We start from the raw sequence: 283,811 nt of genomic DNA on the forward strand, positions 1-283,811 counted from the left end.
GAGTGAAAGCAGTAATCCAAAGAAGAAACCTGCAGGTAGGAAGACAAGGCAGATATTCCTCCAGTGTCTCGGGGAGATGCACCTGAAGTCCTGGAGAAGGAGACGTTTTTCAGGGTGGCAGAGTGTAGAACGCTGGGTTTGCTGCTTTGTATGCCTCTAATGACCTCAGCACCCTAAGATATCTCTTGTCATCAGGTGATGCCATACATGTAGCTCCCCAGGAAGCCACAGTGCCCATAGTCCAGGGTTCGGGCTTTATGGTATTTGCTGTGCCACCTCTGGGCACTCTCCCCTTACCTGTGCCTGGACTGCAGAGCCAAGGAGTTGTTCGATTATTTCCCATAGGGGTTTTTGTTTGTTTTGTTTTGTTTTGTTTTGTTTTACCAGGATAGCCACTCTGATTCATTCAAGACTCAGCTCCTAGGCTGTCTCCTAGAGAGACATCAACACTTCCAGGCCAAGGTAGTTGTACCATCATCTTTGAGTGAATTGTGAGCATTATAATTGATCTTTGTATTTACATTTCTGTCTCTTTCACTCAATAACAAGACCCTCCAGGGCAAGGGCTGAGTCTCATTTACCTATAGACCTGTATGTCCATCTGTCCATGGGAGATGTCCATCTGGGTGTCCCACAAGAACATCACCATATCCAAAGCTGAACCCATCCAAAGCACCCATCTGAGTATTCATATAGCACTCAACATTCTATTATTGCATCTTTTTTTTTTTAAGTTTATTTATTTATTTTGAGAGAGAGAGAGAGAGCATAAGCGGGGAAGGGGCAGAGAGAGAGGGAGAGAGAGAATCCCAAGTAGGCTCTGTACTGTCAGCACAGAGTCTGATGTAGGGCTTGATCTCACAAACCACGAGATCATGACCCAAGCCAAAATCAAGTGTTGGACACTTAACTGACTGAGCCACCCACGTGACCCTCTATCTATCTAATCTGGTATACTAGATCATAGTTTCCTGTTTATAAGACTGTCTCTACCACTAGATAGTGAGAAACTGAGAGCAGAAACCATGTGAATTTTATTTATCTTTACATTGTTGGAGCCCAGTCAAGTGCCTCCGTATAGGAACTACTCAGTAAATATTCAGTCATCCGAACTGGATATCTGTATCTTCAGGACCAGGTACCATGAGAGTACCTAGGAAATTCTCAGGACACGTTTGTTACATTAGATTCTAGGAAAGATGCTTCTCCCAAAGCCCTCTGCCCGCCCTCCTTCTCTGGCAGGCTTAGATTAACAGTGAGAGCCAATAGTTTGTCACATAGCAACAATAGTAAAGAATGAGCTACTGCCGAATAGAGCAGACGCTTGCCTGCCGCAGAGAGCAGAGCAGAGCTATTTTGAGATTCTTTAGGTAAAGTCACAGTCTGATAGGCCCACACATTGTGGCGATAGTTACCATCAGCTTAGGGGTACAAGGCATTGAAAACATCTTATTTGCATGTCTGTCGTTTTTGCCATCCTTTGGAGAACCCTTTTAGAATACAAAGGACCAAATTTTAGGTCATGGTTTTCTTATTTTGAAGTCAACCAGGTCTTTATTTATAATACTGCTAACATATTTTAATATCCCACTGAATTACTGTACAGATGTTCTAATTTGTAGATCAAATGGCCACATATTCCAAATAAAAAACAGGTCTCAGTCCAAATTTCCCAGTGTGGCCACATGGTCTTTTGTGGCCTGGCCTGGCCTGGCCACTTTTGCAGCATCCTCTTCTACCCGGGGCCCTCTCCTTAGCATACGCTCCAGTCTTAGTAACCAATGTAAGGAGTGTGTTGCTCATGAATTATCCATCCGTGATTGCCTTGAGAGAGCCGTCATCACTCTGTTTGATAACTGTCACTATGGGTTTCTCTCCAACTGGATGGGGTGCCCAGAGGACAGGAATAATGTCTTCTCCATCTTGGAATCCATAATACCCAGCAAAATGTTGGGCACAGAGAAGTTGCTCAGGAAAGGTTGGTTTTGGGGTGTAAGGATTACAAATTCTTGCTTGCTGGCAGTTTACTTCAGTCCTTATGTTGGGACACCATGCTCAACACAGAAAGTTACAAGTTCTGTGGCTGCTTTGGTGGTTTTGGCCCTGTATGTTCCAAGTTTATAGAAAAGGTTTTGTGAATGTGTGTGTTTGAGTATATGTTTATGTGTATAACTTTCTTCCTTCCTTCCTTCCTTCCTTCCTTCCTTCCTTCCTTCCTTCCTTCCTTCCTTCTTCCTTCTTCCTTCTTTCCTTCCTTCCTTCCTTCCTTCCTTCTTCCTTGCTTCCTTCATTCAACAGACACTCATTGGCTATGAATCCTGCAGCAGTTCCTATACTAGGTACCAGAGGCATGAGAAAGCATAAGACCGGCTTCCTGCCCTGAGGGTTCAGTGGAAAGAGGCCTGTATGTGATGTTGGAAAACCTGAGTTCAAGTCTTCCTTTTGCCTCAGTTTGGGATCTCACAAAGGACATTTTATTTGCTTCAGAGTCTCAGTTTCCCAAATCATTAATGAATACAAACACTTATTCTCCTTCTGTGATAATTATAAAAAACCTGGGTCAAGATGTTCAAGATTCCAGGAGAGAGGAAGATTAGCTATACCTGATGGGCAGGTAAGATAGACTGTGTCCTTGTCACTACAGTTGAATAAAAGGATGGACAAAGAGACCCACACACTCAGACCAGATTGACAAATTGATGGTATCTAGTCGTTTGTTCAAGAAGTTTGAGTTCAGGGGTGCCTGGGTGGTTCAGTCAGTTAAGTGTCCGACTCTTGACTTCAGCTCAGGTCATGATCTCATGGTTTGTGAGTTCCAGCCCCACGTTGGGCTACAGAGCCTGCTGGGGATTCTCTCTCTCTGCTCCTCCTCTGCTTGTGCGTGATTCTCTCTCCCCCTCTCTCTGCTCCTCTCCTGCTCATGCATCAGGTCCTGAGTTAGGAGCTGGGAGAGGGAGAGATGGACAACACGGTCACCCTTCCTGATGTCACCAGAAAAGGCCAACAAGAACTATAACACAGTGTGAAATGGAGGCGATTCAGAAGTATAGGATGCTTGCCATGGGAGGGCAGGGGAGAGGTCTGCAACCAGGATTCAAGGAGATCAGGAAGGGCTTTACAGGAAAAGGGATGTGTAAGCTGAGACCTGAAGAGTGATTGGGAATTAGGTGGACAAAAGAGGTGGGGGTGGTGGGTGTTTCAGGCAGACGGACTATGTGTGAATGTCCCAAAGACAGAGAGAGCATGGGCACAAGAAGCATAGAAATGATTCCATTTTGCTGCAAGGAGGGAAGTTGAGAGAAATGAGACAGGTAGACAAGGGCCATTGCTGGTACATGAACCTTTATCCTATGGGCAAAGAGGAACCATTGAAGGCTTTTTAAAAAAATGTTTTTAGTTCTGATTTCACACCCCACAAACATATATAACGTAGAGTGAAAGCTCCCCGTAACACTTCTCTTACTCCAACACTGTTGAAAGTTTGGTGCATATCCTCTCAGCTTCCAATCAATCCATTATTAATATTAATTACATTTATAAAAGTAGAGCCATTCTAGACCTGCTGTTATAATTTTTTTTGTCCTTAGCAATATATGGATATCTTTCTATGATAGTACATATCTACCTGTTCTTTTTTAAAATTTACATCCAAGTTAGTTAACATATAGTGTAGTAATGATTTCAGGAATAGAATTTAGTGATGCATCACTTAAAGATAACACCCAGTACTCATCCCACCAAGTGCCCTCCTTAATGCCCTTTGCCCATCCCCCAACCCAACCCCTACCTGATCATTTTTATTTTTATTATTAATGTTTATTTATTCTTGAAAGAGAGACAGAGCATGAGCAAGGGAGGGGCAGAGAGAGAGGGAGACACAGAATTGGAAGCAGGCTCCAGGCTCTGAGCTGTCAGCACAGACCCCAACACAGGGCTCGAACTCACAAATCGTGAGATCATGACCTGACTTGAAGCCAGACGCTTAACCAACTGAGCCACCCAGGCACCTCATACCTGCTCGTTTTTAAATGACGGCATGATATCCCATCATGGCAAGGCTGTTTCATTGCTTGTTTTGTTTTGTGGTAAAAAATATGTTAAACATTTAAAAAAATTGGGGCACCTGGGCGGCTCAGTCTGACTTCGGCTCAGATCATGATCTCGTGGTTTGTGAGCTCGAGCCCCGCGTCAGGCTCTGTGCTGACAGCTCAGAGCTTGGAGCCCACTTCATTCTGTGTCTCCCTCTCTCTGCACCCCACCCTCAAGAACAAATGTTTAAAAAAAAAAAAGAAAACATTCAAGAGATACTGGGATTTTCAAAATCTCTAAGCGTTTGGCATGAATCTAAATATTTGTTCTCTACTCTATCCCCACTAACAGTGTATGAAAATACCAATTCTCCATGTTCTTGCCGATATGGGCTACTAAAATTTTTTTCAGGAACAGATTTTATTAAATGTAGAATAGAAATAAAAGTATTTTCTTACAAACACTGACAACATTTTGGAAGTGTATATAAATCAATAATTCCTTGCGCGGATATGCGGCACTTTCAAAACCCGGCCACATTCACATTTGCAGGAGCAACCCAAGTTTGTGAAGACTTCTTCCCTTGATAACAAGTGCTTGGGAAAAACTTTGTTGCGGCCACACCTAGTAGAGCCCTTTTCTATTTAATTTTAGAACGAATGGCTAGGAACAGCTAAGCTGTATTGAGGTATTGAGTGCTACTGTGTGCCAAATACTATGGTAAGTGTTATCCACAAATGATCATGTTTAATCTTCGCAATAAATGCTTCTCCACTGCAGTAGGGGTGAATTAGGCCTGAACATCACAGGACAGAAGTCATCCCTGTTGGCAACCTGGGTTGCTCCAGTAATACCTGACTCCTGGCTCATTGATTCTCTTCATCGTTCACTTTAAAGAATAAACAACAACAACAACAAAGTAAACTCAACAATAAGCAAACACCAACTAAGGAGCCTGAGATTTAAAATGAGCAAAACGCTTTAAACTATCTCCATAGATACTGGTTTGGGGGTTTCCTTGGGGAAACACTAACAACCTTGCCACCTCCTCAAGTACCAATTTACCCAAGGCCAAACACAGCGGAATCCTGTGATGTGTAGGAATGTGAAAGCATGCTAGCGAGGCCCTCCTCTGCAAAACTGTGTTGTCACACACACTTTATTTATATTCAAGAATTTTCCTCGTAGTTACATTTTTGCTTTTGTCCGTGCTTAGATTATCTTTAGCACCTTACGTTTTTGCCCTTGTCCATATCTACATTATCTTTAAGGTACTACCTAGACGGTGGGCTTTTATTAAGCTAGCCTACTGGAGGTGGGTGAAAAGTAGTACCATAAAATGTCTTCAGGTCTCAGATGCACTCAGAAAAAGAATTCAAGTCTCCTTTGGTGAGAGTGCAACCTTGTAGGAGCGAGTGGACACGTGGTGGGCAAGAAACAAATTTAGGTCTGGTCCTAAAGCGTCTTTCCACTGCTGCGATTTTTGTTTTCTGCTTACCAAAATAATATAGGCTTATTGTAAAACAAATTGTAAAATTTAGAGAAAAGGGAAACAACTCATCATCAGTGTGATTTTTTGGATGTGAGACGTTCCCTCCGGAAAAGCGATGGAGACAGGATGCACTGGGTCTCTGGCCCACAACACTGGCCGACGACGGAGTACCCCCTGCCTGGTTGATTCAACCGGGGTTCGGAAGACCGCCCAAGGGCCCTGGACGCAGGGCTATCCCCACGGCACTCCCATTCGGCCACCTGCGCGGTGACTTGGCGCCTTCCCCGGCGTAGCTCCCGGACTCCGTCACCCCCAATTCCCACCGCTCCCCTACGCAGAGACCCAACCCAGGCACCTTCCCCCGCAAGTGTCCACCGACTGAAAATAGATCCCGAGTCGGCCCCCAAACCGCCCCCCCTCCCTTCAAGTCCTCCCCTTTAAAGGGAGCCACCGGGTGACGCCGGGGGAGTTTGCGGAAGCGCCAACCGCGTTGGGGCCTTGGGCGGATCCCGTGATTGGAACTGGCTCCGCCCCCGGGTCCTCTTCCCCCATTGTGTGAGCGGCTCGGGCCAAGGCCCCGCCCCCTCGCCACCTCCCTCCGGAGGCCCAACCCCTCCCCTTTTTTTCACCCCCCCTTGGCTCATTTCCGGCCGCCGCTGCTACCGCTAGCCTGTAAGGAGGATTCGGCAGAGGGAAGAAACAACAGCCGCCATCTTGTTTGTGTGCTAGGCTGGGGGGGAGAGAGGGCGAGAGGGAGCGGGCGAGAGTGGGCAAGCGGGACGCCGGGCGGAGTGCGGACTGCGGGAGCCAGAGTGCGGAGGCGAGCCGGGCCGGAGACAGGCGGCAGGGGCCGAGACAGTGGCAGGGGGCCCGGGGCGCACGGGCTGAGGCGACCCCTAGCCCCCTCCCGTCCGCACACACCCCCACCGCGGCCCGGCAGCCGGGCCGGCGTCGACGCCTAGGGGGGACCATTACATAACCCCGCGCCCCGCGGCGCCTTCGCCCGCCGCCGAGGGCGGCCCCGAGCGGAGCCCCGGGGGGCGGGCGCTCCCGGCACCTGGCCGCCGGGGGTGGGGGCCGTAGCGGCGGCCGTATTTATTTCTGTGCCGCGGGAGAGGAGGGCGAAGGAGGAGAGCGCGGCGCGAGGAGAGGCCGCCTGCGCCGCCCGGCGGAGCGGGGCCTCCTCGGTGGGCTCGGCGTCGGCGCGGGCGGGCGGCGCTGCTCGGCCCGGCCCCCTCGGCCCTCTGGACCGGCGAGCTCCGCGCCCGGCGTCCTCGCCGCGCCTCCGCCGCGCGATGTGAGGCGGCGGCGCCAGCCTGGCTCTCGGCTCGGGCGAGCTCTCTGCGGCCATTAGGGGCCGGTGCGGCGGCGGCGCGGAGCGCGGCGGCAGGAGGAGGGCTCGGAGGGTGGGGGCGCAGGTCCGGGAGGGGGCACCGGGAGGAGGTGAGTGTCTCTCGTCGCCTCCTCCTCTCCCCCCTTTTCGCCCCCGCCTCCTTGTGGCGATGAGAAGGAGGAGGACAGCGCCGAGGAGGAAGAGGCTGATGGCGGCGGCGGAGCTCCGAGAGACCTCGGCTGGGCAGGGGCCGGCCGTGGCGGGCCGGGGACTGCGCCTCTAGAGCCGCGAGTTCTCGGGAATTCGCCGCAGCGGACGCGCTCGGCGGATTTGTGCTCCTGTGCCCTCCTCCGGGCCTGGGCCCAGGCCCGGCCCCTCGCACTTGCCCCTACCTTTTCTATCGAGTCCGCATCCCTCTTCGGCCACCGCGACCCGGCGAAGAGAAAAAGGAACTTCCCCCCCACCCCCTTCGGGGGCCGGCGGAGCCCCCCAAGCCCACCCCAGGGAGCGGGGCGGGGAGCCCCGGCCGAAGAAGAGATTTCCCGAGGATTCTCGTTTTCCTCGCCTGTATCTCCGAAAGAATTAAAAATGGCCGAGAATGTGGTGGAACCGGGGCCGCCTTCAGCCAAGCGGCCTAAACTCTCATCTCCGGCCCTCTCGGCGTCGGCCAGCGATGGCACAGGTTAGTCCCAGGAGCCCTGGCCTTCCACATCCCCCCCTTCATCTTTTTTGCTCGGTGCACCTTTCTTCTTCCATATTTTCTCCCTTTTTCTCTTCTTAGTTCTCTGCCTCTTGGTTAATTTTAAAGGTGTTTGAATGAGCTGGTCGAAGACGTCCAGTAGCCCAACCATTTTCTTTGCTTCCTAATACATTCGTTGCAACACTATGTCATATCGGTGTGTGTTCTGGAATTAGAGCTCTTGAGTGGTGCTATGGAAATAGCCTTTATTGTTGCTTCCGTGCAGTTTAATTTTTGAAATGCCAGTGCATTTGTGTGTAAGGCTTTTTTTTGCAATTTTACTTTGAATTTTTTTGTTGTTGTTGAGAAATGAGGAATTGCGAATCCTTTCTCCTTGATTGCACTTATTCTGTTTTCTCTACTTTTCACTCTTCCTTTTCAAAATTTTCTCTGTTTGGCACAAGATTTTCTGTTGAGGACGAGGGTTTAAAAAATTTTGGTTTTATTTGTGTGTGTGTGTGTGTGTGTGTGTGTGTGTGTGTGATCCAGGATTTCAGGTTTGGTGTGATAAGGTTTAATGTCAAAGCTGAAATTTGGTTCCGATTATTTTACCTACCATTCCTAGGGGTTTTTTTTTCCCCCCTTTTTATTTGCGTTAAGAATCAATATGGAGCGCAGTTCATTTTACATCTCCCGTTTCTTTCGTGTGAGACCAAAATGTCTGAAACTGGGGTTTTAGGTTGGGAGAGAGCAGAGGCATTTTCTTTGCAGTTTGTAGTCACTTTCTCTTGGGGGGGGGGGAGGGGGGGGAGATACCCGATTGTGTGGAGTTCTGTAGTTGGAAATCAAAATTAGAAGTTGTAAGCACCCCAGTCATGAACTGCAAAGATAAACTGATCATACAAAAGTTTAAAATGTGTGTTAGGTTCGGTAGTTGTGTGTGTTTGTCTTTTTATGCTTTAAACCTATTTGGAGATCCATACTCGAGTGTGAAAAAAGCTCTACAATTCTTAACTTCACTCAGTTGTGGACTAAAACCCTTTTGTCAAGGGAAACTCGGGGAGACTTCGCTCCGTCATCCCCTTCTTAGAATCAGTTTGGTGCTGTCTTGATGGCTAGCGATCTTCTCCTTTGCCGTCGTAGTTGTGTGAGGTGCCAGGATAATGGAGAGGAAGAATGGCTGGCCATCTGACAGTCCCCAAGATGTTCCCCCTTACTCCGGAGCATCTCTTTAGCTCAACGTCATCCCTCCATCTGCCAGTGAGAGTGCATAATGGAGTTAAATGTACCCTAGGAGTTTGTAGAGAACTTCGAAAGCATGTTTCTAAGTAGACTTCGTTTCAGAGGGTGAAAATGTAAGGATGTGGCAAATGCTTTGGATTCTTTGCTTTTATGGGAAAAATGTGTCCTGAGTTTCAGATAACCTGCAAAGATTGAGGATTTTTGCTACGTTCCTTACTTTAGACTTGTAAGATTGGCAGTGTGAGAACTTTGATCTATTCTCATTCCCTGGACTTTCTGTAGTCTTCACGGATTTTTTTTTCTCTTACTTGCCTTTTTTTCCCCCTCAACATTGTTACACATATCAAGCGTTGTATTCCTTTGCACTTACTAAAATGTTCCAGAGGATCTTCAGATCACCTTTAGACATATTTCCACCTGTAGCTTTTGTGTTGTTTTCTTTAGTTTTTGTGTCGTGTGGTAGTGGGTTTTACGTTGGAGTTCACCAGAGACTTCGGACGTTATAGAGAAAACTTCTTTAATGTGTGTCATTTTTGATGACTCCTGATTTGAGCAGCTCAGTCTTGGAGTAAATGGAGTAACGCAAGGCCTGGAAGGCAGGCTGTGTTCTGTTGTTCAGACACCTGTGTTCAGGTGCAGTGCTGCATTCTCCATTTTTGATCTGAGCTAACTCATCTCAGTAGTATCTCACCTGTCCGGTACACAGAAACTGTTTTTTGCTACTTGAAATATCTTTGGATAATTATGAGTCCTAAATGTATCATGTGGGTTTAGTAGAGTAAAAAAAAAAAAAAAATTCCTCAACATTGAGATGAACTCAGTCAATTTTAGTACTAAGTTTATTTTAGTATTATACTTGATATTAGTATTTACAGAAAGTTACCTTTCTCTAAATTTTGTGGGGAGGGTTGCAACCCCCCCCCCCCCCCCCATTAAGATTGTACTCCAGGAATTCTTTGGTGTCCAGTTTTTAATCCTAATCAGTCTGGGTTTTTTTGTTGGGGGATGGAGGGAGGTGGTTATTAAGAAAATACTGTCACTCGCCTTGTGAACTTAATTCAGGTTGGTGACCTTTTTTTTCCCTTTGTTTTTCTTTCCCCCTGCAGCCAGCACTGTGTAGTGTAGTTTGCAGGGAACTTTTAACAGAGACACTTCACTTTAAAGCTTTAAATTTTCAAACATGTAACTCTCTACGTTTTGACTTTTGAGTCATTACCTGGATATTTCATAAACGTGAAAGTAAGTTCTTTCGTCCTCAATTAGGAATTTTATCTAGAACTGGGTCAAAATGATCCCAACATTCTAGACATTAGAAACTTTTTTCATGATCAGGGCTTGCAGTTCTAGTAGCATAAGTGTACCTAACAAGAGTGTTTGTGTGTGCCAGTTTCATAGGAAAAAAAACTGGAACCCAGCTGGGTTGACATACTACAGTATTAACAAAACAAATTAGTGTTTAAATCCCACCTTCTGAATTTCTAAGGTTGGCCACTGATGCAGCATAAAAATGACTTCTCGTTAGACAAAGATTCTTCTAAAACGTTTCCAGGTGATTCAAATTTCTTGAATTAAGTTCAAGTTTTATGTGTTGGAATGAGGAGGAAGAGACTTATTTTTTAGCTTTTGCATCTTTTTGTTCCTGTTTCAGTATTTGTAGTTGATCCATTTGATCCATTGAAAATTTAATTTAAGTTGGTACGGTTAGATCAGAACTATTTGATAAATCAAATGACTTTATGTCCCCCCCCCCCGAAAATGATAAAAGCCATATTTAAAAATATTTTGCTAAAATTATTGAACAGAAAGGTTGACAGGTAAGTCCTGAAAATATTTCTTGAACCTATTTCTAATAACCTGAGGGATGGGCATGATGAGGATGATACTGTTGCCTTCGTTGTTCACTGGATATATTCTGTGGCTGCTTTGTAACACTTAATGCTATATGCACTGAAAGATCAGACTCTGGAAAGATGGTTGACAGTGCGAAGATCTGGCATTTAAGTGAAGATCCTTCTGGTCTTGGTACAGTTTTGTGGCCTTACTGTGAACTCAAGTGTCAGAATTGGCTTGGATTTTATGCCTATTTTTCATTTGAGGCACAGAGCAGATAGTATATAAACTGTATCATCTTGATCGCTAGATTACTGTACATAATAGAGAAGTGGCAAGGATTTTTTTTAATGTCAGTTATTATTTCTCAAAACACTCCTGTGGATTAGTGGTTTATTATCCTGACCACGATATTTTTGGTGGAAGCCATTTCTTTTTCAGCTCTTACACCTGTGATGCTATGTTTTAATTTTATTTTTTAAGGATGTGTGTTTAGATTAGAGTTCAGCTTCTGGAGTTTTTCAGTTATGGCTCCTTGGTTCACTGAGGTATTGCTGACCTCAGTGTTAAGTTGCAAAACATTTTATTATGTGCCTTGAACTCTGTCAATGGCTTATTTTCAAGGCTTTGTAAGTTCATTTATAGGGCTTTAGGAAGGCTGTCTGTGGTTGATAGTGAGATGAAGTGACTTTTGTTAAGTTGTAAATCTTGTATGTGTTACATACAATATGGGTGCCCTTTTCCAGCAGAAATTCACGTTCTCTCACAGAACTGAGAAATGTATCGGTTTGTCCAGTGAATGTATAAAGGAGAGAGGAAACAGCTTCTGCCTTGATTGCCTTTTGGCATTTTCTGTTTTACTTTGTTTTTCCACCTTCTCCTTAGTCTATTCTATAAAAAGAGAGATAAATTGAAACAAGAAGTTAAAAATTAGTGCCTCATGGTGTTTGTAGGGACATTAAGTGGTAAATAGGAAAGGAAAAAGAAAAGAGTAGGAAGAATGTTGCAGATACAAGTGGGAGTGTAAAATACCTCTTCCTGGTATATTTACAAAAACAGTTCAGGAGCTGTTCTGCCAATTCATCCACCCAACAATTAATAGAAAAATACGACATGCTTCTTTGTGTTTTCTGCACTTTTAGTGTTTCATCCTTTGAGAATTGCTGAAATTGAAATTTTTAGTGTGGCAAACATTAGGGAAATTAATGGGCAAGTTAAAACTGAAATTATACCAAGTGTAAAAATTTTAAAACCCTGAATTTTGCAGGTGATTTTTTTATGTGATGGGTGGTAGTTTTCTTCTGAAATTTTAGTAGGAAATGTTTTATTGCACAGTTCTCAAAGGTTTAAGAGAATGAATACTGAGGTGTTAAGCCTTTTCTGAACAGTTTAGATATAGATCTTATTTTATAAATGCTTCAAAAGGCAATTAGCAATAATTTAGTTGAGAGAGAAAGGAAAACTAAAACTACTGAAAAAAAAGTGAGCAGTTAAAGAAAAGGAGTTTTGGAGTCTATTTTAGAGTTCAGATCCCAGACCTGCCTTTATTAACTGTGAACCTTGGGCGAATTACTGAACTTTTTCTCCGCTTTCTCACCTGTAGTACCCACCTTACAACATTGTGGGGAGGAGTAAATGAAAATTCTCTTTATCCAATGCTTAGGGTAGTGCCTGTTGCAGCATAGTATGTGCTAATTCTGTTGATGGTTTTTAACCTTACTACTAAATATACAACAACAAAGCAGTGGTAGATTTTTTTAATGGATTTGTAGATAGACTGGATAAAGAGAAAGCCAAGTCATGAAGTTCAGAGAGGAGAAGCCTCAGAAGTAAAGCTTATGGTGCAAAGATTAAATTTCTAAAGAGTATAAGAACACGGTAGCAGAGATTAAAATAAGACTAGAAGTACTGTATGTACTGTCACATAGGGTGTCTTGTATATGTAAGTAATTGTATATGTAAGTGGAAATCAAGTATTTAAAGCATAATGAGAAATCAGAAAGCAGATTGTTCTTACTGTAAATGCTCAAGTTAAGAATGGCTTTTTGCTAAAGAACTGTGTGATTGAGCACCATTTTTTCTGTTTTGTATTTGCTTCTCTGCGTTTTAAAGGACTTTCTTAAAAAAGAAGAGGGAGAAGAGAAGAGGGGGGGGGGGGGAGTGCAGTACTTTTCAAATTTTTTTGACCACACCCAGTAAGAGCTGTATTTTACATGAGTACCAGAGACCCTGTCTCAGCAAGTGGACAAACTTACCCATACTACTTGTAGTATACTATGTATGATGTTTTCTATTTTTTCTTTTTCTTTCTTTCTTTCTTTCTTTCTTTCTTTCTTTCTTTCTTTCTTTCTTTCTTTCTTTCTTTCTTTCAAGTGCTGGTTGTGGCCCATTGTATTGATTTCATCACCTACTATTGACATGTGACCCACAATTTGAAAAATACTGGCTTAGAAAGGTTGACAAGCTGTCATTTGTCTCTATTGGGCCAACACTTTCTGTATACTAGGCATTTATCATCAGAAGGGAACACTCTGGTAATCCAGACAGACATAGACCCTTCCTTCCGTAGCTCATAGATAAGGGTGGAAGAGCTACATTCAAGACTGATGTGACCAGCATTATATTGAGAAGTACTGTGTACAGTGGGAGAAACTGGAGGGCCTATAACCTGTAACTGTTGTTCCTCTGGTGACTGTCTTAGAGGAATTGGTGTCTGATCTTGAGATCTGAAGGATAGGTGTAATAGGGTTAGTAAGAGTGAGCCCAGGCTGGGAACAAGAGTATGGCCTGTTCAGGGAACCTATTAAGTTCTATCTGGCTGGGGAGATAGCAAGAAATATGACCATAGAGGTGAGGATGGGGCCACTTATGCTTGCCTTATAATGCTTATTGGAGTTTAGACTTTACATTTTAGCACTTTTAAATGGATGGGGCAGAATTGTACTTGATGATCGACTAAAGTGAGGAATGCTTTGGAAAGGAACAGGGAACATATGATGCAGGAACACCAGAGAGATGGCTGTTGTAGGATTCTAGCTGTGATGAGTGTGGCCTAAATTGGTAGATGGAAAGCAGTGAAAAGATTAGAGAAAGATAGGTGACCAACAGAAGTTGGTTGATTAATTACAGGTTAGGATATTGTGATAGAGAGGGATCAAGGATAATTCCCAAGTTTCAAGTTTGGATAGTTGGGTTGGTGAGGTTGCCATTTACTGAGATAGCAAACATAGGAAGTGAAGTATTTGTGTGTGAATGTGGTGGGGGTTAGGGGTTGTGATGAGTTAAGTTTTGAGCATTTTGAAGTTGTGTGATTCTCCTGAGTGGAGTAGTCAGTATTCATTTAGTGTGCCTTTCTCTCCTTTCAGCCAACAAACATTGACTGCCCACCAAGTTTTAGACCCTTGGAAATGTAAAAATGAATCAAAGTACACTTTCTGCTCTCAAAGCATTTAGGATCTGGTGGGGTTGGCATACTTGTCCACACAGTTTTCCTGAGTTATAGTCTGATACATGTTTAAAAAAAAAAAAAAGGTTGTGGATGAAGGTAGTGGATAGGGATTGTTTCTGACAGGCCGTGTTTGGAGGACGGGGGGAAAATTTCAGAGAGAATGTGTGTTTGAACAGAGGCAGGAGAACTTGAAGATAACTTCCCTTAGAAGTAGAGAAAGTTGGAAGAGTATCTCTGTGTCAGGTGGAACAAATACGGGTAGCTCTGGTGTGACTAGAACATAGACTGTGGTGGTATGTTTTCATGTGAGACAGATGGAAAAGGATTTTGGTGTCCTATTATGAAAAGACAAAAATGTGATAAAGAGTTTGACATTTTTTACCGTCAGGAAAAAAAAAATTATGAACAAGAGAGTGACATGGTCAGGGAAGGGGGAAAGATGAATTCTGGTGACAGTAGCAGGCAGGGATGGCAGGAATACTAGGGGTATGTCACTTGTCTTTTGAGCACACTTCATTTGGCTTGGAAGTTTTTTGGTAGATTGTAATTATTGATGTGAATTGTTTATTTAAGGTCCCAGGTTTTGTTTACCAGTTGTCCTAAATGTAGAAAATACAGCAGATAACTCAAAAACCAATCACTCTTCCCTTTTTCTTTACAGATATGCAGTCTTTCAGAATTTTTTTGTTTTTGTTCTTTGGAGAGATGGTATCATAGCTCTATCATCTAGGATCCCCTATAGGCATTTCATTCCTTTAGAGCAAACCCCAGTCAAGCAAACAAATCCTAGCCTCACTGCAAAGCTTCTCCCAAGATGTTACCACTACTCAAAATCAAGAAATTGTCAAGGGCGCCCAGGTGGCTCAGTCAGTTAAGCTCCTGACTCTTGATTTCAGCTCAGGTCATCTCACGACTGGTTAGATCAAGCCCCATGTGGGGCTCTGCACTGACAGTGTGGAGCCTGCTTTGGATTCCCTTTCTCACTCTGTTTGTACCTGTCCTCTGCTCTGCTCGTGTGCGCTCCCCTGCTCTCTCTCTCTCTCAAAAATAAATAAACGTTAAAAATAAAATAAAATGATCAGAGCTAGATAAGTGAGCGTGTGGTTTAGGTTTAATATGAACGTGTTGTTTACTTGATTCTTAAGGTAGGATTTTAATAAAAGTGTCCTCATTTTGAATTAATTTCACACCAGGAAGTGTCACTATATTAATAAATTGATAAAGAGCAAGGCAGGCCACACATCTGATCAATCATAGCACTTCATCTTTGTTTAAATGTTGTGACTTAAATAAATGTGGTGGGATTAAGAATCAACTTCAAGTAAGTCACTTGCCAAAGTATAGTTGCACCTTTTGATGTCATGGTTGCAGGACAATGTTAAGAATGCATATTTTGAAATTTGCTTGCACTTCTGCCCTTTGACCCTGTTGGATTTCAAAATTTAACAGTTGCTAACTTGCATGGCTTTGTGATCCTGTATAATCTAATATTACCGTCTTCTATCCAAATTTGTGTATAACTCACAAATTGTTGCCAATTGTTTTGAAATGTATTAGAAGTCATATCTGTCTTTCCAGCATGGATATTTTATGTAATTTTCTTAGTCTTTCAAAAGTAGTTTTTTTTTTTTTTTTTAATTTTTTTTTTTTTTTCTCAACGTTTATTTATTTTTGGGACAGAGAGAGACAGAGCATGAACGGGGGAGGGGCAGAGACAGAGGGAGACACAGAATCGGAAACAGGCTCCAGGCTCTGAGCCATCAGCCCAGAGCCCGACGCGGGGCTCGAACTCACAGACCGCAAGATCGTGACCTGGCTGAAGTCGGACGCTTAACCGACTGCGCCACCCAGGCGCCCCTCAAAAGTAGTTTTAAGTGTTTGTCCATTTTTCTCAGTAGGTGGGCTGTTTGTGATTAGATTAATTCTGCTTCCTTTACAGAGTATCAAATACTGTTTTTAATAAAATACCAAATAAAGGTTAGGAAAGTTGTTTCAACCTAATTAATTCCTGAAGTTTGCAAATTTTTCTTATTTTTTTGTTTTTGGTTTTTTTTTGTTTTTGCTTCTTTTTAATTTTATAATAAAACTTTGTTTAAATTTTATTTTTTATATTTTTTAAAATTTACATCCAAATTAGTTAGCATATAGTGCAACAATGATTTCAGGAGTAGATTCCTTAGTGCCCCTTACCCATTTAGCTCATCCCCCTCCCACAACCCCTCCCGTAACCCTCAGTTTGTTCTCCATATTTATGAGTTTCTTCTGTTTTGTCCCCCTCCCTGTTTTTATATCATTTTTGTTTCCCTTCCCTTATGTTCATCTGTTTTGTTTCTTAAAGTCCTCATAGGAGTGAAGTCATATGATTTTTGTCTTTCTCTGACTAATTTCACTTAGCATAATACCCTCCACTTCCATCCATGTAGTTGCGAATGGCAAGATTTCATTCGTTTTGATTGCCGAGTAATACTCCATTGTGTATATATACCACATCTTCTTTATCCATTCATCCATCGATGGACATTTGGGCTCTTTCCATACTTTGGCTATTGTTGACAGTGCTGCTGTAGACATGGGGGTGCATGTGTCCCTTCGAAACAGCTCACCTGTATCCTGTGGATAAATGCCTAGTTGTGCCATTGCTGGGTTGTAGGGTAGTTCTGTTTTTAGTTTTTTGAGGAACCTCCATACTGTTTTCCAGAGTGGCTGCACCAGCTTGCATTCCCAAAATTTTTCTCATTTTAAAGACTGCAGTGTTTTTATTTTATTTATTTATTTAAAAAAAAATTTTTTTTTAACGTTTATTTATTTTTGAGACAGAGAGAGACAGAGCATAAACGGGGGAGGGTCAGAGAGAGAGGGAGACAGAGAATTTGAAACAGGCTCCAGGCTCTGAGCGGTCAGCACAGAGCCCGATGCGGGGCTCGAACTCACAGACTGCGAGATCATGACCTGAGCCGAAGTCGGACGCTTAACCGACTGAGCCACCCAGGTGCCCCGACTGCAGTGTTTTTAAATATCATGCTTCTTCAGCACCCCAAACAGCTGAATTAATAATGTAGTAGTATCCTAAACCAATAAGAATGAGAGATCTTTATGAGCTTGTCAATGTCTAGCCAGACTGTTACCAGATTTTGAAAGTTCTGAAGATTTGGCTTTCGTTTCCCTCCTTACTTTTTAAAATCCTGGGTGCCTCCCCTGTAATAGGGGCTCTGAGCATTCCGATGTCTGCCCACCTTGTCACTCACTTTGCTCCCCCTACTTTGAATTCTTTCAGTTACTGAACTGGCTGAGCTTTCCGTGTTCACAACCTATTCTCTCTCTTTAATTCCACAATTCATCTGTCCAGCTCCTTCTTATCCTCTGGCCTCACCAATGAGTTAGTGGAAAGAAAGGTTTTGAGATCAGGAATGTGCATTTTTTACTTAATTTATTAATGTTTATTTTTGAGAGAGACAGAGACAGTGTGAGCGGGGGAGGGGTAAGAGAGAGGGAGACACAGAATCAGTAGCAGGTTCCAGGCTCCGAGCTGTCAGCACAGAGCCTGATGCGGGGCTTGAACCCATGAACCATTAGATTATGACCTGAGCTGAAGTTGGACGCTTAACCAACTGAGCCACCCAGGCACCCCAGGATTGTGCATTTTTTAAAAAGCATTTGAATGCCATAGAGAAGACGAAATGAGGGTCAACAGATGAATTCTGTCTTCTGCGTGGATACTTCAGAGTTGACTAGTTTCAGAACACTATGGGTGTTTTGCTTCATGTGTACAGTTTAAGAGCAGAACTGAGTTTTTATTTGACTTCATTTTATCTGAAGCACAAAAATATGACTGTTTATCCAACAAATGTGTGAGCTTTCTAAATGGGGCGGGGGAAGATGTATAACTAGGAAGAGGTGCTATTTAGTAGAATAGATTTTGAGCCACAATTATTTCAATTTTAAGTTTCACATCCTAGTTAGTAACTTCTTTTAAAAAAGCCTTTAATGCTCGCAGTGCAGGGTGTGGGATTATATTAATAATTCTAATTTTGAAGGTTATGCTTCATTTATATATTTCATGGTGGGTAATAGTTGTCTAATTCCTCATATATTATGGGATCATCTTGATTTTTGGAAAGGGTAAGTATTCATTTTATAAGAGATTATATGGCTAAATCCATATACCAATATAGAAAACACCAAGGGTAACCTACAAAATCAGTATGTAATAAGGAAAGGATGTTTTGACTCAACACCAGTTTCCCACATATTCAGTCCAAATTCATTTTTGTTTAGATTGTTGCATTTCTAATACTTGATCCATTGTATTCTAAACTCATGTATTCTAAACTTTGCAAGTCAGATTTAAATATGTCCTGTCAGTCACATTTGTATCACTGTGTTTAGATTGAATATACACTGAAGTGAAGGAACATTTTACTAGGGGCGCCTGGGTGGCTCAGTCAGTTAAGTGCCCGACTTTGGCTCACTCAGGTCATGATCTTGCAGGCTGTAGGTTCGAGCCCCACATCGGGCTCTGTGCTGACCGCTCAGAACCTGGAGCGTGCTTGGGATTCTGTGTCTCCCTCTCTCTCTGACCCTCCCTCACTCATGCTCTGTCTCTTTTCATCTCTCAAAAAAAATTAAAAGAAGCATTTTATTCCAAGTTACTTTGTATTTGAGCATCATTAAAGGTATATGGGGACTTGTCAACAAGCTATTTGGTAGAAATAGCCCAGTAATGGTGTTGATGGGTTGATAATTTTAGTAATCAGGAAATGTCTTACTGGAGATAGTGTGAGTTGATTGACCAGTTGTTTCTGATACTGTTTTGTAATATTTGCCTTAGGATAGTTTAAAAGGTAATAGAATAAATTTCAGATTTATAAATTTCTAATCCTAGAGAAAGGGGGGAATTAAGCAAATATTTACTAGCTTAGTTTAGTATCTAGAAAAGGTCATTGTCTTTTACTTTCTTACCTCCTACTTTACAACTGCACTGAACTGCTCTTACCTAGCTTGCTAAATAATCTTCTAATATCTACATTCAGTAAATTCTGTCTGAAGCACGGGTACCACTAATATTTCCTTCTTGGAACCTGGTTTCCAGGACAGTATTCCTGGTAGGTGGGCTGGGAATGTTCGGTTTCAACATCTTCTGGTGGTTAAGATCATTGTCCCTTAAATACTTGTTTATCTGATGATCCTCTTCATTAATGTCCAGTGGCATTTCTCATATCACTGAGTACTTCTCTGGATTGTCCATCCAGATAGCTGTACCTCTATATATCCTCTTAGGTTGTCTAACCCCAGAAATTTAGGAGTCATCCTTGTCTTTTTTCTCAACCCACTACCTGTAGTCCAAAAGAGTTCTTTTGTTTGGCTCCTTTGCTGCTTCTGCCCTTTCAGTGCTGCTCCAGAATTAACTGCTAGTTTTTGTTATTCTCCAGCGGCAGCCTTCTAACCAGTCTCTCTGACTCTAGCTTGTCTGTCTAGTTCATTCTGCATCCTGTTTGCCTGAGTGGGCTTTAATAAATACAAATCTGTTCATATCATATTTTTGCTTAAAATTCTTCACATCAATTTTCTCTTTAGAGTAAAAATCCCAAACTCTTGTTAAAGGACCCTCTAAATTTCTTATGTTTGTTGAACATCTAAATTTTATTCTCCTGATCTGAACTAATCCCTATGAAGGGCAACTTGAGATGGGGGCCTGAGAAGATGACTTATTTGAATCTTTATTTTTTCCCTTTCCTTGAAGGGAAAGAAAGAACTTGTAGAGCTCAGTAAGCGGCATGAAATTGAGGCTGATCAGTACTAATCCCAGTGTTCAGTAGGATTTCTTTAAATTATGACAGTAAATTTTTGATAATTTTTTTCCCCCTTGCATCTTCACACATACCACTTTTAGTTCGGGACTTGCTTTTCTACTAGTTTTAGACCATGGTTTTCATCTGCTGTTTGTGACAAAGTCGTGGCTAAGGACGCGCTCTGGAAGTGATCTTGGCCCTTCCCTCTGGACAGAAGGTTCTGAAATCTCTCACCAGGCATTCAGATTCTCTATCACTTAGCCAGGGACACCAGAGTCTTCTGCGTGAGTTTACCTTTCTCAGTAAATACTTGCTAGCCCTAAAAACACAACAACAACAATAAAACTCCATGAGGGAGGTAGAAGTTTTATTATCTTTTGATGGAAGAGGTAACTTGAGCTTGGTAAATGAAGTCAGCTTATAGAACTGGGTTTAAATCCAAGTATTTGGACTCCTTGAGTAGTACAAAGTTACAGATACTAGTGATAGAACTAATGGCGTTTAGGAATCATAAATATGAGAGCTTTGAGGCACAATCAAAATAGCTTAGGAATAATAATGATAGTGATATTAGATGAAATAATACGTCCGTTTGATTAGAGGTCAAGGTATATATGACTTTTACATAGTCTTCCACATTTAATCAGTATAGCTGTTGAAAATGTTTTACAAGTACAGGTAAGAGAACTTTTTATAAATAACCCGGGGGCGCCTGGCTGGCTCACAGTGCGACTTTTGATCTCATGGTTGTGAGTTCGAGCCCCACGTTAGTGGTAGAGATTGCTTAAAAAAAAAAAAAAAAAAAAAAAAAAAATTTAAGTTCTAAATACCCAGTCAGATATAAATAATTATAGGATGCAATTTTAGAGTTGCTGGTCTGTGAGTATATGCTAGATCCTGTGAGAAATGTAAATATTTATTAAGTGCAACTCTGGTCCTTCAGATATTCATAGTTTGGTAGTAAGATGCACACAAGTATTTAGCCATAACAAAAGATAGAAGATAGGAAGTGCATAGTTGAGGTTGAGAGCTATCTTGGGAAACAGGAGTATTGGGATCAGTTTTTGAGTTGAAACCTGAGTAATCTCATGTAGTAGTAACTACAATTTAGGTCTGTTGAAAGTACAGGATTGCCATTAAAAAAAAGAACAATCCTAAACTTTTATTTTCAGGTTCTACCAATGTAAACCCTCCTGTCTGGCTTCACAATGGAGTGTAACTTCGTAATGTGATGTTAAATGTTTTGCACAAACACATAACAACCACATGCAGCAAATTTGGCTGTAGTACCAGATTAAATTAAAATCCTTAGGATTCTAGGGCCTAAAGTAAGACTTCCATATTACTTTCTGTTTATTTTTTAGAGAGAGAACACTCGTGTAGGTGGGGGATGGGGGGAGGGGGAAGCCAGAGAAAGAAAAAATCTTAAGCAGGCTCCATGCTCAGCGGGGATTGATCCTACTACCCTGGGTTCATGACCTGAGCCAAAATCAAGAGTTGGACACTCAACCGACTGAGCCACCCAGTCGCCCCAAGACTTCTGCATTACTGAAGTTGATTTTACTTCCGTGCATTTTTTTTTTTAATTTTTTTTTTCAACGTTTTTTATTTATTTTTGGGACAGAGAGAGACAGAGCACGAACGGGGGAGGGGCAGAGAGAGAGGGAGACACAGAATCAGAAACAGGCTCCAGGCTCCGAGCCATCAGCCCAGAGCCCGACACGGGGCTCGAACTCACGGACCGCGAGATCGTGACCTGGCTGAAGTCGGACGCTTAACCGACTGCGCCACCCAGGCGCCCCCCGTGCATTCTGTATATGTTGCTATTACCTACTTCTGAGATTGTTGAAAGGATTAGTGAAAATATACAATTACTGAAGTGCCAAGAAAAATGCTTGACACGTTGAAAGTACCTGATAAAAGTTTGCTCTCATTATTAGAAGACTGCTTTGTCTTCTAATTGGGTAATGATTCCATTGAGCAATAATAATAATAGATGAAACATTTTCATGGAATTTAATATGTGTCAGGTATTATTCTAAATACTTTACATATATTAACTCATTTAATCCTCACAAATAACCTATGAAGGTAGGTACTTTCCTGTTTTACAGAAGTGGAAACAAGGCTCTTCTGTGTATACTTGAGAATTCTCTTGTCTGGTTCTCTGAAAAGCTTTTAGGATTTTGATTGGCATTGCATTGAATGTGTAATTTTTCTTGTATTATTGCTTTGGCTAGATTCTCTAGTATAGTGTTGAATTAGAAGCATTTGTCATGGTATCTTTGTTTTGTTCTGATGCTAAAGAGACTTTTGATGTTGGTCCTTTAATGCATATTTGCTCTCAGTTTTTAGGTTTTGGAAGAAGACTTTTCATCAATTTAAGGAAGTTCCCATCACTTTCTTAATCGCTGTCATTTTGGGGGGAGGTTTTTGGTGTGATTGGGCATTGAATTTTATACAGTGCTCTTCTTACAGCCATTGAGATGAATCTTACATTTTCATTCTCATTTGTTAATAATATGATGAATGGCATTTATAGATACTCTAAGCTTCTAATGCAAACCTGTCCCCCCTAGATTCCTGACATTATCCCAACTTTATCATATTACATTAAAATTTTTATTTTTATTTTTTTTAGAGGGAGAGAGACCACGGGTGGGGAAACGGGGGCAGAGGGAGAGAGGGAGGGAGGGAGGGAGGGAGGGAGGGAGGGAGGGAATCTTAAGCAGGTTCTACCCTCAGCGCAGAGCCCAGCATAGTGTCCTAATCCATGACCCTGGGATCATGACCTGAGCCAAAGTCAGGAGTCTGATGCTCAATTGACTAGCCACCCAGGCACCCCTCATTAAATTACATTTTAAAGACGTTAATTAATTTGATTTGTCTGTGTGGTTTTTGTTTTTTGTTGTTGGACTCTTCTATGTTCATGATTTTCTTTTCTTATACTGGCCATGAATGATTTATAGAGTATTCTATTTTATAGAAGTATTTGTAAACGGTTGAATTGTCTTTTACTTGAAAGTTCAGTAGGACATGGGGGTAAAAACATTTAGAACTCGTGTTTTCTTTATGGGAAGATTAACCAATGATTAAGACAGGCTGTTTCTTTAAATTTTTTTTTTTCAATGTTTATTTATTTTTGGGACAGAGAGAGACAGAGCATGAACGGGGGAGGGGCAGAGAGAGAGGGAGACACAGAATCGGAAACAGGCTCCAGGCTCCGAGCCATCAGCCCAGAGCCCGACGCGGAGCTCGAACTCACGGACCGCGAGATCGAGACCTGGCTGAAGTCAGACGCCCAACCGACTGCCCCACCCAGGCGCCCCGACAGACTGTTTCTTTAATAGTAATAGGATTATTCAGGCTATGTCTCTTTCTTTTAAACTAATTTAAATGGAAAATTTCAACTTAATAGAATAGTGTAAAGGAACTCCCCTATGCCTTTTCCTTTAAGTTACTGATATTTTTGCACACACATACATGCTCCCTCTTTTCTTTTTTTGCTGAAGTGTTTTATACCAAATCCTAGACCAGTCATTTCACCAGAAATACTTCATTATGTATCTCTTAGTTAAAAGAATTTGTTTTAACACAGTAACTATGCTGTTATCACACCCAACAAAATTGATGATTTATTATTACCGACAACTCAGCCATATTTTATTTTCCTGATTTTCTTCTTAAAATGTGTGGGTTTTTTGTTTGTTTTTTTTGCTTGTTTGTTTTTACATTTGGTTCGCAGGATCCAAATAAGTTATATCTAGTTGCTGGATCTGGTATTTTTCCTTTTGTGTCATTGATTGGTTGCAGAAACTGGGACATTTATCCTATATAATTTCTTTTCAATTAAGGTTTGGTGAATATTTTCTCAGGAACATATCTATTTTTGGCCCTTGCAGTTTTTTATTACTTTTCTTCAAAGAACCAACTTCTGGGGCACCTGGGTGGCTCAGTCAGTTAAGTGTCCGACCTCAGCTCAGGGATTGTGAGTGCAAGTACCACATCGGGCTCTCTGCTGTCAACACAGACCCGACTTTGGATCCTCTGTCTCCCCTCTCTCTCTGCCGCTCTCCCTCTCAAAATTTAACATTTCAAAAAGAAAAAAAAAAGTGCCTGGGTGGCTCAGTTGGTTGATCAACCGTCCGACTTCAGTTCGAGTCATGATCTCGCAGCTGGCTCTGTGCCGATAGCTTGGAGCCTGGAGCCTGCTTCTGATTCTGTATCTCCCTCTCTGTCTGCCCACCCCTGTCCCCTGCTCGAGCTCTTTCTCTCAAAAACAAACATTCAAACAAACAAACAAACAACCTCTGGTTTTGTTGGTACCCTCTCAGCTGTCTGTTTTTCTCTTCCATTGATAATTGCTTTTATCTTTGATCATCTTGCTATTAATTTTTTTCTAACATAACTTGGCTACTTATTACCTTTTAGCTTTATTTTAAGTTTTGAAATGTATTTTATTATTAATGTTTCTTTTGTGATTTCCTCTTTACCTTCCCACTACATGTATATATATACTTTAAAAATTTCTAAATGAGCACAGATCATTTTTATTTTTTCCTAAACACTATAACTAAACTGATGTTGGGATATTTCCTTGTATACTCCAGGGGAAAAGTAGAATGCAAAATTGTTCGTAAAATATGTATGATCTTAGTTTTGTGAATTATGTAAATGGAAACAATGAAGGAAATATACCCATATATTAAGCAGTTGTCTTTCAGTAGTGATACATTAGGGAAGTTTTATTTGAAACCTTATTTGTATTCCAAAACACCTAAGACACATTTTGTTTTTATGATGGTGGAGCACAAAATGATTTTTCAAAAGGAAAGAATAATACTATAGAAGTCTGGACTCTGAATCATGCCCTGAGATCCTGGGGTGTGATTCAGGGCAATTAAAATAAGACCAGATGCTTAAGTGTGTTGGGACATTAGGCAGAGAGTTGGTGTATAGGTGGTGAGACTGTCCTTCCCAGAGAGTTACAGTCTGGATGCAGCAGTGGGGTAAGGGGTCCTGATAGGAAGAGATAGCAGCGGGGGAGGAGAGAGAGACACACACACACAGATAATTTCAGTGCCATGATAGGATGCTGTAAGAACAAGAAGGGCACATAGAGGAAGAGTTGTGCTTAGAAACCACGATTAATTGAACCAAGTAGGTCATTATCAAGTGGTACCTTCTCTTCAAGGGATGGACTATTTTTTGATAGTATAATCAGTTGTAGATTCAAGTATATCTAATTATTAGATACCCAATAATGCCTTGTTAATGTGAAAACTACTTAGAGAATCAAGAGGAAAGAAAATTCAAAACACCTCCTATGTATATTGAGTTAATACTGTTAGTCCACAAATCAACCAGGGACAATTTTTACTTTTCAGGGGACATTTGGTAATCTCTGGAGACATTTTTGGTTGTCACAAAATGTAAGGGGTACTCCTGGCATTGAGAGAGACCACAGATCTGCTGAGTATCTTACAATGCACAGGACAATTCCCCTTTTCCTCCACAACAAAGAGTATCCAGCCCAAAATGTTTAATAGTTCCAAGATTGAGAAACCCTGGGTTAATCCATAATTTGCATCCTCTTTTTAGTGGGGGTGGTTTGTATGTTGAAAGAGCTAGAGGCATGGTTTTTGTATCTTACTCTAGCTAGATTTTGATTAAGGAAAACTAATCTGTAGGCTGACGTCAGGTGAAAGTGAATTCATTCAGATCAAGGAATTGGTTTGTGGCAGGCACTGTGATAGGCACTGGGTAAAGAGTGGCAGACAGCCCATGTCTTCATGGAGCTCACTTTGAACGTTATGCAAATGGTGAATCTTTTGTATTCATTGTCTTTGTTATTATAACATTAAACTTCTTTTTCATTCTGTACTTAGTTTGGTTATTTTAACCTTTTCTAAGGAATTCTAGAATATTAAACAATTATATACTTTGTTTTCATGACTATCAGTACAAACCCAGCAACTCACATAATGGGTGTTGTTCTAAGATTTAATCCTTTTTCCTTGGCCTTTAGGTACAGTTCGTAAGTGTTTAAACCAAATAGTCTCTAATTTTTAAATACATACGTAACAATTTTTTTTAGGGTAATGTGAAAAACCTCAATACAAATGGATAGTATCCCATGAAGTGAGGTTTGGAAATACTTAATGCTTACCAAGAGCAAAAACATAGAGCAATTTGTAATTTTGGTCAAACTTTAACCTTTATCTTTTTTCTTCACTTTTAGATTTTGGCTCTCTCTTTGACTTGGAGCATGACTTACCAGATGAATTAATCAACTCTACAGAATTGGGACTAACCAATGGTGGTGATATTAGTCAGCTTCAGACAAGTCTTGGCATAGTTCAAGATGCAGCCTCTAAACATAAACAACTGTCAGAATTGCTACGGTCTGGCAGTTCCCCTAACCTCAATATGGGGGTTGGTGGCCCAGGCCAAGGCATGGCCAGCCAGGCCCAACAGAACAGTCCTGGATTAGGTTTGATAAATAGCATGGTCAAAAGCCCAATGGCACAGGCAGGCTTGACTTCTCCCAACATGGGAATGGGCACTAGTGGACCAAATCAGGGTCCTACGCCATCTGCAGCAGGTATGATGAACAGTCCAGTAAATCAACCTACCATGGGAATGAACACAGGGATGAATGCTGGCATGAATCCTGGAATGCTGAATGCAGGCAATGGACAGGGGATGATACCCAATCAAGTCATGAACGGTTCAATTGGAGCAGGCCGAGGGCGACCTAATATGCAGTACCCAAACCCAGGCATGGGAAATGCTGGCAATTTAATGACTGAGCCACTACAGCAAGGCTCTCCTCAGATGGGAGGACAAACAGGATTGAGGGGCCCCCAGCCTCTGAAGGTAAGTACATTTTTGGTTTGTATGCACTATCAGTATGTTTTTGATTATCCCAGTGATGGAGGGAGGGCTTGAGGTCAGTTATTCACTTATCTTTACTATTCATGTTTAGTCTTCTTACGTGGTGTACCATTTCCCATGGATGCCAAGGATCTACTATGTTGTGATGCATTTTTTTTTTTAAATTTTTTAATGTTTATTTATTTTTGAGACAGCATGAACAGGGGAGGGGCAGAGAGAGAGGGAGACACAGAATCTGAAACAGGCTCCAGGCTCTGAGCTGTCAGCACAGAGCTTGACGCGGGGCTCGAACCCACGAACTGTGAGATCATGACCTGGGCTGAAGTCAGACGCTTAACCGACTGAGCCACCCAGGTGCCCCATGTTGTCATGAATTTTATGAAGCTCTTACATTAATTTTAAGTAAAACAATTATTTACAGCTCAAGGGTATTGTATAATAATACTTCAGTTCTAAATGATTGTTAGCTAATTCCTGTTTTCTCAATATTAGAATAAATATTAGAATAATTATATTAAAATATTATATTAATATTTTATATATTATATATATTATATATATATATAAAATAAATATTAGAATATTTTCACAAATACCAGAATATTTTCATATCCTTTCTTTTTAATTTTTTTTTAAGTTTTATTTTATTTTGAGAGAGAGAGAGAGCATGAGCAGAGTAGGGGCACAAAGAGAGAGGGAAAGAATCCCAAGCAGGCCCCATGCTGTCTGTGCAGAGCCAGACCTGGGGCTTGAACCTACAAACAGATCATGACCTGAGATGAAACTGAGTCAGACGCTTAACCGACTGAGCCACCCTGGTACCCTGTGTTTTCATCTCATTTCTAAGCCTGCTTTAGCCTGCATAGCCTCCTTATATAGTTTGGGGCCGCTTTGGTGGCTCAGTTGATTAAGCAGTTGACTCTTGATTTTGGCTCAGGTCATAATCTCTGGGTCGTGAGATCAAGCCCCTTGTAGGGTTCTGCTCTGAGTGTGGAGCCTGCTTAAGATTCTTTGTCCCTTCCCCGCGTGCACATGCTCTCAAAAAACCAACTAACCAAGCAAATAAATAAAAATACAGTTTTGAGCCAGTTGACTTTATATTGTCTTCAGATAGACATCACTTATTTCCACTGCTTCGAATGTCCTTGGTTTTCAAGAGATACCCTGAAAGATTTATTAAATGTTATTTTTCCTTGTTAGTTGATGGATGTTAAGGTGCATTAGTTTACTGTGAAGCCTCAACTGACATTCCAGGTGTCCAGTTAACCTGATTTTGGTCATTGTTTGAAAGGGTTTTCTTTAAAAAGCCTACTTTTTTTTTTTAGCTTTATTAAGTAGAGCAGGCTAAATACATTTTGTAAAACTTTTTAAATGTGTTCTTTATATATAGAATTTATATAAGCATATATTTGTTGCTTATTCCTTCATATTTTTCCTGCATTTTTATTTATTTTTTCTTGAAGTGGTATCACACTGCAGTTGCCAGCACCTGGTATGTGGCTGGTAAATAGTTGTTGAATGAAAGAGATGGTTTTGCTTGGAAGGGGGATATTGGGGATAGGCAAGATTTTCACAAGGAGTTGGGAGCAAGCTTTCACTGTAAAAGGAATAACTGAGCAAGCATTGGGACTTCTGTGTTCCTGAAAATTGTGATGAGATGAGAGAGAGAGTTCAGGGGTGAATTGGGAATGGGGAGACTGAGGTCATGTTAGATATGTGAAAGCCCCCCCCCCTTTTTTTTGCTATACAGTACAGAATACTGACCTCTTAGGGAAATTCCTACCTCCTCTGTAGATTATCCCTTTTTGATGCTTTCATGTTGCTGTGTCGATATGGTTTACTTAGAGTATTTGGAGTGAAAACCAGAAGCAAGAAGGTAAAATGTTTATTAGATACCTCTTCTAGGTTCTAGAACATAGTTGTGAGGAGTCCTTACCCTCCATTATTGTTATACTCCAGTGGGGAGAGGTGGTGTGACAGACTAAACCTTCACTGATTGATCAAATATTTACTGCATCCCAGCTTTGGTGCTCCAGATAGAGCAGTGATTAAACTTACTTCATAGATCTTACTTTTTTATTAGTGTGTACATAAGTTGTAAGTTTATAGTATTCTAAGTATTGCTATGAAGAAAAATTTAAAAAGGAAGGTCTCAGGGGCTCCTGGCTGCCTCAGTCCATAGAACGTGCAACTCTGGTTTTTTTTGTTTTTTTTTTTTTTAATTTTATTTATTTTTGAGAGAGAGAGAGAGAGAGAGAGAGACAGAGACTGAGCCCGAGTTGGGGAGGGGTGGAGAGAGAGGGAGACACAGAATGTGAAGTAGGCTCCAGGCTCTCAGCTGTCAGCACAGAGCCTGAAGCGGGGCTTGAACTCAAGAACTGTGAGATCATGACCTGAGCCGAAGTTGGACACTTAACTGAGCCACCTAGGCTCCCAGAACGTGCATCTTGATCTCGGGGTTGTAAGTTCGAGCCCCACTTTGGGTGTATAGATGAGTTAAAAATAAAATCTTTAGAAGCAAAGAAAAAAATGGAAAGACTCATTGGGATTGGGGCACTATTCTATTTATAATCTAAATCACAATTTCTTGCATCAGCATTGTTTCAGGGACTGGATATATAGCAGTGTACAAAAGAGACAAGAATTCCTGTCCTTGTGGAGCTTCTGTTTTCTGGGGTGGAGGAATTGAAATATAAAAATTCTATTATTAAAATATTTTGTTATTTAAATGAGCCCCATCTAGTTACCTGGGTGGCTCAGTGGCTTAGGCATCCAACTTTTGATCTCAGCTCAGGTCTTGATCTTAGGGTTGTGAGTTCAAGCCCCATGCTGGACTCTGTGCTGAGCATAAAGCCTACTTAAAACAGTGATAATAATAGGGGCACCTGGGTGGCTCAGTCACTTGAGCATCCAACTCTTGATTTCAGCTCAGGTCTTGATACCAGGATTGCGGGATCAAACCCACGTGGGGCTCTGCTGTATGTGGAGCCTGCTTAAGATTCTCTCTCTTTCTCCCTCTGCTGCTCTCCTCCGCTCGCTCTCTCGCGCACTCTCTCCCTCTTAGAAAGTATTTAAAAAACAATAATAATTAAATAAATGAATCGCACTTATATTTTGTAAGTTGATATTTGTCAAGCACTTAGCGCAGTGCATAAGAACCCTAAATGTTTATTTAGCAAATGAGTTTTGGGGAATTGTGGAGGTTTAGGATGAGATACCCAGTTAATGTATAGATTAGTATACAAGTATAATATAAAATGTACTTTTATAAAATGAGTTTTCTCTTTATGGTAGGAAAAAAGCCCTTTCTATATTTTCCTATTGAAGATTAAAATAAATGCAAGTCAAGGCATTAAAATTGTTGGCTAGCAATTCCCCTTCCATGGGACCAGGTCCTAAAATTACCTCAAAGGGTCAATTATATTCATTACATTTCTTCCAAAATTCCTAAGAGTTCCAGTGATATTTAAGAATCAGGAATTAAGGAGGCTTTCAGTGAGACTTGAAGATTTGAACCCTGTTGGCAAGTGGCAGTGGTTTTTTTATACAGTTCTTTTTATGGATGAATCTGTGGTTCAGAGTGTGCAGGCAGGTTGTGACATTACTACTTACAACATTCTTCCAAAAATTTGGCAAACTGGTTTATGGAAGGAAACTTGGATCATACACCCTTTTAACGTAGCCTTTGATTTTGCAGTTAGCATAAAATAAAGACAAATGTTGTCAGGAGGGTTCAGTGAGGGGCAGAATAGTGCACGCTTTTTTTTGAACCATACTACCTGGATTAGAATCTGGGCTGTTAACATAAGCATCCTCCTCTTCTGCTGCATATTGGCAAAGCTTGGTTAAGTCATTTCACTCTCTAATAATTTCACAAAACTATATCTGCCTCCTCAAAAATGCTGGTGACAAAAGAAGTAAACTTTGAGAATCTTTCCCTAATAGCTACCTTCTGTGTATGAAGAAAGATGAAGTTAATAAAAGCATCATAGTTAATGGTGTGGACTATGGAGCTTTACTGCCTGTGTTAAAAATGAACTCAGTCACTCACAGAGTAAGCTATATTACCATGGGCAAGTTGCTTATTGTACTTCAGTTTTCCCACCTATAGAACGGAAATAATAAGAGTGAATGTAACCTACCTCATGGGATTGTCGGGGAACTATAAACGATTAGTAGAAGTAAGCCCTTTGTGAAGGGTATGTAGTAAGGACGTACTTGTAGAGTGGTAATAGTGGTAGCAAGTGCTTTAGTATTATTGTAGTTTCCATTTTGTGATGTTCTTTTTTTTTTTTATTTTTTAACGTTTATTTATTTTTGAGACAGAGAGAGACAGAGCATGAACGGGGGAGGGTCAGAGAGAGAGAGAGACACAGAATCTGAAACAGGCTCCAGGCTCTGAGCAGTCAGCACAGAGCCCGACGCGGGGCTCGAACTCACGGACCGCGAGATCGTGACCTGAGCCGAAGTCGGACGCTTAACCGACTGAGCCACCCAGGCGCCCCTAGTGATGTTCTTAAAAACATTTTTGTGGGGGAGGGGGAGAAATCAAATCGAGATCATGTAATCTTGTAATGGAGAAGCTGTAATCTTCTAGAGACGTAGAATCTTGTAATCATGTAATCGAGAAGCTGTAATCTTCTAGAGACGTAGCTCTATAAGATTATAGAGTTATAGATTAAGATTATAGACGGCTATAAGGGGAGATGAAACAACCCCATGAAATGGCTGTTGGCTGGAGGATATAGGAATGCCCACCAGTAGAGACTTCAGGGGATTAATATTCTATAAATTTGACAGAAAATTAACTTTCTTTGGAAATGACGACTTTTTATTCAGGAAGTGTTCATTAACATTCTGGAGGGTTTTTTTTGTTTGTTTGTTTTTGTTTTTTTTCCCCTTAGAAAATTAAAAAAAAAAAAAAACCTGTTCTGTGAAAGCACTTGTTATAGTTAAAGAGACAAGATCCAGAATATTATCAAATAGCAACATCAGACAGTATAATTGTACCTAAATTAATGTTAGGCTCCAAAAGCTAAGGAGCTACTACTGAATGTTAATAGGTATTTAATATGTGTTAGGGTCATTAATTCCTAACATCAACCCTATGATTTTATTCCCATTATACAGGTTAGGAGACAAATCAGGGAGTGGGTATTACAGAGAACTCTTGTCTTTCTGAAATAAAAGTGCGTGTTATTTATCACTGTAGTATAATGTCATTCTATTATTAACGATTCCTGTATTGATAAAACATCCACAGCTAAAAACAGATACGATGCTTTTATGTTTCTTACAGCAGCAGTCACCTCCTCACTTGCTTGTAACCTTACATAGGGATGATCATTGCTAGACTAAGACATGTGAGAGCGGGAACCATACCTGTTTTCTCTAATTCTGCCTTAGTGATACAGACACAGCCTTGGAGCATCTTTATATGTACTACTTTTAGTTCTTATTCTGTAGTCCTAGATCTGGGAGATGACAAATCCTACCCTCCTTTACTGTGACTCTGGTTACCTCACATGCTATGAAGACTTATGTGTTACTTGCTATCTGGATAGATTCATAGCCAAAATTTATATGCTTTGTGACTAATGAAATTCGTATTTTAAAACAACAACAACTCTGAACTTCATTTAAATGAATATTAGCCTTGGGGCGCCTAGGTGGCTCAGTCTGTTGAGCGTCCGACTTCAGCTCAGACCATGATCTTGAAGTCCCATGAGTTTAAGCCCCGCATCAGGCTCTGTGCTGACAGCTCAGAGCCTGGAGCCTGCTTCAGATTCTGTCTCCCTACCTCTCTGCCCCTCCCCTGCTCATGCTCTGTCTCTCTGTGTCTCAAAAATAAATAAAAACATTAAAAAAATTTTTTTTAAATGAGTATTAGCCTTGGGAATAACTCCCCTTTTCTTTCTTTTCTCTTCAAAAAAAATTGGGGGTGGGGGTGGTGTGCCTGGCTGGCTCAGAAGAGCGCGCAACTTGATCTTGGGGTCATGAGTTCAAGCCTCACATTGGGTATAGAGATGACTTAAATAAATAAAAAACTTAAATTTTAAAAAAATTTTTGAGAAGGTAGGAGCAGTAATGTCATTTTTGGAGCTCTTCTTTTAAAATTAAGATCAGGCTGTGATGGTTTTTGGCATATGATATTAAAGAGTATTTAACCTATGAAGTTTTAAAGTAAGAGCAGTGATTGAACTTGGATTGGCAAGGAATGAAGCAGGTAGGAAGGACCAGTTGGGCAGCGCGTATTAAGCGTAAGTCAAGGAGAAAGAATCCACGTTGAGAGAAAGATTGTCTTAAATACTGTAGTCTGATGGGTTTTAGAAACCCAAATTTACAATCTAGATGGATACAGTTTTAGGTATGCAGTATCAGTTAAACTAAGGTATTGGTATAAGAATAATGGGAAGAAATAAAGAAAAATAATGTTTAGGATTTGGTGTAGGTTCTGAGAGATCCCTAGTCCTCCTTGTTTATCATTGTACCCTCAGTGATTAACTTGGTGTCTGGCATATAACTTGTATACAGGTACATAACATGGGCATTTATCAACTCCAGTAGATAGTAGGAAATGTCTGAATGTAGTTCAATTTTGTTTTTATTATTTGATGAATTTTGGAGTCACCTGCATGGTATTTATTGGTTTGTGTTACTGTGATGCCTGCAAGTCTTATTAAAGGAGTTTTTTCCCCCTATATTAAATATTTCCAAATAGCTATATTCTTTATATGAGGTACCACTTTTTATTTTTCCTATTTATTTGCCAGTGATTGCCGCTCTCAGGTATCTTTTTGTACTCCTGTGCTCTGTACGTTTCTGCTTTTAATATACTGAAAATTTAGAAACAACCTGTAGAGTGAGATTTTTTTTTTTTTTTAAAAGAGAGAAAAGCTAATCCCCTGAGGTGCTTTTTGTTCTAGTTGCCCAGAGCTGTTATAGCTAGCTTCCTGGTCTCCTGGTCCTCTACGTTTTGAGTTTAGTTATCTGTATCCTTGTGATGCAGGTAGGTGGTGAGTAGTTGGACACCTGGATCACATTAGGTATAGAGAAGGGGAACAAGATCAAATAACAAACTACAGTGTAGCAGAAATTAAGTACAGTATATTCCCTTCCTGTTATATTTGGTGGGGGAGTACTGGAGGTTGGGGAGAGTGAAAGGGTAAGGATAGGGAGATTGGTTGTATTTTATCTAACACTGGCAGAACTCTGATGAAGATGGCAAAACCAAAAAAGACTGAGAGCCTTTGTTGGTCAGGGTGTCGAGAAGTGTCAGGAATGAATTGCTGCCAGCTGACCAGTAGTCAGTGCAGTCTCTCTGTTTGAGGCCATAGTCCACTTTGGAGTTCCTAGCTAAGGCATCGTGATTGAGAAAGTAAGCAATGTCAGGAACTGGTTGAAACTCAGTTGGTGTGAGCAGGTAAGGCAGTGTCTGTGTGAACAAACATGAAGGACCAGATTCTCCTCTGATCTATTTGAGTAGAGACATACTTATTAAGAGACCTCAAAACAGCCTGCAGATCCCAGTATTTTATTTATTTATGTAAATAATGGACTCCTAAAAGCTTAATTTATTGTCTGTTGGTCTTTTATGGTCTGTCTTGCAGATTCTGTGTTAGAATGGCTTTCGTTTTATGTCTATCATGAATTTCCACGCTAATAGGAAACACAGTTAAGTGAACTGTAACTCTCCCAGATACAGGCCCGTGTATTATTGGAACTATAGTAGTATGAATGTTAGCACTGGAAAAGCATCTGTAGCCCCCACACCTGCAGCCACACATGAAACTACCAAAAGAAACCTGAACTTGGGTTTAAACCTGTTTCTGTATTTGATCGTCCCTACAGTCTTGTTGGCCAGATTCACTTAAGAAATTCCAGTTATTGAAGACTCAAGCAGTAAGTTTTTTACTCTGGATGCTTCCCATTCAGGCTGCTTCAAACCTTGCCACTTCTTTCAGGCTCAATTCCTGAGTTACTGAACTCCATCCTAGTCTCTGATCTCATCTGGAAACTGTAAATGTTCTCGAATTTTTCTTTATTTTGCCTCTTCACTATAGGCAAACCTTGGAACTGATAAAGATGTCATATTCGTATACATTTGCCAGAGAATAGGTACTGCATATGGTTGAAAGAACAGTTTTACTTACAGGGGCTTATGTGTTTATTTTATGACTTTTATATTTCTGTTTTCCTGAGTCAAGGGGCTCCTTTTGTTGATCAGATTTAGGACAATGGGGTTACAAAGAGAAATGAACTGAGTTCTTTCCCCTACTGTGCAGAGTCTTGGGGGATAGAGGAGGCAGGCATTTTATTTTATCATCTGTGTTGTATTATAAATAAAGGCACAAACATTTATGTCAGGGTAGAAAAAGAGTTCTTTAGCTCTCTAGGACTATAGACAGATGTTTCATAGAGATGGTAGCTTTTGAAATGTATCTTTAAGTAAGGCAACAAAAAGAAAAATTGGACTGCCTCTTTGTGAACTTAGTATTTTATTTCTTTTACAGGTTATCATTCAGGAGTCAAACAGGAAGGGAGGGTGTGCCACTGTCTAGTTATAGGGAAAAGGAAAATCTTTAAGGCAAATGCTAGAGATTCAAGAAGCAAGCTGCTCCTCAGATTTGCAAGTTAGTTGGTACAGGATATAGTAGGACACCATGGATAGATAGGCCTCATGGAGATCATGAAGGCTCTGGGTAGAAAATAGAATAGACAGAAGGCGAGGAAACCTGTTGGACACAGTCTACACAAGCTGTGATTGAGGGGCTTGAATTAAGACAGTGACAGTGGACTGGGAGCAATTGTAGGGTGTGTGTGTGTGTGTGTGTGTGTGTTTAGAGATGGAATTTGAAGGCTCCTCTGATAGAATTGGATCTAGCTGAGAGGGATGAAAATCTAGTATGACTCCTTTTAATTGGGCAGTAGCGGTAGTTTCCCTAGTTTTCTGAGAGCTTTGCTATATGTTTTAGTAGGTGGTGTTTGACTTACAGTGGTTTCTTATATGGAAGGATTGTAAGTTTTATCATTGCTATCTGTAAAACATTTGGCTTCTGAATAATTAATACTCTGTTCTTTAATAACTGTTCAGCACTCCAGGTTGACTTTCATAAATAGAGACAAAAACCTCCTTTCTTAAGTATATAGGGGTTACAAAGAAATTTAAATTACTTCAAGATCCAAGCAGGTAATTTAATGAATAAAGCAGCTAGGTTTTTTAAATTTATTTTTTTATTCTTTTTGAGGGAGAGCATGCGAGCTGGGGAGAGCAGCAGAGGGTGAGGGTGAGAGAGAATTTTAAGCAGGCTCCACGCTCAGCATGGAGTCCAGTGCAGGGCTTGATCCCACTATCCTGGGATCGTGACCTATGCCAAAATTAAGAGTCAGACACATAACCCACTGAGCCACCCAGGCGCCTCAAAGCTGCTAGGTTTAAGACAGCAAGGACTGATATGGACTCTGAAGTTTACATGTTCTGTCTAAAGGATTCAGATTCAGAAAGTTTCAAAATCACTCTGCCGCTTTGTTCCTAAATGAAAAATATCCCCTAAACTATCAGTTTGCTACCTTTTATGTAAACAAAATGCTGGAACAAACATTCAGATGCTTTTCACATATCAAACTCTCTAACAAATTTAGGGATTAGGTCATTTATTGAGTTGAATTTATTAAGTCATATATTGTACATTAAATAAAAATATATTTAATGCATTAAAAGTGAAGATGAATGGCAAACCTTAGCAGATACAGATTAATGAAAATGCTTATAAAAATTTCTAAAACACATTTATATCAAGTATTTACAGAAAATAGCTGTAAATTTACTCTACCTGAGCTGAGGCTCCTCAATTTTGAAAGTATTTTCATGAACATACTTCTCTAGTCTTATTTATAATGGTAGAGGATTTCCTTTAAAATTGTTTTTATAAATTAGGAAGTGGAAAAGGAAAGAGGGGCACCTCGGTGGCTCAGTCAGTTAAGCATCTGACTGAGGCTCAGGTCATGATCTCATAGTTCGTGGGTTCGAACCCTGCGTTACGCTCTGGGCTGACAGCTCAGAGCCTGGAACCTGCTTCTGATTCTGTGTCTCCCTCTCTCTCTCTCAAAAATAAATAAACGTTTAAAAAAAAAAAAAAAGGAAAGAGAATAGTAATGTTCCGTTAATGTAAGGAATAAGATTTAATTTCTCATCTTTTTTTTTTTTTAATTCTTAGATGGGAATGATGAACAACCCTAATCCTTACGGTTCACCATACACTCAGAATTCTGGACAGCAGATTGGAGCCAGTGGCCTTGGTCTCCAGATTCAGACAAAGTCTGTACTACCAAATAGCTTACCTCCATTTGCAATGGACAAAAAGGCAGTTCCTGGTGGAGGAATGCCCAACATGGTGGGTAGTAATCTGTCTACAAATTTGTCTTTAAACTGGCGTTTTGACAAAGAACTGTTAAACTGTAATGCTTTCTGCTGTACACACTAGGATGTGAAGATGGACCCTGTGATCAAGGAGGCTTGATACCTTCCATTTCCCATGGGTTTTTATTTCTTGTAGTATTGTTCAGTAAGGGTGTTGGGCCAAATGGGAGCAAGTGGGGCTGCTACAGTGAAAATTTTGTAGCCTGCCATATTACACATCTTCTTCTTGTGAGTATTTCTATAGAATATGAAAGTAGAACTTCTCTTGGAAAGTACTCTCAAGCAAAGGATTCCAGCTCTCAGTGACCATATCTACACATTTGTATCTGATATCAGCACACAAAAGTAATTTCCCTCTCAAAGTTAAACACTGTTTTAAACAGTGATTTTGTGGGGGCCGCCTGGGTTGGTCAGTCGGTTCATCTGACTTCAGCTCAGGCCATGATCTCGAGGTTCCTGAGTTCGAGCCCCCAGGGGCGCCTGGGTGGCTCAGTGGGTTAAGCGTCTGACTTCAGCTCAGGTCATGATCTCGAGCTTCCTGAGTTCGAGCCCCGCGTTGGGCTCTGTGCTAACAGCTCAGAGCCTGGAGCCTGGCTTCAGATTCTGTGTCTCCCTCTCTCACTGCCCCTCCTCCATTCATGCTCTGTCTGTCTCTGTCTCTCAAAAATAAGAAATAAAAATGTTTAAAAAAAAAAAAAAAAAACAGTGATTTTTGTTTTGAATAAATCTCCAAAGCTTCTAACATTGCTATTTTTCTAAAAGTAAAACTGTTTCTACTTGTAAATTTGTTAAGTAGTCCCTGTTTACCTTTGGGAAAAATTGTCCTATAGAAATTCCATTTCTCTTTCAGATTTTTTGTTTTTTATTTTTTTGCCTATATTTCAGATACTTTAAGTACTGCAGATCTTTTAAAAAAGAATAAAACATGGCATCTGTGACCCCAGAAATGTTTACTTTATCAGGGAAGAGAAAGCACTTTCTTCCATAATTACAGAAACTAACTTTTCACCCACCTAAAAGGCCCCTGCTCAGTCTCCCAGGAGGTTTTTGTTACTGTGCTTCAGAACCTGACTTGGACTTGCTCTTCGCTACGGATTCCTTGCCTTTCCCTCTCCCACCTGAGCTTATGGTGTCCTCTTTGTTTTGCTCTCTGTATATTACATATACTTTGATTATATTACTTGGTGATGTAACTTTGTTATTGAACTTCTTGATGGTGGGACTGATGTTTATCTACCTTGGGATCCCCTGTGGCACGTGGTGGATGTCCTTAAAGGTTTTAATTGAAAATGTCCAGGTCTGGGGCACCTGGGTGGCTCAGTCGGTTAAGCGTCCGACTTCGGCTCAGGTCATGATCTCATGGTCCGTGAGTTCGAGCCCCGCGTCAGGCTCTGTGCTGACTGCTCAGAGCCTGGAGCCTGTTTCAGATTCTGTGTCTCCCTCTCTCTGACCCTCCCCCGTTCATGCTCTGTCTCTCTCTGTCTCAAAAATAAATAAATATTAAAAAAAAAAAAATTAAAAAAAAAAAAAAAGAAAGAAAATGTCCAGGTCTGTATTTACTAAAAAGCACCCTATGACACCTAATGTTACATGTACCTTTGTTGTTTTCTCTCTTAGGGTCAACAGCAGGCCCCACAGGTCCAGCAGCCAGGCCTCGTGACTCCGGTAGCCCAAGGGATGGGTTCTGGAGCGCACACGGCTGATCCAGAGAAGCGCAAGCTCATCCAGCAGCAGCTCGTGCTCCTGTTGCACGCCCACAAGTGCCAGCGCCGCGAGCAGGCTAATGGGGAAGTAAGGCAGTGCAACCTTCCCCACTGTCGCACGATGAAGAACGTCCTGAACCACATGACACACTGCCAGTCAGGCAAGTCCTGCCAAGGTGAGTGGGCTCAGAGGGTTTCTGTGCTTAGCAATGAATATTTATAGTCCGAGAGAAGAAAAAAAGTGTGTTCTAACTCTGTTTTGAGACTTCTTTACCGATAATGTCCATGTTAGGAGGTGATAAAATTCAGTATCATTTTGTTATTATGTAGGGCTATGGTAGAAAATTTTAAGGATTTTCCTCTTGTGATGACCCTTACTGACTTTGATTTGCCCCCGCATAGCATAGTTTAAATATTATTGAGGATTTGCTATCCTATAGGCAAACACTAAAACAATGTTACCCAACTTAATACAATTTATGTGTGTATGGTGTCATTAGAAATCTGTTTTTATAGAGTAAAGTACATTGCATGTCTTGGTGAAAAATACGGGCTTTGGAGGCAGATTGCTTAAGTTTGAATCCCATTTTGAGTACTCTGACTTAATGCAAATTAGTTAACCAGGTCTTGCCTGTTTTCTTAACTATAAAATGTGAGTGCCAATAGCTACCCTGTAGGGGTGTTAGGAAGATGAAATGAGTGAACATTTGTAGCACTTGTTAAGTGATCAACAGGTTAGTGGATACTGATATAAAAAAGTATAAGCTACATTTGCAGAACAATTATTTTTTTTCTTTTTAGTGGCACACTGTGCATCTTCTCGACAAATCATTTCACACTGGAAGAATTGTACGAGGCATGATTGTCCTGTGTGTCTCCCCCTTAAAAATGCTGGAGATAAGAGAAATCAACAGTGTAAGTGATTAAGTCTTTTAAAGCTTTTATTTATTTATTACTTATTTTATTTATTTATTATTTTATTTATTCTCGGTGCAGTTTGGTGGGATTTAGACTAAGTGCTTCTTGATTATTTGAAGTTCTGTGACTGCCCTGTGCTGTCATACTAGGTTGTTTCCACTCCCATTAACTTCATATTAATGAGGTTTGGATTGAACTGCTTATTACCTAAAGTAAGATCCAGAAACTTTTTAAATAATTATTCTGTATAAAAAGGGTGAATTAATGCTCCATTTTTACATTCATGAAAACTTAAAAGATCATTGCTTTGACATTGGGCAAGTTACTCTTTTATACCTGTGGCCTAAATATTTAGATACTTTGAAGTTATTTAAAGAGAAAGGGAAAAAGTGTGAAATTATTTTTAGAAGTCTAGGATGATGAGCTTTTCTGAGATAAAGACAAAAGTAGAAAGATGTAAGTGTAGCTACCATACCTCTCTAGAAACAAAATATTAAGCATTTGTGGTGAATGACAGATTTGGAAACGTGCAACATGTGAAGAAGGAATTAAATGCCATAAATTAATTAAGAAATCATAAATAGCCCAGTAGAAAATTGGGATAAGGAAATAGTTCAGTAGAGGGAGGACATTGTCACCACTTGAGCAGAAATGCTACCTGGTATTGGCATTTGTATGGTTCTGAGTCATTCATACATAGTTGGTGGGAACACTGATGCAGCCTGTAGGTAGGCTTTTGGGTACTCTGGATCAAAAGCCTTTCATGCCAGTGATAGTGATCCCCTTTGACCATTCAGTTCTGCATCTAGACATTTATTTCAGGGAAATAACAGGAAACAAGATGCATGTTGTTTCATAATGAGATGTTTCATAATCACGTAACAATTTTGTGTCTTCTAAATTCATTCAGATAGGTTAGTCTATTTTTCTCACATCTTTAACGTTGTAATCCCATCTCTTTTGTCTTCTCTAGCAATTCTGACTGGAGCACCAGTTGGACTTGGAAATACTAGCTCTCTAGGGGTGGGTCAGCAGTCTACCCCCAGCCTAAGCACTGTCAGTCAGATTGATCCCAGCTCTATAGAAAGGGCCTATGCAGCTCTTGGGCTGCCCTATCAAGTAAATCAGATGCCGACGCAACCCCAGGTGCAAGCAAAGAACCAGCAGACTCAGCAGTCTGGCCAGTCTCCCCAAGGCATGCGGCCCATGAGCAACATGAGTAAGTTTGTGTCTTCCCTTGTGACAGATGTGATGTTGGTTATGTGTATACACGCCATGTAATTTGCAGAATTATCTTCTTGGTTTATTTTGGTCTGTGTGTGTATGTGTGTGTCTCCCCATCTCTTAATTTTTTTGTTACATGATTAATTTCTTGGAGTAATTTTTTTAAAGATTGTAGTGTAAAGGTCTCATCATAATCTATATACCAGAGGCAGCTGCTTATCCTTGTTGATGATTTCTTCCATAACTTTCTAGAAAACAGTCTGGTACTGAGTAATGCATCATACTTTTTCCTATGAAGTCCATTGTCATCCTCTGGATAATATTTGCAATAGCCTTTAGTTTCTGCCCATTATTGTTTGATTCTAAATGAGAAAGCAAAATTGAGCATGCTACTCTTACAGAAATGTAATCTTGTTGATTTTTGTTGGTTTTAACTTGAATGTATTACAGTTTCTTGACAAGCAGTGCTAACTTGTTAAATAATCATTGAGTGAGGAGATTATTAAAAAACTAGACCAGAAACTGGGATGAAGAGCTAATCCTACCCTTTCAGGCTAGTTTTCAAATTCTTACGTATTCAAGTACATGAAAAGGGGTCAAAAATAGAGATCTGAGGACTTCCTTCCCCTGCCCCTTCACCTTTTTTTTTTACTTAAGATTGCTTATTTTCTTCTCTCTTTCCATGTTACCCAAAAAGTTACCCAGACTCTTCTTGAGTTTTAGGATCTTGACCCAGTGCAGTTTTCTACCCCTGGATTTTCTACTGCCTGGCCTGGATTTTCATTTTTGTAACTGGTTATTTCCTGTTAATTTTTCAAACTTCTGTTTTAATTCCTAATTTTGTTCTTTTTGTCTCCTTTGTATCATCTATGTACATTTGTATATAGCCACAAAATTGTTTAAAAGTTAGTTTCTTGAGATATCTTTTTCCCTTTTTTTAGTGTCTTTATTTTAGGATTAAAAATTAATCTAAAGTTTCCATTTATTTCTTGTTAATTCAATCAGTGGTGCCTTTTTAGTGATAATCATTGTGAACCAAAACTTCTAGATACCTCATTTATTTCTTTTGTTGTATTCAATCCCATATTAAAAACTAATATGAATACACTCTCTTTCTGGCATGTTATATATAGCCTCATGCTTTCTATTCATCAGGCCCAACCCAGATAGGCAAAGACTTACATATGAAGTGTTTTTTCTTTCATATGAAAGCCCTTTTATTTATGTTATTTTTATTTATTTTTTATTTATTTTTGAAAGAGCAAGCAAGCGAGCGCCCATCAGTAGGGTAGAGGCAGAGAGACAGAGGGATATAGGAAACTAGAGAATCCCAAGCCATCTCTGCACTGTCAGCACAGAGCCCAGTATGGGGCACAAACTCACAGACCGTGAGATCATGACTTGAGCTGAAATCAGTTAGTCAAGTTGGATGCTTAACCTACCAAGCCACCCAGGCACCCCATATATGAAAGCCCTTTTAAAAATAATCTTGTGGGGTGCCTGAGTGGCTCAGTCGGTTAAGCATCCGACTTCAGCTCAGGTCATAATCTCACAGTTTGTGGGTTCAACCCCACATCAGGCTCTGTGCTGACAGCTCAGAGCCTGGAGCCTGCTTCAGATTCTGTGTCTCCCCCTCTCTCTCTGCCCCTCCCTTGCTCTCTCTCTCTCTCTCTCAAAAATACACACTAAAAAAAATTTTTTTTAATAATCTTGTGTGTTTATGTTGAAGGGTGCGCCCTCTGTTTTCATATTTTTGAGTTCCCTAAAACTTAGAGAGTAAAAGAACTGAATATCAAAATGGAATCACCATGATTAGGACATGTAATTTTCTCCACAGTCTTTAAGAGAGTTTTAAAAAAGTATTTTATTGCATATTATGAATGTGGGACTGCTTTTTCACTTCACACCAAAATCGTATGAAATTAGTTTTAACCAAACTTTGTACTTGTGAGTGATGTTTGCACTAAAGGTTATTACTATAAATTGTTTTATTGGGTATTTAAAGTGATCCTTTAAGGCTTCTGTTATTATTAGAGTTTTATAATGGATTTTACTTAGGAATATAAAAATTTTGATGATGATCAGAAATGTAACTCAAGTTGCATCTTGGCCTTAGCCTAGTGCCATATTATCAAAGAAATACATGGTTCAATACTCAAATTAGCGTTAACTGTGTTTTCTTAATTTTTGATGTGTCATGATTTTAAAATACTAAAACAAGCTTTTTTCACTTCTGTTTTCTTCCACTAATGGTGTTTATTTTAGGATATGTTAGGTTCCAACCTGATGTGGTAGACTATATCCACAAACGGGACTATGTTGTGTCCCCTAACAGTGTAAGATTTTTATCACATTTGTAAACAAAAGCAATTTACTTGAGTATATTTCCATGTACTCAGCAACGTAAAATGTTTATCTTTTATGTTTTGCAAAGATTGGACTCCCAAATGGTTAGTGCTGTGTGTGCGCGCGTGTACATATATATATATATATACACGCGCACACACACAAACGTATATATACATATATATATATACATACACACACACACATATATATACACACATACTTTTTTTTTAAAGTTCATTTATTTATTTTCATTTATTTAAATGAACTTTAAATAAGTTCATTTATTTATTTTCAAAAGAGAGCACAAGCAAGAGAGGGGCAGAGAGAGAGGGACACACAGAATCTGAAGCAAGTTCTATGCTCCATGCCATTAGCATGGAGCCCCGCATCAGGCTCCATCCCATGAACTGTGAGATTATGACCTAAGCTGAAGTCAGACGCTTCACAGAGCCACCCAGGCACCCGTTTATTTATTTTTGAGAGAGACAGAGCATGAGTGGGGAGGGGCAGAGAGAATCCCAAACGGGCTCCATGCTGCCAGTGTAGAGCCCATTGCAGGGCTTGAACCCACGAAACTGTGAGCGAGATCATGACCTGAGCCGAAACCAAGAGTTGGACGCTTAACTGACTGAGCCACCCAGGCGCCCTCACCCATATTATTTTAATGCTAAAGTATTGTTGGGGATCCTACCAAGAGGGCAGATTGGATATATAATTAGAAATTGAGGGGAAAACTTCGTCAGGAAATTTGGAACATAACACTTTTTGTGGCGTGCCTGGGTGGCTCAGTTAGTTGAAATCCAAGTCTTGATTCTGGTTCATTATGCATACCTTTTACCTAGATTTATTTATTTTCAACATTTTTGCCACATTTGCTTTATTTCTTCATGTACTCGAGATATCCTGACACTTGACTGCTAGTTTAGCATGTATTTCCTAAGAATAAGGACATTCTTCTCCATAACCACAGTGCTGTTACTGGGCCTACACAATTTAATATTTGTTAATAATGTCATCTAATGTACAGTCTATATTTTAATTTCTCCAATTGTCCCCCACAGTCATTCAGGGCTTTTCCATTCAGTTTGTTACGTGCTTTTTGTCTCTTAATCTAGAAGTCATCTTCCTTCTCTTTGTTCACCACACATTGACTTTCGATGAACACTGTAGATTGTCCTATAATTTGAATTAGTCTGATTGTTTCCTTATAATTAAATCCACACTTGATCTTAGCCAAAAGGCTGAGAAGCGATCCTTATAATTAAATCCAGATTAAACACTCTTGGAATGAATATGCCATGTATGGTTGTGTGTATGTGATCAGGCTTTAATAATTTCAGCATAAAAATGTCTTAGGATTTTTTGTTTGCCTTTAGCTGGCCTATTCTCTTGTTTTATTACTGACCTTCACATTACTGGTTAGCTATCTTTCAACTATGTTATGGAAATTCTGGCCCTATTACTGTCAAGAACTCCTGGGTTTTGTTATGTACTCTCTTCTGAAGGTCTCATATCTCACCTGTTTGGTAGATATGAGTACTAGTTTGTTTTCCCAGGTTGTTGGATGTTTAGAAAAAGTAGTATTTATGTTTATGGGTCTGTATCATACCATCTTTACCTGAGGTGTGGAGTACTGAATAGGATGAAGTACCCTAAGCAAACATTTATACTAATGCTTATAAGCATACCAAGACCCATTCATAGTAACAACTTGGTAGTATGGATACAACACCCATTGTGGCAGACCTAGCTGTAATGCTGGAACGTTCTCAGTTATAAATTGGAGGTACTTTGATTGATGCGGATATTTGAATAAATGAGAAATAGCATTCATTCAGATATGCCATGTGCTGGGGGCAGGGGTGGGCATAGGAAAGGGGCATGGCCTCTACTTTGAGACCTCTCTAGTTTGGATGGGCATTAAGTAGACAGAACTACAGGATCTGTTAACATATATCAGGTTATAGAGATTCTGTAGCAAGAAGAGAGAATCCTTTCTGGAGCCCTAAATTAGAATTTTTTACTATAAGACTTCCTTGACTGTGTTTGACCATGTTCTTAATCTTCTAGTACCTACTGAATTCACCTACTCTATAAAGGTCTTACTAGTATGAGATTCCTCCCAGGGCTTAGAAAACAAAAAACACGTGTTTTTTCCCCTAAGTTTGTTTGTTTATTTTAAGAGTGGCAGGGGAGGGCAGGGAGAAAATCCCAAGCAGTCTCTGTGCCTTTAGCACAGACTCCCGGGCTCGTGGGATTTGAACTCACGAACCATGAGATCATGACCTGAGCCAAAATCAAGAGTCGGACACTTAACTGACTTGAGCCATCCAGGCACCCCCAAAAATGTATTCTTGATGAGTTTTAGGTGTTAATGATTCCTTTTTTTTCTTTCTGACTTCTTCTCTGGCAGTGCCAGTAATTTCTGACTTCCGTCATTTTTGTATTCTCAAGGGAATGCTCCCTCTTAGGATCTTAAATACAGGCCGGTGTAAGGGTATTCCTTTTCAGGTTATGGTTGAGCCATTTCTTAGAGTCAGTGCCAAATATTACATGAACCTGGAGACTTCAGAGAGAAAGTTTTGCTGTTTTCATGTGGCATCAGAAGGCAACGAGATAAGCAAATTGGTGTACATTATAATCAGTTTTTCTTTCACCTCTTCATATGGTTGCCATCAGTAAAGCGAATCAATGTTACAGGTATATAGTTTCGCTAAAAAGGAGTGTTTACACATGGAGTATTTACATTGACAAATACAGAATTAGGAACAATACAATTCTGTTTTAGAAGACCATTTCCAGTAACTACATTTCAGAGCTAGGCTGATGCTGTCAGAAGCAAATTTGTGCCTTACTATTGAGGAAACGTGAAGGAAAGCAACAGCATTTTTCTCCATTAAATGTTTATAGATCTAGCCAACTGTTGGCATTTTAGTGGGAAGTTTTGTTTGTTTCCTTGTTTTTAACTAACATACCTTGAGAGGTATATTAATAGAATTGTGTATTTTAGAAGAGTTTTTTAACCGCATGAAAATCTAGGTTAGTGTCAATATTGCTGTTTTTTGTTTTTAAAGAATTAGACTATTCAATAAAATTGCTAATTGAAGAGGTAATGTATGCACATAGAACTATTCAGGGCAGTTTGAAGGAGTATTCAAAATGTTTTACCAAAACACAGTCTTTGATTCCAGTCTCCAGGGATCATCTCACTTAGGTTCCCTATGTCCTCGCGTAAGTTGTGCTTAAGAAAGGATATGTGCATATATAGTTACTTAAACGGTTGCGGTTTTAGGTTTTGCTCATCCAGTTTCTAAATCTTGTCCTTATGGCTTCTGGGTTTTGGGTCTTTGAAAGGATACAAATTTCTTGTGATAAGTTCTTCTAGTACTTTTATAGCTTTTCTTTCTTTTTGGTATTGGTATTTAAAATATTCAATCTCGTTTTTTGTTTTGTCCTAGGTGCTAGTCCTATGGGAGTAAATGGAGGTGTAGGGGTTCAAACATCGAATCTTCTTTCTGACTCAATGTTGCATTCAGCCATAAATTCTCAAAAGTAAGTTTTTTTTCTTGATATTTGCCCTGTGTCATGTTTCATACTCCTGTTCAAATTCCTTTTCTGTTTTTGTTTTTGTTTTTTCCCCCTGATTTGAAGCCATCCTTGATGGATAAAGACAAGTAGTATATTGGAGGCCATACTTTTGGCTTTCTACAGTCTTATGTGAAATTGTATCAATGGGTGATCAGTACCTTCCCCGAATATAGTAGGAAGTTGCAAGTGTGCAATTGCTTAAAAAATGAGTTTGCTCTATCCCATTGGTAAGAATTAATCCATTACCAGTGATTCCCTGGGATAAGCTGTGTCAAAATAAGTTTAGTCTTACAACATAACACGTAAGTCTTCTAAACCCAAGACTTCCTCCTCCCCTCCACATGATGAAGTGTTGTGGGTTAACTCTGCCTCATACAAATACAAACACACACACACACACACACACACACACACACACACACACACACACACACACACAATTTCCCCTAGATTTCTTGATGTAAAGAAATTTGTCATAGTATGTTGGACCCATTGTAGTAATCACTGTCAGCTCTGCTTTAAATGAGATCTTTTTTCTCCTGCCTTCTTCACTAAAACTATTTCACAATATCTTTTTAAAGCCCAATGATGAGTGAAAATGCCAGTGTGGCCTCCCTAGGTCCTATGCCAACAGCAGCTCAACCATCTAATACTGGAATTCGGAAACAGTGGCATGAAGATATTACTCAGGATCTTCGAAATCATCTTGTTCACAAACTGTAAGATTATAGGCATGTCTTATTCATAGAGAGTTTCCATGTCAACATGGTACCGATCTGCCAGGCACTTAACCACAAGAGGAGTATTATTGATTTTTCTGTAGTCTGGCTATTGCTGCTAATGCTTCTGCTCCTGTGACTGTCTTGCTGCTTGTTCTGCTTCTGAGCCTTTCCACCATCGTTTGTAGGAGTATTATGGCTTTAACTGTGTGAACTATTTTACCTAGTGGCAGTTTTCAATATATTATATAAAAATTACTCATTTTAGTGTCACTGCCTTTGCAAAAGTCAAATTTTAAAAGGAAAACCAGGTCTCTCTCAGCTCTTTAGAATATGGTGGTGGCAACACTCTTTTCCTTTATCCCTATTAAAGCTTTTATGATGTTGACAAGTTTAACCTGGTAGAGTGGCTCCTCTATGGTCTTCTGGCCCTCCGGATGTGCATGTCAGTAGTTGGTGAGATACCTCTGCATTGTTTGTTATGGAGTTGATGGATGCCAGCCATTCAGCCACCCTCTTCTTTAAAGAGGTCTTGGCAGGTGAAGGAGGGGAAAGCGATAGCAGTAAAATGTAATGTGCCCAATATTATAAAAAAAACAGAGCTTGAACCTTGCTCATTGCTATGGAACTTGCACTTTGAGTGACATCCAGCATTTTTCTCCTCGGGGAAAGCAGTCTTTTTTCATTTTTGTCTCCACTTAATAGAAGGGTCTCTTTCAGTCCATCCATATTTTTTATTGGCTTAGAGCTGTGTGGTCTATTTTTTATCTAAACTAATTTTTATATTACATTAGCATACCAGTTACATTTGACTTTCGTTTAGAAATTCAAAATCAATGGTACCAGAAGTGGAATTTGACAAGAAAACCCTAAGATTTTAATAAAATGAATTAAAAAGGAATAAGCAAAGCAAACTTATTTTGTGATACTCCAGTTGTTTAGCACCTGTTCTCTCATAGCAGACAATGGATTATTTGGGATCGATCATCTGACTTGACATCATATGCTTGCGAAATTTTTACCAACTCAAAATATTCTTCTAAACTTCCATTTATTTCTTCCCCACCTGGTTTTCTTCAAGTCCTACACAAGTGAACACGAAATCTCCAAATAATAAAATTAGAGGCTGGAAAAGTATTGGTCAAATCTTCAGGAACCCTAGTGCCAAACATTTTGTAGGGAACTGTTAGAAAGTAAAAGACACTGAATTTGGCAGAATCGTTATGCATTTCTGCCCCTTCCACTTGAAGTTTTTGGTCTTGAAAGATTTTGTGGTGATTATTAGGTTTTATTAAGCTGAATAAATTGAGAGTAGAAGGATCTGAAGGCCGCTCTACTTAAAACAGTGAGAAAGGTCAGGTTTCCTCACTTCCTTTATGCAAAAAGCAGAGTATAATTTTTTTTACTCCTATGTTAGCGTGACAGGAACCAGAGGGGGTTATTATGGTGTCATTTTTTTATGTTCTGATTGGGGAGACCCTTTGTTTACCACAGAGACCATTTCATTTGCTCTGTATCATTTAATATTTGAGCACATCCACCATTTTTTGTTTTACATAATGTGTACATTGCACAGAAATGAGAAAGTACTAACCAGGAAAAAGTTTAAAGTACTGGACGTTTCCATGACGAGAACGAAAAGTTGACATGATATAATAGTGGTAGAATTTTCTGTTTCCAGAGTTCAAGCCATATTTCCTACTCCGGATCCTGCTGCTTTAAAAGACAGACGGATGGAAAACTTGGTTGCATATGCCCGGAAAGTGGAAGGAGACATGTACGAATCTGCAAATAATCGGGTGAGTATCTATTTTTCTACATAAAGGCAGAAATAGACCTAACCTAGTTGTTTGTTTCTTTTCATAACATGTACAAACAATACCGTACTTTAGAGGATACCCTTCAGCTGTCCTTAGTTTCACTGCACAGTCAAGATAACAAAGCAATTTTCTTCAGGCGTATGTCATCAAGAATCTTATGTTTTTCCTCTTAATAATCCAGTGTACTCGTGTGGCACTTTATCTGGGTTGTCCTTCTGTCAGCTTCAGAAGTGGTTGAGCTGTTACCAGCTCTGTGCTATTTTCACTAGAATAATGGTGAATCAGCTGCTTATTATGTTCATCTCAAGTAGTATTCCATTTTCTCTATATCAGTTGAACATTCTTCGCTAAGTTGGCACTTTTCCAAAATGTAGCATATTCTTTGCACGTGCCATAAATCGCCAGCATATATTTCATTAACCTACTTTGAGAGGTCATGCTTTACTATGTAGCTTCATCACAAAGCTGCTTTTCGCATGATGATTCCAAACATGAACTCACATCTGGGATGATCTAAGAAAGTAGATTTTTATGGTGGTTGTATCAGAGGAGAGGCGGGGGTGGGGAGGATGGGTGAAATAGATGTTGCGGACTAAGGTAAGCACTTGTGATGAGCACCAGGTGACATATGAAGTATTGGATCACTACATTGTACATTTGAAATTAATATAACACTGTATATTAACTAACTGGAATTAAAATAAAAACTTTTAAAAGGGGAATAGATTTTTCCCCTCTTTGGGTTTCTCCTTATATCTGTAAATGAAGCTAATATCTGTTCATTTTTTCTGTTACCTAATAGTAATTCCTCTTTTTTCCTTATCTGTGTTTTATTTTCAAAATTCAAAAAGGCCGAATACTACCACCTGCTAGCTGAGAAAATCTATAAGATCCAGAAAGAACTAGAAGAAAAACGAAGGACTAGACTACAGAAACAAAACATGCTACCAAGTGCTGCAGGCATGGTACCAGTTTCTATGAATCCAGGGCCTAATATGGGGCAGCCACAACCAGGAATGACTTCTAGTAAGTGCTTTTCATTATAGCTGTTTTGGGGAAGAAAATGGTAATAAAATGTTTTCTAGCCAAAGTCAATAATTTGCATTAGCTTGCATAACTTTTCTAGAGTTTTTGAATGACCCTTTTTTGCCTTTGCAAAGAAAATAATTCAACCCTTCATAAGAGCAGTAATTAAACAGTATGTTTAAGATTTCTGGTCATAGTGCTTAACATGTTTTGATCATCTGGCATCATTTTTAGAAGCCCAAGATACTCTTCTCTCTGAGTGAACACCTAGAAAATGGTAGCCTACAGGCTTATATGGACTTATATTTGGTAGGCAGCCAGTGCTGAACAGGTTCAGAGGCCCCACCAGCTTTCATACATCCTAAACAAATGATCAACACTGTGTTCCTTAACATTGTCATGCTTTCTTCTTGATACAATATGTTTGAAGGCTAAGAACTGTTTTTCAGAAGCATTTAATTTTTGTTAATATTTGAGAGACAGAGTGTCAACAGGGCAGGGGCAGAGGGAAAGGGAGACACAGAGTCCACAGCAGGCTACAAGCTCTGAGCTGTAAGCACAGAGCCTGATGCAGGGCTCAAACTCATGAACTGCAAGATCATGACCTGAGCTGAAGTCAGATGCTTAACTGACTGAGCCACCCGGGTGCCGCCCCTAGAAGCATTTAAAAATTCATCTTGAGGGGCGCCTGGGTGGCTCAGTCGGTTGAGTGTCCGACTTCAGCTCGGGTCATGATCTCACAGTTTGTGGGTTCGAGCCCTGTGTCAGGCTCTGTGCTGACAGCTCAGAGCCTGGAGCCTGCTTTAGATTCTGTGTGTCTGTCTGTCTGTCTGTTTCTCTCTCTCTCTCTCTCTCTCTCTCTCTCTCTCTCTCTCTCTCTCACTGCCCCTCCCCTGCTCATGCTGTGTCTCTCAAAAATGAATAAACATTAAAAAAATAAAACTAATAAATAAAAAAATAAATAAAAAATAAAAATAAGAATTCATCTTGAGTGACATAAGGAGTTATGTACACAGTGATGAGGAAGAACACAGGCTATATTAAATGATATGAGAAAGGCTATGATAGCAGAAATTCTGTATATCTTGAGTCAGGGAAAGCCGATTACCTGTAGATAGTGCCAAGCTGAGTGAATAGGTGCCAACTCATGCCAGGATTTTTGGTGGGCTCAAAATTCATCTCCCTCAGGCCTCAAAGTAGTAAAATGGAGAACTGCTGGTTGCCACTTGCCTTTAGCAGCTCCGTTTGTTAACTGCAGTGTTCTCATTGGGCCATGGTGGGAGAAGAATTGAGAAGCGGAACAGCATTTGTGGCAGAGAAAGAGTGTACAAGGAGGCCCACTGACAAAGGAAAAGCAGCTGTGTTTTGAGTAGGTAGGAGAGCAGATGTTCAAAAACAAGAAAGTCAAGAGTGGATTCAGTGCTGATGGTCTAAACCAGGACAGCACCTAAGGTATAGAGACAGGTGGGCAAACCTGAGACACTTGGGTGCAGTAGAGCTTTCTGGAGTTCGTTTTCTGGTAGTTTTTGTCTGGAGAAATTGGAGCCAAGTTTAACGTCTACAGATACTAAATTGTAGTCTCGTGGGGTGGAAGCAGTGTGGTAGGGGTGCAGGCAGGAACCAATGTTAATGGAACTGAATAGCCCTAAGGATATGTTGACCTTTAGCTTATACTAAATCTGGCCTTTTGTAGAATGAGATCCCCACCCTATCCCATATGCAGATTGTAGAAGAATGAGAAGTTTTAAATTTTAAGCTAAAAATTGAAAGTAGTACACAGAATGTATAGAAGAAAATATAAAATAAAACAAGGAACATCTTTAGATACTGCCTAGAAGTTTTGAGGAAAAAAAAAATGACAACAGAAGATACCATACGTGTAATTAATAGACAAACCAAGGAAAGTATTTTCAGTGTTAAAGGTATAATTTCCTTAGTATATGACTTGGGGGGAAAGATGAAAAATGGGAAAAGGAAAGAACAAGTAAAATCAATATGACCTTTTGGCGTCTCTAAAGGTTAGAGTGGGTGTTAATGACTGTATGGTAACATGGTTCTGGAATATGCTGTTGGTAAGAATTTAAATGTTTTTTTCATTACCTTAAATCCAGTTGTTACATTTCTAGAAATACAAAGTAATGTACAGTTGGGTAGAAATATTCACAGTAACGTAATTTATACTATTGAAACATCCGACAGGATGTTTAGAAACATCCTAAAAGTGCCTCCAGTATTGCACTGCTAAAGTAACCATACACTATACACTAGAATATTTTGAGGCTTCTCCAGAGCATCCCCTTTTTACCCAGGCAGTTGAAAGATTGAACAGATTTAACCAACCATCTGGAACCCTCCACTTAAAGGTGAAGGGCAAGGTGTGGCTGCCAGAGAAACCCCTCTAAGGTAATACCACCTACCCTCTTGAGCACATAGCACACACACACCCTGAGGGGATCGCTCCCTATACAGAGATAAAGGAATTCCTCCTGTGGTCCATGTAGATAATTACAACTGCAAGGGAGAGTTATTACAGAAAAAGGAAATTTTCAAAAGAAAAAATTACTATACACAGACATAAAAAGACAGCAGGGGATGGAAAACGAAATGGGAGAGTTGACTGAGTTTAAAACCAGATTAGCAATAACAAAACACAGAAGATAAGAATTAAAAAACGGCTTAAAAAGATACTAAATATGAGGTGCCTGGCTAGCTCATTTGGTGCAGCATGTGACTGTTGATTTCAGGGTCATGAGTTTAAGTCCCCACATTGGGTCTTAGACCTTAAATTAAGAAGAAAAAAATCGGGCACCTGGGTGGCTCAGTTAAGTGTCTGACTTCAGCTCAAGTGATGATCTCACAGTTCGTGAGATCGAGCCCCACATCGGGCTCCATGCAGACAGTTCAGAGCCTGAAGCCTGCTTCAGATTCTTTGTCTCCCTCTCTCTTTCTGCCCTCACCCCTTCGTACTCTGTCTGCCTCTCAAAAATAAACATTTTTTTTTAAAAAGTCAGTAGATGGGGCGCCTGGGTGGCTGTCGGTTGGGCGGCCGACTTCGGCTCAGGTCATGATCTCGCGGTCCGTGAGTTCGAGCCCCGCGTCGGGCTCTGTGCTGACGGCTCAGAGCCTGGAGCCTGTTTCAGATTCTGTGTCTCCCTGTCTCTCTGCCCCTCCCCTGTTCATGCTCTGTCTCTCTCTGTCTCAAAAATAAATAAACGTTAAAAAATAATAAAAAAAAAAAAGTAGAGAGATGATAGATATATAGAAAAAAAATTGAGAGATTAGGAAACCCAATGAGCTTAACTGAGACAACCAGGTGCCCCAATGCTAATTTGTTAATATTGGTTGCTTGGGGGGGTAGGGGGTGGTGATAGGCTTACTTGGATATATTTAGTGTTGTGTGTTATAAGGAATTTGTTCAATCTAGGTGTGTATTTTGCCTTGGGGTATTTATCTAGATGTGAATGATAAACATTTTAATTAATGGTTTCATTATGTATATGTATATATACATATTTTTTATCTAAATAAAAATTGTCATCAAAATGTTCTTCAGATGTTCATATGTTCCTTATGATAAAATTTTTTCAGAGTTTTTTTTATTTTTAACATCTGTTTATTATTGAGAGACAGACATAGAGCATGAGCAGGGGAGGGGCAGAGAGAGGGGGAGACACAGAATCCGAAGCAGGCTCCAGGCTCTGAGCTGTCAGCACAGAGCCTGACACAGGGCTCGAACTCATGAACTGTGAGATCATGACTTGAGCTGAAGTCAGTCGCCCAACTGACCAAGCCACCCAGCTGCCCCCCCTTATGATAAAATTTAAGAGCTGCCTCCTGGGCCCACAGTAGGTTTCATTGCACATTTATACCATGCAGTCGGTAAAAACCATCATGTGCATTATAGTTGTAAATGAAAGTGAGCCAGCTGTAGGCAGTAGAATTAGGTTTTTGTTTTTTCATCTGAATATTTTCATGTGTTTGAAAAGATTTTGCATAGAGGTGTCTGGGTGGTTCAGTTAAGTGTCCTACTCTGGATTTCAGCTCAGGTCATGATCTCACCGTTCATGGGTTCAAGCCCCACATTGGGCTCCACGCTGACCATGCGGAACCTGGTTGGGATTCTGTCTCCCTGTCTCTACTCTCCTCCACCACCACCCCCGCCCCGCCTTGCAATAAATAAACTTAAAAAAAAAAAAAAAAAACACTTAAAAATATACAGATTCCTGGTTTCCTTTAGAGATGGAAGGATCTAGCATATTTGGCCCTGTCTTTCCCACAGCAGCACCACAGTCTCTCACTAGAGTAATGGCTGCTTGTCATCATAGTTGTGCTTTTCCCACTTCATCTCAGTTGCTCCCTTTTCCCTGTTTCAGATGCCTGGTCTTTCCCACTGACTGGTACTGACTGCCTGGTCTCTGCTGGCATTTAGCTTGCAACACTTACCTGTGTTATTGACAGGGAAAAAGTTCCTTGTATATTAAGTGAAAATTTTGCTTTTATATAAAGTGTAGATGAATATACATGTGGAAAATTAAAACTATACAGGTTTATCTCTATTCTCTAATTTTTATATAGTGAACATAGGGTATATATGTAATTTTTAGAAATCTTGCACAATTGTGGATAAAAGAGTGTATGAATAAATGTTCAGAATTCTCTCCAGTATTCAATTTGACTGTATTATAGTTTTATTAAGAGCAATATTAGTGGCAAATCTTGATGGATTTAGTTAACTTGAATTGCACTAACCCACTTAGTTGTGTGATCATTTCTGTTACTAGTTAGTATAGCACACTGTAGGCTTCTCTTTAGAGCGTAGTCGTCACAAGTGTGTCTGAGATTTGAGTGCAGTAGCACTTTGGGTCAGGAGGTGTCCAAGGCAGAGTTGGGTCACTACAAGCATCCTGTCTTTTCCCACGGTGCTATAGAAATATTATTTGATCTACACGATGATGTGGAGAAAAGTTGGAAGGTCTATGCTAGAAGATGTGCAAATAATCCATGAAAATACTAGAAATTATATACAGTTGACCCTTAAACAACCAAGGGGTTAGGGGCGCCAACCCCTGCACAGTTTAAAATCCACATAAAACTTTTGACTCCCAAAAAAAACCCGTTGACCAGAAGCCTTAGGGATAACAAACAGATAACACATATTTTGCCTGTTAAGTATGTTAAATACTGTGTTCCTATAGAAAAATAAGCTACAGGAAAGAATCATAAGAAATACACATTTACTAAAAAAGTCCACATGTAAGTGGACTTGCAGAGTTCAAATGTTGGTCAAGGGTCAACCGTGTTTACATTTTGATGTCTTTTTTAATTCTTTCTACTTTTGTATTTAAGAGGTGTGCACAATATGTAGAGCAGTAGAGTACCTGAATTATTTAAAGTCAGTGTTCACAATGGGTTTGTGCGCATAAAAACACCTATTACTGGGGTACACAATCAAATCTGGTCACTGAACAAAATCTGTAGCTATCTGTTGAAGACATTCTCCTGCATAACAACCAAAAACAACTTAATTCAAACAGTTTAGTCAAATAGTTCAAATAGTAGCATATTAAATGCTATAATAGCCTTTCTCTTTTCTTTAAAGTTAAGAACTTACATTATTTTCTTGTCAGCACTGAAAGAAAGCATAGGATATACTGTAATTATTTGGAGGCTTTTCTTATATTCCAGAACTAACAGTTTTCTTCAGGTTCTTGTCTAAATTCATAGCTTTATTCTTTGGAGATTCAGGCTGAATTTTTCAAGATACTACTAAAGATATTTTGTGTTTTGTTTTTTTTTTTTTTAAACAAAAGTGCCTCTTGCCAAAGATGATTTTCTAACCATTTCTCTATTCTACCCTAGATGGCCCTCTGCCTGACCCATCTATGATCCGTGGCAGTGTGCCAAACCAGATGATGCCTCGGATAACTCCACAGCCTGGTAAGTTATGAAAGAAATCCATATATTTATTTAGCCATGGCTTTTTTTTTTTTTTTTTTTTTTTTTTTTTTCTCAGAGTAAGCTCCACGTCCAACATCCAACATGGGGCTTGAATTCATGACTCTGAGATCGAGAGTCCCATGCTCTACCAACTGAGCCAGCCAAGTGCCCCTCACCATAGCTTTTTTATTTTCAAAGTTTGTTTTGAGGGAGAGAATCACAAGCAGGCTCCACACTCTCATCGTGGAACCCAATGTGGAGCTCGACCCCACAGACTGTGAGATTGTGACCTGAGCCAAAATCAAGAGTCAGATAGATGCTCAACCGACTGAGCCACCAAGGTGCCCAACCATGGCTTTTTAAAACAGTCTCTGGTGTACTATAAAATTATTCTTGGGGCGCCTGGGTGGTTCAGTCAGTTAATCATCTGACTTCAGCTCAGGTCATGATCTCGCAGTGTGTGAGTTCAAGCCCTGTGTCAGCCTCTGTGCTGACAGCTCAGAGCCTGGAATCTGCTTCGGATTCTGTCTCCCTCTCTCTCTTCTCCTCCCCCATTTGCACTCTGTATCTCTCTCAAAAATAAAGATTAAAAAAAAATTTTTTTTAAATACTATTCTTGTCACCTTAATTCCTGCCTCAGCCCAGCAGCGTGTATCCTACTTGAGAAATCAGAACATATTTTGGATTTGGAGCCCAAGGAGAAAGGAAGGGTGTGGAACACAGTTTGGCTGGCAGGTGGCAAAAACATGAAACGGTCGAGCATCCATTTAAAAACAACCAGTCCAAGGGCACCTGGGTGGCTTAGTGGGTTAAGCGTCCAACTTCAGCTCAGGTCATGATCTCACGGTTTGTGAGTTTGAGCCCCGCATCAAGCTTGTGCTGACAGCCTGGAGCCTGCTTCAGATTCTGTGTCTCCCTCTCTCTCTGCCCCTCCCATGCTCATGCACTGTCTCTCTCTAACTCTCAATAATAAATAAATGCTAAACAAAAATTTTGTTTTTCTTTAAAAAAAAAAAAAAAAAAAAAAAACTGGTCCAGGCACCTAGGTGGCTCAGTCGGTTAGGTGTCTGACTTTGGCTCAGGTCATGACCTAATGGTCTGTGGGTTTGAGCTCTCTGTCGGATTGTGTGCTGACAGCTTGGAGCCTGGAGCCTGCTTCAGATTCTATGTCTCCCTCTCTCTGCCTCTGCCTATCTTTTGTGCTCTCTGTGTCAATAGTAAATGCCCAAACTTAAAAAAAATTATTAAAAATAAATAAAAACAACCGGTCAAGATGGATTTTATTCTAAATTGGAAAATTTTATTCAGAGACCTTATGTTAAGTAACAGTGTGGCTATAAATGGAACCAATTCATTCACAGTTGAAAACTGGTTCCTTTATTTGTCCTGATAAAATGTCACAGAATCAGAATTCTGTCTTTAGTTCTCCAATTCCATGAAGGCATTCAGATCTAATATTTTGTACTTACTCACAGGTATGAATCAATTTGGCCAGATGAGTATGCCCCAGCCCCCAATTGGACCCCGGCAAACCTCTCCTCTTCAGCACCATGGACAGTTAGCTCAGCCTGGAACTCTCAACCCAGTAAGTTTGACATCTTTGGGTAATTATCTTGGCCTTTAACATTTAAAAATCCTTTTTATCTGTTTGTACTTTGGAAACAATGCTTATAGTTGCTTAAATAGCTAATTATAAGTGAGTAACTTTAATCCAGATTTTTATCTTTAATTCTATTGTATTTGGCCTTTATTATACACTTAATAAATGATTATATATGTGTTTTGGAGTTGAGGGTAGTTATTTTTTTAAAGTGGAGTAGGAAAAAACTAAACCATATACCATAATTAGGCAGTAAATACTAAAATCCCTGATTTTTATCTATCTCTTTTACCTATAAATTGTTTTTAGAAATGTATCCTAAAGAAATCATCACTAAGATACCAAAAGGATATCATTTGGAGAAAATTCATGTTAAGCATCTTGTATACTCTGTTTTGGGGGGGGGGGGGGAAGTGGCATCCTGAATGTGCAGTAGGGGATTCACAATGGTTAAATTATGTACATTCATAAATTGTAATGCTCTACAAGCAATAATTTCAGAACTTACATGTTGGCATAAAAGCTGTTTACAGCCTTAAATGAAAAACCAAGTTTCTAAAGTGTATGTATTATAGGATCCAGTATAGTTAACTCTCTTGATTATAATCTGTGTAAAATAAACACTTAAAAAAATTTTGTTTCCAAGTACTATTCATAGTCCTAGTACTAGAAAACTCATAAGAGCATCCAGTCACCTTTCCCCGGAGTCTCATTGTTTAGTAGTCTGCACACTTTGATAGTCCTCTCTCTTTTATAATGCTCATCAAACATACAGCCTACCCAGGTAGGAAACTGTCTTTTGCAAGAACGATGGAGGAACAATTGCTTGGTTCTAGACACTGGAGAAGAGGGACTCTGAGCATCTCACTGCTCCTTATGCAGCCCACCTTTCCATGTTAACCCCAATCCTAGCCCTTTGAGAATTAGCTAGCGCCTCTAATCTTTGAGCCATTTTGGAGTTGTCTAGCATGTCTTGGTGCCATACTGCTATCGTTATAAGATAAATATCTTATTGTTGTGCCAGTGCTGTATACAGAAGCTGTGGCTGAACTTGGTAGCATTCATGGTCCACAAATACTTGAGGATTGTTACTTTTTTTTTTTTTTTTTTAATGTTTGGTAAAGTTTTTGGCCTTTGGTATTTCATAATTTCTCTATTAAAGGCCTGTATTTGGGGGGGGGGGGGGATTTTAGACATGAAATGTAACAGTCCTCAAGATAAAGCACATTTCCACTGGAGAGTACCCTCATGCCTCCTCCTACTTAATTCCTATCCCCTTTAGACAATGGATACCATGATTTCTGTAACCTGGATTAGCTTTACTTGTTTCTTAACTTCATATAAATGGGATCATTCAGATGTACTGTATTGTGTCTGACCTTTTTGGCACAACATGATGGTTTTGATGTTCACCTACACTGTTGTTTATATCAATAATTCATTAAAAAAAATTTTTTTTAACATTTATTTTTGAGAGAAAATGTGTGAGTGGGAGAGGGGCAGAGAGAGAGAGAGGGAGACACAAAATCCAAAGCAGGCCCCAGGTTCTGAGCGGTCAACACAGAGCCCGACGTGGGGCTTGAGCCCACAAATCGTGAGATCATGACCTGAGCCGATGTTGGATGCTTAACCAACTGAGCCATCCAGGCCACCCAGTAATCCCATTTTTTATTGCTGAGTAGTATTCCATTTTGTGAGTGTGCCACAGTTTGTTTATTCTTTGCTATTGATGGACATTTCGAATATTTCCAGTTGTTGACTATTATGAATAAAGCTACTATAAACATGTTTTCACCAAAAATAAAAAGAAAGAGATGTAACAGTCCTCAAGCATTTGTGGACCATGAATGCTACCAAGTTCAGCCACAGCTTTTGTAAGATTTTAATTGTACCGATCATGGAGTCTTATAATTTGTGATGTTACAATATCATGACATGAGCAAAGACCTCATGAAGTTGTAGTTCATGATCACTTAACAAACAATATGCAAAAGCAGTTACTTCTGTACCTTGTCAGGTGCATTTGTGTATTGGGAGAATCGGTTTGTGTATAACCTCCTGTAATTGCTTTAGAGTAGGCCTTGGTCAGCTTTGAGGGTGTTCTCCACTACCTTTGCATGAGAGTCCACTGTTGCACACTTTCTTCCTTTCCTACCCCACCTTCCCCTCAGCAGAACCAGAGTAGTTGGGGATTCTGGCTGTAGTAGAATAACCACAATGAAGCAATTTGGTGCTCTGTGTTTATTCTTTTCCCCCTCTGCAGCCAATGGGCTATGGGCCTCGCATGCAGCAGCCTTCCAGCCAGAGCCAGTTCCTTCCCCAGACTCAGTTCTCAACACAGGGAATGAATGTAACGAATATGCCTTTGGCTCCGTCTGGCGGTCAGGCACCGGTGTCTCAAGTATGTCCCAGGGATGGGTTTTTTTTACTTGTTTTTGTGATCCTTGAAACTTCTCTTGATCTGGCAACAAATAATGGGTCAAAATAGATGGTTTTTTTTTAAGTTTTTAATAAGAACAATTATGGACATATGGTATTCTGAACATGAGTTTACCATGACATAGCAATGCTACTAATTGTTACAAACAAAATAGATTAAATTGATAGTTGTAACCAGTTGTTAAAGTAGCGAACACTTTTTAAAATGAATTCTGAACATGAGATTACTATGACATAGCAATGCTACTAATTGTTACAAAGTAGATTAAGTCGATACTTGTAACCATTTGTTAAAGTAGCATACACTTTTTAAAATGAAATCTTAGAACTTTAATGCAAAAGAACTGTGACTGAAGAGAGCAGAGCCAGGCAGAAAATACTGTGGACTCAACTGTCCCGTGCCTCTACAGTGGCTGTGGCCATTCTGGTGGGTTTTTTTGAAGCCTACTTAATTAAATACTACATTGGTTGGATTATCTGAAGACATGCCCCTAGTAACAAGATTTTTGACATATTTTGAAGTGGAAGCATATTGCATATAGGCTGCCTATGTAATTACTTCTTGCATTGTGTTCTGAGTCGTCATGTTGTTCTGTTTCTCATTTAACAGGCACAGATGTCCAGTTCTTCCTGCCCTGTGAATTCTCCTATAATGCCTCCAGGGTCTCAGGGGAGCCACATTCACTGTCCCCCTCTCCCTCAATCAGCTCTGCATCAGAATTCACCCTCTCCAGTACCTAGTCGCACCCCCACGCCTCACCACACTCCCCCAAGCATAGGGGCTCAGCAGCCACCAGCAACAGCAATTCCAGCCCCGGTTCCTACACCTCCAGCCATGCCGCCTGGGCCACAGACCCAAGCTCTCCATCCACCTCCAAGGCAGACACCTACACCGCCACCAACGCAACTCCCTCCCCAAGTTCAACCTTCACTTCCTGCTGCCCCTTCCGCCGACCAGCCGCAGCAGCAGCCTCTCTCACAGCAGAGTACAGCAGCATCTGTTCCCACCCCAACGGCACCGCTGCTGCCTCCGCAGCCTGCGACTCCAGTAAGCAGAGACGTGTTTTGGCAGAATCCTTCTAGCTGTACCCTAGTGTTAGATTATTTATGTGCCGTTTGTATTCTGTATTGTGCCGTCTCCCCAGTTAGACCAGAATCTCTCTGTAGTTAGGGACTTTCTTTTCCTTCCTGTTCTTGCCATTGTAGTACCTAGCATGGAGGGAGCTCAAAGGTTTTGTTTAGGTCCGATGTTGACCATGGTGTGTTTTGTCTTATACTCCAAGGCTTACAGGCATGTAAGTGGGGTGGCAAGCAGAAAGAATCCATAGTATGTTTAGCACATCACGTAAATTTTATTTTATTTTTTTATTTTTTTTTTCAACGTTTTTTATTTATTTTTGGGACAGAGAGAGACAGAGCATGAACGGGGGAGGGGCAGAGAGAGAGGGAGACACAGAATCAGAAACAGGCTCCAGGTTCCGAGCCATCAGCCCAGAGCCTGACGCGGGGCTTGAACTCATGGACTTCGAGATCGTGACCTGGCTGAAGTCGGACGCTTAACCGACTGCGCCACCCAGGCGCCCCAAAATTTTATATATTTTAAAGAATCTTTTTTCAGACAGTCTGACCTGTAATATTTGAGAGCAAACGAACAAAACCATGGATCTATGAATGTCTGTGGTCCGAGCCAAGGTTAGAAAATCATGACCTAAAATGAGAAAAGTATGGGTCTGAAACAGTCTGTAACTTTCTTGTGAGAGGCTCATTATGTATGTAGCAGAAATGCAAGTTCACATCTAATAGCTACATCGTTACCAATTCTCTGTGTCAGGGCATAGAACTTTCTACTTGTTAACTGATACTTAATATTTTAGTTTCTGTCCTGTTAGTAAGCCAAGAAGTCCCATGAGTCACAGCTACTTCATAAAACACCATAAGTAAGCAACTGGTTCATCCCAGCCTCTGATAAGTGAGGAACGGCAGAGTGCACAAAGGGAGCTTTTGATTCAGGTAGCTCCTGAAAATACTAACTACTCGGTATGAGGTTTCTTATTGGAAGACTTAGGATAAAGAAATTACCAGTTATCCCGTTAAAACGTGGTGAGTGTGGGAGTTCATTTTATTCTACTTCTTCTGTACATTTGCAGCTTTTCCCGCTGATAAGTTCAAAACAAAACAAAATAGCCAGTCATCCTTCTTTTCTTTCTGCTTCTCTGTAAACGTGAGTCTTCGGAGGCAGGCAGCTCTACGACCCCATCCCTCCCACACTGCCACAGAATGACAGCCAGTGCGGGCTCTCTTAGGTACAGCAGCCAGTCGGCCTTTGCAAGTCCTCAGTCTCTTGTTCTTAAGCACAGTTTACTTCAAGGGAGTGAAATAGGCCGAGTACACGAAAGCACCATAAACGAATAGAATGATACTAGCCTCAAAATAGGTGGTTAATCATACCATCCTGATGCGCAGCTTGAATTCTGGTTGTATACATGGCAAACTTTTGTGCTTTTTCCCCCTCTTTTCTGTCCAGCTTTCCCAGCCAGCTGTAAGCATTGAAGGGCAGGTATCAAACCCTCCATCTACTAGCAGCACAGAAGTGACTTCTCAGACCATTCCTGAGAAGCAGCCTTCACAGGAAGTGAAAATGGAGGCCAAGATGGAAGTGGATCAGCCAGAACCAGCAGATACTCAGCCGGAGGACATCCCAGAGGTGAGGGTCGGGCAGTGGCTGCTGCTACTTGGGTAGGACCTCTGTCTAGGAGCCCCACTAAACCCGTTACAGGAAAGTATTCTGGTAATTAGGTCTCATTTCATGACTTCCACATGAGAAAGAGTAAATAGGACGGTGATCTTACTGCTTCCTGGTGACAAGTCTTTGGAATAATAAAAATTTCACCTTGTCTTTCAGACTAAAGCAGAAGACTGTAAAATGGAACCTACAGAAACAGAGGAGAGAGGCACGGAGTTAAAAACTGAAACAAAAGAAGAGGAAGACCAGCCGAGTACTTCGGCTACCCAGTCATCTCCAGCCCCGGGACAGTCAAAGAAGAAGAGTAGGTCTCTTAGGCTCTCTGTTCCTGGAGGCAGGGAAAAAAACACAAACTTTGAATAGATGGGGTCGGGTTCTTGGTCCCAGAAATTGACTTTGATGTGATTTCATTAAGCTTGGAGCCCTTTTGGCCTGGTCTCTGTGTTGTTACTGGTGTTGGAGAAGACTTTGTCTTTCCTGTGGTAGGTATATTTGCTTCCTGCAGTCACTGGGTCAGTCACACCCTTCATTTCTCCAGGGTTGGGTGCTTAACAACCTCTCAAAATTGTCTTTTCTTCAGAGGAAGAAATTGTTACGTACCCTTGACTAAAATGCAAGAAACAGTAGCAGCGATAATAAATAGTACTACGTATTGTCAGCCTACTGTATGCACCAGGTACCATGCCACACACCTGTACTCTCCCATCTACTAACTTTACAACAACTCTGGGCAGTTACTGAAAACCTGAGGCTGGGCAAGGTTAAGTAGCTTGCCCCAGCTCACTCAGCTGGTTAAGTGAACCCAGGCAGACCAATTTCAGTCTGCTCCCAGCCAGCTCCTAAATATTAATGAGTCAAACCGAGCAAGCAGCTCAGCTTAGTACAGAGTGTTAAAATCTGTTTAATTCCCACAGAAATTGATTTACCAACTTTGGGACTAGGACTTCTTAGGGCTCTAGTGACACCCTCTATGGCACAGGTAGGGCTTCTTTCAAGGGAGGAATCTGCCGGCTCCTAAAGATGCTGTATATAAAGGTGTTCCATTAATACAATGCAGCTTAAAATGTTAGGGTTAAAAATTTACTTGGATTTAAATAAGGTTTATATGATCAAGGTGTATTTTAAGGTAGGCTGCAAGAAACCCAATCTCACTGTTAGGAATCTGTCTTTAAAACAGCTAATTTCACAAGTTTGTTCAACTTTGTTCTTTTGAGCACAACCAGATATGAGAAACAAAGAATCCTCTCCCATCTGTTTAATTTTTTTCATGGCTGCCCCACTATGAAGTGAAAAATATCTAAAGTACTAACAAATAAGCTATCTTGAAGATAAAATTATTTTGTAAACAGAAGAAATAACAAAGCCTCTGCTCAGAGTGTTTTAAAGCTCAAACCTGGACCCTTAATGAGTAGCTTCTTAAATAATAGCTTAAATTAATTCCATTTGGGACACACCAGCAAATCTTTCCTGACTTTAGAAACATACCCAAGTACACTGGAATGAAATTTGATCAGTTGAGTCTGTTGTTTGGGCAATAATAATTTAGTTCTCTCTTTGTTTAGACTTGAACCTACCATTTGTTATTAAGATAGTAAATATATGTATTCCTCCTAAGCTCTAAAACATCAAGCAGTTTAATGAGGGACTCTTCCCACCAGGGGTTCTGATTCCTTTAGTGGTGAGACAGTATCAGGTCTTCTGACTTGTTATATACTCTTCTCATGAGTGAGGACCTCTTTCTGTTCTTCTTTGACAGCACACGCCCCTCTCCCCCGCCATCACTAGTATATTTTGGAATTTTTTTTGACCAGTGTCTTCATAAATTTCTGGAATGCTTAGGATGCTGTTTCTACTTGGTCAAGGCTATTTTAACTGAATTTCTGATCGAAGAAGTAGCTGAGCTGTTCAGGGTATTTAAAGCTGACTAGACACGGTGTCTACCTGACACCATTTAAAGGCGCTACCTGATGTGGACCAAAAATTAGAAATAGGAAGTGTGCTGTAAGTGGTATTTCCATGGAGACGGTATAAGCAGTTTTGTGTTTTGTGGCTCTTGAGATTTGTTTTAATAGCTTCAGCTTGAGCATTTTCTTTTTCTTTTACTTAATTGATAACTAATTTCAATTGTGCTCTTAAGTTTTTAAACCAGAAGAGTTACGACAGGCACTGATGCCAACATTGGAGGCACTTTACCGACAGGATCCAGAATCCCTTCCCTTTCGTCAACCTGTGGACCCTCAACTTCTAGGAATCCCTGTAAGTATGTGGTGGTATTTTTTTTTCTTTTTTCTTTTCTTTTTTTTTTTTTTTTTTTTTTAGTGTTCATGCAGGTGAGTTGAGGAGGAGCAGAGGGAAAGTGGGGGAGAGAATCTTAAGCAGGCTCCGTGCCCAGCATGGACCCCAGTGCTGTGCCATGCTTGATCCCCTGACTGAGATCGTGACCTGATCAAGACTCAGACGCTTAACCAACTGAGCTACCCAGGTGCCCCTGTGGTGGTAGTTTTGATTTTTTTTTTTTTTTTAATTTGTTAACAGCTTTATTCAGCTATAATTCACATATTATTCAAGACACTCAAACTGTACAATTCATTGATTTTTGTGTATTGACAGAATTGTGCAGCCATCACCACTGTCAATTTGGGATCATTTTCATCACCCCAAAAAAGAATCCCTGTGTCCATGAGCCCTCATGCCCATTTCCTCCCCCATCCAACCACTAGTCTGCTTCTGTCTCTATGGATTTGTTTATTCTGGATGTTTCATTAAATGGAATTATATAGTATGTGTTTCTTTGTGACTGACTTCTTTCAGGGTTCATTCATAACGTAGCACGAACCAGTACTTGATTCCTTTTTATGGCTCAGCAATACTCCATTGTACGGCTCTGCCACATTTTTGTTACCCATTCATTAGTTGATGGACATTTTAGTTGTTTACACTTTTGGGCTATTGAGGATCGTGCTGCTGTGAATGAACATTCATGTATAAAATTTTTGTGTGGTATATGTTTTTGTTTCTTTGGGGTATATACCTAGGATCGTGATTACTGGGTCGTAGGCTTATTTATTTTTATCACCTGAGTAGCAGTAGCTCTGGTAGAAAAGATGGACCCAAATTAACTTCCTCTGTTTTTAAAATTGCCTTTGCACACCAGACCGCTGGCACACTTCATTTGAGGCTTGTCAGTGGTATTGGATAAGGCAGTGGAGTGCTTACAGGGGCAAAATTCATTAGGAACTTCTTTTTCCCTATATTTTTGAGGCCTTAGATCACTGAAGTTCACTGGGCTTAGTTTTCTCAAGAGTAGGCCCCTTTTACTACTAAAATGTTAAGGCTGTTTTACTTCTGGGTGTTTCAATGGATCACACATACACTGTGGTAAAGTATCTGGAGTTGTTTTAGTAGATCATCAGCCTGCTGTCTGAAAAGTTTATGTAGTGACTCTTGTTATTTCTGCCCTCTGAGTTGCTTCATATCTCTGTAGCCTAATAACTTAAAGAAGTGATAGGTATCAACTTAATTCCTTGGACATATAGTCAGGACAGCGACTTAACTTTTCTGGAAAATTAATGATTATAGGAAGAAACACCAGCTACCTTAAATATACTGAGACTTTGTGGTAATGTTGCTTGGTGTCACTTACCCTTCTAGGATTACTTTGATATTGTGAAAAGCCCCATGGATCTTTCCACCATCAAGAGGAAGTTAGACACTGGACAGTATCAGGAGCCCTGGCAGTATGTGGATGACATTTGGCTTATGTTCAACAATGCCTGGTTGTATAATCGGAAAACATCACGGGTGTACAAATACTGCTCCAAGCTGTCTGAGGTCTTTGAACAAGAAATTGACCCAGTAATGCAAAGCCTTGGATATTGTTGTGGCAGAAAGGTAAGAAATTTTTGCATGGTAAGAATTATTGAAAACTTGACTAATAGAATCCTGAATCATCAGATTGTAAACTCATAATAGGGCTTTGGATCTTACTTATCTATGGGTGCACAGTGCCTGGCACGTACTGTTGTTTTCTTGCACACCAGTTCACATGTAGCTCCTCTTGTCCCATTGAGTTTTTTTTGCTAAGTGGCTGAAGGATGTGACTGCTAAGCCTACCTCAGAGTGGTGACATAATACTGTACCGTAGTCTCTCCTTACCTGTGGTTTCACTTCCTGCCATCTCAGTCAACCATGGTCCAGAAGCAGAGATTCATCTTCTGACGTATTGTCAAAAGGTCAATATCGTTTATGCTACATCACAGTGCCTCCATCGTTCATGTCCCTTCATCTCATCACCTAGGCATTATATCTTCTGTCATCACAAGAAGGGTGGGTACAGTGCAGTAAGATATTGAGAGAGCCCACAATCACGTAACTTTTATTACAGTGTGCTATTGTAATTGTTCTATTTTATTACTAGTTATTAATCTCTTACCGTGCCTCATTTGTAAGTTAACTCTGTCATAGTTACGTACGTATAGGGAAAACCACAGTATGTATAGGGTTTGGTGCGGTCCACAATCTTAGGCATCTACTAATGGTCTCTGCCTGTGGATCAGTGGGACTGCTACAGTATAGTCAACTAGAATGGTTGTGGTTCTGTGTATTGCCTTGGAAACTGAAATAGCTTGTTAACTGCATAAATGAGAACTAAGAATTCACTGACTTTTGTTTCTGATTTGCCAGTGTAAATATTCTAGCTTGTCTTGCAGGTGTGTGTACTATTTAACAAATGGTTTCTGTTGCAGTTGGAGTTCTCTCCACAGACACTGTGTTGCTATGGCAAACAGTTATGCACAATCCCTCGTGATGCCACTTACTACAGTTACCAGAACAGGTAAGCTCAACTATGTGTGGACCATGGTCCGTGTATCCGTGTGTCCAGGGACTGCATGCGGATGGACCAGCACACATACATTCATGGTCATGTGTACCTTGCTTGAAAACAGCTGTACAGCACAAGTTCTGGTCCTAGCATTCTGCCTTTTTTGCAGGATTAGTGTAGTTTTCTAGCAGGAAGTAGCCTTCTGTCAGTTATCTGGCCCCTTATTTTTTATAAGGCAGGAACTCAAAGCCTTGGGAGGTTAAGCAGCTCAAAGAGTTGGTGGCATAGATGGGATTACATCGTGGCCCCCGCTTCTCTTTCCCATTTCTGCTCACAGCTTACCACAGCCTGAGGCAAACTGAGAAAATTTGTGAACGAATTAGTTGTTTTCTTGTCCATGAAACTGCTGCTCTCGCCTTTCCCAAAAACTATCCACAAACTTTTAACCAAAAGTTTGTTAGCCAGCTGTATCATTTGGGATATGTTTCATTTTTGTGTGCAGCCTCTCCATAAATTGTTCTTCTCAGAGCATTTGAAAACAGGATTTCAGAGTTTCTGCTTTGCCCGGGTTAACCATATAAAAAGGAGTACCTCCAAAAATAGGTCTGCACCAGACTTACTTAAAAAAAGACTTGCATATGACAGTGGATGGTAGAGTTGTAATAAATTAGGTGCCCCTGCTTTATCTTCTCCTGCCCAAACAATGGCTGTAATCCCAGAGATGGCATTCAGTAATCTATTTTAACTAAGATCTGTCTCCTAGATTCATTAATTAGCCTACAGTATAACATGCACAGAATGTTTTGGGGCTCTGAAACGGTAATAACAAGGCTGGGCAGTTAATATCTTTTAATAAAACCAAGCTCATGGTGGTGGTTTTTGCTGAACTTGTGTGCTACAGATGCATTTCCAGCTTTGAAAAAGTCGCTTGAACTTTTTGTTTTGATGACAAAAAGGTGCGCTCTCCTAATGGTTTGTTGTAATCATTAGAATCCACAGTTTTTCAGTCTTAATACCTGGGGAAAACCCTCAAGTTGTTAAAAGCACTTGCATTTTAAAAAAACAAGTTAACAACTGGCATGAAGTTCTTCTCATGCTGCAGTCTTGACATTTATACCAGTTTGGATTTTTTAACATGAATCTACAGTGTTTGTAATCTTTGTATCCAGAACATGTCATCATGTGCCTGCACACACCACTGCCTTTCTTTCTTGCCTTTTAAACTATGTCAGTTGATGGCTACGATCCATATTTAAGCACTTGTGCAGATTTTTCATTGAAAAATAGAGAATTTTTTAAATTTATATGCCTTCCTTGGGAAGCAAAAAGAAATTTTGTGGGTTTTTTTCAACCCAGGGTTGTTTTTAGGTAATTGCTTCCTGGTCTTGTATTCGTAGTGAATTTTTTGTTATTTATTTTGCTGTTATTGGAAATGGGGAGAAGTGTGTGATTGCTGTGTTTCAGTAATAGATTAGCAATTCTTCTCTCTCCAGTATGTTTATCCTTCCCCTTTTTGATTATTTGCATCAAATAGCATTAATTACTAAAATGAAAGAATGTAGGTCTGTGTAAGTGATACTTTTTTGTTTTATTTGCTGTAATCATTTGCTGCTTGTGATCCCATTTGAGATATTTAATGCTAATCTGTGCTTTGCCTTGGCTTTCTGCTTTGTGTTGTCTTGTCTTGCTTTTATGTTTTTTGTTGTCCTGCAATCCCTCATTTCTTCGTTTGTTTTGTGTTTTTTTTTTTCTCCCTCATGCTTGTCGTTGTCTGCACTTGGCTTTGATTGCAAAAAAAAAAAAAAAAACAAAAACAAAAAAACAAAAACAAAAAAACCCAAACTGTGGGGCCCATAAATCTGCATCATTGAATGTCCTTGTCGCCGTTGATGACCTGCTCTCTGCTCCCGTCCCCCTCCTTGGCCTGCTGTGATTGGTGGCTTCGTTGCTTGGCTTGGGCTGTGTTGTGTGAACGGAACAGTTCACCCCAGTATGGCCTTCTTGCCGACAGGTATCATTTCTGTGAGAAGTGTTTCAATGAAATCCAAGGGGAGAGCGTTTCTTTGGGGGATGACCCTTCCCAGCCTCAAACGTAAGTAACTGCATTATTTTAGAAAGTGCTGTCTTGGTGTGTTGTCAAGTGCTGATGCTAAAGCTTTTTCAAGTGGTCTTGAGTTACACGGCCCGTGTAGTAGCCGTTAGCCAGTTTGCTATTTAAATACAAATTAATGAAAAGGAAATAAAACATTATACTCACGCTGCAAGTGCTAAACAGACATTTGTGGTTAGTGGCTGCCACGTTGGTCAGCACAGATAGAGAACATTTCCGTCACAGCAGAAAGTTCTGTCAACCCTAATCTAGGAAATATATCAACACTGGATGGTCATTTCGATCTCTCTTTATAAGGAAACAATGAGCTTTTTGCCTAAAAACTGGAAGACTGTGGTGCAAGAGAACTTTATTATTAACGGTTTTAAGTTTGCGGGAATTGAACAAATAACTACCTTACAGCCTTCATCACGTAGCCATTTATTAGAGTGACCTAGAAGAGAGAGACTGGTTGGGTGTTTGCAGTCTCACAAGCTCTTGCTAAATTCCAGGACAAATTTCAGACGTAGGCTAAATTAGTTAATAGTTCTTCTGATTGCTAAGATGTAGTTAGTGTGCTTTTAATATTCTTGGGTTCCTTCTTTCCTGGTTTAACCTATAATAAGCAGAAGCGGTTCAGAACATTCCAAAAAGTGAGGAATTGTTATATTACTAGTTAATATAGGGCTTCTGAGGAAAAACTGGTTCGCTTTTCCAAATTAAGTCTTAACGTTGCACTTTTCCTTCAGTTACTACTGAAATATGATGTGGTAGAGTCTAGCCTTAAGGAAATTTTCTGACCTTTGGGTGAATTGAATTAGGCTGACAGCTCTTAACTAGGTTTCCCTGATGTGGAAAGGAAGGCAGCCTTACCGGTACAGTTGAGTGACTTCCCACATGTCCTAAACCTTAGGACAGTGCATCTCTTACACTGAAGACTATAGAAACCCCCATCCGATTCTGCAGGTCTGTAGTGGGCCTGAGAGGCTGCATTGTTGACAAGCTTCTGGGTCTTTCTGCGCTGCTGGTCTTTAGAACACACTTTGAGTTGCAGTGCCTTCGGTCATTTAGAGAATAATGTCTAGAACCGTAACCAGTAGGAAACGGTTTGAAGGTGGAGATGTCCTCATTTTTGTGAAGGGGAGTCGCAGTAGTCACAGTTGGGCCTCCTGAAGTTTATTCTAGGTGGAGAAGGAATAAGACTGTTAGCGTCTGTATTTGTGAGGCTAGGAGTTGTATGGTATGCTAGATTTCAGGATAGGAGGCCATGTGAAAGTCTTAAATACTATAAAATGAAGAATTTTTACCCTTTAAAATTACCCTTTCTGGGTAACTGTAAATAACCTGAAACAGGTATTAATATTGAGGCTTTTTTTTATTTATATAAAAAGTTGTTTGACTAGAGTATTAATTTTAGTGGTTTAGCTTCTTCCATATACACCATCTTTCATAGCTCAGTCTAGGAACATTCAACTATTAAATGATACAAATACTAGGGGCACCTGGCTGGCTCAGTCAGTGGAGTTATGTGACTCTTGATCTCAGTGTTGTGAATTCAAGCCCACATTGGCTGTAGAGATTACTTAAAAATAAAATCTTTAAAAAAGAAAAAAAAAAGGTATAAACACCTGATGTTAAGAGTAGTAGACAAGATTTAAGAAGGAAAAGAAGAGGGGTGCCTGGGTGGCTCAGTCAGTTAAGCATCCAACTCTTGATTTTGGCTCAGGTCATGATATCCCAGTTCATGAGTTCAAGCCCCGTGCCAGGCTCTGCGCTGATGGTGCGGAGCCTGCTTAGGATTTTCACTCTCTCTCTGTCCCCCTCTCCCTCTCCCTCTTCCTCTCCCTCCCTCCCTCCATCTCTCTCTCTCTCTCTCTCTCTCCCTCCCTCTCCCCCTCTCTTTCTGCCCCTCCCCTCCTCGCTTGTTCTCAAAATATATGAGTACATATATGCATACACATAAATATAAAATTACATATATATAAATAAGTTATAATATTTAATATATGTTAAAATTCTCCAGAAAGAAAAGAACAGACTCATGTTTCCAGTTGTTGAGTTCTTGGGTTCTCCATTTCCTATAAGGGGAAATAGATTTACTATAAATTCCTTTCTAAAAACAAAGGCATTCCTTTATGTTATTGTACGTTTTGTGGGAGCCAAGAACGTACCTGTTTAATGATATTCTCAGTATTTTCTTAGAAGTATAATTCGTTTACAAGATTTGTTCCTTTGGTTAGAATAGTGGTCAGACTGCTCCTCTCTCCATATCACTTTTGCTCATTGTGTCCCTCTTTTCTCCTTAGTACAATAAATAAAGAACAATTTTCCAAGAGAAAAAATGACACACTGGATCCTGAACTGTAAGTAATTTCCCTTAAATAATCAGTACACTTTGGTGTTCCTTCTTCCTTCGTTCTCTTGGTTTGCAGAGGCAGTGAGATGGTTCTATATCCTGAGGATACCTGTACATAACATACGTGCAGCGTCGATGGTAGAAAGGTGGAAGTTTGCTTTATAGTCCATATTCATTTAGATTTCACTAAATCCAACTGATAGTTTGGTGCTTTATGGGCCCATGTGAAGCCACAACACACCTCTGCTCGGTGTCCTGTGTTCTGTCCCTGTTTCCTGGTGCATTTTCAAACGTCTTCATGCTCCCCTACTTTGTAGCCAGGCCATTCAGAGCACTGAACTGTGCCAGCACTCTGGGCACGCCTAAAATGGGTAGGATGGTGTCGGACTTCTTTGGAAGTTTAAAAAAGCAGCAGTGAGCTTTCACTTATTACTGTCTACCCACAGTCCATTTCAAATGGTCACATTCAGGGGCACCGGGCTGGCTCAGTCGGTAGAGCGTGCAACTCTTGATCTCAGGGTTGTGAGTTTGAGCCCCATGTTAGGTGTAGAGATTACTTAAAAATAAAATCTAAACAATTAAAAAAATTTTCCCATTCGGTAGCTTAACTTAATTGCTTTTGAATTTGTTCTGCCTGTTAATATTAAAGAGCTTTTAAAAACTAAAAACGTTTTTAAAAAAATAGCTATTAATTCATTTCTTTGAATGTGATGTTTGGCTATCTTTTGAATTGTTCAGAAATCAAGGGAAATGTTGGGAAATTTTGATTCGATTAAAGTTTTGGATTTCATCTTGACTTTTTGGCTTTTCATTTTCAGGTTTGTTGAATGTACAGAGTGTGGAAGAAAGATGCATCAGATCTGTGTCCTTCATCATGAAATCATTTGGCCATCTGGGTGAGATGGCAGTATTTTTTCTAGAGTTACTTTTCATTGTGCATTTTAGCAAGTTTTTGGTTTTGCAGTGGGAATGGGAAGAGATAATTAAAATTCACTTTGAAAACATTTAGTAAGCTAGAATCCAAAAATATAGGTCTTTTAATTTGCATGCATTGCTTTAATCCAAATACAGATATCTTACTCTGTTGGTTTTTAAAGTTCTCTTGTAAAGAATTTATATCAAAAATAAATGTTTTTGAAAAATCAGTAGAGATAAGAAATCTCTAGCACCTGAAAACTAGCAAAGCGGTGTGTTAGAAGCAATTAAAGTTGCCAGGTTTTGAACGCTACTTATACTGGCAACAGTAGAAAAATTAGAAGATCTGGAGGGTGTCGATGGGGCAGCTCTGTTGTTACCTCTGAGGAAATGTCATGCTGTAAATGATACGCTAAATGGGGATGCTGGTTAGGATTTGATGTTTTGGGGGTTGGACAGTAAGTTTCATGGCTATCGTCCAGTGAAGACAGAGTTTCATAAAAATGACTAGGTACAGACTTTAATAAACAAGCTATTCTTTAGCCCCATGTTCTGTTTCTGAATATTCTCCATGTATTTACTCAAGCTTCATATTATCAAAGACTTTGTCAGCAATGAGTGGATTTTTGTCCATTCTGACACTTGTCTGCTACTCTGGGTCTTTTACTCTCTAGGAATGGGAGTTGATCCCAGCTCTGTTCCAAGGGTGGGATTGTCTACGCATGAAGTGACTCATTCAGATGGGATCTAGGGGTGCCTGGCTGGCTCAGTCAGAAGAGCATGTGACTCTTGATCTCAGGGTCACAAGTTCGAGCCCTATATTGGGGATAGAGATTACTTAAATGAATAATAAAAACTTAAAGATGGGATGTCTGCACTGCTCTACGCTTTGTTGATGCTGGTTTGGAGGTCACAGAAAAGAGGCAGCTAATCTACACATTTCTCGAAAGTAACACACAGGGAAAATCACAGTCATTTGATGTGTATATGGCTTGTCTTTAGATATGCCTTTTTCCTGTTCTCCTTAATTACAGAGTAGGTAGGATTAGTTGAGAGACTTGCAGTGCTTCTTGCGATTTAAGGTCAGTCACCTGGTTAATGAACGCTTGTATGTTCTCAAGTTTTTGTAAGAAATTCTACTTACGCACACATCCTTAAATAATTCAGACAAAGAGTGTACCTTCTAAATCTGTTGGTACTGGGGCTCCTGGGTGGCTCAGTCTGTTAAATGTCTGACTCTTGATCTCAGGGTTATGAGTTCAAGCCCTGCATAGATACGTAGATAGAGATATATAGATACATATAAATAAATCTACTGGTACTCCTCTCAAAGTGTACTTATTTACATTCCTGCCAGTAGGCATTTGGATTTTTGCCAATGTGATTGGCCAAACAAATTCTTGTTTTCATCTGTAATCCATCATCTTGTCACATGTCAACCAGTTTATATGCTTATATGTTTATATGCTTAACATTTCCTCATGGTTTTTTGCGTGTTTTTCAATTACGGTTTTTTATACTTTTTTTTTTCTTTTAGTGATTTCTTCATAATGCTCTTTATATATTAATTAGATTAACTCGTTAAATATTTAGAAATATTTTTCTCAGGTTGTCTTTTGGATTTAACTTGGTACATATATATGGTAAATTTTGTGGCATATGTTACTTTAAGTGTTTCTCTAAGCTGTGTAAGCAAAGTTTTGGTTTACGTTTTAGATTTGTCTGCGATGGCTGTTTAAAGAAATCTGCACGAACCAGGAAAGAGAATAAATTTTCTGCTAAAAGTAAGTTTCATTCTTACAAGTAAATCTTGGCAATACTTCACTGAAGCATAGTTAAAAATAACCATCCAAGGGGCACCTGGCTGGTTCAGTTGGAAGAGCATGTGACTCTTGATCTCTGGTCATGAGTTCAAGCCCCTTGTTGGGTATAGAGATAACTTAAAGGTAGGTAGGTAGGTAGGTAGGTAGGTAGGTAGGTAGGTAGGTAGGTAGGTAGATAGAAAGAACATGGATACATAGATACATAGGAAGGAAGGAAAGAAAGAATAAACCATCCAAAATGAATTTTCTTCCTTCAACCTTATTTAAAATATTTAATTAAGCAAAGTCAGAACCAAAACCCAAAATTTTTTCTATAATCTACCTAAAGGTAAATAGTAAATGTACTTTGTGGTGTAAAATTCATTAGACCTGGGGCTCCTGGATGGCTCAGTCAGTTAAGCTTCTGACTTCGGATCAGGTCATGATCTCATGGTTTGTGAATTCAAGCCCTGCATCAGACTCTGTGCTGATAGTGCACATGATAATAATAAACATTACTTAAAAAAAATTTTTTAACGTTTTATTTATTTTTGAGACAGGGAGAGACAGAGCATGAACAGGGGAGGGTCAGAGAGAGGGAGACACAGAATCGGCAACAGGCTCCAGGCTCTGAGCTGTCACTACAGAGCCCGATGTGGGGCTCGAACTCACGGACCAAGAGATCATACCTGAGCTGAAGTCGGCTGCTTAACTGACTGAGCCACCCAGGCCCCCCAATAAACGTTATTTAAATGTTTAAATAAACATTAGAGAAATTTATTAGACTTAAGGGAAAAAATTGTACATGTGGAGGATATGTGGTTTTCTTGTTTGTTTGTTTGTTAATGTTTCTTGGAGGGAGGGAGACCTCTGGGGGTAGGGGGGCAGACAGAAAGGGAGAGAGAGAATCTGACACAGGGCTCAATCCCACAAAACGTGAGATCGTGACCTTAGCCAAAATCAAGATTCGGATGTTCAACTGACTGAGCTACCCAGGTGCAACTGACTGAGCTACCCAGGTGCGCTGGATACATGTTTTTCTTTTTCCTACATTTCTTCATTTTGGGGCATTTCTTAACAGGGGCCACATGTGGAAATATTTGTCCAGAGTTGCCATCCCATGAGTCATTACCTCAGTTTTATCCATACCATTAGTTGGGGCTTCTTTTATAATCTTGATTGGGGATTTGGGGGAGTGGTAGTCAAAGATTGTATCATACAGTTGGTATTATCTCGCGATAGTATTTAATTTTGTAGATGCCTTTGCAAATTTTTGCTGACCTACAGGTTGCTTTTACTCCTGCAAGGTTTTTCCTAATACCCAGCCGTTGTTATTTTTAAATATTACTACAGTCAAGGGAAAGTGCACATGGATGTTCTTTGTTTTAACATCTGAGATTGGAAATTTTCCCAAATAAAAGGTTAGGGGAGAACATTTAAAAAGTATTGGCTACCAGGGCGCCTGGGTGGCTCAATCCATTGAGCGTCCGGCTTCGGCTCAGGTCATGATCTCGCAGTTTGTGAGTTCCAGCCCCGTGTCGGGCTCTGTGCTGACAGCTCAGAACCTGGAGCCTGTTGTGGATTGTGTGTCTCCCTCTCTCTCTACTCCTCCCCCACTCATGCGTGCGCTCTCGCTCACTCGCTCTCTCTCTCAAAAATAAACATTTAAAAAAAAATTTTTTTTTTTTAAGTATTGGCTACCATGCCTGCCTCACCTATACTAAAATCTATATTAAAATTGGAATGACCTAAAGATTTGCATTGCTCCTGTGCAAGGTTGGTACACAAATTTGTGGAATAGTCCATCTTTTTTTAAAAATTGTTTTCAAGTATTGACCACATTGTTTTTTGTTTTTTTGTTTTAATTTTTTTAACGTTTATTTTTGAGAGAGCAGGGGAGACACAGAATCTGAAGCAGGCTCCAGGCTCTGAGCTGTCAGCACTGAGCCTGACACGGGGCTCGAAGTCATGAACCATGAGATCATGACCTGAGCCAAAGTCGGACACTTAACCGACCAGGCCACCCAGGAACCCCCACATTGCTAGCTTTCAATAAAAGTTTATCCTATTTATACCAAAACAGAAAGGATATTTGATATTGAAGTCTAAGACTTGATAGAAATAAATTTGCACTGTGGTTACAATTGAACTTTTCACTTCTCCATTCCTAGGGTTGCCATCTACCAGGCTTGGCACCTTTCTGGAGAATCGTGTGAATGACTTTCTTAGGCGACAAAATCACCCTGAGTCAGGAGAGGTCACTGTTCGGGTAGTTCATGCTTCTGACAAAACTGTGGAAGTCAAACCAGGCATGAAAGCAAGGTATCTAGTAATTTTCCCTTTTCTTCTCCTATGGTTCTGCAAATGCTTATACAGTCACTGCTGATGATTCTGATCTGAATGAGGTGTTGTGGTTTTTCCCTCTAATCTGAATTGTGTAGGTTTGTAGATAGTGGAGAGATGGCAGAATCCTTTCCATACCGAACCAAAGCCCTCTTTGCCTTTGAAGAGATAGACGGTGTTGACTTATGTTTCTTTGGCATGCACGTTCAAGAGTATGGCTCTGACTGCCCTCCGCCCAACCAGAGGTAGGAATTAAACATCTGCCTTCCAATTTAAATGGGAGTTTGAAGTTTAATAGGCAAAAAGCATCATGGGCAAGAAACTGATGTACTTGGTTTGGAAATGGAAATGTGGATTCTCACTGCTCAGTAACACTCTTCTGTGGCCTTAGTATATCAGGAAGGGGATATGAACAACAGCCTCAAATCAGAAGTGGGAAGCAGTGGGCTTAAATCTAGATTGTGTTAACAAGTACCTTGCCTGAGAGGTATATGAAAGAATGTCACACAAAAAAAGTTAGGATATGGTTTTGAATTTCTTGTTTCCAAAATAGTATAAAGGCCAGAATAAGAACACTGCCAGAATACATTTGGATCCATAAATACTGATTCATATACTCTGCTTCAGGCTCTACTGGGCACTGAGATTAGAATAGAGCCATAGGCTCATGAAACTCCCCTGAAGTGTTCACAGTCTAGGCATTTATCTGTGACTACGTGATGTGCATTACAAATGAGGTAAAAAAAAAACAAAACAAAACAGAAGAGAGAAAATATAATGTCACAAGTCACATAAGGAGTTGGTTTCTTGACTTGGTTTCTTTCTCCCCACTTCGTATAGGAGAGTTTACATATCATACCTCGACAGTGTTCATTTCTTCCGTCCTAAATGCTTGAGGACCGCAGTGTATCATGAAATTCTAATTGGATATTTAGAATACGTCAAGAAATTAGGGTAAGAATATTGATCAATACTATTTTTACTTTTTTGGGTTTTTTTGGGGTTTTTTTGTTTTTTTTTTTTTTTTTTGATCATTTATTTTTGAGAGTGCGTGAACAGCGAAGGGGCAAAAAGAGAGGGAGACAGAGGATCCGATGCAGGCTTCGCACTTACAGCACAAAGCCTGATGCGGGGTAGAACTCAAAAGCCGCAAGATCCTGATCTCAGCCAAAGTCAGACACTTAACCAACTCAGCCACCCAGGCACCCTGATAAATGCTATTTTTTAAAAGCAATTAGCTTTAACTAGGTTTTAAACTAATCACTGTGTTGTTGTGGTAAGACCTAAGTTAAAACGTACAGATATGTGACTTTTTGGCCCCTTTTCTCAGTGCTGCCAGTCTGACAGTAAGGGATATTTTGACCCTAGTTGTACTTGTCCCAGATTGGTTTTATTTAGTTCAGTTAAGCTGTTGGGTACAGTTTGATTGGAAGGTTGATTGTTACTTAAGGCCAGAATCTTAAAACGGCAGTTGATCTCTGAAACCTGGGTTTCAGAACCAAAAACAGACTAAGGTCGGGAGATATATGTATCAGACTGGTTCCTTACCTTCAAGTATATGTATGTGTGCTTAAGAATATTCACCACTTCACCTTGCAAGTTATTACTCTTAACATTTTGCATCTCGTTTAGCTCTCTTGTTGGAATGGACCCATATTCCTTTGCATTGTAGTTTTTGGGTCTTCAAATGCAGCTTTTTGGGGGTCTTTTTTTGGGATTTTTAGATCCAGGATTATGCCTGGTTCTGGCCTAAGAATTTTGGTCTGATGCTAAATTGTACACTTTTGTATTATCTTGTAAAAAAAAAAAAAAATCATTGGTTTCTGTACTGACTCCATCTTGTAGCATTCTTTCTGGAATGGATGATAAATTTTTCTCTTGAATATTCCGTCTATTTGTGTTGATAGATATACAACAGGGCATATTTGGGCATGTCCCCCGAGCGAGGGAGATGACTATATCTTCCATTGCCATCCTCCTGACCAGAAGATACCGAAGCCCAAGCGACTGCAGGAGTGGTATAAAAAGATGCTTGACAAGGCCGTGTCTGAGCGAATCGTCCATGACTACAAGGTCAGGAGGAGTGAGGGGCGATGACAGAACTGGAAATTTAGTAATCCTGCTGCTCTGTATTCTCTTATTTGACTGTCTTAACAAAAATCTTCTGTTTGTTCTCCCTTTTTCAAAGCAAGAAAAACTGTTTTAAAAGAGACTTAGATCAACAAATCTCTTAAAGATGTGACGAGAAATGTATTTTAGCCATTCATGATTAGAGAGCATCTCACGATAAGAACTTGAACAGATAAGTTTCTTATCTGTTGTTAACTCCTGGGGAGAAAAGCACCAACTGGTTGTTTCCCGAGCAGCATAGAGAGCGGGTCTGTAGCCATGCAGTTTCCAGTATTTGTAGTTTAGGTTGTTTTGAACACATTTCTCAGGAGGTGGGGGATGGGTATAAGGCAGGCATTCCTCACATTACAGTGTCTTGTGTTATCAGGAGTAGTAAAGGCCACAGTGTGATTGATGATGCCTCTGCCTCTGCCATTGGTCCTAGCAGGATAATTTCCTACTTTGTATAAAGGCAGGTAATCTCCCTGTCCTCACAGGCAAAGAGGAAAGACAAAACCAGAAATACTGACTGCAGACCATGATTTTTCATTGTTTATGACTGAATGTCTCCTCGGGCCATGGGGCTTAGGTGTAAAATCTCTGCCACCTTTCTTTCAGATGACATTTTAATCTTTCATGTTTCTTGTGTCCATTAGCCATGACTGTTTTTGTATGGTAAATGCTTTTTTTAAAAAAAACTACTTGTACCTGGGTATTTTCACAGGATATTTTTAAACAAGCTACTGAAGATCGATTAACAAGTGCAAAGGAGTTGCCTTACTTTGAGGGTGATTTCTGGCCCAATGTTCTGGAAGAGAGCATTAAAGAACTGGAACAGGAGGAGGAAGAGAGAAAGAGAGAAGAAAACACCAGCAATGAAAGCACAGATGTAAGGGCTTTGCATTTTCTTTCCAGCTTCTGCCTTGATTCTCATGAGTAATCAGGAGCAGGCTTCAAGTTTTGACCAGGTCTAAAGCTCTCAGGTGTGAAAGAGCTCCTTAAATTGGTCAAGAAATAATTGGCTTAGATAAGTTACTAATGTTCTCTTTCCATGGTTTTAAACCTTTTTAACATCAGATGTTGCCCTCCCCCCCTTTTAAAATGGAACCTTGGATTTCTGGTAATGGAAAACAGAAGGAAGGGAACCCTGAAAAACTGATAGAAGAATCACCTATATAGAACAGGGGGTGGCAAAGTACTTCCTGTAAAGATCCTGATCGTGAATATTTGGGGCTTTTTTTTTTTTTAACACTACTTTATACATGTACATACCGTTCTTAGCCATATGAAAACAGGCCTGGGCCAGAGTTTGCCAGTCGTCCATACACGACCTGGCTTTTGTCAGAGGACCATCTGAGATTTTCCTGGTCAGTTATTTCTCCATAGCGTAGCTAGAATGGTCTTCGTTGAGTCCAAACTACTAAAGTCACCCTTTAAGTAGCCTGTTGAACTCTTCATAGCCTTGTAGTTTGAGTTGTCTTTTCAAGCTGTTGTTTTATTTTTTACAGTAGACTCATAAAATTCTAGAATGTGAGTGGAAGGAAATGAAACCAAGGTGTTTGGCTCCCTGCTTCCAGTGTATTCTTCAGTATCCCACACTGCTACTCCTTGTTCCCTGTCCTCAATTCTGGAATAGGATGGATAGATCTCAGGGGTCTCCACAAACTGTGAGGCTCTTGTCAAAAAGCTAAGACTGCCATTGCCTTATTGAGGGATCTTAGTGTAGGGATTCTTCACTGGGAGAAAATTAGTACAAAAACTTTAATAAACTTTAGTTCACCGTAAGTAACAGCTTAAAAAATAGGGTACGTGTAAAAGTTGGCAGAAGGCATAAGATTAGAATCTCTAGTGTCAAAGAAAAGGAGGATCCTTCTACCATTAGTATTATTCAAATCACTTCTTAACAAAAATGTTAACATTTTCTTGTCCCCTCTGTTAACCTGCAGGTGACAAAGGGAGACAGCAAAAATGCTAAAAAGAAAAATAATAAGAAAACCAGCAAAAACAAGAGCAGCCTCAGTAGGGGCAACAAGAAGAAGCCAGGCATGCCCAATGTGTCCAACGACCTCTCGCAGAAGCTGTATGCCACAATGGAAAAACACAAAGAGGTAAGGTGTGGCCATTTGGGGAAGAAAAGCAGGGCAGGGGTTCTGAAACACTGCCTACCATGGTTGGCATTAAACACGAGCACAACAGACCATTTGAAATTCAGAAGAAAGAAATCATCCGAGGAGTAAGAAGGAAGAAAAGAGGCTAGCTGGAATAGGAGGTAAGAACAGGAAGTGATACGGATGCTTTGATTTGCAGCTGTGTTAGAAATCTTGATGGCTTTGGATCATGCCTCATACATTAAAAGCATAAGCATAGCCTGTCTGGGGTTTTTTTGTTCGTTTGTTTGTTTTTGAGAGAGAGCATGAGTGGGAGAGGGGCAAAGAGAGGGTGGAGACAGAGGATCTGAAGTGGGCTCTGATGACAGCAGAGAGCCCGACATAGGACTCAAACTCAGGAACTATGAGATCATGACCTGAGCTGAAGTCGGACACTTAACCAGCTGAGCCACCCAGGCACCCCCCTATCCAACTCTGTTTGTAACCATCAGGACTTCTGAGTTCTAGTGGGTGCCTCATTTGATATTCTCAACCATTAATAGTTACTATTTCAAGCAATATTTTGTGTCACAAGATTCTAGCATAACAGGATAGTTGGGAAGTACCCTTAGAGTACATTGTAATACGTTTGACTTAAGTTGTGGATGTAGTCTATGATTTTATTTACTCTGAAGATGTAAATAGTGGGAATTAGAGTCTGAGGTCGTCAACTTGGGTTTGTTGTCTTAGCTGGAGGGTAACATACAATGGAAGTAATCATGATCGTTACTGGAAGGTTGGCCATAGTAAAGATTTCCAAGGGAGTCACCAGATGGTTTTATTTGCCTCTGTTTTGAGTGATTTATTACAGGCATTCCCCACTTGTTAGATTCAATGCTTTCCTGTGCGTCACATTTTCAAAATGCTCTTCCTCGCTTTGAATGCTTTCTTTGAGCCACAATATTACAAGGTCTAGCACACGTCAAGGTCCTTTGATGCTTTTAACTTTTGGCATCTGTTTGAGATGTGTCTCTACTAAGTGTGCTCTCTTGCTGTATGTTCTTTTTCTGGAAATGTGTCTTAAGGCTCTTGTTTTATGCAAACACTGCTGCCCAAGTATATTACAAGTGTTACTGCCAGTTCGCTGGTCTCTGGGAAACTGGTAGAATATAGTGTCCAGTACCACAGTTGCTCACAAGGTCCTGATCTCTTAAAGGTACATTTTTCAGTGTAATGAGGTTTCACATTTAGAGACTAGTTAATGTAAAATAGACCTACAATATCAGCTTCCTGTTGCAGCCTTTACACTAATGGTTATAGTAGTTCATGGTGATTGGATCCTTTCAGAATTTAATGAACAAAACTTTTGCTGTTTCTGCAGCAAGAGCTAAGAAGGTTTTGTTTTGTTTTGTTTTTTCTTTCCCATCCCCACCAACTTTTTAACATTTCAAACTTGCGGAGAGTTGCATAGTGGACCCCCTGCCATAGCCCTCGCTGAGATTCACCAATTGTTCGTGTTTTGCTACATCTTTTCTTTACCCCATTCAAGCTAAGGAAGAAGACCTTCTTTGCTTAACCACACTGTGGCTTCACACTCAGGAGACTTCCCCCAGTGCCACCATCTAATGTCTGGCCCTTCCGCTCCAGTTAAGGATTGTGTGTCAGGTTGAGCTGCCACGTCTCGGTTCCTGGCTTTCTTTTGTTTCATAACATGGCCGTTTGTTATAAGTCAAGGCCAAAAAGTGTTTCGTGGGATGTCCCTCAATTTGGATTTGTCTGACTTGTTCCCTCTTGATTCAGGTCCAACCATGGATTCGGTCTTAGAGTAGACCACTTTGGGGCAAAATGTGCACTGTCCGTGCACTGTGCTTGCCCCAGACCCTTCTTGTTTTGAAGGGATTATTAACGAGAAGGTAACAAGCTGTCGATTTCAGGCCCATTGTAGTCGTTCTCAGAGAAGAGACGAGAGGCTTGTGAGCACGAGAAAGCAAGGGCTATATCGTGGGACCTTGTGTGATTGTAAGCTCTTCCAGTGGCCCCGGCCTCACGGGCATTCAGCTCGACTCCCCTGTTTGCTGCCGTTGGCCTGGTGCCACGCAGCACTCTTGTTCCAGAGTCAGACTGAGGTTGTCTGCTTCACAGGTCTTCTTTGTGATCCGTCTCATCGCCGGCCCTGCCGCCAACTCCCTGCCTCCCATTGTTGACCCTGACCCCCTCATCCCCTGCGATCTGATGGATGGGCGGGATGCCTTCCTTACCCTCGCCAGGGACAAGCACCTGGAGTTCTCTTCACTGCGCAGAGCCCAGTGGTCCACCATGTGTATGCTGGTGGAGCTGCACACCCAGAGCCAGGACCGCTTTGTCTACACGTGCAACGAGTGCAAGCACCACGTGGAGACGCGCTGGCACTGCACCGTGTGCGAGGTAGGCCCCAGGGGTGGGGAGCAGAGGGTGCTGGGGTGTTCTGGGTTCCTGAGAGGCAGTGCCTACACATGTCACACAGGTCTGCGCTCAGTGCCAGGGGTGAAAAGTAGCGCAGAGTGGGACGGGCCTGCTTCTCGGATTTTCAGGGTAGAGCTGAAGAGTCTTTCTCAAAGGGGCCTTTGGGACCCCAGCAGAATACATGCAATGTTTCTGAATGACTTAAATCTTGGAGAGTTGACTGTGCCTGTTTCTCCCCCAGGATTATGATTTGTGTATCACCTGCTATAACACTAAAAACCATGACCACAAAATGGAGAAACTAGGTCTCGGCCTAGATGACGAGAGCAACAGCCAGCAGGCCGCGGCCACCCAGAGCCCAGGAGACTCTCGCCGCCTGAGCATCCAGCGCTGCATCCAGTCCCTGGTGCACGCCTGCCAGTGCCGCAACGCCAACTGCTCGCTGCCGTCCTGCCAGAAGATGAAGCGGGTCGTGCAGCACACCAAGGGCTGCAAGCGGAAAACCAACGGAGGCTGCCCCATCTGCAAGCAGCTCATCGCCCTGTGCTGCTACCACGCCAAGCACTGCCAGGAGAACAAGTGCCCGGTGCCCTTCTGCCTCAACATCAAGCAAAAGCTCCGGCAGCAGCAGCTGCAGCACCGGCTGCAGCAGGCCCAGATGCTCCGCAGGAGGATGGCCAGCATGCAGCGGACCGGCGTGGTGGGGCAGCAACAAGGCCTGCCCTCCCCGACTCCCGCCACGCCCACCACGCCCACCGGCCAGCAGCCCACCACCCCGCAGACGCCCCAGCCCCAGCCCCCCTCTCAGCCCCAGCCTACCCCTCCCAACAGCATGCCACCCTACTTGCCTAGGACTCAGGCTCCTGGCCCTGTCTCCCAGGGTAAGGCGGCGGGCCAGGTGACCCCTCCGACCCCCCCTCAGACTGCTCAGCCACCCCTTCCGGGGCCCCCACCTGCGGCAGTGGAAATGGCAATGCAGATTCAGAGGGCGGCTGAGACGCAGCGCCAGATGGCCCACGTGCAAATTTTTCAGAGGCCAATCCAGCACCAGATGCCCCAGATGACTCCGATGGCCCCCATGGGTATGAACCCACCCCCCATGGCCAGAGGTCCCAGTGGGCATTTGGAGCCAGGGATGGGGCCCACGGGCATGCAGCAACAGCCGCCGTGGGCCCAAGGAGGCTTGCCTCAACCCCAGCAACTACAGCCCGGGATGCCGAGGCCGGCCATGATGTCAGTGGCCCAGCACGGTCAGCCCTTGAATATGGCTCCCCAACCGGGACTGGGCCAGGTAGGCGTGAGCCCTCTCAAACCAGGCACTGTGTCTCAACAAGCCTTACAAAACCTTTTGCGGACTCTCAGGTCTCCCAGCTCTCCCCTACAGCAGCAACAGGTGCTTAGTATCCTTCACGCCAACCCCCAGCTGTTGGCCGCGTTCATCAAGCAGCGGGCTGCCAAGTATGCCAACTCTAACCAACAGCCCCTCCCCGGGCAGCCTGGCATGCCCCAGGGCCAGCCGGGGCTGCAGCCACCTACCATGCCGGGCCAGCAGGGCGTCCACTCTAATCCGGCCATGCCGAACATGAACCCCATGCAGGCAGGCGTCCAGAGGGCCGGCCTGCCGCAGCAGCAGCCACCGCAGCAGCAGCTCCAGCCACCCATGGGAGGGATGAGCCCCCAGGCTCAGCAGATGAACATGAATCACAACGCCATGCCTTCACAGTTCCGAGACCTCTTGAGACGGCAGCAGATGATGCAGCAGCAGCAGCAGCAGCAGCAGGGAGCCGGGCCCGGAATCGGCCCTGGAATGGCCAACCACAACCAGTTCCAGCAACCCCAGGGAGTTGGCTACCCCCCACCGCAGCAGCAGCAGCAGCAGCAGCAGCGGATGCAGCATCACATGCAACAGATGCAACAAGGGAACATGGGACCGATGGGCCAGCTCCCCCAGGCCTTGGGAGCCGAGGCAGGAGCCAGTCTGCAGGCGTATCAGCAGCGACTCCTCCAGCAACAGATGGGGTCCCCCGCTCAGCCCAACCCCATGAGCCCCCAACAGCATATGCTCCCAAACCAGGCTCAGTCCCCACACCTCCAAGGCCAGCAGATCCCTTCTTCTCTCTCCAATCAAGTGCGTTCACCCCAGCCTGTCCCTTCTCCGCGGCCACAGTCCCAGCCCCCCCACTCCAGCCCTTCCCCGAGGATGCAGCCTCAGCCTTCTCCACACCACGTGTCCCCACAGACCAGTTCTCCACATCCTGGACTGGTAGCTGCCCAGGCCAACCCCATGGAACAAGGGCATTTTGCCAGCCCGGACCAGAGTTCAATGCTTTCTCAGCTCGCTAGCAATCCAGGCATGGCAAACCTCCATGGTGCAAGCGCCACGGACCTGGGACTCAGCACCGATAACTCAGACTTGAATTCAAACCTCTCACAGAGTACACTAGACATACACTAGAGACACCTTGTAGTATTTTGGGAGCAAAAAAATTATTTTCTCTTAACAAGACTTTTTGTACTGAAAACAATTTTTTTGAATCTTTCTTAGCCTAAAAGACAATTTTCCGTGGAACACATAAGAACTGTGCAGTAGCTGTTTGTGGTTTAAAGCAAACATGCGAGATGAACCTGAGGGATGATAGAATACAAAGAATATATTTTTGTTATGGCTGGTTTCCCACCAGCCTTTTTTTCCCCCCTTGTGTGTGTGGTTCAAGTGTGCACTGGGAGGAGGCTGAGGTCCGTGAAGCCAACCATATGCTCCTGCCTTGCACCTCCAATAGGTTTTATTATTTTTTTTAAATTAATGAAAATATGTAATATTAATAGTTATTATTTACTGGTGCAGATGGTTGACATTTTTCCCTATTTTCCTCACTTTATGGAAGAGTTAGAACATTTCTAAAACCAGAGGACAAAAGGGGTTAATGTTACTTTAAAATTACATTCTATATATATATAAATATATATAAATATATATTAAAATACCAATTTTTTTTTCTCTGGGTGCAAAGATGTTCATTCTTTTAAAAATGTAAAAAAAAAAAAACAAAAACAAAAAAAAAACTCCTTTCCTCCCCTCAAGTCAACTTTTGTGCTCCAGAAAATTTTCTATTCCGTAAGTCTGAGCGTAAAAACTTCAAGTATTAAAATAATTTGTACATGTAGAGAGAAAAATGACTTTTTCAAAATATACAGGGGCAGCTGCCAAATTGATGTATTATATATTGTGGTTCTGTTTCTTGAAAGAATTTTTTTCGTTATTTTTACATCTAACAAAGGAAAAAATTAAAAAGAGGGTAAGAAACGATTCCAGCGGGATGATTTTAACATGCAAAATATCCCTGGGGTTTCTTCTTTGCTTGCTTTCTTCCTCCTTACCCTGCCCCCACCCCCCCCATACACACATACACACACACACACACACACACACACACACACACAAACACTTTCTGTAAAACTTGAAAATAGAAAGCAAAAACCCTCAACTGTTGTAAATCATGCAATTAAAGTTGATTACTTATAAATATGAACTTTGGATCACTGTATAGACTGTTAAATTTGATTTCTTATTACCTATTGTTAAATAAACTGTGTGAGACAGATACCTGACCTTGTTTCACTTCTTGCCATCACATCTTTGTCTTAGCACACATTGATCTGATTCAATGTCTGGTACGTGGGGTTCAGAGGAAAAAACAAAAGCACTAGTTTGCAGCCTTCCTACACTATTACATAAAGTGAATTCACAAACAGATTTTGGTAAATTTATCCAAAGTTCAGGGGAAAAACCAAATACCAGCTAAATGTCAATTTCACCAATTTTAATTGATATTCATTAGCTTTTCACAGCTTGACATAGGACCTTACAGGGATAAGAGTGAGCACCTCAGCTGGATCATACCTAAGTCAGAAGTAGCTCCTTGAGAAAACAGCACTTGGCCTTGGGCGACATAAGTGCTTACCCTCTGTTACACTTTGGTTTTGCTACCTGCTAACCAGGAAGTCAATGAGAGGGGACGCGGGGTGAGGACGTAAGACAGGAAAATGTGTGGAAATAAAATCTGGAAACCTAAGAGATTACAACAATGAGTCCAGTATCGCGCTAGGTGTTTACAGAATGAAGAGGTCTCCAACTAAATCGTTAGAAACTTAAAAAGCAGAATACTGTTAGCTGCTTTGGCGTCATCGGGCAGTCCTTGTTTTTGTCGTAGAGCTTTACCACAGTCCACTAAGGACTAAAGAAAGATCTTCGAGGAGCTTAATTCAAACACCTATTCTATTTTATATTGTCTCAACAAAAACAACCAGCATCTCGATGTGAGATGAACTCGCGCGCTGAGCATTAACCAGAGACCACTCCAGAAAATGTCACGCACCTACCTGCCTTGGCTCGGTGGTCCAGCAGATACACCTGGAGCACCTCCGTTCTGTGCCAGGCAGGATGGCACACAAGGACAGGACGCAGCCCTGCAAGAAAAAAAGATGCTTAAGGGGGATAAAAGTAGAAAGCGTTGATGGTACAAGCAGGGAACAGGTGCGAGTCGGCAAAACCTGCTGATGGGAAAGTCTGGAAAGGATAGTACTTAAAATGGATCTTGGAAGGGCGCCTGCCTGGCTGGTTCAGTCGGTAGAGATGCGACTTAATCACACAGGGTCCCAAGGCCGAGCCCCTGTGTGGTGGTGTACAGTTTACAATACATGCGATACTAAAAGAAAATTTAAAAACCAATCTTGGAAGGAAGATGGAAAAGGTGGAGGATGAGTAAGGAGAGAGAAGAATCCGACCCTGTTGGAAAAACAGCTTCAAGGTCCACTTGACACCAGATTACAGAAGAGGGTGGACACACCTGCTACAGAAAGACCCCCGCCCACCCGTTTTCTCCCTAGTTCTAGGCGCCCAGGATTAATCGGAGCCCCCAACAGGGAAATAACTCAGAATTCTAAGCTATTTCCAAGCAGTAAATACTAGCCTCTAGCTAAGGGCAGCTGGGTTGAAGTGTTCAATCATTTTCACTACAATGTTGTAAAGAGGGAGTAGGGGCGGAAATAAGCGGGAAGGGGGGAAAGCTGTCCTTCCCCAGGCCAGGGTCAGTGTTAGGGGGGTAGATAAGGATGAATCCAGAATCAGGAATACAAGAAGCTGATTTCAATGTTTCTGTGTTTGAATATTCTCACCACAAAAAGTTGGGAAGAGCTGAAAGGCCCAAGTCTCTGTCTGGGCTGTTAATAACACATCAGTCTAGGAAGTGGACCCAATGGGGGCGAGTAGTGTTCCAGGTGCTTCCATTTACCTTGCTTACACACAGCCCCAACAGACAAAGGAAAAGTGACAAGTCGCTCAAGGTCACACAGCCAGTAAATAGCTTCCCAGAGTCAAAGGTCTGTGGAGCTCCAAAGCCTCTCTTCTCCGTATCATTCATCCCCCTTAATAGGGAGAAGCCCTAATGATGGCATCAAATTAACTACATACGACACAGGGGCCCCGTTCCAAGCAAATGCAACATACAGACTAAAACCTGAGGGGGGAGGGCAGCAGAGGGGATGCAGGGAACAAGGAATCGTAAAGATAAGTTCCCCAGACTTCTTTTACAACCAGATGGATGGTGTCCTGGAATGCTACGTTCGTGATGAGGTCACCCTGGTTAAAGAGCATAGACCAGTATCAAAAGTAATAAAACGTTTAAGAATAAAGTTAACAAAAGAGGTGTAAGATTTGTACACTGAAAACTGAAAAAAAAAAAAAAAAAAAAAAAAAAAAAACCATCGTTCATGGATCAGAAGACTGGGAAGACCTCACTAATGCTGGGCAAAGGTTACGCTCCAAACCCATCTAGAGATTCAATGCAACCCGTACCAAATTATCTGCTGGCTTTTTTCTTTTTCCTTGGAAGACACTGAGATGCCGATCCTAAATTGTATATGGAAATGCAAAGGAGCCAAATAGCCAAAACAATCTTGAAAAAGAAGTATAAATTTGGAGGACTCATACTTCCAAATTTCAAATTTAAACTACAAATCTACATTTCACGAAGATTGCGCTAAAGGCAAAGAAGGAAGCCCCTGCCCCTCCCAAAGCTGAACTGAAAGCACAGGCTTTGAATGCCAAGAAAGTGGTGCTGAGAGACGTCCACAGTCACCAAAAAGAAGAAGAAGAAGAAGAAGAAGAAGAAGGAGGAGGAGGAGGAGGAGGAGGAGGAGATGATGATGATGATCCGGGGCTCCTGTCTGGCTCAATCGGAAGAGCACGCAACTCCTGATCTTGGGGTTATAAGTTCAAGCCCCACATTGGGGGTAGAGATCGTTAAAAAAAAATACACTTTAAAACAAAAAAAGAAGATCCGCACATCACCCACATTCCTATGGCCCAAGACACTGCGTCTCCTAGGGCAGCCCAAATATCCTGGAAAGAGGCCCCCTAGGAGAAACCAGCTTGAGCACTATGCCATCATCAAGTTCCCCCTGACTACCGAGTCAGATATGAAGAAAATAGAAGACAACAATACACTTGTGTTCATTGTGGATGTTAAGGCCAACAAGCACCAGATCAAACAGGCTGTGAAGAAGCTCTATGACACTGATGTGGCCAAGGCCAACACCCTGATCAGGCCCGGCAGAGAGAAGACGGCATATGTTCGAATGGCTCCTGACTAGGAGGATGCTTTGGATATTGCCAACAAAATTGGGATCATCTAAACTGAGTCCAACTGGCCAAATTTAAATTTTTTCACTGTAAAAAATTTTAATACAAAATAAACTACAAATCCAAAGTTGTTAAGATAACAGTAGTAGCATAAGGACAGACATTTAGATCAATGGAACAGAGTCCAGAAATAAACCCAAATATTTCAGTTGAGTTTTGGCAAGAGTGCCAGGAGAAGTCAATGCAGAAGGAACAGTCTTTTCAACAAATGGTGCTGGGACAATGGGAGACCCACAGTGTAAAAGAAAGAAGTTGGACCTCTACCTCATGCCAAATACAAAAATTAACTCAAAATACATCATAGACCTAAATGTAACAGCCAAACCTACAAAAGTCATAGAAGAAAACAGGTATAAGTCTTCATAACCTTGGATTAGTCAACAATTACCTAAATTAAAGCACAAGCAACCAGGAAAAAAATTGGACTTGAACATAATTTGAAACTCTTGTACATCAAAGGATAGTATCAGGAAAGTGAAAAGACACTCCCATGGAATGGGATAATGTATTTGCAAATTCTATCTGATAAGGGTCTGTGTATCTGGACTATATAAAAACTCTGATACCAAGGGGCGCCTGGGTGGCTCAGCTGGTTAAGCGTCCAACTCTCTTGGTTTCAGCTCAGGTCATGATCTCACAAGTGATTAGTTCAAGCCCCACTTTGGGCTCTGCACTGACAGCGTGGAGCCTACTTGGGATTCTCTCCCCCCCCCCCCGTCCCTCCCCTGCTCGCTCTCTCTCGCTCTCTCTCTCTCTCTCTCAAAATAAATAAACTTTAAAAAATGGAATCATCATGGGGCGCCTGGGTGGCTCGGTCAGTTGGGCGTCCAACTTCGGCTCAGGTCATGATCTCATGGTCCGTGAGTTCAAGCCCCGCGTCGGGCTCTGTGCTGACAGCTCAGAGCCTGGAGCCTGTTTCAGATTCTGTGTCTCCCTCTCTCTCTGCTCCTCCCCAGTTCATGCTCTGTCTCTGTCTCAAAACTAAATAAAAGTTAAAAAAATAAAATAATAAAATAAAAAATGGAATCATCATGATGTATCATCTTAAAAAAAAAAAAAAAACCTCTCATACTCCACAATAAAAAAGATACATAACCCAATGAAAAAATGGGCACCAGATTTGAATAGATGTTTCCCCAAAGATGAGATACAAATGGGTAATAAGCACATGAAAAGGAAACGGCTATAAAAGTACAAGTGTTGGGGCGCCTGGCTGGCTCAGTCAGTAGAGCATGCAACTCTCGATCTCAGGGCTGTGAGTTCAAGCCCCATGTTGGGTGTAGAGATTACTTAAAAATAAAAACTTTTTAAAAAGTACAGATGCATAGACATAAAGATAGACACGCTAATGCTTCAGCAAAAGGCTGACTTGAAACTGAGGAATTTTTCTCTTCTTCATTTTTGAAGCCTCCTCCTCCACCTTCACTTGTTGTTCTGTAGAATCCTTTGTTCCAGGAACTCCTTATCAATATAGACATCTCGGTGACCTCAATGTATACTTAGTAACAAGATTCAGACAGCTGTTGCCAGGGCTGGTCATGAGACCACCTTGAAGACATGACGAAGGATCGTGGCTGGCAGCACATACCAGATTCTTATCAAAACAGCCTAGATCCTGTGTTTTCCTATAAAACCCTTCAGCCTTTCACCCCAGGCGGCTCTACAGTTTTTCTTTTTTCTTCTTTTTTTTTAAAGCAGTTTCCATACCCATTGTGGGGCTTGAACTCACAACCCCAAGATCAAGAGTCGCCCGTTCCACCACTGACTGAGCCAGCCGGGTGCCCCTGGTCTACAGTTTTGAAGACATCAGCCTGTGGCAACCTCTCCTGCCTGGCAAAGTAATACAATTATCGTTGCTCTTTATCACCAAACGGTCTTCGTGTTCTATTTCGGCTCCGGAGCAGGAGCACAGAGGTCAGTTCTCGACAACAAAAAGATACCCAACGTCATTAGTAATTAGGGAAACACAAATAAATCGAAACTACAATGAGATGCCACTTCACACCCACTAGAATGGCCATAATCGAAAATAGACAATAACCAGTGCTGGCGAGGATGTGGAGAAAGTGGAATCTCACCCACCGCTGGTGGGGTGGAGAATGGTGCAGCCACTTTGGAAAACTGTAGCAGTTCCTCTAAAAAGTTAAATACCTGTATGCGTAGGAATGATTTATACACTGCAGAAAATTTATCTCAGTAAATGTCTGTCCATAACATAAGAAGTAGTTACATACAGAGTTACGATATGACCTAGCAATTCCTCTCCTTGTTATATACCCAAGAAAACTGAAAACATACGTTCACACAAAAATGTGTGCCCAAATGTCCATGGCAGCATTATTCATAAAGGCTGAAAAAATAAGCAATTCAAATGTCCATCCAACGGAATAGGATCCAGCCCCTGGAAGCAAGGAAGGAGGGATTTACACAACAACCTGGCTGACGTGCTCAGTGAAAGGAGCCAGACACAAAAGACGACATACTATATGGTTCTATTTAAATGAGATGTTTCAAACAGGCAAATCCACACAGAAAGAGAGTAGAGCAGTGCTTGCCAGGGGCTGAGGAAAGGGGAGAATGAGGAGAGACTCTTGATGGGTACAGGGTTTCTTTTCGGGGTGATGAAAATGTTCTGGAATTAGACTGTGATGATGGCTGCACAGCCCTGAAAGTACTAAAAACCACCGAATTGTAAGCTTTCAAAGGGTGAATTTTACGATATGTGAATTAGATCTCAATTAAAAAGGAGGCCACAGACCAGCCGGAGGGACAGTGCTCTTTCGAGCCGCCTCCCAAGGGCCCCACCTGAAGTTCCAGGGGTGTTGAGTGGGCAGGCGGGAGGCCTGGAAAGTCAGAAAGAGTGGGTCTGCGGGATCATTGAGAGGAAGACCTGTTGTCAGGTGCAGATTTGGGCAAAGTCTGTCCCAGGAGAAGCGGGGCTCCCTTGGGTTGCATGTGAGTTTCTACTCGGTGGAAGAAACAGACCTCTAAGATCGCCGGAGTCTTTTATTAAAAATACAGATAGAAGGGCTCCTGGCTGGCTCAGTCGGTGAAGTGTAAGACTCCTGATCTCAGTGTTGTGAGTTCGAGCCCCGCGCTGGGTGCAGAGATAACTTAATAATACAATCCTTAAAAATAGAGAGAGAGGGGTAGAAAAAAGTGAATAATGTACTTCATAAATGCTCGATAGTGATACAATGATTTTACCTAAGCCTGACATTTTTGAGAGGGAAATTTGTCATCCTGCTTCCTGGCTATGCCGAAATTAACCCAGAAGGGAGAAAAAGCAGCAGATAACATCTCCCAGCTAAAACCCTAAACCTCAGCTCAGCCATTGCCCATTTACGAAGCACTGAAGGCCTCCTGTGTGTGACAACCCCTGGAGACAGAAGAAGGAAGAACCAAAACAAAAAAACCAAAATGAAGCGACAGCCAAAGTAAACCATAAAATCAAAAGGTTTGGGAGACAAGTGCCAACAGATGAACGCGTCGAGGAGGCCTGGGATAGGTACCAACGGGGTGGTATCCCGCCTTGAGAAAGAAGGAAATCCTGCCATTTGTTATAACATCGGTGGCCCTGAAGGGCGTTATGCTGAGTGAGGTAAGTCACACAGAGGGAGACAAATACTGCAGGCTCTCCGTTATGTGGGGAATCTCAAAAAAGTCAGATGTGTAAAAACAGAGTCAAATAAATGATGGTTACCAGAAGCCCAGGGGTGGACAGACTTGGGGCATCTGCTGTTTAAGGCTATAAACTTGGAACTAGCAGACGCACGCGTCCTGGAGACCTAATGCACAGCGCGGTGATTATAGTCAACAATTCTGTATTATCAACTTCAAAGGCACCGATAGGCTGGCTCTGAATTGCTCCCACCACAAAGAAACAAATAATTATGTGACATAAGAGGTGTTAACTAAAATGGTGGTAATCATATCACAATAAGAAAGTGTAGCAAATCAACGCATTGCCCACCTCAAACTGACACAGTGCTACATGCCAGTTGTATTTCAAAAAAGAAATATCAAAAGGTTTGGGGGCAACTGGCTGGCTCAGTTGGTTAAGCGTCTGACTTCGGCTCAGATCATGATCTCACGGTTCATGAGTTCGAGACTCGCATTGGGCTCTGCTCGGACAGCACAGAGCCCACTTCAGATCCTCTGTCCCCCTCTCACTGCCCCTCCCCCACTCAAGGTCTCCCTCTCTCTCTCTCTCTCTCTCTCTCTCTTTCTCTCTCTGTCTGTCTCCCTCAAAAATAAACATTTAAGGGGCACCTGGGTGGCGCAGTCAGTTAAGCGTCCGACTTCAGCCAGGTCACGATCTCGCGGTCCGTGAGTTCGAGCCCCGCGTCGGGCTCTGGGCTGATGGCTCAGAGCCTGGAGCCTGTTTCCGATTCTGTGTCTCCCTCTCTCTCTGCCCCTCCCCCGTTCATGCTCTGTCTCTCTCTGTCCCAAAAATAAATAAACGTTGAAAAATAAAATAAAATAAAATAAACATTTAAAAAAATCAAAAGGTTTGGACTAATAACTATGGAGACAACTCACCAGTCTGTAACCTTAGGCAAGTAACTCGACCTCAATGGTCTCAGCTGTGAAATGGAGAGAATGTTGTCCACACTCCTCACCAAGCAGCCGTAAAGATAAATGAGTACCGGTGAGGATGTGCAGAGACCAGAACTCTTGCGTGTTGGTGGTGGGAACGTAAAATGGTACGGCGACTGTGGAGACGGGATAGCAGTTCCTCAAAAATTAGACATAACATTATCCTATTGGCCAAGAATTCCAATTCTGAGTAGATACACTAAAGAATTAAAGGCAGGGACTTGAACAAATATTTGGACACCCGTGTCCATGGCAGCATTATGCATTATTCACAATAGCCAAGAGGTGGAAACAGCCCATGCGTCCATCAATGGATGTAATGGATAAAGAAAATGGGGTATATCCATACAGTGGAATATTATTCCTTAAAAAGCAAGGAAAATCGACAAATGCTACGACATGGACGAACCATGAAGACATGATGCCAAGTGAAATAAACTAGACACAAAAGGGCCAATATTCTATGTTTCCACTGTGTGAGGTACCCAACTAGTCAAATTCATAGAGGTGGCAAATAGGATGGTGATGGCCAGGCGCTGGGGACACGGGACCGGGAGATTGTTTAATGGGTACGGAGTGCAGTTTGGGTTGTGCGACAACGTGAGTGTGCTTAATGCCACTGAACTGCACACTTAAAAATGGCTAAAATGGTAAATTGTGTGTTCTGTATAGTTCATCACAATAAAAAGATTACATAAAATCATGTTAATGAAACTATGCTGCAAACTGTAAAGCCCTGACTCATATACTATTTTTCTCTTTCCTTCATGGATGCTGTCAATCAATTAGCCAAAAAGGAGCCAACTATATATTATTACCTGTGATGGCGAGATTTCTGGCCGTGAATTCTAGTCCTTCCTCCTAGTTCACACATGCAACAGAGGCCCACAGAACAGCACCGCCAAAAGGAAGGGGAAAGACGGCTGCGTCCTTGGGGCAAAAACAACAGGGTAGGCACGACTTTCCATATATGGCCTGGTGATGAGAACCACAGGAAATGAAGCAGTAGGTGGTGACATCCTGGAATACGAGGCACAGAACAGTACCCTCGATTCTCAGGGCTACCAGGTGGTCGAGGAAAAGAAAAAAAAAGACACACCACAGAAGGAGTGTACGATCGGACACACACACAGAATAAGTACTTGGGTGCTGTCCTGAGCGGGGAGCCGGCGGGGGGGGGGGGGGGAGCACTCATGCCAACAGATGGCCCTTCCAGAGATGAAAAACACCGTGTCTGGAGTAGAAAGTTAACGAATGGGTTTAACAAAAGATTTAGTATCACAGAAAATTATGATTGGTGAATTAGAAGATACAACAATACAAAACATCTAAAATGTAAAGGAGAGAAAAAAGACCAAAAATACTGAACAGTATTTCAGTATTTCTAGCCTCTGTAGAACACTATCAAGCAGATGTGTAATTAAAGTTCCAGAAAAGGGGGTAGGGAAAAAAAATTATTTTTTTTTGAGAGAGAGAGAGAGAGAGAAAGAAACACAGAGTGTGAGCAGGGGAGGGACAGATAGAGGGAGACAGAATCCGAAGCAGGCTTCAGGCTCTGAGCCGTCAGCACAGAGCCCGACGCAGGGCTCAAAAGCAGGAACCACGAGATCATGACCTGAGCCAAAGTCAGATGCTTAACCAACTGAGTCACCCAGGCGCCCCAGGAAAAATAGTTTTTGAAAAAAATGACAGAAAAATTTGCAAATTTGATGAAAAGCATAAGTTCACAGATCCAAGAAGCTCAACGAACCCTAAACAGGATAAACACATAGAAAATAAAACCAAGACACATAATAGCAAAACTGCTAAAAAGCCATGAGTAATAAAAAAAAAAAAAAAATGCTAGAAACAGTCAGAAGAGGGTGCCTGGGTGGTTCAGTCAGTTAAGCATTAAGCGTCTGACTCTCGATTTCTGCTCAGATCATGATCTCATGGTTTCGTGAGTTTGAGCCCTGGTCGGGCTCTGTGCTGACAGCCCGGAGCCTGCTTGGGATTCTCTCTCTTGCTCTCTGTCTCTCTCAAAGATAAATAAATAGGGGCTCTTGGGTGGCTCAGTCAGTTAAGTGTCCAACTTCAGCTCAGGTCATGATCTCGCGGTCTGTGGGTTCGAGCCCCGCGTCGGGCTCTGTGCTGACAGCTCAGAGCCTGGAGCCTGCTTTGGTTTCTGTCTCTCTCTCTCTCTCTCTCTCTCTCTCTCTGCCCCTTCTCCACTCACACTCTGTGTGTGTCTCTCTTTCTCAAAAATAAACATTAAAAAATTTTTTAAAAAAGATAAATAAACATAAAAAAAAAAAAAAACAGCCAGCAGATAAAAAGACACTTTATGGAACAAAGATGAGTGTAAATTTCTTATCAGAAACTCTGCAAGTCAGAAGTCAATTAAAAAACAAAACAAAACAAAACAAAACTCTCAGGGCACCTGGGTGGCTCAGTCAGGTAAGCGTCTGACTTCAGCTCAGGTCATGATCTCAGGGTTCATGAGTTCAAGCCCCAAGTTGGGCTCTGCACTTACAGTGAGGAGCCTACTTCAGATTCTCTGTCTCTCTCTCTCTCTCTCTCTCTCTCTCTCTCTCTCTCTCTGCCCCTCCCCCACACCTGTGCACTTTCTCAAAAATAAATACTTAAAAAAACCTGTCAACCTATAATTCTTTTTTTTCCCCAATGTTTGTTTTTGAGAGAGAGAGAGTGCACGCTCATGCATGCAGGAGCAGGGGAGGGGCAGAGAGGAAGGAGAAAGAGGATCCAAAGCGGGCTCTGCACTGAGAGCAGACAGCCTGGTGCGGAGCTCAAACCAACCAACCGTGAGATCATGACTTGAGCTGAAATCAAATACCTAACCGACTGAGCCACCCAGGTGCCCCGAAATAGAATTCTATACAAGAGAAAATAACCTTTAATTTAGTAATTTTTAAAAGTCCATTTGAAAAAGTCTGTTTGCCTTCATATTTAAAGGTTGGGGCACCTGGGTGGCTTGGTCAGTTGAGCCTCCGACTTTGGCTCACAGTTCGTGGGTTCGAGCCCCATGTCGGGCTATGTGCTGACAGCTCAGAGCCTGATGCCTGCTTCGGATTCTGTGTTTCCTCTCTCTCTGCCTCTCCCCTGCTTGCTCACTCTCTTTCTCTCTCTCAAAAATAAACATTTAAAAAAATAATGTACAGGTTTAAGCCTAGATTTCTAAAACTAATGAAAATAACCTTTAAATATAAAGACAAATAGACTTTTTCAAATGGGCTTTTTTCCATGTATTTTTTTAAAGTTATTATTATTTGTTTTGAGAGAAACAGGGACAGCATGAGCAGGGGAGGGGGGAAAGAGAGGTAAAGAGAGAGAATCCCAAGTGGGCTCTGCGCTCAGACAAAACCAAGAGATCATGACCTGAGCCGAAACCAAGAGTTGGACACTTAACTGACTGAGCCACCTTGGTGCCCCTTTCTCATGTTTTTTAAAGTAAAGTCTACAACCAACATTGGGCTCAAATTCATGACTCCGAGAACAAGAGTTCCATGCTCTACGGACTGATCCAGCCAGGTGCCCCTCAAATAGACTTTTAAAAGTTACTAAATTTGGGGCGCCTGGGTGGCTCAGTTGGTTAAGTGTCCAACTTGATTTCGGCTCTCTTGGTTCGTGGGACTGAGCCCCACGTCAAGCTCTGTGCTGGTAGTGTGGAGTCAGCTTGGGATTCTGTCTCTCCCTCTCTCTCTGCCCCTTCCTTGTTTTCTCTCTCTCTCTCTCTCAAAATAAATAAACTTAAAAAAAACTTTTTTAAGTTACTAAATTAATGCAAAAGATTACAAAGAACAGATAGAAAAATAGCAAGGTGTGAGATTTAAACTCAACCACAGTATTTATAGTAAATGTAAATGTTCCAAACACTCCAATTAAAACGTAGACATTATTAGATCATATTTTAAGAAAGACCAAAACACAACTATCTACGCTCCAATAAGAAACCCATTTTAAATGTAAAGACACAGATAGTTTAAAAGTGAAAGGATGGAGAAAGATAGACATACAGATGTTAAAAGAAAACTGAAATGGCAATATTAATATCAGGAAAAGCAAATTTCAGAACAAGGAACATCAACAGGGATGAAGAGGGAGATTTCCTGACGGTAAAGGTGTCAGTTCATCAAAAAGATGTAGCAATCCTAATGTGTATGCCAATATATCTGACCATTTATATAAAATGGAAACATTCCTTGAAACATAAAAATTACCAAAACTGGGGTGCCTGAGTGGCTCAGTCAGTTAAGCGACTCACTTCAGCTCAGGTCATGATCTCGCGGTTTGTGAGTCGAGCCCCGCGTCGCGCTCTGTGCTGACGACCTGGAGCCTGGAGCTGCTTCGGATTCTGTGTCTCCCTCTCTCTGCCCCTCCCCTGCTCACGTTCTGTCTCTCTCTGTCTCTCAACAACAAATAAACGTTTAAAAAAATTTTTTTAATTACCAAAACTAACAAGAAAAATAAAAAGTCTAAATAGCTCTACATCTGTTTAAGAAATGCAACTGATAATTCAGGGGTGCCCGGGTGGCTCAGTTGGTTGAGCATCTGACTTTGGCTCAGGTCATGATCTCACAGCTCGTGAGTTCAAGCCTCACCTCAGGTTCTGTGTCGACAGCTCAGAGCCTGGAGCTGCTTCGGATTCTGTGCCTCCCTCTCTCTCTGCCCCAACCCACTCGCATTCTGTTGCTGTCTCTCTCAAAAATAAATATACATGAAAAAAAAATTTTTTTTAATTCAATTCATAATTCAAACCTTCCCACAAACAAACTTCCAGGCCAAGATTATTTCACTGATGAATTCTATCAAACATATAAGGAATAAATAACAGAAGTCATATATGATTCTTATAGAAAATAGCAGGAACACTTCTCAGCCCATTTTTATGAAATCAATGTTACCCTGGTACCAAAAATTTTTTCAGTTATAAGAAAACAAAAGACCAGTAGCCCTCATGAACATAGATGTAAAAATCCTAAGCAGCTACCCAAAAGAATAGCTATTACGTTATAAGTGTAATATAATGAGAGCAAAGGATTTCTCCCTAAGCTCAGGAATCAGGCAGTAATCTCCATTCTCACCAATTCTTTTCAACATTATACTGGATGCTTTTGGCAGCAATATAAAACAAAAAAATAAATAAATAAATCAAAGACAAAATTGTTAGCAAGAAAGAAGTGAACTGTTTTTAATCTCAGTGTCATGATTGTGTAAATAAAAAAAACCCATTAGGAATCTACAAAATAGCTATTCAAACTAGTAAGTTAATTAATCAAGGAAAGAAGACACAAGAAAAGTATACAAAGATCATTAGCATTTCTATGTATCAGCAATTAACACTTAGAAAATGAAATCTACAGGGGCATCTAGGTGGTCAATTGAGTAAGCTTCAGACTCTTGATCTCGGCACAGGTCATGATCCCACAGTTCGTGGGATCAAACCCCACATTGGGCTCTGCGCTCACAGTGCTGAGCTTCCTTGGGATTCTCTCTCTCCCTCTCCCCCATGTTCTCTCTCTCTCTCTCTCTCTCTCTCTCTCTCTCTCTCTCAAAAATAAATAAACTTAAAAAAAAAAAAAACATATATTCTATGGGAGCCTAAGTGGGGTGGCTCACTCAGTTAAGCATCTGACTACTGATTTCAGCTCAGGTCATGATCCGAGGGTCCAGGGATCAAGCCCTGCATCAGGCTCCTCGCTGAGCATGGAGCCTGCTTAAGATTCATTCTCTCTCACCTTCTGCCCCTCTCCCATTCATGCAAATACATAAATAAATAAAATATATATTCTAAATATGAGTCTTTTGTCAGATATGTGGTTTGTAAATGTTTTTACCAGCTTATAGCTTATTTCCCCATCCTCTTAACAGGGTTTTTATGAAGTCCAGTAATACAATTTTTTCTTTTATGGATCATGCTTTTGGCATCATGTCTAAGAACTCTTCAACCAGACCCTAGGTCTTAGAGATTGTCTCTTATGTTATCATCTCAACTTTTACAGTGTTTTTCTTTTTATTTTTTTTTCAATGTTTATTTATTTTTGGGACAGAGAGAGACAGAGCATGAACGGGGGAGGGGCAGAGAGAGAGGGAGACACAGAATCGGAAACAGGCTCCAGGCTCTGAGCCATCAGCCCAGAGCCCGACGCGGGGCTCAAACTCACGGACCGCGAGATTGTGACCTGGCTGAAGTCAGACGCTTAACCGACTGGGCCACCCAGGCACCCCTCAAATTTTACAGTTTTATGTTTCACAGTAAATCTAAGAACCATTTTGAGTTTATTTTTGTACAGAGAGGTTTGGCTTGAGGCTTGCTTTGTTTTTTGTTTTTTTGGGGTTTTTTTTTTTTGCCTACAGATATCCATCCAGTCACTCCAGCACCCTCGGTTCCAAAAACCATCCTTTCTCCCCCAAATGACTTGTATCCCTTTGTCAAAAATAAAACAAACAAATGAACAAAAGTTGGTCATACTTGTGTGGGGCTATTTCTGGATCCGTGGAACCGTATGTGCGTTCCCCTGCCAATACCACCATAGTGCTGATTAACGCAGCCCAAAGTCTAAAAATCAAGCAGAGCGATTCTTCCATTTTTCTTCTTCAGAATTGTTTAGCTATTTTGGTTCCTTTGTTTTCCCCATAGAAAGTGTGGAATAATCTTGTCAAAATATACAAAATAATCTTGCTGGAGTTTTGGTAGGAATTGTGCTAAATCTATGTATCAACTGGGGGATAACTGACATCTTTACTATATTGTATCTTCTTGTCCAGGAACACAGAATGTTTCTTTATATCTCTTTGATTAATTTCATCAATGGTTTTTAGTTTTCAGCATGCAAGTCCTGTACATGTTTTGTTACATTTACACCTAAGTATTTTTTTTCTTCTTTTTTCTTTTTTTTGGTGTGTGTGTGTGTGTGTGTGTGTGTGTGTGTGTGTGTGTGAGTGATGACTTTTTTTATCTCATTTTTTAAGAATTTTTTTTAACGTTTAATTATTTTTGAGAGAGAGAGAGAGACAGAGTGCAAGCAGGAGAGGGAGACACAGAATCCAAAGCAGGCTCCAGGCTCTGAGCTGTCAGCACAGAGCCCAATGCGGGGCTCAAACTCACAAACCGAGAGATCATGACCTGAGCTGAAGTCAGCCACTCAGCTGATTGAGCCACTCAGGTGCCTCTTCATTTTTATTTTTAGAGAGAGAAAAATATTGAGAGTGCATGAGCAGAGGAGAGGAGCAGAGGGAGAAAGAGAATCCCAAGGAGGCTCCACACCATGGAGCCTGACATGGGGCTCGATCCTACGACCCTGGGATCATGACCTGACCCGAAACCAAGAGTTGGACACTCAACTGACTGAGCCACCCAGGCACCCCTGTAATTATACATGCTATTTTTACTTTTAATTTTGATTTTCATTTTTTAAGTCTTTCTTTTTTAATTTACATCCAAATTAGTTGGCATATAGGTTTTTTTTTTTTATTTCAGTCTCATTGATAGTATACAGAAAGAAATACAGTTGACTTCTATATGTTCATCTTGTATCCTATAACCTTACTGAACTCATTTATTAGTTCCGCTGAGTTTTATTGCTGTTGATGCCACGGGATTTTCTACATAGACCATCATGTCATCTGCAAAAAGAAATGTTTTATTCCTTCCTTTCTGATCCATATCCCTTTTATTTCCTTCTCTTGCCTCATTGCACTGGCATGAACTCCCAGTACATGTTGACTAGCAGTGGTGAGAGGGGACATTTTTGCCTTGTTTCTGATCTTAGAGGAAAAGTATTCAATATTTCCATTAAGTATGATGTCAGTTGTAGGTTTTCTGTAGATGTTTTTTAGCAAGTTGAAGAAGTCCCCTCCATTTCTAGTCTCTTGAGTTTTTATCATGAATGGGTATTGAATTTTGCCAAGTATTCTTTCTATATCAATTCATACGATCATACAATATTTCTCGGTAAATTACACTGGTTTATTTTCAAATACTGAACTAGCCCTGGATCTCTGGAATTAACTTCACTTGGTTGTGATGTACAATTCTTCTTATACATTTCTGAAATCTATTTGCTATTATTTTGTTAAGTATTTTTGAATCTATATTCATGAGAGATATTGGTCTGTAATTTTCTTTTTTTCTTTTATTTATTTTTTATTTGTTTATTTTTTTACTGTCTTTGGTTTTAATATCAGGGCAATACTGGTTTCATAGAATGAATTGAGAAATGACTGAAATGGCTCTCATCTTCTATTTTCTGGAAGAGATTATATAGAATTGGTGTTAATTCTTTAAACATTTTTTTAGAACTTTCCAATGAAACCATCTGGACCTGGAGACTTCTTTTTCAGGAAATTTTATGAATTCAATTTCATTAATAGTTATAGGGCTATCAGGGCTATTCAGATTATCACTTTAATATTTGATGAAGTGAGGTAGTTTATACTTTTTAAAGAATTGATACCTTTCACCTAAATTATCAAATCTGTGTGTATAGAGTATTTTGTGGCATTCTATTATCCTTTCAATGTCTGCAGATTCTGTAGTGATATTCCCTATTTCATTACTGATCTTAATAATGTGCTTTGTCAATTTTGTTGATCTTTTCAAAGAACCAGGTTTGGTCTCATTGATTTTTTTCTATTTTTCTGTTTTCAATCTCAATTTTTTAGCTTCATTATTTCCTTCATTCTATTGGCTTTAGAAATTTTTTTTTAATTTTCTATGTTTGTTTTTGAGAGACAGAGAGAGACAGAGCACAAGTGGGATGGGGGGCAGAGAGAGAGAGAGAGGCACAGAAAATGAAAAAGGTTCCAGGCTCTGAGCTGTTTGTGGCTCAGGCTCACAAACTACAAGACCATCACCTAAGTCGAAGTCAGATGTTTAACCAACTAATCCACCCAGGCTCCCCTGCTTTAGGGCTTTTTAAATCTCTTTCTGATTTCCTGAAGTGGGAGTAAAGATCATTGATTGATTTGAGACATTTCCTCTTTCCCAATATAAACAGTAAGTGCTATAAATTTCCCTCTCCATTCTGCTGTAGCTGCATCCTACAAATTTTGCTATGTTGTATTTCACCTAAATTCGGTTCTTTTTTCTTTTTTTTTTTTTAATTTCCCTTGAGAATTCATCTTGGAGCCATGAAATATTTAGAAGTGTCTTGTTTAATTTCCAGGTGTTGGGAGATTTTCCTATCACCCTTCTGTTACTGATTTCTAGTTTGGCTCCATTTATTCCAGTGGGCAGAGATTTTACTTTATATTATTTCAATCCTTTCAAACTTGTTGAGATTTGCTTTATGGCCCCAAATATTATCAATCTTAGTTCCATGGGCACTTGAAAAAAGAATGTGTATTCCACTGTTGTTGGGTAGATTGTTCTAGAACATCTGTAATGTCCATCAGATCTTGTTGGTTGATGATGTTATTGAATTGTATATCCCTGCTGATTTTATGTCTAATTGTTTATAGTTGTTGAGAAAAGGGTATTGTCTACAGCCATACCACCCTGAACGCGCCCGATCTCGTCTGATCTTGGAACCTAAGCAGGGTCGGGCCTGGTTAGTACTTGGATGGGAGAAAAGGGTGTTGAAGTCTCCCAACTGTAACTGTGGAGATATCTATCAGTTTATGCTTCACCTATTTTGCATCTTGTTATTTGGTGCACAAACATTTAGGATTCTGTCTTCTTGGTATATTGATTCTTTCACCATTATATAATACCCCTCTCTGTCCCTAGTAATTTCCTTTGTTATAAAGTCAACTTTGTCTAATATTAACATAGCCACTCCTGCTTTCTTTTTATTAATGTTTGCATATATTTTTTCTATCATTTTACTTTTAATCTATAATTATATTTAACATTATGTGATATTTAAAATGTATTTCTTATAAACAGCATATAATTAGGTCATGTTTTGGGGTGCCTGGATGACTCAGTCAGTTGGGCATCTGACTTCAGCTCAGGTCATGATCTCACAGCTTGTGAGTTCAAGCCCCGCCTTGGGCTCTGTGCTGACAGCTCAAAGCCTGGAGCCTGCTTCAGATTCTGTGCCTCCCTCTCTTTCTGCCCCTCCCCTGCTTGTGCTCTGTCTCTCAAAAATAAATAAACATTTTTTAAAAATTAAAAAAAAAGAATACTCTGTGCTACCCCAGTAGTGCCTAGATGTAGACACACAAAAATAAGACATATTTTTAAAAATTATGCCATGTTTTTATGTTATTTTTTTTTTAATGTTTACTTATTTTTGAGAGAAAGAGAGTGAGCAAGCACACAAGGGGAGGTGGGGCATAGAGAGAGAGGGAGACACAGAATCTGAAGCAGGCTCCAAGCTGTCAGCACAGAGCCTGATGCAGGGCTCAAACCCATGAACCATGGGATCATGACCTGAGCTGAGGTTGGATGCTTAACCAACTGAGCCACCCGGGTGCCCCTATTTTTAAAATTTTTTTTAAAAATATTTCTCAGTAATCTCTACACCCAATGTTGGGCTCAAACTCGCATCCACAAGATCAAGAGTCACACACTCTATGGACTGAGCCAGCTAGGCACCCCTAATTGGGCCATGCTTTTGAACCCATTCTGCCAGTCTCTTCTAACTGGTGTGTTTAGAAGATTTCCACTAATGTAATTATTAGTATATTAAGGCCTCACTTTGCCATTTGATTTCTGTTTGTTCTCTCAGCTTTTCACTTCTGTTTTCTTTTTCCTGTCTTACTGTGCATTACCTGAATATTTGTAGAGTTCCATTTGAATTTATGTGTAGTGTTATTTAGTGCATTTCTTTGTAAAGTTTTTTAGTGTTTACTCTAGCTATTTCATCATTTACACATAACCTATAAAGTCTCTTGGTGTTAACATTCTACCAGTTTGAGTTAAGTACTAAAATCTTCACACCCCTTTATCCTGCCTCATTCTAGTAACTTCTACAAACGCTGAGGACCACATTAGGTCATACTAAAGGTTTTGCTTCAGCTGTCAAATACAATTTAGAAAACTCAGAAAGAGAAGTCTATGTATTTACCCATATTTTTGCTCTTACAGGGTTCTCTTTTCCTTTCTGATGTTGTAAAATTCAATTTCTTTTATTTCCTTTCTGTTTAGACAACTTGTTTTAGTCATTCTTTTAGGTTAGGGCTGCTGGAGACAAACTCTCTTAGTCTTCATCTGAGAATGCCTGGATTTCCTCTTCATTCCTGTCTTGCTAGGCTTCCCATTTCCTGGGCCTTTGGCTTGAGGATTTGTTTTTGTCTGTGTCTGTGGATGGTTCCAGGTTCCAGGCTTCTCCAGATCCAGTCTGGGAAGCGTCAGGCAAAAGGAAATTCAGGAACTCCCCGCCATGTCATTCTTGGTGTCCAAACCTCCCTATCCGGTCCACCTTCTCTCCACCTTTCAGAATTTTCTTGTTTGTTCAGTGTATAGTCTCTGTATATAGAATGCCCAGGGCTTTTAGCTGTACTTAGCAGGGAAAATAAGGAAAACTACATCTACTCCATCTTCCTGGAAACAGACACCCAGGAAATTATTTTTTTTAATACTCATATTTATAATGGCATTAAAATATGAAATACTTCAGAATAAATCTAACAAAACATGTAAAATGGCTGTACAATGAAAAGGACTAAGCACTAGTAAAAGAAATTTTAAAAGCCTAAGTAAATGGAGTGACATACCATGCTCCATATTATCCAATATATCCATCCAATATTATTAAGATGATACTTTCCCCCACGTGAATTATAGATTTAGTGCAATCACAGTAAAAATCCCAGGGTGGTTTTTTAATTGATAAGCTGATTATAAAATGTCTATGGAGATGCAAAGGATACAATAGCCAATTTTGAAATTTTAATAGCAAACAATCTTGAGAAGGAAAGACTAAGTTCAAGGACTTCTACCTGATAAAGACATACCGTAAGTTACAATAATCAAAAGAGTAAGACATTATCATAAGCATGAACAGGCAGATCAATGGAACGGAACACAGTCCAAAAAGAGAACCACACATTCATGGACAACTCATGTGCAACAAAGGTGTCAAGGTAATTCAACAGTGACAGAATAATCTTTAGAATAAGTAAAAGTGGAACAACAGACAGAGATCAACAAAACGACAAAAACCCCCTTGATCTATACACCAAACTACAAAATATTAACTCAGACCTTATTTATTTTGAGAGAGAGAGAGAGACAGACAGACAGACAATGAGCAGGAGGAGGGGCAGACAGAGGGAGAGAGAATACCAAGTAGGCTCTGCACTGTCTTCCTCTGCTCCTCCCCACTCTTGCATGCGCACGCACATGCACGCTCTTTCAAAATAAATGAACTTAAAAAGAAAGAAAGAAAAGTGCTTACCAGCATTCATCTTCAGGGGAATGCAAATTAAAATGACAATGAGATATATTATACACCCACTAAAATGGCTCCGATTAAAAAGACGGTCAACACCAACTGTAAGCACAACTAAATTTCTGTTTGGCATGTAAAACGCCTAGCTTTGGAAAATAGTATGATGGTTTTTTATAAAGTAGATGATACCCTTACCATGAAACCCAGAAATTCTACTCAGAGGTACCTACCCCACACGTCTGTCCATGGTGTATGCCTGTTCACTGCCGCTTTGTTTCCAACAGCCCTAAAGTGGAAACAACCTAAATGTCCATCACCAGGCAAAAAGATATCCATACCCTGGAATACTACTCAGCAATGAAAAGAAATAACCTAATACGTGCAAAAAAAAAAACATGGATGAATCTCAAGAACTTTATGCTGGGTGGAAAAAGCCAGATATAAAAGTATATACTATATGACTCCATGTGTGTGGAATTCTAGAAAAGGCAAAGCTAATCTATCAGTAGCAAAAACCAAAATGGTGGTTGCCTAGGGCCAGGATACTGGGGGTAGAGTGGGAATGACTGCCAAGGTGAGAAGTGAGAACTCTTCTTTGTGGTGGTTGGTGGCTACATATCAAACTGTATCCTTAAAATGGATGCATTTTAGGGGGACCTGGCTGGCTCAGTTGGTAGAGGGTGTGACTCTTGATCTCAGGGTCACGAGTTCAAGCTCCATGTTGCATGTGGAGCCTACTTAAAAAAAAATGGATGCATTTAATAATATACATGTCCTATCGAAATAAAGCTGATTTAAAAGACATTTAACTTTTTTCCTAATTTCTTCACATCTTTCTGCAAGATGTGATACTCTTCCCACTCCTTGCTTCTAAAACACGGTCTTTGACTTCCTGAATATCATCTGTCTTGATTTTTCTTCCTCCTTCTCCAACCACACACCTTAAACCTTTCCCAAACAGGTTTCACAATTTTGGCCAATTTCTCGAGTATTGTTTTTTTTTTTCAGATTTCTGCTGCTCTCTCTACACACTTTCCTGGCTGACCTCCCTTACTCCCAAAGTTTTACATTAATTGATAACCTCTATTTGGGGCCCAGATCTGCCCCCTAAGCCGCTGGCCCACATTTTCCCCAAAGGCAAGGGAAACAGTTCCACCTTGAATATACTAGACACCTCCAACTTCACATGCCCTACACTGGGCTCATCACCAAACACTTCGGTGTCTCTTTAATGACCACTGAACCCCAGCTACTCAAGTAAGAAACTATGGAGTCTGCCTGGCTCCTCCATCCTATTCATTTTCCATCCAGTGCAAGTCTTGGCTACTCTATCCTCTAAGTTATTCAAGAACTTGTTTCCTTTTGGCCACCCCCACTGGCATATGTCAGGCCCTCAGAGACTCTTTCCTAATCTATCACAGTAGCTTCCAAACTGGCCTCCCAATCTCTGGCTTTTCTCCCTAAATGCATCCCCCTAACCACAGCCAGATTACCTGTGTCATCCTCTTGACTAAAAACTTTCTAGAACATAAATTATCCATAGGTCAGGTTCCAAATTCCAAATTCGCATGACACTCACAATCCGGTCTCGCTCCCTTCTCCAATGTCGCCACTTTCCAACACCATGTTGTGACAACTCCAACATGCAGGGTGTCACATTATTTCTCATTAAAACGTGCTCTGGACGTATCCTCTCTTCCCTGGGCTCATGATGTTTCCTCTGGAATTCCCACTCATCCTTCAGGACCCAGCTCCATATTCCTGTTCCATGAATATTCTCTGGCTCTCCCTCCATGTCCCTAAAGAACCCCATTTCTGCCTAGACTCCAGCATATGAGCACATATGACACTGTATCATAACTTTCTCCATTTGAGTGTGTCTCCCACCAGACTGACCTCCTAGATACTGTCATTCATCTTTGTCTCTGGGCCTAGAGCACACAGCACAGTGCTCAGCACAGAGCAGCTGCTCAATAAATGTTGGACGGACGGATGGATGGATGGATGGATGGATGGATGGACGGACGGACGACTAAACAAATAAAAAAGGAAGCTCTTTGGCCCAATGGTTTCTACTTTGTAATATGATGCATCCATATGCACACGTTCACATCCATCTTCGATTCATTCCTTCTAAATATTCCTGTGATTTTCTTTTCCTTCCGTTATATTTTACGAAAAACTGAAAATTCTCGTACAAGCCATCACGAAGTGTTGGCCTGGTCAAGCAGTTGTCATGGAAACAGGAGACTTACTGCACAAGCAGTTCTAGAGACCCCTGATGCTCTTTAGATCATCGCTGTTTCTTCCTCCTCCCCCCAGCTGGCAGGAGTGCAGAGAACATCAATGAGGGCAGCCCGCAGTGGGGGGGGGAGGGGGAGTTCAGAACTTTGAACCCTAATTTTTCCTTGCAACTGATGAATTCTAGGAAAAAATTCTGAAGTCATAAGGAGCAACAAAGGAAGAGGAGGCGGTGCAAAGACAAGTCTGGACTGTTTCCTTCTCAAGGGAGTGAAGCAAGGCCCAGCTCAAGGTTCAGTGTCCCCATGGAGCCTACCCCTACCCCAACCCTCAGCACACATTCTTAGTCCTTCTTGGCTCTCTTCAAGATTCAGTGAGCCTAGAAGGAATTTTTCAGCTCACACAGGCCCCTCCAGTCTGCTAAGAGTTTATCATGAGTTGACTCATAGACATGTCCCATCTTATCTCATCTAGACAAACCTCCTGGCCAGGGGCCACACCTTCTCTAGCCTCCCCCCTGCCCCAGCACCAGGCCACCAATCCCAACAACCACTTGAACTTGGCACCATGCACTATGCTTTATATTCATCATTTCACTGAACTCTCCAGAGAGGACACGTGTGATGGTGGAAATGTTCTAGCTCTTCATTGTCCAGTACAGAGCCACCAGCCACGGGTGGCTACTGAGCAGTTGAAAGGTGGCTGATGCAACTAGGGAACTGATTTTTTATTTAATTGTAATTAATTTAAACTTGGATAGTCATATGTGGCTAGTGGCTGCTGTGTCACACAGCACAGCCCTAACTGCCCCTGAAGTGGGGATGATAATCCTCATTGAACCAGTGAATAAACCGGGGTTCTTGTGAGGTCTTTGTATCGGTACGCAAGGGAAATATTAGGGTTCTCCCAACCACTCAGGGGAGACAATGGAAACGTGAAATGGAAGGTCCCCTAATGGATGAGCTCAACACTACAAAGTCACCACAAGAAAAAAAGCAGGTCCCAAGTCTACACTGACACCCAACACTGATGTTAACACACCAGAAGAAGGGCCAGACAACAATGGCAATAAGGAAAAAGGATGGTCAGACACATGCACCCTGCTCCATCACCAAAGGGCAGTCACCTCATATACACATCCCAGCCCTGGCAAAGGGTCAGCCCAGACATGCCCACAAGTCTTCAGGCTCCCAGAGTTCAAGGACACGCACTGCTAACCAATTCCCCCTGCACAAATCCCACATCTCCCAGCAACGGCCTAAGGATAATCAGGTGTCCCACTTGGCCTGTCTCCCAGAAGAGCGTGCTCGATCAGCTCCCAATTTCTCCATGTAAGTCTACGAGCTAGTGCTTGTTCTGTTGGCCTCTGCACCCTTGCTGATCACATGGGGGGTGGGGGAGGAGGCTCTGAGGACAGGAAGTGCTCTCCCAGAGCTGAGCTGGGTTTCTGAGCCTGCAGGAGATCCCGGCTGACAACTACAGCTGGCGGCCTAGCGAGATGCCCATTTGTCTAGGACCAGCTGATCTTTCCCAGGTAACTCCCCAGCTTTCCCGCCAGTCTCGTTTCCAGTTAACCGTACATGGCACTTAGCACAGAGCCAGGGTGCGCAGGAAGCACCCAGTGCTGGTTTGAGGCCCTCCTCTCCCAGAAAGCTGCCCTGAGCACAGGCCCACACAGACTCCTTTCCTTTCAACTCACAGAGACCCTTACGCTCACAGCACACTTGAGCTCTGGTCACACACTGTTCCCCCTACACACGCTGCCACATTCCTGGTCACCCTGCGCCAGGCTGGCCTGTCTTCCCGGCTCACCATGCTCACTCACGTCAAGGCGTGTACAAACCGGCCCTGCCTCGCCCAGGACCGTCGCGTGACAAGCTCCGCCTGGTCATCAGCTCTCAGCTAAAGTATCACCTGCTCAGAGAGGCTCTCTGACTCAGGCTGCAGAAGGCACACTCTTGCCCCCCAGCACATTGCCCCGTGTTCAAGCTCCCCAGAACCCTGTCACTGAAATGTTTCCTGTTAATTGTTTGTTTCAATCTTGTTGACTGGATTAAGTCCCGGTTCTACTTACTACCCACTGGGCTCTGTGATTTTCGCCAATAATAAAAATTATCGCTCAAAGTTCCTGAGAAGTTGTGACCTGCCAGGCACTGCTAACCTCCATTAATACTCCCAAAACCATAGGACGCCTGGGTGGCTCAGTCAGTTAAGCACCCAACTCTTGGTTTCAGCTCAGGTCATGATCTCGCAGTTCATGGGTTCGAGCCCCATGTAGGGCTCTGTGCTGATGGTGCGGAGCCTGCTTGGGATTCTCTCCTCTTCTCCCCCACTCTCTCTCTACCCCTCCGCCCCTCCCCTGCTCACTCCCGTGCTCTCTCTCTCAAAATAAAGAAACTTAAATTTTTTTTTAAAAATACTCCCCAAACCCTAGTGACGTAAGTGCTACTGTTACTCCAGTTTTACACGCGAGAAAAGTGAGACTCAGGAAGATTGAAGAACCTGCCCAAAGCCATGCAGAGAATCAGTGATAGAATGACACAAATTCCTCTGTACCACAGTGCCCTCACCCAGAACAGGAAGCTCGCCTCTCAGACGAATAACAGTAGAGAAGACGGTATCTCATAAAATTCCCATTAGCTTCTCCTTTCCCGCTAGTTACAGGATGTCAGGGCTGTCTGGAAGCCAGGGAGCTGGTGGCGGGCCTGCCGACATGTCCACCTGTACAGGGAGGGCCCCAGCTGGCGGAGGCATCGCTCTGCTGGCGACGGGGATTGTGCACGTGCGAAGACCACATAAAGCACATGCTTAGGGACGACAGAGGCACACGGCCCTCTCGGGTTTAGAGCAGATGGGATTTTAATCTGCGCCTCTGTAGGCAAAGTTATTACATGAACAAGGAGGTACACTAATGCTCCCCTGGGGAGAAAATCAGTTCGGGAATGTGAACTCAACTCCTCCTGCTGAGTGCTGGGATAGTAAGCTGGCCTGGAATAGAAGACCATGAGGGAGAAACAGAGCTCAAGAAGCAGGAGGAAGCCCACAGATCAGTCAGACTTGCTGCGGGCAGCGTCCGTCGGGGAAGAACGGGAAGGGAGCTAGCCACACACATCCGACCGCTGTGGCCCGCTCGCTGCAGGACGAGGTCACGGAAGAAATCGTGTATCTGCGTCTCCACTGCTACGGTATTACTGCTTAAGCGTCTCTTGAGTCCCAGGAAAGAGGTTTTCAGGAGATGATAAGAAAATGGTAGAAGGGATGGGGAAGGCAACCAAGCTCTGGGGATGCCCTGCTGGGAGGAGGGAGCCACAGAAGGAGCCCCAGAGTCTGGGAATGGCTCCCTTCCAGCCACGGGGTGACTCCTGAGCCCCGACACACTCGCTGGTGAGACCCCCAGATGCCCAGGGGGAGGCTGGAAGGCCAAACAGAGGTTTTAGCAGCCACCCCCTGCAGGGGAACACCAGTTTGGTGTGTGAGCCCTGCCAGCTCAGTAAACACCTTGGCTTTCTACTGACACCCCAAAAGAGCTGCACTGGAGGGGTAAAAACATCTCAAGGACTAAGGGATCGATCCTGCCGTTAAAGGTAAAACTATGATAGGCTGCCCCAGTCAACCCTAAAAACAAGCCACAAGATCAAAGTGGCCCGCCAGGAATTCAACCACCCATCCGGAATCACTATGACCTGTCATCCGTAATGACCAGTAGATAATTAAATACATAAATAAATGTAATTAAATGTAAATGTAAATGTAAAATTAAATAAATGTAATTAAATAATTAAAGGGACATACAAAAAATCGGAAAATGTGATCCACTCCGCAAAGGACTGCCAGGCAACAGAAACAGGCACACAGACCCATACCGGAACTGGAAATCAAACTATTTCCTTATTAAAGTATAATCAATATACATCGTTACATTAGTTCAAGTGGCAGTCAATCTTACAGCTACAATATCTTTTCTAGTACCATTTATAATATCTCCAAAAGAAAGAGGAGGAGGAGGGGGAGGAGGAGAAAGATCTAGATATAAATCTAATGAACTGCGCGCAGGATCTTTGCGCCGCCAATATAAAACATCAGTGAGAGAAATCAAAGAAAACCTACACAAATGGAGAGAGATGTCATGTTTACGGATTGGAAGACGCGGCGCAGTAATGGTGTCAATTCACTCCAAACTGATCTGTGGATTGAACACATTCCCAATGATTATTCCAGCACTGCTTTCCGTAGATACAGACAAGCTGATTCTAAAGTATATGTGGAAAGTAAACATTAAAAAAAAGAAAAAAAAAAAAAAAAGCAGCGTGGGTGGCTCAGTCGGTTGAGCATCCGACTTCAGCTAAGGTCATGATCTCGTGGTCTGTGAGTTCGAGCCCCACATCAGGCTCTGTGCTGACAGCTCAGAGCCTGGAGCCTGCTTTGGATTCTGTGTCTCCCTCCCTCTATCTCTGTCCCTCCCCTGCTCACACTCTGCCTCTCTCTCAAAAAATAAACATTAAAAAATTTTTTTAAAGATTTAAATTATATGTGGAACTAGAGGAGCCAACAATTTTGAAAGAGAAAAACAAAATGTCAGAACTAATGCCACCTGATGTTAGGACTTACTATAAAGCTACAGTAATCAAGACGGCATGCTTCTGGAGAAAGAATAGACACACAGATCGAAGGAACAGAATAGAGAGTCCAGAAATAGATCCACACAAATATGGTCAATTGATTTTTCACAAAGGGTAATTCAGAGGACAAAGTATACTTTTTTCAACAAGTTGTACTGGAATATCTGGATACCCACATGCAAACAACCTCAACCTACACCTCACATCAACCACAAGAATTAACTCAAAGCGGATCATAGACGTAGATGCAAAAAATAAAACTATAGGGGTACCTGGGTGGTTCAGTCAGTTAAGTGTCCAATTTCAACTCAGGTCATGATCTCACAGCTCGTGAGTTCGAGCTCCTCATCGGGCTCGCTGCTGACCGCTCAGAGCCTGGAGGCTGCTTCAGATTCTGTATCTCCCTCTCTCTCTGCCCCTCCCTTGCTCATGCTCTGTCTCTCAAAAAATGAGTAAATGTTCTAAAAAAATTAAGAAATAAATAAAACTAAATATAGGACAGAAACAAAACTAAGCATGGGTCAGTCAAAGAACTCTTACATAGGGCTCTATACCGTGACTCAAAACAATGATAAAGTGGACTTAATCAAGATTTCACTTTGCAAAAAGAATAAAAAGACAAACCACAGACTGGGAGAAAATATCTGGAAATGACATTTATAACAAAAACTGGTATCCAAGAAATTAAAGGCAACAAAAACAAAAGTAAACTTGGAGCACCTGGGTGGCTCAGTCAGTTAAGCGTCCGACTTTGGTTCAGGTCATGATCTTGCAGTTCATGGGTTCAAGCCCCACATTGGGCTCTGTGCTGTCAGTGCAAAGCCTACTTTGGATCTTCTGTCTCCCTCTCTCTCTGCTCCTCCCCTGCTCACTTGCATGCTCTCAAAAATAAATAAATATTTTTTTAAAAGTAAATAAATGTACTACATCCAAGTGAAAAGTTTCTGCACAGCAAAGGAAATCATCAACAAAATGAAAAAGCAACTTATGGGGCAACTGGCTGGCCTACTTGGTTGAGCATGTGAGGCTGGATCTTGGGGTCATAAGTTTGGGCCCCACGTTGGCATAGGATTTACTTTAAAAAAGCAGGGGCGCCTGGGTAGCTTAGTTAAGTGGCTGACTCTTGACTTTGGCTCAGGTCATGATCTTGTGGTTCGTGAGATCAAGCCCTGCATCGAGCTCCACACTAAGTGTGGAGCCGACTTGGGATTCTCTCTCTCCTTCTCTCTCTGCCCCTCCCTGGCTCTCTCTGGAAATAAATAGGTATTTTAAAAATTTTTTTAATGTTTTAATGTTTATTTTTGAGAAAGAGAGAGACAGAGTGAGTGGGGGAAGGGCAGAGAAAGAGGGAGACAGAATCCAAAGAAGGCTCCAGGCTCTGAACTGTCAGCACAGAGCCCAACGTGGGGCTCGAACCTGTGAACCGTGAGACCGTGACCTGAACCAAAGTCAGATGTTTAACCAACTGAACCACCCAGGTGCCCCCAAAAAACTTTTCTTAAAAGCAACCTACTAAATGGAAGAAATTATTTGCAAATCCTATGTCCGATAAGGGGTTATTATCCAAAATAGATAAACAACTCATACAATTACATTTCTAAAAATCCGAATAAAAACGGGCAAAGCATCTAAACAGACATTTTCCCAAAAAATACATACAGATGGCAAGTCAAAACCACAATGAGGTATCCCCTCACACCTGTTAGAATAGCTACCATCAAAAAGACAAGAAATAACAAGTATTCGTGAGGACATGGAGGAAAAAGACCACTTTTGTGTCCTGTGGGCGGGAATGTAAACTGGTACCACCACCCTGGGAAACTTTATGAAATAACTAAAAATAGAACTATCATGTGACCCAGCAATTCCACTTTATCTTGAGTGAGAGAGCACACAAGCAAGCGGGGGAGGGGCAGAGAGAGAGAGAGAGGGAGAGACAGGATCCCATGCAGGCTCCATGCTATCAGCACAGAGCCCGTCTCAGGGCTCAATTTCACCAACTGTGAGCTCATGACCTGAGCTGAAATTAAGAGTCACTCCACCGACTGAGCCACCCATATACATACACACACGCGCACACACACACACACACACAATGGAATTTTACTCAGCCATAAAAAAGTAGGAAATCCTGCCATTTGCAACAACCTGGATAGAACCTGAGGGCCTTATACTATGTGCAATAAGTCAGATAGGAAAAGATAAATACCATATGATCTCACTTATGTGTGGAACCTAAAAAAAAACAAACAAAAACCTTGAACTCACAGATACAGAGAATAAAGTGGTGGTTAATAGAGTCGGTGGGGGTGTAGGCAACATGAGTAACGGGGGTGAGAAGGTACAAACTTCCAATTATAAAGTTTTAAAGTCCTGGGGATGTAATACATAGCATGGTGACTATAGTTAATAATACTGTATTGAAGGGGCGCCTGGCTGGCTCAGTTGGAAGAGCGTGCGACTCTTGATCTGGATCTTGGGGTCATGAGTTCAAGCCCCACGGTGGGCACAGAGATTACTTAAATAAAAACTTTAAATAATAAAAATTAAAAAATAATAATATATTGCCTCTTTAAAAATTGCTAAGACTGTAGACCTTAAAAATTCTTATCGCAAGAAAAACAATTGTAACTATGTGTGGTAATGAACATTAACTCAACTTATTGTGATGATTTCTCACTATTTCACCATATATAAATTATATCAAATCATTATGTTGTACACATTATGTTGAACATATAATGTTATATGTCAATTATATCTCAATTTAAAAAAAAAAACAAACCTAGTATCCAAAACATATAAAGGACTTCTATCTCAAAACTCAACAAGACAAACCAAACCCAATTTTTCAAAGTGAGCGAAAGATCTGGACACTTTGCCAAAAAAAAGACATACAAATGGCAAATAAACATGGGGAAAAGAGACTCATTATTAGACATTAGGGAAATGAAAATTAAAACCACAGTGAGATATCACAACACACCTATTAGAATGGAGGGGGCAGGGGAACCTGGCCATAGGGTCCTGGTGAGAATGTGAATGAGGGACTTTCATGCTTAGGGGATGCAAATGTACAACCACTGTGAAACAGTTTGGCAGTTTCTTATAAAGTTAAACATACCCAAGGAGCCCCGGTGGCTCAGTCAGTTAAGCGTCCAACACTTGATCTCAGCTCAGTTTTTGATCTCAGAGTTGATGGTTGAGCTCCACACTCAGCATGAAGTCTACTTAAAAAAAATAAAAAATAGGGGCACCTGGGCAGCTCAGTTGGTTAAGCGTCTAACCCTTGATCATGGCTCAGGTCATGATCTCACAGTTCGGGAGTTTGAGCTCTGCATCAGGCACCTGGCACTGACAGTGCAGAGCCTGCTTGGGATTCTCTCTCACTCTCTCTCCCTCTCTCTCTGCCCCTCCTACACATATTCACTCTCTCAAAATAAAGAAATAGACTTTTAAAAAAAAGAAAGAAAATACAGCACATATTTTTAAAATAATAATAAAATTAAGGGGCGCCTGGGTGGCTCAGTCGGTTAAGCGGCCGACTTCGGCTCAGGTCATGATTTCGCGGTCCGTGAGTTCGAGTCCCACGTCAGGCTCTGTGCTGACAGCTCAGAGCCTGGAGCCTGTTTCAGATTCTGTGTCTCCCTCCCTCTGACCCTCCCCCATTCATGCTCTGTCTCTCTCTGTCTCAAAAATAAATAAACGTTAAAAAAAATTTTTTTTAATAATAAATTAAAATAAATAAAAATAGGGCTCCTGGGTGACTCAATCAGTTGAGCATCAGACTCCTGATTTCGGCTCAGGTCACGATACCAGGGTCGTGGGATGCAGCCCTCCTTTGGGCTCCACACTGAGCAGGGAGGCTGCTTGGGATTCTCTCTCTCTCTCTCTCTCTCTCTCTGTCCCTCTCCCCTGCTCTCTCTCTCTTAAAAAAAAATTTTTTTAATTAAAAAATAGAGTTGGGGGGGCAAAAAAAATAGAGTTAAACATACCCTTACTCACCTTATAACTCAGCAATCGTACTCCTAGATATTTATCCTAGAGAGAGGACAACTTCCGTTCACATAAAACCTGTACGAGAATGTTTGTAGCAGCACTGTTGATAATCATCAAAAACAGGAAACTGAAATTAGTGTTTTTTCTCTCCCAAAGATTTTTTTTAATCATGGTAGGATATGGTAAAATTAAACATTTAACCATTTTCACGTGGGTAGTTCAGTCGTGTTAGATAGATTCATATCATCTTGCAACCATGCCCAGGACTTATTTCATCCTGCAGATCTGCAACTCTGTACCCACTAAACCCGAACCCATCCTCACTCCCACCAGCCCCTGGCAACAGCCTAATTTCTGTCTCTATGTGTTGACTACTCCAGGTACCACATATAAATGGAATAATACAGTTTGTCTTTTCCTGACTGGCTTATTTAGTAAAATGTCCTCAAGATAAATGCATAGTGTAGCATGTGTTAAAATTTCCTTCCTTTTTAAGGCTGAATAATATTCTTCTGCATATATATATATATATATATATACACACACACACACACATTTACATATATACGTAAGATACGTATGACAGACATATATAAACGTGTATATATATACATATGGGAATGTTATATATACGCACACATTATATACATATATTTTTAAATTTATTCATCTGTCAATGGATATTTGGGTGTTTCTACTTTGGGCTACTGAGAATAATGCTGCTATAAATATGGGTGTATAAATTTCTCATCAAGGGGCACCTGGATGGCTCAGTTGGAAGACTGTGCGGGGCGCCTGGGTGGCTCAGTGGGTTAAACGGCTGACTTTGGCTCAGGTCATGACCTCGCAGTTTGTGAGCTTGAGCCCCAGGTTGGGCTCTGTGCTGGCAGCTCAGAACCTGGAGCCTGCTTCAGATTCTATGTCTCCCTTTCTGTCTCTCCCTGCTTGTGCTCTGTCGCTCTCTCTCTCTACACACACACACACACACACACACACATACACACACACACAAAAGAGTGTGCAATTCTTGATCTCAGGATTGTGAGTCCGAGCACCACACGGGGTGTAGAGATTACTCAAAAATAATTTTGTTTTACAGTTTATTTATTTTGAGAGCAAGCAGGGGAGGGGCAAAAAAAGAGGGGGAGAGAGAGAGAATCCCAAGCAGGTTCCACACTGTCAGCACAGAGGCTAACACAGGGCTCGATCTAACAAACCGTGAGATCATGACCTGAGCCAAAATCAAAAGTCAGACACTTAATGGACTGAGTCACCCAGGTGCCCCACAAAAATAAGTTCGTAAAAATATATATAAATATAGGGGCGCATGGGTGGCTCAGTCGGTTAAGCATCCGACTTCAGCTCAGGTCATGATCTCACACTCCATGAGTTTGAGCCCCGTGTCGGGCTCTGTGCCGACAGCTCAGAGCCTGGAGACTGCTTCAAATTCTGTGTCTCCCTCTCTCTCTGCCCCTCCCCTGCTCATGCTGTCTCTGTTTCAAAAATAAATAAAAACATTTTTAATATATATATAATATATAATATATATATATACACACATACACACATGGATATGTATACATACGTATACATATCTTCACGACCCTGCTTTCAATTCTCCTGGATATACTTAGAAGTAGAATTTCTGGGGGCGCCTGGGTGGGTCAGTCGGTTAAGCGGCCGACTTCAGCTCAGGTCACGATCTCACAGTCCGTGAGTTCGAGCCCCGTGTCAGGCTCTGGGCTGATGGCTCAGAGCCTGGAGCCTGCTTCCGATTCTGTGTCTCCCTCTCTCTCTGCCCCTCCCCCATTCATGCTCTGTCTCTCTCTGTCTCAAAAATAAAACGTTAAACAAAAAAAAAAGAAGAAGTAGAATTTCTGGATTTTTTCCATTTTTAGTTTTTTGAGGAACCACCATACCGCTTTCTGCAGCAGCTGCATAATTTTTTGCATTCCCAGCAGCAATACAAAAGGACTCCAATTTCTCCGTATTCTTGTCAACATTTATTATTTTCTGTTGTGGTTCTGACTTGCATTTCCCTGAGTGACGATGAGTGATGTTGAGCATCTTTTCACGTGCTTGTTGGCCATCTGTATATCTTCTTTGGAGAAATAGCTATTCGAGTACTTTGCCCATTTTTCAATTGGGTTATTTGGGTTTTGTTTCATTTGAGTGTACAAGTTCTTCACATATACTGGTTGTTAACCTTTTATCAGATACAGGATTTGAAAATATTTTCTCCCATTCTGTAGGCTGCTTTTTTTTCTTAAGTAAACTCTACACCCAACATGGGGCTCAAACTCACAGCCTCGAGATTAAGAGCCACATGCCCTACCAACTAAGCCAGCCAAGTGCCCATGTGGGCTGCCTGCCTTTTCACTGTTGATTGTGTCCTTTGATAAACAGAAGTTCTTGATTTTTATATAGTCCAATTGATCAATTTTTATTGTTTCCTGTGCTTTTAGTGTCAGAGTCAAAAAAATCACTGACAAATATACTGTTCTGAGGCTTTTCCCTATGTTTCCTTCTACGAGTTTTATAGTTTTAGCTCTTAGGTCTTTTTTTTTTTTTTAATGTTTATTTATTTTGAGAGAGAAAGAGAGCAGGGGAGGGACAGAGAGAGAGTGAGAGAGAGAATCCCAAGAGCACACACCCAACGCGGGGCTTGAACCCACAAACCATGAGATCATGACCTGAGCCAAAATCAAGAGTTGGACACAACCAACTGCACCACCCAGGTGCCCCTAGCTCACAGGTCTCTGAAGTTCAGTCTCGTGGGTCTCTTAAGTCTTTGATCCATTTTGTGTTAAATTTTGTACATCATATAAGGTCTTTTACATGTGAATAATCTAGTTTTCCCAGGACTACTTGTTGTAGTGTTTTTACATTTTTTTTTTTAATTTTTTGACAGAGAAAGAGCACAAGTGAGCAAGGGGCAGAGAGAGAAGGAGAGGGAGATTGAATCCCACGAGGGGCAGAGAGAGAGAGAGGGAGAGAGAGAAGTAGGGCTCACCCGAAGTGGGACTCAAGCTCACAAACCGTGAAATCATGACCTGAGCCAAAGTCAGATGCTTAACCTACTGAGCTACCCAGGTGTCCCTTCTTCAAAAAAATTTTTAATGTTTATTTATTTTTGAGAGAGTGAGTGAGTGGGGTAGGGACAGAGAAAGAGGGAGACAGAGAATCCAAAGCAGGCTCCGCACTGTCAGCACAAAACCAGATGTGGGGCTCAAACCCACAAACTGTGAGATCATGATCTGAGCCAAAGTCAGATGCTCCCCAGGACTACTTGTTGAAATGACTCCTTTCCCCCATTAAATGGTCTTAGCACCCTTGTTGAAAATCATTTGAGCTATTTTTTTTAATATTTTTTAACATTTATTTATCAATTTTTGAGAGAGAAAGAAACAGAAGGAGAATAGGGGAGGGGCAGAGAGAGAGGGAGACACAAAATCTAAAGTAGGCTCCAGGCTCCAAGCTACAAGCTGTCAGCACAGAGCCCGACGCAGGGCTGGAACTCACAAACCTCAAGATCATGACTTGAGCCGAAGTCGGACACTTAACTGACTGAGCCACCCAGGCGCCCCGAGCTCCCTATTCTATTGAGTGTTAGTGTTTAATGAGTACAAAGTTTCAGTTTGGGAAGACGAAAAAATTCTGGAGATGGATGGTGGTGATGGCAGCACAATGGGAATGTACTCATACAAACTCCTTCAGAAAGAGGAAGAGAAGGGAATACTTCCCACCTTGTCTTATGAGGCAGCATAACTCTGATACCAAAGTCTGCTACTGTGTAAAAGAAAATTGCAGATAATATCATTCATGAACTTAGACCAAAAAATTCACAAATTGAAAAATATCACTACCAAGTTGTAAAACAAAATATTAGCAAATTAAATCCAGCAATATATAAAAATGATAGTCACATCCAAGTGGAGTTTATACTAGTAATACAAGGTTGGTTCAACATTTGAAAAATCACGGCACCTGGCTGGTTCAGTTGGTAGAGCATGCAACTCTTTTTTTATTATTATTTTTTTTTCAACATTTATTTATTTTTGGGACAGAGAGAGAGCATGAACGGGGGAGGGGCAGAGAGAGAGGGAGACACAGAATCGGAAACAGGCTCCAGGCTCTGAGCCATCAGCCCAGAGCCCGACGCGGGGCTCGAACTCCCGGACCGCGAGATCGTGACCTGGCTGAAGTCGGACGCTTAACCGACTGCGCCACCCAGGCGCCCCTAGAGTGTGCAACTCTTGATCTCACAGTTGTGAGTTTGAGTCCCACACTGGGTGTAGATATTATGTAAAAATAAAATCTAAAAAAAAAAAAAAAAAAAAAAAAAAAAGAAAGGAAAGGAAAGAAAAATCAATGTACTCCACCATATTAATGTAATAAATGAGAAAAATCGATACCATTTCAATAAATACAGAAAAGTATTTGACAAAATTTAAGATAAAACTTATTCAAGATCAAACTCCTCACAAAGTGAGAATGGTAGGTGATTACTTCAACCTAATAAAGAGCATCTATGAAGAATCTATAGTAACAACATCATACTAATTGGTGAAACAGTCAGTGCTCTCCCCCTAAGATTAAAAACAATGCAAAGATGTCCACTCTAAACACAGTCTAGTCAACATTGTAGCGATGGTCTCAGTCTATGTAATGTAAGAAAAGAAATAAAAGGCATAAAGATTGGATATAAATAAGTAAAACTGTCTTTATTTGTAGACTACATGATTGTGTAAATTGCAAATCCTAAAGAATATACAAAAAAGCTACTGGGAGAGATGAGTTTAACAAAGTGGCAGGATACAAAGTAAATACTCAAGACAGTATAGTATTGATGTAAAGTTAAATCAATGGAACAAAAAGAGGTCGAAAATTCTCACATATACAATCAATTGATTTTCAATAAAAGCATCAAATTAATTCTATGAATAAAGAACATTCTTTTCAATATGTATTGTTGGAACAACTGGATACATACATTATGAAGAATTAATCTTGATCCCTACCTTACACCAAATATAAAAATTATTTTGGGATGGATCATATATCTAAATGTAATACCTAAAACCATACAATTTCTAGAAGACAACACAGGAGAAAATCTTTGCAACCTTAGAATGGCCAACAATGTCTTAGAACACAAAAACACTACTCATAGAAGAAAAAGCTGGGAAAAAAAAAAAAAAAAAGGCTGATAAATTGGACTTCATCAAAATTAAATTTTTCCGAAGCATCTGGGTGGCTCAGTTGGCTGAGTGTCTGACTGGATCAGGTCATGACCTCATTGCTTGTGGGTTAAGCCCCACGTCGGGATCTCTGCTATCAGCATGGAGCCCGCTTCAGTTCCTGTCTCCCTCTCTCTCTGCCCCTCCCCAGCTCGTGCTTTCTCCCCGTCTCAAAAATAAACTAAAAAAAAATTTGTAATTAAAATTTTCTGCTCATCAAAAACTGAAAAGGTAAGTCTTAGATTGTGAGAAGATATTCATGATGACAAAGGACTTACAATCAGGTTATACTTTTTAAAAACTCCTAAAATGCAATTAAGAAAAAAAAAGACCACCCCAATTTTTTTTTCAATCCAATTTATAAAAATGGGCAAAAGTTGTGGACATTTCACAAATGAAGGTATAAAACTGGCTAATGACCACATTAAAAGATACTAAACATCACTAGCCTCTTCCCGTAAGCAGCCTGAGGTGATCTCTGAAAATGGTTCGCTATTCACTTGACCCGGAAAACCCGACAAAATCATGCAAATAAAGAGGTTCAAATCTTCGTGTTCACTTTAAGAACACACGGGAAACTGCCCAGGCCATCAAGGGTATGCATATCCAAAAAGCCACCAAGTATCTGAAAGATGTCACTTTGCAGAAGCAATGTATGCCATTCTGACGCTACAATGGTGGAGCTGGTAGGTAGGCCCAGGCCAAACAGTGGGGCTGGACACGGTCGGTGGCCCAAAAAGAGTGCTGAATTTTTACTGCACATGCTTAAAAATGCAGAAAGTAATGCTGAACTTAAAGGGTTTAGATGTAGATTCTCTGGTCATTGAGCACATCCAGGTGAACAGAGCCCCCAAAATGCGGCATAGAACTTACAGGGCTCATGGTCGGATTAACCCATACATGAGCTCTCCCTGCCACACTGATATGATCCTTACTGAAAAAGAGAAGACTGTTCCTAAACCAGAAGAGGAGGTTGCACAGAAGAAAAAGATATCCCAGAAGAAACTGAAGAAACAAAAACTTATGGCCCGGGAGTAAATTCTGCATGAAATACATGCAAATAAAAGTAAAAACAGAAAAAAAAAAAGATACTAAGCATCATTAGGAATTATTGCGAAAATTAATAGAGAAATCTCACTACAGTAGTCTTGGAGGCTAGGAGGGGAGGCTAGAAGAACCTACCACTCAAAATCAATTACAGGAAAAATTGTCAATTACAGACCCAACAGAAGAATGTCAACAGGAAAGAATTGTCAATTGCAGGCCCCAACAGGGAAAGATGCACATTGCGGCTCCTACAAGAAATCAACTACCCTTTCGACTCAGCCAATGATAAACTGTTGTCTCCAATGGACTTTCATTCAAAACAGCCCCTTCAAACCACCTCCTTCTCCAGAAAATAACATTCCTCTCGTTTGGTGGATGTGCCTACGGTTTTGCTCTAGCTTGCGTGTTCCAGATTGCAAGTCCCTCCATTCCTGAATAAACCCGTTTTCACTGGGAAAATAACTGCTTTATTTTTAAGGTTAACATTATGAAAATACGGATCAAAACCACTGTGAGGTCTCACTACATACCTATTAGAATGGCTGACATAAAAAAGACTGACAAGACCACGTTTTTGTCAAGGACATGGAGAACGGGAACCCCCACCTGCTGCTGGTGGGAGTGCAAAATGGCATAAACACTTTGGCAGTTTCTTCTAAAGCTAAAATGTACTTAACACACACTCAGCAGTCCCACTTGTATTTACCCAAGAGGAAAAAAAAACAACTCTATGTTGGCACAAAGACCTTCATGTGCTTTACTGATAACAGCCAAACCATGGAAGTAGCCCAACAAATGGTGAGTGTATAACCAATCTGTGACATAGGCACATGGTACATTATTGGAGCAACTGGGTGGCTCAGTCAGTTAAGCATCTGACTTTGATTTCGGCTCAGGTCATGATCTCATGGTTCGTGAGTTTGAGCCCAGAGTTGGGCTATGCACTGACAGCGCAGAGCCTGCTTGGGATATTCATTCTCTCTCTCTCTTTCTCTCTCTCTCTCTCCCCGCCCCTCCCCTGCTCGGGTGTGCACTCTCTCTCTCTATCAAAATAAATAAACTTAACAAAAAAAAAAAAAGAAAGAAAGAAAGAAAAAGAAACACACTACTGAGGGGTAGAGGTAGGGCGGGTTAAAAACAAACTACTGATAAACACGACATGACCAAATCTCAAAATTGTTATGCTAAGTGGAAAAAGCCAGATGCAAAAGACTAAATACTGGATGAAATTCTAGAAAAGAACATAAAGAAAATAAAGCAATGGAAACTCTCATACCATGCTGGAACAGAGTAAAACCGTCCTGAAAAAAACTTGGCCGTTTCTTGCTTTGCTTTCTTAAGATTTTATTTTTTATCTTTTTTTTTCTTTAAGTTTATTTTGAGAGAGAGCTAGCACAGAGAGAGCACAGGCAGAGAAAGAGGAAGAGAGAGAGAATTCCAATATACTGGCCTGATGTAGAACTCGAACTCACAAACTGTGAGACCATGACCTGAGCTGAAATCAGAGTCAGACAATTAACTGACTGAGACACCCAGGTGCCCCTAAAGATTTTATTTTTAAGTAATCTCTACACCCAACGTGGGGCTTGAACTCACAATTCCAAGATCAAGAGTCACATGCTCCACCAACTGAGAAAGCCAGGTGCCCCTGGCCATTTCTTATAAAGTCAATCATATACTTTTCTTCTGACCCAGCAACTCTACCTCTGGTATTTATTTAAGAAAATGAAAATATTTGTCCACAGAAAGAATGTTCACAGAGCTTTATTCATAGTAGCAAAACCTGGAAACCATTCAATTGTCCATCAATAGGCAAATGGATAAATAAACTGATACAATGGAATACTACACAATAAACATGAATATACTGTCGGGCCACGTGTGTGGCTCAGTTGGTTAAGTGGCTGAGTCTTGATCTCAGCTCAGATCATGATCTCATGGTTAGTGAGTTCAAGCTCCAAGTTGGGCTCTGTGCTGAAAGCATGGAGCCTGCTTAGGATTCTCTTTCACTCTCTGTCTCTCTCTCCCTCAAAAAATAAACATTAAAAAAAAGAAGATGGGGGCACCTGGGTGGCTCAGTTGGTTAAGCGTCTGACTTCAGCTCAGGTCATGATCTCACAGTTCGTGGGTTGGAGCCCTGCATCGGGCTCTGTGCTGACAGCTCAGAGCCTGGAGCCTGCTTGGGATTCTGTGTCTCCCTCTCTCTCAAAAATAAAATACAACATTAACAAAAAAAAGATGGTATGTTTAAAAAAATAATAAAAATATATTGGATGAATGAGTAAAATAAAGTAAGTTGAAACAGGGATTAAGCTACTATACGAATGTATGCCATTAGTCCTATATGCTTGCAAGAGGAGGGGTTACAGATTTGATTTTTAGCTTGTTAGCCACAGAAGCAAAGAATAGAAAACAACTGGTTACGTGACTGCAGCCAAAAGATCAGAAAAACAGTATTTCCACAATTTTTGGAACAGGGACATGAGAAAAATTCACTCACTGATCCTCGTGGTGGACAAGATTCTCGACAATACCCTGAGTTTACACATGGAGTTCCATTAGACTATAGTTTAAAAGGTCTTGTGAGGTAACAACAAAATGAAATTCGGTTCAAGCAGTTCCATGAGAGGTCGTGACACATCTCTAATGGTCTAGATCATTCTAAAGGCAAGCATTTGATATTCAGGGATGAATGACATCAGGGCAGAGGTCACCTCCACAGAGGGCTCTTCCAGCCCCTGACATTGAGCAACCCAAGATGTCATCACATTACCCCATTTTATTTTCCGCATAGCCCTTACCCCTGGTTGGCACTGTTTACACATTTACTGTCTAATTCTACTGACTGGAATGGCTGCTCCATGTGGATAATGACCTTAGCTTGTCTCTTTCATCATCGTATGCCTAACATGTAGTGGGTGCTCAACAAATACTCTGAATGAAGAGAACAATCTATTATTTCCCACAACACTCGATGGCAACCACATCCCTCCAACTCAGACTAAACAACACGGGGTCACTACGCATATAAAGAAAGACAGCAGGGTTGCCTGGGTGGCGCAGTCGGCTAAGCGTCCGACTTCAGCCAGGTCACGATCTCGCGGTCCGTGGGTTCGAGCCCCGCGTCAGGCTCTGGGCTGATGGCTCAGAGCCTGGAGCCTGTTTCCGATTCTGTGTCTCCCTCTCTCTCTGCCCCTCCCCCGTTCATGCTCTGTCTCTCTCTGTCCCAAAAATAAATAAAAAACGTTGAAAAAAAAGTTAAAAAAAAATTTAAAAGAAAGACAGCAAACTTTGCTGGGCACACTCTCACTGCCCTGTACCAGTCCCTCAGGAGTGAATGCTGGCTTCTCAAGGTTTCCAGAATCAGACTCTCCTCACACCTCCTCTGACTACTCTGGCCTCACTATATCCTGTCCAATTTTGCCAGAGCCTCTTGCCAGGTCTTCCTACTCCAACCCTTGCCCCTCACTACTCCCCGGTTATTCCTAGTACGCCAGAGAGAAAAGGCCGACTCTTGCTGTTCCTCTGTGAACCACCCACCCGTGTGGTTCCATCTCACTGAGAGTGAAAGCCCAAATCCTCACCAGGGCCTCACGGGCCTCATGTAAGCAGGAACACTTCCTTTCTAGTGTCTCACCCAACCCAGCCCCAGGGTGTCTGCGATGCTGTGGAACTCACCAGACTTTTTCCTATGGCCGTTCATCCTGCCTGGAATACTCTTTCCTCAGAGACCAGTTGAGCAGATTCCCTCACCTTCTTCAAGTCGATTCCAATCTCGCCACCCAACTTAAACATGGAATCTGCCCCCTCTTAAGAGCTCCCACAAACACACAGGACTTACTAGGTGGCGGGGACGGTTCTGAGCCCTTCAGCTTTCCTCCTGGGTTCCCATGTGCCAAAACCGTTTTATTTCTGCCCTTCTCCACCCCAACCCCTGCACGGCTCCTGCACTGAAACCCTGCATGTTTGTGAAATAGTCACCAGCCACCTGCCCAGGTCCCAGTGGCATCTCTGTGGAACGCTAACCACTAGGAACTGCTCCAAACAAAGCTCTATGTTTTCATCTGCCACCGAAAAGAGGGTGTAACTACCAATGTCACAGCTTCCTAAGGGGCCAGGAGTGCCTGGTGACGGGGAATCAGGGAATCACGTGCCTCTTGAGTTAACTTTCCTGAAGAATTCTTAGCCAAGGGAGCAACTCTTAACACTTTCTGAGACCACTATTAGTGAAAAGCCTCAGGGGCATAGCTGGCTACCTTCCTCCCCACACAACCCACCTTAAAAGTCTGGCTCTTCGAGCAGTTCTGTATTCAGAATGGCCGTCTGAGCATATTCTCGAGCAGAAGACACATCAGAGAAGTGCCCGAGAGAACTCAGAGGGCCTTGGGCTTATCCCCAGAACCCAAATACGATTCCCAGTGTTCCCAGTGGTGGTGGCAGAGAAATCTTCCAGATCCCCCAGACCTATTTCAACACAAGACACCCCTTAGTTTTATCTTCCCAATAAATAAAGACACCTTATCTTCTTTGGGCTTCACAGACCTAATCCCTTCATCTTTCTTCTTGGGTTCCATGTTCCAAAAACATTTTAATCTCTGTTCTCCACAGGGCTTAAAGGCTCCCATCCGCCTCCTCAGATCTGGTTAGTAGTGGAATTCTCAAGTGACCAGAAGTGAAAATCCTCATGGTTCTTTTCTAATCCTTGTTCAAATTCTATGCCATCTTTTATTTCACTGTATGCTTTTTTTTTTTTTGATGCTTATGTATTTTTGAGAGAGAGAGAGAGAGAGAGAGAGAGAGAGAAAAGAGAGAGAGAGAGAAAGAGAGAGAGAGAAGGAGAGAGAGAGAGCACAAGCAGGGGAGAGGCAAAGAGCAAGGGAGACACAGAATCGGCAGCAGGCTCCAGGCTCAGCTGTCAGCACAGAGCCCGACACGGGGCTTGAACCCTCGAACTGTGAGGTCATGACCTGAGCTGAAGTCAGACGGTTAACCGACTAAATCACCCAGGCGCCCCTCACGTATTATTTCAACAGGTACTGGAACTAAGCTGTTCATCTCACAAAGCAACGCTAATAATCTGTTTCTGTAAAGCACTTCATAGTTTACAGAGTTTTTTTTTATATTCCTTCTGTCACTTGAGGCAAACAAGATGTCACACATCTGCTAGAGAACACACCATTAACAATGAACACTTTTTCTCCACCTCTGAATTACAGATACAGAGTTGGAACAGAGCGGTGGGGGCAGGGGGTGGGGGCGGTAGTTTTAAAGTTCATTTGTATTATTGATTTATCACAATTCAGGACAAAGAACTGGACTTTTAACTTTGCAGGAACAAGATTTTATTATTTTAATGTTTATTTCTTTATTTACAGAGAGAGACAGAGAGAGAGAGAGAGAGAGAGAGAGAGAGAGAGAGAGAGAGAGAGAGAAGGGATAGAAAGAAAGGGAGAGAGATCAGGCAGATTCCATGCTCATAGCAGAGCCCAGAGTGAGGCTCAATCCCAAGAACATAAGATCATGACCTGAGCCGAAATCAAGATTTGGCACTTAACTGGGCCATCCAGGTGCTCCAAGATTTTATTTCTTATTTTATTTTTTATTTTATTTCTTCTAAGTTTATTTATTTTGAGAGGGGGGAGGGACAGAGAGAGAGAGAGAAAGAGAGAATCCCAAACAGGCTTCCTATTGTTAGTGCAAAGCCCCATGTGGGGCTTGACCCCATGACCTCGAGATCATGACCTGAGCAGAAATCAAGAGTCAGAAACTTAACTAACTCAATCACCCAGGTGCCTCTATTATCTTTTTTAATAGGCTCTACGTTCAATGTGGGGTTTGAACTCACGACGCTGAGATCAAGAGTTGCATGCTCTACCAACTGAGACAGCCAGATATCCCAGAAACAACCTTTTATATTTCTTTTATATTTCCCTGTCTTTCAAAAGGCACATGGTAAATACTCATTAAAATATTTTTTGATTGCTTAGAGTTGTATAATTCCCACAGCCCTCTTTTTACTTCACTAAATGGGTAGCTCTAATGGGGATACTTAAACTTGTTTATGAGCTTCTAGATACATTTGTTTCCACGTCAGGCAGGTAATGTGCCAGTGCCATAATAAGGTCTGAGGGAAGCACATCTCACACAATTAACAGCATGAAATCTCAATCATCACATCTATGGCCCACAAAAGGTTCTACAAAAATTTTTTATTAGACTTCTAATTTTTAGAGTTTTAGGTTCAAAGCTAAATTGAGTGGAAAGAGGGGCGCCTGGGGGGTTCAGTCAGTTAAGAATCCGACTTCGGCTCAGAGCATGATCTCGTGGTCCATGAGTTCGAGCCCCGTGTCAGGCTCTGTATTGACAGCTCAGAGCCTGGAGCCTGCTTCAGACTCTGTGTCCCCCCTCTCTCTCTGCCCCTATCCCGCTCATAGTCTATCTCACTCGGTCTCTCAAAAATAAATGTGAAAAAAATTTTAATAAAAAATAAATTGAGTGGAAAGTACAGAGATTTCCTATACGCCCCTGGCCCGCATACATTCATGGCCTCCCCCATTGTGAACATGTCCCACCAGAGCAGTACATTTGTTACAACTGATGAACCCACATGGACACATCATTATCATCCTAACTCCACAGTTTACTTAGGGCTTACCCTTGGTGGTGTACATTCTGAGTTTAGGCAAACGTATGACACGCATCCACCATTATAGCATCACACGGAATACTTTCACTGCCCTAAAAATCCTCTGTGCCCTTGTCTCTTCATCTCTCCCTCCCCCTAACAACCACTGATCTTTTATTGTCTCCATGGTTTTACCTATTCTAGAATGTCATATAAGTGGACTCATACAGCACGTAGTCTTTTCAGATTGGCTTCTTTCACTTAGTTATACACTTTCAAGGTTCCTCCATTGTCTTTTCATGGCTTGCTAGATCGTTTCTTTTTAGCACTGAATAATATCCCATTGTCCGGATGGACCACAGTTTATCTCTCCATTTGCCTTTTGGCAACTACGAAGAAAGACACTTACAAACGTCCATATGCAAGTTTTTGTGTGGACATAAGCTTTCAACTCCTTTGAGTGGACACCAAGAAGTACAATTGCCGGACGGCAGGGTTAGGTTATGCTTAGTTTTGTTAGAAACCATCCAACTGTCTTCCAAATTGAATGTACCGTTTTGCATTCCCACTACCAGTGAATGAAAGTTCCTGCTGTTCCGTATCCCTGCCAGCATTTGCTGTCAGTATTCTACATTCTGGCGATTCCAATGGGTGTATACTGGCACCTCGTTTTTTTGCAGTTCATTGCTGTTACATGATGTAGGGCATCTTTTCATATGCTTACTTGCCATCTGTTGTGTCTATTAAGATCTCTGGCCCATTTTAAAAATCAGGTTAGTTTCTTATCATTGCATTTTAAGAGTTCTTTTTATATTGTGGATCTTGGTCCTTTATCGGAAATGTCCTTTGCAAATATTTTCTCCCAGTCTGGCTCTTCATTCTCTTGACAATGTCCTTTGTAGAGCAAAAATTCTTAATTTTAATGAAGTCCAGTTTCTCAATTCTTTCTTTCATGGATCACTCCTTTGTTGTATCTAGAAAGTCATCACCATGGGGCGCCTGCCTGGCTCAGTGGGTAGAGCGTGGGACTCGATCTCAGGGTTGTAAGTTCAAGCCCCACAATGGGTGGAGATTACTTTTAATAAATAGATAAAAATCTTGGGGCGCCTAGGTGGCTTAGTTGGTTAAGCGTCTGACTCTTGATTTCGGTTCAAGTGAACATGTCACAGTTGCGAGACTGATCCCCTCTGCTATCAGTGCAGAGCCTGCTTAGGATTCTCTTTTCTTCTCTTTCTGCCCCTCCCCTGCTCATGTGCTCTTACCTTCTCTCTCAAGAAGAAAAAAGTTAAAAAAGTCATCACCATCTCCATGATCATCCATATTTTTACCCTATGTTATCTCCTAGGGGTTTTATAGCTTTGCATTTTACATTTAGGTCTACGATTCATTTCAAGTTAAATTTTGTCAAGGATTGAGGTGCCTGGGTGGCTCAGCCAGTTAGGCATCCAACTCTTGATCTCAGCTCAGGTCATGATCTCAAGGTTCATGGGTTCGAGCCCCCCATAGGGCTCTGGGCTAATGGTCCAGAGCCTGCTTAGGATTCTGTCTCTCCTTCTCTCTGCCCCTCCCCTGCTTGTGCTCTCGCTCTTTCACAAAATAAATAAATAAATAAACTCAAGAAAAATTAAAAAAAAATAATAATAAGTTGTCAAGGATGTATGGTCTATGTCTGGATTCTTTTTTTTTTTTTTTTTTTTTTTTTTGCATATGGATGCCCAATTGTTCTACACCATTTGTTGAAAAGGCTACCTTTGCTCTACTGCATTGCCTTTCTCCTTGGTCAAGGAGTCAACTGTTTTTATGTGCGTCTATTTCTGGGCTTTCCATTCTGTTCCATTGACCTATTTGTCTATTCCTCACCAATACCACATTGGCTTGATTACTGTAGCTTTATAGGAAGTCTTGAAGTTGGGTGGTATCAGTCCTCTGGAGATGGAGAAACCAAAAGACTCCATAAAACTGCTCTTTGCCAGGTGCCTGGGTGGCTCAGTCAGTTAAGCATCTCACCTCGGCTCAGGTCATGATCTCGTGGTTTGTGGGTTCGAGCCCCGTGTCAGGCTCTGTGCTGACAGCTCGGAGCCTGGAACCTGCTTCGGATTCTGTGTCTCCCTCTCTCTCTGCCCCTTCCCCACTCATTCTCTCTCAAAAATAAACAAACATTAAAAAAAAAATTTTTTTAATCTGCTTTTTGCTCCTTTTCCCACTTCCAATCTTGCTAGGACCTGCACACCTCACTTCACACAAGCCTCATAATGCACATAGTGGACATCCTCCTTGTAAGGGACAAGGAGTTCATGATTTCTTTAGAATAGACAACATCTAAAGGAGGACCAGTTGAGAACGACCAACAGAACCATCATATGCGTATTCCAGACCACAGGTGCTAGACATCTCAATGCCAAAACCCTCTGGCGCCAAGGAATAACACTTGAGCCTTGGTCTTTGTTTTAACAGGTTCCTTGATGCCTGAGAGGGCACATACACCAGACTATAAGCCTCAGTCAAAACCCCAGATCCTGAGCAAAGATGAGACCCTCTCCTTTCCTCTCTCAGTCTCCCAGACACTCTGTACCTGCACTCTCTTTGCACCTTCAGTAAACTCTCCTCTCACCTCCTGCTGGCCTGCATTGGATCTCTACGCTGCGTGCAGCTAGGGATCCTCTCAGCTGGTCCTGTAGGAACCCCTTTAGATCCTTGGACCTGGTCTGCCCGCATCGCTCAGACTTTGCTCTTTTTCTTTTTCTTTCTTTTTCATGTTTATTTATTTGGGGGGGGGGGCGGGCAGAGAGAGGGAGACACAGAATCGGAAGCTGGCTCCAGGCTCTGAGCTGTCAGCACAGAGCCCGACGCAGGGCTCGAACTCATGAACCGCGAGACCACAACCTGAACTGAATTCGGACGCTTAACCAACTGAGCCACCTGGGCGCCCCTGACTTTGTTCTTTCTCAATGCTTAGTTATTCTTTTTGCCTCTACATACAAACTTTAGAATCCACAAAAGAACTTGTGGGATCTTGAGATTAAAATGAATCTATAGATCAAGTTGAAAAGAACGGACATCTTGACAATATGGAGTCTTTCCATCCATAAACATGAAATATCTCTCCCTTTACTTAATCTTTAAAATCTTGGGGCGCCTGGGTGGCGCAGTCGGTTAAGCGTCCGACTTCAGCCAGGTCACGATCTCGCGGTCTGTGAGTTCGAGCCCCGCGTCAGGCTCTGGGCTGATGGCTCAGAGCCTAGAGCCTGTTTCCGATTCTGTGTCTCCCTCTCTCTCTGCCCCTCCCCCGTTCATGCTCTGTCTCTCTCTGTCCCAAAAATAAATAAATGTTGAAAATAAATAAATAAATAAAAATAAAAATATTAAAATCTTTCATGAGTTTCGCAGTTTTCCTCATACAGATCTTATACGATATAAATTTTTTAAATGCAACTGATGTATTCAATATGGAGTTTGTCCGTGTAATTGCTGTCTTTGAGGTCAGGGCCATGTCTGTTTTGTTTTGTTTTGTTTTTTAAAGTTTATTTATTATTGAGAGAGAGAGAGAGGCAGAGCATGAACAGGGGAGGGGCAGAGAGAGGGGGAGACACAGAATCTGAAGCAGGCTCCAGGCTCCGAGCTGTCAGCACAGAGCCCAAAGCGGGGCTCAAACTCACAAACCGCGAGATCACAACCGGAGCGGAAGTTGGACACTGAACCGACTAAGCCACCCAGGCGCCCCTGAGCCATGTCTGTTTTTAAGCAGCAGATGGTCATGACAACATCTGCAGGTGTGGGTATGGGAAATGGTGATGAAGAGGAAGAGAATCTGATGGATTCCTTTAGAATCTGGATTCTAGTCCCAGCTCAGCCACTAACTTGCTCTATGACCTCTGGCAAAAGATTTCCCTTTCTAGGACTTAATGAAGGGGTTAGGCTAGACCAGTGGATCCTGAAACTGACCCAGGGCTCAACTCCCAGATACTTTTTTTTCAATAGGGTCTCAGGTGGGACGTGGGGTAATCTGTAGAATTAAAATCTTCCCCTGGTGTTGCTGACTTGTTTGGAGTAAAGGCTCCCAACTTTTCACAATTCATGGGGCAGCCAGTGTTTCAGTAATTGTTTCATGACTCCCTAGGTCTCCAGAAATACCTAACAGTTCTGTTCATTAAGCAGATAAGCCCAAACAAACTCAGTATTTCTGTCCCAAGAACTGAATGCCTGTTTAGCACCGCACACCTCCTCAAACCTCGGAATCAGGAATCATTTCTGGTTCCACATCACGCACAATACTTTTTATCACAACAACATCTAACAAACTCAGCTTTGCAGACACAGGATGGCACCTAAAGGAATGTAGTGTGAGCTCCTGCTGAAACTACCTCAAGCCGGCAGCTTTGTGCAGCACCAGACAGATGTCACTTGTGTTATGGGCTCAACTGCATCCCAACCTCTTTAAATCTGTGACTGTGACTGTATTTGGAGACAGGGCCAAGATACAATCAAGGTAGGGGCACCTGGGTGACTCAGTTGGTTGAGCATATGATTTTGGCTCAGGTCATGATCTCACAGTTTGTGAGTTCAAGCCCCGTGTCGGGCTCTGAGTTGACAGCACAGAACCTGCTTCGGATTCTCTCTCTCCCTCTCTCTCTGCCCCTCTCCTGCTCTTTCTCTCTCTCTCAAAAAATAATAAACATTAAAAAAAAAAAAAGATATAATCAAGGTAAAATGAGGTCATGTAGGTGGGCCCTATGTCTGGTATCCTTATAAGAAGAGATTAGGACACAAACACGTGCACACAGATGAACGACCAGGGGAGGACACAGCGAGAAGCTGGCATCTGCACGCCCGGGACTTCCGGCCTCCAGAAAAAGTAAACTTCTGCTGTTTACGCCACACAGACTGTGGCACTTTGTTACAGCAAACTAACATGCTAGGGTCAGCCAGGAAATTTCCATTCAACAGAAATACACATTTCTGCCCTTTAGGTCACGATCTCATGGTTTGCAAGATGAAGCCCCACGCTGGGCTCTGCACTGACAACACGGGATCCTGCTTGGGATTCTCTCTCCCTCTCTCTCTCTCTGCCCCTCCCCTGCCAGTTCTCTCTCTCTCTCAAAATAAACAAGCTTAAAAAAATATATTTCTGCCCTAATAGTGCACCTGATTCTTTGCTTCAGCAGATACCAATAAGCAGTCAGAAGAGGTGCCTGAGGCCAGTGATTTAGGTAACCACTGGGAGGTAGTAGTGACATCTAGGACAAAGTCAACCAAGAACTGGAGAAGGGTGGTAGCAGTGGGAACGCAGCAAGTGGACATATGGAGATATATATTATAGGTGAGAAGTTCTGCTTCTTTGCAGAATTTGCAGAAGGAATTGTGAGTGGCAGAGAGCAGAATCAAGGCTAATTCCTAACTTTTGGTTAATAATGTAGTTCTATTTCTATTGTGACTACAATCTTTCATTCCACGATTGTAATTAAGAGCCTGCAAAACACTGTGCAATGTCCAAGGTGCTGGGACACAGAGGTGGGAAAGATAAGGTTGTCTACTCTCACTTAATTAAGAGTGTGGGTACAGGTTTCCCCAGAACTAGAACACATAGTTAAAATTTTGTTTGGAACCACAAAAGATCCTGAATAGCCAAGCAAATCTTGAAAAAGAAGAGCAGGCTGGGCACTATCACAACCCCAGATTTTAAGATATACTACAAAGCTGTGGTAATTAAAACAGTACGGTGTGGACACAAAAAATGGACACACAGATCAACGGTAAAGAGTTATGAGCACATGGGGCGCCTGGACGGCTTGGTAGATAGAGCATGCGACTCTTGATCTTGTGGTTGTGAGTCTGAGCTCCACACTGGGTATAGAGATTACTTAAAATCTTGGGGGGGGCACCTGGGTGGCTCAGTCAGTTAACCATCCAACTTTGGCTCAGGTCATGACATCATGACTCGTGAGTTCAAGCCCTGCATGGGGCTGTCTGCTGTCAGCACAGAGTCCACTTCAGACTCTCTCTGTGCCCCTCTCTCTCTGCCCCTCCCCTGCTCATTCTCTCTCAAAAATAAACAAACATTTAAAAATAAATTAAGTAAATTAAATTAAGAAAAAAAAAAGGAATAGAGAACCTGGAACAAAATCCACACATATGCTTAATTAATCTACAACAAAAGAGGCAAGGATATTCGATGGGCAAAAGATGATCTCTTCATCAAATGTACTGGGAAAACTGGATATCTACGTGCAAAAGAATGAAACTGAACCACTTTCTTACACAATACACAAAAATAAACTCAAAATGAATTAGAGATCCAAATGTGAGACCTGAAACCATAAAACTCTTAGAAGAAAGCAGAAGCAGTTAATTCCTTTGATAATGACACTAGCAACATTTTTCTGGATAAGACTCCTCAGGCAAGGGAAACAAAACCAAAAATAAACTATTGGGATTACACCAAAATAAAAAGCTATTGTTGCACAGAGAGGGAAACCATCAACAAAAGGAAAAAGCAACCTACTGAATGGGAGAAGATATTTGAAAATGATATATCCCATAAGGGATTAATACCCAAAATATATAAAGAATATAACTCAAAGCTAAAACAAAACAAAAATCCCAAAAATCCAATTAAAAATGATCAGGGGAGGGACGCCTGCGTGGATCAGTCCAGCTCTTGGTTTTAACTTGGTTTTAACTTGGTTTTAACTCAGGTCATGATCTCAGAGTTCGTGAGTTCAAGCCCCTTATCAGGCACTGAGCTGACAGTGTAAAGCTTGCTTGGGATTTCTCTTTCCTTCTCTCTCTGCCCCTCCCTGGCTTGCTCTCTCCCTCCCTCCCTCTCTCTCTTTCAAACAAACAAACAAACAAACAAACATTTAAAAACTGGGCAGGGGTGCCTGGCTAGCTCCGTTGGTAGAGCATGCCCAACTCTTGACCTGGGGGTTGTGAGTTAGAACCCCATGTTGGATTTACAGATTAAGAAAATTAAAATTAAAAAAAATGGGCAGAGGACCGGAATAGACATTTTTCCAAAGAAAACATACAGATGGCCAACAGACAAATGGAAAGATGCTCAATACTACTCATCATAGGGAAATGCAAATCAAAACCACAATGAGAGATCACCTTACACCTCTGTCAGAATAGCTAGCATAAAAAAGACAAGAAGGGGCACCTGGGTGGCTCAGTTAGTTAAGCATCCAGCTCTTGATTTTGGTTCAGATCATGATCTCACAGTTTGTGAGATTGAGCCATCAGGCTCTGTGCAGATAGCATGGAGCCTGCTGAACAGTCTCTCTCCTTCTCTCTTTGCCCCTCCCCTGCTCATGTGGATGCACTCTCTCTGCCTCTCTTTCTCAAAATAAATAAATAAACATTTTTTTTTAAGACAAAAAATAGGGGCACCTGGGTGGCTCAGTTGGTTAAGCATCTGACTTCAGCTCAGGTCATGCATGATCTCTTGGTTTGCGAGATGGGGCCCTATGTTAGTTGTGCAGAGCCTGCTCGGCATTCTCTCTCTGCCCCGTCCCCGCTTGCACTCTCTCAAAATAAATAAATAAACTTTAATATGTATGTGTGTGTATATATATATACATATATACACAAACATACTAAAATAGATATGTATGTATATAAAATACATATGTATATATACATACATACGTATTAAAGCACTTGGAATAGTGGCTAACAAGAGTAAGCATTCGATAAGTCTTAGCGATTACAATTCAGGGAAGTAGAAAATAAATAAACACTAAATAGTATATTGTGATAAGTTCAATGAAGAAACTTTAAGTTTTTTTTTTTAATTTTAATGTTTTTTTATTTATTTTTGAGAGGGAGACAGAGCACGAGTGGGGGAGGCGCAGAGAGAGAGGGAGACACAGAATCCAAAGCAGGTTCTAGGCTCTGAGCTGTCAGCACAGAGCCCCTTGTGGGGCTGGAACCCACAAGCTACAAAATCATGACCTGAGCTGAAGTCGGATGCCTTTAAAATTTTTTTTTTTAATGTTTATTTATTTTTGAGACAGAGAGAGACAGAGCATGAATGAGGGAGGGTCAGAGAGAGAGGGAGACACAGAATCTGAAGCAGGCTCCAGTCTCTAAGCTGTCAGCACAGAGCCCGATGTGGGGCTCGAACTCACGGACTGTGAGATCATGACCTGACCCGAAGTCGGCCGCTTAACTGACTGAGCCACCCAGGCGCCCCAGTACAAACCAGACCCGACCCTGCTTAGCCTCTGAGATCAGACAAGATCGGGCGTGTTCCATATAGGCCCCTATAACTCAAGGTAAGGAATCAGATTTTAAGAGTGATGAAGGAACCAGGCACGTGTTTTAAGAAGGAGGAGGGCATAGTTTGATTTATATTTTATTTTTGCAGCTTCTATGCATTTTCATTTTTATTTTTCGTAAGTAATCTCTACGCCCGACGTGGGGCTCAAACTCAGGACCCCAAGGTCAACAGTCTCATGCTCTACCCATTGAGCCAGCCAGGTGCCCCTGATTTATATTTTAAAGAGATCATTCAGGCTGTTAGGTGAAGAATAGGTTTTCAGTTGGCAAGTGAAGACACTGGGAAAATAGGCATCTACTGTAGGACCACAGGCAGGAAATGATGGTGACTCATCCGGGGTAGTAGGGTAAGGAGGTAAGAGGGCAGATTTGGGATGTGTCTGAGATACAAATCAACCAGACTGGTACTTTATACGGCAATTTCCGCTGTACAAAGATCTGGATAGTCTGCCTAATACTAGTCACAGGTGTTTATGTTTGCAACATAGATTTAGATTTGCAGCCGTAAGGCTTTAGATTCAGACAGACGTGGATTTGAACTCTGGCTCTATCACTTAGTCACTGTGTGACCTTACACAAGTCACCTGCATAGCCTCCTACCCCGTAAAATGGGGATAATGAGATTTAGCTCAAAGATAATGCACACACAGCCCCCCACACAGGAAGAGCTCAACGGATGAGAGCTGTTAGCATTTTTATCAGTTACTGGACACCTCCGCGTTCATTCCAATTAACTAACTGCAATAGTTCTTTTCCTGACCTCCCTGCTTCCAGTTCCACCTGCTCCAATCCATCCTCAACTCTGCCATAGGACTTCACCTAAAGTATATACCCATCCTGTCACTTCCCTTTCAAACACTGTAGTGGCTCCCACTGCCCACAGATTAAAACTCAAATGTCTTAGAATAACACCCAAGGCCCTTCAGACTCGGAACTGTGCCTTGCCCACCTATTCAGCCCCCTTCCCGCAGCCTGGCTCATAGCCATGTCAGAATTTCCACCTGATGTTTTTTTATAAGTAACAGCTAATTGGTCCAAGTGTCGGATCAATGGTTAGTGCCATTAATCACTATGTGTGCATCTATCACAGGAAACCAATGGCATTTTCAGACTTAATTGTCACCAGTGGGAAAAAATGCTCTTGCAACTCAATTTGTCATACTAGTCCCACATTCTGTGCTCTGCACCAACCTTTTGAAGGGGTCAGGACTATATTAAAGGAATTGCTGCTGTTGGTATCCCCACAACACCCATCATATTTAGAAAGGGGGGGGCATAACATTCCCGTGGACTTCCACATGCTTACCTCCTGTCCTACATGAGGGAGTGGACTATTTCCTTTGAATGCTTGCTAATAGATTGCTAAGGTGATCGGCTGAAATGAGCAAAAGGCACGACTGCCTGTCATGAGGATTCAGTAAAATACTCAAAAGCACCTGGCGTAAGTAGATGTTCGTTAAATATTTGTTGTCTCTGAACCCGGATCAACAACGTGAAAAGTGTGGTTTAGTGAAAAGTTGTTCTGGCTCCCAGAAGGCTGGTTTACGTAGCCTTCCTCAGCTTAAGTCTCATTTCTAAAAAAGATAAGAACTCCTCCTGCCTTTTAAGTGTGTTGTGAGGATAAAAGTGGTTACAGGATAAATGAAAACATTTAGCCCAGAAAACACCTGGTACCCATCACAGACATTAGGAAACAGAGTGCCCATCTTCCCTTTAACAGACCCATAGGGACTGAAAAAAACTGCATCTCTCGGGGTGTCTGTCGTGTTTGTGATGACAGGCTGCCTGCCACCTGTGTAGACCTCTCCCCATGTATTATGAAATATACTCCTCAAAAATGGGCATTTGATAAGCGTCTACCAATTAACTTTATACATCCTGAAATGGTTATCACCACATTAACTGCCAGTATTTCCTAAATAAACAGTTTAGGTTCCTTTAACTGATACTTCAAAATCCCTACTTACATTTCTCATGTTCATTCCAAACATTTGCTAGGAGGTGGACCTGTCAATAGGAAGGACAAAATTATTATTATTTATCACCAATGCCCTCAAAATAATTGTTACTTAGAAGACCCAAAACAGTTGGAATATTCAGAATGCAACCAACTCCCCATCTGACTCCCTCTCAGTTGTGACTTTGCCTGAAGGACTCATCGCAGCACAGCCAAGACCCGAAAGAAATATTAAAAATAATAGCTGTGTCCTAGCAGTTTGGGTTGCGTGGGTACAGTTTGTTGACAGTCGGGAAGGGCATGCAGATTCAGCAAAAGTATTTTAAACTAGCAGATGATGAGGTCCCAGGATGTTCGAGTTCTTGAGTTTTATGCTCATCCAAGGCAGTTATCCTGAAAAACCTTTGACTTATTCAATATAATGCTCTATCACTGCTCCCTGATCTAACAAAACTCTCTAGGACACAATGTCTTCATCTTCCAAGGAGGCTAATAAAAAAGCTTACTAGGGGAGTTAATTGTGAGGCATTACCTACGACAACGTAATTGAAAGTGCTTTTTTATGCGTTGCAAAGCACTACTTACATATTAGTCATTAGTTTTCCTAAGTCCAGCCATTTTTACGGTGGAGGAAAGTGTAGCCTATTAAGAAAAAAAAAAGATAAAAGTCTTCCCACGGGCGATTAGGGCTGAGCTCGCCCGGTTATTGCCACTCATCAAACCCTTCCAGGTTTTCAAATCCTGTTTCACATACATGTTTTCCTCATCCTGGCGCAGTGCGGGCCAGGAGCCACATGTCCCAGGTTCGTATCCCAGCTCTGCCTCTTCCACAATTCCAGGACACATGCTTGTATCCCGTGTGCCTCGGCTGCCCCCTCGGGAAGGAAGAGGCGGTGACTGCTCCTGGCCAGCCCGGGGTGCTTAATAATGGCAGTTATCCTCCGTCAGCCCAGTTATCACTCCCTTTCTGTTTCCCCTCCCCCCACCCCCCGCACAGTGATTGCAATCAAGGCCGGGACACTGCAAGTCCCAGTGGCTCCAGGCCCGGCGCTGGGCTAATTGCTCTGGCCGGGCGCAGCCCCCCACCTCCGAGTACCTAAGACAAAAGGGGGAGGGGTCTCGCCGCCCCCGCCCCCACGGCGGAACCCGGGGGCGGTATCCCAGCTCTGCCGGCCCCCAGCTCAGTGGTTCTCCAGGGCCTGGTGGCCCGCTACACCCCCGGCGCCTCCCACCTACACGGCCGGCACTGACCGCCACCCCCCCCCCGGCCTGGGCCCCGGTGCCCAGGCGAGCCCGCGCCCGGCTCCTTCGCGCTCCGGCCGGACTCGCTCCCCAAAGGGCTTCAGCCTTCCAGCCCCGGGGAGGGGCCGGCCGCGCGCCGGGGGCAGGGGCGGGGCAGGCGGGGCTGCCGGCGGTTGGCGCTCGGAACCTGCGCGCGCCCCAAGCCACGTGGCCGCGGGCCCCGCCCCCGCCCCGCCTCTGCGGGCTTGGAATTGGCGGGGCCTGGGAGACCACCACCTCACCCCTCCGCTTTTACCTCCACAACGTACCAGTGGAGCGCCAGGGGCTGGAGCTGCCCGTTGCCGTCCCATTTTGCAGAGGAGGCAAACTGAGGCCTGCCCAGAGTCACAGGTGGCCCGGCAGCGTCAAAGCTGTTAGCACCTTGTGGGCCCGAGGTCACGACCAGAAGGAGTTAGGCTCCTTTCCTTTAGATCACATTGGAATGGAAGCTCCATGAGGACAGGAAGTGTGCCACCCTCCTTGCCCCTTCTCCCAGAGGTCTTGTAAAATAATTGGGGGAAGCCCAGCAGACGTGGGGGATTTGGTATAGAAAAGAGCACCCAACCTGCAAATCAGTGATTCGGGGGAATTAATCGATCCAATTTATGGGTTAGGGTAAAACAGGAGACCAGCTAGGAGGCTCCAGTGGCATCCAGGGGAGGGATGATGGTGGTCTGGATTTAAGCAGTGCCAGTAGGGATAGAAACAAAATGGAAATATTTGAGGCAGGTTTTGGAGAATTAATGGGATTTGTTGATGGATTGAAAGGAGGGATGGATTTGCTGATGGGTTCAAAGTTCTTGAGTGCTTAGTAGAGCTGTGTACTGAGATGGGGAAAACTAGAAGAGAAATAGGTATGCGGTAAGGGAATAAAGTGTTCTGTTCTGTGGTTTATGATGCAATTTCCACTTGTCATCTATAAAGATGGGTATAGGAGTCTGGAGCTCAGATGACAAACACATGGGCTGGAGATGTGAATTTGGGGCATATAAATGATATTTAGAGCACTAAAAATAAAAGACGTCACTCATGGTGAGAAGTAAAGAGAAAAATGCAGGCCCAGGACAGGGCCCTGGAGAACGCCAATATTTAGGGTTCGGGTAGAGGAGAAAAGCCCTAGAAAGGAGAGAAGGCTGGCCAGAGAGGCAGGAGGAAGACCAAAGGGAACCCAAGAAAGGACAGCATTTCAGGAAGGATGGAATGATCACTTATGTCAAATGCTGCTGAGGGAAGAAAGGTGTGGCTATACACCAGAGAAGCTGTGTGTGAACTTAACAAAATCATTTTTGGTGGAGTGTGGGGAAGGTGAAGAAGGAGAAGCAGAAGTAGAGGTAGTGTGTGCAGACAAGTCTTCCAAAAGATTGGGGTGGACTAGCACAAGAAAAGGGATGTGAGAAGGTGGGTTCCAGGGATTTATTTGTGTAGTTTGGGTGACACAAGAGCACATTCCTGTTGCTACTGAGAATGATCCAGTAGCAAACAAGAGATCAATGACCCCCAGAGAGAGGAGCAGGGACTCACAAAAGGGAGACCCTGAAAAGCGAGGGGTGTAGGAGGTCCATGTGTAAAGGCATGATTCAGATTTTTCTTAATGTTTATTGATTTTTTGAGAGCGAGAGAGAAAGAGACAGAGACAGAGCGTGAGCAAGGGAGGGGCAGAGAGAGGGAGACACAGAATCCGAAGCAGGCTCCAGGCTCTGTGCTGTCAGCTCAGAGCCCAACGAGGGGCTTAACCCCACGAAATGTGAGATCATGACCTGGGCTGAAGCTGGACACCTAACCAACTGAGCCACCCAGGTGTCCCCGAAGGCATGATTCAGACCAACCAGAAAGGGTACCTGCCGTACATACAACATGAGACCCAGGCCCAGGAGCTCTGTGGCAAAGGAATGGCCACATGTTTCGGTGGCCACTGTTGCTTAGCAACCTGTGTTGAACAAGATGTTTCAACTGAATTCCTAATTAACAGTCATTTCAACTTATGCTAACGGTTCCTGCCACTGGGGTCCCCACTCTGCTTCTTTCCCTTTCTGAAAGTCTGGTACTTTTGTTGAAATGCTCTCAAACTGGAAACCTCAAACGTCTACTTTCTTGTACTGTTGATATATGTATGCATCAAGATACAAAAATTGATACATCACAGAGCAGATGGATTTAGGGACTCTCAACTTTATTTATTTATTTATTTTACACTTATTTATTTTTGATAGAGACAGAGCACAAGTGGGAGAGGGGCAGAGAGAGAAGGAGACACGGAATCAGAAGCAGGCTCCGGGCTCCGAGCTGTCAGCACAGAGCCTGAGGCGGGGCTCGAACTCACAAACCGTGAGATCATGACCTGAGCTGAAGTCTGAGGCTTAACCGACTGAGCCACCCAGGCGCCCCTAGGGACTCTCAATTCTATTTATTTTTTTTCATTATTTTTTTTAACGTTTATTCATTTTTGAGAGACAGAGCATGAACGGGGAAGGGGTAGAGAGAGGGAGACACAGAATCTGAAACAGGCTCCAGGCTCTGAGCTGTCAGCACAGAGCCTCATGCGGGGCCTGAACTCACGAACCCGTGAGATCATGACCTGAGCCGAAGTCGGATGCTCAACCGACTGAGCCACCCAGGCTCCCCGGGACTCTCAATTTTAAATGGAGGATGCCCAAGCCTTCAGGTTAAAGATCAGAGCCCTCCAATGAACTCCAATCGCCCTCTTGCCCTCTTCCCCATGGGCATCTCAGACTAAGCAGAATCCTTAATGCCTGCTATTCATCCACCCAACCTCACTCATTCATCTTCCAATTTTTAACTATTAGAAAACATACTCCCAGCATCTACCCATTTGACATGTCTTCCCAGAGTCCTTCTGGATTCCTCACTCTACCCCCTCCATACAATGAATTACTGCCTCCATCACATTTCTCAAAAAGTCTACTTTTCAGCATGCCTTGGTGGCTCAGTTGGTTAAGCGTCCAACTCTTGGTTTTGGCTCAAGTCACGATCTTGCAGTTTGGGGGTTGGAGCCCTGTGTCGGGCTCTGCCCTGCTGGTGTGGAGCCTGCTTGGGGTTCTCTCTCTCACTCGCTCTCTGCCCCTCCCCCGCTTGTGCGCGTGTGTGCGCACGCACTCGCATGCACGTTCTCTCTCCCTCTCTCTAAATAAATAAATAAATAAACTTAAAAAAAAATCTACTTTTCTGCATGCCCTGTGAGTCTGCCCCATTCCAAGTAAACATCATCCTTCATCAGGATCATTACAAAAGCCTTCTAACTGGTCTTCCTGCTGCCTCTCTCAACCCACCTCTATTCCATTCTCCACACTGCAGCCAAAGAGTGGTCTTTCAAGGCAAAACCAAATTGGGGTGCCTGGGTGGCTCAGTCGGTTAAGCATCTGACTCTTGATTTCGGCTCAGGTCATGATCTCATGGTTTTTGGGATGGAGTCCCACGGAGGGCTCTGAGCTGGCATCGGGGAGCCTGCTTAGGGTTTGCTCTCTCTTTGCTCTTCCCCCGCCTGAATACATGAGCTCTCTCTCTCTCTCTCTCTCTCTCAAAATGAATTTAAAATTTTTTTTAAAAAGCATAATCACATCAATTCACTCCCTCATTTAAAACCTACAAAGGTTTCCCATTACATTCTCCTGACAACTAGAGCTGTTCACCACCCTCCCTAACTTCTGTGTCTCGGCCTGGAATGCCCTTCCCCTGACAACCTTCTCATCCTAACTGGCTACTTCTCATCCTGAGAGTCATATCCCTTTCTAGGCGGTCCCTTCCCTACTGTACATCACAGCGCCCTGCCAAGTTCCTTCTCAGTGGAACTATATGCTGTTTTCACTGTCTCTCTGCAGGAAGGAGGCAGTGAATTCCACGTGGATGGACACAGGTGTTCACCCATGTTTCCCAGAGTCCAGCACTGTGCCTGGCATACAGTAGACACTAGATATTTGATGAATAGGATGATTTACTATGAGCAGATTCCTTGCCTGTGAGATTTATGGTTGTACTTTTTTTCCTTTTTTTTAAAGAAGCTCTATGCCCAACGTGGGGCTTGAACTGATGACCCCAAGATCAAAAGTTGCCTGCTCTACCAACTGAGCCAGGCAGGTGCCCCTATAGTATATACTTTTACAAAAATTAATAAAAGATTAAGCAAGTCATACAGGGTATACTTCTTGGCTGTTTTATTCTTCTTGGTGCTGCCATTCTGGTGTCTAACAGGATGATGATAACTATGATTTTCTGTGTCTAGTATGTGACAGTTTTAATTTAAATTTTAAATTTTAATTTAATTTATTTTTTTAATTTTAATTTTAATTTTTAATTTCCACAAATTAAAACTTAGACTCTATCTGTTTATCATGCTCAATGTTGGATCTTGTTTATTGCACTTTGAAGTCATAGAAGTCTTCAAGTTGAATGATAGTAACTTTTTTTTTTAATTTTTTTTTTAACGTTTATTTATTTTTGAGACAGAGAGAGACAGAGCATGAACGGGGGAGGGGCAGAGAGAGGGAGACACAGAATCCGAAACAGGCTCTAGGCTCTGAGCTGTCAGCACAGAGCCCGATGCGGGGCTCGAACTCACAGACCGGAGATCGTGACCTGAGCTGAAGTCGGCCGCTTAACCGACTGAGCCACCCAGGCGCCCCAGTAACTTTTTTTTTTTAAGTTTATTCATTTATTTTGAGAGAGAGAGAGAGAGAGAGAGAGCGAGCATGCAAGGGCACATGCATGCACACCAGCAGGGGGAGGGGGAGAGAGTGAATCCCAAGCAGGCGCTGTACCGTGGCCCTAACTCATGAACCATGAGTTCATGACCTGAGCCCAAATCAAGAGTTGGACGCTTAACCAACTAAGCCACCCAGCCACCCATGAATGAGAGCAACTTAATCCAGTTTACCTGATAAAGAAGGTGAGGCTCAGGGAAGGAAAGCCTAAGTCTCCTCATGAAGGAACTGGACCAAGAACCCTGTTCATGTTAAAAACCAAACAGTTCACAAGGGTCAGAACAGCAAGCTACCTAATCCAGTGCTCTACCTTTAAGAAGCAGCCTATTGTGGGGTGCCTCAGTCGGTTAAGCGCCCGACTTCAGCTCAGGTCATGATCTCACAGTTCGTGAATGCGAGCCCCACTGTTGGGCTCTGTGCTGACAGCTCAGAGCCCGGAGCCTGCTTTGGATTCTGTGTCTCCCTCTCTCTCTCTGCCCTCCTCCACTCATGCTCTCTCTCTCTCTCAAAAATAAATAAACATTAAAAAATTTAAAAAATAATAATAACAATAAAGTCCCTGAAGGGGCTCCTGGGTGACTCAGGTCATGATCTCACAGTTTGTGATTTCGAGCCCCACACTGGGCTCTCTGCTGTCAGCATAGAGCCCACTTCAGATCCTCTGTCCCCCTCTGTCTCTGCCCCTACCCAGCTAGTGCTCCCTCTTTCTCTCTCTCTCTTTCTCAAAAATAAGCATTTAAAATAAGTAAATAAGGTCCCTGAGGAGGTGACTTGGAGCTGGAATTTGAAAAATAAAGAGCCATCCATGAGAAGAGCCACAAAAGAATGTCCCACACAAAGAAGTGCAAAAGGTCCCAAGGGGAACTTGAGCTTGGCTGTCAAGACCAAGAAGTGAGTGGATGGGTGCAGTAAAAGGGTCGCACAGGCAGCAGTAAAAGAGAAAGCTGTGGCCAGGTCATTCGGGGTCTTGTGGAATGTTTGGATTTTATTCAAAGTGCAAGGGGAAGCTTGCATTTCCCCTTAAGCAAGAGGATGAATTTGATCTGGTTTAGGATCTTAAAAGATCACCTGTGGGTTAAAGAAGGTGTAAACTCAAGCAGGGGCCTGTTGGAGGTCTGTTGCAGCGGATAGTGGTGGAGGGATACAGGATATATTCTGAATGGAGAACCAACAATGCTGGATGACAGCAGGGATATGGGGTTGGTGGTAGAAGGGGTTGAAGGAAGGAAAAATCAAGAAATGCTTTCACATGAATGTGGTGGACCTCCAGTTTAGAAATATTTTTAACATATATTTAGCCTCCAATTACATTTAGATTCTTTTTTCCTTCATCTTTTTTTTTAAGTTTATTTACTTATTTTTGAGAGAGAGAGGGAGAGCGCTCATGTGCACAAGCAGGGGAACAGCAGAGAGAGAGAGAGAGAGAGAGAGAGAGAGAGAGAGAGAGAGAGAGAATTCCAAGCAGGCTCCTCACTGTCAGCACAGAGCCTGATCTCAGGAACCATGAGATCATAACCTGAGGTGAAATCAAGAGTGCATGCTCAACTGGCTGAGCCATCCATGTGCCCCATATTTTTCATAATCTCTACTAGTAAATCTCTGCAGCCGCCGTGGCGTTCAAGCCCATGACCCAGAGATCAACTGTCCCATGCAGCTCTGACTGAACCAACCAGGGTGCCTCAACGTTTAGATTCTTTTTTTTTTTTTTTATGTTAATTTATTACTGAGAGACAGAGAGACACAGAGCATGAGCAGGGGAAGGGCCGAGAGATGGAGACACAGAATCTGAAGCAGGCTCCAGGCTCTGAACTGTCAGCACAGAGCCGGATGCGGGGCTCAAACTCGGGAATGGTTAAGATCATGACCTGAGCCAAAGTTGGACGCTTAACTGACGGAGCCACCCAGATGCCCCTTAGATTCTTAATTAGAGCACAGCATGGCACAGGGAAATAATTTGGACTAACCTTAAATTCCAATCCTATGTAATCCTGGAAAGGGTCTATACCGAAAGAGCCACCGCTTCACCTTCCTTAGGGTGATGGCCTGTCTTCAGATTTGAGCTGTTTGTAAAGCTATACTAACAGCCCCTAGAATTCTGAGTGTTTAAGGAGGTTGTGGGACATCCAAAATGAGTGAGGCAGAGTGCCTCATATTCGAGGTTTATTCAGGAAATGGTGATAGAGGGACAGTGTTGCAGGAGTTTGAGCATTTATAGCACTGGGCATAAGAATAGCACAGTTTCTGCCTGATTTGGAAATGAGTCTCTCCACTAGTCATCCTGGCGCAAGGGAACCTTAAAGTTCTAATCAGGAAGAATGCGATGTCATTCCTGGTGCCTAGAACAGTACCTGTATTACGTGCTTAATAACTGTTTGATAAAGAACGAGATAGGGGTGAGAGGAGGGGGCTGGCGTAGAGAAAGGAAGCCTGCCCCAGCTTCGGCACAGCCAGCGGGCCGGGATTTTCATATCACTATAGCAACGCCCCCTTCTCCGCGCACCCACGGGGAAACTACAAGTCCCACAAGCGCCCGCGGCTTCCCCGCCCCCAGGGGCAGGGGCGTGAGTGAGCGCGGAACCGGCTTATCCTTTTTCCTGGGGCGTGATTGGCCCGCGGCTCTGGGAGGCGGCCAATGACTGCGCTCGGGTAGAGCCGCGAGGCTAATATGGCTTCCTGCACCTGGTGACGGTTGAAGAAACGGTGTTAGGTCTCATGGAGAAGTCCCGGGGCGTCGAGGTGAGAGGGAGAGGATTTCTCGCGACCGGGAAAGGGACCCCCGAGAGCCTCGCACGGGCGACCGTTCTTTAGGCCTTTTAGCGACGCCTGGAGGGTGGAGAGTGGAAGGATGGATAAACTGAGGTAGTTAGGCTGAGCAGGGCCAGAGGCGATTGGCGTGGCCTTTGGCCCCCACACTGCTGGGGCCCACGTCCGGCGAGTGGTTGAGGGCGGAACTGCCTCCCCGGCCTGGGGGAAAAGGGAACTGAGTTCAGGATCTCCAAGCTCCTGAATGTTCTTCGTCCTCCCTCTCTCGGGGTCGTCTCTTTAGGGATTAGGAGGCCCGTCACCTCCTGTGGGGACGTGAAGGGCTTGAAAGTTTAATAAAAACTCCGCGCCTGCAGCGTTCACGTGCATGATCTCCTAGTGTACTCACAACAATCCTGTGTTACTGTTTCGTTGTTAGGGTTAAAGTAGCCGAGGCTTAGAGACAGGTGGTGACTCCCCAGGAAGACCACACAGCTGGCAAGTGAAGGACATGGGCACTCAGTCCGTCTGTCCGGCTCCGAAACTTCCCCCGCTCCCCTCCAACCTGTAACCCACGCTCCCTTGAATCCTTTGCCTTCTGGTCACCTCCTATTTAAATGCGGCCTCTTTTCTAGTACGTTGGCGTGTGTAGTTGTAAACCCAGAACGGAATAGCCCAAAACTTCTATAAGGGTGAAGGAGAATAAGAATAATAGCTCGCGCTTGTAGAGCTGTCACTACCAGCTGGAAACAGAACTAGGCTTTGCATATGTCAGTCTTCACACCAGCCCTCTAAAGAAGGCGTATTGTCGCCGTTGCCCTGATGAAGAAACCGAGAGCAGCGAGGTTGAATATCTTGCACACAGTCAACAGAGACGGGTAGAGACGGGATCCAAACCCAGGCAGATCTGGTTTTTGAAGGCCCGTGCTTTTAGCCAGTAATGACTGCCAACGCGTATTGACCACTTGCTACTTGTAAGCCGTTTGGAGTGCTGTACTTGTCTTCCCCCTATTTCTCCCGCAAAGCTTCTGAAAGAGGTGGTGTTACCCTCATTTACAGGTGTGGGAACTGATGCACTGAGGGATTGACTTGCTGCAGATCATACAGGTAGTAGTCAGCAGTAGAGACAGTATTTGAGCCCTACGACCTCTTCTACTACATGCCAGTCAGGTTGATATGCAGGATCTCATTTACATTTCGCATCCTGTCCGCCAACTACGTTTCTTATTTCATAGATGAGAAAGTTGAGGCCCACAGAGGTTAAATGACTTGCCCAGGGACCCACAGCTAGTGAGGATCGGAGTCCAGAGCTATGGTACATACCACTGTGCTAAGACTAGCGTGTCATCTGCTTCCCAATTCCTCCTTAAGGCGGTCTGCATCCCAGGTTAACTTTTCTATGGCTGAAATGGTTTCTGAATTGAGATTATTTTGGTGTACATATGCTGAAGGGGGAAGAATGATTTTCCAATATATGTCTTCCCCAGGAAGCGTTTACGAGATAATTTGGAGTATTTTCACATCATTGTATTCTATTTGAATCATGTTAAAAGGTCATCATTTATGAATCCACAGGAGGAGCTTCGTAAATTCCTAATTCATACTTTCTGTCTCGTTAAGCTATTCTGATGAGTTGCGGTTAAGAATTGTACAAACAAGAGTAAGGAGCCTGGTGTCTGCTAAAGGGGTATTTGATTCTGCCTGCCACTTGGCTCAGAGGTGTTGACTTGACCAAGAACTGGAGAAGGGAGCTGAGAGCCCACCTGCAGCCTCCCTCTGCATACACTAAGTCAGACCTGAGTTCTCCTGCCTGGTTTGTATCTTTCATTAGGAAGCTCCATCTTCAGAACCTATGGAGGAGGAAGAGGAAGAGGAGGACGATTTGGAGCTCTTTGGTGGCTATGACAGTTTCCGGAGCTATAACAGCAGTGCGGGCAGCGAGAGCAGCTCCTATCTGGAGGAGTCAAGTGAAGCAGAAAATGAGGATCGGGAAGCAGGGGAGCTGCCCACCTCTCCCCTGCATTTGCTCAGCCCTGGGACTCCCCGCTCCTTGGATGGCAGTGGTTCTGAGCCAGGTGCTTTGAGAGTGTCCCCTGAAGATGAGGAGGTTTCAGGAGGCTATGGAGGAGGGGGGGGGGGGGGGGACATAGGCCGTGTGGGCAGAGCCATCCAGGTGTAAGGAGCCGTTTGCTCTGATGTCCGAGGGCCTGTGACAGAGACACAAGTACCCCAAGTAGCCCCAAAGGGTATTTCCTCTGCTGCAGTCTGATTTCAAATTGCAATTTCCTTTGTTCTTTCCCACAACTGTATTTATTTGGAACATATTAGATGCCAGTCATTAATATGGTGCTTTTATATTTGGGTGAGTAGCTGGTTGATTTTTAAACCTGGATGTTGAGAAGAACACCTAAAATGTTCTGATTACTATCTGGGGAAGGTCAAGGAATAGCTTGTGGGTTGGATGTGAGGTGTGGGGGGAATACAGAATCCAGTGACCCCCGAGGGAGAGGATTACTGATGACAGTTCCCATGGATCATCTGGAAGCTAGTTACCTTCTGAGCTGTGATGCTCGGACAAATGCTGGACCCCTGTGTCAGGGCCTCCAGTGTGTGGACTGCCTGTGAAGACAGGCTAGATGTCTGTGAGGATAGTCCTGTCCCTTGGTGCCTGAAACTCTAATACTCTGCCACTTGACTCTTCTTTTCTACCAGTCTTCTCCCACCCCTGCCTTTATTTATTTATTTATTTATTTATTTATTTATTTATTTATTTATTTATTCATTCATTCATTCATTCATTCATTCATTCATTCTTCCTTCTGTCTTCTTCCAGCCATTCTCTTAGAATCTTAGAACTTTGGAACTAGAAAGAACCATCAGAGACTGTGGAGATCAGGTGTTCTCTAGCCTGGCTGTACATTAGGATCACCTGGAGAGGTTTTAACAGACTACAGATGCCTTTGTCCCACCACAGACCAGTTAATTAGAATCTCAGGCTGGGTATTTTTAAAGCTACTCAGGTGATTCTAATATGATGTCAGGCGTGAAACATTGATCTAGTTCAGTGTCTGTATAGATGAGAAGAAAAGATACCCACAGAAGTTAATGGCATTTTAGCTTCTCATTTTCTTCTTTACAAACTTTCCAGTGCTCACCTGTTGCCCTGTCGATTTGCCTTAGCTCCACTGTTGACATATAACCGAGGGATGCCAGGCAGCTTACCTCAGGCAAAGCAGATTCAGTTGTATACAAGCCTCGTCCTCCTGTTCCAGGCCTGTCAGTCTGAGTGGGGGCTTGGATTCACCTGGTTCATGTGCTGTTCGGGTTTTGAAGGGCCCATCATTTTGTTTGATCTGGGGTGACCGTATCAGGTGGGTCACGTGCTAAGTTCTCTTCCCAGCTGTCTGTGAGATGTGTGGTATCGTGGGTACAAGGGAAGCCTTCTTCTCCAAGACAAAGAGATTCTGCAGCGTCTCCTGTTCTAGGAGCTACTCCTCCAACTCCAAGAAAGCCAGTATCTTGGCCAGATTACAGGTAAGAGGCAGTTACTCGGAAGACGTTTCCTGGGGCCCTGGGAGCTGAGACAGGAACACCCACCTGGTTGATGGCAAAGGGGCCAAGAGAGCTTTGGAAGGAGTTTGCTTGTGGCTGTCTGAGGTTGTCAATTTCCTGCTATTTATTATGCTCTCAAAATTTAGCCTGCAGGGGAATCAATTTGTAAATTACACACTAATAGAGGTGCCCTTCAATCCCCACCTTCCCCTGCCCCCAGGAGTCTAATGCCTTTAGTAAGTTTTAAAGAAAAGAAGAGCCTTGGGGGAGTCTGGGGCCCTTTGGTCTTTGCCTCATACTTTTTTTTTTTTTTTAAAGTTTGTTTATTTTGAGAAAGCTAGGACATGAGCAGGGGAGGGGGAGAGAGAGGGACAGAGAGAATCCCAAGCAGGCCCTGTGCTATCAGCGCAGAGCCTGACGGCGGGCTTAACCTCATGAATGGTGAGATCCTGACGTGAGCCAAAATCAAGAGTCAGATGCTTAACCAGCTGAGCTACGCAGGTGCCCCCGCCCCATACCTTTATAAATGCTCTGAAAGGAAATTAGGAGACAGGCATACATTTACCAGCCACGGTGGGTTTAGGAAGTTGATGCCTGGTCTCTGATTCCATGTCATAGGCAGCCACCTAGAAAGTCTTACTAATCTTTAGTTAATTATTGACATTCATAGAAGTTTTATAAATGGAAGGATTCTTAAAGAGATGTGTTGTCTCACCCACACATTAGTTGAGAAGTATGCTGAGGTTCAGAGAGGAAGAGGGACTTACCTAAGGTGGTTCTGTTGGGGGAGCAGCAGAACTGGGACTGGAATGTGCTCTCAGGCGCCTAACGTTGTGTTGTGTCTTGGTAACTATGACCACCGTCCATGACACCGGTTCTCACACCTTGCCTGCACGTTGGGATCACCTGGAGAGTGTTTAAAATATTAATGTTTGGTGCAACTTTTGATCTCGGGGTCATGAGTTCAAGCCCCACATTGGGTGTAGAGATTACTAAAAAAAAAAATAAACAAGCTTTAAAAGAAGTAGTAACAAAATATTGATGCTTGGTCTTACTCCCAAAGATTCTCATTTAATTGGGATGGAGTGTGGCCTGGACACATGGGCTTTATAATTATTATTATTATTATTGTTGTTGTTGTTTTAAGTAATCTGCACCCAACATGGGGCTCTAATTCCTAACCCTGAGATAAGAGTCTCATGCACTGCCTCTACCACCCTAGCCAGCCAGGTGCCCCCTGGACATAGGGGCTTTAAAGAGCCCCACCCAGGTAATTGTCATGTGCAGCAAAGTTTGAGACCCACTGCTCTGACATTTATTGAAAGTCACAGTAGACCATGTCTCCTGCTTTGTGCTTCTGTATACTTTATCTCTCACTTTTGTGCATAATCATTGTTGTTTCCCTCACTGTGTAGATTTTAGTTAGGGCATAGAAAAATCTCTCTCCTCAGTGACCTAATGAATAGTATTGTTAATAGCTACAATTCAGGGATACTTACTAACTGAATCCAACCAACCAATGCTCTCTTAAAAATGAATTTTTAAAGTTTCCTATTTTATTTTTTTAAGATTTTTTTCCCCAGAGAAATCCCTACACCAAACATGGGGCTTGAACTCACAACTCCAAGATCAAGAGTTGCATGCTGTACTTACTGAGCCAGCCAGATGCCCCTTAAATTCCTATTTTATTTTATTTTTTATTATTTTTTTTAAAATTCCTATTTTATTATTATTTTTTAACGTTTATTTATTTTTGAGAGACAAAGACAGAGTGCGAGCGGGGTAGGGGCAGAGAAAAGGAGACAGAATCCGAGGCAGTCTCCACACTGCCAGCACAGAGTAGAAGTCAGACATTTAATGGACTGAGCCACCCAGGTGCCCCTATTAATCTTTTTTTTAATGTTTATTTATTTTGAGCAAGCAGGGGGAGGGGCAGAGGGAGAGGGAGAGAGAATCCCAAGCAGGCTCTTAGCATGGGGCTCAGTCTCACAAACCGTGAGATCATGACCTGAGCTGAAATCAAGTGTCAGACACTTAACCGACTGAGCCACAAAGGTGCCTCTTAAATGCCTATTTTAAAGGCTCAAAAGGGGCGCCCAGGTGGCTCAGTCGGTTAAGTGTCCGACTTAAGTTCAGGTCATGATTTCGCGGTTCGTGAGTTCAAGCCCTGCGTCGGGCCCTGTGCTGACAGCTCAGAGCCTGGAGCCTGATTTGGATTCTGTGTCTCCCTCTGTCTCTGCCCCACCCCTGCTTGCACTCTGTCTCTCTCTGTCTCTCAAAAATGAATAAACGTTAAAAAAATTTTTTTTAAAGGCTCAAAAATTTTTAGTAACTTACTCAAAGAAGTTACAAATTGAAGAGCCAGGACTTTTCCCCAGGTCTGTGTAAACTCACATTTTTATTTCACTGATTTTTTAAAATAAATTCTCTGGGCCTTTCTGATCAGTGCTTAAGTTACAAGCTGTAGACTAGATTAGTGGCCTTTCACTTTTGGGGAGGCCCCGTGGAGCATCTGATGCAAGCCACAGACCTGCTCTAGAACATTCCCATATGTGTACAAAATGTTGTCTCCTAGACCTCTGTGAAGCTCACTGTCTGCCATAAATCTGTGGGAGCACCTGATGAAGGAGATGGCTGAGAGTTGAAGCCACTGGGAAAAGTCCCTGGAGGAAACAAAGGCTTAAAAGACAGAAAAGATACAAGTGTCCCTCCCTGCCCTGTAGCTCCAAGTGACCTATCCCTCCGCATTTGAACAATAGCTAAGCACTTAACTGAATGCCAGGCATCAGACAGTAACTCACATCCTTGCAGCCCCCCTTTGAGCCAAGCATTGTTATTGTTATGCACTTGATTTACAAATGAAGGAACTGAAGAGGTTGAGGGACTGAATCCCAGGATTTAAACCCAGACCTTCCAGATCCAGCGCTCCATTCTCAGCCATTAGGCTACCCACGTGCTCTCCTCCCTCCAGGGAAAACCACCTACCAAGAAAGCCAAAGTCCTCCACAAGGCGGCCTGGTCTGCCAAAATCGGAGCCTTCCTCCACTCCCAAGGGACAGGACAGCTGGCAGATGGGACGCCAACTGGGCAAGATGGTAAGACAGCAGAACACTGGTGCTCAGAAGCTGCCAAGGGGTTGGGAATGGGGTGCCAGGCCTGGGCTGGCCCTGCCTAGGAGCCGGGAATGGGAAAAAAGGACAGCTACAGAGTGGCCTGCCCCAGGCTCACTGTGGACTGCCATCTTCCCTATTTGGTAGGGATTGTGCAAATTACCCCAGAAAATCCCTTTAGTCACTTCTGAAGTACTAGGACCCCTACTCTTGATAGTTCAGAAACCCAGAATTTGCTGCTTTTCTCTTGTATCGCTCTTAGCCCTGTGGCTTCTGTGTCCCATGGGCAGTGGAGACCCCTGTCTGGTTTGGAGAGGGGTGGCGGGATAAGGAAAGTAACCTTCTGAGCGTGCGCAGCAGTTTCCAAGCGTGCAGGCAATAAGCAACTCTGCTCTAGGTGGTCTGTTTTTGGCTGTAGCTGAGCTCTAGGCGCACAAGGGTTGGAGGGGCCTACGTGTGTGCCCCTCCCATCCATTCCAATCGGCTGTGACCAATGAGAGGTTGAGGGAGGTCTAAAGAATTTAAGCCCAAAGGCCTTTGAATTTCCTTGTCTTTTCCGGGGAAGAAAGATCAGACATTTCCCCCTGAATGCTTCCTCTACTCCTGAGAGTCTGTCACCCTTTGGATAAGGTCCAGGCCTGTTCTGATGGCCACCAGTGGGGCAGGTATGGGGCTGCCTGGGTGGGGAAGGACCTGCTTCTATGGCTCCTGGGCGTCAGGTTCCAACTCTTCTCTTTCTGCTCTGCAGCGCTGGTCTTGGGTTTCGACTGGGGGAAGTTCCTGAAGGATCACAGTTACAAAGCGGCTCCCGTCAGCTGTTTTAAGCATGTGAGTGTCCTGGAGATGGGGGGCAGGGGAGCAAGCCGGGAGCTCGGGTGCTCGCCACCTGTCTCACCCGCCAGCCTCGTAAGCGTTCCAAGCTGGGCACTGGCACCAGAGAGCGAACAGCGATGAGGTCTGGGTGGGCGCAGTCCAACTTTGCCACTTGCTCCGGTTTCCCTTTTTGTCCACCTTTTTTTCAGAGTCCTCCCGCAAACCCTCACTGAGGCCTTCTGGCACTGCGCTTCCTCTCTGAGGTCCTCACTCTGCTTGATTACGTACTGGAGCTTCGTGCTAGAAATCCTTTCCTTCTTTTTTCCCCTGTGTTCGTGTTTTCCCATTGAAAGCTTGGTGCTTCTGGACTGCCCTGAGCCCCCGGGTTCCTGGGAGGCAGATGTGGATGCCTCCTGGAGCCCATTTCAGCACAGAGAAGCCCCAGAAGAGTGAGGCCAGGAGGGGGGGTGGGGTGCTAGGCCTGGAGTGGAAGCGCAGGCAGCACGTGCAGCCTGTGGTAGCCTGCGGGCCAGGGAGCCACCTAGAGCCACGCTCTCCTTTGGCCTTTCAAGCCAGTTTGCTAACACCCAGGAAGCCAAGGAGGAGGCCTCTTGACTCGTGAAGTCGTCTGAGCAGAGTCACATCCTAGCAGCTCCTGGACTCCCGGTGGAGTGCCGTGGACATGGGACAGTGGGAAAGTCTCACTCTAGTCCCATGCTAGTCTCACTCTAGTCCAAGGCTCACACCTTCCTTAGTAAGAAGCTCTTTTGCCCTGAGTTTTCACTGCAGGGGAATTCTGTCACAGTTGCACTCAACACACCGGACTTGATAAGCTCTGCCAGGCCGGCCCCTTTGCGCCTGGGTAGCATAACGGTTTCTAGATTCTGTGACAGACCCGTTCTCCGGCCAGAGAGGTAGAATGGGATACCCCGAATAGCTTAAGCCAGGGCTGAGAATGAAAAAACGGTGAATTTCTCCAAAGGAGAATCAAGATGCTCTTGGTTCAAAGTGAGGTTTAGGTATCAGGGAAAAGCCAGCAAAAATGGTCCGCTGCTGATGGAGAGCATCTGAAGAGGAGAAGACAGGTTGGAGAGGTAGAAAAAGAATGTGCCAGAAATAGTGTGTGAGTAGACCACTGTGAGAGCCGGCGTGGTGATAGCTGAGACACTACTGGCCAGGCTTGAGTGAGGATTGAAAGGTGGTATTTGTGCCAAGGACAGTGCCTCGCTGGCACTGCGATGTGGCGAGCGCTAGGAGGTGTCATCACTGGCACACAAACTGTCACAGGTGTGCTGTGCCCAGGATGATACAGTGAGGAGGCGGTCCTGTAAAGATCAGTACTTGGGGATGACTCTGGATGTGTGACCACTGCACCGGCCCTCCCCTCCCATCGCCCCCACCCCATGCCCTGAATCAGCTCTTTGAGGACAGTGGACTCGTTTTGCTCATCTCTTCATCCCTAGTCCCATGCCTGGCTTGGAGTGACAGTGAGTGATGTGAGAAGTTGAGGGGCAGAGAAGGCCACAATGACTCATGAGGCCAGCCACTCTTCCCTGTCTGCTCAGGCAGCTCACTGTCCCCCCCCCCAAATGCTCTTGTGCCCACACAGGTCCCACTGTATGACCAGTGGGAGGACGTGATGAAGGGGATGAAGGTGGAGGTGCTCAATAGCGACGCTGTGCTCCCCAGCCGGGTGTACTGGATTGCCTCTGTCATTCAGGCCGCAGGTGGGTATTCCTCTGGCCAAGGCAGGGTCTGAGTTTGAAGACTGACATCCCCATATGGCGGGGGGGGGGGGGGGGGGCAGTGTTGCAAGCAGAGGTTGGCTGCATCAAACACAAAGCCCACCCACTGGAGTTTCTGCCTCCCTTCTTGGCTTCCAGGAGGCCACAAAGCATGGCAAGTTTAGAAACTCCCCCTTTTAAGTTTTTTCCCAGGAACAATCAGGCTATAAAAAATTAACTCTCATGCGGTGCCATACTGCTTTCCCAGGACATGACATGGGTTTGTTTTGGCTGTGACCGTTGTGGACAACAGGGACCCCACTTGCCTGGAAGGAGTTCTTGGAATAGGAGTCAGTTTAGGCTGGAAAAGAGGGAAGGCCTGAGAATATACCTTTCCCCATCCCACCTTCCTCATTGGTGCCCTTTCCTTCTTTCAGGGTACCGGGTGCTGCTCCGGTATGAGGGCTTTGAGAATGACGCCAGCCATGACTTCTGGTGCAACCTGGGAACCGTGGATGTCCACCCCATCGGCTGGTGTGCCATCAACAGCAAGATCCTGGTGCCCCCGCGGAGTGAGTTGATGAGAACATTCCCTGGCCTGGTTCCTGCAGAGCCCATGGTAGAAGGGGGCACTTTTGTCTTAGGTTAGACCAGAGCAGAACTCACTTGCCAGCCTGCTTCCTGTCCTCCCCAGTTCCAGAGGCCCGGGGCAGACAGGTGGTACAGCGGGTTTTAAACATGTGATTGCTGGCCTGAAGAGGCAGAAATCAGTTGCTCTGGCACCCCCTGTTGGCGGGAGTGTTGCCAGGCTTTGTAACGAGGATTCTGCTGTGTCTCCACAGCCATCCATGCCAAGTTCACCGACTGGAAGGGGTACCTCATGAAACGGCTGGTGGGCTCCAGGACGCTTCCTGTGGATTTCCATATCAAGGTCTGGCAGTGAGCCCTTGGGGTCTCCTAACTGATCTCCTTCCTGCCCCTCTCCCATTTTCTCTGTCCATGCTACTCACTGGAGTATTTTCCCTAAGACTCCCTTGCTTGACAGTTTTTAGCAGCTTTGTGTTTCTTTTGTTGTTGTTGTTTTAATTTTTTCAATGTTTATTTACTTTTGGGAGAGAGAAAGACAGAGACAGAGTGTGAGCTGGGGAGGGGCAAAGAGAGACACACAGAATCTGAAGCAGGCTCCAGGCTCTGAGCTGTCAGCATAGAATCTGATGTGGGGCTTGAACCCATGAACCATGAGATCGTGACCTGAGCCAAAGTCGGACACTTTGAGCCACCCAAGCGCCCCACCAACTTCCCGTTTCTCAAGGAAGGATGTTGGTTGCTCTCTCCCTTCCCAGTTTAGTGTCAGCCTCCTCACCAATCTCGATTGTGATCCAGCCACGTCAGTCATGTTGCTTTATCTCCTGTTTGCTCCTCCAGATCCTTACCTTTGCTCATAGCATTTTCAAAGAGCATTCGTTGCATAGATTTTAAGTACATGGATACAAGGAACTGTGGGAATACAGACCCTGTATTTAGGACTCTCCAGTCTGGCAGAGGAAAAAAGTCAAGCACAGAAATAATTATGTGTGTGTGTGTGTATATGTATATACTTCTATTTCTATTTATATATATACATTTTTTAAGTTTAAGTCATCTCTACACCCAACGTGAAGCTCGAACTCACAACCCTGAGATCAGAAGTCACATGCTCTGTCGACTGACCCAGCCAGGCACCTCTAAGCACAGAAATAATTATAAATAGCCTTGATTATGAACCAGAGGTGTGCCTCCAAATCATCGCTGTGGCTTTTGATTTTAATTTTTAAAAATTTAGTTCTTTAACTTAAAAAATCACACACATGGTAAAAATTCAAAGGGAGTACAGGATTCATGGTGGAGACTTAGTCTCTCTCACCTCTGTATGCCAGACCTCCTGTTGTGGGGCTCGCTCGCATGGGGGCTTGGGCTGCATCTGAGGCTCCTGGTCGGTGCTCACAGGTGCATTTCCCACCTTGCCGTGGTAAGCTTCACAGCAGTGAGCAGGGGGATGCAGAGCAGGTGCTGCCGTGACACATGGCTGAACTGGCCTTGTATCAAGGAAGTCTTCACGGAGAAAAGGTATTTGAATTCTACCCTGATGGGTAGGGTGTGGGTGGTATGGAAGCCAACAGCTGAAAATAGGGAAGGAATAGAAGTTGGGCCCATCTCATCCAAGGTACCGGACCCCTGGTGAAGAGGTTGCCACCGCCTGGCTGGTGGAGAGTGGGCCTTTGGTAAGGAACGGTTCCAGCAGCTCAAGGAAGCATTCGCTGGCTTTTTTTCCTAAAGTAGAAATGAATTTTCCTTTATTTGATCTTGTTGGGTACCATCCATTTACTCTTTATTTCTCTGTATTTTGCTAATTTATACTTTCATATCCCCTTTCCAAAACCATAAGCTTTGTCTCCTCTGCTTCTGAGAATGCCTTGCATGGGTGATGGGTTCGGCATTTGAAATTCACTCAGCTGGCCTTTGTCTGAAGGCAAGGCAGATGATCGGGGGTGGTGCGGGCCACTAGTGTCATCAAGGTGGCCTATTCTCTGCTCAAACTAAAATGACCTTGATTTCTCAGTGGCAGAGCATGGTTCCATGTGAACTGGTCAGCAAGCACATAGTGACTAGGTGTCACATACCCAATCCTGCAGTGGATACGGAAGCAGCTGCCTCTGAGGTTTGGGCAGCAAAGAGGATAAAGGGGGTGGGTTTGTAAACGAATCCCTGATCCACATCCAGTCCAGTTCCGTGGATGCCCGCAATATGATAAGGGCCGGAGTACAATGTTTTGAATGAAATGCTGAATACAGTGTCTTGAATGAAAGACCCACCAGCCAAGGCCAAGGGTGTGTACATGTGTTTGTCAGGCGAGAAAAAAACATTAACTGAGCACTAACTCTGTGCCTAGTTGTGTGCGTGGAGCCGAGGAGGTAGAAATGAATCCTACCAAACCCGACTTCTGCCCCTACTGGGCTCAAGTTCTGGGTGTCACTAACCAAAAGGGGCGCTGAGGTGGTATTGGGCTGTGGGCTGCTCTGGGTGGGTGCAAAAGAAAGGAATGACGGGAAGGGCTAGGAGGGGGAGGCAACCCAGGGGACCCCAACCCAGGCCTCACCTGAGTCTCCTAAATGAGCCAGTCAGGCAGTCCGTCTGGGGGTGTTCCAGGCCTTGAGGGGAGGGCTGAAGGGTCTGTGGTGTAGGACTGTCCGCTTTTCCTGGTGGCTGCTTTGTGATCACTGAGGTGCTCCCCCTCCTGGTGGGCTTTGAAATCGCACTGCTCAGCCCGCACCAGGGCTAGGCTGGGTGGGGCTGGAAAAGCCCTATGGAGCTCACCGGTCCCATTTCCCTGCCCCAGGCAGGCCAGCATCAAAGTCACAGTGAACCAAGAGAATCTCCTACCCCTTATCCGTGGCCTGCCATCAGGGCACTAAGGACAGCTTGTGGGTATTTTGGTCCCCATCCCTTGCTGGGTCAGAGTAGGAAAGCCGTTCAGAACGGCAGCCCAGGGAGTTCAGAGCTGTAATTGACATTTGGAGACACAGGGCTCTGGACACGAGTGTAGTGTGTGCCATCTGCCCAGAGGTGGCACGAAGTGGGAAAGAGCACAAGTCTGGACCCTAGGACAGCTGCAAGGCTCAGCTATGGCACCAATGGCTCTGGGTAAGTGCGGCTAAGCCACCTGAGCTCTCTGGGGTGCCCGTTGCCTTAGTCTGAAACGGATCTCGTAATTGCCATCGTATTGACTGACTGGCCTCTTGGTGCATATGTCGTAAGCTGTGTGCTGCTCCTCGGTATCATTCTGGGGAATTAGGGTTCCAATTGGCGTTCCCGTCCCACAAGGGTTGAACTTGGTGGGAAGGGAAGGCTCATCTGCTCACTTCCTTGACTTAGTGTTGAGTGTGGTTTTCACACACCTTCCCTGATCTCTGGTTACTTTTAAGAGACACAACAGGAAGGTGGGGGCGGGGGGGATGGTCCCCAAGACCACAGCAGGCCTGTGTTCTGATGTTGCAGATGGTGGAGAGCATGAAGTACCCTTTTCGGCAAGGCATGCGGCTGGAGGTGGTGGACAAGGCCCAGGTGTCACGGACCCGCATGGCCGTTGTGGACACAGTAATTGGGGGTCGCCTTCGGCTCCTCTATGAAGATGGCGACAGCGATGACGACTTCTGGTGCCACATGTGGAGCCCCCTGATCCACCCAGTGGGTTGGTCACGGCGCGTTGGCCATGGCATCAAGCTTTCAGGTTAGCAGAGCCCCAGGCCAGCGTGACACGGGTTCTGCTGCCCCAGGTCCTAGGTGGGAGCATCTCTATACCCCACAACAATCCTCTGTGGTAGAGGTGAGCATTTCTGTCATGTAGTTGGTGATAACAAGGTCCAGAGAGGTTGGGTGATTTGACCAAGGTCACTCAGCTTGTAAGTGGTATGATCGATCTGAACCCAGAGGCTGCAGACCCCATCCTCTCCCACGTGATGTGGGAAGCATCTGGATCTGAAGGGTTCAGTAGTCCCTACGGAGAGCTCCTGATGTTTTCTGTCTTCCGGTCTGGGGGGATAGGCAGGTAGGGGATGCTGAGATACAGGTTAGAGCATATGCAGGGCAATCTCCACATTTCTGGGGATAGTATGGAGGTGGCCCTGTTGGCAGCCTTCAACTCCCTTCTCTCCCTTGCTCCCAAAAGAGAGGCGCAGTGACATGGCCCACCATCCCACCTTCCGGAAAATCTACTGTGATGCTGTTCCTTACCTGTTCAAGAAGGTGAGGCACAGCCCTTGGAGACTTTTCATCTTGTCCATAGGTCCATTCCAGACCTTGGGACCCTGGGATGTTCCTTTCCTTCCCCCGTCTCCTTCCCAAGCCTATGGCAGGTGAGGCCTGCTTCCCCACCCTCCACCTGGGCCACCCAGAGATTCCCCACCTGCCCCATTCCTTTAAGGTTCGAGCCGTCTACACGGAAGGTGGTTGGTTTGAGGAAGGGATGAAACTGGAAGCCATTGACCCCCTGAATCTGGGCAACATCTGCGTGGCAACCATCTGCAAGGTGAGCCTGGGCCCGACCCTACAGCCTCTAGTGCGGTTTTCTGAAGCCTTTGAGGCGGCTCCGAGCTCTGCACACCTTCCCCACTCCGGCTGCTCCTGGAGTACCGGACTTTTGTGAGGAGAGGGCTCATCTGCTCCTTGCTCAACATCTGCTTTCGTGTCGGATCCGAGGCACAACGGACAGGTGCTCATTGAACACCTGGCCCGAGCCTGGTCCTGTGTCAGGTGTAGGCCCCGCGCCGTCAGCCTCCCTGGAGGCCTTTCCGCTGCCTCGTGTCCTCTCCTCTGAGGGCTGGAGCCACAGCCATGCTGACTTTGCTGCACACTGTACGTTATTGCTGCAACCTGAGGAGCAAATGGCCCCTGGGGGACATGCTGATTTGTCCATCCAGCCAGACTTCTCCAGGCTGGGCCTGTGTGCTCATCGCTGAAAACCCTGGCAAAAAGATGTAGTCCCTGCAGGAACAGCATTTGCTGTCCAGTGAGGAAGGTAAACAATGTCACACGTACGGGCTGCAGGGGCGCTGAGTGCTCCAAAGCAGAAGCTCGGGGAAGGCCGAGATCTAGCTCTCCGCACACCGCTGATCTGTCGGCTCTCTAGCCACCTGCCCCTTGGATGGGGGTGTAGCTCATGATACCGTGGTGTCTGCCTTCTCCCCACCTGCTAGGTCCTCCTGGACGGCTACCTCATGATCTGTGTGGACGGGGGACCTTCCACAGATGGCTCAGACTGGTTCTGTTACCATGCCTCCTCCCACGCTATCTTCCCAGCTACCTTCTGCCAAAAGAATGACATTGAGCTCACACCACCTAAAGGTAAGATCGGCCTTCCAGTCAGAAAGGGTAGAGTGTGGCCACAGGCCCAGATTCCTGGCCAAGCCAGACCCTGGGGCTTGGAGTCTCAGAGTGGATTGGAAAGGTGTCTGAGCCACCCAAGGCCAACACTACCAGCCCTTACACTGGGCTGACCGGGCTCTATGACTAGTGTGTGGTTTGGTGAGCAGAGCTCCAACTGTTCCTTTGGGCAGTGAACAACCTGTACAACAGGACCATGGTCCTAGAGCAGGTACCAGTCCGGGGAGGAGAGAAGAAGGCTGCTGGGGAGACTCCAGACTGGGTCCTGATCCAGTTGCAGGTGCCCCTTTGGCATGTGCTCCTTTCTTGGATTCCCTCCTGCCTCCCCTCCTTTCCCTCCACGTTTATACTCTCTGCTTCTCCAGGCTACGAATCACACACTTTCAGCTGGGACACCTACTTGGAGAAGACCAAGTCAAAAGCAGCTCCATCGAGACTCTTTAACATGGTAAGGAAATTGAGGAAGCACGGGGTCTGGGTGGCCCTGCCTGCTCTCGGGGTGTTAATTCCAACCCCCTTCTCTTCCCTCGAGTCAGTACTGCGGAGACCAGCCACTTCTGGGGAGAAGTCCCAAACTCTGCCATAGGCATTCTACCTAACAGTCGAGCCGGTCCCTTTCCCGGAGGGACTGGTGCTTGGGAGCAGAGGGCAGCGGGATCACTGTCAAGGGACCCTTCCCCACAGGCGCTCCCAGCCCACTGCCTCTCCCCAGTTGTGCCCCACCGGGGCAGGGAGCTGGCCATGGTCACTGCTGCTTCCTCCCGTCCCTAGGACTGCCCCAACCACGGCTTCAAGGTGGGCATGAAGCTGGAGGCTGTGGACCTGATGGAACCCCGGCTCATCTGCGTGGCCACAGTGAAGCGGGTGGTGCATAGGCTCCTCAGCATCCACTTTGACGGCTGGGACAGCGAATACGACCAGTGGGTGGACTGTGAGTCTCCGGACATCTACCCCGTCGGCTGGTGTGAGCTCACCGGCTACCAGCTCCAGCCACCCGTGGCCGCAGGTCTGGGCTCTCGCGGCCCCAAGAGGCTCTTGACGTTGCTTTCCTTTTTCCTTCCTGCCAACCACTCCCGCTGCCCCGTGCCTACCTCATTCTTTGGCATGAGATCGAGAAGTCTCCTGGACCACTTCTAACTAGAGTGGCCCTTGTGTCCCCACCTCCCGCTCCTGACTTCTCTGTCTCCCTCTCCCTCTGGCCTGCAGAGCGCCTTCCTTGATCTTGCCCACTCTGTCATATGCTCGTGCCCTTGTGCACACAGGTAAACCTCCCAGGTCCCTCGGAGCAGCCCTGGTGACGAGGGTGGGAAGAAGGGACAGCTGCTCTCCAGTCCCTCCCCCATTCTCATTGCCCAACTTTGGCTTTCCTTCTCGGGGTGTCCCATGTGTAGGGGAGGCAAGTGAGGGGTGGGCAGGGGGTCTTGGGACGTGCCTACACCTTGTTCTCTTAGAACTCTCTTCTTACCTCTTACTCTCATCTTTTAACAGAGCCGACCACACCTCTGAAGGCCAAAGAGGCCACGAAGAAGAAAAAGAAACAGTTTGGGAAGAAAAGTAAGTGATGCACTGAAGCAGGCGGGGCTGGTGTGGGGCCTGGGACCAGCTGGGCCTGTGTCCCTGGACGTAGAGCGGGAGTCACCACTTAGGTAGCACTCTTCTCGATCCCTCCATCTCCTCTTCCTTGCCCTTTGGCCCCAACATACCTGTCAGCCTATGTCTTAAGGGACCCGAGGACACACAGGGAGTCTTCAGTCTCTGGCACTGGTCAGGATGGCGAGCAAAAAAGGCAAGAGATTGTAATTATAAGCGAGAAAGGGGGGAGGGATCCCCATCTCTGCTGCCCTGTGGTCAGAGTCGCTGCAACCCCGTCGGCTGTTTGAAAGTATGCGGTATGGAGGGGGTGGCGGTTTCTCCCCAAGCCTGTCATTCTTCCCTTGTGACACTCAGGGATGAGAGGGCAGCCACTGAACTTTGGTGTCATCTCCTTAGGCGAGACCCCACTCTTAACAGACCCTGAGCCCTGTGTGGGCTCAGCTTGAGGGGACAGCAGGTGGGGCGGGGTAGGGAGGAGAGAAGGTAAAGCCATCCTGCAGAGCCGCTGGCGTGTGGCCGTGAGGTCGTCTCCACGATGTGACACCACACACAGAAGAGGTTGTCCAGAAATAAGGAGGAAACAGACGGGGTCCCTGGGTGGGATTAAAGTCCTATGAGGGTTTGGGTTTGATCACATGGGAAGACCCTGTACCGTTCACAGTAGTGGGGCCGCGAAAGTCACTTCACAGGTGAGGGAAGGAAGCTCCGCAAGCAGGACGGGGTGGCGTTAACCCCCGACTGGAGAGAGCCTCTCTGAGCCTCGGGCACACAGCTCTGAGGGGCAGCGTCAGCGTTCAGGCCCTTGGTTCCCCCAGATTGGCTCTTCTGGTGTCACCGCCCCTGCTCGCCGCTGGCTGAGACCCAGCCTTCAAGCCGCACGTGGATACCGCCTTGTGCTGGGTTTAATTCTGTTTTTATTCAAAGGGAAAAGAATACCACCGAGCAAGACCCGGCCCCTCAGACAGGGGTCCAAGAAGCCCCTGCTGGAGGACGACCTGCAGGCCGCCGAGAAGATCTCATCGGAGCCTGTTCCTGAAGAGAGTAAGAGCCTCCCGGGCGGGATCAAGGCAGGGCCGGCCTGCGCCAGTGCTCAGAGGCGGCCCTTCTCCTTCCCCACCTGGGCACAGAAGAGGAGAGTCAAGTGTGAAGGGACTTCTCTGGGCACCCAGCAGTCCTTGTTGGACCACTGGGCCTGGAGAGCTTCCCAAACACCCACCCCCGACTCTGAACGGAGCCGCACACCTCCAGCCGGGCCCTCTCCGTCTCTGCGGCCCGCCCCGCAGGGGCAAGGCGCCATTCCCGCCTCCCCGCCACTTCCTGAGGGCCCCCCTTCATAGGGAGCCAGAGCCTGAGCCCCCTGCCCTTCCGGAGTTTCACGCACACTCACTCTGTTCTCCCCGCCCTCCCCACCTCCCTTCCTCTTTAGTCATCGCTGTGCGTGTGAAGGAAGAGCATCTAGACATGGCCACACCTGACAAAGCCCCGAGTCCAGAGCTGCCTGTTCCCATCGAGAACATCAAACAGGAGACAGACGACTGAGCCTTCCCCACAGCCAGCCCGGGGCTTCTCTGTTGCTACCGCCCCTCACCCCACTTTAGTTGGGAGAATGAGCCTTTTTTGCATAAGTTCTGCCAGGTGCTGTGAAGGCCAGGCCCCCAAGGACCTCTGTCCTCCTCCCTGGCGAGGCCTGAGTGACTGGCACTGCCTGAGGCCTCCGCGTTGGTCTCTGAGTGTCTCCTCCAGCTAGAGTTCCCACAGCTCTTTCTACAGCAACCTCCCTCCACACCCACCACACCCCTCGGCCGCCGGGGTCGGGGGCTGCCCCCCATCACACTGCAAGACAAGTCCGTGAAGGGTGTGTGTGTCTGAGCAAGTCCCGTAATAAAGGCCTGGAGCAGCTCTGAGGGGGAGGCCGTTGCGGGCTGGTGGTGGGTGGCGTGGGTGCCTGAAAGCAGCCACGTGGAGCAGCCTCTCGCCTCTGGGGTTGGCACCCTGCTTCTCGCACCCTAGGGAGATCAGGGAGCCGTGCAGGCACCCAGCCCTGGCAGCTAAGAAGCAGTGACCGGGATACAGGTTTCGGTGACTTGTGGGATGACTTTGACCCTGTTTTTGCTGTTGACATGAGTACTGACCCCCATTTCTTAGAACAGTGTAGAGGTGGAGTCTGCTCCCCAGGGCAGGGTAGGCTAGCGGGGACCTGGGGAGGTGAGGACCACACAGGCCCCTGTGCCACTTGGGGAGCTGGAGGAGGGGGCTGCAGAGGCAGCAGGGCCGGAAGGGAGACGGCCGCCAGAGCTGTGCTTCACCTGCTCGGAGCCCGGCTCGGCTGGGACCTGCCCTTTCCACCCCACTTCTCTTCTCCTGGTCGACAGGGAGAGAGTCGCGGGGCCTTGGTGAGGGGCAGTGGTCAGCTCTGCTGGCTGAGGGGACCCTAAGGGAGCCCCTGGAGGAAGGGAGATGAGGGTAACGGGACACGCTTCCTGGCTCCCTGTCCTTTCCTGTCCATGCCCCTCTCTGATAGTACATTTTAGAAGTTCACCTGGTGTCTGCCCAAATTTCAGTTGCTTTCATTTTTCCCAGTTAACCTCCTTGGAAACTGTCCCCTCCCTCTGTCTCTCCAATAACTTCCCAAACGTAAGGTGGGGCAGCTGACCTTTATTTCCTGTCTTTGGGTGGAGAGGCGCTGCCAGGTGGGTTCCTCTGGGCATCCAGCTGCCTCCTCTGAGCTGGTCAGGCTGCCACCGCCTGTGCTTGCTGGGTAGGGTGCTGGCTGTGCATTTGTTCAGGACCTGGGCTGTTTGGGCTTCCCCAGAGATGGGGTGACCCGCCTAAGCGAAGCTGATTTCCAGTCATTTCTTCCAGAGAGAATTTGATCCTGACTCCTTTGCTAAAGGCACTAGGAAAGCCCGCCCGCTGTAGAAACCAGGCCTGGAAAGTGGCCTGTCCCTGCAACCTGCATTCCCCAGAACGTGACTAGATTTGGAACCTGTGGAGATCAAGGACAGAGGGGCCATGCCCTCCCCTGCTATTACCTAACACCCCAGACCTGGGCGGTGATGGGTCAGTGGCCTTAGACCCCCCCCACCCCACCGCCAGGAGGAAGACAGCCCGGGTATGCACTTTGGCTCTGCTGTGCACCCACGGAGGGCTTGCAGGGTCGTGTTCCCAGCTGAAGCTGGCTCATCGCCCCCAAAGCCCCTGCGGTTTGGAGGGCCAGCTCCGGGGCTTCTGGGGAAACTGGACCGTATAGGATCATAACCTTTAGCTCCTTCCTGGATGAAGAAGTGATGCCTGCGCGTGCCCCAATAAGGATGGCAGGGGCGGAGGACAGGTCTGGCTGCCATTCCAGCCCTCAGCTGGCCTCCCTGGACCTCCTGAAGTCGTTTGTCAGATTTCCGTCTCCTAGAGCAGAGTGGTTGTGATCGGGCACCTCCCAGTATCGATTACGAAGGCTGGCTTCACACAGGAGGACGATGAACAAATGCTGCCTGTCATCTTTTGAGTGCCCCGTCTCCATGGCAACCACATGCTGGATGATCCTTCTTTACATTTCTGCCATTCCTCTCCTGCAAAACCCTGAGTTCCCCAGAGGCTGGGCCTGTGCCTTGTCTGCCCCAGTGGCCTGGTCCTAAGTTAGCCCAGTGAGTGTGAGCGCGTGACACAAAAATACGTAACTTGTGTTGCTGGGGCCTAAAGATCTGTCTCTTCCATCCTGGGTGGAGGTGTCTGTTGGCTCCGGAGATGCTTACACTCCAGGCGCGGGACCAGCTTTGCACCTCAGTTGCCCTAGGAGGGAACTGGTCTGGAGTCCTGGGGGCAGGGGGGCTGCTGGCTGGGAGATCCTCCTGAAGCACCCCTTCCCCGCCTCGTGCCACTGCTGCCTGATCTGCAGTGGCTCCCTGGTGCGGACTGGACCGGGTGCAAACGCACACACCCCGTCGCCCAGTCTGGACGCTTGGCTCTACTCGAGGGATGGGGCAGCAAGGGAACTGCCATTCGTAACAGCCTCAGGTGCTAAGTCAGACACGTTTACACAGTTTAGTTCGTCTTCACAAGAGCCCTGAGGTGCGGGTCGACTCCATTTTACGGATGAGGAGAAGGCTTATCATACTAACTTCGTTTCTTAAATTCACAACAGTAAAATGACAGCAGTGGGATTAAATCCAGGGTGGTCTGCTGTGTTACAACTGGTATTCATTCATTCACTCATTCATTCATTCTTTCTGAAGCATCTTCCACATGCCAGACATCACGCTAGAGTTTGGGGCCTCAAAAGAGACCAAGGCGTGTGTGGTCCAGCCATGGCCATCAGCAAGGTGAACACGCCCAGCCCAGAAGAGGGCCCAGGGCCTTGTGTGACCCTTGAGGTCAGGGCCCTTCTCTTCCCACTCCACCCCCCCCCCTTTTTTTAAGTAGTCTCCACACCCAACATAGAAACAAGATAACGAATCCCACGCTCTACCACCTGAGCGGGCCAGGCATCCCTGGGCCCCTTATCTTTCAATTCCTTCGTATTCCTGGGAGGAAACCGCCAAAATAAAAATGAAAGACCTATGTAACGCCAGGGCTAGCGTTCAGGGGATTATCTCCATGTCCGAGGGCTTGGAGGAAGGGACAGCCTCAGACATACCGATTCCTGCAGGGAGTCAGGATTGCGGGGTCTTTCCTTTTAACAAGCCCTGGCCTGCAGCTGGGCCCGTCAGCCTCAGCTCCTGAGCCAAGCTCGGCCTCCAACACGCCCTCCCCCGGGGCCGCTGTCGGGAGGGAACGCTGATGCTGTTCGTTAGCCTTAGCCGGAAGTCCCTGCCACACAGGTGTCAGCCGAGATTAATGCCACTGTCATTGACACCAATTCCAGATCTGATCTCAAAGGCACAATTGCTCATCTTCAGCTTGGGGTTGTAGCAGTTCCTTCCTCCCAGCCTACCTCACAAGGAACACTGAACGGTTCCCCCCCCCCCCCCGCAAAAAGAAGATGTACCTCAGAGCGAGACCTCAGAAATAGGGTCTTCACGGAGGTAATCAAGTTAAAACAAGGTCATTAGGTTGAGTCCTAATCCAGTATGACTCCTGCCCTTAAGAAAAGGGGGAATTTGGACTCGGATCTGGCAGGAAGACGTGAAGGGACAGGGAGAGGTTCCATATGAACTCGGACAGAGACCGCATGGTGCCGCCACAAGCCGAGAGACATCTGGGGCTACCAGAGGCTGGAAGGGGCACAGAAGGCTCTCCCCTGCAGCCTTCAGAGGGAGCACAGCCCCACCGGCGACACCCTCATCTCAGACTTCGAACCTCCAGAACAGTGAGGCAAAAATGTCTTGTCCTGAGCCGCCCAGTGTGTGGTACTTTTTTACAGCAGCCCCTGGGAACTGATACACCTTCTAATGGACCCCAGGCCCCCCAAGTCTTCACCACGCAGGTCCAGAGGCAGGCTGAGCCTTCGTCTCCCCAGGGCCCGCTTTTCTGTTCTCATTTTCCCTCTTGGGACCGGCCTCTCCCCTAGAGCCCCCACTGCCCCCCCACCACACAGCAGCGGTTCCCACGGGCCAGGGCACCCGGATCCTGCTCCCCCTTCTCTGACGTGCCGCGTAACTTGGCTACAACCGGGGGCTCGAGGATGTGAGCATAAATGTCAGGCGGGTGATGGAACGACACGGAGCAGGGTGCAGCCCGTGGCCGGCGAGCAGTGGGAGGCCACGACGGGCCCTGCGCTCCTGCTCTCTCTCTGTCCCAGGTGTGAGCTGGGCCCTGGAGGTCAGGAAACTGTGGGATCAACGATGATCCGGCAAATACGGTGACGGTGGCATTACTTTTAGGGACACGCTGGGTCCAGGTATTCTGTGGCTTATCGGAAAGGCCAGTGTCCCACAGGATGAAATTGTGCAGTTGTTTCCTCACAAACCCATCTGGGCCCAGCCAGAGGTGGGGGAGCTGAGGAGCGGGGACAGATACGACCGAATGGAAACAGCAGAGTCATTGCCCAGGTCTGGAACCACATGAACTGGGACCAAGAGAAGTCAGACCTCTGCTACCCTGGGGGCTTTGGAACCTGACCCACCCACCGAGGCCTCCCACCAACCTGCCAACCTTGTCTGCTCTCCACCGTCTCCCCTTCCCGGGGCTGCTCCTGGCACCGGGCCTGGCGGCCGGCGTCCGCTTGGCCTTCCTGGCAGCCCAGCCTGGGCAGGTTTCAAAAACAGTCGTCGCAGCCTTCACCCTCTGGCCATGGGCACTGGGAGGGCTGGCACACGTGGCCCCCACACGCAGGTTCAGCCCAGTGAGCCACCTGAGGAGAGGAGAGGAGATCCTCAGGAACCGGCAGCGAGGGCACACTCTGGAGGGAACCCTAGCCCAGCCCGCCACCGATTAGGGGACCCAGAGCGAGTCACTTCAAACCTCAAATCCCTTCTCTGTAAAAAGGGGATAGGAATAGTAATAAATAGTTACAGAGGGCTTAGGGTGCTCCAGACAATGTTCAAATCGACCTATATATATATGCTAGCTGACAAGGTAATCCTTTTTTTTTTTTTTTTAACTTTTTAATGTTTATTTTTGAAAGACAGAGAGGGAAAGAGTGTGAGCACGAGCAGAGAAGGGGCAGAGAGAGAGGGAGACACAGAATCGGAAACAGACTCCAAGCTCCGAGCTGTCAGCACAGAGCCCGATGTGGGGCTCGAACTCAGGAACAGTGAGATCATGACCTGAGCTGAAGTTGGACGCTTAACCGACTGAGCCACCCAGGGACCCCGACAAGGTAAGTCTTACAAAGAACGCCTATGAGGTGGACACAGTTCCTGTCATCCCCTTCACAGATGAGGGAATGGCACAGAGAAGTCACCAGGCCCAAAGTCAATCGCAGAGAAGGACTTGAGTTCTTTTTGCTCTCCTATGAAATCAGTGACATGCCCACAAGTATTTGTTAGGTTCCACCCCCCCTAGGCTGGGTGGATCTCATTCCCGCTTTGTTGATGAGGGAATCCGGGCCCAGACAAGTCTACCCTAAGCCTCACGCACTTCTGGGTCCCTCGGGAAGGGCAGGGGGCTCTGGCGGCACCCTCCCCCCCGGAAGCCGCAGGCTGGCACAGACACGGTGCCCTGCGAAGAGGGCGGGGGGGGGGGGGGGGGCTTGACTGAGAGCAGCTGGTGGGTGTCCAGCTGGGGAGCTCACCTGTGCAGCGGGAGCAGCTGGCAGTCGCAGTGGAAGGGGTTGCCGCTGAGGTCAATGAGCTCCAGCTGGCTGAGATGGGGCAGGGCAGGCACGGCCCGCAGCTGGTTCTTCTGTAGGTACAGGCTCTGGAGCCGGGGTCCCAGGCCTGAGAAGGCCCTGGGAGAAATCTGCAAGGAGACGCCGGGCCTTGGCGTGAGCTCCTACCGGGCCCGTCTCACCCCTAGGCCCGGGAGGTAGCCCCGTGCTCTCCCAGCAGAGCGGAGGTGGAGAGCCCAAGGTGGCCGGGGCAGTAAGGGCCGTGCTGGGACGGAGACCAGGCTGGTCTGATCCCAAAGCACTTGCCCTTTGCACGCCACTCGGAGGCCCAGTTCATGGTTCTTTCTGCTCTGCCTGAACACGTTCCCCTAGAGGCGAATCCTCTTGGTGGCTCCAGCCCTCCCTCAAAGTGTGCAACAACCGCATGGACCCACATTCCTCCTTCCTCCATGCTTAGGCGGTACCCTCCCTGGCAGGCCTGTGTGGCACCGAAATCTGCCCGGTCACCACCCCTAAGCTCCCTGGGCCGGGGCGGGGGGCAGGTGTAGTGTCTGGCTTCTCTCAGGGTCACCACGCCCCAGCCTCAGGCCTGGCACTGTGGGGGCAGCTGGGTTTGTTGAGTGAAGGCACGCTGCATGAGGCCTCTTGTGGCCCGCCCTCCTCCCTTCCCCCGCTGTAGCCCTGTGCCCACCTGCTCCAGGCCACTGCTGTTCAGGAAGAGGTGCCGCAGTGACTGGCCCACAGACCGGAAGGCGCCATCCGGCAGAGCCTCGAGAGGGTTCCCCGAGAGCTGCAGCTCCAGGAGGGCAGGCAGCCCCTCCAAGGCCCCAGTGGGCACCTCTCGCAGTTGGTTCCTGTCAAGGTGCAGCTTCTCCAGCTCTCCAGCCGGGCCCACTGCCCCGGGGGCCACTTGGGCGATGCGGTTGCCGCTCAGGTAGAGCCAGCGCAAGGCCTGTGTGCCTGCCAGGTCCCCGGGTTCCAGGCGGTCCACGGCGTTGCTCTGCAGGTGCAGGGAAACGAGGCCGGGCACGGCGCGCAGGGCGGCCCCCGGCACTCGCCCGAAGCGGTTGCGCTCCAGGTACAGGTAGCCGAGGCGGGGGGCCCCCTCGAAGGCAGCAGCGCTGAGGCCCGAGAGCCGGTTGTCAGAGAGGTAGAGGTAGATCAGGCTGCCCAGCCCCGCCAGGGCGCCCGCCTCCAGCTCCGTGATGCCGCAGTGCTGCAGGTGCAGCGACACCAGGCGGCCCAGGCCCGGGAAGGCCGCCCGGGGCAGCACGGGGAAGCGGTTCCGCCTCAGGTCCAGGAGCTGGGTGTCGCCGGGGAAGCCGCGGGGCACGGCCTGCAGGCCGCGGCCCTCGCAGCCGCTGTGCCGGGACTCGGAGACGCACACGCAGGCCCGCGGGCAGGGCTCGGCCGCCCCGTCGTCCCCCTTGGAGGCGCCCTCGGGGGCGCGGGGCCGCGCGGCCGCCAGCAGCAGCTCTTCCTCCTCCTCCTCCGCCCTGCCTCCGGTGCAGCGCAGGTCTGAGGGCCTCAGGGCGTCCAGGGCCTCGCCTCGAAGGCGCCGGGGGCCCCGGCACGCGCCGTCCGCGCGCACACGCGCCCGCGCCAGCCACTCGAGCAGCGGCCGGGCCTGGCAGCCGCACCACAGAGGGTTCCCCTGCAGCCTCAGCCGGCGCAGCTGCCCGGGGCCCTGCAGGGGCGGCAGGGTGTCCAGCTGGTTCCCACGGAGGTCCAGCGTGTGCAGGCGCGGGCAGCGGGCGAAGGCCCTGGGCTCCAGGGTCTGCAGGGCGCCGTGGTCCAGCGTCAGCTCCCGGAGCCCCGGCAGCGCCAGCCCGTCCTCCTCGCCCACGTAGGTGAAGGGGTTGTGGCCCAGCTCGAGCCGGGCCAGGGCGCGGGCCTGGGCCAAGGCTGCCCCCGGCAGGGCCTGCAGCTCGTTGTGGTGCAGGCTGAGCCGGCGCAGGGCGGGCAGGCCGGCCAGGGCCTCGGGGGCCAGCACGCTGAGCGCGTTGTGGGACAGCTGCAGCCAGCGGGCGCGCGCCAGCCCCTGGAAGGCCATGGCGGGCAGGTAGACGAGGGCGTTGTGGGCCAGGTTCAGGGTGGCCAGCGCACCCAGTGCCCCGAACGTGCCCGGCCGCAGCTCCTCCAGCATATTCCCCTGCAGCTCCAGCCGCTGCAGTGAGCCCAGCCCGTCCAGGGCTTCCTGGGGCAGCGAGCTCAGGCGGTTGGAGGCCAGGTTGAGGAGGAGCAGGCGGCCCAGGCCGCGGAAGGCGCCCTCGGCCACCAGCTCCACCTGGCAGTGCCGCAGGTCCAGATGTGTCAGGTAAGGCAGCTCCTGGAAGGCAGCTGGGGGGATCACCTTCAGCACGTTGCCTTGGAGGTCCAGCCGCTGAGTCAGCTGAGCGGGGAGAAGCAGGGGGGAGGCTGAGCGGCCCGTGCGCCTTGCCAACCTTGGCCTTGGCACGCACCGTTCCCTCACCTGGACGCTCCTCTCCCCCACACCTTTCCCTCGTTCTCTTCATCCTGCTCCCTGACACCTCCTCCAGGAAGCCTTCCTCCTTAGCCACCTGGGCACTTTTCACATTGAGCTGTCACTGCCCATGTACTTTCTCTCCTCTCCACTAGCTCCTGACTCCACAGAGCAGAGACCGTATCTTATTCCAGTATATCCCCTGTTCTCTCCAGTTCTCTCCCACAGGCTTTGTAGCTCATCCAGGACTTATCTTACAGGTCACCTACTTGTTCCAAACACATAGAACTTTAACTAGGTCGTCTCCCCAGTGTTGGTTGTTATTCCCGTGTTACAGACGTGAAGACTGAGGTTCAGAGAGGAAAAATGACTTGTCAAGGTCTCCCAGTTAGGCAGTGACAGATCCACTGGTGCCAACCCAGGTTCCCCCTGCTGTCCTCCCTGCCCCCCCGCCCCCCCCCCCCCCCCCCGCTGACCTCGGGGATGGCGGTTGGCACCTCAGTGAGGTTCTGGTGCCGACAGGCGACATGCCGCCTGGAATTGTCGCAAACGCACGTCTGTGGGCAGCGTTGGGCAGCCGCATGCCAAGCTGGGCCCGGTGGCAGCAGCAGGGGAAGCAGCAGCACCAAGGAGACGCTCTGGGTCCTGGGAGGGGGAGGGAGGGTCAGTTCACGGGGGCAGATGTCCCACGCTGTCCTTTCACCAAGCCCAGCTCCTGTTTCCAGAGCCCCTCGGACGTCTTTCTCCTTTGGCCCCAGGGAAAGTGTCATTGCCCTGAGCCTCACGACGCCCCGTGTGGCAGAGGCTCCATTCGCAGCCTGGCTTAACGCTGGAGGAAACTGAGGCTCAGAAAGGAGACCTGGCAAGTCCCTTCGACCATCTATCTGCCCCATGGCTCGATGAGTACTTGTTGAATGTGAGGATGAGCCAAGGGCTCAGAGGGTGTGCCGGGCTGTGGTGAGGCTCCGGGGTCCAGGGGAAGGCTGGGGCCTCCCAGTGTCAGGGTGGCAGAGAGAGAGGCAGCCAGGCCTCAGACAGATGTGGTGCCAGCTCCACGGTGGCGGGGAGCATACAGGCACCCACAGTGAGAAGACAGCCCGGCAGCCAGGGGGGAGCCAGGCCAGGCCCCAGTTTGTAAGGCAAGGCTTGGGGGACCAGGTACTGGGTCTGAGAGCCTCAGGGAGCCTTAGTTGGCAGGTGAGCAGGAGGCTTGGGCCTCTGTTTATGCCCCTGTTGTCCCTTCATCCTTGCCACCGCTCCAGTTCAGACTGGGGTGGGGGAGCTGAGCAGACAGACGGGCTTGGGCCGTGCTTTGGGCAGCTCTGTCCCCTTACCTGTCCATCGTCCCCCAACTTCTCCACCCATTACCCAAGTGGACCCCTTGGCCTCACAACTACACCCACTGCTTGTCACTTCTTAGGGATGACTGTGCCCCAGGGCTCTCCTGGCTCCCCCACCCCATGCTTTGCCCACCACCAACCAGAGGGAACTTTCCAAAATGCAGACGGACCCTGACGCCACCAGCTGAGAACCTTCCAGCATCTCTGCACGGCCTTTGGTGGAAAGCCCTGACTCCTGATCCCACCTGGAATGTGCTCAAATTGTCCAGTGTCACCCTCGGCTCCCTGACCACAAACACACATGACAGACCTTCCTCCTCGCCACCCGACACCTAACTCGCCCAGCTCTTCCTTCTGTTCTCAGCTCACATCACAGCCTCTGGGCCGGGCCTCCACCCTCAGCCTCCCCAGCTCTGCTCACCGATGGTCACCATCTGTTGTTCAGTCTTCTAGAAGGCCGGGGCCGGTGACATCCTCCAGAGCCTGGGGTGAGGCCGAGGCTCCGGGTGGACAGGGGACGGGGCCCGTGGGGGCAGATCCCTCAGGGACAAGTGTCCAGGGCTCAGAGGCCTGCTGAGCTCTCAGACAAGCCCTGGAGGACTAGCCCACGGGAGCTCGCTGGAGCAGCTGCACTCCATTCACCCTCTTCCTCAGAAACCGCTTCAGGGACACCCTCGGGGGATCTCTCCCCCCAGCAGATCCCATAGCCCCTGTCCCCCAAGCCCTCAGAGGCCCAGAGAGGGCCAGGAGCTTGCCCGCAGCCCCTCAGCTTCTCTAAACACCCCCTTCTGCCCCCAGGGCCCAAACACTCACCCCTCCATGCCGTCCGGCTCACACTGCCAGTCGGCCTGGATGCCGCGGGAGCCCCCCTCCCTGGCCCGCAGGCCTGGCAGCAGGGACAGGGCTGAATGGGAGGCATTGTGGGCAGTCCAGCCGGAGGCTGAGGTGAAGGAGGGGCGGGCAGGGGCGGGAGCGGCGGCTGGAGTTACAGGGCCTCCTGCCCGGCGCCGGCTCAGGGCTCCGGATGGTGGCCCGGGCCTGAGAGCCCAGCCTGGGCAGCTGGTCCCGGGCTGGCTGGCAGGGAGCTTCTAGCGGCCAGCCTGTGGGTCCCGGCCCTGGGCTCCCTCCCAGCTGTGGGCTGTCCCGTCGGGCTGCCCCTCACTAGCCTCAGTTCCCTGCTCTGTGAAAAACAATATTAGTAAGTAGCTCACAGGGTTGCCGTGGGGGTCCAGGAAGGTGCCTGGAACATAGTAGGTGCTCAAGAATGGTTACCTCAGTCCTTTCTGTTTCACACATTTACATACAGTGTTTAACACCGTACAGACAATATTCTGCAATTTTTTTTCACCTAACATCAAATTATCAGGAGTGATCCTGGTTGATTCTTCTTAGTCGTGTTTTAACTGTTGTCTAATATTCCATTGTATACAGGTGGCAACTCCGCTTATCCGTTAATCTTGGAGATTTTGGTCGCCTCCAACTTTGTTACAAACGATACTGTAAAAACAATGTCCAAATACTTACCTTCCTGGACACACTTGCAAAGTTCATCTCAATCATAGCAAACTTCAACATATCCTGGGATTGTTCAGATCCATGTTTCTGGTGCATTTGCTTCTGTCATTATTCAGTTTGCTTGGGTTTGGTTTTGTTTTGAACCAGAAATGGCGCCACACCACACAGACTTCTGCATGTGCTTTATTTCACTCAGCAGATCTCATGCCAGTGGCATCACTGAGTGTGAACTCCTCTAGGTGCTTTTTTTTCCATTCGACATGTCTGTGGGCTTCATCTGTGATGCATATTTTAAGAATGTGTTTATTTTCATCTTTATATGCCATTTCAGCACTCCATTCCATAAATAGTCCACAGCAGTGGCATGGGGGCAGAGGTAGCAGAGCCATCTGCCCCAGATGCAGGCAATAAGGGGGTGTGCTGTCCGTAGGGAACTTCAATGCAATGAGACCCACTGGTTTGCTTTTTATTGTCATCACGTGCTGGCTGACGATTCTAAACAACGCCAGTGCTAAAATATTCCTCCCTGCTTAGGCGGAGGATTCTCACCTCCACCTTTTTTTTTTTTTTTTCTTAATGTTTATTTTTTGAGAAAGAGAGCACGAGCAGGGGAGGGGCAGAGAGAGAGGGAGACACAGAGTCCGAAGCGGGCTCCAGCTCTGAGCTGTCAGCACAGAGCCAGATGCAGGACTCGAACTCACAAACACAAGGTCGTGACCTGAGCTGAAGTCGGACGCTTAACTGACTGAGCCACCCAGGCAACAATCCATTCCACTCTTGGACATTTGGGTTGCTTCCAGGGTGAGCCTATTATGGAGAGCGCGGTTTCCCATGTTTGCGTTGTCTTTTGGAGAACATGGCGAGACCTGTCTCTGTCGGGATATACTTACAGGTGGAACTTCTGGTGTTAGAATATGCTTATTTTCAGCTTCAGTGGATACTGCCGAAGTTTCTCAAAGTGTTTGTACCGATTTACACTTTCCCAGCAGTGTCCCAGCAGTGTGGGACTTCCGTTGCTCCACACTGTCACCAGTGCTTGCTATGGTCTGTCTTGTACCTTAGCCATCCTAGTGAGGGTAGGACAGCATTACGGGATGATTCTAATGTGCGTTTCTCTGAAGACTAATGAAAGTAAGCACCTATTCATATGCTTTATTGTGAAGCCCCCAAACCTTTTGTTCGTTTTGCTATTGTCTTATTAACTTGTAGGAACTCTATATATTCTGAATTATTTTTTTAGTTTATTTATTTAGAAAGAGCATGAACAGGTGGGGGCAGAGTGGGGGAGGACCCCAAGCAGGCTCCACACTGTCAGTGAAGAGCCCGTTGTGGGGCTCGAACCCACAAACCATGAGATCATGACCTGAGCTGAAACCAAGAGTTGGGTCCTTAACTGACTGAGCCACCCAGGAGCCCCTCTGAATTATTTTAGAATATATATTGCAGAGGTGCCCGGCTGGCTCAGTCGGTGGAGCATGCGCCTCTTGATCTTGGGGTCATAAGTTCCAGCCCCATGTTGGGCATAGAGATTACTTAATACAATCAGGGCATCTGGGCGGCTCAGTTGGTTAAGCATCTGACTTGGGCTCAGGTCATGATCTCATGGTTCATGAAAGTTTGAGCCTCACATCACACTCTGCGCTCAGTGAAATTCGTTTATTAACATGAATGCAGACAGCTCCTGCATCTGCTGTATTCACTGCCACACATTAAGAAAAAAATTTTTAAGCTTTTAAGTAATCTCTATACACCCAATATGGGGCTCGAACTCACAACCCCGAGACCAAGAGTTGCGTGCTCTTCTGACTGAGCCAGCCAGGCGCCCCTTAACTGCTGATTATCTCATTGCATGCACACCCTGTAATTAACCATTCTTTTCCCAATGGACATTTAGGTTATTAATTTCCTGGAATCCTTTATTAAGTTGCCCTTATAACTTGTCGCCTCGTATACACACAAAACGGTTTCTCTAAGGTAGATCCTTAGAAATGGAATTTGAGGTCACAGGCTACACATACCCTCACCTTTTTTAGTATCTGCCAAATTGTTATCTAAAGTGGTTTTATTAGTTTGACATCCCTCCAGCAACATACAAAATGTAGCAGATTCATTGCTTTCCTGATGTCACCTCTATGTGACATTTGCCAGTCTGGTCCAAAATGATGCCTCTGTGGTTTTGTTTTCATTTCCTTAATTACCAGTAACGTTGTTTGCTTTTCACACTTCATCACCTGTGAACTCTGTTCATATCCTGTGCCCGGTTTTCAATTGGATGTATTATTCTCAACACTAACTCTTATATGTAAGTCACAGTGTCTTTTTGTACTTGATCACCTTGCCAGTTCTCATGGTATTTTTGGTTGTTATTCACGTTCTATTTTGACAGAGGCAAATTTCCTTGTGGCTTGTGCTTTTGGCGTGTCAGAAAATGCTCATGTGTTGCAGCATCCGGTGGCTCAGTCAGTTAAGTGTCCGACTCTTGATTTCAGCTCAGGTCATGATCTCATCTCACAATTCATGAGATCAAGCCCCGCATCGAGCTGTGCACTGACATCGTGGAGCCTGCTTGGGATCCTCTCTCTGCCCCTCCCCAGCTTGTATACATGCTCTCTTTCAAAATTAAAATAAACATTAAAAAAATTATTTTTTAATATTTATTTTTTGAGAGAGAGAGAGAGAGAGAGAGAGAGAGAGAGAGAGAGAGAGAGAGAATGTGAGCGGGGGAGGGGCAGAGAGAGAGGGAGACAGAGTCCGAAGCAGGCTGCAGGCTCTGAGGTGTCAGCACAGAGCCTGATGTGGGGCTCGAACCCACAAACTGTGAGATCATGACCTGAGTCAAAGTCGGACGCTCAACCGACTGAGCCACCCAAGGCGCCCCTAAAAAATTTTTTTTAAATGCTCTTGTGTTCTACTTCCTTAAAAAAAATCTATGGCTGGTAAATGGATGGATGAGGATCACTCTGAACGTTGCAGACAACTGTGCTTCCACCCCATCCTGGCCCCTGCCATCCCCAGACCACCGCCCACCCTGAATGCAGGGTTTATCACATACAAGCATATGCTGAAGATCTTCACCCGACATCCGGATTCATCCGTGGTATGCATGTAGCTAGAGCTGATGCGTTGGCTCTCGGTCGTCCAACCCTACACTGCATAGCTTTGCATCTGACCCGTGTTCCTGATGTTGGCCAGAGGCCTTTCTGGGTTCTTGTTATCAGGAAGTGCTGCTTGGGAGACCCTTTGGCCATGCTTCCTGGGGGTTTACTAGTTTGAGCTTCAGAATGGAACTATTGCTGGTTTAGCCCCAAGCCCATGATTGAACTCCCTTTGTGAGAACAGCCCGGTGATGAGCGGGCCTTTCGTACGTGGCGGTTACGCACTGTCTAGGCTGAGGCACCTCTGCCCTTGCAGATTCCAAGTCATGGTGCTCAGGGACCCGGAGCCTGTGCAGTCTCGGGACTAGCTGTAGCTCTTGGGAGCGTCTGAGTCAGAAAAATTCCAAAGGCTACACGGCTCTCTCGGTACACAGTGGAGACCTGACCTTGGAGCTAGTCTGAAGGACCGAGTAGGGCTGGGCCTACACTCCTGGGACCACAGGATTCTCCTCAGTGTGTGGCCCCGAGAAGCCAGGAGTGCTGAGCCGCTGCAAGGTTAAGTGAGATCTGTGGGGCTCTTCTCAGACCGAAGCTCACACTCACGTAACCTAGGAGGCACCAAGGGCCAGCTCCAGGCAGCCTGGAGGGAAGAGCCAGGCCCCAACTCAGCCCTGAACCTCAGTCTCTCCTTCTGTTCAATTATCACTCGTGAGAAGTTGTACTCGAATCTGAAGACTCAGGTCTTGCATCCCTAACTCTTTAAGACTTCCCTGGCCTCACTGCCCACCATTCTGACACTGGACCACCGTTGTTGGTCTCCTACACCACAGTGGGAACCCCTGCCCAAAGCTGCAGCTGTGGCCCCAGAGCTCAAAACAGGGCCTAACAAAGGGGTGGGGGTCAATTGGACATCCACCGGCCTTCTGCCACATCGCCTCACATGGAGGGTAGGAGGGCAAGGCACGGGCATCTCCTCCACCACCTGGTCAAGAAAGACGTTACCTGGGCACCTGGGTAGCTCAGTCAGTTAGGTGTCTGACTTTAGCTCAGGTCATGATCTCCCAGTTTGCAGGTTTGAGCCCCGCATCGGGATCTGTGCTGACCGCTCAGAGCCTGGAACCTGCTTTGGATTCTGTGTCTCCCTCTCTCTCTCTGCGCCCACCCCCCCACATGCTCTCTTTCTCAAAAATAAACATTAAAGGGGCACCTGGGTGGCTCAGTCAGTTAAGTGACGACTTCGGCTCAGGTCATGATCTCACGGTTTGTGAGTTCGAGCCCCACATCGGGCTCTGTGCTGTCAGCTCAGAGCCTGGAGCCTGCTTCAGATTCTGTGTCTTCCTCTCTCTCTGCCCTTCCCCAATTCGCACTCTCTTTCTCTCAAAAGAAATAAAACATTAAAAAAAACAATTAAAAAAAAAAAAAAGATGTTGCCTGAGTGGTCCACAGCCAAGAAGGAAGCGCTGTCCCCTAAGAAACTTTGGAGGGGCCTCTTAATCCTGTGGGAGACACGGGTTCCCCAAGTGTGCCTGCTGTCTAAGGAGGGCCCTAAGGAGGGTCCGCTTAGCTGTGCTTGTACCACGTGTAGCAAAGGGAGGAGGGAAGGCCCCCAAGGGAGGTGCCCTCCATTCCAAGCCTGGAGCCTGATACCCTGTGGCAGCTTCCCAGCCAAGCTCAACCCTGCAAGGTGACCTTGCTAGACAGACCCAGGAGGCTCCTGACTGTGCAGCCAGTGGGTTTTGTGGCAAAATCTGGACAGTGTCTGGCTTAGGTCCATAAATGGAGTGATGCAGGGGCCAGCAGCCCAAAGGCTAGGTCAAGGGTAAGATGGTGCTGAGCAGATGGAAACAGGCCCAATTCAGGGCCCTCAGTGCCCAGAGAGGAAGGGCCTCCCATCCTCCCTGGCCCCCAGGAATGGCTGTCCCCTGCTGAGCACCAACCAGCCAGCTGTTAAAAGGGGAGCTGGCACAACTGGATACATCTGGGCCTGGGCAGGAGAGGCTGCCCCATGGGACAAGGCTGGCACAGGAGCTCCTCTGGTGATGGACAACAGACGGAGGTGGGACTCTGGGCATTAAGGCCCTGAGAACCGCCCACTTAAGGGTTGAAAGACTTTTCAGTCTCCACAGTTGCCACACATGACTTTATTTGTGAAGCCCCGGGCACAGCCCAGACACACAAAGAGCACAAAGGGGAAAGCACAGAGCGTCAGGGGGCAGCTCCAGCCAAATCCCCACCCTGTCTGGGTTCTTTAAGAGCACCCGAGCTGCAGCTCACGCTCAGTGGGCCCCACCCCTGCCCCTGGGCCGGAGAACAGACTTGGGCCAGCCAAAGAGCCCCCTCCAGCGTGGCCCTCGGGCCAGTCACAGACATCTCAGCAGCCAGGAGCAGGCCCCATGGGTCTGGAGCCAGCATCATCTACCCGCGACTCCTGCTCCTAGACACCCAGTGTTGCCACTGGCTTTTCTTCCTGTCCACGTGGCACGGGAACCAGGGCCTTGCCTTCTACTGATTGCCCCACAGCCCCACATGGTGGCAGTCGCTGCCCCTCAGGATGCAGAGATCAATACAGCAGGGATGGACAATGGGGATGACAATGGCTTTAGGACCAGGGCTTAGTGACAGGAAGCAAAGGCAGCACTAAGTGAGCAGCCCCAGGCAGGGCATGAAGCGCAGCCCGGCCACAGCACAGAGGGAGGGGACAGTGCACAGACCGCAATTCCCTAGGCGCTGGCGCAGCCCAGAAGGGTAAGGAAGGCAAGGTGGGAGGGGACTGCCACAGGGCCTGGAGCTGGAGGCACGCATCAGCAGAGCGCCCCCAGGTGGTAACAAGTTTAATGGCAGAGCAGCTCTCAGCCCTTTCATGGGGGGGGGGGGGGGGGGCAGCTCCTCTCCAGCGGGACCAGGAACAGTCCAGCAGGGAGACATTAAAAACCCAAACCCCAACAGGAAGCACACACCTGCACACACACCACACCGACACACATACTCAGGGACTGACATGACGCACGAGACAAAGACTCTCCCTGCCTCTGGCCAGAGTCCTTCATCTGAGTCCCTTCCCAAGTCACTGGTTCAGGCCAAGGGGTGGGGAGAGGTCGGTTTCGCATCTACACCTTGTACAGCGTCTGCAGCAGGTTGTGGCGGGCAAAGGAGCAGGCCTCCAGGGCACCGTTGGGCCTGTGGGGAAAGAAGGGTCAGTGCAGGGGGTGGGAGGGCACGACACACACCACTGGGGCCCAGGGAGTTCAGGCTGCAGCAGGGGCCAGTTTCCCACCTATGGAGAGGGAGTGGGGGCCATTTCTGAGGCTAAAAACATGCCAGCATCCAGTTTTCTAACTTTCAGGATGACTTTTCCAGGAGGTGGGGGCGGGCGGGAGTGGGGGGTGAAACTCAGAGGTGGCAGCACACCCAAGGCCGCTCAGCCCAGACTTGGCCAGAACGCAGGCCTCTGCTCTCCACCAGGCAGCCCTTCCCAGGGCGTCCTCACAGACCCTACAGTGCCACCTGGGCCCTCACGAGTAATGGGCTGGCCACTGTCACCACTGAGATCATTAACGTCACTACACAGGAAGAACGTGGGCGAGACATCCAGGGGGCCAGGCGAGTGTGGGGCGCAGCCAGGACCCGCAGCCCACAGACACCTTAGTCTAGCGCAGCTGTGAGACCCCACACCATGTGGCCAGTTGAGGGAGGAAAGATGTGCCTGTCACTTCAAGGCCACTCGGTCACCTCAAAGAAGATCTAAGGGACAGCTTTTACAAATCCCCGTTTTAAAGTGGTATAGACTGAGGCCTACACTGAGGGCGGGCAGGCGGCTGAAGGAGGCACCTGTGACAGACCAACAAGGGCAAGGGCTTCTTCTCAGAATAAAAGAAGGCCCAAGGGAAAAATGCTGACTAGAAGCTGAAGGGGACAAAAGGAGCCGGACTTTTGTGGGGCGGGCGGGGGGGGGGGGGGGGAAGGGAGGCAGGGACTAGGGCCACTGACTGGAGATGCTCCAGCGAGCTAAGAGCTGGGGTCAAGGCGATGTCCCCTGCTGTGGGAACAGGCATGGGGAGAATGCAGCTTGCTGGGAAGTCGGGGCCATGAGACGTGCGGCCACAGTGAGGGCTCGCGCTGGACTCTGGCAGAGGGGCCATGCACTCAGCTCTACACCCGTGAGGTTCAAACTCATGACCCCGAGATCAAGAATCGCACGCGCCGCCGACTGAGCCTGCCTGGCACCCCTCAGCCCGGCTTTTCACTCGGGCCAGTCCACCTGCAACAGAATGGGTGGCCTGGGCAGCCGCAGTGGCGAGGGGCAGGTGTGGAGGCAGGCAGGTGGGCAGACATGCGAGAGCGTGAGGCCTGAGGAGGCAGTGCTGTGCGCAGGGAACCGCAAGATGCCGCGGTGGCGGAGAGGCCACGGTGCGAACAGTCCCAGAAGCCAGCCAGCGTTCCTCACTGTGCCCTGAGCCAGGCCACCCCCGACACTTCACACACCCAGGCACGCCCGATGGCACGAGCCACACGTATGTCACCCCCACTCTCCCGCCAAGGCGAGGGGGAGTTTCTGTCTCTCTCCTGCCTCACTCCCACTTCCCTCCCAAAGCACCGGATTCACGGTAAGTACGGGTGGTCAGAGCCCCCAGAGACCACCTCATTCAGCAACTTGGTGGGGCAGATGGGAAGACTGAGGCCTGAGGAGGGCCAGAGGTCGGCTGGGGCTACACAGGGCCCCAGTGAGAGCAGGGGACAAGCCTTCTGACTCATCCCTGGTGGGCACTGGAGTCTGAATGCTCCTTGTTATCCAGCTATGGCTACTGCCCCACCAGGCGCCAGGACCCTCCTCCAGGACACGGCCAAGATTTCCAGGTCTCTGGGCATTTGGCATTCGCAGGGGAGGGGCCTGTGGCTGCGGAAGACGGGTGTGACAGGCCCCTTCAGCCTCAGCCCTGTAGCTGAGAGAATGGACACAGAACTGCTCGCAGAGACATCCCGGAGTACAGGACCTTGAGCACCAGGGCGACCATGGGCAAACTCCTCCCCTCCTGTGCTGTTTCCTCGTCTGGAAAATAGGGGCCTTTCCACGTTCTCTCTCTCAGGAAAAGACACTATTCCTGAGCCCCCTGTCCTCAGCTTGGCACAGGGGAGGAGAGACTGAAACATGGATGCTGAGAGCCCAGGAGGCATGAGGGTCTCTCATAGGCCTGAACGTGCAGGCCAGGGAAGCCTGCACTGACGAGGGGCCTGCAGACGCCGGAACCGGCTGCCGTGTGAGCCAATGAGGGCACACTCACTTGGTCATGAATGCCAGCAGCAGGGGTGCGAGGGCCTTGGGGAAGTAGTCCTGCTGCACCATGTGGTTCAATGCCATCAGAGGGCCATACAAGTTGGCAATGGCCTTGACCTTGTCTTCACTCTGTAAGGGGAACACAGAGCACAAACAGGGTGAGTGAGCTACAGGGCCACCGGGGTTTGGGGTGCTGTAGGTCTCCACCACCAGCCCCCTGCCCAGAGAGCCCCATGGCCAAGGTCAAGCTGAACCCCATCACCAAGGCGAGGCTGCTTAAGCAGACCCAGAGACAGGGTGGGTGACAGGTCCCCCGACAGGACTCAAGGTGTGGGACGGGGTGGGTGGGTGGGCAGGTGTACCCCCTTCCTCCCCTGAAGCTGCACCTTGAGCAGACCCATGTGGATGAGAAGCCTGGTGAGGAAAGCATTGGAGTTGAAGGAGGATGAGCTGAAGGCCTTCTTCATCAAGGCATCTGCAAGACAGAAGCAGTAATGGGGCCACAAATGAGTTTGTGGCAGCAAATGGCTGGTCACCAGCCAAGGTCACGTAGCTCTGGCACACACAGGTTGGGTCCTTTCTTCTGCACTAATCAGGTGAGCACAGGGCAGCAAACCGTGGTCCCAGGCTGAGGGGACAGCCAGGAGAAGGGCTCAACCTACCAGCTGTGACACCTTGTCCTTCTCATGCTGACTTCACACACCGCAAAAGGGCTTGGGGACCTTGCACAACCAAGGTGGGGCAGGCAGGGGGCAAGTTTAAGTGAGGCAGATCACCCTGGGGGAGATTTCAGCGGTTCTGTAGAGGTGAGGGGGAATGAGCAGAGAAGGGAGGGGAAGGAGTGGCCGAGGGTCTATAGGCACTGTGTGGGCACACACTTCCGTGCTAGGCTGTTCTGGGAAACAATTCAGGTTACTTGTTCCCATCAATGCTCATGGGGATGGGACCTCAGGGAGCAGACTTAGTGACTCCATCTGGGCCTCGCCAGCCTACCCAGCCTTGCTCCCCACTGACCCTCCTGCCTCAATGCCACCCACAGGGCACCAATCCAGGAGAAAGCATCACGTTTCTCCACTCCTCTCTACTCTTCTCCACGTGCTGGGCCCTTCCTTCCCTGTCTGCCTTCCCAAGTCTGACCACACTGCAGAGCTCAGACATGCGTGGTCAAGTGGAAGGTGACAGGTGCTATGATGGAGGTAACAGGGAAAGGGGTAGCAAGGGAGGGTCATGACAGGACCAGAGATCTTGGGAAGCCTTGTGAAAGAAATGGGGAAAGCAGGCATCCTCCAGGGTTGCAGGTGGAGGGGACTGTGTGCAGAGGCTCAGGTGAGGACAAAAGCTCAGCTCTCTCATGGCCTCTCCTCTGAGAGGACTGCTCCCATCAGGGCCTTGGGGCTGTGACTATCTGGTCTTCCTACAGCAGACGCCTGGCTGAGTTCTAACTGTATGTAACTGTATGGCTTTGGAAAGGCCTCAGTTGCCCCATCTGCAAAAAATAGGAGAGCAGCCAGCCTACTCCGTGGCAGGAACCCAACAAAATAGGTAGGAGGGGGTGGAGAGCAGTACATACTTTAGTGTTGGAACAAGGGGTTCCAGCCACCGTAAATGTCATCTGAGCCCTGATGCAGCAAGAAGGCAGGGCCATCCGTGCCCCGCCCACCCCACATTACCTACTGCATCTTGCACTGCTGTCCTCACTGTGGCTTCATCCTTAAACACAGATGACACCTTCAGGAAGGCAGAGACCACCTTTTCCGGGTCAGATGTGTCAGTCTGAGAACACAAGAGACAATGGCTAGTCACCAGGGGCCAGAGCCCCAGGGAAGATGTGCCTGCACTCTGCTGCTGGCTTGGCTGGAAGAGGCCTTGGTGAGACACGGGCCTCTGGTGGGCAAAGATGGGTCCTGCCTCGCGCCCACACTGTCCCCTTCGAGCCAAGCATGGTCCGGTCCATGGCAGGTATGCAAAGCATACAGGGGGAGTGCATCAGTATTAAAATGGGTTATTCCCGTGACCCAGTGCTCCTCTTCTTATAATCTAACCTGAACAAAATAATCCAGGATATAGGCTAGACGTCATTCAACACAAGGAAGTTTAACTTCACCTAACTTCACTGGGGTGGAGACAGGTGGAAGCAACGTGAATGTCCAGAAACAATGTCTGAGTGCTATATCCACTCACTGGGGTAGCGGGCATGGTTCCTGACACAGGAGATGGCGAATGGTATTACATGAAAAAGTGGGCCTTTAATCTCATTTGTCAGGGAAAGAAACAGAGAAAACATGAAAAGGAAGTCAGCCAAAAGGCCAAGCCAGCTCTGAGAGCGGACACATTTTATTTCTCTGTATTTATCATTTAACTTCTCTGAAACCCTGCTGTCTCAGGTGTAACCCAGCGTAACAGGGTCTACGCTCTGGGCTGCCCAGAGGGTTACATAATAAAACCATGTCTGAGTACTCGGAGCAGTGCCTAGCCGACAGGAGGCACTGAACGGTCACCTCAATATGAATCAGGGAATGAGGAAGCGAACAAATGGATGAACAAGCCAGCGAACCAACAAACGAGTGAGGCGGGAGCAAGGGCACACTAAAGCACGTGACCTCCACAGGAGCCCTGGGCAGGACAGCTGTTCTAGAACACAGGAAGGAAGCCTAGGTGTGTGCACACGAGTGTGCTGGGAAAATGCCCCAGGTGTCACTAGGTGCAGCAGGCCTGACCTTCCTGCAGCCCAAGTGTGTTCCCGGTGGCGGGGTCCACTTCTGGAGGTTGACAGATACACTGGTCACAGTCATTTATGTGTATTTTTAAAATGTGGGGGAGGGGCCCTAGCTGGCTCAGTCTGAAGGAAGGGTATGCAACTCGATCTCGGGGTCGTGGGTTCGAGCCCCATGTGGGGCACAGAGACCACTTAATAAATAACACTTGGGAATGCAAGCTGGAGCAGCTACTCTGGAAAACAGTATGGAGGTTCCTCAAAAAACTAAAAATAGAACCACCCTACACCCCAGCAATTGCACTACTAGGCATTTATCCAAGGGATGCAGGTGTGCTGTTTCGAAGGGACACACACACCCCAGTGTTTATAGCAGCATTATCAACAATAGCCAAAGTATGGAAAGAGCCCAAATGCCCATTGACGGATGAATGGATAAAGAAGATGTGGTATATATATACAATGGAGTATTACTGGGCAATCAAAAAGAATGAAATCTTGCCATTTGCAACTATGTGGATGGAACTGGAGGGTATCCTGCTAAGTGAAATTAGTCAGAGAAAGACAAAAATCATATGACTTCACTCCTATGAGGACTTTAAGAGACAAAACAGATGAACATAAGGGAAGGGAAACAAAAATAATATAAAAACAGGGAGGGGGACAAAACAGAAGACACTCATAAATATGGAGAACAAACTGAGGGTTACAGGAGAGGTTGTGGGAGGGGGGATGGGCTAAATGGGTAAGAGGCACTAAGGAATCTACTCCTGAAATCATTGTTGCACTATATGTTAACTAATTTGGATGTAAATTTAGAAAAATAAAAAACAAAACAAGTTAAAAAAAAAAACAGCAAGGAAAAGTGGGCCAGCTGAGCCTGATTAGTATTGATTGGAATGTCTTGCCACCAATAAATTTGCCTATTGATGTCGAAAAATAAATAAATAACACTAAAACAAACGCACCTGGCAGTCCCCACTCCCGCTGACGGTGTCCCCTCCCAATCCCATGCTCTGCTCGTCCCCATCTCCACGGCACGCTGGGCTCAGAGGTTGGAAGTGTGGCCGCCTACCTGCTGGGCTATCAGCACGGAACTCTTGGGCCCAAGGCGCAGCAGCTTCTCTGGAGAGGGGAAAGCCAGGAAAGTGGAGACGTCTGCAGGAGGCGGGGAGGATAGCACGGGAGCTGGCTCCTGAGGGACAGGCGGCACAGGTGGCTCTGTGGAGGTCCGAACCCAGACTCCTCACCCAGAACATGCAACCTTCGCTCTAGGTAGTCAAGGCTCAGAGTCTTGGATTCTTCCTCCCACTCACGTGCAGCCCCCAAAGGGTGAGGGGCCCGCAGACGCCGACCCTTGCTGGCTCCTAGCATGGGAGCCTCTGGGATGGGGGCAAGCCACCTCCTTAGGCCAAGCGCCTCCTTGCCATGACATACGACATCCCAGAAGTGATGTAAGAAGTGCGTGGGGGCCAAAGTGGACCCCACCAGGAACTGGAGTCTAGCCCGGATAAGCACTGCTAGCGAGGTGCCCAGAGAAAAACTAAAAACTGGAAAGTGTCTAGCCACTTGTCGAAATGCTTCCATAAACCAGGAAAAAAGTGAAATTCAACATGAGTGTGGGGGTCCTCGTCCAACCTGTGGTTCGTCAGAGTTTTTAGTCAGGAGCTTATGAGGAAAAGGACACGGTAGCCCTGACTCCACCAGCCCTCCTGGCGAGGCGAAAGGACACCGAGTGTTCAAGCTGGACCAGTCTCCAGAAGGGGGGGCTGTCCCTGCAGGTCGCCAAGATGGGTAGGAAAAGAATTTCTATTTATGCCTATTTTTTACTCTCTTCTTTTAGAGATATTTATGTATGTTTCATACTAAACGGTACAGCCGCGTCATATATGCTATAATCACATCATGATGCGTAAGTGAATAAACGCATCTGTACTGGGATAAATATAAATATGGATGAATACAGCTATATTGGGATGACTTTTCCTTTTTCACTTACAGGGGTGCGCATTCAAAAATAGTTTGCACCCAATGTACTTAAGTGGATTCCACACCCACCGCCCCCGTGAAGATGTCCCAGGACTTCACATTCGAGAACCAGGGCTCTGATCCTGCCAAACGACAAGGAACTCACTCCACTGTTTGGGTCCAGAATCTTCCTTGATGGTGTGGATGACTCCTCTCCTTGCCCTTGCTGTGGCTCTTCTTCCTCCTCCTCCTCTTCCTCCTCCTCTTCCTCCTCTTCTTCCTCCTCCTCCTCTTCTCCGTCTTCTTCCTCCTCTTCCTCCTCCTCCTCCTCATCATCCTCACCCTCATCGTCACTGCAGAGGGGAGTTGGCTAAAGCAGACCCTCCCTGCCCAGAGGCCCATGTTGGCTCCGAGGCCTGGCTCCACAACCCACAGACCCCAATCAGGTGGGAGGGAGCCTACAGAGGATGGGGACGCCGCTGCTCCCAGGGTGAGGGCATGTGGGTCACCAGGGAGCCCATCATCCAACTCTCATCACCCAGGGAAGCCCATGTTGTGAACACGGAGAAACCACATATCCACCCTCGCCCGTAGTCCCCCACTGGGGAGACAGAAAAGGAAGAGAACAGTCCGTCACAGCTGAGGCCCAGGGCTTGGCATGAATACTGCCCAGGCTGAGACGCTGTATCTCACTGCTCACAGGAAGCTGTGGCTGGGGGGGGATGGGGATTTCTGGGACTGTGAGCCCCTCAAGGCCATCTGAGCCCCCAGTTCCTAGCAGCAACACAGGCATAGAACTGAGGGGACACAAGTGAGGGTCTGACAGGTGAATGAAGCCAACCTGGGGGCCAGAAGGGCAGAGGGAGCAGGTGCTGATGACGCAAACTGACTCCCACCCACACGGAGGAGGCAGCCCTGCCACCACGGCCATGGCCACAGCCCATGTGGCTCCGCAAACCCTGAACTCCCTGCTCTCTTGCATCAACCTCCTCCTTTCTGAACTCTGTCCCCAAGTCTGGTTCCACACCCCCATCGCCGCCCTGACCTCACTGCTACTCTACCCCATCTGTCAGCTCAGACCAAAGGTCATCCCTTCAGAAGCCTCCCCACCTCACCACTCCAAAGGGTGACCGCTCTCAGTCCTTCACTGTCTCTGAACATACAGGAACTTAATCATTCTTGGCCGCCCGTCCAACCAGAATGAAGTCCCACGAGTCAGAAACCTTCACTGTCTTATCCTTGTGCCCCTGATGCCTCGCACAGCATCTGACACATACAGGGGCTCAAACAATGGTTCCTAAATGAATAAAAGGAGAACCACAGCCCACAGCTCCCTACCTGAGGGAGGCCAGCACCTTGGCCATGTTGAAGCCGTCTAGCACCTCCTGGAGCTGCTCGCAGCCTTCTTCTCCCAGCGTGTTGCCTGCTCGCGGAGAGGAGGAACGGAGCGTCAGGATGGGCAGCAGGGCCCGCCCGGCAGGTGTGGGCCAAGGCCACCACTCCTATTACCATTGAGGTCCAGCTTCTCCAGCTCAGCCTTGTCGGCCACGGCCTCAGCAACGGCCAGAGCAGCATCTCTCTTGATTTCACAGAACGACAAGTTCAGCTCCTGAAAATAAGAGAAAGGAGTAGAGGCCAGCAGAACCACGTTCTCCTCTGAAGCCTGTTTTCCCCAAGGGAGGGTAAGGCAGGCTCTGAGCTCCAGCTGGGCACAGTGACAGCGACAATAATAATGCCAGTTAGCTAGCGATGCACCAGGTACTCAAGGCGCTCTCTTACACTATGCTATGATGACCTCCATGGCTCCCTCCTCCCATTTCCAAAATGATGAAACTGTGGCTCACGTCACACAGGTGAAGAGAATTGCACAAAATGAGAGAGATGTGGCAGGGCTGAGCCACAAACCCAGGCCCACCTGGCCTTAAACACCACACCCCTGCCACCCACGGCGGCAACCCCGAGTGTGGGGGAAGCCCAGACCCGAGGGGAAGACACGGGTGGCGCCGGCACCTTCAGCTTGGGCAGGCCCCCGCGCACGGCATCTGCAATGGCGACAGCACCCTTGGAGCGCACCAGGCAGTCCCCGAAGTTGATCACCTCCACCTGCCGCAAGGTCTTCAGCGTCTGCGAGGAGGAAGCAAAGGCCAGGGTGAGGGTGTAGGCCCCCCAGCAGCCCTCTGAGGGCCAACGGCACACCCCGTGTCAGCCTCCACACTGTCTTCCTCCATCCAGTCTGGCCTTCTCAGCACCTCACCAGCTTTTGTCACCTCCTGGCCTCTGGCTAACCTCCCTCCACTCTACTTCTGTTATATCCAGAACCTTCCTGAAGCATAAATCTGACCAAGTTGCACGCTAGCTTAAAACACTGCATGGCTGCCTATTACTCATGGGAGAGCCTCAGAATCAGCAAGGCCACGAGTTTTTGCCTCCCTCTCCTATCGTCTGACCCTCAGACACCTCCTGAACCTTGCCTGTTTCAAACCAGGACCCTCTCCCATGCTGCTGATCCCTTTGCCTGAAACACCCCTTTGTCCAAGGTCCATTTGTCTTATACAACTTGGCCAAAATGTGACCTCTTCCAGAAAGCCTGCCCTAAGTCTGATCTGAACTTCCTGTACATCCCCTACACTTGCAGATGCTTCTGCCAATCCCCCACAGCAGCAGGACTAGGCTTTTGTGGAGTCTTAGGGTCCAGCGAGGTCTTGACACCCAAACAGCCCTACGTTCACAGCCCTGCGCTGTCACAGGCCTCTCCCCTCCCTCCATGAACTAGGGACTCCTTGAAGGCAGAGTCTGACTCAACTCTGCATGGCCCACACTTGGCACAGGGCTGGGCACTGGACAGGGCTCGATAAATAGCTGATCAAAGAATCAATGAGAAAAGCAGTCGGGCTGGAACCATCTTCCATGCAGATTCTGAGAACTAATCCAGCACCAACAGCTGGGTTTACACAGAGGCAGCTCAGGAGGAAGGCAGTATGGACACTCAGAGCTGCCCAAAGAGAGCGCAGGTAAGCTTCTGACACATGGCCTGTTCTGTAATGTACCCATGAGGTACACATCCGGTGGGTGGGCAGAGCAGCTCACCTACTGATACGTGCATTAAAAAGGCAGCAGCCAGGGGCACCTGGGTGGCTCGGTTAAGCCTCCAACTCTTGGTTTCAGCTCAGGTCATGATCTTATGGTTGATGGGTTTGAGCCCCACAGTGGGCTCTGTGTGGAGCCTGTTTGGGATTCTCTCTCTCCCTCTCTTTGCTCCTCCCTTGCTATCTCCCTCTCAAAATAGATAAATAAGTTTAAAAAACAAAAGAAAGGCAGCAGCCAGACCCTGCTTACTGCTCTCTGACCCTGCCACTCCCGCCTCACCTTGGCCATAGCCACAGCGCCCTTCTCAGTGAAGGTGTTGTCGTTCAGGTTGATGACCCGTAGCAGGGGGTTGATGGCGAAAGCCTGGGCCAGGGCAGTGACACCGGGGTGATTGATCCCATTCTGTGGCATGTGGACCTCCTCCAGAGTCCCGATGATCTGTGAGGGGCAGGAGGGACAGAGCAGAGTGGTGGGCTCCCGAGCTCCAGGGACATCCAGTAGGTAGGAAGGTGGCACTACACACTAGATACAGGGAGAGGCTGCCATCCACTTGGGCACGGGCTTGTCCACGGATATTTTGGGTGATCTCAAAGCAGAACTCTGGGCATGGCTGTATCTGATCCCCTCCATAGCCTCATGAGGGAGACTGACCTGGGATTAGGAACTCCACCAGACAAAGACTAGGGATCAGAAAGGCTAAGTAACTTGTGCAGGGTCACACAGCGCAGAACACAAGTTTCTGGGTCTGGTGTCCTCCACACAGGGAGGACCCTGGGTGTTGGCCCAGGAGTCTGCCCTGGTCCTTCTTTGCACACTGCAGCTCCACTGGGCCTGTCTTTCTTGGGGCTCTCCTGCCCTGTTCACACGGTACGACTGGTACCCCACATCTACCTCCTTTTCTAGGGGGCGGGGTCTTCCCCAACCACCTAGCCTTTCTTCATCCCAACCTTTTGACACTTCCCTTCTCTCTGCTTGGAACACTCTGTGTCCTTGTTTGTTGGCATTTTCTTGGTAGACTGACTCCTATGCAGTCTTCCTATATACCTCTCATTTTGGATACCTCCTCTCCCAGGAGGGCTTCCAGGATGCCCCCACCCCCACCCCAGGCACAGGCCAGTGCTCTGCCTGTATCCCCAGAGCACTCTGTCCTTCCACTATCATGGCGTCCGTCATCTGGACTATCAACAACACCTTCCTGTCTACATTCCACCAGTTTCTGAGCTCTGAAGGAGCCCATGCCCCAGTCTCCGCTTCCACCAAGGATTGAAGCCAGGCCTGCAAGAACTCTCCAACTAGGGGCCTTTCATTGTTCCAGGGTACCAGAACAGCGCAGAGGGTTCACAAGCAAATACAGGCAGGCCAACTGAGGAACGCTACCAGTCAGGGCTGCTCAATATTTTCTGTCCCGCAGACCCTTCCGGCGGTCTGGTAAAACCCCTGGCACCCTTCTTAGCATGTTTAATAATCTTAAAACAAATTATATAGGACTACAAAGGAAATCAACTCAACTGGAAGACAATCCTCAAAATAGTTAGAAAAAACCCCAAAGGTGTGCTGGAGTAATATGTGTTTACCATATTACAAAGGCACTGAACAACAGCACCTCGGGGCAAGTCTGCAGTTACTGTGACGCTACCGCATGAGAAACGTTTCTGTAGATCTGTACAACTATTTCACGTGAAAACATTTGTGATTTCTACCATCAACACAATCACGGACGGGTGTTTTCTCTTTTCTCTTTATTTTTTTTAAGTTTATTTTTTGAGAGAGACAGACAAAGTGCAAGAGGGGGAGGGGCAGAGAGGGCAGGGACAAAGGATCTGAAGCAGGCGAGCCCGATGCGGGGCTCAAATTCTCGAACCCTGAGATCATGACCTGAGCTGAAGTCAGACACTTAACCGACTGAGCCACCTAGGTGCCCAATCGTGGGCATTTCTAAAGCAGCTGAGGCTTATCGTCTACTTTCACAACTGAAGGTAACGCTACATCTTAAGGGCACCTGGGTGGCTTAGGGCACGATCTCACAGTTCGTAAGATGGAGCCCCGTATCAGGCTCTGTGCGGTGGCTGCTTGGGATTCAATCTCTCTCTCTGCCCCTCCCCGCTTGCACTTTGTCTCTCAAAGTAAAGTAATTAAAAAAAACCACTACATTTTAGTTATGTTAGTGTTAATAATCATGCAATCTTCCCCCATCCACGTTCAAAGACTCCCTGGGTTCTATCCACAGACTAGAGGCATCCTACGGACCCCAAGTCCAAGAGCACAGAAGGACATCTGATGGATGCTTAGCACAACCACAGCACATCCCCATTCCCACCCACCACACTGGGGACAGCAAGGTGAGGGAAGGGGCGCAGAGAAGGCGTAACCTTTAACGTCATGATCTTTACAAGGACGGTAACTAGGCTCCTCCAGCTCCAGAGGCAGCAAGAGCTCTCCTGCAGCCCGGGGTCCAGTAAGGCACTTGTCCCCCCGCTATTCTCACTCTCTGCCTGAGGCAGGCGCTCCACCAGGTAGACCGTCTTAAGTAGCAACACTATGGGGAATGTTGCTGTGGCCTGAATACAGTTAATACCGCTAGGATACTGTCTGCCACAGAAAACATTTACATTAAGTGAAAAGACAGACTCCAACATTCCCAGCCCCATGGGGTAGGGGTGGCCCTCTCCCGGAGCTCACAGTCAAGATCTCAACAGTGTCAGGGGAGGGGGCAGGGCACCAGGGCAGCTATGAGGACAGAGGAGAGTAGAAGGAGAGGAGTAGGGGGTAAGGGCACCTGGGCCACTGCCCCTACCTCCGTCTCAAGGGTGAGTCTGAGGACTCACTCCATCTCTGTGCCCCACCCACTAGAGGCAGAGACACTGACCTTCAGGGAGCCCAGGCCGACGTCATGCCCGGCTGTCGTCCTGCTCGCTGCTCTGGCACCCCTGACTCCCATATCTGAGCCAGGCAGACCTCACTCACTGATCAGAGCCACACACAATCTTCTCAAACAGGATTCCAGGAGCCACTACCAATTCACCTGCAGTGCTGGATGGGGTGGCTTTTCAGACACATCACAGGCACTCTGCCCCACTGCAGAATGAGCCAGCAGGCTCAGAGAGGGGAAGCGGCTCGCCCTAGGCCTCGCAGCTCAATTCCAGAGTAGGGATGCAGACCAGGATTAAAAGCCTCACCCCGAAAGCTTCCGCCAAGGCAGTGGCTCCATCGTTCTCCAGACGGTTTCTGCCAGCCACGAAGACCTTCAGGCCCAGTGGCTTGCCCTGGGCACTGGACTTCCGGTGACACTCAGTCAGAGCCGCTGCCAGGATCTGTGGGGGAAAAGGCAAGGGGCCCAGCCCTGAGGCAGGAGGCCTGGTCTTCAACCTCCCATGCCACCTACTGGCGGTGGACACGGGGACAAGAACTGCTCGTAAGCACCGTGGCCGTACTGCACGTGTGCCAGCACCCACAGCTTACAACGAAGGGCTTTCCCATATTCCACTTCACTTGCGTGTCCCACCACCCTGTGCCTGTTAGAGACGGGGAGATAGAGACCTGGCAGGAAGGGAGACACCAACACGGACAGGTCAACTGAAAGACAGGTCCTAGGGAAGGTGCTTCAGTCAGCTCACTTTACTGCCAGATGCCCTGTCAGATGGGGACCATCGTGATTCCCACTTTCTGGCTAAAGAAACTCAGGCTCCAGGAGGGACAGAAACATTCCTCTAGTCCGTAAGCAAGTGGCTGAGTCTGGACCAGAACCTAAATCTTCTGGCATCTCTTGCATGTTCCCCAACACCTAAGGGGAGCTGGCTGAGACCGTGGCCCTGCCACACTCATTGGACACATGCCTGTGCCCAGGCCAGCCACCCACGGCAGGGTCTCAGCTGCTGGGAGGAGAAACCGGAAACCCAGTTTGTCCTGCTGTTGAGGTGGTGCCAGGAGGTGGCTTCTACATGGGCGATACCAACAGAGCCAAGAGTTAAAAAATACCAGCTGGCTGCTGGGAATCAGAGACACCACAGTAAATAAAACATAAAAGATTCACGAGAAGGGCATCAGGAGAGAAGCAATGTCTCCACAGCACCGACAGGCCATCAGCACGCTCAACGAGGGTCCTCTTGCACCTCATTTCAACCTCAAGACGAGCCTGGGAGGCAAGGGGTATTGGCTTTCAACTATAAACAAGGAAGCCAAGGCTCAGACAGGTAACCGAGCTGGCCACGGTCCCACAGCAAATATGCATCGGAGCTGCAACTGACAGCCAGGTCAGCATGCCTGCACAGCTCTCTGTCCCTGGGAGCCACCACCAGCCTGACTCCTGATGCGGTGGGCCGTGCACATGCTCAGTAGAGACTGTGGACTTCCGCCACCAACCAGCCTCCTGAGGAACCTTTGCAGAGGAGGCAGCCAACTGTACCAGCACCCCCCATTCTCCCCAATTCCCTCTGGAGTCACCGTGGTGAGGCCATCGCTCCTACAAGAGTCCAGCTTGGGGACTCTGGGTCTGGAGAGCTCCAAGTAGAGGGCTATGTCTCATTCCCACGTGAATCCTCGAGGCCCCTCCAATTCCCATGTGCGTGGCACACTGGCCACACTGAATGCATTCCAGCTGGAGGGAAAAGATCCTGAAGGACCCGGAGACCCTGGTGCTTGCAGCCCCCGGGAGGTTCAGATCAGCAAGGCCGGCACCCACGAGATGTGACAAAAAGCTCTCACCGAATGAGTGGTGAGGAAGGTAAAGCCAAGTACAAATCACATTCGAGAGTGGAGCGGGGCTGCTAGGAGGCCCCTGGGTTCAAACTGTTGTGTTCCCTGGGCCATCCCACGTGCTGAAGTAAGGGCAATGCCTGACAGCCAGTTCTGGAAGCTCAGTCCCCCCCGATGGCTGCACAGCAGAAGGCAGCTAATGGAAGGCTGAGGCAGATTACAGGCAGGTGTCCGGCTCCCCCAGCACACCCCACTCTAGGTTGGGCTGGACTTGTTTTCTGTGCTGATGTCAGCACCTTAATGTCTTAACACATGCACGGCTTATTGCCCAATTAGACGGGGGGGGGGGGGGGGGGGGGGGGGGGGGGGGGGGGGGGGGGGGGGGGGGGGGGGGGGGCAGGTCGAGACAGCTGGGAGCACGCCCCGAATCTCCCTCCCAGGGGGTGAGAGGCAACAGGCACCCCCTGCAGGGGAGGCTGCTCCGAGACCTCAGCCTGGGACACTGCGAGCACAACACAAGCTCCCCTTGCTGCTCTGATGGGTGCACGGAAGCAGGTCCAAATCCCACGTTAGTCCCACCCTAGCAACGCCATCTGGGGGCTTGACCCAAGTCCAGTTAACTGGAAGACTGGGAAGAGCATCACTCCCCATTTCAGCATGAGTGGGAGAACAAGGGTGTGCATTTAACACACCTTCAAAAAGATGTCCCCAGTCGCTGTACGTCCCTGTGTCCCAACCCTTTTCTTCTTTTGTTCAGAAAGTGAATGGAGGTAGGGAGGATGGGAATTGGTCTTTCTGGTATCTGGGCCTAAAGGAGCCAAAACGACGGAAAAGAGAATAAGGCCGGGCTCCCCCAGTACAGGTTCTGGGAAGAGAAGACACGCCTTTCTGTGCTGACCAGCCCAACTGGTTGGGAGGACAGGGGGGGACCCTGTCCAGGAAGAGGGTGAGCTGTGCCCAGGCCCAAGCAGTTTCTCTTCCTGGGTTCCCTCCCCCACGTGCACACACTGGGCCTCACGTGGCTCTGCCAGCTGTTCTAAGGGCACAGCGAGTCAGTCTGGGATGCCCAAGCCCTGCACTCTGCGGAGCCAGCAGGTCGAGCATGTATGCGACACTGCCTCTGTGTTGCCAAGACAACACCGAGAACCGGGGAACGGTTGCTTGGCAACCCCGCCCTCCAGGCCTCCACCTCCTCTCCCCACTGGCCACAGGCAGCTGCCTTTGAGGCCTTTCTCCTCTGAAGAGAAAAACAACAACCCAGCCATCCCAGATGGTGGCCAAGGGCACATATTTCCAATGGATGCAAACGCAGCAGGAGACCAGGCAGGGAGGGAAGACGGGTGAGGGACAACAGGCACATGCGGGAGGGCCCGCCACACCCACCTTGCCACCTCCGATGCCCATGCCACAGTTGTTGAGTTTGAGCTCATGAAGGGTGAAGCAGGCAGAACTCTTGAGCAGGGCCTCGAAGCCTCGAACGCCGTCAGGCCCAAACGCGTTGTCGCTCAGGTCCAGCTCAACCAGCTGCGCCCCGGCTGTGATGAGTCCCTCCCCTAGTGAGGTCTGGGCACAGAAAGGGCTCATCTCAGAATCACAGACACCCACCAGATGTTGCTCTTATGCCAGGACCCCTGCCCTCAGGGGGCACCCAGGCAGAGACACAGACCGTTTCAGTACAGAGCTGTCCCTATTTTATATCCAGGACTGGAAACCCTGAAGAGGGCTCCCAATTCAGGTGGGGCGTGGGGCTTGGTATACATGGGGGTGGTCAAGGAAGGCTTCCTATAGAAGGTGGCTTATGAGCTCAGGCTGGATGAGAATCAGTTAACCACAGATGAGGCGATTCCAGCCAACAGTAAAAACACGAACATAAGCAAACAAAAGAACATAAAGACACAGGCGTGAAGCAGCCTACTGTGTGTCTAGGACTCCAGAAGAGATTGAGGCTGGAAGGAAAGAGAGGAGTCAAATCAGGCAAGCGGCCCGAACATTAGGCCAAGGACTGTGACCCTATAAGCCCGAGAGCAAAGGCTTTGAGGTGGGTGAGGGACAGAGAGGACACATCCTCCAGGTCTGAGGAGGGCACACTGATGTGCAGAGGGACGCCGGATATGCCGACTGCCCGTCCAGGAGCGTGAGACAGTGATCCAGGCAGCAGAGGAGGAAGCTGGCTGGCCAGCGTGGTGGGAGATGGGAGACGTGAGCCCCAGGTCAGTCACAGGCCTCACAGAGGGAGGAAGACCTGCAGAAGCTGGGCGTTCAGAGGATGTGCAGGAGGGAGGCAGGCACCGCTGAGGCCTCTGGGGTTTCTGGCGGGCACCGGGCAGATGGGTGCCTGTCTCTGAGCCACAGCCCAGGATCGACGTGGCATGGAGACACCGAGCTCTTCTGGGAACCTCCTGGGCTGGGGATACCTACAGTTCCCCAGGAGATGGGTGAGGAGGAGGCTCTACCAGAAACTGGGGGCAGAAACAGGCGGGGCACTCATCATGCACACGGTTCCCAGTGGAGGGCAGGGGGTAGCAAGAGACACCGTCCCTGTGCAGGCCACGGACAGGATAGCTGAGGCAGTTTCCACTGTCTTCCCCACCACTGACTCAGCCAACAGAGGGCCATTCTCTGGCTGCCCCAACCTTGGGAGAAGGCCACGCCCCTGCATTCTGGCCCCGAGGACCTCCAGCCCTCCAGCAGTCAGAGTTGCTGAACCCTCTGTGTCTGCTCCACCATCCCTGCATCTCTGCCTTTCCCTGACCCCAAATTCTCTTATCTGCTTTTCTAAGATTCACTCTTGTTGCTGGTAATATGGAGATAAGAATATCTCCTTTAAAGATGGAGAAACTTGGGATGCCTGAGTAACTCAGCTGGTTAAGCGTCTGACTCTTGGTTTCAGCTCAGGTCATGATCTCACCGTTTATAAGTTTGAGCCCGCATCCGGCTCTGGTCTAACGTGCGATTCTCTCTCTCCCTCTTGCTCTCTGCCCACCCGTGTGTCTGTACACACACACACACACACACACACACACACACACACACACACACTGTCTCTCAAAATAAACTTAAAAAAAAATTGAGAAACTTAAATGCTAAAATTCAAGTAAAATAATGCACACAGGGGCCCATAGTTCGTATCCAACAAGTATGTTTTCTTCCCTCCCTCTTCTAACTTTTTTTAACTTTTCTTTTTAATGTTTATTTATTTTTGGGAGAGAGAGAGAACGCGAGCAAGTGCATAAGGGAGGAGCAGAGAGAGAGACACACAATCCAAAGCAGGCTCTAGGCTCTGAGCTGTCAGCACAGAGCCTGATGCAGGGCTCGAACTCACAAACCATGAGATCATGACCTGAGCCGAAGTCAGGTCGGACGCTCAACTGACTGAGCCACCCAGGCATCCCAACCTCTTCTAACTTTCAATCCTTTTACATACAAACCTCCAAATGAATTCACGTAATTTATACTCTAAATTCTACCTTCACCTGGTTCTTGTTCACCCTTTGAGGCTGGTAACTTAACCAGCTCCCCAAGGGCTTCCTCAATCCCCCAACAGAGGAGCCCTCCCTCTGGAGTCCCCATTAGGGCACCTATCACTTCCTGAATCACCTTTAGTTGTTTACCAGACCAAGGTGCTTTATTATTTTTTAAATATTGACTTATTTCAAGAGAGAAACAGAGAGAGAGAGCACACTGTGCACATGAGATCAGGGGAGGGGCAGAGAGAGGATTCCAAGTTGACAGCACAGAGCCCAACTCAGGGCTTGATCTCACCAACCAGGAGATAATGACCTGAACCAAAATCAAGAGTTGGACACTTAATCGACTGAGCCACCCAGGTGTCCCATTATTATTATGTAAATTTATTTATTAATATATTTGTTTATAGATCTATGCATTCATTTAAATGTAAGCTCTACACCCAACATGGGGCTTGAACTCACGATCCTGAGATCAAGAGTCACACACTCCACTGAGCCAGGTTCCCCCAGAGTGAGGTGCTTTAGAAATGAGGTTGGTACATGGGCACCTCAGGAACCCCCGCATTGACTAGAGGCACGGAGGACTGAGAAGGCAGCCTGCACAATCAGGGTGAGAGACCCCATAACACAGATGGTCACAACAAATAACTGACCAAGAGCCTCACCGTGAAGGCATCTCATGTACTAGGCCCCATGTTCCTGAAAGGCTGCCTATTACCAGCCCTGCCTCTTTCCCTTGAGCCCCAGGCAAGCCACATTCTGCTCAGTGATGCCCCCTCTCACCCCACCCACCGAACCCCAGGCTGGGAACCTGACCCGAGCCAAGCTGAGCCCCAGGAACGGGGAAATGGAAAACAGTGTGGATGGAAGCCACCCATGATGAGAAGCAAAGCAAAAACAGTGGTATGGAGAAAGGGAGGGCCCAGGGGGAGATGGGGGGGGTGCACAGAAGGGCATGATGGGGAGCACAGGGAAGTGCAAAGCTAAGAGAGGAGTAAGAGCGGAGGGAGTGAGATCTGCGGTGAGGGTGAAACCACGAAGGTCAGGAATGAACCCTGGAATCCCTAGGCACTGCTGTGCCTCCTATCACTAGGCCTCGAGTCTCCATTCTCACCTGTACCCCCACCTGCCCATCAGGACACAAGACAGAAGCTGTGCTCCCCTGGCTTCTATTCCAGCATCTTCATCACAGGGTGAAGAAAGTGTGGGCAAAAGTGTGAAAAAAAGCCCTGGGAACTGCTAAAGGGGCTCCTGTGCCCAGGGGAGGGGAGCAGCGGACTGTGCACTTACCAGGGCTGGTGGGATCTCAGACCGCAATCTCCCTGTGAACATGTCACTCCAGTGGCATCGCTTTGGAAGGAGGAGGAAGAGAAGCATTAGGGGTGCCCCTCAGAGGTGGCCTGCAGGCAGCACCTCACCCTTGTGGACCACTGACAGTTACAATGCTTCTTAATTTTTAATTTGAGTTTCCTCAGCAAAAAGCTGGCCCAGCTCTGGCGGAAGCTGGGGGAACCTGGCGGCCTCCAAAGGCCATACAGGGCTCAGCAGAACTGTCAGGAAAACCTGACTGGCCCAATCCTCTCGTTTTCCAGGAGAGAAACCAGGCTGAGAAGGAAAAGACCGGCCCCAGGCCCAGGGCAGGGGCAGGACCAGGGCCAATATGCCAGACTCCTGGCCCAGCGCTCGTTTCCGACATCAGTTTCCCCATACACTGTGGTGAAGCAACACATGTCAGGATTTGGGTGGCAGGGGCAGAAAATAAGCAATATAGGATCTAGCGGCCAGGAAGTTACTAATTTTTCAAGGCTTTTTTTTTTTTTTTTTTTAAAGTAATCTCTATGCCCAATGGGGGGCTCAAACTCATGACCCCGAGACCAAGAGTCTCATGCTCTACTGACTGGGAGAGCACCAGCCACGCACCCTTCAAGGCTCTTCTCAACCCTCTGATCACCTCCAGAAGGTAGCCTTGCTTTGGGGCTGGTGGATCTTGCCCACCTCCCCGCTCCTTGCTCATCTGCCTTTGAAAAAAGGATGAGCAGGACTCACGCTCAAGAGGGGACAATGCGTCAAACCAGAATTTAATAACGCTATTTTGTTTCCTTTATGGTAAGGAAAACCACTTTACATTTACAGAAGGGATGTTTGCTTTTACATGACATCAAAGTGAGCTGACTTAAACAAAATATCAGGTAATGGCACCAAGGCGGCGGCTCTATGATAGGCCAGCAGAGTTTAAAAGCTCCAAGCACACAGCCTTACCCTTCAACTCTGGTTGCTATGTCCACCCAAAATATCAACTCAGGCAGCTCCAGCCTTTCCTGGGCCAATCCTGGGAATGATGGAACCCAAAGCAACTTTCCCTTGAAAATCCAGTCCTTGAAATGTCTGAACTAAATGAATCGAACCTTAAGTACTGGGCAAACTGGTTTCCTTAGAATTCTCAAGGCTTCCAGTAAACAAATCAACACCCGCAGGGCCTGGGGGGCAGGGCTGGGGGGGGGGGCAGTCTACATGGGTGGGCTCAGTGAGTCACATCTGAAGACCGGTGCTCAGGGCCAGGACAGGCAGCCACAGCCTGAGCGCCAGAACCCTAACAACTGGCACCTTACCCCGAAGCTTCCCAAACCCATGTCTGATGGGTCAAGGGTCAGCATGGGGATTTGGAGCACAAGGACTAGGTTCCAATTCCATCTTAGCTGACTCCAGGCCTGCCACTCACCCCGCCCAGTCTCTGACCCCTGGGATCCCCTCTTTGGAATGAAGCTTTTGGCCTCAACAATCTCTAAGTGAGCAGTAGTAACCGCAGAGCAGTTATGATGCTGGGCTGTTGTCTGGACTCCGATCCCACCTCACTCCTGAGATGTCTGACCCTGGACCACACTTTTCTCATCTGTCAAGACCTAGCTTATGCCTGTGTTGCAAGAAGGGTGGTAACATCTTAACTCGCATCAGCACCCCTGCCCAGAACACCCCTGCAACCAGGACCCTGACCCAACCCCGGCTCCCTCCTGCACACGCAGAGCTGAGATGCTGGGTGGAGCGACTCAAGGCGCTAGGCCTGCACAGGATGACAAGAGGCACAAGGCACTCCTGATGGCCAAGCTCTCTCACGACACAAGCCTGCACAAGCCTGGTCACCGAGGCAAACTCACAGGGAAGAAAACCCTTTTACAGAGGAGCCCAGACTCAGAGCGGAGTTTGGTGGAAGGCCACATAACGCAGATAAGGTGGTGGAACCAGGGCTTAAACCCAGACCTCAGATGTCAAAGCACAGCTCGTGTAGCCTCCGGGCCCAGGCCACAGCTCCTCCATTCCTGCCCCTTCACTGGTCGCTGGGGTGGGTTGAGTTCTTTCGTAGGACAGCGTCCCAGCTTATGCTCAGGAAAACAACAGGCACTGGGCCGAAGAGAAGAAACGGCCAACGGCCTGGCTATTAATCTGACTGCCATCTTCCTGAGGAAACAACAGCAAGGCCACCTCATGAACTAGCTCTAGGTCCTCACTGGGCAAACCCGCTCTGCCGGCCCTGGCCCTGCATTCCTTCCCTTCAGAAAGCACAGTGGGGCTGGGGAAGAGCACTGGACTTGAGAGTGTGCCATGTGGCTGGGCTACTTGTCAGCATTAGGATCCTGGGCTGTTTACTCAGCTCCTCTGAGCCTTGGTTCCCTTGACTGACAAAAGGGACCCAGTCTTTATTCCCCAGGGTGCAGTGAGGATTAAATGACATGTGCAGAAGAGCCCAGCACAAGCCTGGTCCCACAGGCACTGAGCACCATTTGCAGCTGGGAAAGTAGGGCTCTCCCTCGTGGCTCTGCAGAGGCTTTAATGTGCTAATAAACAGTAGGATTCCCGGGAATGGAGAGCGTGCAGGGACACCTTCCTGACGTTTTAAACACATGATACCCCAACTCTTCTCACAGAGCGTTTTGAAGGACTGGAATTTCATGGGAGTCCCCTAAAGTGGGGCTAGCTGAAGGCTCTCTCTGTCCAGTTCCGCTTCTTTCCCCTTTATCTTTCATGGATGTTACTGGATAAACCTGACATTCGTATCTGTTACTGGGGGACCCAAGTGGACATATCATGCAGGGAGAGGGAGGGGCTCTGGCCAGCACCGGGAGGCCAGAGCAACAAGAGGAGCTGTTCATGGTGACCGCCAACAAGGCAGGACCCTAGAAGGGTCTAGACATAGGCAGGGGTTGTGGTGGCCTGAGTGAAGCTTAGCCCCAACCAGTCTGGGCCTGCTCGCCCTGCAAATCTTACCTTCAACTCTGACTTCTTCTCCAAGGCCTTGGCGATGACCCTGGCTGCCTCCACGCCCACCGTATTGCCCTCCAGGCGCAGAGCCTCTAAGCCATCAAAGTCTTCGATCTCTTTAATCACATCTTTGGCTGGAAGGACCAAAGAACAGAACCTTAGATTCTGGAATCACCAATAACTGAGGCAGAAGAGAGCCCAGCCACTACCTCATCACTCACAATTCCAACAGCCATAGTATGCCTGCTGTGTGCTGGGCCCTGGCTTGCAAAGGAGACTGGACAGGCTCACATTCTACCAGGGAACACGGCTACAAAAACAATTCCTCTGCAGTGAGTGTTAAAGGAGGCAGGTGTATGGAAGGCTTGGGAGACAAAGGAGGAAAGAAACAGGCCGCATAGGGCAAAGGGGCTTGAAGCACTTTATAGGTGGTGTGTGCGGAGGCTCTCTGCATGGGGGGTGTTTTCCAAGCAGGAAAACAGTGTCCAAGTCAGAGGACCAGGGGTACAACCACATGAAGGCTGTCAGTGTCACAGGATTCATGCGTGGGGTGCTCATTACTGTATTGTTTTTGTTATGACGAAAAAATCCCAAACAAGCTAAACGCCCATCAGCAGAGAACAGGTTAATTCACTGGGATACATTATACGGTTACGCTGCCGTCATCATGAATGGCGACACAGGTGTTTACCTGACTTGGAAAATACTCATGTCATAGTGGTAAGTGAATAATGAGGTTTTCCACTGGTGTTTGGTCTGACCACACATGTAAAATATTATACCTATTAAAAAATACATACGGGGCGCCTGGGTGGCTCAGTGGGTTAAGCGTCCGACTCTTGATTTCAGCTCAGGTCATGATCTCACAGCTTGTGAGTTCAAGCTCCGCATGGGGCTCTGTGCTGACAGCAAGGAGCCTGCTTGGGATTCTCTCCCCGCCCCCTCGCCCCCCACTTCCAACTTGCACGTGTGTACACAATCTCTCTCAAAATAAACTTTTTTTTTTTAACGTTTATTTATTTTTGAGACAGAGAGAGACAGAGCATGAACGGGGGAGGGTCAGAGAGAGGGAGACACAGAATCTGAAACAGGCTCCAGGCTCTGAGCTGTCAGCACAGAGCCTGACGCGGAGCTTGAACTCACGGACCACCAGATCATGACCTGAGCCGAAGTCGGCCGCTTAACGGACTGAGCCACCCAGGCGCCCCGAAATAAACTTTTAAAAAATAAATAAAAACAAAAAGATAAAATGTATTCTATCTCTCTCTCTTTCTCTCCCTCCCTCCCCCCCCCCCCCCACCCTCTTCTCAAGGTCTAAAAGGATAGAAACCCAATGTTCAAACAGTTTTCTCTACGTGCTGGGATTATGGCTGATTCTGTGCTTTTTCCATCATGTGCTTGATAAATTCTTTTTTTTTTTTAATCTGCTCAATATATTCTTGATATACCAAGTTATAAAGCAACTTTTAAAGTACCCATCATTATGATCCTAATTAGTAAACAAGAAAGAAAGAATGAAGGAAGGAACTCACCTATGTTTAGAAAGAACACTGGAAAGAAAATGCACCAAAATTAACAGTAGCTGTATCCTGGGCTGTGAGATAACAAAAGGTATGGTTTTTTGCCTTATTTCCATATTTCTGTGTTCTATAACGAGCATGTATTAAAATTTTACAATCTGAACAAAAACACACTAGATGCACAAGACAAAGCCCATCTAGTCCGGCTGGCACGAGATGCAAAGGGGATGAGGTGGTGGGGTGGAGGTGTGTGTGGGAGAGAAAAGCTGGACCTGACCTCTTAGGTGACAAAGACCACAGACGGGGCTTCAGGAAGGTGGGAAGGAGCTCCCTGAGAAGCTGTCCCAGTGGGGCCTTTGTACCTGCCTCCCTCCCTCGGCCTCCACCCCAGCAGCCAAACTCCCAACCTGCCTGGCAGGTTTCACAGCCCTGGTCTCCTTGCAAATGCCGCCTGCTACAATTTTACACTCTTCTACATGATTACTTGATTGTTATGTGGAGACTTTACCCCCTTCCTCACTGGGTCCTGCTCCCATGGACTCTGCCCCCCAGAGACCAGTGCTTAGCATTCTCTCCCACACCTACTCAAGTAATTACTGTTACATCTACTTCACAGTTGAGTAAGTGGAGACACAGAAAAGGTACTAACTGCCTACTAAGGTCACTCGGCCACTGTCTGGCCGGCATTCATTTTCCTTTTCTCATGTCACGACCAGGAGGGCAGGCCAGGGAAGAGCCTCCCACATTATCTAGAAGGGGACACTGAGGTTTCAAGGAATGAAGCAAACTCTGCCCGGTTCAGGAAAACAGCAGAGTTAAAGCTTCAGGCTGATCCTCCAAACTTCTACCCATGTGCTCCTCCCCCATATCCTTGCTTCCTATACAACCAGGGACTTTATGCAGCCCCCCGGCAGGAAGCCCCTAAGACATCCCCCGCCCCTGGGGGGCCACTGTGGAGCTGCAACTCCGGGTCCCAGCTGCCCAGGCCTCTTCTGCAGCTGGCTCACAGTGCCAGGGCTGAAATAACCTCTCAGCCCCTTGAAAGACCTGCTCAAAAAATGGAGCCCCTCTAACATCCAGGTTAACGAGGAGAATGGAGCGCCACTCAAGGGAATGTTTATGCAGCCCTTAAGAGTCAAGTGACAGAGCTGTCAGGGCCCCAAGGGAAGACAGACGCCCTATAAGGGATGGAAGTACAGAGATTCACGGGCAGTGTGCAGAAGTTCAGCCCTGGGGAGAGTCACAAGCGCAAAGTGAGCCTGGAAGAAAAAGCACCAACACGGGAAAAGCTGGGACAGGAGAGGGTGATCACCGCTGGGTTGCCTCTCTCACTTGGTTTTCAATCCAAACGGAGTTATACGTAACTTAGCAACGGGTTAGGGATGGGTCCCACCACCCCTGAAAAACCACCTGTCACCAGGCTGCGCGCAGGGACCGCCTTTCAGCCTCCACCACTTCACAAAGTACCAAGTTCCGTGTGTGTATGACTCAGCCATGTAAAGCAGAAAGTCCTTTCTTTGGTCCTTAAATGACCTACTGGGGAGTGTAAAGAACCTTGTTCCGGTCATCAGTTTCATGGCTTCCTCACACAGGCCTTTGCCCTCTCTGGACTGTGCCAGCTCACTCCCGGCCAACCTGGAGTGCCTGTCTGGGCCCAGGATTAGGCTGCCAGGCTCCTCTGCACAGCATTCAAGAGCCTCTGCCCTGGCCGCCCTATGGCATCCTGATTTCCTTTCTCCTAAGCCCACCCTGTGTGTCTCAGCTCCTGTGCCTACCTCATGTGGCTCTCCCTGCCTACAGTGCCTTTTCTCCTTCAAGGACAGTTCAACAAACACGACCTCATCCACGGAGACTTCCTGGGCCCTCCTTAACTAGAAGTGACTCCTGTGCCTTGCCTTTCTTTCTAGAACTTGCTGTTCACGTTTCTCAGAGCATGTCTCGCCTTCTGTCCCCTGGCAGTTGAGCACCTCCTTCCCACTCCAGCTTAGGAGCTCCTCAGAAGCTGGGGCTGTAAGCGGGGCCTCCCTGGTGACCTACAAAATGGAAGCAGCATGTCCAGCCTGCACTCATGAAGTGGCTATCTGCACGGATTTCTTTTTTTTTTTAAGTAGGCTTCACGCCCAGCGCCAAGACCAATGGGGGGCTTGCACTCAAGACCCTGAGATCAAGATCTGAGCTGAGATCAAGAGGTGGCCACTTAACTGACTGAGCCACCCAAGTGCCCCATCTGCATGGATTTTTAAGGCTAGACAAACTTGAGTTCTAATCCCGGCTCCATTGCTTATAGCTGCGTCCTTAGGCAAGTCATATCACCTCCTTGGGCTTCAATTTTCCATCTCCAAAATGCGGATGTAAAGCTACCTCAAAGACTTCTGTGAGGATAAGCTGAGATATTGCTTGCAGGGCACTTAAGACTGCCTGACTAGGCATTTGGTGAATGGCATTTACTTTACAGCGAGAGAGTGTGCGCATGAGCGAGCAGGAGAGTAGCAGAGGGGGAGGGACGGAGAGGGAGAGAGAGGGGCATGGGGAAAATCCTAAGCAGGCTCCACACACAGCACGGGGCCCAACACAGGGACTGATCCCACAACCCTGGGATCATGACCTGAGCTGAAATCAAGAGTCGGATGCTCAACTGACTGAGCCACCCAGGCACCCCAGTGAATGGCATTTAATAGCAAATTCATGTTTCCTGAACTGAGCTGAATGTCTACTGAGAAACACAGGCACAGGGATTCAGCTGGGTATCAGTTAAAATCCTGGCTCTGTTATTTACCAGCTGTGTGATCTTGGGCAAGTTAGTTCTTCCAAATCTTTTTTCCTTATTTATAAAATGGTAACATTTCTACCTCCCTCCCTCAGGCATGATGCATGACTGAAAGTGATAACAGCACAGGCAGAAACTCTAAATCTTAGGGCCTTTCAGAGATATTCGGAAGATGTGCTACCACGTTCCCAGCCACCCAAGGACTCAAGTCGTTTCTAAGCCAGCGCAGAGGAGCAAGCCTGCCTGCACTCCAGGACAACCAGGCAAGTCCAGACCAGTTTCCCTGGTCGGGCCAGAACTTCAAGAGGCCTTACAAGTACTGATGGAGGTGCCTTCACTTCCAGACACCAGGGGATGCAGGGCTGACCGGTGTTAGTCATGATTTGGCCAGGGATGAAAAGACAGGGCCTGAATTCTGATGCCTAGTTCCCTCCAGCCCTGGTTCCTGTACACAGACAAGAACATCCATCCACCCCTCTCCCAAGGGCATTCGGCTACCTGGACTAGACCTCCCAAAAGGGCCTGGATTATTGTTTTAATGCAGCTCCACAAGGGTCTTAGCTCTGGGGAAGGCACCCAGGATTCTCAACCGGGCTGGGTCCGTGGTGGTAAAGGTCTGAAGTAAGAAGTCATGGGCTATATCCTGGGACTACTGTCGTGGTCCCTCATTGCTTACTATCCCCTCTAAGATACAGCCCACCTGCCAACCTAAAGCCATCACCAGCAAGGATACCTTCCAAAAATGTGACAACAGGCAGGGAAGTCTGCATGCACTTGTAGGCACATCATCTTTGAGCCTTACTGTGAAATGGGCCCAGTGATATCTCACAGAGCTACCAGGAAAGCAACATGATAATGGAGCTAAACAAGCCCAAGCGTGAGTAAGAGTAAGCGGTCATTTGCACACTCTCTTTCTTCCCCTGGGCCAGCCCAAGCAGAAACTCACCATCTTCCGCAGTGTTGAGTTTGAGGCTCTTGCCCTTGAAACTCAGCTGTCCCCCGGCCACCTGGGTTTTGGCAAGTGTCTCTGCCAGCTTGGCAATGTCTTCAGAGGCCATGCTGGCTACGTTGTCGGGCTCCCCTGGAAATCTGCAAACTGAGCAGGCCGAAGTTACGTTAAAAGAGAAAGCTCTCCTAGGGCCCCTGGTTGGGGAGGGCAAGGTAAGAGACAACCCATTTCAGGGGCTTGATCCTACCTCCCCCTGTGCTCTCGGGACTCCAAAAGCTAAACTACTGGAAGAAATGGAAACAGCATTAGGGAAGGAACAATCCTAGGAAAGATGGAGAAAGTGGCAAGAAAGTAGTAAAATCATGTTTTACCCTCTGAAGAGTTACCATTTCACTTTAGCTTCCCTGCCCAACTGCCCCAGCTGGGACATCAAACATAGCCGTGTGAGCTGCCCATTTCCTGGGTCCCAGTGAATGGCAATCGAGTCCCAGACCGACAGTGGCAAAGAGCCTGCCCCCAACACATACCTGCCTGATCATCTTGGTTGCTCTCTGTTTGAGGGTCCCATTTCTCAAACAGGACTAAGATGGCTAAGGGATCCAGTTCATCCATCCCAGGAAATGCCCCACCACCCTGGCTGGCATGTCTCTGGGGCTGGGGAACAGGGGTCAGCCCACCGCACGTCTGATTTCAACCCTGGCCAGGAGACTGGGGAGCCCATGGTAGCCAGACCTCAGGTTCCTAGGAGACCAGAGGTCTCTACATCACAGCAGCCACCATCACAATAGACCAAAGGCAGAGGTGAAGAAAGGAGCTTCCACCCTGGAGAACTCAGCAGACTGGCAGAAAGACCCACTCCATTTCCCTAAAGAGGAAGTGGCATGCAATCAGGGGGAGACCAAGGAAAACTGAGGTGGAGGATAGAACTAGGAGGTGCCTAGAGACTCCTCATCCAGAACATGTCCTTCCCCAATCTATTCATCCTCGAGATACAACTGTGATGGCTCCCATATCCTCTCTTTCCCCCAGGCTTTCTCTGGGCTCCAAAGGTCTGCTTCCCACTTCCTTCTCCTTACCTTAACCCTTATCACCCTGGTTTGCCTTTTTTATTATTTTAAAGTTCACTTATTTCGAGAAAGAGAGAGCATGAGAGCAAGAGCAGGGGAAGGGCAGAATGGGGGGGGGGGGGGGAGAGAGAATTCCAAGCAAGTTCCACACTCAGCGCAGAGCCCAACGTGGGGCTTAATCTCATCACCACAAGATCACGACCCAAGCCAGTATCAAGAATTGGATGCTTGGAGCACCTGGGTGGCTCAGTCGGTTAAGCATCCAACTTTGGCTCAGGTCATGATCTCATGGTTCCTGAGTTCAGGCCCTGAGTCTGGCTGTCTGCACTGTGGAGCCTGCTTGGGATTCTCATTCTCTCTCTCTCTCTCTCTCTCTCTCTGCCCCTCCCCAATGTGCACATAAGCGTGCTGTCTCTCGCAAATAAATGAACTTAAAAAAAAAAAAAAAAAAGAATTGGATGCTTAACCTACTGAGCCACCCAGGCGCCCCCCCCCCGTTTGTCTATATCAATAAGCATGAATTATTCTTCTGGGTAAGAAAGCATCTAATCACTCATTCAATAAACTTTTATTAGTACCACTGTGTTCTGGACGTTGCTCCAGATATCAGGAGCACAACAGTGAATGAAACAAAAATCCTGCCCTCTTAAAACATGTGTTCTGAGCAAGATAGTATCTTAAGACAATGACAAGAACAAAAATAAACAGAGAAGGCGGTAAGGTATATTCTGGGGGTTGCAATTTAAAACAGGATGGTTAGAGAAGGTATTATGAGGAAAGAAACAAAGACTTGAAAGACATTAAGGATTGGGCCAGGCAGATATCTGGGGGAAGAGCTTTCTTGCAAAGGGAGTAGCAAATGCAAAGGCTCTTGTTGGGGGTGGGAGTGGGGGGAGGGGAGGGGAGGGGAGGGGAGGGGAGATCAGAGGAACTGCTGGAGTGCAGAGAGGGAAGGAAAACAAAATCAAGAAATAAGAAAAGAGAATTAACAACAGGCCCAAATCACAGAGCCCATTTAAAGAATGTAGCTTTTTTTTTTTTTAAAGAAAAAAACATTTTTTTATGTTTATTTATTTTTGAGAGACAGAGAAAGCGGGAGGGGCAGAGAAAGAGGGAGACACAGAATCCAAAGCAGGCTCCAAGCTCTGAGCTGTCAGCACAGAGCCTGACACGGGGCTCGAACTCGTGCTCCAACCTACCAACTGTGAGATCATGACCTGAGCTGAAGTCGGGCGCTTAACCAACTGAGCCACCCAGGCGCCCCAAGAATGTGGCTTTTAGTAGAGCCACTGATAGGTTTCCAGCAGAGAAGGGACAGGCTCTGACAGACGTTTTGACAGCATCACTTATGTGCAACCTACGGCCTGGCATCTAGAAGGTGCTCCAAGAATGAAGACGTGAAACTGAATACAAATTAACCTGAAACCTCACCACCTCTGGCAGCTGTGGGATGGGGCGATTTGAGGCAAGAAAAATGGTGGTGGGGCTCCCGCATAGGTTCCCATCGGAACACAGAACTTCTCAGCTAGAAAAAGGCTTATTCCTCAGTCCAGTCGGTGCACATATACACCGTCCACTCTAAAGACTGCGAAAGCGAAGCACACAGGGGTGGCTTGGTGTGTCCAAGGCCTGCGAAGGGTAGGCGACAGAGCAAAGACAAACAGTAGACACACAAACAGCCTCTCTCCCTTCTGGGCGCGAAAGTCTCAGATTTTCTCAGGTGCACGTCTCTCGCTCTTGCGAAGCGTCAGCAGTGACTCATGTCGATCCCAGGGGCTGCGGCGCCAGTCCAGGCCCTCCGCGGGCGTGGGACTACCGGGAGGCGGCGGCAAGGGAGCGACGCGCGAGTGCGGGCCGCAAATGACAGGCGGGCGGCGCGGGAGCCCCATCCGGGATCCCTGGAGGACGCGCCCCCAGTTGTCACCGACGCCAACAGGAGACGCCGCTGCTGGCAGCTTCGCCAGACGCCCTCTCCAAGCCTCAGTTTCTCCACCTGGGAAAGGGGCCTGCGCCCCCCCCCCCCCAACGCCGCCTCTCAGCCCCTCCGCCTTGGCCGTCGACGCGCAGGGGAGAAGGCCGAGAAGAGGACCCAGAAGGCGCTCAGGGACGCCACACCTTCCACGCCCAGCTGCAGGGCCGCGCCGCCCCCCGCCCCCATCCCAGGCAGGTGACGGGGAAAGGCAAGGGACCCCGACCCTTACCGCGAACAGGAGGCGCCGCCGCGTGGGGCGACCTGAGCGCGCGCGTCCGCCCCGCAGGGGCGGGGGCTGATTTAGGGTCCGGGTCAGGTCAGGTCAGGTCGGGGTCGCCGCCCCCGAGCCCAGCGGTCCCGAGGCCCGGCCCGCTCTTTCGTCTGCTCTCCCGGCAGTTCTCGCCACTCCTGTCTCCGACACCACCTGCTCCCCGCACCACCGCGGATGATGGCGGAGGAGGAGGATTTTGAAAGCCGGCAGTTTCTTTCCTTCGATTTGATTTGTTCAAGGCCCAGGCCGGGTTCCCCTTCCCCCGCTCGAGTGGCCTGGCGGGTATGGTAGTCCAGTCCTTCTGCGCGGAGCGCGGCGACCGCCTCAGGAGGGCGCCCGCGAACTACGAGTCCCGTCATGCACCGCGTTCCAGCGCGCCTCCGCTCGGCTCCCTCTGCGCCCTCCCTTTTCGGCTTCTGGCTCTTTCTCCGGGAGGCCACAGGGCGGCGTGTAGCCTCGAGTGCCCAGGGAGACTACAATTCCCGTCGTGCCTTGCGGTCCAGCAGCCTCAGCCCTTCCGGAAAGGATCATGTGCACGTAACTTTATTGACAAAGGCTGGAACTGCCGAAGGCAAGCTGGTGGATCTGTTCGGCAAGAAATAGGTATCCGTTTCCTCAGAGGAAAGCCTCGCCTTTTTTGTCCCATGAAATTGAGAAGTCATGCGAAACCTTTCACATGAATAACCGCAAATTGTTTGATAATTAAAAAGGGGAAATAATTACCCTATGGTAGAGAAGCTGCGACACCATCTTAACCAAATGTTTCACGTTGACATCAGTAACTGGACAAACTGACATCCGTCGCACACCTGCTGATGTGATGCACCGAGAAGGACACGGCATCACCATCCAGTCATCAGTGCATAAAATTAATCTGATCATGAGAAAGCAGTAGACAAACCCAAACTGAGTTACAGTTTATTCTACAACAGAATAACTGGTCTGTACTCTTGCAAAAATGTCTGTGTCACGAAAGACAGAAAAGCTGAGGAACTGTTGCAGATTAAAGGAGACTAAGAAACATGACAACAAAATGCAATCTATGGTCGTGGACTGGATCCGGGCTGGGGAGGAAGTTACTGCTAAGGGCAAGATGGAGACAATTAGCAACACTTGTAATACTATTACAATAGATTGTAATAGTATACAATAGATAATAGTATTGTATCAGTGTTACATTTATTGATTCTTATTATTGTGCTGGGTTATGTAAGAGACTGCCCTTGTTCTTGGAAATACATGCTGAAATAATTAGGGGTGTGACATCAGCAACTGACTCGCCGGTGGTTCAAAAAATGTGTATATGCATATAGAGAGTGCAAATGTGGCCAGACGTTCACAATACGCGAATCTGGGTGAGGGGTATACGGGGAGTTCTTTGAACACTTTTGCCACTTCTCTGTAGGTTTGAATTTTTTAGGTATCAGAACACAAATAGCTTTTTTATCTTTTCGCAAAGAACATTTTATCCATTATATAAATAACGTGTTTGCTATAAATACTTTAGCCAACATAGAACAGGATAAAGAGAAAAGTAAACATTACCCGAGAAACTCTAGCACCCAGAGATAATCACCATCAACATATGCAGCCTTCTGCAAAGTTACCTCTCACAACTTGGCCCACGCACATGCTTTTGCTTTACCTGCAATTGAAAGTTAAATATATTGTGTGCCAGATCCTTTCACACACAGTTCATTTACTCTTTACAACCACAAAGGAAGCGGGCATCATCGCCACCCCTTCCAGCACAAAGATGAGAAAGCGAGCTCCATACCCTGGTTTGGTTCGCACCACTGCTGAGATGTGGGTCCTCTTTCCATCCTCCCTCTCCTCCGCATACAAGGCCCGTATCAAAGGCCACCTCCTCTGGGAGGCTTGTCTACAGCACTCCGTCCAGAATGAGTCACCTTCCTCTGGGCCCCACAGCAAGCTGCAACCCCCCACAGCAGTTGATCTGAGGCTCTAAGGGCTTTTCCCACACAGTTAATAGTATTATTGGCAGCTTCCTCAACCCGCAAGAGCCTTGGGGCAGGTACTCTACCCATCTTGACAGCATCTTTTCCGGGATTAGGCTATCACAGGTGCTTCATTTTCCTCATTTGAACTGGATTCCCATCAGAGTTCCTGGATTTTTGCTTAAAATGAGTCTCCATTTGGGGCGCCTGGGTGGCCCAGTCGGTTGAGTGTCCGACTTCAGCTCCGTGAGTTCGAGCCCCACGTCGGGCTCTGGGCTGACAGCTCAGAGCCTGGAGGCTGCTTCCGATTCTGTGTCTCCCTCTCTCTCTGCCCTTCCCCCGTTCATGCTCTCTCTCTGTCTCAAAAATAAATAAATGTTAAAAAAAATAGAATAAAATAAAAAATGAGTCACCATTTGAGAAGGCTGAGATGCTCCCAATTAGGCCTGGTGCTATTCCTGTGCTGATTACAACCAGGGCTGATCAAATCAGTCTGGATTTCCCTTGGGGTGATTTCCCAGCCTCTTTTTTCCAGTTTTACTTCCTGTGGCCTTCCTTGGCCTTCTGACAAAGACTTCCTAAAGGAAAGAGGAAGGTGGAGGTAGAACATCTTAGGTGATCTTTCCTGCCCTCACCTAGCTGATGGATCATAGGATTCTCTGCCCTCCCATGCTCATGCTCTTGCTCTCTCTCTCTCAAAAATAAGCATATACACCTAAAAACGATAACAAAATAAAATGGGAAGACGGGTTTAAAAAGGAGGAGGAGGTTACCTGAGGGTTCACAGTGAGTCAGAGGAGTCCAGAGCCATCATTGTTTCCAAACAGCAAATTTCTCATCTCTCCTCTCTCTCCAACTCTCTCTTTCCTGTTCAAGTTATCACCTGAGAGCTAGTTTGTTTTCCAGGCCCAGCAAATGGCATCATAGCCTTTGACAGATGGATAGAGCCATCTTAGGCCACCCCTTTCTTCTTTTCAACAGACAAGAATTGAGAACCAGAGATGTTAATTGAGAACCAGAGATTGTCTAATTACACAGTAATTTGGACAAGAGACAGTGGATTTTTTTTTTTTTTAAATAAACTGTGCCCAACATGGGGCTTGAACTCACGCCCCTGTGATTAAGAGTAGCATGCTCTTGGGCTCAGTCAGTTAAGTGTCTGACTTCAGCTCAGGTCACGATCTCGCTGCTCCGTGAGTTCCAGCCCCGCATCAGACTCTGTATTGACAGGTTCAGAGGCTGGAGCCTGCTTCAGATTCTGTCTCTGTCTCTTTGCCCCTCTCCTGCATGCTCTCTCTCTCTCTCTCTCTCTCTCCCTCCCTCTCTCTCAAATATAAAATAAAACATTAAAAAATTAAAAAAAAAAGTAGCATGCTCTACCAATTGAGACAGCCAGGCACCCCAAGATAAGAGGCTGCAGAAGCCAGATTGCTGGGGTCCATTTCAACACACATGCAAAACAAGTCATTTTGTGAGTACGAAGTGGGTATAAGGGGAAGGGGAATGTTTTAGATCTTTCTGTCTCTGTTGTGCAGCTTCCCCCCCCCCTTTTTTTTAAAGAATGTTTTGAAGAGAAAAGCAGGCTGCCTCTGATTAGTTTGGTTTACTTTAACTGAGTGTTTTAAATTCCACTGTGGAGCCTGAAAACAATCTTAATTGCCAATTGTAAATGGAATAAATAACAATATTTATACTGGTTTCCTGAAGGGCTACCAAGGCTGCAGACTTGCCATTTAGTGAGATCAAAAACAAATGGCTGAATTATGCCAGACATGTGAGGAATGTGGAATGACATTCCCAAGATCTAACCGGGTGCGGGTGCTCCCAAGACCGCTAGAGAAATATGGTCCCTCAAGGGTCACCTCCCCTGGTGGGAGGGGTTTGCTAGATCATCTGTTAAAGACCACTCAAACCACATTCTCCCCTGGGTTCAAACCCAGGGCTCCCCATCAGAATACATGACCTTTTTAAACTTGGATGACTAACCATAATTAAAATAATTCATTCACCCCCACAAATCCTTATTAAGCATCTACTATGTACCAGGCACCATTCCAGCTCTGGGAATCCAATGGTGAATGAGATAGAAAAGGATCGCATCTGTACGGGAGCTTAAATTTGGGTCTAATGTTTACGGAGATTTTCCTGATACCAAATGCTTTCTGTGGATTATTTTCTCTTTTAAGAATTCTTTTGTTCCAAAATGAAAATAATGTTTTAAATGAACACTGACAGAAAATTTTAAAAATAGTATAAATGCAAGAGAGTCTTCAGAATAAAGTTAAGGGTGGGGGTGCCTAGGTGGCTCGGTGAAGCACGGGACTTTGACCCAAGTCATGATCTCATGGTTCATGAGTTTGAGCCCCGCGTGGCATGATATCGAGCCCTGCTTCAGGTGAGCCCCTCTTCTCTCTCCCCCTCTGTCTCCCTCTTTGCCCCTTGTGGAATTCTCTCTCCCTCACTCACTTGTGCCCTCTCTCCCTCAAAAAAAAAAAAAAAAAAAAAAAAGTTAAGGGGCACCTGACTGACTTAATTGGTAGAGCCTGAGACTCTAAACCTCAACCTCGGGGTTGGGGTGGAACCCCACATTGGGGGTAGAGTTTATTAAAAAGAAAAGAAAAGAAAAAATTAAAAATTACCTGTTTTAGGGGTGTCTAGGTGGCTCAGTCGGTTAAGCATCTGCCTTCGACAGGTCATGATCTCACGGTTTATGAGTTCGAGTCCCACATCAGGCTCTCTGCTGTCAGCACAGAGCCCACTTTGGATCCTCTGTCCCCCCAACTCCCCGTCCCTCCCCCATTTGTGCGCTTTCTCTCTCTCTCTCTCTCCAAAATAAATAAACATTTTTTTTAATCTTAAAAAAATTGTTACCCGTTCTGTTTTAATGTTTATTTATTTATTTTAAGAGAGAATGCTACAGCACAAGCAGGGGAGGGGCAGAGACAGGAAGAGGGAGGGGGAGAGATAATCCCAAGCAGGCTCCATTCTGTCAACACAGGGGCTGGATCTCACGAACTGTGAGATCATGGCCTGAGTCAAAACCAAGAGTGGGATGCTTAACCGACTCAGCCACCAAGGTGCCCGCCCCTGTTTTGTTTTGTTTTTAACAAAAATGTTATGTAGATTGTTAGGTGGATGGATGGATGAATAGGTGATAAAGTAACATAGCAAACTGTCAACAATTTAGCATAAACTAGGGCATGTGAGTATTCACTTACAGTCCTTTCAGCAATGTGACCATGTTTTTTATTTTTATTTTTTTTAAGTAGGCTCCATGGCCAGTGTGAAGCCCAATGTGGGGCTTGAACTCACAACCCTGAGATCAACACCCGAACGGAGATGAAGAGTCAGCCACTTAACCGACTGAGCCACCCTGGAGGCCCGTGGCCTTGTTTTATTGCCTGCATTTCATCTCTTGTGTACTAGTCTGATGGGTAGCCTCTAGGTTCATGGGTCCCTCCCCTTCTCTCTCCCTTTTTTTTTTTTTAATTTTTTTTTAACGTTTATTTATTTTTTTGAGACAGAGAGAGACAGAGCATGAACAGGGGAGGGTCAGAGAGAGGGAGACACAGAATCTGAAACAGGCTCCAGGCTCTGAGCTGTCAGCACAGAGCCCGACGCAGGGGTCGAACTCACGGACCTCGAGATCATGACCTGAGCCGAAGTCGGCCGCTTAACCGACTGAGCCACCCAGGCGCCCCTCTCTCCCTCTTTTTAAAAATGTTTATTTATTTTTGAGAGAGAGCGAGCGAGCATATGCGCAAGTGGGGGATGGGCAGAGAGAGGGGGACAGAGGATCCGAAGTTGGCTTTGCACTAATAGCAGTGAACCAGATATGGGGGTCATGGGGGTCGAACTCAGGAACCACGAGATCATGACCTGAGCCAAAGTCGGATGTGTAACCGACTGAGCCACCCAGGATCCCCCACTTCTCTCTTTTTAAGTCACTCTCATCTCTGAGAATCTGAATTCTATGATTAGTTCCTAGAAGAACATATTACTTAGTTTTAGTCGCACATTTATCAATGTTTTGCATGCAAGCGCTCATTTAATCCTCAGAGTGACCCTATAGGGAAAGTACTCTTCTTATCACCAACCTAAGCTTCAAGTTGTACTTCCCTTGCCCCAAGTTAAGATCCCCTGCTGGAGGGCTGGGATCTGGGACTTTCCTGGAGCTGTGGGGACATGGGGTTTCTCTGTAGTCTAGGACCCAGTGTGGGGCCTGGCAGTGAACCTTTGTGTTTGTTGAGTGAAGGAATAAACTTTGCACATGGTTGTGGCAAAGGTTGCCATGCACTCAGACTCTCCCCAGTCCTCTCTGGCGGCCAGGCCATGGCAGGCCTAAGCTTGGTACAGGAGGTGATCACTGGAGAAGGGATAAGTGAAAGACATAACTGTCATTTCCTGAAAGGTGAGAGCATGAGTGTCTGACTCTCCTCTAGCAACCCTCTCCGGTGATTGGTCCTCAGATGCAATAAAGGATGCATCCAGACTTAAGTTGCCTCCATCATGGCGCAGTGGTCAGGCTTTCTAGGGAGACAGGCCAGGGACTAAATTCTGTTTCTGCCTCTTTCTTAGCTGTGTGACCTCAACCAAATCACTTAACTGCTCTGTGTGTTTTTTCACCTCAAAATAGGTAAAAACAGTCCCCATCTGATAGGGTTTTGGGGGGGGAGGGGATAAGAGAATCAACATGTACAAAGTACTTGGCCCACAGTAAGTAAGCGGTGGTCTACTGCTACTTAGGCTTTAATGTGAGGACGCAGAGCATTTGCTGCCCCATAATTTTGGGGCTTCCCAGAAAACAGCCTGCTGGTGCCAGCCTCGAGAGTTTTCTTTCAAAAACACCACCACATAGGGTTGACATGTTGTGAAGGCCATTTACCATCTCAGGCGGCTTAGATAGTTTAGGTGATCTCCAATTGAAAGGGGGAGCTGATGTCCAGCTGAATCCCCTTTAAATGACAGACAGTCTTTTAAGAATGTTGGGGCGCCTGGGTGGCGCAGTCGGTTAAGCGTCCGACTTCAGCCAGGTCACAATCTCGCGGTCCGGGAGTTCGAGCCCCGCGTCAGGCTCTGGGCTGATGGCTCGGAGCCTGGAGCCTGTTTCCGATTCTGTGTCTCCCTCTCTCTCTGCCCCTCCCCCGTTCATGCTCTGTCTCTCTCTGTCCCCCCCCCAAAAAAAATAAACGTTGAAAAAAAAAATTAAAAAAAAAAAAAAAGAATGTTATTGTCCTGGCAGATTGGGATGGTGGAATTATATCATTTACCAGCTAGTTCATTTGAGGCAAGATGTGGTGGTCCAACTGTCCTCAGCATTCTCCTCCGTAACATGGGAGTGATAAAAAATAGTGGTGTCTAATCTCATCAACTGTCAAGAGTGTTTCACTGTAAGTTGTAAAGGGGTTATGTTTATTAGGTGTTCTTATCCTTATTTTTAATTTTTTTTAAATTTTATTTATTTAAAAAAATTTTTTTTATTTTACATTTATTTATTTTTGAGAGACAGACAGAGCACAAGTGGGGGAGGGGCAGAGAGAGAAGGAGACACAGAATCCGAAGCAGGCTCCAGGCTCCGAGCTGTCAGCACAGAGCCCGACGCAGGGCTCGAACTCACAAACGGTGAGATCATAACCTGAGATCCGACGCTTAACCGACTGAGCCACCCAGGCGCCCCTATTTTAAAATTTTTTAAAAAGTTTATTTATTTGCTTTGAGAGAGAGCGAGCAGAAGCTTGAGCAGGAGGAGTAAAGAGAGGGGGAGAGAAAGAATCCCAAGGAGGCTCTGAGTTGTCAGCACAGAGCCCGACGCGGGGCTCGAACCCACGAACCGCGAGATCGTGACCTGAGCCAAAGTTGGACGCTTAACTGAGCCGGCCGGGCGACCCTGTTCTTGTCCTTATTGTACAAATGAGCAAACTGAAGCTGTGAGACTGTCTAGGGTCCCCCAGCTAGCAAGTGGTGGGAGCTGGGACTCTGACCCACCTTGGCCTTCCTAATGCCAACATACCACCCCACCTCCCTAAATTGCCAGGCTATACATGTGGCTGCCTTCAACCCATCATCTTGGGGACACCTAGGTGGCTCAGGTCATGATCTCACGGTTCGTGGGTTCAAGCCCTGTGTCGGGCTCTGTGCTGACAGCTCAGAGCCTGGAGCCTGCTTCGGATTCTGTGTCTGCCTCTCTCTCTTCCCCTCCCACACTCACACTCCGTCTCTCTCTCTCTCTGTCTCAAAAATAAATAAACCTTAAAAAATTAAAACAAAAGCAAATATGTGGTTTCTGTAAAAAAAAAAAGTTTCCTTTTAAACGAACCCCACTCTGAAGGTCTCTGGACACTGCTTTTCATTTTTTAAAATTACATTTATTTGTTTAATTTACGTCCAAGTTAGCATATATATAGTGCAACAATGGTTTCAGGAGTATCTCAGCTTTTCATTTTTGAATAAAAAATCCCCATCCTCTTCATGCCAGAAGCTACCTTTTATGTTCTTTAATCTTAGAGTATCTAGGAGACAGAAAGCACACACAGAAAAAAGAGTCTGAGAAATTTCGGATGGTGCAGGTGCATTCCCCGCCCCCCCCGCCTTTCAAGGCTTCCTTAAGGCAAATAGTAGAAATAATAGGAGTATGTGTAGAACACACAGGCTCTGGAGTCAGAACTGCCACCTTGGACGGGTCACTCTCCCAGCCTTAGTTTCCCATCTGTAAAACGGGCATGCCCAAACCAACTTTCCTGGATCTTTGTGAGAATGAAGTAAATAGACACAGCCCCAGATTCTTGTCCCACCTAGCACTTACCACAGTGTGTTTAAATGTTTAAAATGTGTTCCACCGCTGTATCCCAGCTTCTAAGATGTGTCTGGCACAAATGTTTGGGGAAAAGATGACATTTATAAAAGTCCACCAGGCTCACAGCTGATCTTCAATAAATTAAATGCACACATACACACGTGTATATACATACACACACATAATATATATATATATACATACACATACATATACATATGTGTAAATATATGTGCATATACAAAATTAAGAGGTGGAAAGAAGGAAATCTCTCACAGAGATGTGGGAGTCCTCCGGAATCAATGGAACAGGTAGTAATAGCGTGGATGACATTGTATTGGGATCCGAGGCTCTGGGTTCAAATCCAGTCTGGTCCTGACCAGCTCTGAGGCAGTACCAAGGGTGCAAGAAATACAGCCAGTCTCTCTGGTTAATCTCCCTTCACCTATTGGATCTTCTAAGCAGCCTCAAATCCTTTCTGGAAAGATCTCACACATAAAACATCAGCCGATTGAGGGTCTGATTCCTCTCTGAGCCTCCGGTCGTCATCCGTGAAAAGGGCACAAGCAGCTAAGGTTTGGGGGAGCCTGCAGTGAAAGCACCTGGCAACCCGGGGGGCCTTTTACACCCAGGGGGAAGGGCCGTGGCGCGGAGTCTGACCAGCATCAGTCCAGAAATGCAGACTTGCCCAACGAAAAGGCCCTGAAAGGGCAGGCCACGTTTAAAGAAAATAAAGGTGGATTCCAGGCATGAGCTTACCACGGGGCAGGGGGACTTCCCCGCCCCCAGGTGCGCCGCCCGCGCCGCCCACCCCGGGCGCCAGGCGAGGGAAGCCGCGCTCTAGGACCCGAGGAGGAAGAGCTGCGGGGAGACGGTGCCTCCAGCGGGTGCTGCCGCGAGCGGCCGGCCGAAGGGGCTGGAAATGAAAGTAAAGCGCTCCGGAGCCACATGGACGGAGCTGCCGGGGCGGCGGCGCCGGGAGCAGGATGCGGCCGCCCGTAATTAAATAGCATTTACTCTTATTATTACTAATAATAATAACGTAATCATACCTCTAGTCATAGCATACCATTTATCGGGCTCGGCGCAGGCCCGCGGGGAGCGCAGCCCGGCCGAGGTGAGTGCTGCGCGGGGCCCGAGCCCGGAGGGGCAGAGGCCGGGGCCCGACCGCGTCCCGGCGGCCGGCGGCGGGAGGGCTCGGGGGCGCCCGGGGGCCGGGCCGGGCGGAGGCGCGGGGGATCCGGGCCAGGCCGGAGCCGCGCGGGGCCACCTGGAAAGTGCATTTTGCAGAAATAAAGCAAGAGCCGCCAAATCCTCATTTCCTCCTTTTTGGGGCTCCCCCTCCCCTTCCCCGTGCCTTGCCCCAAAGTTTCAAAGTTGTGCGGCCGGGGGCACCTGCCGCTGGGTGATTTGGCTGTCCCTGCAGCTCCCGGAGGGGGGGGTGCTTTGGAATTTTGTGTCGTGGGGGGCTCCCGCCCCGGCGTCCGGAGCTTTGGGGTGCGCGGATGCTTTGCCGGCCCCCGCGAAGGGGGCAGAGGAGGCTGGCAGGGGCGTCTCTGGCAGCGCGCCCCTTCCTTTTGTGTGCGCAGCGCCAAGAGTTGGAGGGACCGCAGCAAGGGCCGTGGACCGCGGCCGCCGACGGGTCGCCTCTGCCGGCTGCCGCGGCCACGCGAGCCCGGGGATCCGGGGCCTGCGGCCCGGCCCGGGGGGAGGGGGTGGCAGGAAAGGGGGGCGCGGTCTGGGTAGGGGGGAATTTCCGGTCGCAGGATTCATCTCTGGGCTCGAAGGAGTGATCCGGCCCGGCTGCCGGGCGGGGAGTGCGCGGGGATTGCGGGGTGGGGGTGGGGGACGCAGCTCCAGCACCTGGGGGGCGCCCCGCGGGGATGGGCGCCCTGGAGCCGCGGACCCGGGTCTCGGACCCTCCTCCCACTCTCAGAGGTCCTCAGGGACCCCTTCGGGCCTACCCCCCCCCCCCCCTTCCCCTTAAAATCTGTCTGGCTCGGATGTTTATAAGATGTCTGGTTTGGGGGTCTTTCACACAGACAAAGCAGTTTTCCCAGGAAGAAAAAAAAATCGTAGGAACGATTTACTCTGACCCCGATGGCTGGGGTGCCAACAGGGCATCAACGGGGAAGAGAAGGGGCTGGGGGCCGGAAAGGGGGGCTGGGGAGTCTGGGGTAGAAAAGCATATTGGGCCTGGAGTGGGGGACTGGGGGCCCACAGCAGCTTTGTTAGGGATTTCATTTCTCTTAGGTTGCACACACAGACTTTGGTGCCTAGGTACCAGACTTTGAACCCCAACTTCTTACCGTTTTCCTCAGCGTCTGCAATTCATCCAGCCCCATGAAAATAGCAGAATGCAGATCCTTGGCTTTTCATACAAACACGATAATTATAGTACATTTAGCAACTGTTTAACCCAAAATTCCGGCAGAATCTTTACGTCTACTACCAAGACTACTACAACCCCTCTCCCCACATACAACCAACCATACCCGCCAAGGTCTTCTTTCCCCATTTTGACATCCCATAGAAATTAGACTGCATACAAGGGATGCATGGCCAAAATGCTATTGGAACAGGTTTGAGGCATGGGGTACCTTAAGGTGGGAAGGAGAAACCTATGTTCAGGAGGGATGAGATCTGAGCATGGGAGAGAGATTTTTGTTGGTCCTTGAGCTGGGATGAGGTTTGTGTTCTGTGGATGCTGTGAATTACAGGCTGTTGGCTTTTTGTTTGCGATGGACAGTTAAGAATGTGGGTGTGGGTGGATTATTTGGGGCTAAGAAGCTCTGTGGGATGAGCTAGTCTCTAGGTATAAGAAAGTTAAGGCGTCAGTAGGTTTGGCTTGGAGAATCTGAAAATAAGAATCCCTTAAATAGCACTTTTTGGTTTATAACAAAAGGGCTTTCACATATGCTGGCTCATCTGTCCTCCATAGCAACCACATCAGGTGGGCATTTTTCAATCCTCATTTTCCAGGTGGGAAACCTGAGGCTTATAGAATCAAAGGTCTCTCTGTCACATAGCAGAGCTAGGATTCCCACTTAGTTGTCTGGCTCCAAATCTTCAGTCTTTCCAGAGTCCTGGGCCACCATAACAAGTTAGTTTTCAAATGTCTCCTGTGAGCATGGTGAGGTGCTAAAGGGCAGGCTTGGGGTTGAGTTTGTCACTGAGAGCCTGACCGGAACCCACGATAGGACCAGGAAATGCTCTAATACCAGAGTCAATGCAGTGGGAGTGAACAGGAGAGAGAGCTCTCAGGGTAACCTGGAAAAGTTAGGAGAGGCTTCCTCCAGGAAGTGGATCTTGAGCTTGAAAGAATGGGGAGGCTTGGCTGGGGGACAGAAGAGGAAGGAATTCCTGAGCTCACCATGGTTGCTTCTGTGCTGGGAGGTTGACGTACATTCTCTCTGATTCTTACAGTGGTAAGAGGAGTGGGTATTATTCTTATTTTTTTTTAAGTTTATTTATTTATTTTGAGAGACGACAGAGACAGAATCCCAAGCAGGCTCCACACTGTCAGCACAGAACCTGACGGGGGCTCAAACTCACAAACCATGAGATCATGACTCGAGCTGAAGAGGGGCGGGCATTGTTATCTCCATTTCACAGATGAAGAAACTGAAGAACACAGGATTAATGTGGCTGGCTCGATGTCACCCAGTTGGATTTGAACCCAGGCCTTTGTGACTGTTGAGTGTGCTACGTTGGAATCGATGTCAGAATTGGACCACCTCCATTTCGAATATGTAGAGACCAGGATAGTGTGACTGGGCAGATGCAGTGGGGATGGGGGCTTAAGCCCAAAGACCAGCAGGCTCTCCAAAAAGCCAGGGAGTTGTACTGAACTACCGTATGTCCCAGGGCCTGGTCCTGTGAAAGTATTTAGGAGATTTCTGGGGCGCTTGGGTAGCTCAGTTGGTTAAGCATCTAACTCTTGGTTTTGGCTCAGGTCATAGTCTTGCGGTTTGTGGGATCAAGCCCCGCATTGGGCTCCACACAGTCAGCATAGAGCCTGCTTGGATTCTCTCTTTCCCTCTCTTCCTCTTCCTGCTTGTACTCTCTCTCTCTCTCTCTCTCTCAATAAACCTAAAAAAGAAAGAAAGTACTTAGGAGATTTCTGGAAGCATGCCTCGAGAAGGCAGGATGAATGGTGGTGAAGGAGGTCTGGGCCCTGAGTGTGGAATCTTAGTCCATTTCCATAATGCCTATGGGTGTCTGGCTTGACACCTTGAAGTAGCTTGTAGATTGGAAAGGATGAAGATATGGTTGATTAACCCGAGCTTCCCAAGAGCAGAACTGGGTCTGATTCACCCCCTGTGCCCCAGGCTCAAGTGGAGGTGCCAGGAGGACGCTTTCAGCCAGTGTGTTGTCATGTTGAATTATACCCCAAGTGTAGAGGAAGAAGGTTTATTTTGCCCCAGGGTGGAGGGTCTTTGTAGAAGAAGTGCCATTCGAACGTTTGAGAGATGGGCTCAAGAAAGGCCAGAGAAGGCTTTCTGAGAAGAGGCACCGAGTCGGGCAAAGGCAGCGTAAACGACGGGGCAGGTCACCTGGTGCGGCCACCATGTGAGTGGCAGGCATGAGGTCAAGTTCAAGTCAGGCTCTACCTCTGTGGTCCCTTGGGCTCTCTGGGCCTAAATTTACCTTTCTTTTTAAAAAAATTTTTTTTTCAACGTTTATTTATTTTTGGGACAGAGAGAGACAGAGCATGAACGGGGGAGGGGCAGACACAGAATCGGAAACGGGCTCCAGGCTCTGAGCCATCAGCCCAGAGCCTGACGCGGGGCTCGAACTCCCAGACCGCGAGATCGTGACCTGGCTGAAGTCGGACGCTTAACCGACTGCGCCACCCAGGCGCCCCTAAATTTCCCTTTCTGAAAGCAAGCCTTGAGTTTTGATTGTGTGATGGTAAGCTGTGGGAGACGCCCAGTGCCTGAGGATCGGGGGCAAGAGAGTCGATGAGAGGAACTAGAAGCGGAGGGGTTTTTAAATTTGTCATCATTTAACCATTGACCAATCCAGCAATTACTGATAGTCAAGCCCTGTTGTGAGTGTTTTTTCCTAGATGAGCTTACTTAATCTTTGTAACAGCCCTGAAGGTAGGCACTGTGATTGTCCCCATTTTACAGATGAAGAAACTGTCAAGGGAGGTTAAGTGGCAGAACTGGAGAGCAGACCCCGACGACCAGGCAGCCTGGCTCTTGACTTGGCCCAGCGGGGGACGAGGGGTGGCTGGGAGAGGCGGGGCAGGGAGGGGAGAGCGACAGCCCCCCCCCCCCCCCCCCCCGCAGTGGTAACTTCAGGTGGAAGAGGAGGAGGTGTCCTCTGAGGAGGTCCCACTGCAACCCGAAGCCGGAGCCTTGGCCCAGGCTGATGAAGTGACTGCTACGTGTCTGCTCCCAGGAGCCTCCACAGAAGCCAGCTCCTTTCATCACATTTAATGGCCCATAGAAAACGCGCTCGGTTTCCTCTTCTCTGTCATCACCAGCTCCGGGGCTCCTTCCCGTCTTATTTATTTCCCTAGGAAGTCTGTTCCCCTGCGAGTACCCTGATGGCTTCTGCAGGTGTACGAGCACTGTATCTGCATCAGGCTGTGGGGACCACTGCTGCGTTCCAGAACCCAGCTGTAGCCGACTTCAGTTCGGCCGCACATCCGAAGCCCCGAATCCGAGGCTGACAACGCAGGCTTGATGGCAGCATCGGCAGTAGTGACACCAGTCACCGCGTATTTAAGGCTGCTGTGTGTGGCCTGGCGCTTTCTGGGCCTTATTGACTCCGCTTCACAGCTCGTGGAGGCAGGAACACGTATTAGCAGCCCCATCTTGCAGATGAGGAGATTGATGTTCCAGGATCACATGGCTGTGGTAGAGCAGGGAGTCGGCGGGGAGGGGTCAGACAGAGCCAGGCATATGACACCCCTGAGCCCAAGGTCTTTGCTGCTATGCAGGAGAAGTACCTTCAAGTTATTTTATTAGTTAGTTAGTAGTCTGTACACCCAACGTGGGGCTTGAACTCACGATCTCAAGATCAAGGGTCGCATGCTCTGCTGACTGAGCCAGGCAGGCACCCCTCAAGTTATTTTAGTCTCCATGAAGGTCTTTTCTTATCCTTCTGGAAATCCCAATCATCTGTTGTTTGTATTGTGCTTTTGGCCATATTCTCATTAATCCTCTTGATGCTCCTTTACGGTAAGAAGTCTCTCTTTTGCAGAAGAAAATTGAGGGGTCCAGCCTCCAGCTCTTGCTACCCTGTCCCTGCTATGACTTTGGAAAGGGGACAGGGTGTCACATTCCCTTGGACCGGGAGCCACGTCTTCCTAAGTGCTGGGGCCGGCCAGCGAGCATCCACTGAGCACTTCCTTTGAAGGCTGCAGGGGGAAGTGGAGGCTGTGACCCTTCTGGGGTTAACAGAGGTCCATCTGTGCTCTTGTTCTCTGGCGCATTCCATGTCATGCCCTGTACCCCTGCAGCCAGAAGAACTTAGGGCAGGGAGTCCAAAGTCCTGAGTTTCACTCCCAGCTGCAGCACATACTAGCTGCATGTTCAGGGGCACAATCATATTATCACTCTTGGCCTCAGTTTCTTGTTCTGTGAAATGGCCTCACTGATTCAGTCCTACCTTCCTTGAGTTTGCTGTGAGGCTCAAATGAAGAGGATTTGAAAACTATAAAGGCCACTGGTGTGACAGCGTGGTTGTGGTGGCCATAACCTCCAGAATGTTCCTGAATCTTCTCCACTGCCTACCTCGATCCAGGCCTGGACCACTGCTGTAGCCTGCTAACTGAACTTCCAGCCTCACCTCTTGTCATCTGTCTTCAATGCAGCAGCCTAAGTAAGGGATCTTCTCAAGATTTAAGTGGGACCTTGTCACTCCTCTGCTGAAAACCTCCCAGTAGCTTCCTGACTCAGAACACAGTGCTGGCTCCCCAGTGTGGCTTGCATGCAGCCTTCTAACCAGCCTTACTCTGCCCCTCGAAACTTGCTTCCTGCTTGGCTTGCCCTCACTCCAGCGCTGCAGTCACACTGGCCTTCTGTCTTTTCCTTGAACATCCTGAACTTGTTCCCACCTCAGGGCCATTGTCGTTGCCGTACCTTCTGCCGGTGCACGCTTACCTACCTTCTGTGTTCCCATGGTGGGCTCCATCTTACTTCTCTTAAATGCCACCTCCCTGAAGGGCCATCCCTAAACTCCCAGCACCGCTACCCCCTGCCCCCCATCACTTCCTGCCACATTTCCTATTTCAGCGTGTTTGTCACTCTCTGTAGCTTTACTTGTCCTGTGCATTTAACATTGCCCTGTTTATTTGTCTTCCCACGCCTGGACCACATGCTCCACGAGGTCAGGGACATTATTAACCCTGTTCCCCCAGCATCTGGCATATAAAGGTGTTCTTTGGCTATTTGTTGGATAAATGAATAATAGTAGCAGGGTGGTCCAGATCAGCCCTTGCCAAAAAAGAGTGGCCTAGATAGATAAACTGCAAAGGAATTGGTGTTGACTGATCAAAAAGCGCTTACAGGGTAATTTTGCAAGTTGCCAGCGCTCTCTGACAGTACAGGTTCAGCAGAAACACAAATTTCTGATCTCCTCTTGGATGTGGGGGTTAGGGGCCCACGATATAAACCTGCAAAGCAGCCTTGCAAGTTGGGTATCATGAGCTCCCTCTTCCAAATGACAAAACAGAGGTTCAGAGAGGTGCCCTGAAAGCCAGCTTGGGGCTGTGGCGGACTCCCGGGCTCAGAGTCCTTTGCACTGCCCCAGCCTGCCTGTCTGTCTTCAGACAGTGAAGCGGGCTGAGCAATCCATGGAACACTCTTGGTGCCCAAGTGGTATGACCACAAGGATTCCCGAGCTTCTGTGCACAGGGCCGGTGACTTCTCAATTGCTCAAAAGAAAAAGCACTCCACAATAGTAAGTGATCACTCTGAGCTATGGGACTCTGGATGATTTCTCCCCGCCCCACCCCCCGTGTATTATATTTGCACATAATTCCCAAGCCTTTTGCAATAAGCTTCTGTTCCTTTCCTTTCCTTTCCTTTCCTTTCCTTTCCTTTCCTTTCCTTTTCTTTATTTTCTTCCTTCCTTCCACTCTCCCCAGACCCTGACCATGCTGGTGCCAGCAGTGTGAGAAATATAGAAATGCATCTCTCTTGTTTTTTAAAATTTTTTAAGGTTTATTTATTTTTATTTATTTATTTATTTATTTATTTATTTATTTATTTTTGAGAGAGAGAGAGAGAGACAGAGCACAGTGGGGAGGGGCAGAGAGAGGGGGAGACACAGAATCCGAAGCAAGCTCCAGGCTCCAAGCTGTCAGTGCAGGGTCTGATGCAGGGCTCGAACTCGCCACCCAGGTGCCCCGAGCTTCTGTTACCTTTCTTTGAAAGAAAAGTTAGTTTAAACATCTCATCTCCCTTGATAGCTGGGAAGTTGTGAAGAAGCTGGAGCCTGGACCCCTGGAGACACAGATGTAGGATTGAACCCTTCCTGTGCAGTTTGGCCCCCAAGTAGCTGGGGGGGTAAGGCAAGAGCGTAAAAGCCCTTTGTAACTGCTGACTCTTGGTTTGACTTATGGTGGCGCCGTGGGGGAGGCCTGAGGGAGGTTTCCTGAACTTTGGTTTCTGTTCAAGGTAGTTAAAAGAAAACAAATTGCAAGTTGCTGAGGCCTGTGGGTGGTCCTTTTCTCTCCGTCATTCCTTGACAGGTGGTTTCTGGTGGAGCCTGAGGTGGTACCTACGCTGCTTCTGGCTTTCTTCCTCAGCTGCTGGGTGGCCTTGGGCAAGTCGTGGACTCTCCAACCCTCACTTCTTTTTAAAAGATTATTTTTTTCTTTTCTTTTCTTTCCTTTTTTTCTCCACCCCCCCACCCCCACCCCCACCCCCACCCCCCGTCCCTTAAGTAGACTTCATGTCCAGTGTGGAGCCCAACCCGGAGCTTGAACTCACAACCCTGAGATCAAGACCTGGGCTGAGATCAAGAGTTGGATGCTTAACTTACTGAGCCACCCAGGTGCCCCGAGACTCTATTTTATTTTTTTCAAGCCTAGCTTTCCTGTGGAGAGTGGACATGGTGGCACCTACCTTTGAGATTATTGTAGGGATAAACATGATTCCTTAGGACAGGGCTTCTAAATCATCTCTGTCCTGCAGACCCATTGGGCAGCCTGGGGAAGCCCGTGAACACCTTCTCAGAATACCGTTTTTAAGCGCATAAAGTAAAATATGCAGGATTGCAAAGGAAACCCAATTCTCTCGAACCATAGCTGGGCTTTTTATCAGTGCACTGAGAACCAGGTCTGGCAGCGAGTCTAACATAAGCGCCATAATTCTGAAGTTGTGATGAGTGTGAACAATATTTTGTTGTGCCTGCAGTAGCTGAAATGTGAAAGAGCTGTGATTCCTAGCACGACACTATTGCAGCGTGTTGCCTGCCTTTGTAATTGAAGGGGATGCTAAACACCAGGTAGGGGGTAGTGAAAAAAACTTCTAAGTGTTTTCCCATCCAAGTTCATGGACTCCTGAGTTCTCTCTGGGGGACGCAGGCCTAAAACCCTTGGCATAAAAGGTGGATGACACCCAGCACGTAACCTCCAGAAATGAGCCAGGACCCCTGCTCGGCCTCTTTGGAGCAGAGGGGCCTCAGGTGGACAGACAGGGTGCACGGGGACCGTGGGGAAGGGATTCGTGCAGACCCGGAAGAATTCTGACTGGTGAGGTCGAGGATGGCGAAATTGAACCTTTGCTGGTCTCTGAGTAAGCTGTCGAGGGCCTGGTGAGTCAGGAGAAGTGCCAGGCATCTTTGGAGATGACGTAACCTCAGGTAGTGTTCATGCAGTATACGAGGCGAATCTGTGATACGCGGCCAATCGGGCACCGACCGCTCGCCTTTCATGAAACCTGGAGTAGGTGAGGGCCAGGCTGGCAGAGTATGAGATGAGGCTGGAGGCAGCCCACGGGGATGGGAGAGGAGCACCTTGGAGTCGGGAGGTCAGAGTGTGTGGGCTCCAGAGCCCAACTGCCGGGGTTCAAGTCGCCGCTCTGTCCCTTATAGGCTGGGTAACTCTTGCAGGTTAGTTCACCTCCTTGTGCCTCGGTTTCCTCATCTGTAAAATGGGGGTGATGATAGTATTTTCTTATGGCGTGTTGTGAGAATTATGTGTTCTATTTAAAGCTCTTTGAACAATATCTGGTAGGCGAGAGCGCTTAATAAAGGACTGAAATCAGCACCTTTGCTGTTATTCGAGGGTCTGTGAGATTCCGCTCACATAGTTGGAGAATAGGTTGGAGAGCGCGGCTTCTCTGTGCTGCCCAGAGATGAATCAGATGCAGCGTCTGCCTTCAGGAAGCTCGGGGTTTAGGGAGAGGGGGACATAAGCACACGCTGTCCTTTAGCTAGGGTAAGTGCGATGGTTGTGCCGAGCTGGGGTGCTGTGTTAGCTGGGGGTTGGGGAAAGGGTCTTCCCGGTAGAGGAGCCACCTCAGCTGAGCTTTAAAGAGGCGCCGGGCACTAGCCAGGGTGGGAAGGAAGCAGTGGGTGTGAAGGCTGTTCCACACAGAGCGGGCAGCTTGGGTTTGACATTGTCGGAGTGTGACATTCCAGGCCAGTCATGGGGCCGGAGGGGAGGCGAGGTACTTCCTATGGTGTGGTGTGCCTGGGGGGAGCTGCTTGGCCTTCATCCTCCTGGTAGTGGGTGTCGTGAAGGTTTTGTTTGTTTTTCGAGTTTTTATTCACAGGAAGTAGCAAAAACAGTACAAAGAATTCCCTTCACCCACCCTCCCCTGCTGATGGTATACGGTGGTTGTACATTATCAGAATCAGAAAATCGACATTGTTTCACTGTGAGACTACCGAGCTTATTCACCTTCCATCTTTAAAAAAAGTGTTTTTTTTTTTACATTTATTTATTTTGAGAGTGAGAGAGAGAACCAGCAGGGGAGGGGCAGAGAGAGAGAGGGGACAGAGGATCCGCACTGACAGCGGAGAGCCTGATGCAGGGCTGGAACTCACAAAGTGTGAGATCATGACCTGAGCTGAAGTCGGATGCTTAACCACAAAGCCACCCGGGTGCCCCACCTTTCATCTTTAAAAAAAACAAAACAAAACTGCATTCATCTGTGTGTGCGCCTATGTGCACCTGTTAAGGGTTTTGAGCAGGGGAGTGACGTTGACATGTGTGTTAGGCAAATCTCCTCAACCACCAAATGGTAGATTGGAGGGGGCTCGTTGGAGGCTGTTAGCAGGAGATGCTGAGGGCCTGAGACCCGTGGTCATGGAGATGGCAGGAGGAGCTGCAGGGTGGAGGATGTTTCAGAGGTAACGGTGGAAGGAACTGGGGACTGAGAACAGGATGGCCGTTGGAGCTATGAATGGAGTTTGGGGAAAATGGAGGAGGAGCGGGAGCAGGGGAGATGCTGCGAAGTTTGGATTGTGGCAAGTTGGAGGAGCACCCAACTGGGATGGGCACCAGGGAGGACTTTGTGGACACATGGGCACCCGAGCTGGGTCTTAACGGATGAACAGGAGTTGGCTAGGTGTGTGTGTAGGGAGAGGGCATTCCAGGTAGAGCGCCTAGGATTAAGAAAGGCATGGAGGTCATAAGCGGCCTGGGTGTTGGACATCTAGGTGGCACTGCCCAGGGGTTAAGAGACATGAATCTGAAATATTGGGGAGGGGGTGAGCCTGGCAGGAGGAATAGATTTGTGAGTCATCGACATGACTCACGAGATCATGACATGCAAGAGCTCCTCTGGGGAGAGTATGTAGAGGGAGGAGGACAGAAGCGCTGTCCCTTAAATGGAAGCTCAGGTGCGTTGGTCTTGAGACCTGGGCAGAGGAAGAGGAGCCCCTGACAGAGCAGGAATGGTCAGAGAGGTGTGAGGAGGACGTGGCAGACGCAGCCGAGAATATACTGAAAAAGGCAAGTGAAGAACTGTCCCTCTATGGGACTCAGCAACTAGAAGGTTCCTGGAATGGGGAGGACCCTTGGCAAGCACCTTCGGTGGAGTGGGACTGGGGCTGCTGAGATGTGGGGGGTGCAGGGGGAGGTAAGGCTCTAGAGACAGTGTGAACAAGAAATGTTGCCAAGGAGGGGCGTCTGGGTGGTTCAGTTGGTTAAGCGGCCGACTTTGGCTCAGGTCATGACCCCGCGGTTCATGAGTTCAAGCCCCACTTCGGGCTCTGTGCTGACAGCTTAGAGCCTGGAGCCTGCTTTGGATTCTGGGTCTCCCTCTCTCTCTGCCCCTCCCCTGCTCATGTTCTCTCTCTCTCTCTCTCTCAAAAATAAATAATAAAAACATTTTAAAAAATTAAAAAAAAAAAAGAAAGAAAAGAAAAAGAAATGTGACCAAGGAAAGGAGGAGAGGTTGTGCATGATCCAGAAGGGGAGGGAGTTACTTGGAGGTGGGAGAGACACAAGCATGCTGACAGGCTGCGGGCTCCTGGGACTGGGTCCTGTTGCCTCATGGGCAACAGAGATGGTGATATGTGCGGGCCCTGGGGCCAGGCTGCCAGAATTTGAATCCCAGCTCTATCGTGTACCAGCTGTGTGACCTTGGGCAAGTCACTTCACTTCTTTGTGCCTCTCTTTTCCCCTCTGCAAAGTGAGACTAATAGTCTATCTCACAGGGGGTGCTAGAAGATATTATGTATAAAGAGATCATGACGTGCCTAGAAAAAGAGAGGGAGATCACGACAGCCTCTGGCATGAGGTAACCACTCAGAAAATGTTATTATTACTTGATTATTTCAAGTATTTCTGTTTTTGTCATTTATTTAACACTCATCGGTTCTTTTTTAAAAAATTTTTAAAATATCCATTTATTTTTGAGGGAGAGACAGAGTGCAAGCGGGGAGAGGGGCAGAGAGAGAGAGAGAGAGAGAGAGAGAGAGAGAAAGACACAGAATCTGAAGCAGGCTCCAGGCTCTGAGCTGTCAGCACAGAGCCTGACAAAGAGCTGGAACCCATGAACCAAGAGACCATGACCTGAGCCGAAGTCAGATGCTTAACCGACTGGGCCACCCAGGCGCTCCAACACTCATTCATTCTTATCTATATAATGCCTGGGTTGGATGAGTTAATATTCATTCATCCGTTTCTTTTACCACCGTTTATGGAGCACTTGCTCTGCACCAAGCACAGGGCCAGGCACCGAGATTTCAAGAGGCTGGTACAGTCCCTGCCTGGTCTGATGAAGATCTGAATTTCTGAGTCTTTCATCTTCAAACTCTTCTCCAAAGTTGGGGGGGGGGGGTGAGAAACACAAAAAGCAAACAAACAAAAAACCCCTTCATGGTTCTCAGGTCGATGGTTTGGTCTTTTTTCTTGGGAAGAACAGCCCATGGACATTCGGGCAGACCTGCAACACTGGGTTGAAAACCAGGCTGCTGGTTCCCACTTGGGCTCTGCCCTACTGGGTTGATCTCAAGTCAGTCATCTCATTTTGCGTTTTAGATTCAAGGTGAATACTTACTCTGTGGGAAAAAAAAGAATCTAAATCATTCTAAGGTGTACAAAGCAGAGTGTTCTGTGTCCTGTTGCCCCTTGGCAGGTCCCAGTCCCCAGAGAGAACCAGTTAAATTGGAGAATATCTTGCAAACTTCTTGATGTAAACACACATTGCACACAGATGTGATCATATGACACACAGTGTTCTGGAATCTACTGCTTTTTTTCTTTCTCAATGTTGTATGGCGGCATCTCCATGACGATGCACGTAGATTCAATAGCTGCACTGTAAGGGGTATTGTGTAATTTAACGGATTAAGCTAATTCTCTATTGGTGGACATTGAAGTTCCTTCTAGCTTTTCACTCTTTAAAAAAAGACATCCTGTGCAAATATAATTGAGTGCTTGTACAAGGATTTGGGTAGATTAAGTTCGTGGAAGTGAAGTTTCTGGGTCGAAAGGGCGCTTTATCATTTAGAAGGAGTTTGGCTGCAAGTAACAATTCCTACCTCAAAACCGGAGTTCATTATAATCTCACGTGATTAATGAGGCGGAGCAGTTCCAGGATCAGCTAACTTATTGAGCCAGACACGTCATTCATCAGCTTTGCTCCGTCTTTGCGCTCTGCCATCCCCAGCGTGTGCATCTTCTCGATACTCCCCGTCCTACAGCAGCAAGTAACAGATCATTGATTCTGCCCTGTACTAAGTGTGAAGAAAACCGTTCCTTGGCTGACTTCCCCTCCTCTCATTGGCCAGGACGATGTCACATGCCCTTACCTAAGCCAATCACTGGCAACCAAAGGGACTGTTGTGATTGGCTTAATCCAGTGCAGGTTCACCTGAGTGACTGGGAAAGGAACAGCCTTGGGGCTGTGCAGGGAGGAAGAGGGGCAAACCAGCTGGCTTCCTGGTTTTGGTAGCTGTTGCTACGCCACTTCGCAGCGATGCTGCCATTTCGCCCTCTCAGTGTACTTGGCAGTGTTGGAAAGTGCCCATTCCTGCACCTGCATCAACTAGGCTCTCTTCTTACCGTGGTCTCAGAGGTGAAAAGTTGCTGCTTATTGTGTGGTTCTTTTATCAGTGAGTTTGAGTGTCTCTTCTTCATGATTCATGTTTCCTGTGGGTTTCCTGTTTGTGTTCTCTGCCCCTCTTTTTAAGTAATCATAATGATTATAAAATAGTAATGGTTGACATTAAATGCTTATCCTGCCCCTGGCATCTCATTGAACCTTCGCAACAACCCTATAAAGAAGGTATTAGTAAAAAAAAAAAAAAAAAGAAGAAGAAGAAGAAGGTATTAGTATCCCTGTTCTAGAGATGCGGGGGGGGGGGGGGGGGCGTGAAACACAAAGAACTCAAGCAGCTTGTATACAGTTAATACGGAACAGGTCTCGAATTTGAACCCAGGTGTGAACCTGGGTATGTGGTCACAGACTGTGCTGACATGTTGGAATTGTTTCCTGTTGGTTCCTTAATTCATGGCTATTTCTGCGAAGAGCCGTTTGAGGTAGGTCCCGCTTGAAATTCCCAAATTATAAGAACATGGACTTAGAGTAGGGGGGAGGGGACTTCCCCCACTTGGCAGTTCGGTCCTGGGGAGACTTGGGCCTGTTTTCTCCTTTGACATTTTTTATCCCTTGCACTTTTTTTCTTTAAAAAGATACAAGATTTGGGGTGCCTGGGTGGCTTAGTCAGTTGAGCATCCGAATTCGGTTCAGGTCATGATCTCATAGTTTGTGAGTTTGAGCCTTGCATGGGGCTCTGTGCTGACAGCTGGGAGCTCAGAGCTTGGAGCCTGCTTCAGATTCTGTCTCCCTCTCTCTCCGCCACTCCCCCACTTGCTCTCTTTCTCTGTCTCTCAAAAACAAATAAACATTAAAAAAAAAAAAAGACAAGATTTGGGGAGCTGGGCAGCTCAGTCAGTTAAGCATCCTACTCTTGGTTTCAGCTCAGGGCATGATCTCACAGTTTGTGGGTTTGAGCCCCATGTCGGGCTCTGTGCTGACAGCATGGGGACTGCCTGGGATTCTCTCTCTGCCCCTCCCCTGCTCGCTCTATCTCCTTTTCTCAAAATAAATATTACAAAAAAAATAAAATAAACTCGTTTAAAAAAAAAAAGACAAGATTTGGGGAGGCTGGGAGGTTCAGTTGGTTGAGTGTCTGAGTCTTGATTTTGGCTCAGGTCACGAGCCCACGTTGGAATCTGCACCGAGAATGGAGCCTACTTGAGATTCTCTCTCCCTCCCTCTCTCTCTCTCCTTCTGCCCCTCTCCCCTAGACACACACAGTCTCTCTCTCTCTCTCTCTCAAAAAAAAAAAAGACAAGATCCATTTGGCCCACGTGCTCCTTGCTCTTCTAGCAAGTGCCCTGAGCATGTCTCACCCTTACCCCCACCAACCATGCCTCATCATCAAGGAACTCACCTCCCTCTTCAGCTGAGAACAAATGATCTTTGAACCACTGTCTCAGTCTGCTGGGGATGCTATAACAAAATACCATAGACTGAGTGGCCTAAACCACAGAAATCTATTTTCTCACAGTTCAGGAAACTAGAAGGCCCAGGTCAAGGTGCTGGTGGATTCAGTTTCTGATGAGAACCCTCTTCCTGGCTTGCATATGTCTGCCTTCTCATTGTGGCCTTATCTGGCCTTTCCTCTGGGTGTGGACAGGGAAAGAGAGGGAGTGCTCTCTGGTGTCTCCTCTAATAAAAACACTAACCCTGTCAGACCAGGGCCCCCACCTTATGACCTTTGTGGAGGCCCTATTTCCAAACAGTCATATTGGGGATTAGGGCTTCAACATGTAATTGTGGGGGGATACAAGCATTCAGTATATAAATTCTGCCCCTTACCCTCCTCCCAATTCATGTTCTTATGTGCAAAATGCATTCATTCTGTCCCAACAGCCCCCAAAGTCTTAACTCATTCCAGCACCCACTCTAAGTCCCGAGTCTCATCTAAATATCTAAATCAGGTCTGAGTGAGACTGGAGGTAGATTCATCCAGAGTAAATTCCTCTCTGGCTGTGATCCTGTGAAACCAGACAGGTTATGTGCTCCCAAAACACAATGGTGGGACCGGCGTAGGATAGACATTCCCGTTCCAAACGGAATCAGTCGCAAAGAAGAAAGAGGTGAGGTGCTCCAAGCAAGTCTAAAACCTGGTGGGGGCAAATTCCATTTGCTTTGAAGGCTTGAGAATCCTCTTTGGCTTGCTGTTCCTTCTTGCTGGCTCGCTGGGGCACAGCACCGGCCCCCCAACGGCTCTTGCAGTGGGTCACCCCCTGCAGCTCTAAAAAACGAATTGGTGGCCCCACCCAGGCAGCTCTGATGATCTGTGGATCAGGGTCAGACTTCCTTTTTTTTTTGAAGGATAGAGCGTGTTTGCATCCAGATAGCTCTATGGTCCGGTCCCGTAGAATTCAAGAAGTCCAGCAGCCTTCCTGCATTCTGCTGTCCACTTTTCTCTGACCCCTTTGGTTCTAACGGGCAGAGTTTCTGTTGATATAACCCCATCTCTATTTCTGACTTCTGCCGCTAGCTGATTAAGTCTGTGGTTCACACCCATACTCACCTCATCAAATGGCTGTTCAGCCACATCCTTACTGTTCTCTTCAGAACACGTGTTCCTTTTTTTTTTTTTTTCTTTTTTTTGCAATATGAATAGGCTGAGAATTTTCCAGCTCTTTGAATTCTGGTTTCTTTTGTTTAACAGTTCTTCAATTCATCTCTCATCTCTCAAATTTTACTATAAGCAGTAGGGAGGACCCACGCCACACCTTCCATACTTTGCATAGAAATCTCTTCTGCTGGGGCGCCTGGGTGGCGCAGTCGGTTAAGCGTCCGACTTCAGCCAGGTCATGATCTCGCGGTCTGTGAGTTCGAGCCCCGCATCAGGCTCTGGGCTGATGGCTCGGAGCCTGGAGCCTGTTTCGGATTCTGTGTCTCCCTCTCTCTCTGCCCCTCCCCCGTTCATGCTCTGTCTCTCTCTGTCCCAAAAATAAATTAAAAAAAAACGTTGAAAAAAAAAAAAGAAATCTCTTCTGCTAAATATCCATTTTCATTGCTTGCAGATTCTACCTCTCAGAAGAAACTGGAACACAATTTATCTATCTATCTATCTATCTATCTATCTATCTATCTAAGTTTATTTATTTATAATCTCTGCACCCAACATGGGGCTCAAACTCACAACCCTGAGATCAAGGATCGTGTGCTCATCCTGCTGAGCCAGCCAGGCTCTCCACTGGAACACAATTTAGCCAAGTTCTTTGCCACTTTGGGACAAGGATCACCTTTTCCTGAGTTTCCAAGAACTTATTCTTCATTTCCATCCAAGGCCTCACCAGAATTGCCTTTAACATCCTTATTTCTACCGGCCATCCCTTCATGGCCATCGGGGGTTGTTCTAGCTGCACCTCAAAGCTCCCTGAACCTCCTCCATATGTTTAGGTATTTGTTACAGCAGCACCCCCACCTCTTGGTACCAAAATTTGTACTCGCCTACTCAGGCTGTGGGAATAAAGTACTGGCTCAGAGCTCTACCCTAATGACCTCACTTAACTTGAATTATTTCTTAGAGGCCCCATCTCCAATACAGTCCTACTGGGGATAGGGTTTCAACGTATGTATTTGGCGGGGACACAAACATTCAGTTCATAACAACCACACATACAAAGGTTCTCCCAGAGGAAAGACATTGGGAAGGAGGGAGGGGTGTGGGGCCTTAGGTGTTTGCTGGGGCTTGGGCGGCTTTTGCTTACTTGGCACTTTAACAAGGCTGTCCAATGCCCATCTCTCCAGGCCCTTTGAACCCAGGCTGTAGGGTCACTGTGTGGCCTTGAGCAACTTTCCTGGCTTCTTGGAACACTTTTTCCCTCCCTGATGGGGTTGTAGTGAAACTTAAAAAAAAAAAAAATCACATTTATTTAACGATGTCTCATTTTCAGGTACGGTAAAGCCAGACACAGAGCTGCTTTTTTGTTCAAAACCTGTGACTTCTCATCTTACTTTAGGGTGAAGCCACGGCCCTGGCTCTGCTGATGGAGACCTCACATATGGTCTTCCCTGGTAATGTCACAGACCTTCCCATACACCACTCTTCCCACTGCCCACTCTGCTCCATCCACACTGGCCTCCTTGCTCTTCCTCAAATACACTGATCAGTCTCTACCTCAGGACCTTTGCACTCACCATTCTTTCTGCTTGAACACGTTTCCCCACGTGGCTTGCTCCCTTCCGTCATTTTGATCTTTGTTCAAATGTCAAAGAGGCCTTCCCTGAGTCTGCTATATGATTATAGCACCCTGTCACTCTATCACCTTATTTTTTTCCTTTCCTATGTGTATCCTTCCTGTGTGACGTTATACATTTATTTCTATCTCTCCTCCACCTGCACATATACTCTAAAAGAGGACTTTGTCACTTTTGTTAATTGCTAAATCCCCAGGGCCTAGAACATTTTAGGAATCCCTTAAGGGCTCATCGCACAGGTGGCTGGCTGGCTGCCTCCAGTGAAGCTCCTTTTTCTTCATGTTGTGGCTGTGTCCCTGCAGCCTGGTTTCCCCACTAAACTGCGAGGGGCAGGGGTTTCGTTTCTGTCATGGCTGAGTCCCCTGCCTCCAGAGCAGCGCTTGGCACGGTGGAGGAGCCACTCACATTTAATGACAGACTGAGGTCCTGATTGTTGCTCTGCCCACTTCCCCCTGCTCGCACAGGGCCACTGCCTGGCAGCCGCTGTGGTTTTCCTTTCCAGGTGGTGTGCTTCCTACTTGACTTGCCCCTTCCGTCTGGGTGTCTGGCACTTAGCAGGTGCTCTCTGGCTTACTTTCTGAGAGGCGCACGACTGGGCAAAGCCAGACGTAGTACCAGACCACGCAGCTCTTGGGGTGGCTGTCCCCCTCCTCGTTAGCAGGGCCCACGAGAGCGACCAGCGGAAGGTCCTTCAATCAGGGAGAGGTGAACCCAGTACCTGGTACATGGTAGGCACCCGGGAGGCGTGGGTTTCCTTCCCTTCCTGCCACCTGACCTTCCGGCTTTCTCCTAGTTGTGGGCCAGGCCTGCTGGCTGACCCCTGTTGGCAGCCTCGAGGCGGGTTGGGGCCTGGGCTTCCCCATTCCCGTGGCTGTGCAGATTGAGCGGTGCCACAGGGACTTGTTGGGGGTGGGGGGAGGCTCAAGCCAGTCTCAGTGTGAGTGTTTCTGGGCAGGTGTCCTGTGAGGAATGTCCGTTCTCTCCCAGTCTTCTCAAGAAACTTGTCATTCTCCTTCACATCCAGCTCAGGAACCACCTCCTGCAGAGCCTTCCCCGGTTCCCCCAGCGGACCCACCGCTCCTTCCTCTCAGGTCCCAGGCCCTTTGCACCCACAGCCAGCCTGCATCACAGCTGACGGCCCTCCTGTCTTTCCCCCCGCCCCCCGCACTGGACCAGGAGGTCCTGGTGGGCGGGACTGGGCCTCAGCCACCAATTCATTTTGTATCTCCCCTGCCCCCACGCCTGGCACCAAGCAGGGAGGGCATAAATGTTGGTTAGACTGAACTATACCCTCACTCTCCGGGGCTCTCTCAGAGGATACTAACTCACCAATGTGTCGGGGAGTCAGAAAATCTTCCCGAAGGAGGGGGGATTCCCTCCTCATCCTGGGCCCCAGTAAGACCTGGGCCTCCAGCTTGGTGTTAGTTTGTATTACTCTGAATTTTAGCAGTGGTTATACTCTCACTGGAGAGGGGATGTCTGAAGGCCCAAGCCATATGCATCTCCCCCAAGCATCCCTGGTTTCTGGCTGATCTTGCGTATGGTGGCACTTTTTTTAAGCACTGCAAGGGCCCAGCCCCTTGGGACAGCCCTGCCAGCCTCTACCAGCCTGGCAACATTGCTTATGAAATAAAATCGGTTTGCCAGCCCTGGCCTAGGGTCTATACACTCAATTGAATGACCCTAGAGTGGTCAATAATAGATCCTAGAACAGGACATTGGAAGAAGCATAATATTTTCACACAGAAGTCTTCCCCCAAATTGCCCCAGAGACCTCTGCCTTTCCTGGGCCATGAGTATTCAACACCAAACACAGGCTGAGGTGCCTAGGAAGGTTCCTAAGTGGTTCTACCTCTACTGTACCCTCGAGGAGGGAGAGCAGCAGCCTCTTTCCTGACCTAAAGTCAGCATTTCCAGGCCTGGCCCCCACTTGCTGGCCTTGTGACCTCTCTGAGCCTCACTTTCTCCATCTCTCAAATGTGGGTCCCAGATCGGCTCAGCCCCGAGGGTCATCAGTCAAGATCAGATAAAATGTGAGAGATGTCAGGGATTTCATGAACTATTGGATGCAGCCTGACAGAAGGCCTTCCTTTCCCTGACACCAATGAGCCAACTCCTATTCACCCTTCAAAGCCCAATTCAAATGTTGCCCCCTTTGTTTCCCAAATGTTTCAACTTTTTTGTGCCTCATCCCAGCCTGCGTTTACCACAGAAGTCTGGTTTGGGGTGGGGTTGGTGGGATGTTCTTGCCATGTCTCTAATTAGGTTATAAGACCTGGGTGCAGGTGGCCACGCTGGCCTCACCTTATAAAATGGGCCTGTAGCAAATGTTGAATGCCCCCCATAGAAATCCTGATCTACAAGCTACCACTTGTAAAGTATCTGCTATGTGCCAGGCTCTGAAATGAGGACCCTCCTCTGTATTCAGCCCACCAGGAGGTGCTGTTTGTAAATCATTGTACAAAGCGGGAAGCTGCTAATCAGGGAGGTAGAGTAGCCTGCTCTGGGATTTGAACCCTTCTCCGTGGTGCGGGCACACAGCAGTGCTGCTGCTCTGGGTTTTTGGTGGTCAGAGAGGAGGACTCACCCGAGGCTGTGTGAGGAACCTCCTTCATAACCACCTGGGGCAGTGAGTATTTTTTTTCCTTGGCGTTGGATGCAGACTTAGGAATTCTCACTTGGGATGGATCTGGGCAGTGCTTGTTTCTGGTAGGTCTGCTCAGACTCAAGGGCTGGGAGGAGACTGGACAACACTCCCCTCTGACTGCTGCAGTTTTCTGAGAGAACTACAGGCTGAACAGGGCTGGGGGAGGGGGGGGCAGCCGCTCCCACCTGGTGTGAGCTGGTGTGGGGGTTTGGGGAAATGTGACCAGTGGGAGAGAGTCAGTGAAAGAGACTCGGAGTTAAAGAGAGTCATCAGACACTCTAGGTAGGGGAGGGCAGGGTCGGATCTGTGGGCCTGAAAGCACCGCCCCCCCCCCCCCCCCGCCGTGATGGCCTCAAGGAGGTGGGGGGTGGGCAATGAGGCAGCTGGTCCCCTTGGCTGGGGGCAGGAAACAGCCCAGGTGGTAGGGAGGGATGGGGGCTGGATTCTGACCTAGGGCAAAGTGACAGGGCTTGGTGGTCATGGCCGTGACCAAGCCCTGAAGTGCTGGTTGTCTAGGCCCATGGGGGTCTGCTCCCCTGCCACAGTCCTGCTGCCCACGCTGGGCCACACTGTGTGGTGGCGGGTGCACCCTTGCTTCTCCCACCAGGTGAACCTCTCTTCCAGGGCCAGGACTGGTCTCACCCATCTGTGGTTCCCCAGGCTCCCAGGAAACAGGGCAAATGGGTATATGATGGTCCCATCAAAGGAAGGGAGAGAGGGGCGCCTGGGTGACTCAGTCGGTTAAGCATCTGACTTCGGTTCAGGTCATGATCTCTCAGTTAGTGGGTTCACACCCCGCGTTGGGCTCTGTGCTGACAGCTCAGCGCCTGGAGCCTGCTTCAGAGTCTGTGTCTCCCTCTCTTTCTGCCCCTTCCTCCTTCCTTCTCTCTCTCTCTCTCTCTCTCATGAAAAAAATAAATTTAAAAAAAAAGGGAAGGAGAGAGACTCCATGGAGGAGCGAGGCTTTGAAGGAGGAACGGGATTTCCTTCACAGGATGGCTGCCCAGGTGGAAAGAAGTGCAATGGCAAAAGTTGGGGGACAGGACGACCACCGCAGACCGTTCTGGCTGGAGGCCTGGAGGGGAGCTTGAGTGTGGGCGCGATGAGCACTGGTTTCCTAGACAGGGAAGCTGAGGACAGAGAGACCGACCAAGAGGTGTGCTTGGCAAGGCAAGGCGGTCCAGACCCATCACTGCCTGCCTCCTGCAGGAGAACAGGGTCATCCCAGGAAACACTTGAAGTTTTTTTGCAGGAGGGAGGAACAGGGTTGGATAACACATATCCCCAAGGTTGTTGGGCTTTATTTATTTATTTATTCATTCATTCATCCATTATTTTTTTTTATGTTTACTTTTGAGAGAGAGAGAGAGAGCACGAGCAGGGGAGGGGCAGAGAGAGAGGGAGAGAGAGACTCCCAGGCAGGCTCCACACTGTCAGCGCAGAGCCGGATGAGGGGCTCGATCCCGCGAACCCTGAGATCATGACCTGAACCGAAATCAAGAGTTGGTTGCTTAACTGACTGATCCACCCAGGTGCCCTGTGGTTGTTGGACTTGTCCTGCTCCAAGTGCTCTGCACGTGCTGTCTCCTGAGCCCTCCTGACAGCCAGTGGTGCAGGAGCTGCCTTCAGCCCCATTCTCCCCATTAGGAGACCGTGGCCCAAAGTCACACGGCAGGTGTAAATGCTGGCATTCACACTCCCATCTGTCTGAGTCCAGAGCCCTGATTCATGGCCCTGGCAGGGCAAGCAGATGTCTAGTGGGCACATGGGCCCTGGCCCTGCCCAGTGTGAGGATCTGATGCGGAGTCTGAAGACTCCGTGTGGCTTCACCCCTCCCTGGGAAGGACACATGGGAGGAGCGAGATCCAGGGAACCGAGATTCCCGATCTCACACTCTTAGAGCCTCACAGCCACCCTGCCAGGCAGGGCTTATCAGCTGACAAGTCACACAGAGGAGGAAAGTGAGGCACAGAGAAGTGAGATGGCCTGCCCTGGCCACACGGTGTCTCACAGCTGTGGGCGTGGCCAAGGATGTGGCGTTTGGTCTAACAGAGCCGTTTGCCTGCTCATTGGTTGAGTGGCCTTGGCAAAGAAATTTCATTCTTTGTCTGTCCTCCCTGTCCTCATCTGTAAAATGGGTTAGTGACACCTGCCCCTCTTACTGGACAGGATTGTGAGGATGTGGTTGACCGGATGGAAATAAAGAACAAGGTAAGGAAGTTTTAGAAGGTATTAACACACTTGCTCCCTCCCCAAAGTAGCTGGGTGTTTTTATACCTGTTTTTTTTTTTTTTTATCTTTTTAAAAAAATTATTTATTTATTTTTAAATTTACATCCAAGTTAGTTAGCATATGGTTTCAGGAGTAGATTTCACTCCTGAAACAATGATTTCAGAAGTGGATTCTTTAATGCCCCTCACCCATTTAGCCCATCTCTCTTCCCACAATCCCTCCCTTAACCCCGTGTTTGTTCTCTATATTTAAGTCTCTTACATTTTGTCTCCCTCCCTGTTTTTATATTATTTTTGCTTCCCTTCCCTTATGTTCATCTGTTTTGTATCTTAAAGTCCTCATGAGTGAAGTCATATGATATTTGTCTTCCTCTGACTAATTTCACCCAGCATAATACCCTCCAGTTCCACCCACATAGTTGCAAATGGCAAAATTTCATTCCTTTTGATTGCTGAGTAATACTCCATTGTATAGATATACCACATCTTCTTTATCCATTCATCCACCGAGGGACATTGGGCTCTTTCCATATTTTAGCTATTGTCGATCGCGCTGCTATAAGCATGTGTCCCTTTGAAACAGCACCCCGTGTCCCTTGGATAAATACCTAGTAGTGCAATTGCTGGGTTGTAGGGTAGGTCTATTTTTAGATTTTTGAGGAACCTCCATACTGTTTTCCAGAGTGGCTGCACCAGCTTGCATTCCCACAAACAATGCAAAAGGGATCCTCTTTCTCCGTATCCTCGCCAACATCTGTTGTTGCCTGAGTTGTGAATGTTAGCCATTCTGACAGGTGTGAGGTGGTATCTCACTGTGGTTTTGATTTGTATTTCCCTGATGATGAGTGATGTGGAGCATTTTTTCATGTGCCAGTCGGCCATCTGGATGTCTTCTTTGGAGAAGTGCCTATTCATGTCTTTTGCCCATTTCTTCACTGGATTATTTGGTTTTTTGGGTGTTGAGTTTGATAAGTTCTTTGTAGATTTTGGATACTAATCCTTTATCTGACGTGTCATTTGCAAATCTTCTTCCATTCTGTCGGTTGCCTTTTAGTTTTGATGATTGTTTCCTTCCCTGTGCAGAAGCTTTTTATTTTGATGAGGTCCCAATAGTTCATTTCTGCTTTTGTTTCCCTTGCCTCTGGACACATGTTGAGTAAGAAGTTGCTGTGGCTGAGGTCAAACAGGTTTTTGCCTGCTTTCTCCTCGAGGATTTTGATGGCTTCCTGTCTTACCCATTTTGAGTTTTTTTGTGGATGGTGTAAGAAAGTGGTCCAGGTTCATTCTTCTGCATGTCGCTGTTCAGTTTTCCCAGCACCACTTGCTGAAGAGACTGTCTTTATTCCATTGGATATTCTTTCCTGCTTTGTCAGAGATTAGCTGGCCATACATTTGTGGGTCCATTTCTGGGTTCTCTATTCTGTTCTGTTGATCTGAGTGTCTGTTGTTGTGCCATGTTTTTATGCCTTTATACACCTTGGTGCCCCTGTTCACGCCTTCGTACCAGCCTTCTGCTGATGCAGGCCCACCTTCCCGGCTGCCCACCATCCTCTCTCTGTAACCACTTGATGGGGGGAGAGTGAGGGCCACACTGTGGGGCAGAGCGTGGAAGAGGCCCGTGAGTGGCCTGGACGGAAGATGCTGGCTTGAGACCAGGCAGCTTCCAGCCCCTTTCCCGCGGGGTGATGGAGCCCCAGGCTCAGGTTCTGACTCAGGAGGAGGCCCACCCCACTCTGGGCTGCCACTGGGTGGGACCAGCTGATCCCAACTGATCTTCTAGCCCATACATAGTGCCACGGAAGCCAGCTGGGCCGTCTGGGTCTGGCCGGGAGCTCCCAGCCCCTGGGGGCTTTGCCCTAAAGACCAAACCTCTAGCTCTACTGCCGAGCCTCCCTTCTCCTTAAGCAGTTTCCACTCGCTGCCTCTCTGGAGCAGGCCCCCTGCGTGTGCTCAGTGCCATTCAATTGCTGTGCAACTTCAGGCCTGTCCTCAGCCTTGCAGAGCCTCTGTCTTCCTCATCCAGAACATGGGCGATTCCCTCCCTTGCCAAGACAGGGCACACACCATGCCACCTGGCCTGCTCCAGGCCAGGCTGGTTCAAAGTGCAGAGGGGCTGCTGGTGGTAAAAGAGGATGGCCTGGGTTCAAATCCTGCCTCAGCTATGAGCGGGCTCAAGACTGGGGCTCCCTGAACTTGTTTCCTCCTTGATAAAATGGAGACAAAATGACACCTGCCTCGTGGCACTGTTGAATGATTCAAAGAAACCCTTATACAAAGTGGTGCTGCATTGTAGCTATAGTCACTGGCATCGTTTTGCATTTTCCCTGTCTCTTCTCCCTGGACTGAGTTTGCTGTTCAAACAAGGTGTTCTCCTGGGACTTGAGGGTGTCTGGTGCAGCACTGCAGCCCAAGCCATGTGTGAGAAAGGGCAGGAGGCCTCCATGCAGCTCCCTGCCCATCAAAGGAACAGCACAGAACCAGAGTCCAGTGGGGCCTGGGCGTGCAGGGCAGGAGCTGCGTGGTCTGGTTCAGACGGTCTCTATAGGTCACTGCCCCTCAGCGTCACCTGTGAAATGGGATGAGTGCAGGAATGAGAGGGAGTGCACAGTGAGATGGGGACTGCGACCAGCCACCGGCCCCTGCTGACTAACTGATGGACTGTTCTCTCCCCCAGAGACTGATGGAGAGGCAGAGACGGAAGGCGGACATCGAGAAGGGGCTGCAGTTCATTCAGTGAGTGTGGGGCTGGCTGGGTGGGCGGGCGGGGGGCCAGGGACGGCAATGCCCGGGCTGTCTCTAGCTCTCCCTTTTCTTCTCACTCATCCTTTGCTGCTCAGGCTCCCTTGTGTGCTGGGGAGTGAGGAGGTGGGTTGTGCTTGGAAGGGGCTGGCATGGCAGGGGCTGGGCGGCCGGGGGGCGATCTGTGAAACCACCCCCATGCACACACACTCCCTGACCCTGGTCACCCTTCAGTCCCGCTCAGCATACCACTGTACCCTCGCCCTCCTTACACGCTGGCACGCTCCCTGTTAATTTTCCCGCTTGCCTGTGCACAGCTTATAATCAATCAATAAATCAGTTTCCACTTATTAAGCACACCTCTCAGGCTCTGTGCTGGGCCCTTCATGTCCATCATCTTCTTAATCCTCACAACAGCCCAGTGAAGTAGGTGGTCTTTTCTCCAATTTGCTCAGAGACATTAAGAAACCTGTTTATGGTCACACAGCTATAAAGTAATAGGATTCTTTTTTTTTTTTTTATGTTTATTTATTTTGAGAGAGAGCCACGCAGGGGAGAGGCAGAGAGAGAGAGGGAGAATCCCAAGCAGGTTTAGCACTGTCAGTGCAGAGCCTAAGGTGAGACTCAAACTCACGAACCGTGAGATCATGACCTGAGCTGAAATCAAGAGTTAGACACTTAACCGACTGAGCCATCCAGGCGCCCCCAGTGATAGGATTCTAACCCAGGTCTAGCTGACCCCAAACCCACATTTCTTTCCATTATTTGTCCCTCAAACGCATGCCATGTTTGTTTTTAATTTTTTTCTTTACACACAAAATATTTTCAGTAAATTTTTTTTACCTCTTAAATAGATCTCCAGAGGCGTATTTATCACGACACTAATGAAGTGTAAGCTGCAGGGCCCCTGATTTGTGTGGGTCCTTTCCAAAGCCCTGGAAGGCTCCCTTAGCAATTCTTAGTTTCTAATTTTGTGTTCTTTTTCTTTTCTCTCTTTTTTTTTTATGTTTAATTATTTTGAGAGAGAGAGAGAGAGCAGGGGAGGGGCAGAGAGAGAGGGAGACAGAGAATCCCAAGCAGGCTCCTTGCTCAGCAAAGAGCCCACCATGGGGCTCGATCCCAGCACTGAGAGATCACAACCTGAACGGATATCAAAAATTGGACCAGAAAAAAAAAAAAAAGTTGGACCGATATCAAAAGTCGGATACGGGCACCTGGTTGGCTCAGTTGATTGAACCCCCGACTTTGGCTTGGGTCATGATCTCACGGTTTGTGAGTTCAAGCCCTGTGTCGGGATCACTGTTGTCAGCGCAGAACCCACTTCCAATCCTCTGTCTCCCTCTCTCTCTGCCCCTTCCCCCCGCTTGTACTTTCTCTCAAAAATAAACGAACATTTTAAAAAAAGAAGAAAATATTTTTTTAAAAAGTTGGATGATTGGGGCGCTTGGGTGGCTCAGTCGGTTAAGTGTCCGATCCAGATTTCCACTCAGGTCATGACCTCGCAGTTCGTGAATTTGAGGGCGCGTGGGGCTCCACGGCGGAGCCTGCTTGGGATTCTCCCTCTTCTTCTCTCTCTCTGCCCCTCCCCCACTCACTCACTCGCGTGTGTGCACACGCTCGCTCTTTCTCTCAAAATAAATAGTGTTAAAAAAAAAAAAGTTGGATGATCAACCGACTGAGCCGCCCTGATGCCCCTTGTGTTTCTTTTCTTAAATAGGAATCCCCACAAAACTAGGATTTATGTCTACATACCCTCATATAAACTCCCCAATTTTGTTCTCTCACACAGACCTCTAAAACACCACCTGCCTCTTCACCACAGACTGGGTCCCTTGTCACACCCACGGTGTCCCCATCGCTCTGATGGTGCTTGTGTTGACATTCACATGCTGTCCTTCCTCAGCTTGCAACACGGTCACTTTGTCTTGTTCAGGCCACTGCGAGGGCTGTGGCCCACCTTTCCCTCTTCTCTAGGCCAGTCTTCCATTTGGGGGAGGGATTTTTTTTTTTTAAGTTTATTTATTTATTGTGAGAGTGAAAGAAAGTACAAGCGGGGGAGGGAGAGAGAGAGAGAGAGAGAGAGAGAGAGAGAGAGGGAGACAGAGAGAATCCCAAGTAGGCTCCTCACTGTCAGTGCAGAGCCCGATGCGGGGCTCAAACTCACAAATCGGGATATCATGATCTGAGCCGAGATTAAGAGTCTGTTGCTTAACGAACTGAGCCACCCAGGCGCCCCTAGGGAGGGCTTTGATTTGGGGGGAGTGTTCAAATTTTATTCAGAGGCCAGTCTTGCAGATACAGTGTTTCGTAAGAACTCTGTCTTTAACTTAAGTCACTGATTTCCGTGGAGCTGGACCTTTGAGTCCTGCCTTCTGAGTCCCCCCCCCGCCCCCCCACCTCCCTGGGTGATGTCCATACCTGCGAAATGAGACAAGGCCCCTTCCCTCACAGAGGCATTGTGCTGGAGGTAAATGGTAGGTCGCTCTGTGTCCTCCTTCCCCTTTCCAGAGAGGAGCTCCAAGAAGGTTCGGCGATAGGACAGCCTCCCGGGAACCCCTATGTTAGTCTCCTAAGGGATTGCTTTACAGGGTAACACAGTAGGACCTGCTGGTTTTAAAATTAACTTTTATCACACGTAGATTTTGTGTGCTTAGCATTTATTAGGCACCTCTGGGCACGGAGCACTGTAGGAGCTGTGAAGCAGCTTGCATGGGTGGGGTGGCACTGGCTTGTGTGGATGAGGTGACCTTCAGGTCAGAGTGTGCCCTACTGACCCGGGAGCTGGGGCTGGAGGGGAGAGGCTGGAGGTGGGAAGCCAGGAAGGAGGGTAGCCATGGGGCCTGGCTGGGCAGTACAGGGAACAGAGATGGGCCCTGGTCCCTGACGGTGGGGAAGCAAGGAGGGCAGGATGGGAGCCCCATTGTCACAATCAGGGACACCACCTCCCTCACACACACACAGGGGAGGGACCTCGGTGTCTTCTCTCACCCCTTTGGCTGACTGGCTCAGGCTGCTCTCTCTTGCCCAGGTGCCGGCAGCAGCTCTGGGCAAAGGAAAGAGCCCCAGCCCTGTGCTTTAGTCCCGGCTCTGATGCCGACCTGCTGTGTGACCTTGGCTGAGTCACTGTCCACTCTGAGTGTCTCTTTTCACCTCTGTGACATGAAGGACCAGGAGACAAACCCCAGCTGCTCTTCTAGCTTAGCCCTTTAGCCTGACAGATGTGGCTCTGTTCTCCTGGACTGATGCTTTCTTCTATACTGAGCTGGCATTTTGTGGGCCACAGGGGAGGAGAGGGTGCCCACAGCCCCATCTGCTGGGCTGGAATGAGGAGTCAGGCTCTGACCTGGCGTTGGCCAAGGTCATGTGTGTTTGGGGGGCTGGGATGGGAGAAGGGCAGAAGCTGTCCAACTGGGGGGACCTGAGGTGGACTTTTCCTGCTGCCTGGGGCCTGCATTTACAAGTTTCGCGTGTCGGGGGCACGGTCATTCTCAGAGAACTGGTTTCTCAGGAAGAGGCCAGCTGGCTGGCCTTCTCAGCATCTGCACCCGGAAAGCCTGGGGCAAACACAAGGCCTTCCTCCTTCCCTTCCAGCAGAAACGGAAGACCAGCATGCGTTGGTCTGGGGAGAAAAAGCTGCTGTTCCCTTACTCCAATCCACAAGGTGACATCTGAGGTCTGAGGTAGAGGAGCCCACTCCTGGCATGATCTGTGGCCTTTGGCTCTGGCTCCTGGGGCCTCCATGAGGCTGAGACCCCTGGGCTCACCCAGACTCTGTGTCTCTCTCCTTTTTCCTGCTAGGTCGACACTACCCCTAAAGCAAGAAGAATATGAGGTGAGCATCGGTGGCGGGGCCGGGGGAAGGCAAAGGGCAGGGGTGCCCAGGAGAAGGGGGGTGTAGAGGCCGGGTGCCAGGGCTGGGGCCGCATGCAGACCCCTGAGCCCCCTCTGCACCCCACTCCCTGGCAGGCCTTTCTGCTCAAGCTGGTGCAGAACCTGTTTGCTGAGGGCAATGACCTGTTCCGGGAGAAGGACTACAAGCAGGCCTTGGTACAGTACATGGAGGGGCTGAACGTGGCCGACTACGCTGCCTCCGACCAGGTGGCCCTACCCCAGGAGCTGCTGTGCAAGCTGCATGTCAACAGGGCCGCCTGCTACTTCACCATGGTGAGCCCGCACCCCCTCCCCTCTTCACCCTGCCCGCCGTTTCCCGCAGATGCCCAGCCAAGCTGGGCCCGCACCCCAGTGAGCCTCTGCAGGCCCGGCTCCTCCACCCGCTCCTGTGGGAGTGTCACCGCCTGCTTCCGTGGCTCTCAACCCCGGCTGCACCACAGACTTACCTGGAGAGCCCTTAAAGTGCTAATACATGGTACAGAAAGTGGTTTGTAAGGATACGGATGCCTGAGCCCCACCCCCGATGAATTAAGTTAGATGTTAGACTGTTAGACGCTCATCAGGCTGGCCTGGGCATGGATAGGAGTCTGTAGGGAGTCAGGGCTGAAAACCGCTACCCTCATCGTGCACTGCCTCTTTCTGCAAACCCCTGGCCACTCCTGCTCCTTCCTCCTGGGCTCCCTCCCATCTCCCCCCATCCTCCCGAAAGCTCTGGCCTCCTCCTCTTCCCTGTCCTGCTTGCTCACTGACTCAGGCACTCACCAGATCCTTAGGGATGCTCTGCCGTGAGCTCTTTAGAGGACCCCCTAACACCTCTGCAATCCAGAGTGGACTGTTCTGGATAAGCAGGTCTACCAGGTACCTGTTCACACCGTGTTCTGTACCCTCAGCTGCCTTCTTGATTTCACTTCCTCTCAGAGGTACCTTGATTACTCTTGGGCCATGAAGTTCTCAGCTGAAGGCAGATATGGAAGTAGGTGTGTCTGAATGGCCAGGCCCATTGCTGCAGAATTTGAAGGCCATCCCCCCACCTCCAGTGGCCTGCCAGTGCCCATTGCAGCCCCCTGAGCTGGACATACAGTTGCCCTTGACCAGAGTCTGAATGTCAGAGGTGTTTCCTGGAGCTCTGGAGCCCCCTCCCCGATCCTCTAGCCTCCCCCGTCTCTGCAGGGAAAGGGGTGGGAGGGAGGTAACCAGAGCTGACCGTGTGGCCTCCCACTCCTCTCCGCAGGGCCTGTATGAGAAGGCACTGGAGGACAGTGAGAAAGCGCTGGGCCTGGACGGCGAGAACATCCGGGCGCTGTTCCGCAAGGCACGTGCCCTCAGCGAGCTGGGGCGTCACAAGGAGGCATATGAATGCAGCAGCCGGTGCTCCCTCGCGCGGCCCCACGTGAGTGCCCTGAGTCCTGGTGCAGGGCTGGGCTCTGCTGAGCCTGTGTGCCCCCCTGTGCCGTGGACCGGCAGATACTGATATTTGCACTGAGCTCTGGTTGTGTTTCAGGCACTGCTGAAAATACACAGTGTGTATTAACTCACTTAATCCTTGCATCAGCCCTCTGAGTTAGACGGAGGAACTTACCCGGGAATCACAGCTGTGGGCTGCAGAGCTCACACTTGAACCCAGGCAGTCTGATTCTAGAGTTGGCATTCCTTTTTTTTTTTTTTTTTTTTTTAAATTTTTTTTAATGTTTATTTTTGAGAGAGAGACAGAGCATAAGCAGGGGAGGGGCAGAGAGAGAGGGAGACACAGAATCCAAAGCAGGTTCCAGGCTCTGAGCTGTCAGCACAGAGCCCAACGTGGGCTGAAACCCACGAACCGCAAGATCATGACCTGAGCCGAAGTCAGACGCTTAACTGACTGAGCCACCCAGGAGCCCCTAGAGTTGGCACTCTTAACCTCTAGGGTTGCAATAAGGACTCAAAGGGGTGTCACATGTGTGGAGGTCCTGATGTCCAAGCTGTCACTAGGTGGGAGAGAGGCAGGGAATTGACCAGTAGTGAGCCTTGCTTGCCCTGGCCCACACACAGCTGGGCACATGCCCCCTCCTCCTTTATTCACCCACTTCTTAAGTACTTAAGTATTTACTAAGCACCCACAAACTACCCAGATCTGTGCCCTTCAGGGACCCACAGTCTGCTGGGAGACGTGGAAACGTCCCTGGAGTTTAGGTCTGACTCCACCGCTGACCCCCAGCATGACCTTGGACAAAACACTTCCCCCATCTGCACATCAGCTCCTTGTCTATGAAGCACCCCTCCTATTTTATCCCTGAAACAATGAGTGTAAAAGGGCTCAGAAAAGGCTCAATTCTGCCCAGGAGTGATCAGGATCTTGGAGGGCTCCCTGGAGGAAGGTGGGCTTGAGTGGGACCAGAAGAAGCAGGAAGGATCTGGTGGTCAGAACAGAGAGTGGGAGGCCATGTGCATAGTGGTCAAGGATGTTGGGGTCAGAGAGCTGGCCTGGGTTTGAATTCTAATCTTGGGTTAGCCACCTACTAGCTGTGTGACTTTGGACACACAGCTTAGTCTCTCTGAGCCTCGGTTTGCGCCCCCGTCAAACGGGGGTGGTAATATATGAGGCATCATAGAGCTATGAGGATGGAATCTGAAGATCACACAGTAGGTTCAGAAAACATTCGCTGTTACTGTCCTTTTGTTTATTATTCATGCGTCTCTGATTCAGCTTAGTTCACAATTGAGAACCTTTCTTATGACAATAGTCCCTGGTCCTACAGCGTTTCCTAGTGTCCCCAGCAGGTCCACATCCAAGTCTCGTGTCTGCCATTCCTTGGCAGGCAGGGTGGTGCTTACCTCACTGTACAGGTGAGGACTCCGGGGCCCAGTTAGGGCCTCTGACTCTGAGTTGGGGGATTCCCCCGTGCTCCAGTCTTTGTTGGCAAATACTGGCTGAGCCCTGCTCCGTGCTGGGTACTGGGGACCAGAGATGACCCAGACTCTGGCCCTGGATTCCAGGAGCTCGTCAGGTAGGGAGGTGGACAAATGCTCGGGGTATTACAGCATCCCTGTTGCCTCTTTGCTGCCTGGACCACAGTCACCGTTTCTTTTTTACTGGTTAGTCTCTCCCACTAGACTGGCGCCTCCTTGAGGCCTGGGCCCCATGTGCCCTCTGCTAGTGGCGTCTCTGGTCCTGGCCCTTGCCTGGCACTTAATACATATACAGTAACACAGCCTTGGAGGGAGGAAGGGATGCTGGGTGCTGTTATTGAGTGCTAACTGTGGGCCGGCTGGCTATGTTCCAAACTTCCCGCATTCTCGCTCCCGTGGGCCCGGGCACGACCCACATGTCCTTCCTTGCAAAGAGTTCCGGGACATCGTGTGGTGAAAGCAGCAAGTTGTAAGTCGTAGAGCGATAGGTGTAATGTGATCTCGCTTATGTTAAAAAAAAGAAAAAAATCCTCACAAAACAAAACTGAGCTTCCTTTATAGATCTGTAGGCGCGTTATGCACATTCCTGGAAAAGAGCTGCAGGGAAGCACATCAGACCACAAGGCATGCTCCCCCCGGGGAGGAGCCTGGTGTGAGGATGGGGAAGGGGTGATCCAGGGGAGCTCTTGCTCTCCCTGCAACATTTCAACCGTCTACAGTAGAGTGACACTACGCCTTGCTGAATTTTAGAAATAGAAAGATAATTCAATTTTACCTCTTTTTCAAAAAATTTTTTAAAGTTTATTTCTTTTGAGAGAGAGAGAGAGGGAGTGCAAGTGAGGAGGGACAGAGAGAGAGAGAGAGAGAATCCCAAGCCAGCTCAGCACTGTCAGTGCAGAGCCCGACACAGGGCTCAAACTCATGAGATCATGATCTGAGCTGAAGTCGGATGCTTAACCGGCTGAGCCACCTAGGTGCCCCTAGAAAGAAAAAGATAATTTTAAAATCCAAAGCAAAAATGATTCCTTTCCCCTCCCCACAGTGAAAGGGAAAAAGGGAAGCGTGGGTTCTGGTTCAGCCCCACCACATGCTAGTCGTGTGACCTGGGCAGCCAGTGACCCCTCTTAGGGCCTCGCCTCCTTGTCAGTAACATGGGGTGGGGCGCTCGGCTGGTTCCATCTGTAGAACTTGGGGTAACAGCAGACCCCCCCCACCCCTTCCCTGCAGTGCTGTTCAAGGTCTCTGGAGCACAGCTGCGTGAGCTAGGGCAGACTAACCCCCTCCACCCTGTGTCTTGCTGTTGCAGGATGAGAGCGTAACTCAGCTTGGTCAGGAGCTGGCTCAGAAGCTTGGGCTTCGAGTTCGGAAAGCGTATAAGAGGCCCCAGGTAGGTGGGCTCTGGGTGCTGGGAGTCCATGGGGGTGGAGACGGGGAGGTCTGAAGGGAGCCCAGGCACCTCTGGGGAGAAGTGGGGGAGGGTGGCCAGGGCCAGGCCAGGCCAGAGAGGAATGATAACAGGTGATCTTCCCTCTCTGTTGGCCGAAAGCCCTGGACTGACTTCCAGAACCTTTCGGAAAAAGGAGAGAACAGTCAAAGCTTCCAATTCACCTTAGACACCAGCTGCTAACACCTCCTCCTTCCCCTGCCCTGGCCGACTTAAGCACCCCCGAGATGGCCTGAGATGACACCGGTGTCTTTTCCGCCTCATGTTCTCACATAACCTCTGTATGGTGCAGATATCTATTTGGCTCGTTTAGATCCACACTTACTCACTTGGCACCTATTGTATGCCAGGAAGCTGCATGTAGGAGAGGGTACGGCTCTAGAGTCTGCTGTGACCTTGAGCAAGTTAGTTCTTTCCCCCCTGTGGTTTTTACATCTGGAACATGGGGATAATTATGCCCATCTCAGGGGGTTCCTGGGCGGATCATCAAAATCAAAGAATGTTTGATGTGGCACCTGGCACACAGTAGGAGCATGTATGTGGAGGTCCGTCCTCTGCCAGGTCACAGTTACAGGACGAAAACGTCCAAATCTGCTCCAGAGAGAGAACAGGTAACTTCTGACAGGCCTTGGGGCAGGGAGCCTTAGGGCACTATGGGCGCCAGCTGCCTGTGTTGGGACCCCTCAGCTGCCCTAATTGATGGGACCCTGAGCATCTTTCCCAAACCTTCATCTCTTCCCACCTCTCTAATCCCTGCAGGAATTGGAAACATTTTCTCTGCTCAGTAATGGCACTGCAGCTGGCCTGGCGGATCAGGTAGGATGGGGGCTGGGACCCCAGGCCTCCCTCCCTGCCCCCAGTATCAACCTGTCTTAGTTCATCCCTCATGAGAGCTTTGGATTCACTCTCTGGGGTATCATGCCCCCAGCAGTGGATCCTGGGCCATTAGACTGAAGGGCTGGGTTCAATCTGTCCCAGCCCCCACTGATGTGAGCCATGCACCTGGCGGATAGCCTGGGCCTGGACCAGACTAATAACACCCCTGGGACGCACAGCACCTCCACCTCTTAAGAGGGGCCTCCTGTGACCACAGGGGCAGAGTGTGGGGACAGGCCGCGGCCACTATGGGCAGGGAAGTCTCACCCCCACCCTTCTCTTGCTGTTTTCCTCCTCGCTGGCCATTCTGCATCTAGGCCTCTGGGTCTCAAATGTCTCCCCTCCTCCTTACCCTGCTTTCTCTGCCTTTTCATTTTCAAGGCCCAGCTCAAGTATACACCCCCCACTGAGACCCTTCCCGATACCCCTGCCTAAGCAACTGCCAGGGAGATGCACAGAAGTGGGGGTCAGAGCTCACACCTGAGACTCCCACAGCATCCAAGCTGTGGTCTTGAGCAGAACCTTCACTTCTGAGCCTCAGTTTTTAAAGCTGTGAAACGGGGGTGTTGTCCCTCGCCCAGAACAGGGGAGTATACCCGGAGGACTGTGGCACCGAGGGAGCTGAGGAGTAATAATTCCTGAGACTACAGCATTACCCTGGGTTTGGGACGTCCCCACTCCTCGGGGCCAAGACCCTTGTGCCACCACCAACAGACCTGGCTCACCCTCGGGGTGGTGCCAGGGCCCAGCACACACACTGGACTCTCCCACTGCTCACCACACATGCTCAGGTAGACTTCGACGCCTTTTGGAAGACCAGGGACGGGCTCTAAGAGCGCTGGTGGAGGCTGGTGTCCTGCCTTCTTGTATGTAAGGGGAGACTGAGGCACAGAGTGAGGAAGGGACTTGGCCAACATCCCACAGCAAAGCAGCAGCAGGCCCGCCTGCCTTCTTAGCGTTAAGGGTTTTCATTCACTCACTCAGCAAACTCCCAGGGGACCCCTTCTTGGCCCTGGGCTGGGAGCTGGAACATAGCTGAGTTAGGCACATCCTTGCCCTTGGGACTCCTGGGTGCTGAGGGAGACCAGTGTGGATCTGCCCGTACAGCCCTCCTTGTGGATCATAACCAAATATTATTGGGCCTGGCACATGCTGGATGCTCAAAAAAAAAAACCATAGCATTTTGTTCTAACAAATTGCCGTGAACTACGTGGCTTATAAACAACGGTAATTCATTTCTCACAGTTTTGGAGACTGGGGAGTCCAAGATCAAGGTGCTGGCAAATTCAGTTTCTGGTGAGGACCCACTTCCTGGTTCACAGATGGCACCTTCGAGCTGGAACCTCACATGGCAGAAGGGGCAAGGGAGATTTCTGGTGTCTCTTTTATAAGGGCACTAATGCCATTCATGAGGGCTTCACCCTCAAGCTAATCACTTCCCAAAGGCCACACTTCCTAATACTATCACTTTGGGGCGTAGGATTTCAGCATATGAACTTGACATTCGTTGAACATATCACAAACATTCAGACTATAACACTGACTGACTGACTGAACAATTGCAAATAATTTCACACTGCTTGAGGGAGGTACTGCCTACCGCTATTACCAAGGAGAAACCAAGAAGTTGGGTGACTTGTCTGAGTCCACTGAGCCTGGAGTAGGTACATGGAAAAGAAAACAATCGTGGTTCCTGCTCTCAAAGAGCTCACAGTCCAGGTCGAATGGACACTAGCCTGATTATTTCTGGTTACAAACCATCATGAAAGCTGTAAAGACAACGTGTGGGGAGCCATGGGCCATTGGAATAGGGAGGCCTGATTTAGACTGGGCATCAGTGACCTTTAAAATGAGACCGGAAGTTTGCGGAGTAGGCAGTGCATGGGGTGCTGGTAAAACAACATTTCAGATGGGGCGGTATATGCAAAGGCCCTGAGGCTTGGAGGAGCTCAGAGTATGGGAGGAACCCAGAGGAAGGGAGGCAGGGCACTAGTGGGGCTGGAACATTAGATAGAAGCCAGACCACCTACCCCCTGGTGAGGTGAGTCTTTGTCACAGGAGTGTTGGGAAGGTATTAGAGGGGAAGAGTATTGATTCAGTTCATTGATTCATAAGGGCGTTTTTCTTTTGTTTTTGTAAATGATACTTTGCTTCCTTTCCTTTCCTTTTTTTTTTTTTTTTAAGTTTATTTCTTTATTTTGAGAGAGAGAGAGCAAGGAGGGGCAGAGAGAGGGAGAGAGAAAGAGAATCCCAAGCAGGTTCTGCTCTGTTGACACAAACAGATCCCACAAACAGGGAAATCATGACCTGAGCCAAAATCAAAGTTGGGTACTTAACTAAGGGAGCCACTCGGGTGCTCCTGATTCAGAAGGGATTTATTGAGGGCTCCTATGTGCCCAGCATAGAATTGACTGAGGCACTGGAGATACAGCCGAGAAAGAAATAGTCAAGGAGCCCCACCCTTGTAGAACTTACAGTCTAACAAGAGGAGACAACAATTAAAAAGTGACAAGTGCTGTGGAGAAGGGGGCTGGGGAATGCTGGGGCAATTGGGAGGGGTTGCAGTTTTAAACAGTGAGCAGGGAAGCCCTCAGCGAGGAGACACTGGAGCAAAAACCTGAGGGTGAGGGATGTGCCTTGAGGAGGTCTGGGGGACCAGGCAGACGGAATGGGTCGTGCAAAGGCCTTGAGGCAGGAGTGTGCCCAGTGTGTGGGGAGAACAGCCAGGAGGCCATATTGGCTAGAGAGGACTGTGCAGGGCTCCTCGTTCCTCTTTCTAGAGGGTTTAGGGAGGCAGGGAGTTACTCAGGCAGATCTTTTTTTTCCTTTTTTTTTTTTTTTTAAAGCTAGCTTCCTCCCTTCCTTCTTTCCTTCCTTCCTTCCTTCTATGCAGATAGGGGAGGGGCAGAGAGAGAATCCCAAACAGGCTCTGCGCTGATCAGTGTGGAGCCTGATGTGGATTCAGATTCACAAACTATGAAGAGATCATGACCTGAGCTGAAACCAGGAGTCAGCCGCTTAGCCAATTGAGCCACCCGGGAGCCCCCAGGCAAATCCGATTCAGAGTTCCTGGGTATCAAGGGCTCCTGCCTCATTCCTAGAGCTCAAGCAACGGGGGCTCCCTTCTGTTTTCTGCTGATAGTGACATGTTGTACCTTAAAGGACTACTCTGGGGTGATCCTGGCTAGGTACGTGATGGGGTATCCCTGCTCCTTCCTTCTCTTCCCACAGTGACTGCCCTGGTTAAGGCCACATCCCAGTCTTCCAGGTTGGGCTAGCCTCCCCTTCTTGTCCCCCAGGGTGAACTCTGACAGCCAGGCCTCATGGGTCTCTCCCCAGCATGGAGACCCTCAGTGGTTATTAATTAAAGCATCTGTTTAGAAGTAATAACTCCGGATACTGTTACTTGGCGTTCAGGGCCCCCTGCAGTCTAGATCTGCCCTCCCTCTCCTTCCTCACCTCCTCCTCACGCACCAGATGGGGTGTGTGTGTGTGTGTGTGTGTGTGTGTGTGTGTGTGTGTGTGTCAGCTCCTTGACAAGCTCATCTGAGAGCAGGACCATGGCTTCCTCTGTTCAGTGCCTCTGCCTGGCACCACTTCGGAGTCAGGTCAGGGATGCCCGGCTCCACAAGGGCCTGCCCTCAGTGTCCACTGAGTCTGCAACCAGGGGACCACAGATGGTGCTACGCATGGCATTGGGCACCCCAGCCCCTGCCAAACCATCCCCACATCCCCGCAACCGTGCTGGGGCCCCCACCACGTGCACAGGGGCCAGGGCTGGCCATGGGGGTCGGGGTCTGTGAGGAGCCCAAGCAGAGTGGACCCCACAGATCCTGCCTCTGTGGGCCACGTGGTGCTGCACGTGTCCACATGCACACACGCACGTGCATACGCCCAGTCACATCCACACGCTTCTGAGTCCACGTACCACGCACACGGAGCCACGTACTTACATGCATACGTACACACACGGTGGCCTAAGGCTCCACAGAGTAGTGAGGGGGGAACGTTCCAGCCAGATCCCTGACCCGGAAGCTTGACACGCACACCGTGTGTGAGCCTGGCTGCGGGGATCCTGGCAGGAGTCCCCAGCCCAGGAGTCCCAGTCATTCAGCCAGTAAGTCATTCCACGTGTGTGACCGGCAGTGGGGACTCATGAGCTGCAGCCACCGGGAGCTTCTTACGACCTGGAGACGACATGGGCAGGCACAGGGTCCATGCCAGCGCTCCCGTCGGCAGCGTGAAGGGCGAGACACAAGGAAGGCCGTGAGTTCTAGGAACAGATTAGAACGCGAGGCAGCCTTGGTTGGGGAGGAGGGAGCCAAACTCAAAGACAGAGACACAGCTCGAGCACAGGCCTAGCGGCAGGAGAGAGAAACGTGTATCCCAGGCCACAAGACTAGTTCTAGTTCGGAAGAAGCCGGGTGCTACAGCCGGGCCTGTGTTTTGGTTCAGGTCTTGAGCACACCCTTATCTGAAGTGGCCACTCCACCTCCCGGAGAGCTGCCAGGGCCTGCCATTTTGTGACAGCCACAGCCACAAGGCTCGCCGGGGCGGAGGCGCTCCATACTCGTTGCTACCTGAGTGTCCCTAGCAGGAAGGGGCAGGGAGAGATGATGGGCTGGAGCTGGGTGGCTGGCAGGGGCCCCGGCGAGCCGTGGACAGCACCGAGCAGGGAGACGCACGGCCGTCCCTAGAGACGTTCCTCTGGCACCTCTGTCCCCACCTCACGTGTTTCATATGCTTCCCGTGGGAGTAGCAGCTGTGACCCAGCACGGCAGCTCTGGTTTGTGCAGCCAACCCCCGCCCCGCCCCGGACGTTGAACGGCACAACTTCTCCGTGCAGGGCCAGGCTCCAGGGCACAAGAAGGAGGTATTCTGTGCAGGTGCCCGGGCTGGGGTCAGACAGCCCCTCTCTGGCCCCGGAGTGGCCGCGTCCCTGGACCAATGTCTCCTCTGTGTGGGGGAGAACACCTCTCAGGGCACCTGGACCTAGGGCTGAGCTTGTCTGGCTGTAAATTGCGGGCCCGGCCTGGCGTGAGGCAGGGCCCTGGGTAAATCTTGTTGCTGTTGGTGCCACCGTAGATCCACGGGGCCACGTGGCTAGCAGTGAGGCTCTGGTCCCTCTGCTTCCCTCAGTGGGTGCACAGAGAACGTGGGGTCACCCAGGGGCCCCGCTGGGGAAGGGGAGGATGTGCCAGGCTCGAGAAATGACTCGGGCCACAGCCAGAGGGGGACGCCAGGCAGGGACGATGCGGCAGGCGAGTCTGTGGGGACAGAATGTGGAGGCCGGTGAGCGAAAACACCCAGGCCCCCCAGGCCAGCCTCCTGACAGACACAGAGAGCACTTCCTGTGTGTCAGGCACTGTTCTGAGTTCTATGCAAATGTCAAGTGATTTCAAACTTCTAACTGTCCTAGAAGGTGGGCGACTGTATTATCCTTACTGCACAGAAAAAGGAACAGGCCTAGAGAGGATGAGGAACTTGGCAAGGCCACAGAGCAAGCTCAGGCCCAGCCTTCCCTCCAACAGCAGCTCCACCAGTGGCAGTGGAATCTCACCAGGGCTCATTCGGCCTGGGGCTGTAATTGGGGGAGTGACACTGGTGATTCGAGGGGTGGCACTTTTGTCATAGAGCTGCAAACTATCCACGCAGGGCACAGGTGTAGGAGGGCTCAGTAAAATCCTAGCCACCCGGCCCGGGGTATGGACCCTATGCTGTGATGGGTAAGGAAACCGAGGCTCAGAGGTTATATCTCTCCCTGTCCGGGGCTCTCCTCCAGCAAAGGGCAGATGTGAGACTTGTGTGACTCCTGCCTCCTGACTCTTGCCTGTCCAGACCCGTGCTTAATTCCAGCAATAGGGCAACTGGGTGGCTCAGTCGGTTGAGCATCCAACTCTTGATCTCAGCTCAAGTCTCGATCTCAGGGCTGTGAGTTCAAGCCCCACGTTGGGTTCTGCACTGGGTGTGAAGCCTACTTAAAAAAAAAAAATACCAGGGCACCTGGGTGGCTCAGTCGGTTAAGTGCCCAACTTCGGCTCAGGTCATGATCTCACAATTCTTGAGTTTGAGTCCCGTGTCGGGCTCTGTGCCGACGGCTCAGAGCCTGGAGCCTGCTGCGGATTCTGTGTCTCCCTCTCTCTCTGCCCCTCCCCCACTCGTGCTCGCTCTCTCTCTCTCTCTCTCTCTCTGTCTCAAAAATAAGTAAACTTAAAAACTACCAACAGTGGTCACTGAGGTGGGGTACCGTGGAGGAGGTACCATGGCCTTCCCAGCCCATGTCTGCCTGACGCTCTGTGTCTTTCTTCCCACAGGGAACTTCCAATGGATTGGGGTCCATAGATGACATCGAAACAGGTAGTGTCCCTGATTTGAGGGGACAGGGTGGAGATGGGACCCCAGGAAGGCTCAGACGCTCCCAGCCTGGGCCTGAGGGCTCCCTGCCCTGGGGTTTCCCCCTCAGGGAGAGGAGGGTGGGGGGTCTGCCACACAGTAAAGTAACACTGGTCTCATGTCCTCCACTCCAGGCCAGCCCCTCTCCCAACTGAGAGTCCCCTTCTCTTCCTCACTGGCTTCCGGGAAGAGTCACATTTAAAAAGTGTCCCTTAGAGAGGGCATTGCTTAGCCCAGGGGGACAATATTCAGGCACTGGGGCCAGGCCCATTGGAGAGATACCGTAGGACTGAAGGACTCTCTCCTGTTTTGTAGAGGCCTTCTTTCACTATGACTGAGCCTCCAGGCATGGGGTCAGGTGGGCGGGACAGGCAGGATTCCTGACAGGAGCTAGGGAAAGGAGGGAAAGTATTCCAGGAGAACCCTAGGGCCCTGGATCACCTCCCCATCCCACCCCGCACCAAGCAGGACCCCCTGCAGCTACTGAACCCTCCCTCCCATCCACAGACTGCTACGTGGACCTGCGAGGCTCCCCGGCCCCCCTCCCCTCTACCCCCACAATGCCCCTGTTCCCTCACGTTCTGGACCTGCTGGCCCCCCTGGACAGCAGCAGCAGGGCCCTCCCTGGCACTGAGAGCCTGGACGACTTCTCCGACGGGGATGTCTTTGGTCCGGAGCTGGACACCCTCCTGGACTCACTGGTGAGCCATGCTGCCACCATTCTTCTGCTCCCCTGATCCCCTCCCCCTCCCCAGGGCCCCAGCACCTTCATCACCTGTCCCACAAGGGGTGGAGGGAGGGTCCCATTCCCATGTCACAGTTGGGGAAACTGAGGCCTGGGGAGGGAAAGGGACCTGCTTGGGGTACAAACCTGAAGCTCTAGAATACACAATCAGAGGGACCACAAAGATCCTTAGCTCCACTCGTGGGATGGCTCTGGGCTGAGGCACAGAGGAGTTGGCTTGCCTGGGGTCCACAGTGCCTGTCTCTGCCCAGGCCTGGGTGGTCGAGTTCTCCTCCAACCCCTCCCTCTGTTCCCCACCTCGCAGTCCCTGGTCCAGGGAGGCCTGCCTGGCAGCGGCGTGCCCAGCGAGTTGCCCCAGCTGATACCCGTGTTTCCCGGTGGGACCCCACTGCTGCCACCTGTAGTGGGTGGCTCCATTCCCGTCTCCAGCCCACTGCCCCCTGCCTCCTTTGGCCTCGTCATGGACCCCTCCAAGAAGCTGGCCGCCTCTGTGCTGGATGCCCTCGACCCCCCAGGCTCCGCACTGGACTCCCTCGACCTGCTGCCATACTCGGATACCCGGTTGGATGCCCTCGACAGCTTTGGGTCGACCCGTGGCTCCCTGGACAAGCCCAACTCCTTTGTGGGTGAGACCTGGGTGGGCACATTCACCCCCACCCCCTTGACTGTTCAAGTGCCACCACGTCGCCAATCTCTGGAGACTGGAATCAGGATTATGGCTCTATTCGGCCAAAGCCCTCTCACCCCATTGTGGTCCAGAGCCACAATGGCCTCTGAGTTGCTATGTCTCCTGCAGTGCTCAGCACAGTGTGGGGCTGAGGCCAGAGGGGTTGGGTGTCTTGTTCAAGATCAAACAGCAGAGCTGGGATAATCCAGGACTCCAGACTTGCAGTATGTTGCTCTCTGCCCAGACTTCTGGGGCAGGCTGGTAGGATCCCATGGGGATGTTCCTGAGGCTGGGGGAAGCAGTGCGAGCCTGCAAGCAAGCTCCTTCATCACCACTCTGAGCTGGGTGCCAGGGACCCAGAGAGGAAGCAGACCTGTCTGGGCCCTTACTGGACCAGCTTTCTGACAGTTGGACCTAGCCCAGGGGATGAATCCCTTGGGGATCCATGAGGCTGCAGGAGCACAGATGTGCTTCACTCAGCTCTGGGGTCAGAGGAGACTTCCTGGAGGAGGTAATGGCTGAGCGAGGTCTTGAAGGAGAAGGTCTTAAAAGAGCAATAGGATACAGGCCTCCTGATGGACAGACTCGCTGACAAGCAGAGTAGTCAACCAGAGGGGAAGGGCCTTGAAGACCTGAGGCTGGTGTCAGAGGACCTTTGATCCAAGCTGAGAGCTTGGGCTTTCTCCCAGGGGCAGTGGGGACCACAGCAGGTAAGCACAGGATAGACATGTGCAGGCTGGGACACTTCTCTGTTCCTGGGCAGTGGTCTTGAGAGTAGAGTCAGGGGATCAGCACAAATTAGGAGTGGATGTGTGGCCTGGGGGGTTCCTACAAGTTAGAAATGCATACAAAGAAGTCCTCAGAGGGCTTCTCACGCCCTTCAGAGCAGAACAGGTGACCCCTGTGTTTTCTTGCCCAGAGGAAACCAAGTCCCAGGACCATCGTCCCCCAAGTGGTACTCAGAAACCAGCCCCCTCGGTGAGTACTTGGCCCAGATCCGCAACCAGCCACTTTGGGCCCTCCCAGGGGCGGCAGGGAAGTGGTTGTGGGCTTGAAAGTAGGGGTGAGCCTTCTGCATGAGATGGGGTACTGCATCTCCCAAGGAGAGGCACCCTCAGAATGGATGGGCCAGAGATGGTCTCTTCCTAGCCCTTCTGGACTGAGCCGCCTGCTGGCAGGGTGAGCTGAGGGCACGGCCCAACCCTTGTCCGACAGAAGAGGCCGTTGGGGCTCAGAGGGGTTAAGTAACTTCTCCGGGGTTCGTAACACCCCTGTTCTCGGGACTCAGCCAGGTTCTGAGTTTAGGAGAGCACTTGAGCAGGTGTCAGACAGCCTGCGCTCTGCACTCTGGCCTCAGCCTAGACACAAGCTGTGTGGCCCTCGGGAAGTAACCTAACCTCTCTGAGTCTTGCCTCCTTCCCCATCTGCTGATGTGTTGGGGGCTTGGGAGATAGAGGCTGGGAGTGGGGAGGGCATGTGCACAGGTCCCAGTCAGGCCATTCCTGTTTCTGCTTTCATGTTGGGCTTTTGCTCAAAGGAAGATTCTGGGCCAAGGTCACGGTCACCCGTGTACCCCCACTAGGGTATTCTGATCCCTATGTTATAGATTCTTGGATCATGTTACAAGGAATTCCTTGCCCGGGAGGGTAGGAGAAGTAGCAGGGTAGTACTGGGCTACAGTTCTGATCTTGGGTGGGTTGCGGGGGGCGGTCACGGAGTCCCCCAGCCTCTGGTGCCCAGGCTGGCCCTGGTGGCTCTGGCCATGGTCCAGTGCCCAAGATGGCCACCCTCCTCCCATCCCAGCCAGAGCCCTCCATGCCCAACACCGCCTTGCTCATCAAGAACCCCTTGGCTGCCACCCACGAGTTCAAGCAGGCCTGCCAACTCTGTTACCCTAAAACAGGTAATGTCACCCCTCTGTCCAGAGATATTGGGAACCTGGAGAGTATCACATCCCAAAATAACAGAACCCTCGTGTACCCGTCAGAAGCATGGGAAAACAGAATCCCCGCCGGGTATTTCAAGCAGGTGGGCGGGGGAGTTTGGATGGCATAGAACATGGGAGTTTGGGCTTTCAAAACTGCTAGAAGGGCTGGAGGAGCGGAAGCTGGGAGGCTCCACTGGCCTCTAGGCTGCTCTTCCACAGGCTGAGGACCAGAGTCGGGTTGTGCTGCTCCACACAGCGATCGGGGGGCCGCTGGACCTTCTGGCCTGAACCACAGCCGCCCACAGCCCGGAGGCTGGTTCCTGGCCATGGAGTGGAGGCCCGCCGGCTGCTGCAGGGACACCTTGGCCCACACCTCACTCCACCTCCACCTCTTGGTCCGCTTCTCACCACTGCATCTCCTTGGCGAATGCAAACTTTGCCTGGAACCCAGGTGGCAAAGGAGTCTGGGAAATGTGGTTCCTAAATCCCCAGCTCCCAAATCCAAGGGAGGCTACAGAAGTTTGGAATACATGCCCAATGCCTAGAGACCATTTTCAGCACACCTGGAATCTCAGAATTCTAGACTAAGACTCATTTGCCAGAAGCCCTGAAGTTTTCATGGGATACTCTCTTAGAATGCCAGGGTTAACAATCTTAGCAGTCTAGAATTCTCTGTCTCAGGGGTATTAGGGTTAACAGGACCTTAGAGGTTGTCTAGTTGCTGTCGTCTACCCCCTACAAGACATCCCCCTTCATCCCCCCGCCACGTACATGTCACCCATGAGAGTCATCTCACCAAAGTTCCCAGGGGCTTGCGGGGGTGGGGAACAGAGCGCCATCTTGTTGGATGGCTATGCCCACGCCGAAGTTCTTCCTCACAAGGACCTCGGACTGCCTCCCCAGTCCACACGCCCGCTGCCCCTGCGCTGAGAAGCTGACAAACGCCCCATGAACTGCTATGCACCTGGTGCCGGCCAGGTCATTCGGGGTCCCCACAAGGGCTGATTCCTCACTGTCAGGGCAGAGGAGGCTCTGCGTCAGAAGACTTGGCAGGAGCAGGGCGGGGGAGGGTGAATCGGGGCAGTGCCACGCTGGGCAGGACCAGAAAGGGGCCGACCTGCTCTCTGCCAGGTACTGTCTTCACGACACCTTCTAGGGAAACACAAAATGTCTGGCTCACTGGAGGGTCAGGAAGGGGGCTGGGTGCCTTAGAAAGGGTGCTTTGGAGGGGGCCTCCCCTCAACCTGCCTCCAGGGAACGTGTGGCCAGGAAGAGTGTGGCAGGAACTGGCAGGAAGCCCAGGTGAAGGAGGTGTGTTTTTAGGCAGGAGTCCAGTTCCCACGGCTTGGGCCCATCCACTGTCACCCTTCATTTCTACATCTGAAGTTCGTCTCTGTCCACGTGTACCCACAGGCCCGAGGGCGGGTGACTATACCTACCGGGAGGGCCTCGAGCACAAGTGCAAGCGTGATATCTTGCTTGGCCGGCTCCGCAGCTCCGAGGACCAGACCTGGAAGCGGATCCGGCCCCGGCCCACCAAGACCAGCTTTGTGGGCTCCTACTACCTGTGCAAAGGTGGGTGGGCTGCGGCAGGGGTGGGCGGCACAGCCGGGGCCTCGCTCCTCTCACGCCCAGCTGGGCTCTGCCCCTCATCACGGGTAGACGGGTGGCCATTCACCGAGGATGAATCCCACACCAGAGTGAGCATCTAGCTCCCCACCCCGACAGCTCCACAGACTGGCGGGAATATTCGGGATGTTCCGTTCCAGCTGGAGCCCCTACTGAGTGGGAGGGTCAAGCAGTTCACAGAGAGTGGTGGTTGTCACTGCAGGGTCGCAAAGGCTGTTGGAAAGATGTGGAGAGAATCCACATAAAACATCTAAGACTGGCACATAGTAAAGGGCTTGATGAATAATAGCTTTTATTTATTTGGTTATTTATTTTAAGTTTATTTATTTATTTGTGAGAGAGAGAGAGAGCACAAGCAGGGGAGGGGCAGAGAGAGAGGAAGATACAGAACACAAAGCAGGCTCCAGGCTCCGAGCTGTCGGCACAGAGCCCGATGCGGGGCTTGAACCCACGAACCGTGAGATCATGACCTGAGCTGAAGTCGGACTCTTAACCGACTGAGCCACCCAGGTGCCCCTATTTATTTATGTATTTTTTTCAGTATCACTTTTAGGTTTTTATTTACATGCTAGTCAGTTAACATAGAATGGATAATAGTAGCTTTTGAAGCTGCTTATGTTGTCATTTTCCTCACTTCTGGCTCATGTGGATTTGGCCAGTATTTGACGGACGTTTGTCACATACCTTATTTGGGGTCTTCTGTTTCCCGACCAAGTGTCTTGGCGCAGTCTACGTGGCACTGCATGAACAGTCATGACCTTGTAAAGCGCTTTATCGTGCCACCCTTCTGTACGCACCATCACACTCCTCACAACTCCACGTGAGGAAACTGAGACTTTGGGAGGCTCTGCCTTTGTCCCCCCACCCAGCTCATGGCAGTAGCCCCAGGCTTTCTGGACCAGCTCGCTGTCCTCCTAGCAGGATCTTGAGGACATGTCACTCCTGGGCTCAAAGGCCTGAGCTGTCCCCTGGCCAGTGTGGGTGAAGTCCAAATTCTGTGAGCCTTACAAGTCCCCCCCTCTGCCCTAACCACCCCCCAAATACACTGAATCCTGACTCCTTTGCACACTCCTTTGAACTTGGTCAAACGGCACCCAGATCTTAGGAAGCCACTCCCTGCAGGGCTCCCCAAGGGGTGCAGGACTGGTTCCAGCACAGAGCAGCCGGTGGTGATCATCTGTGCACCGGCTCACTTGTCCTCGTGTGTCTGCAGCCTGGCAGCAGGATGGGGCAGCGCAGACTTAGAGCGTGAGCAGGGGAGAGGAAGGAAGAAAAGCAGTTCCTGCCCCCAGGAAATGGCAGGGCTCTGGGTTGTGAGCCTGCTGCCCTCCCAGCTCCCTGGTCCCCGGGAGTTTTTCGGTTTTTTGTTTTTTGTTGTAAAGTAGGCTCCACACCCAACGTGGGGCTTGGGCTCACAACCCCAAGATCAAGAGTCGCACGCTCTACCGCCTGAGCCTGCCAGGCCCTCCTGGTCCCCAGGGGTTTTATTTATTATTTCACTTAACCCTCACAACAGCCCAGTTCTCTGTTTATGGGACCAACAGCTGAGGAATCCCAGGGAATCCCAGCCCAATCTGCCTAGGCCCTTAACCAATGGTATTTTCCTGGTGAATAGTAAGAGAAACACCCCTCCTGTTTATGTAGAGGCTTGTATTCCTCTCCAAAGCCCTTTATCCTTCCTTTCATCCTGCCTGACCCACATAAGGCGGCTTTGTGAGGTGGTGGGGTGGGGTAACTGCGTGCTTTGTAGATGGAAAAACAGGTCCTCCCCCAACACAGGTGCAGAGCAAAGAAGGGACCTGGCCTGAGAAGGGCTTCCCCCAGCTCTGCTGCCAGACCCCTCCCCAGTCCTGTGATGAGCAGGCCAACCCCCCCCACCCCCGCCGTGGCGGAGATGAACCTGGGCCTGGCCTGCCGCAGTGGCGGTCCCAGGAGCTCTGCGGGCTGCCGTCCCGCCTGGCAGAACGTGTGTCCTGTTGCCTCTTTGCAGACATGATTAACAAGCAGGACTGTAAGTACGGGGATAACTGCACCTTCGCCTACCATCAGGAGGAGATCGACGTGTGGACAGAGGAGCGGAAGGGCACCCTCAACCGTGACCTGCTCTTTGACCCGCTGGGGGGCGTCAAGCGTGGCAGCCTCACCATCGCCAAGCTCCTTAAGGAGCATCAGGGCATCTTCACTTTCCTCTGTGAGGTATCTGCCCACTCGCCTGCCACTTCCACGGTCAATGGCGCACACGGGGCTGGGGGAGGGGCTCCCCAGTACACTCTATTATAAAATGTTCGTCTTGGGACCGTGGGTTTGGGAGGCCTGACTTTAGAATCAGTAGGTCCTTGGACTGTCAGAAAGGCCCATTGGACCCTAGCATGCTAAAGCCCAGATCCTATCCAGCCCCCTCATTTGGGGGAGGCTGAAACTGAGCCCAGAAAGAGAGATAATCGTACCCCCTCTTTCCTTCTGACCATCAAAGGCCAGGCTTGGCGCCGGGGGCTTGAAGTACTCATCTTCCCCACACCTCCTTGTCTCACTGTGCTGACTCTATGCCCATTACAGCTTCCTACCCACTCCCCTGCCTGTGTCCAGGCTGCCCCCTGTCCTGGGAGTACCCTCCCTGTGTTTCTGCATCTCAGACCCTCCGAGGCTCCACTCTGATCCCAGCAGCGCCACCAAGTTGTTGTTAGTTCCTTCCCCTGAGTTGCCCCAGATGACCCTGCTGGCCCCCTGCTTCCCCCCACCCGATCAGAGCATGATGAGGGCAGTGACAGTGTCAGGCCCACATCTGTGGAGTGAGAGCTCCGGATCCAGGCTGCTGGTGCAGCTCAGCCCAACCCCGACCCTTTGCATGGCCGGCCCTTCCCCCCAGCTCTTAGAGCAGGTGGACCAGCTGCTCCCTTCAGAGCAGTCAGCCTGGAATCACCGCTCCCAGCTGGCAGCTGCATGTGCTCTCAAAGCACTCGCCATTCTGTTATGTCCTTTCTGAGCTTCACAGTGAACCCATGGGACAGCGGGCATGGTTACCCCAGTTTACAGTTGAGGAAACTCGGGCTCAGAGAATGGGAGTTACACCCCCCGCCCCAGGCATTTGGGGTGGGGGACCAGCGAGAGCTACAGTCCAGGCTGTGAGCTAGAGCCAGAGAGATAGGGGCCACAGATCCTGGGGTTCCCTTTCTCACTCCCCTGACTCAGGGCAGGGCTTGCAGGGACCCAGTCTGTCCCTCCCCGGGTGGCCATGCCAGGTCCCAGCCCACCCTCTCCCCGGACAGATCTGCTTTGACAGTAAGCCCCGGATCATCAGCAAAGGCACCAAGGACTCCCCGTCTGTCTGCTCCAACCTGGCTGCCAAGCACAGCTTCCACAACAACAAGTGAGTGGGACTCACAGCCCGGGCCTGGGAGCAGGGGCACACAGAGACTTGGGGTAGTTCAGGTGCCTGGGGAGCAGCTGAGGCCAGAGGGTTGACTTAGGGCGTCAAGGCAAGGGGCAGAATCCAGCATCCACCTGGAAAGGACGAAACCCCATTTATTGAGATCTATATTCCAGGCATTCTCTCGGGTATTTGAATGGTCTCCTCTGTCTTATGAGGGAGGAGACACAGTCTCTGTTGTACTGATGAGGCTTGGGAGTAGCTCACGCAACAGGCACGTGGGAGGCCACATCTCTGACTCCCATCTGGTGCCCTCCACTGTCGTGACATTGGCCTTGGACAGTGAGTGGGAGGGGCTGAGTCAGGTCTGACACTCAACCTTCGCTCCCTCTTCCCTTGGCTCTGCCCCAGCATGGATGATAAAGTCCAGGCCCTGGGGTCAGATAAACCTGGGTTCAGATCCCAGCCTGATCAATGCCTGTTTTATGCCCTGCGTGCAACCCTTGGTTTCCCTGTCTGTAAAGTTGCTAGGGTTGCTGTGAGCGTAATTAAAATTCCTGTCCCAGAGGAGATGCTCAATGATCGTTCCCCTGGCCGCAGGAGTGGCTCTGGAGCACTGAGCTGGGGAACCTGCCCCTTCCCCCATCCACAGGCCCTCCCTTCTCCCAGCCTCATAGCAGGTGGCATCTGTGTCCTCCTGCTGGCAGCTCCACCTTTGAGCTGGCCCTGCCTTGAGGCCAGGGGAGAAGCATACAGCCGAGTGTAGGATCCCCATGTCTTGCCTATTGTGGTGTTGTGTTCTAGAAGTGGTTAATAGGGCAGGAACACCCAGGGAGAAGCCTCTCTCTGCAGGCTTGCCCGGCACTGGGGAGACTGGCCCTGTCCAGAATAGTGGCAGTGGGGGTAGGGGGTGTTGGGGCTGCAGACTGCATTGTGCCTTCCGCCCCCGTGCCCGCCAGGTGCCTGGTGCACATCGTCCGCTCCACCTCCCTCAAGTACTCCAAGATCCGCCAGTTCCAGGAGCACTTCCAGTTCGACGTGTGCCGCCATGAGGTGCGCTACGGCTGCCTGCGGGAGGACAGCTGCCACTTCGCCCACAGCTTCATCGAGCTCAAAGTCTGGCTGCTGCAGCAGTACTCTGGTGAGGGGGCTGGGCAGGGGCGGGCAGAGGGCGGCGACAATTGGCTGAGGGTGGATGGGCCGGCCCGTGGCAGGTGGCAGAGGGGGACTCGAGTTCAGGAGGGGCAGTTAGCGGGGGAAGGGGTGCCTCTGCAGGAGCCAGTGCTCCCCAGACATCACAGAGGACACAAAGCCTTGCTCTTGGGGAGCTTCCAGACTTGGAGGGTCCTGGGTTGATCCCTATCCAAGCCATGCCGGGGGAAACACATATGGAAAAGGGAGAGGGGGCAGAGCCGGGCTGCCTGATTGGTCATCAGCAAGGTCAGTTCCCCCTCACTGAGCCTCCGTTTGCTCATCCATGAACTGGTGATCCTAATCTCCACCTCAGAGCTGAGGAGATGAAAAGATATCACTCCCTCACTCATTCATCTAATAGGATGACGAGTGCACCTGCTCTGTGTCAGGGACCGAGCAAGACTACCCGAGGTCCTTGCTCTCAGAGAACATCTGATATCTGTAAGTGGGGGCAAGGCAGGCAGTGCAACAAGTAGGTAATAAATCCCGTATTCCATCTGTTCGAGGATGCACATACCCCCCATCCCCCACTGCATGTGGTAATCTAATTAGCATTTGGGGGGTGTAACATAAAATAATGGTGCATCTAACAATTGATGTCTTCTTAGAGTTGATGAAATAGGGTTATGTAATTTCAGATGTGCTCAGTGCTGTGAGGAAAGTAAGGCAGAGCAATGGGATGGGGAGGGACTCAGGCTGGGGCATTTGGGATAAGAAGGTCTCTCTGAGGAGAGTGGCATTTGAGCAAGGAAGGGTAAGGGGAGCATGCCTGGCAGAGGGAATGGCAAAGCTGGAGGCCCTGAGGCCGGAGCAAGCTTGGTACAGAAAAGCTGTCTGTGACAGCCGAGTGGCTGAGCATATGGGGGGAGGAGGGCCTGAGAGGTAGGTAAGGACCCACGTGTGTACAAGTCTCTAGGCCATACATAGAGTTAGGATTGTTCTAGATAGGATGTGCAGGGTCTGGAGGGTTTAAGTGGGTAGGTAGCATCTGATCAGTATTTTTAAAAACTCGCTCTGGCTACTGGGTGGAGAATACAGGGGTGAGGGTGGACAGAGGGGGCCCAGGGAAGGTGTGGCTCAGGCCAGGGTGACAGCAGCAGGGTGGAAGGAGTGATCGGATTCTGGGGATACGTTGACGGTGGAGCCAGTGGAGTTGTCGATGGACCGGATATGAAGCATGAGACAAAGGATGGCATCAAGCAACTGCAAGATTTTTGACCAGGCTAACTGGAAGAACGGAGTGGCCACGTTCTCAGAAGGGGAGGCTGTAGGGGGAGCAGGTTTGGGGGGTCACAGCAGGGCTCGGTGTGGGAAGTGGAGATGTTGAGCAGGCAGCTGGATGTGGAGGTCCGGAAGGTGGAGGTCCCGGAGGTTCACCACCGAGGTCTGGGCTGGAATATTTGGGACTCATCAGCCAGCAAGTGTGTGTCAGGGACAGTGCCTGATCCAGAGTAAGCCCCAGTGACAAGCAGCCACCATGGAGCAGGAGGCCTAGGACAAGGTCGAAAGGAAATCAGTCTGAGAAAGAGACCGGAGGGGATGGGAGCAGGGTATGCTTCACGAAGAGGCTCCACGCTGCACCTCAGAGGGTGGGCTCAGCGTCAACAGTCAGAGTGGGAGGGTCTGGGCCACCAGGGGGTGCCTGCCCTTTGCTGACCTGCGGGGGTCCCGCCATGAGCTAAGGGAGCCAGGCTGGGCCAGGCACGGAGCCCTAAGTGCCACTGGGCTAGCGGCTGCCAAGCAGGAGGGAGGCCTGAGGCCCCACTGAGCGAGGTAGAAGTGCTACCTCAAGTCGAGGAAGGGTGCTGAGCAGCTGCCCCAAGAGACGGAGCAGCATGAGGGCAGGAGAGCCCCCACACCATGCCACAGGGCCAGCCTCTCTCTTGCATTTTCCCACTCTTGGCTGCATTTTCTGGTCCTGCTCCCTGGGAGGGCTTCGAGCAGGTCCCGCATTCCCAACTGCACGTGAACAAACAGGCCCAGAGAGCATGAGTGCTCTCCCCGCACCCCACGTCTTTCTGTGGCAGGGCCCACTTGGGGGGTGGGGGCCTGGGCGTGGCACCTGGAGATGCCCCGCCTTTCTCCTCACTGAGCCCCTTCACGGACGCCTGCACGTGGTCCCGCCCTCCACAGGCATGACCCACGAAGACATTGTCCAGGAATCCAAGAAATACTGGCAGCAGACGGAGGCCCATGCAGGGAAGGCCAGCAGCAGCTTGGTAAGGCCCTGAGTCGGCGCTGGGCGGGGGGTGGCATCAGGCCCCTGAGGGCCACTCCCCATTCCTTCAATTGAACATAATTTCAGACTTACCAGAAATTTGTAAGGATAGTACAAAGAATTCATGTATACCCATTTCTCAATTCCCCAGACATGAACCATTTTACCACATTCCACTCTCACTTTGTCCTGGTATGTGTGTACATCCACACAGAGACACTTATCTACAATTATAACCTACCTTTTTCTGAATCACTTGAGAATAAGTTGTAGCCATGATGCCTCATCATCCCCCAAAACTTCAGTGTGTATTTCCTAAAAATAAGGACACTGTCTTACATAATGACCGCAGTACAATTATCAGCATCACAGAACTAACATCGGTGTAATTATTCAGATTATGATGTCCTATTTATTCAGATTTTGTGAATTGTCCCCAAGCCCCAAGTGACACTGCATTTATTTGTTGTGCTGTCTGGTCTCTTAATCTAGAGCAGTCCCCCAGTCTTTCTTGTATTGCATGACATTGATGGTTTGGAGGAGCGGCTGTCTTATAAAAGGTCCAGCCGGAGGCACCCGGGTGGTTCGGTTGGTTAAGTGTCTGACTCGTGATTTCGGCTCAGGTCATGATCTCACAGTTCATGAGATCAAGTCCCGTGTTGGGCTCTATGCAGACAGCTCGGAGTATACTTGAGATTCTCTCTCTCCCTCTCTCTCTGCCACTCTTTCTCTCTCAAAATAAATAAGCATTTGGGATTATCTGATGGTTCCTCAAACCCCAGAGGTGATGTTCTTCTCAGTTCACTCATCAGGAAGCACATCATCTCAATTTGTCCCATTACTGGTGATCACTTGATTGAAGGTGCCTCTACTATATGGGTTTCTCTCCTGTGAAGTTACATTTTTCCCCCTTTGTAATTAATAAGTACATTCTGGGGAGATACCTTGAGACCAGGTAAATATCCTGGTATTCCTCAAACTTTTCACCTACTGATTATATCATTTCCATCTCTTTTGATCCTCATCCTGCTCCTGAGGAAGTGAGCTGTGGCATTTGCAGATGGGGAAACTGAGTCTTAGAACATGCTAGAGACTCACCCAGGGGCACACTTAGTGGAGTAAATGCCTGGTTCTCTGACATCTTGTCCTGAGCTCACTCTGCCCTCCCACAATTGTGCACTATTCCTGCCATCCCTGAGGATTCCTAACCCATAAAATGGGGTCATAATCCTGCCTCCCATCTCCCAGGGTAGGTGTGAGGGTGCAGAAGCTGACCAAGCTATAGCTTGCTGGGTCCCTGCTCTGCACCAGGCCCTGTGCCATCCCGATCCTCATATGCTTCCCTAAGAGGGAGGGATCATTATAGCCATAGATGACAGTGGGGACAGAAGGGGTGATCTCAGGCCCAAGAGATAGCGTGAGCTGAAGCCCCTGTGCCATCCAAGAGGACCCCCTCCCCAGGCCAGGCATACCTACTGGTCAGCTTGGGAGAAGGCCGGGCCCCTAGCCCCTCCTGAGGCCAGCATGGGTGTGGCAGTGAGCCAGGGAGCAGGGCAGGCTGGTCGACAGGGTTGCCTGGCCCCCTTGGGACTTCCCTCCTCTCTCTCCCTAGTCCTTCTTTCTGTTCCTTTTTCTTTCTTTCTCTCTCATCTTCTTGGCTGTTTCCCTCCTCCGCCCCTTCCTGTGCAATCCTCTTTTCCCCTCCCTCTCCCCCTCCCTGCCATGTGGTTTATTTTTTGCTCCTGGCCAGGATCCCGGCTGGAAAACAGTGAGGGGCTTAGGTTGGATCTGCAGTGTTATCTTCTAAGAGAACTCGGAGTCCTTACCACCTCTACCCCTTCTTCCTACTCAGGGCTGCTGCAACGGTCCCCAGCGATGGGGGCAGGCCCAGCTGCCCAAAGGTGCCATGACTGACTTCAACCCACTCTTGCTGCCAAGGCCCACCCTGGATACCACCCTTGGGCCTGGCTCAGGAACAGGGCTTCTGTGCCAGTCCTGGCCGTGACCAGGGCATGAGGGGTCTTGGCTTGGCTGCCATCAGAGGGCAGGGCCAGTAGCACCGTGAGGCCGAGAATGAGATGCCAGGGTGGGAACTGCTGAGGCCCAGTGCCCATGGTGCCATAGCGGCGCCATCCCACAAAGAAGCATGAGCACCCGCCTCTTGCCAGGTCCCTGTCCTCAAGCCACTTACCCGTGGGGGGATTAGTAACCTCTCTGAGCCTCTGCTTCTATCCAGTCAAGTGGAAACGAACCCACCTGCCCCCCAGGGCTGCAGCAAGGGGCTGGTGAGGTTGTGCGGTTGTGGAAAGGGAAGGCCAGTGAACTGGCACGGCTGTTCATTAGAGCAGTCCCCACTTACCCCACCTGTGAAATGAGTTCCCTCAGGCTTCTGGAAGAATCCAGTAGAACACCTAGAAATCAGTAGTGACATGGAGAACCTACTGTCCGCTCTGGCACCGGCCATGCCCCAGCTACAAACATGCCTCTACCTTGTTACCAGGGTGACATGTGGGTTGTCCTGGGGCCGAGCCAGGCTGCGAGTGTTCCAGCACCAGGCCAGGGTTCAGTTCACACACACGGACAGAGCCCCTTCCTGCTCAAAGACAGTCCCTGAGCTAGGTAGTGCCAGGGACACAGAGTACTCCCATGGGAAGGGACATGTGCCCTCCAGCCTAGAGAAGTGAAGGCTGCCCGGAGGGGTAACCCTACATCTAAGGCTCCAGGGAGGACAGGGAGGCTCAAGGTGACAGGAGAGCTCATAGGTTAGCCAATATAGCTGGGTGAAGGGGTTCAAAGTGGCAGAAGACAAGGCTGGGTGGCCACTTCCCCCACCTCTCCCCTACCCCCACCCCAGACGTGCAAAAGACCAGGCCCTCCTGTCTGCAAAGGAAGGGCTGGAGCAGAGGATGGGGAGTGAACAGGGTGGGGCCGGAGGGAATCCAAGGCTGCCCAGAAGTCTGTTCCACGGCAGGCAAGTGGCTTCCCACCTGGGCCCTGCTGTGCAAGTGGCTTCCCACCTGGGCCCTGCTGTCCACAGGCCCGGCCCTTGTAACTAGATAAGTTGATCAACATGAGGTAGTTCGGGTTCTGTGGGAGCCCCTAGGATGGGCAGCTGCCACTTAGCAGAGCTCCGGGGAAGGTGTGGTGGTTGAGCTGAGGTTTGAAAGTTTCCAGAATAAGCCTGAAGCAAAAAGGAAGGGCATTCCAGGCAGAGGGAACAGCATGTGCAAAAGCATGCCACGCTCAGGGAAATGCCAGCAGCTGCAAAGAGCAGACCCACGGGGACTAGCTGGATAAGGCAGAATGTTCAGCCAGGAATCTGGAGCCCCGTCCCAGGCCTGGCTCCCACACTGAGAGGCCATGAGCCCTGGGGTGGGGAGGTGACTTCCCTCTGGTAGTGGACTGGCTCATTCTAAGGCTCTAGGTGGCTCGAACACGGTTGGAGGCCACCTGCATGACAGACCCCAGGCCTCAGCCCTGGTGCCTGTGGATTCACCAGCCCCTGTCCCCAACAGGGTGCCCCTCGGACACATGGGCCCAGCACCTTCGACCTGCAGATGAAGTTTGTGTGTGGCCAGTGCTGGAGGAATGGGCAAGTGGTGGAGCCTGACAAAGACCTCAAGTACTGCAGTGCCAAGGCCCGGCACTGGTGAGCCAGGCGCCACTCGGGGGCTGGGGTGGGGGGTGGGGAGCCCACCCAAGCGCCGTGAGTCGGGAGTTAGGAGGCCGGGGCCCTCTGTGGAGTTCACACAGCCCGAGGCTCTGCCCTGAGCTCTCCCAACCATCTCCCCCCCTCCCCCCCACCCTGCTCTGCCCTACAGCTGGACCAAGGAGCGGCGGGTCCTTCTGGTGATGTCAAAGGCCAAGAGGAAATGGGTGTCGGTGAGGCCGCTGCCATCCATTCGCAACTTCCCACAGCAATACGATGTGAGCGCCAGGAGTGGGGTGCAGGGTGGTGGTGGGAACTCAGACGTGGGGGCTGAGGGGCCTGCCGAGGGCTTGCCTGCCGGCTGGGGCTGTAACACAATCCAGGGGAGCTCAGCAGGCTCTCCCCGCGCCCACCCGGCAGCTCTGCATCCACGCGCAGAACGGCCGCAAGTGCCAGTACGTGGGGAACTGCTCCTTCGCACACAGCCCGGAGGAGAGGGACATGTGGACATTCATGAAGGAGAACAAGAGTGAGTGGGAAGACTGGGCAGGGTGGGGGCCTGGCCCAGTGTCCCCTCACTGCCAGACACCCCGAGTCATCAGTCGGCCCAAGAGCACCTGCTGTCTCTCCCTTTGCCACCACCCAGGCCCTCCTCCTGCCCCCCGCCCCCGACCGTGCCCGCCCAACCGCAAGGCCTGGGATGCCCCCAGCTCCCAAGTCCAGGGGGTGTCGTGGGGCAGAACGGATGAAGAATCCCCTCTCACCAAGCACTCTGGCCTCCATTGCCCACCAGTCCTGGACATGCAACAGACCTATGACATGTGGCTAAAGAAACACAACCCAGGGAAACCAGGGGAAGGGACCCCAATCAGTTCTCGGGAAGGGGAGAAGCAGATCCAGATGCCCACAGACTACGCCGACATCATGGTAACCCCCTCACGCGTGCGCGGGC

At 47.4% G+C, this 283,811-nt stretch overlaps 5 protein-coding genes, 2 long non-coding RNA genes, 1 other non-coding gene and 2 pseudogenes across 21 annotated transcripts in view; 5 read left to right on the forward strand and 5 right to left on the reverse strand.

Annotated features, from left to right (window-relative positions):
• Positions 1-6,919: 6,919 nt before the first annotated feature.
• EP300 (E1A binding protein p300) lies at positions 6,920-87,792 on the forward strand. 3 transcript variants are annotated; one of them, XM_045062431.1, is made up of 31 exons: positions 6,921-7,536; positions 26,084-26,721; positions 36,957-37,133; positions 38,777-39,038; positions 39,664-39,777; positions 40,754-40,999; positions 46,812-46,905; positions 47,523-47,660; positions 49,342-49,459; positions 50,332-50,506; positions 56,366-56,443; positions 57,919-58,028; positions 60,307-60,444; positions 61,093-61,530; positions 63,007-63,186; positions 63,385-63,529; positions 65,363-65,481; positions 66,877-67,116; positions 67,971-68,059; positions 70,029-70,139; positions 72,443-72,499; positions 73,311-73,388; positions 75,124-75,191; positions 77,381-77,531; positions 77,651-77,797; positions 78,393-78,506; positions 79,460-79,625; positions 80,386-80,550; positions 81,608-81,769; positions 83,891-84,172; positions 84,432-87,792. In XM_045062431.1, exons 1-31 carry the CDS (start codon positions 7,443-7,445, stop codon positions 86,643-86,645), a joined length of 7,308 nt encoding a protein of 2,435 aa, XP_044918366.1. In that variant the 5' UTR covers positions 6,921-7,442; the 3' UTR covers positions 86,646-87,792. The 3 variants fall into 3 exon arrangements, with proteins under 3 accessions (XP_044918367.1, XP_044918366.1, XP_003989337.3); XM_003989288.6 differs by having other exon boundaries at positions 6,923-7,536; positions 70,059-70,139; XM_045062432.1 differs by lacking the exon at positions 60,307-60,444 and having other exon boundaries at positions 6,920-7,536.
• Positions 62,584-143,194, reverse strand: LOC105260771. Of its 5 annotated transcripts, none has more exons than XR_006601145.1 (8): positions 142,587-142,821; positions 142,418-142,474; positions 141,843-141,882; positions 118,693-118,786; positions 88,571-88,657; positions 71,010-71,317; positions 70,553-70,752; positions 62,584-67,534 (listed from the first exon to the last, which is right to left on the reverse strand). It is a non-coding gene; the product is annotated as an uncharacterized LOC105260771 (long non-coding RNA). The 5 variants fall into 5 exon arrangements; XR_006601144.1 differs by lacking the exon at positions 62,584-67,534 and adding an exon at positions 142,929-143,194 and having other exon boundaries at positions 70,562-70,752; positions 142,587-142,752; XR_006601146.1 differs by lacking the exons at positions 62,584-67,534; positions 142,587-142,821 and adding an exon at positions 142,929-143,181 and having other exon boundaries at positions 70,562-70,752.
• On the forward strand, positions 76,927-77,021 carry LOC111561559 (annotated as a pseudogene).
• On the forward strand, positions 124,381-125,013 carry LOC109501815 (annotated as a pseudogene).
• LOC111561588 lies at positions 131,062-131,169 on the reverse strand. Its single transcript, XR_002744230.2, has one exon. It is a non-coding gene; the product is annotated as a small nucleolar RNA U13 (small nucleolar RNA).
• A 7,214-nt stretch (positions 143,195-150,408) lies between the features above and the next one.
• L3MBTL2 (L3MBTL histone methyl-lysine binding protein 2) lies at positions 150,409-170,783 on the forward strand. 3 transcript variants are annotated; one of them, XM_011284241.4, is made up of 17 exons: positions 150,409-150,564; positions 152,402-152,645; positions 153,971-154,104; positions 157,094-157,217; positions 157,981-158,060; positions 159,655-159,772; positions 160,207-160,341; positions 160,612-160,700; positions 163,805-164,036; positions 164,475-164,551; positions 164,730-164,834; positions 165,502-165,649; positions 166,054-166,136; positions 166,460-166,694; positions 167,177-167,242; positions 168,206-168,322; positions 168,708-170,783. In XM_011284241.4, exons 1-17 carry the CDS (start codon positions 150,541-150,543, stop codon positions 168,818-168,820), a joined length of 2,124 nt encoding a protein of 707 aa, XP_011282543.2. In that variant the 5' UTR covers positions 150,409-150,540; the 3' UTR covers positions 168,821-170,783. The 3 variants fall into 3 exon arrangements, with proteins under 3 accessions (XP_011282543.2, XP_019691198.2, XP_044918369.1); XM_019835639.3 differs by having other exon boundaries at positions 170,144-170,783; XM_045062434.1 differs by lacking the exons at positions 168,206-168,322; positions 168,708-170,783 and adding an exon at positions 166,895-166,950.
• On the reverse strand, positions 168,179-180,446 carry CHADL (chondroadherin like). Of its 2 annotated transcripts, none has more exons than XM_045062433.1 (6): positions 179,103-180,446; positions 177,426-177,594; positions 175,177-176,877; positions 174,450-174,616; positions 173,361-173,567; positions 168,179-168,398 (listed from the first exon to the last, which is right to left on the reverse strand). In XM_045062433.1, the coding sequence occupies exons 1-6, from the start codon at positions 179,108-179,110 to the stop codon at positions 168,344-168,346; spliced, it is 2,307 nt and encodes a 768-aa protein (XP_044918368.1). In that variant the 5' UTR covers positions 179,111-180,446; the 3' UTR covers positions 168,179-168,343. The 2 variants fall into 2 exon arrangements, with proteins under 2 accessions (XP_044918368.1, XP_023113292.2); XM_023257524.2 differs by having other exon boundaries at positions 173,369-173,567; positions 179,103-180,444.
• Positions 180,447-185,025: 4,579 nt separating this feature from the next.
• Positions 185,026-217,186, reverse strand: RANGAP1 (Ran GTPase activating protein 1). Of its 5 annotated transcripts, none has more exons than XM_011284242.4 (16): positions 216,860-217,186; positions 213,589-213,738; positions 208,362-208,489; positions 205,392-205,451; positions 202,015-202,194; positions 199,116-199,250; positions 196,219-196,377; positions 194,863-194,976; positions 194,362-194,461; positions 194,191-194,275; positions 193,019-193,205; positions 191,960-192,079; positions 189,842-189,944; positions 188,558-188,646; positions 188,179-188,300; positions 185,026-186,076 (listed from the first exon to the last, which is right to left on the reverse strand). In XM_011284242.4, exons 2-16 carry the CDS (start codon positions 213,698-213,700, stop codon positions 186,007-186,009), a joined length of 1,764 nt encoding a protein of 587 aa, XP_011282544.1. In that variant the 5' UTR covers positions 213,701-213,738; positions 216,860-217,186; the 3' UTR covers positions 185,026-186,006. The 5 variants fall into 5 exon arrangements, 2 of the variants coding, with proteins under 2 accessions (XP_011282544.1, XP_003989375.2); XM_003989326.5 differs by lacking the exon at positions 216,860-217,186 and adding an exon at positions 214,119-214,305; XR_006601150.1 differs by lacking the exons at positions 185,026-186,076; positions 188,179-188,300; positions 216,860-217,186 and adding an exon at positions 214,119-214,309 and having other exon boundaries at positions 188,607-188,646; positions 191,960-192,105.
• A 9,363-nt stretch (positions 217,187-226,549) lies between these two features.
• Positions 226,550-283,811, forward strand: part of ZC3H7B (zinc finger CCCH-type containing 7B) — a 60,843-nt gene continuing 3,581 nt past the window's right edge. Inside the window, exons 1-21 of the mRNA XM_023257526.2 lie at positions 226,550-226,769; positions 251,909-251,967; positions 255,772-255,805; positions 255,940-256,137; positions 257,096-257,254; positions 260,057-260,137; positions 260,954-261,010; positions 267,385-267,427; positions 267,971-268,164; positions 268,513-268,834; positions 269,795-269,853; positions 270,679-270,778; positions 272,216-272,377; positions 274,422-274,627; positions 275,698-275,798; positions 276,758-276,939; positions 279,126-279,211; positions 282,726-282,859; positions 283,032-283,137; positions 283,280-283,388; positions 283,653-283,786. Coding sequence (XP_023113294.2) covers positions 251,915-251,967; positions 255,772-255,805; positions 255,940-256,137; positions 257,096-257,254; positions 260,057-260,137; positions 260,954-261,010; positions 267,385-267,427; positions 267,971-268,164; positions 268,513-268,834; positions 269,795-269,853; positions 270,679-270,778; positions 272,216-272,377; positions 274,422-274,627; positions 275,698-275,798; positions 276,758-276,939; positions 279,126-279,211; positions 282,726-282,859; positions 283,032-283,137; positions 283,280-283,388; positions 283,653-283,786 — 2,520 coding nt within the window. The 5' untranslated portion in view covers positions 226,550-226,769; positions 251,909-251,914. The remainder of the gene's footprint in view (positions 226,770-251,908; positions 251,968-255,771; positions 255,806-255,939; positions 256,138-257,095; positions 257,255-260,056; positions 260,138-260,953; positions 261,011-267,384; positions 267,428-267,970; positions 268,165-268,512; positions 268,835-269,794; positions 269,854-270,678; positions 270,779-272,215; positions 272,378-274,421; positions 274,628-275,697; positions 275,799-276,757; positions 276,940-279,125; positions 279,212-282,725; positions 282,860-283,031; positions 283,138-283,279; positions 283,389-283,652; positions 283,787-283,811) is intronic.
• On the reverse strand, positions 278,183-280,899 carry LOC123386751. The gene is made up of 2 exons (XR_006601152.1): positions 279,452-280,899; positions 278,183-278,483 (listed from the first exon to the last, which is right to left on the reverse strand). It is a non-coding gene; the product is annotated as an uncharacterized LOC123386751 (long non-coding RNA).

The sequence above is a fragment of the Felis catus genome, chromosome B4, assembly GCF_018350175.1.
Source record: "Felis catus isolate Fca126 chromosome B4, F.catus_Fca126_mat1.0, whole genome shotgun sequence".
Lineage (NCBI taxonomy): Eukaryota > Metazoa > Chordata > Mammalia > Carnivora > Felidae > Felis > Felis catus.

Excerpts from the sequence above, each read along its gene's own strand:
- EP300 (XM_045062431.1), top strand. The coding sequence starts at position 7,443 with ATGGCCGAGAATGTGGTGGAACCGGGGCCGCCTTCAGCCAAGCGGCCT. Across the intron at positions 39,039-39,663 it reads GTCAGGCAAGTCCTGCCAAG|TGGCACACTGTGCATCTTCT; the intron begins GTGAGTGGGCTC and ends TTTTCTTTTTAG. Across the intron at positions 50,507-56,365 it reads ACAACCAGGAATGACTTCTA|ATGGCCCTCTGCCTGACCCA; the intron begins GTAAGTGCTTTT and ends ATTCTACCCTAG.
- L3MBTL2 (XM_011284241.4), top strand. The coding sequence starts at position 150,541 with ATGGAGAAGTCCCGGGGCGTCGAG. Across the intron at positions 164,552-164,729 it reads TTCCTTACCTGTTCAAGAAG|GTTCGAGCCGTCTACACGGA; the intron begins GTGAGGCACAGC and ends CATTCCTTTAAG. Across the intron at positions 166,137-166,459 it reads CATCGAGACTCTTTAACATG|GACTGCCCCAACCACGGCTT; the intron begins GTAAGGAAATTG and ends TCCCGTCCCTAG.
- CHADL (XM_045062433.1), bottom strand. Across the intron at positions 174,617-175,176 it reads ACAGCAGTGGCCTGGAGCAG|ATTTCTCCCAGGGCCTTCTC; the intron begins GTGGGCACAGGG and ends GTCTCCTTGCAG. Across the intron at positions 168,399-173,360 it reads AGAGCAGACAAGGTTGGCAG|GTGGGGAAGGAGAAGGGCCG; the intron begins GTTGGTGGGAGG and ends TTCTGTGCCCAG.
- RANGAP1 (XM_003989326.5), bottom strand. The coding sequence starts at position 214,203 with ATGGATGAACTGGATCCCTTAGCCATCTTAGTCCTGTTTGAGAAATGG. Across the intron at positions 188,301-188,557 it reads TCCACATGGGTCTGCTCAAG|AGTGAAGACAAGGTCAAGGC; the intron begins GTGCAGCTTCAG and ends TTCCCCTTACAG. Across the intron at positions 186,077-188,178 it reads CTGCTGGCATTCATGACCAA|GCCCAACGGTGCCCTGGAGG; the intron begins GTGAGTGTGCCC and ends CTTTCCCCACAG.